The 250,766-nt window shown below is 50.2% G+C and overlaps 5 protein-coding genes across 14 annotated transcripts; 4 read left to right on the top strand and 1 right to left on the bottom strand.

The window, feature by feature from the left end:
* The first annotated feature begins 60,743 nt into the window (after nucleotides 1-60,743).
* On the top strand, nucleotides 60,744-70,030 carry ATP5MC2 (ATP synthase membrane subunit c locus 2). Of its 2 annotated transcripts, none has more exons than XM_044995760.1 (5): nucleotides 60,744-60,818; nucleotides 63,622-63,687; nucleotides 66,244-66,321; nucleotides 67,650-67,840; nucleotides 69,756-70,030. In XM_044995760.1, exons 1-5 carry the CDS (start codon nucleotides 60,759-60,761, stop codon nucleotides 69,868-69,870), a joined length of 510 nt encoding a protein of 169 aa, XP_044851695.1. In that variant the 5' UTR covers nucleotides 60,744-60,758; the 3' UTR covers nucleotides 69,871-70,030. The 2 variants fall into 2 exon arrangements, with proteins under 2 accessions (XP_044851695.1, XP_044851696.1); XM_044995761.1 differs by lacking the exon at nucleotides 60,744-60,818 and adding an exon at nucleotides 61,505-61,596.
* Nucleotides 70,031-93,029: 22,999 nt separating this feature from the next.
* LOC123353618 (cyclic AMP-dependent transcription factor ATF-7) lies at nucleotides 93,030-208,459 on the top strand. Of its 4 annotated transcripts, none has more exons than XM_044994870.1 (13): nucleotides 93,030-93,154; nucleotides 112,365-112,512; nucleotides 127,011-127,079; nucleotides 168,472-168,568; nucleotides 172,235-172,353; nucleotides 175,630-175,764; nucleotides 176,912-177,069; nucleotides 180,153-180,252; nucleotides 181,536-181,649; nucleotides 183,706-183,858; nucleotides 185,811-186,008; nucleotides 188,992-189,100; nucleotides 194,925-208,459. In XM_044994870.1, the coding sequence occupies exons 3-13, from the start codon at nucleotides 127,032-127,034 to the stop codon at nucleotides 195,140-195,142; spliced, it is 1,449 nt and encodes a 482-aa protein (XP_044850805.1). In that variant the 5' UTR covers nucleotides 93,030-93,154; nucleotides 112,365-112,512; nucleotides 127,011-127,031; the 3' UTR covers nucleotides 195,143-208,459. The 4 variants fall into 4 exon arrangements, with proteins under 4 accessions (XP_044850805.1, XP_044850807.1, XP_044850804.1 ...); XM_044994872.1 differs by lacking the exon at nucleotides 112,365-112,512 and adding an exon at nucleotides 194,280-194,361 and having other exon boundaries at nucleotides 93,039-93,154; nucleotides 194,925-195,045; XM_044994869.1 differs by lacking the exon at nucleotides 112,365-112,512 and having other exon boundaries at nucleotides 93,039-93,154.
* Nucleotides 208,460-218,332: 9,873 nt separating this feature from the next.
* On the top strand, nucleotides 218,333-222,216 carry NPFF (neuropeptide FF-amide peptide precursor). The gene is made up of 3 exons (XM_044995175.1): nucleotides 218,333-218,473; nucleotides 220,630-220,757; nucleotides 222,016-222,216. Exons 1-3 carry the CDS (start codon nucleotides 218,333-218,335, stop codon nucleotides 222,137-222,139), a joined length of 393 nt encoding a protein of 130 aa, XP_044851110.1. The 3' UTR covers nucleotides 222,140-222,216.
* Nucleotides 222,217-222,773: 557 nt separating this feature from the next.
* Nucleotides 222,774-232,032, bottom strand: TARBP2 (TARBP2 subunit of RISC loading complex). 2 transcript variants are annotated; one of them, XM_044995102.1, is made up of 9 exons: nucleotides 231,807-232,032; nucleotides 231,173-231,342; nucleotides 230,323-230,428; nucleotides 229,667-229,750; nucleotides 228,295-228,367; nucleotides 225,963-226,080; nucleotides 225,289-225,416; nucleotides 224,407-224,599; nucleotides 222,774-223,956 (listed from the first exon to the last, which is right to left on the bottom strand). In XM_044995102.1, the coding sequence occupies exons 1-9, from the start codon at nucleotides 231,857-231,859 to the stop codon at nucleotides 223,799-223,801; spliced, it is 1,083 nt and encodes a 360-aa protein (XP_044851037.1). In that variant the 5' UTR covers nucleotides 231,860-232,032; the 3' UTR covers nucleotides 222,774-223,798. The 2 variants fall into 2 exon arrangements, with proteins under 2 accessions (XP_044851037.1, XP_044851038.1); XM_044995103.1 differs by lacking the exon at nucleotides 231,807-232,032 and having other exon boundaries at nucleotides 231,046-231,181.
* Nucleotides 232,033-232,309: 277 nt separating this feature from the next.
* Nucleotides 232,310-242,595, top strand: LOC123353730 (pleckstrin homology domain-containing family A member 3-like). Of its 5 annotated transcripts, none has more exons than XM_044995107.1 (8): nucleotides 232,359-232,419; nucleotides 236,311-236,427; nucleotides 237,367-237,522; nucleotides 238,485-238,621; nucleotides 239,256-239,426; nucleotides 239,812-239,855; nucleotides 240,188-240,345; nucleotides 241,025-242,595. In XM_044995107.1, exons 1-8 carry the CDS (start codon nucleotides 232,374-232,376, stop codon nucleotides 241,084-241,086), a joined length of 891 nt encoding a protein of 296 aa, XP_044851042.1. In that variant the 5' UTR covers nucleotides 232,359-232,373; the 3' UTR covers nucleotides 241,087-242,595. The 5 variants fall into 5 exon arrangements, with proteins under 5 accessions (XP_044851040.1, XP_044851042.1, XP_044851039.1 ...); XM_044995109.1 differs by lacking the exon at nucleotides 232,359-232,419 and adding an exon at nucleotides 232,560-232,653; XM_044995105.1 differs by lacking the exon at nucleotides 241,025-242,595 and having other exon boundaries at nucleotides 232,310-232,419; nucleotides 239,259-239,426; nucleotides 240,188-241,017.
* The last annotated feature ends 8,171 nt before the right edge of the window (nucleotides 242,596-250,766 follow it).

Raw genomic sequence — 250,766 nt, 5'->3', positions numbered from 1 at the left:
ATTAGGGTTGCCCCCATCCTGCCATCCCAGGATCCCGCTAAGGGTCAGGTTTGATTCCCTTTCATGCACCTATTCCTTAGGCCTGCCTATCTCAGAGACCCTCTTTGATAACGTCCTGGCCTCTTGTCCATCTCTGTCATTCCTGCTGCCCGTTCCGGGGAATCCAGCTGTTGGCTGCATTCGCAACAGATTGCATGTTACCGTGCACTGTGGGTAGAGAAGTCCCAAAATCAGGCTAAATTAAGCCTAAGCTAGTTGCTAACAGTCTATTGCAAGATACGTATTGCCACATCTTCCTACCCAAGGTTACTAATTTATATTGAGCCTAATGTTGCTTTATGCTAATGACTATTACGGCTAAACCTCAGGCTAAATACTTAGTCTCAGACTCCCTGCAAAGCCCATTTTAAAGTAATCTTGAAGTTTCTTCGCTTATTCCTGCTTGCATTGTAGCTTTAGTTTCATTTCCACCCATTTAACAAACGTTGTGACTCTATCTAAGATATAAATGATTCTTTACCCTGTCCCCTGCACTCAGGTCATGTGGCTGTGTCGTCCTGATCACACGATGGGCTCCCACCAATAAAGTCCAGTCCCCTGGTGCTCCAGACCCTGGTTACCTGGGGCCTGCAGGATCCCACTGGGCACTTGTGTTTTGTTGCATGAAACCAGTTTAGCCAGATCCCAGGCCCCTCCCCTTGCCTGGTAAAAGGGAGGGAGTATGATCGAGTGGCCACAGAATAGGCCTGGGAGCCAGGACTCCTGGGTTCGACTCTTGGCTCTGCTACTTACTGCTTGAACGATTCACCTCCCCTCTCTGTGCCTCAATTTCACCATCAGTAAAACGGGAGTAATGATATCGGCCCACCAAGCTGGGCATGAGGCTCCATGAATAGTTGTGAAGCACTGTGAGCTCAGTTGTGATCTCGGGCACACACCCGTGAAGGGACGAAAGGAGGCCTCTGTGTGGGGTGCTTGCATCTAGAGCCTCTGCAGCTGTGGGGATCAGCTACCATGGGGCTGCTATAGCCCCCTGCCCAGCCCCCCATGCACACAGGCGGTCAGGCAGGGTGGGCTGGTGCAGAGGGGGACTCAACCTGGGCTGATATAAAGGGCTGGTGGAGGTGCCTTCCCCCATGGAGGAAGGGGGAAGCAGGGATGGTCAGTGTCTCCTGCCCTGCTCCTGAGGCCGTACAGCCCGGCTCAATCCAGCCCTTTAGAGCAGGGGTGGCCAACCTGGGGCTCCGGAGCCACATGCGGCTTTTCACAAGTTAACATGCGGCTCCTTGGATAGGCACCGACTCCAGGGCTGGAGCTACAGGCGCCAACTTTCCAATGTGCCGGGGTGGGGGGCTCACTGCTCAACCCCTGGCTCTGCCACAGGCCCTGCCCCCACTGCACCCCTTCCTGCCCCCTCCCCTGAGCCTGCAGTGCCCTCGCTCCTCCCCACCCAGAGCCTCCTGCAGACCCCGAAACAGCTGATTAGGAGGTGTGGGGAGGAGGGGGAGGTGCTGATCAGTGGGGCTGCCGGAGAGCGGGAGGCGCTGGGAGCGGGTGGGGGAGCTGATGGGGGGCTGCTGATGTATTACAGTGGCTCTTCGGCAATGTACATTGGTAAATTCTGGCTCCTTCTCAGGCTCAGGTTGGCCACCCCTGCTTTAGAGTCTGAACCCAAAGGTGCTAGGAATCGGGAGGGAGACCGACCTAAACGGCCCGATGCACAACTTCCAAACCCCGGGGCCACCCACTCCTGGCACTTACAGAGAGGCCAGTGGGGGTGCATGGGGCCCATCCTGGCCTGTTGATCCTGGAGGGATGTGAGGAGGGGGGGGGGAGGGGGCAGTGCTGCGGCTTTACCCCAAGAGCCAGCAAAATGGCAAGCAAGAGCCCAACGAAAGAACGACACAAACGAGCCCCCCGTTAACGAGGGGAACTTTATTTGCTCCTGAGATGGAGCATCCAAGAGTTACCGACCTGACGTTTACGAGGAGCCGAGCGATAATAAGGCCAGGTTGTTCTCCCCCCCCGCCCCCGCCACCGGTGGTTCTCTATGCCTGCAGAGTGTATTTATTTATTTCCTTCTTAAGGAAAGGTTTTATTTCTCAGCAGGGCTGGATCGAAGCAGAGCTACCTCTTCCCCTGCACAGATTCCTTCCCCCCCCCTGCTTTCTTCTCTGCCCCCATATAGCCTGGTCCGGCACACACCCCACCACCCCCAGCGTTATCACCTTCCTGCAAAGTGGAGCGCGTGCCCCCTCTCCATAGCGCCGGGTGAACTTTTTGTGCCTTGCCAGCGGCTGCAATCTGAGCACATTTGTCTTGTGTCTTATAGGCTGCCGCTGCCTCCTTTTTATTGCAAGCTTGGTAGAGTCCTCCTTGTTAGATTGAATTACATGATTCACTGTTTGATGGTGCTTTTCTATTGCCTTATAAATTTTGTTTATTCCTTCTCTGACCCTTTATTTACAGCCTGGGATTTCTCACCAGATACAAAATAAATTTATAAACAAATCAATTAAATATTTCTTCACACTTTGTCAGCCCCCTCCACAAAAGACACACAATATTTCCAAGAGTTATGGCTGCGGGAAGCGCGGCGTGCGCTGCAGCCGGCGCCAGCCAGCCCCACGGCGAAGCCCAGTGCCTCCCAGGCGGCGCTGTCCGCTGACTCAGCTCGGGCGGAGGTGGGCTCGGAGTCGCGTCGGTTGGCAGTGGGATGGGGGGCAGGCGGAGGGAGGTTTCTTCATTTCAGAGTAAGGGCCGAGGGTTGGGAATTTTGGAAGATTTAAGGACGTGGGTGAATGTGACGGAGGGGGTGGGGGCAGTCGGTTGTGGGGTCAGGAATGAAATTTGGAAGACTTTGCCCAGGGCAGGCGCCGCCAAAGGGCCTTCCTGTCGGATGGTTGCTTGGTAGTCGGCATGCGGTGAGCTTGGGGAAGGTCTCTGTCAGTTGGGCCTGGGCCGCAACTCTTGAGCCCAACTGGATCCAATCTGCATCCCCTCTCTGCACGAAAGATAGATAGGCAGAGGGCTCAGGATGGGGCTGGATAGATGGATTGAGGGGTCTGTATGGGGACGGGTGGATGGATGGACTGAGAGGTTTGTATGAGGATGTCTGGATGGATTGAGGGGTCTGTATGGGGACGGGTGGATGGATGGATGGATGGATGGATTGAGGGGGTCTGTATGGGGATGGGTGGATGGATGGATTGAGGGGGTCTGTATGGGGACAGATGGATGGATGGATGGATGGATGGATGGATTGAGGGGTCTGTATGGGGATGGGTGGATGGATGGATTGAGGGGGTCTGTATGGGGACAGATGGATGGATGGATGGATGGATGGATGGATGGATGGATGGATTGAGGGGTCTGTATGGGGACGGGTGGGTGGATGGATGGATGGATTGAGGGGGTCTGTATGGGGACAGATGGATGGATGGATGGATGGATGGATGGATGGATGGATGGATGGATGGATGGATTGAGGGGTCTGTATGGGGACGGGTGGGTGGATGGATGGATGGATTGAGGGGGTCTGTATGGGGATGGGTGGATGGATGGATTGAGGGGGTCTGTATGGGGACAGATGGATGGCTGGCTGGCTGGATGGATGGATGGATGGATGGATTGAGGGGGTCTGTATGGGGATGGGTGGATGGATGGATTGAGGGGGTCTGTATGGGGACAGATGGATGGATGGATGGATGGATGGATGGATGGATTGAGGGGTCTGTATGGGGACGGGTGGGTGGATGGATGGATGGATTGAGGGGGTCTGTATGGGGATTGGTGGATGGATGGATAGATGGATTGAGGGGGTCTGTATGGGGACAGGTGGATGGATGGATTGAGGGGGTCTGTATGGGGACAGGTGGAAGGATGTGGATGGATGAATTGAAGGGGTCTGTATGGAGATGGATGGAGGGATGGATTGAGGGAGTCTTTAAGGTGATGGATGGAGGGAGGGAGAGATTGGGGGGTCTATATGGGGAGGGATGGACTGAGAGGTTTGTATGAGGATGTCTGGATGGAGTGAGAGGTCTGTATGGGGACGGATGGATGGATGTCTGGATGGATGGATGGATTGAGAGGTCTGTATGGGGATTGGTGGATGGATGGATGGATGGATTGAGGGGGTCTGTATGGGGACAGGTGGATGGATGGATTGAGGGGGTCTGTATGGGGACAGGTGGATGGATGTGGATGGATGAATTGAAGGGGTCTGTATGGAGATGGATGGAGGGATGGATTGAGGGAGTCTTTAAGGTGATGGATGGAGGGAGGGAGAGATTGGAGGGTCTATATGGGGAGGGATGGACTGAGAAGTCTGTATGGGGTGAGAAAGATGGATGGATGGAATGGATTGAGGGGTCTGTATGGGGACGGGTGGATGGATGGATGGACTGAGAGGTTTGTATGAGGATGTCTGGATGGAGTGAGAGGTCTGTATGGGGACGGGTGGGTGGATGGATGGATGGATTGAGGGGGTCTGTATGGGGACGGGTGGATGGATGGATTGAGGGGGTCTGTATGGGGACAGGTGGATGGATGTGGATGGATGAATTGAAGGGGTCTGTATGGAGATGGATGGAGGGATGGATTGAGGGGGTCTTTAGGATGATGGAGGGAGGGAGGGAGAGATTGGGGGGTCTATATGGGGAGGGATGGACTGAGAGGTCTGTATGGGGTGAGAAAGATGGATGGATGGAATGGATTGAGGGGTCTGTATGGTGATGGATGGATGGGTGGATAGATGGATGTGTGGATGGATTGAGAGGTCTCTGTGAGGACAGATGGATGGATTGAAGGTGTGAATGAGGATAGATAGATAGATAGATAGATAGATAAGCCTTGGAGGCTCAAAATCTGGATCTCAGTTTCTCCTTCTCAGAGTTTCTGAATTGGGTCTATCAAAGGCTGGGTTTCTAGCTGCAACCACAGATGCAGAGTGTTGCTTTGGGGTAGCCCTCCAACCGGTGGGGGAACACATTTTATCCACTCATTGATTCCAAGGTCAGAGGGGACCAGAGTGATGAGCTAGTCTGACCTCCTGTATCGCACAGGCCAGAGACCTTCCCCAAAAGAATTCCTAGGGCAGAAGTTTTAGAAAAAGATCTTGTCTTGATTTAAAAATTGTGAATGATGGAGAATCCCCCAGGCCCCTTGATAAGTTAATTACTCTCACTGTTAAAAATGTGCCCCTTATTTCCAGGCTGAATTTGTCTAGCTTCAGATTCCAGCAACTGGCTCTTGTTAGACCTGTGCCTGCTAAACTGAAAAGCCAATTATCCAACAGTTGTTTGTATAGGTCAGGGGTCGGCAACCTTTCAGAGGTGATGTGCCGAGTCTTCATTTATTCACTCTGATTTAAGGTTTCACGTGCCAGTCATACATTTTAACGTTTTCAGAAGGTCTCTTTCTATAAGTCTATAATATGTAACTAAACTATTGTTGTATGTAGTGTAAATAAGGTTTTTAAAATGTTTAAGAAGCTTCATTTAAAATTAAATTAAAATGCAAAGCCCCCCCAGACCGGTGGCCAGGACCCGGGCAGTGTGAGTGCCGCTGAAAATCAGCTCACGTGCCGCCTTTGGCACGGGTTGCCTACCCCCGGTATAGGTATTTACAGCCTGTGGTCAAGGCGCCCTTTCACCCTTGACCTCCTTGAGTCTATCGCTGTAAGGCAGGTGTACTAATCCTTTCCTTCTTCTCCTGCCTCTTCTCTGAACCCTCTGCAGTCTATCAATATCTGCCTTGAACTGGGAGCCCCAGAACTGGACACAGGATTCCAGCAGCCGTCGCACCGTGCCAACTACAGTTGTAAAATAACCTCTCTGCTCCTATTCGAGATTCCCCGGTTTATGCATCCCAGGATCCCATTAGCCTTTTGGCCACAGCTGAGCTCATATTCAGCTGATTATCCACTACGACCCCTAATTATTTTTTTAGCATTACTGCATCCCAGGGTATAGTCCCCCATCACTATATTCTGTGTTCCTAGATGTACACATTTACATTTAGCCGTATTAAAATGCATGTTGTTTGCAGGCAACCAGTTTACCAAGCGATCCTGGGAGAAGAGGCAGGGCAGGGGAGGTTCCAACACTCCTCCTGGAGTGTCCGGTTTTTAAATACACCTCGACCTCAATATAACGCTGTCCTCGAGAGCCAAAAAATCTTACCGTGTTATAGGTGAAACCGCATTATATCGAACTTGCTTTGATCCACCAGAGTGTGCAGCCCCCCCCCCCCCCGGAGCACTGCTTTACTGCGTTATATCTGCATTCGTGTTATATCAGGTCGCGTTATATCGAGGTAGAGGTGTTTTACCAAGTTGGCAACCCTATCTGTGGGGCTCACACAGCAACATTGCTTCAGCTGCTCCTGCACCCAGCACCCCTTCCGCCAATGCACTCTGATGCGCCTACCCCAGAGTGCTTAGCGCTGCTTGAAGCAGGGGCTTATGGGTAACTTCCTCATATGCTGCCTTTGGGGCTGAAATTAGCTGGGAGGGGATTAGGCAGGCAGCCCTCCATGGCAGCAGCCCACAACCAATTTTCAGCTTTTTAGTTTGCAAAGTTTTTGAGATTTCAACTTTTTGTCCCAATTTCAACATGTTTACAGGCTAGGGAAATGGTCTCCTGCCCGGCTCTTGTCCTGAGCCTTCAGGGATCAGGTTTGCAAGCTTTTCTCCACAACTATGAAGGTTAGAAACGCCTTTTGTTTTCTGAAGGAAAGCTGAGCTTCTCCCCTGATCTCAGGACGGCAATGGCTGGGGCCACAAGGAAAACACGGAGTGTCATGAGATCCATGGTACAATAGTGACAATTGGTCACTAGACAGGTTGGAAATTTTTCAGTGGAAAAATGTTCCACCAGAAATTGCTGAGTCAATGAAATTGGAACGTTTTGCTGGAATATTTCAATTTTGTCCAAATTGTTGATGGGAAATTATCTAAATGTTTCATTATTATATTATATTATATTATAAAGTCTGAATGAATTATTTCCACCTTGGTGAAAGGAAAACGAAATATTTCATTTCACAAAATATTCCACGTTCTCAACTTTTCATCCTGATTCGGGATGAAACCAAACTGAGAACTCACAGACCTGCCCATGGAACCGAAATTCCATTTTCTCACCCTCTCTATTGGCAACACCAGAGGTTGAAATGCACAAGGCACAGACAGCAAAGGCCGTCACCGTTCAGGGCAGCTGGACCCCTCTAGGATCCAGCTATTAGCTCAGAACAAGCACCTCTACATGAATCAGAGAATCGCTCCTTTGTACAGGTTGGGCCTCTGATCGCTTCCTCGGGTAACATGTGATCAGCAATCAAAGGGCCCCTCCTCAGGGCACAGAAGCTTTGAAAGGCTGAGTTCTCGCATACCCTGAGGGGGTACATTTTTCATCCCCTCCCCTTAGAGATTTCCTGGGGAAACCCCCTTACCTTTGAAAGTTCATTCCTACTTGATTCACAGAGTCCTTTGAAGCTCATGTCCCTTCCCTGGGTTTAGTCATGTGTTCCCCAGCCCCCAGAGATGTTACCTACAATGCCACAATAATATGTGAACATTTGCATTTGTCAAACAATGGACTCCTATTATCCATAAACTTAATTCAGTGAGGCTATTACAGGAAATTGCCAGATCTGTCATAAAGGCAATGCAGGGACCAAATCAAAGCTCCCGCTCTGAAAATCTCTAGACTTCTTTGGAGCTAGACTTTCAGATTGGGCCCATTCGTCATTATTTGTATTCCAGTAGAGCCCAGAGATGCCTGACTGAGATCTGGGCTGCAGTGTGCTAGGTGCTGTACCAACGCACCCTGCTCCCCAAAGAGCTCAAAACTAAAGAGACAAAGGATGGGAGGGGAAACTGAGGCACGGAAAGGGACCATGACTTTCCCAAGGTCATGCAGCAGAGCTAGGAATAGAGCATAAGCGCCCCTCCAGCGCCTTCACACCTCGGCCACACTCCCTCCACAGCCTGAGTGTGGCTGATTGAAGCAGGACATGGTGACTTCTGCGTGACTTTGTCAAAAATCGCCTTCTGTTTGGTTTATATTTAGCTGGGTTATTTTTTCCTGTGGATCCCCCAGCACAGCCAGTTTGCCCTGGGGCACACACAAATCATTCTTGCATTGGGTTCTTTCTGAACACGCCATCCCCACCTGCCAGAGAAAGCCAGCGGCTTTCCAGATTTGCTGTTATTCCCACGGCAAGACAAATGAGGCCGCGGAAAGACCAGTTTACACTGTGTATTATTTCCAATGATTTATATGCTGGGCCGAGTTCTGTGCTCAGAACTGCACGGCAGAGCCTGTCTCCCGTTTTCTGACCTCTCTCTGGTGTCACACAATGCAAGGGACTGGCAGTCAGGACTCAGGTCTGCAACTATGTGCTGCCTAGCGGTTACAGCAGAGGATGGGGAGTCAGGATGCCTGGGCTGAAAGGCAATGCCTTCTTTTACCCGTTATTTGTATTATCGTAGCAATTGGAGGCGCCAGCCCAGATCAGGCCCCCACCATGCAAGGCCCTGTACAGATACAGAGAGAGAGAGAGACTGTCCCTGTCCCCATAGAGCTCACAGCCTGAATGGACAAAAGGGGGAGGGGAAACTGAGGCACCAAGAGGGGCTGTGAGTGACTTGCCCCAGGCTTAACAACAGATCAGTGGTAGAGTTCAGAAAAGAACCCAGGAGTCCTGAGTCCCCGGCTGGTCTTCTGGCCACTAGGCCGCACTCCCCCATGTGCTAACTCATCTTTAGCCACTAGCCTAGTGGCCAAGGTACTGGGCTAGGAGTCAGGAGATTTGGGCTCTATTCCAAGGTCCCATCTCTGGATTTTGCTTTCCACATCTCTGCATGCAGGGCCGATGCCAACTGACTGGTGTCACATGCACACCACAGCTCCTGGGGCCAGGCCAAGCCCCCAGGCGAAGGAAGCTGCTGGCTCACTGGGGTTGAAACCCTCACCATGCACCAGCTGAGTCCCACGCCCACCAATCTCCCCACGAGCAGCGGGTTATTGTGTGAACGTGAACGGTGAACGGGGGCAGCTCTCCAGCGGCACAGAAAGCTAGCACTTGGTACGTGGGCCCAGAGTGATTTAGGTGCTGGGAGTCAGGCTAAAGCACCTCAATCCCTTGAAAAATTGGGCCCTGACTCCCATGAAAAGCCAGTAGGAGGCGAGGGCATAACGCCGCTTGTGCCTCAGAGGCAGGGAGGCTGGGGGGGATCACCCATGCCCGGGGGCGGGGGGACCTTTCTTACTGAAGATGTGTGTAATAGTAATAACGATCCCTAGCGCTTTTCATGCGCAGATAGCAAAGTGCTTCACCAAGGACCATTTTTACAAACGGGGAAACCGAGGCACAGAGTATTGCCATGACTTGCCCAAGGTCACCCAGCAGCAGAGCCAGGAACAGAACCCACGCTGCAAGAAGGATGTGGAAAAATTGGAAAGACTCCAGCGGAGGGCAACAAAAATGATTAGGGAGCTGGAGCACATGACTTATGAGGAGAGGCTGAGGGAACTGGGATTGTTTAGTCTGCAGAAGAGAAGAATGAGGGGGGATTTGATAGCTGCTTTCAACTACCTGAAAGGGGGTTCCAAAGAAGATGGATCTAGACTGTTCTCAGTGGTAGAAGATGACAGAACAAGGAGTAATGGTCTCAAGTTGCAGAGGGGGAGGTTTAGGTTGGACATTAGGAAAAACTTTTTCACTAGTAGGGTGGTGAAGCACTGGAATGGGTTACCTAGGGAGGTGGTGGAATCTCCTTCCTTAGAGGTTTTTAAGGTCAGGCTTGACAAAGCCCTGGCTGGGATGATTTAGCTGGGAATTGGTCCTGCTTTGAGCAGGGGGTTGGACTAGATACCTCCTGAGGTCCCTTCCAACCCTGATATTCTATAGGACACTGGTGTTCTATTCCCGGCTCCGTGACTGAGCGACCTTAGGTCAATCACTCCCTGCTCCATGCCTCAGTTTCCCCAGGTGTCCACCCAGGGCAAGGCTACTTGCTCCCTTTGGAAAGATCTAGGCCTTGTTACGGGGTGGGAGATGCAACAGTATTGGCCTGGCGGTAGCCAGTGAGGTTAGCAGGGGAAAGGACAACGCTGGAAGCCTCTGGCTAGGTGAGGCAGTTGAGAGCAGCACAGACGCGCTCCGCAGCCGGGGGAAGGAGCCCCTGACACTTTGATGGGGCTCTGGTGAAATACTGTATTTTTTAAAATTTACCTGAGTGCAACCTGGGGCCCTTGGAGTGATTTGCAGCGGCTGTAAAACCGCCTTCCGCCCGCCCCTGCTGCCACGAGAGATCCCCGCTGGCATGCGCTCTGCCAGGGGGTGCATGACACATGTAGCACCTGAGACCGCTTACAATGCCTGAGTCAGGCCGTACCCTCACTGCCTACTGGGTATCTTAAATCTTCGCCACCTGCTGCTCCATTGTCGGGTTTCCTAGCATGCCGAGGCAAGGCAAGGTGCCGAGCGGGGCACTCGGAAACGCTCCATCATTAACAGATTATCAGAACAGCATAAAAACGGACAGCTGGGAAACGTCCCAAAGCACTTGACCCTGCTTCACCCGCCCTGGAATGCAGCCACCTCTGGGGTGAAGCACGGTGGCTGGATAACAACATGAAGCGAGGCCACACGACGGTCTGAGACAGAAAGGGAAGGTGATTCCCAGCTCTAAGCACCTACCACAGTGGGGGCCTGACCCCCTGGCCTGTGCCCCCTTAGCACTGCCACCATATCCACGAATATGATTCACAACTACAGGTTCAAATGGATAATAACAAACAATAGGAATAATTAGCAAAACTATTTGTGAAATAATCGTATTGATTCTCATCATTAATGAGACGGGTATTATTGATACACTCGAATAACAGCAGTAACCTGCAGTTCTCTAGCTGCGGAGTCTCAAAGAGAGAGAGACAGCGGGTGAGGTAATATGCTAAATCATAACAGTCAGCAATAAGGCCGGAGTTTTCAAAGGGGCAAAGGTTGGCAGAGGCCCACTGGAATTCAGCGGGAGCTGGAGCTCTATCGCTTTTCGGCTGCTCCGCAGAATCCCAGTCGCCATGACTACCGCCCTCCGGGTTGCTATGGTACCGCTCATCCCTGGGTCGGGAAGCAGTTTGCAAACAGCAGAGGCTGGACTCAGGGCCAGCCCTGCAGCCTAGCTCGACTCCCCAGTGAGGCACTTAAACAGCCGAATTTACAAACGGAGCCTCTGGACAGCTGGGGCTGACAAGTTTGGAAAATCCAGTCCTTATTCGGGTGCCTGACGGCAGCGCTCCCCAGGCATCAGAATCAGGAGCCAGGCTCCTCAAAAAACAAGAGAGGAGCTTAAGAATCACCAGATTTGCTTTAATATCATGGGTTGGGTATTTTTTACGAAAATAAATAATCAGTGATGCGGGGGGAGTTATTCGCCTTTTGCTCTGGAGCCATTGAAGTCACATTTCCAAGCTTTTCTCTGTAACCACGAGGGTTGGGAACTTAGGCCCAGATCCTCCAAGGTACCCATGGGAATTAGGCATCTACTCCCTTTGCAGATCTGGCCCTTATTTCCTTTCTTTCAATGGGCGCTAAGGTTCTCATGGAATCACGTGACTCCAGGAGCTGGGACTTGGTGACAACTAAATATTGCAATCCAATGGAGAGCAATGGGGCTGCTCTTTGGAAAACCCAGCCTCGATTGTCCATTGAGGGCAAGTAACATGTTCCCTTGGACCTTTGCACAGGGTGTAAGTGACTGCACAATGGTCAGGGTCATGGACAATCAGGCCATGGATCAGCCAGTCCCCGCGCCAAAGATCTTACCATCTAAGAGGAGGCAGGACCAGAGCAGGGCGGTTCGGAGGGAGGTGGGGAATGGTGCGGCAGCAGGAGGGGGCATCATGGGGACCGGAGAGCTCAATGCAGAGGGGAGAGGATGGGGGCATGAGAGAGCTTCCCCTGCAGGGACTCCTTCCCCAGTCTGGCCCTGTCACCTTAATTAGAGCAGCTGGGCTGGGTAATTACAGCCTCTTCATGGGCCTGGTTCCCATGCACTGCGGGGGAGGGAGGGAGGCAGTTTGAGCCACCTTTGCTCTGTCCATCTTCTGGGTTCTGCTTGGCCCATGGCATAAGTTAGAGCAGCCCCGAGGCTGCTGCAACTTACACTCTGCTCCCTTGGAACACAGAGAATCACCATAGCACAAGCCACTCCGGTCATACCCCCCGCCCCCGCCACGCTTAGTGGAGGAGCTGGATGGTGACAGGACCCCTACAGAGCATTACAGGACCCTGCACAGGGATGGGGAGGGATCTTTTCAGGGGGAGAGATTCTCCTTGACTCTAGGAACCACAAATCTACACCTCAGGAGTCTCGGCGTCCCCAGGGTGCTACCCCCAAAGCTACAGACTATGAGCCCATCAATCGTGCCACAGCAACCTTTGCCCATGGGATGAGGGAAGCCTGGAGTGGGACAATGGCCGGCTGGTGCCCCAGACGGGCGGGCTCTTGCAGCTCTGGCATTCTGTCCGGCCTGTGTGCATAGGGCAGAGAAGGGGGCTGTGAAACTGATGTGACAAATACGTGGGTGCCCTGACAGCAGGGTGAGAGGGGACATGGGGCACTGTGGCAACATAGGCCAGTGACTAGGGCTGAGGACTGGGAGTCAGGAATCCTGGGTTCTCTCACCCTTGCTGGGTGACCCTGGGCAAGTCTTTCTGTGCCTCAGTTTCCCCTCCTACCTTTTGTCTATTTAGACTGTGAGCTCTTTGGGGCAGGGGCTGTCTGTGCAGCACCCGACCCAAGGGGGCCTTGGAGCTACCGTAATACACTGTGTTCCCAGGTCCGCTCCTCTCTGACCTGAGAGGGGACTCAAGCTCCCCTCGGCCACCGTCCGGAGAATGCATGAGACGGTGTAGGAGTCTGGCCTGTGGGCCACTGGTGTCAGCATCATAGACTGAGCCCCACATATGCACAACAACCAACCCTGCCTGGGAACCTGGCAGAGCTAGACGCCTGCTAAAGGGTTAACTCCCCCAGCTGGCAGCTGTTGCAGACTCTTGACCCCCAGCCTTTCCTGGCATGGGATGAAGCTATACACGCACTGACATGGGAACACGCATGTTCCTATGCCAGGACGCATGCATGATTACGCATACCCATGCACGATTGCACCCCCATTCACAACCCTACCTTCAATGCCCACGGGCTGGTATACAAACACTGACACCCAGGCGTAAAGGTGCACTCTGACACACACCAACATCCACCACACACAGCCACCCCCCTCCACAGGGAGACGCCAGCCTGCGTCACCAAATACTCCAGCAAAGCTATACAACACATGCCCACGTGATGCAGACCCACATTCACACCTCTCGTACACCCAGGTGAGCACACACAAATACACACACACACATGGCCCAATACACAGCCACCCTTTAATGCACACACACACACAAATACACACACACACACACACCCTTTAATGCACACACACACACACACACACACACCCTTTAATGCACACACATACACACACACACGGCCCAATACACAGCCACCCTTTAATGCACACACACACACACAAATACACACACACGGCCACCCTTTAATGCACACACACACCCCCTTTAATGCACACACACACACACACACACACACACACACGGCGTGGGGCCTTTAAATCAGGTTGGTCTGACGCGCTGGCGCTCTCGGAACCCTTTCGGGTGCAGTTCCTTTCCCTCCCGGCTCCTCAGCTGTAATATATAGAGAATCCTGACTGCATTCCAGTAAAATCCAAGGTAATGGATGGCCACTATTTCAATCGTGGCTCCTCTTTATTGATTTTCCTTTAATGAAAGTTAATTATAACAATGATTTAATTAATAGAATCTCTCTCTTCCTTTATTGCTTCCCGCATTAGGACTATTAATAAATATGACCCAGACTGACAGCAGAATTAATCATAAACTTGGAATCCCATCCGACGGGCGCGTCTCATCCCAGACTCAATACCAGCACAGCGCCAAGCCCATAAAATTTACAAGGGTGGGAGGGTTAATAATACAGGAATTATTATCAAACTTTTACATTCTTAAGTAGGTTTATGAAATCGTCTGTTGAGTTATGGCTAATGGCATCAGGGCCAGGGAAACGGCAAGGCCAGAGTTGGTGTGTGTGTGGGTGTGTGTGTGTGTGGTGTGTGTGTGTGTGTGTGTGTGTGTGTAGAAGCACTACCTGCCTGAAAAGAACATACACACATAAAGAGATTGGCACTGAGAAAGATGGGAGATTCCAGTGCTAGATAGCTAGAGGGTGTGGGGGTGGGGGTGTGGGTGGGGGTGGGTGGGTGGGTGTGTGTGTGTGTGCGTAGAAGCTTGAATACACACACAGAGACTGACACTGAGAAAATATCAGAGATTCCAATGCTAGATAGCCAGAGGGTGGGGGTGCATGTGTGTATAAAAAGGCATTACCTGCCTGCAAAGCCCACACACAGAGATGTGTGTGTGTGTGTGTGTGTGTGTGTGTGTGTGTGTGTGTGTGTGTGTGTGTGTGTGTGTGTGTGTAAGCTTGAATACACACACAGAGATTGATACTGAGAAAATATGGGAGACTCCAATGCTAGATAGCCAGAGGCTGGGGGTGCGTGCGTGTGCATGTGTGTGTAAAGAGGCTCTACCTGCCTGCAAAGCCCACACACAGAGATAGAGTGTGTGTGTGTGTGTTTTCTGCCTGCAAAGCGCACACACACAGATTGGCATAGAGCTTTTTGCATCCCACAGAGAAACATAAGAGAGATGCCATCCCTAGCTACGTTTCTCCCATCACAGTGGCTGGGCTTCCCCCAACCCCACATACATCTCTCCAGGAGGCACACGATGGGAAGCCTGGCTTTTTGCGGTGTTTTTTAAGCAGGGGCGGCTCCAGACCCCAGCACGCCAAGCGTGTGCTTGGGGTGGCATGCCGCGGGGGGCGCACTGCCGGTCGCCGCAAGGGCGGCAGGCAGACAGCCTTCGGCAGAATGCCTGCGGAGGGTCCACTGGTCCCGCGGCTCCGGTGGACCGGCGACCGGCAGAGCGCCCCCCGCAGCATGCCTCCATGCTTGGGACTGCGAAATGTCTAGAGCCGGCCCTGTTTTTAAGAGCCAAAGTGTCCGCACTGGTACCAGCCCACTGCTGAGCTGGTGTGAGCCTTTGGGGATTGGAATTCCAGGCCCAGACTTTTCGCTGTGGCCTCTGATTTTGGGTGCCAGTGTTTTTCGGTGCCAAGCCTAGCCCCTAGACTCCTGTGGGGACAGGGTCCCCCGCAGATCAGCATCTGGGGAGCCAGAGTCTCTGAAGAGCTCAGAACCCAGTTTAACCCCCAAAATAAGTGGCCAGCTTTTCCCAAGAGCTCAGCACCTTGAGGCATGAGTTCTTGGGCAAATCTGGTCCCCGATGGGAGGTGCTGGGAGCTGAGGACTACCTGAACGCCTGGCCAGTCGGGTGGCCAATATTCCACACACCCGTTGGAAACCATATCTCGGCTGAAGCATGGTTTGGGATCTTCCCATCGCTGGCAAATAGGATCATCCATTAGTGGGAACCCCCACACTCCGGTGAATTTCAGTCAGAGCTGAGGGCAAATGCAGGAGCGGCGCCAGGGTTTCTGGCGCCCTAGGCAGAATTCCGGAGGCGGCATTTTGTGTGCTCCCCATGGGGCGCGCGGGAGCTTCCGGTTCCACTCCCATCGCACCGCCGAAGAAGGACCCTCCGCCGAAATACCGCAGGCGACAGCGGCAGTCATTGAGCTGCTCAATTGCCTGCTGCTGTTTTCCGCGGCACGTCGGCAGAAGGTCCTTCTTCGGCGGCGCGACGGGAGCAGAACCGGAAGCTCCCATGCGCCCCGTGGGGAGCGCACAAAATGCCTCCCCCCGAATCCTGGCGCCCTAGGCGACCGCCTAGTGTCTCCTAATGAAAGCGCCGGCCCTGGGCAAACGCCCTTGGAAATCCCAGCCTGTGTTATCACATGGCACAGTGCAGTGCCTGCTGGGTGCTCTTCAGAGCGTGTTCTGGGTTTGTACTGCAGCGGGTACAATGGAGTCTGGGTCCATGTTTGGGGGTCTTAGGTGATACCGTAAAATACCTAATAAATAACGTATAGAACCTAGCACAAAGGGTTCCTTCCTGGTTCATGCCTGGGATTCCTAGGCACTACCGTAATACACCGAATAAAAGCAAAGCTCCCTGTCCTAAGGCGTGAGTTTGTGATCTGCATTCTTTGTCAGACAGTAGCACCTAGAGACCCCACGGCCCTGTTGGGTGAGGTGCTGCACAGACACAGCATGAGAGACAGTCCCTGAGCCAAAGAGCTTCCAGTCTGAATGGCTGTGGGAGAAGAAACTGAGGCACAGAGAGAGATGCAATGACTTGCCCAAGGTCACCCAAAGTGGCAAAGTTAGGAAGGGAACCCTGGTCTTCCAAATCCCAGTGCTGGGCTCTAACCACTAGGCAACACCCCCTTGCCCCTTTCATGCTTTGGGGGATGAACCCCCCCCACCCTGCCAGTTGCCTCCTCTCTGGGCAGGGTGGGCGGTTGCTATGGCAGAGTTTCCCTTTGAAGCCCTTGTCTGCCCATTCCCTGCTGCACTGGCCCTCACCATCCTCTGCCTGCTTTCCAACAGGCCAGACTCTGTTCTCTGGCCCTGCTGCCCTCTGCTGGAGAGCAGTGGGGAAGGGGAGATGGGAGTGGGCTGCATCTGAGACCGTAACAGATCTGCACTGCTCCAGTCCCTAAGAGCCAGAATTTTAGCATTAAGACAGGGAGGCAGCACGGTGACTCCCTGTGTGGGGCTTTGGATCACTCCCATCCCCCTCTGTGCCTCAGTTTCCCCTCTGTCAAACTGGAGCAATCATGCCGCCACACCTCCCCCTGGGGAGAGAGTTGAGAGGCGTGTAGGGTTCGTATTTGACAAGCAAAGGAATCAATTACTCTGAGCACAGTGCACCTTCCAGCTGAAGTGTTTGCAACTTTCATGATGTCCTCGTGGCATTTGTTGATTTTTGAAAATCCCCAGCTCCCGGAGTCATAGGATCAGCTTGAGTCCCAGCCAAAAAGAAATGACATTTCTACCCCTTATGTTGGTGGAGAAAATGTGACCCTCTCAAGGCTCAAAAAGCAGAAGGCAAATGATGACAGCCCCACCTGGCTTATTTAAAAAAAAATCATGATTTTTAAGCTAATCTCATTATTTGTGGCAAGGCCCCTGGCTCACGGTTGATGAACTCTTGGGTTTGGCCATGCAACCTCTGCAAATACTCAGTACTTGGAACCAACCTGGCAGAAAATCACTATGGCCAAGCTGCACCTCAATGCGGTGTGTTTCTGCAGTGTCCTGCACCATGTTCCAAATCAATGCAACTTGCAAAGTAATGCAGTGTGTTCCTGCAGGGTTCTGCACTGAGCTGTAATGGCAATGCAACCTATACTGCAATGCAGTGTATTCCTGCAGAGTTCTGCATTGTGCTGCAATGGCAATGCAACCTGTACTGCAATGCAGTGTATTCCTGCAGAGTTCTGCATTGTGCTGCAATGGCAGTGCAACCTACACTGCAATGCAGTGTGTTCCTGCAGGGTTCTGCACTGTGCGGCAAAGGCAATGCAACCCACACCACAATTCCTGCAGGATTCTCCACCATGCACACCCCATTGTAATATAATCTGTCTCTCTACATCCTGCTCTTAGTGCTGCTACTGCAGCCCACCCTGCTGTGTGGAAAACGCAGCTGTTGCGGGACAACCGTTTGCTGGCTGTTCAGGGAAGAGCTGAAAGATGAGCCATTCCGTGCAATTACCCTAGCATCCCGGTTGGTTCTGCCGGGAAATTTGTATCCCTTCACACTCCACCAACGATCAATGGCATGATGAAGTGAGCCAGTGACTAGAGGTAACATGGACCACCCAAGCTGCCTACATTTCAGCTCCAGAGCAGAGACAGGAGCCGAGTCGACCGCGCTGGCCCCAAGTCTTCAGGCAGAACCAACTGCACCATCTAAGGGCCAAGGTTCCCAAACTACCTAGGAATTTTGGGGGTCCCAGTTTGAGCCCCCTGATTTTCAGCATGTTCCAAAAAGCCAGACCCCCGCCTGGACAGTGTGTTATGTGCACAGGGCGGCACCCACAAGTCGTGACCCAAGTCTTTAGACAGTTTGGAGATCTCCAGTTTGGAGATAAGGCTGTGCCCAGATGCTGCGGTGACAGGCACATTAGAAATGCTTAAAGTAGCTAGATTTATATATTGGAACTGGCCAGGCTCCCTCTGTCTACACTGAGCATGGCTAGCCGCCCTGGGGTAAAACACCAGTCCCCCCCCCCCAGCCCAGGCTAGCCCAAGCAGCTGTCTGTACGGTCACAGACACGCTGCTAATTTTAGGCACTGGCGCCAACAGAGCTAGAGTGGGTAAGTCTATGCAAGCTGGGAATCACACCTCCGAGCTCAAATGGCGATGTCTCCTAGGACAGAGGTGTGTTGGTGTTCAAGCTACAACGCTCGTGTTAAAGCTTGTGTACGCTAGGGAGACACCATGTGTTAACACCGCCCCTTTGCTCCCAAGGCTTGGGATCTAACAGCTCCCCGTGCATATGGTGCTATTCGCACAGCAAGCCCTGGGCATGCCTGCACTTGGACTTGGAGCTGGGGGGGAGCACGAGGAGATATTCTCCTACCTAGTTTGCTTATGTTCACGCCTCCCGCTGCCACGGCTACACTCCACGTTTAGAGCACTAGCTGCACCAAGCTGGTGTAAGAACGTCTCCTCGCACTGGGAATCACCCCCTTTCCCCCAGCTCGAAGCGTAGATGCTGGAGCCGAAGTAACCTGCACCGGGGGACAATAGGGCTCATCTGCATGGGCTGCTCATTCTCTAGACATGTCCCAGATTGGGAGCACCCAGGCCTGGTGCAGGGCACTTGCATTGCCATGTGAGCACCTGCCGTGAAGGCCTGTACGAGAGATAAGTGGCTCATGACTCTTTCCTCCAGCTTTTTTGCCATGTTCCAGCAGCACCCGGAGGCTCCCGTCATGCCAGGCGCAGTCCCTGCCCAAAGAGCCCACAGTCTGAATAGATACCGGGTGGGAGGGGAAACTGAGGCACAGAGCATGGGAGGAAGTGCTTTGCCCACTCCCTTGCCAACACGGAGATCTGTCCCATAGAGCTGTGGGAGGGAGGGGAGCAATCCCCCGCCCAGAGCCCCCATCAGACAGCGGCTGCACCAGCTCGGCTGAGCGCTTCCCAGGAAGAGGGGATGCCTCTCAGGGGAGAGGCAGGGGCAGCTAGTTTTGCCATGAAGCCCTGGGAGCTGTCCGCCCACCCCCTGCCAGGCTCAGGCCTGCATCTGTTCATTTAGCCCCGCTCGAGAACTGAGCCTCTATCTCCATAGGAACCTGGGGGTGCCCACCCAGGACTATTCCCTCTGTGCCCTGCAGCCACGGTCTCCAAGCTCCCTGATTTGTCAGGGGCTGTGCCCCCAGGGCTGCATGAGAGACCCCTAATGAGACCGACCCCCTCCCCCCCCACACACACACACACTGCAATGCACCCACGGGACAGACTCAGGGCCCAGAGCCCAGAGCGGGTCCAGCAACACCGAGACCGTGAGTGCCGGGGTCCCGGCTGGGCTGGGTCAGAGAGCCAACGGAGTGTTCCCCCCAGTGCCCCCTTGGCAGGCTCGGGGGCTTCTGGGCTGGATGCCCCAGGGTCCCTGCTCTGTGGGGCCTGGGAATGTTGGAGCAGCTGAGAAATCTGGCAGGGGCAGATTTCAGAAGGAAACCGGTCCCATCGCCCCACTGAGAACAACTGAGTATTACCTCCCCACCCCCGAGAACAACAGAGAACCCCCCCACACTGAGAACAATAGATTATCTCCTCCCCACCGCTGAGAACAATGGAGCATCCCCTCCCCCTGAGAACAACAGAGACCCCCCCTACATTGAGAACAATAGATGATCTCCTCCCACCAGCTGAGAACAATGGAGTATCCCCTCCCCCCCGATAACAATAGAGAACCCCCCCAAGAACAATAGATGATCTCCTCCCACCAGCTGAGAACAATGGAGTATCCCCTCCCACCGGAGAACAACAGAGAAAACCCCTCCCCCCGAGAACAACAGATGATCTCCTCCCCACCAGCCGAAAACAATGGAATATTCCCTCCCCCCAAGAACAACAGAGAACCTGCCACTGAGAACAATAGATGATCTCCTCCCCCACAGCAGAGAACAATGGCGTATCCCCTCCCCCTGATAACAATAGAGAACCCCGAGAACAATGGATTATCCCCTTCTCCCCCAGAATAATAGCAAAACCCCGCACTGAGAACAGTAGATAATCTCTTCCCCCCACAGTGAGAACAATGGCAACTGCCCTTCCCCTTGGAGAACAACGGGAGCAGGTAGGAGAGGAGCTTTTCTCCGAGCCTGGCGTTTTTATCTCCAAGTGCTTCACAAGCGAGACCCAGACAAAGCTCCCTGTGCCCATCACTGAACTGCTGCCACCTCAGGTGGGGGGGGAGGATATTTAGCCAAGGACAATGGGGCACAGGGGTCTTCTCTGAAGGCAAGCGTCCCTGCGGGCTCTGTAATGGAGCAGACTGGACCTGAAGGGTTACGGTCTCAGAGCGGGGGTGAGCATGGAGTTTGCTGTATCCCTGGAGGGAGGGTGCATGGGCGTGGCAGGGATTTGAACCCATAGCTAGGAGGAGAACAGAAGCCTGATTCCCCAATAGGGTGACCAGACAGCAAATGTGGAAAACCAGGACAGGGAGTGGGGGGTAATAGGATCCTATATAAGAAAAAGACCCCAAAATCGGGACTGTCCCTATAAAATCAGGACAGCCGGTCACCCTAGTCCCCAAGGCCTGGCTCTTTGTGTGGCCACTTCCACCAGCGGAGTCCCGTGTTTCACACTCGCTTTGCACTAGTGTTAACAGCCGTGCTAGGCCATGGAGAACAGGCCCGCCGCGATCTTCCGGAGCTGCCACAGGGACGCAGGCGCTGATGGCCCCACGGCCCTGCCGGCACTGCCTGCCCTCCCCGGTGGGACCCCCGTGTGTGGGGGGGCTCATGGCACCTGTGCATGGGGGAGGCCGTGGAACCCAGTGACTCCATGACGGAGTCCAGGGGGAAAGGGGTAGGGGGCTGCGCTAACTCGGGGGCTTTGGGGGGCTGTTGGACATAGAAGGGGGGACGCTGTGCTTCTTGCTCAGATGCTAAGTCTGGCAAGGTGGAGTGGAGAGGGGGAACCATTCCCCACATGCCTGGAGCGGGGAAATAAGGGGAATTTTGCTGCGGTCTTGCTTGGCCACTCTCCTCGGCAATTCCTGATGTGCTAGAGACCCCTGCTGGCTGCTCATCAGACACCCGGAGCAGGCTGCTTCCTCCGGTGCCCCTCACCCCCACCCCCACCCCCCGGCCTGCCAGCTTCCCCAAGCCCCTCTCTGCCCATCTCCCCGCAGAGGGAACTGGGCACGCGGGGGCTTTGCACAGGGCTGGGTTTGGCTTCCTCTAGGGGGCGGGGGCCACAGGGCGGTAAATAGATCACAGCAGATGGGGAAGGGGTGTGGGGGGATGTCCAAGGACAGGAGGCTGCGGGGTAACTGGCAGCCAGCAATGAGGATAGGGGGGGCTCAGGGAGCCCCAAGCTCCAGGAGGGGCATCAGGAGCCTCTGGCCTGGATGGCATCCAGAATGCACCTAGCACCTTCCATCCCAGCTCCCCTGAAAACCCAGCTGGTCGGCTGCCTTGCTGGTGGGAGCCCAAGCCAGCTAAAACCCTCTGTGGGGTCCGACCAATGTCCCAGTTCAGGGGCTTTCAGATCGAGTCCGTAACAGCTGGGACCTCCACAGAAGCTGTGGGGATAGAACCCAGCTCCCCTTCCTCCTGAGGCTAACGGAGGTTCTCCCTTGGCTAGTAGCAGTATAGGGACTATGGCTCTTGGGTGAATGGTTCCAGTGCCACCCCATGGAGAGCAGTGGTGCTCTCTCCTGCTCGCTCTGTCTAGTTGACTGCATTATTATTGTGTTTTTAGCCAGCCTCTTTCTCAGCCCCCACCAGGACACCGGGGTTCGCTGTATAACATCCTCCAAAGTCTAACGACAAAGCAATAAACCTTCCTAATAAAAACCCTCGGAAAATGTGAAATGAATCAAACAAACGGCAGGGAGCGATTCCAGGAGAAGGGAGCTCATGCCTGGGCCAGCGTAACACTCCGCCTCTCCCCGGGGGTGTGAAGATCGAGCCCTGGGGGAGAAATCTCCCAGCAAGACCAGGCAGCTCTCAGGGACCAGGGTCCCGGAAGCCCCATCCTGCTGTCATCGAAATTGCTGGGAGATTTGCCATCGAGCTTCATGGGAGCAGGAGCAGGTCCTCGGGGAGCTCGACCCCTGGGAAGGGTGGGCCAGGCCTTGCCAGGGCACTGGGGCCGCACCAGCTGGGAAATGGTTTTTAGGGAGGAGGGGGGGTGTCTGTCCGTCTGTCTGTCCTGGTGTACCTGCCTGGGGTGAGTGTCTCTATGTGTGGGTGGTGTATGCGTTGTGTTTTTGTGCTTGTACGTGTGTGAGAAACGGGTGTGTGTCTCTGGGGTGTGTGAGGAGTGTATCTGCATATGGGGGGGTGGACTGTGGTTTGTGTGTATGTGGTATGTGTGTCTGCATGGTGTGTCTCTCTGGGTGCTTGTGGGGGCGGGTGTGTGGGCATTGCGCTCCTCTGCACAATGTGTGGTGTGTGCGTGCACCTGTAGTCTGTGAGTGCCTGGTGTGTGTGTCTGTGTGGTGTATGTCTGTGGGGGGAGGAGTTTGGTGTGTCTGCCTGGTGTGGGGGTGGGGGTGTCTTTGTGGTGTGGAGGAAGAGGGAGGAGGGTTTTTGTGTGTGTCTGTGTGGTGTGTGTCTCAGCAGGCACTGGAGGGCAGTTGTGTTCTCCCCAGCACAGCACCTACAATGCAGGTGCGTTCCCAGCCCCCACCCCATGCACTGGCTCCCCGGTTCCCCTGTAGGAGGCGATCACGCTGCCCTTTGCATCCAGTGCACCTGCTCCAGATTCCCACAGTGACAGGAGCCGAGGGCACATCTGCATGAGCTGAGCTTCCTCCCCCCCACCCCGGGCCTGCCCCCACCAGCTGTCTCTGCCGGGCCCTGGGAAACGTGCCCCATGCCGGCTGCAGCTGTCTGGGCCTGCTCATCCCAACCCCGCCCCATCCCGATCCCCGGAGAGCTGTCTACCCCGGGGCAAGGATGCTGGAAAGACACCCCCCCCCTTGTGTGGCACGGCCTTCGGGGCGGTGGGAACCAGAGACTGCATCAACCCAGGGATCCCGCAAGGCCTTGTTCCCACAACGCTGATACGAGAGACCCCCGCTGGTGGCAGAACCAGCCCCCGGGTGATGTCCTGCTTTGGGCAGCTCGGCCCATGGAGGCTCGGCTCTCCTTGCCAGATGCAGGTTAGCACCGGGGTGGGAGCCAGAGCGCAGGTGATGGGGTCAGACACAGTAACCACGGCGGGTAGAGCCCTGCTGTTAGCTGGCGGTGGGGTCCGGCTAAGCAAGCATTGTCCCCTCTGACTGCTTGTCTGGGACCCCAACACACACACACACACACACACACACACACACACACACACACACACACACACACACACACACACACACACACACAAGTCATTGCCCTGGCATCCTCCCCCCAGGCCAGCTCTGCTTCTCCCTACACCCAGTCCTGTCTTTGGGGGGGCTGGAGGGCGGGGCATCTTTTCAGCCCCCCAGCTGGGGTGAGTCCGGGTTTCACTTCCCCGTGCGAGGCAGCAGGGAACACGTCTGCCGCAGCCCCTGGGGACAGCCGCCCACTGGGCTTCCTCCCCCCAGCAGACAGAGAAGCAAATTGCTTGGGGGCGGCTGCGGGGAGCAGCTGGGTGAGCCGCAGAGGAGGCGAATGTGCCACTTCCCAGCTATTGTAAGGGGTGGGGGCTTCACTGAATGTCCCTGTGAGTTAAAATTAACACAGAAATTCCCCCACACCAACCCACCCCGACTCATACACCACACACTAACACACACTCGCAACACAAATCCAGGCAGCCTCAACAAACACCCACACACTAACACACACTCGCAACACAAAGTCACACAGCCACAAAACACACACAGTCATCCACCACACACTAACACATATTCACAACACAAATCCACAGCCACAACACACACAGTCATACACCACACACGAATACAATGCCCACATGCTCACACAAAGTCAAAACATACACCACACACTAACACACACCAAGTCAGAACACACACACACACCCCACCCACTAACCCGCCACTCACACAGTCAGAACCCAAACACAACCTCTGACCCAACACACTAACACACAATGCACACACACATCCAGTCGAACACACACACTTTTACCCCACACACTAATACACAATACACACACCCTCACCCAATCAGAACACACACACACCCACTTACCCCACACACTAACACACAACAAACACACCCTCACCCAGTCAGAACACACACACGCTCCCCCAGGCAGAACACACACACACTCCCCACAGGCTAACACACACTTACAGTCCACTCCTTTACACCTCGCCTCCGATGGCTGGCTCCAGAGACCACCCACCTGCCACACACACACACACACCCTGGACCCACCCGCCACACACACTGCATCTCACCAGACACACACAGAGAAAGCCTCCCACCCAGCCCCTTCCTGGGGCATGAGAGCCCCAACCCCTCATGGGGGGAAATGGAAGGGGGGTGGAGGGACCATCAGCCTGGAGGGTCCAGCCCCCTCCCCAAGCCCAGCGAACTCCTGAAGCCTTTTCCTTTCTCAGAGGCGTTTGCAGCCTGGGCTGCATTAGGCAGGCTTGGGAGCACCTCCCAGCACTATTAACTGTCCCCTCGGCAGCCATTAAACACAGGCCCAGGCTCCTTCCACTATCACCAGGCCCATAAATTATAAAGGACCCTCAGACCCCTCGCCTAATTGTTTAAAGACTTGGAATGAATGTAAAGAATGTCCCGCAGGCCGGGAGCGTGAAAACTAATCCGGGCCTGGAAAATGCGGGAAGGTGTGGGGGAGGGCTGGGAACCCCACCCCCAGACAACGGGGCTGCAGTGTGCTGGAGTGGAGGGAAGGTTTTTTGGGGAGGTGGGGGGATCCAGGTGGGGTGCACTGGGGAGGAATTGCTCTGCTCCTGGTGAAAGTGGGGGGAGGGACTGGGCACTTGAGGGGGTGGGGAGGTCCTGAGACGACCCCCCCCCACACACACACACACACACATCCCCTTGGATATGGGTACAAGCCAAATAAAAGCCTGTAGAGCAGTGGCAGAAGTGCAAGGAGGAGAACAGCAGAACAGCCTTCCCAGGCTCCATCTGCAGGAGAGGGTTTCTGGGCAAGGATGCTCCCTGCAAGGCAGTGCCTCTTGGAAAGGGCAGATGCCAAGGAGAGGGGCGGCCTGGGGTCCTGGAGCTCAAATGGCCCACATCTGACCCAGGGGGCACCGAGCCCAAAGGCCGGGGCGCTCACAACGTTCTTTTCCCTCGTCCGTGGGTTGTTTTCAGCTCGGAGGAGGAAGCCAGCCACCTTGGTGTGCCTCAGAACTCTGCCTCCTGGCTCTGCTTCCCGCAGCCTCTCGCCAGCAGCTGCCCCTCGCTCTCTGCCCTGGAGCCGGCTCAGCCCAACCCCGCCGGCTAAGGTCTGCTTCCCGCACCTTGCTGAGCGAAGCACGGCGCTGCCGATGCCGGCTGGACCTCGCAACACCCACCACTCCAGCCTCCCAGCGCAGCCAATATCAGGTGGAGGTCAGGGCTAGGAGCAAGTTTCTCCAGCCCCCGACGCGGGCAGAACCCCCTCAATACAACACACCAGCCTCAGACCCCGTCACCTTGACAACCTTGGAGGCTCCAAATGAGATGAAGCCCCCACTGTGCCGGGCGCTGCACACACACGCCTGGAGAAATGGCCCCTGCCCCAAAGAGCTCAGGGGCCGAATGGACAAAGGGTGTCGGGGGAAAGAGAGGTCCAGGGAGGAGACGTGACTTGCCCCAGGTCACCCAGCAGGTCAGTGGCAGAGCTGAGATCAGAACCCAGGTGTCCTGAGTCCCACGCCAGTGGCTGATCCACTAGGCCATATTACACCTCCCTCAAGCCAGCACGTGGAAATTATCTTGCTCCGCTCATCCCCATCTCACACAGCAGGAACAAGAGCCTTCCTCTCTGCAGCACCTGGCACCCAGAGCAGCTTCCCCAGATCTCTTCCTGAGTCCTTCCTCCTTCTCCTCTGAAGGGCTGCCTACCCCTCCTAGCTCGGGCAGGGTGATGTCTGGCAGCGACTGTTCCCCTCCAGGGCTGTTCTTTCAAACACTTTGGACTCTGTAACAACATACGCTGCATTGCCGCTTGCACAGCACCTGCTCCTGAGCTCCAATTCTGCTGAGACAAGGTGCTCCCATACTGCCCCCCCCCGATCCCCAGCCAGGGGATGGGAGCCCCTCCCACTGGATTTAACCCCAGGCCGCGCTATTATCCCCAGTGTACAGCAGGGGAAACTGAGTCTCAGCGCGACTAGGTGACTTGCCCAAGGTCACACAGAAAGCTCAGTGCTAGGTAGGAATTGAACCCAGTCTAGTCCCCTGCAATAAATCCCTGGGAGAGCCTTTAGCACCCACCCATAACCTGGTTCACCAACAGCTGGAAAACCCAGCTGACCTCCGAGCCACCCCACCCAGCTCCATAGGCCCAGGCTCAGCTCCAGTTCTGATCCAAACCCCCAGAAGGGCTCGGTTCCTACCCAGCTACCTTTCCTTTAAGAGCCTGCTGATGGCACAGCCACCATTCTAGCCAGCAGCAGGGATCGAACCAGCCACCTCCAGAGCTAACAGCGCTGAGGAGCCAGCCCTCCAGAGCAGGGACTGTAACAGACTCCTCTCGCGTGCAGGTGGGGGGACACCTAAGACACGGGGTCACACCTACTCCCCCAGCCCTGCTTGCTTGCTGTGGGAGATCTGAGCAAGGAATAGGACAGGTCTCCTTTAAACACTTTGTGGGCCCTCACCGTGTTTTTAGAAGCCTCCAGAGCAACATAAGCCTGTCCTGTACAGTAAGTCAACCTGGTTATTTGGACTCCATCATCCCAGAGCACTTCCTTCATCTTACATTTGTTGTGCCACGGGCAAACGACACAACGCTTGGCAGTGGGCTGGCGAGCATCCCACTTGCTGGTCCCCTCCCGCCACCAGATGATCAGTAGAGGGGCCAGATATCTGTTGGTGAGGGTGGGAATGGTGTAAACACTGCGGAGGGAGGGGACCTGCAAGGGGGAATAACTTGGGGCAGTGGGGCCGAATTGAGAAGTGGGGAAGCCTGGGTGGGATACTGAGCAGCATTTCCTAAGGGCTGGTCTGCACTAGCAAGGGATCATGCATTATTACCCGTTAACTTGCCCCCCGGCCGCATGCTCAGATCGCGCGGGCTGGGGTCACAGATCAGCGGGCGCGACTGGGGGCATAGGGCAGAACTCAAGGGATCGTCCCTCATCAGCTGTTATTACCATGTAGCCTAGTGGGTAGTGCACGGGCGTGGGCGTCTGGAGACCTGCCATCTGCCACGGGCCCGCCGGGTAACCTTGGGCAAGTCACTCCCCCACCCTGTGCCTCAGTTTCCCCATTTGTAAGACAGGGATCATGATACCGACCTGCTTTGTAAAGCGCTTTGAGGGCTACTGATGAAAGAGCTGGGAATGGTTATTGTTACTAACGCAACCGCACTGTAGTGTGGAGACGAGCTAGCGCCGCGACACAACAGCTGAGGGCAGCTACTCCTGATGCCTTCCCACAATTCCCTTAGGGCTCCCCCACCCCATGGTTTTGCCTTGCCATCTACCTATTGCCTGCTGGGAGGTCACCTACCACTATAGAGACCTGCTCAGCATTGGTGCTCCACATTCGCATGCTGCCATCAGCAACTGGAGTCATCCATCCCCAGTAGAGGGCTTGGGGGGCTTGTTAGGAATGGAATCCCAGGAGACCTGGGTTCAAATCCTGCTGCTGGCCTGCTGGGTGACCTTGGGCAAGTCACTTCCCTGCTCTGTGCCTCAGTTTCCCCATATGCAAAAGGGAGATAGTGAGTCTGACCTCCATCGTGAAGTGCTTTGCGCTTGCCTGGGCTGTGAGAATGGTGGGAGTGAGACCAAAGTCCTGGAAAGCAGAAGACAATCCCACCCTAGGCCTGGACTAGAATATCTGAGACCCCCCTGGGTGGGGTCATCCCAGGGTCATGGCGCTTTTGGGGCCAAGTGTGTCCCACTAGCTAAGGAGGGGATCTTACAAAGACGAATTCCCATCATTACTCCTGCGCCAGCCAATTACCTGCCTGAAGAAGCTCTCTCCCCCGCAACATAAAACCCCTGGCAGCTGCATAATTTTTCTCCCCGTTTTTATGCCTACGTACAGTATGTATATTTTCTTGGTTTGAGCTGATGGCCTTTTTTATGAGGGAGACCATAAAAAAAGCTGGAGACCCTACTGCCAGCCTCCTGCGCCCTCCATACATCCACCGGAGCGGGAGGAGGAAAGGGGCTGTGGATTGAACGGGATTACCTGGGGTCCCCTCTTGAATCAGGATGATTTGTGGAGTCCCCGCTCTGGGGACCATACAGTCTCTGACATACACCCCCCAAACTGGAAGGTGCTGCCAGGGTCCCAGCGGAGAGGAAGTGCAGTGCAAAGGCTGGGACTCAGCGTAGGGAGCCAGGACTCTGGGGTTCTATTCTCAGTTTCACCCGGCTTCCTTGGGTGACCCATTCCACTGCCACCGCCCTTCACCAAGGCCACACAAATGGGTGGCATGATGGCTAAAGGACTCAGGACACCTGGGTTCTATTCCTAGCTCTGCCACTGACTGTGGGCAAGTCCCTTCCCTGCTCCATGCCTCAGTTTCCCCTCCCACCCTTTGTCTATTCAGCCCGTGAGCTCCATGGGGCAGAGGCAATTTCTCACTGTGTCTGTGAAGCACCTGGCAGGACAGGTTCTCCTGATCTCAGCTGACACCTCTAGGCTCTGCTGCCATTCAAACAGCCATAAGGATCTGTAAATAGCTTTAACCAAAAAAAACCAACCCCAAGGCCAGTGACTCCCTGGACATGTTTCGAGACCAAAGGGAAACAGGGATGGCTGGGGCCCAATCGCAGGGCCGGAGCCTTCCTTGCAATGTTCCTGGAGGTCAGAACGGAGAAGCTGGGATGAACTCCCCACCAGAACCATAAAGCTCTTGATCCCGTAAAGGGACTGGACTCCCGCTCTGGAGCCAGCGTCACGCCACTGCTGGGGAAACCAATCAGGGCAGCCTGGCAGCGTTTTCACCCCATGGGAGAGAAGATTCCAGCTCATGGGTATTCTGGGCACATCGAGAGACCCATATTCTATCTACATACACCTCTGTCAGTCTGTCCCCATGCGCACCCATCTATCCATCTATCCCCTTACATACCCATCTATCCAGCTATCCCCATGCACACCCATCTATCCCCTTACATACCCATCCATTTATCCCCATGAACACCCATCTATCGGTCCCCATGCACACCCATCTATCCATCGATCCCCATGCACACCCATCGATCCCCTTACATACCCATCCATCTATCGGTCCCCATGCACACCCATCTATCCATCTATCCTTATGCACACCCATCGATCCCCATGCACACCCATCTATCCATCGATCCCCATGCACACCCATCTATCCCCTTACATACCCATCTATCCATCGGTCCCCATGCACACCCATCTATCCCCTTACATACCCATCTATCCATCGGTCCCCATGAACACCCATCTATCCATCTATCCCCATGCACACCCATCTATCCCCATGCACACCCATCTATCCCCATGCACACCCATCTGTATCTATCTAGCCCTCCCTCTCAGCAGGCTCATGGAGCAGGCTGCTATCTTCTTATTTGTGTCCATTTTAACGACGGGAGACGGGTATGTCAGGAGGGCTGGCACTTGTGCCAGGAACCCCCACCCCAGGCAGGAGGCATCTCTCTGCTCAGCAAACTCCGGTGGCTCTGCAGGGGCAAGGGTGAGGAGGCTGAGGCATGCTCCCACTAATTGCCCTGCGGGTTAGTCCGGCTCAGAGGGCAGCGTGGGGCCTGGAGATCAGATGGCAGCTGGCAGCACCGCTACGCAGTGACGGCAGCTGGACCTGGCAAGTGCCAGGTTTACGAGGGGCACCCAGGCACATGCCTGCCTGATAAGGGTCCCATAACAGGGCAGAGGTTGTGCGGGGCGGGAAGGTGGGGACTAGGATGCAGCAGCACTTTACCCATCAGGGACAAGTGCCAGGAGTCTGCTGGGCATCACAGCCTCCTGCAGGCGTTTCACGCAGCGGCCTGGCCCCGGGGGATCCCACCTCTGTGATCCTGAGACGTGTCCCCAGATTTGCTCCGGGCCCCGGTGGCTCCCCTCCATTTCTCAATGCCCTAATGTCCCTTTACACTCGGCGCATAGGCTCCCCCTCTGCTGGGGCTCTGCCCTTGTACCTTGCCAGGTGAGTGTGTCCATGGGGGGTGAGGGGGTGTACAGTGGACGGCCTCTCCAGCTGCGAGGGTTACAGTGTCTTTACCCAGCCGTCGGGAGCGTCCCGCGTCACTGGCTGCCAGGCCTCATCCGTCCCCGGCCCCCGCTGGTTTCAGTGCCAGCAGAGATCTAATTACACAGAAATTAGTGGCTAGAAGAATCATTTCTTGTTATTGCGCCAGGGCCGGGCTCACTGTAAATCCGGGCGAGATTCAGGAAATGTGCAGCTCCCTGCCGGAAAGGAGCCTAGTGCAGCCCCCGTCTCCGGCCCCACCCCCACCTCCCAGTCTGGGCGGGGGCAGCAAGAGTCCCTGGCACGTCGCGCCCAGACAGTCTCCTGGCAGAGGGGAGGGAGCGCCAAACAGCCCCACCTGCCACCAGATCCACCCGCCTGGGTTTTCCCCAGCGCTGGATTCTCCCGGAGAACAAGCTGCAGCCGGTAGCGCCCCAGCCAGCTGGCCTGGCACCCCACACCGCACCCACTGCAGGAAGGGAGCAGCACCCTGAGTGCTGGGCACAGGCTGCTCCTCCCTCCCTGGTTCCTGCCAGCTGGCATAGGTCAGGGTGCACAATGCACTTAGGCCAGGGGTTACAGCTGCACCCACGTCAACACAGCCAATACCCCCCCCGTCCTCCTCCCATCCCCCACCCATCCCCACCCACCCAGCACCCCAACCTAGCCTCACCCAGCCCCCGCACCCGATCCCGCTAGCTCTAGGAGAGGGCTTGATACAGATGTGCAGGGGACATGGCATAGCAGGCAGCTACATAGCAAGGGGTGCCCCCCAGAAGGTGCCCCACCCATGTCACCCCCCTCACCCACCCACAGAGAGGCTGCTTTTAACCCCTTCGCTGCCACGCTCCAATGCGCGCCCACACACTATCCCAAGAGAGGCTGACTCTCGGGGCGATCCGCCCGGGCGTGTGCTGCTGGCTGGCCGTGCATCTGGACGCGTGGCCAGGGGGTTATACACCCCATCACGGGGGCAGCGGAATGGGTGCCGGGGCAGGATTCAGATCCACCCCAAAGTCATCCCAAGCCTGTGTGACCCCAGAGGGGTCCACAAACCACCACCCCCAGCCCAGAGGGTGCTATCGGGCTCCCCTCTGATCAATACCTCCCCCCACCCCAGGCAGCATCACTCTCTTCTCCTGCTCCAGGACAGCCAGAGGCCTGTCACTCCAGCCCAGCCAGGCCCCATGACTCCCACGAGCCTCCACATTCCTCCCAGAAGCCCCCCCCTTGCTCCCAGTCCAGCCCCCAGGCTGCCCCACGCCAGGCCCAGGCCCACCCCGGTGGTGTTTACACTCAGTGCTTCCCATGATATAGTGCAGGGCTCAGCACCCAGCCGCGCCCCAACTCAGATGCAATAAACAAAGCGCTAATTACAGGGGCCTGGAAGGGCTGGGAGGAAATTCCCTTCCCAGGGAGACGGAGCCCCTCGTTCTGGGGGGGGGCCCGGCCCGGTGGCTCCGCTAAGCCCTGCAGTAAGGAAAGGCATGACCAGGGGATTAAGGAACAGCGCACGGGGAGGGTGGGGTGGGGAAATCCGGGGCAGTGGGTGGATTCCCAGGGAGCAGAGGTGATAGCTGGGCAGCCGGGGCAGGGGCTGTAATTCTAAGGGGGCAGCTGTGGTTCCAGGGGCACGGGGCGGATTTCAGGGCAGGAGGAGCTGTGATCCATGGAGGAGAGGGGGCTGTGGTGTGGGGGGGGCTGTGGATCCAGGAAGACTGGGGGGGGCTGTGGTTCCGGGGGGGGGCTATGGTTAGGGAGGGGGCTGTGGATCCAGGGGGGCTATGATTAGGGAGGGGTGGCTGGGGGGGGCTGTGGTGCCAGGGGAGGCTATGGTTAGGGATGGGGGGGCTGTGGATCCAGGGGGGTTATGATTAGGGAGGGGTGGCTGGGGGGGGCTGTGGATCCAGGGAGGCTGGGGGGGGAGGGGCTGTGGTCCCGAGGGCGCAGTGAATCCAGTGACAATCTTACACAGTCTATGCAACCCTTCCCCCCCCCCCCCAAGCACACAGCGCCTCTCCCCAAATCTCGCTCAGGCCTCAGGGGCTGGACCTGATGCCAGGCTAACTACAGCCTGCGGGGTGGGGAATATGAGTGGGGGGAGGGGCTCAACTTTTCCCCATTGCAGATGCAGGACTCCTGGGTCCCTCAAGCATCTCCCTCCCACTCTGTTTCCATGGGCCTTCCCGCCCCCGCCCCCCCCAACATACCCTGACCAGCATCTGGGAGCAAGGGGCTGCACCCGCCCCGCTCTGGGCCTTAGGGGAAATATCAGCTCCGCAATGCCCCCCTTCCTCTGTATAGCGCCTCCCTGTGGCGGCTGGGGGTGGAATTGTACCTGATGTGGGATCTGTCCGGGAAGGTGGGGTGGCCACTGGGCGGCTGGGGGATGCCTGAGGCTCCCCTGCCCTCTGGAGCTGGGCGTGTGGAGCCTGGCACGTCTCTGCCAGCCTGGCAGTGGCACAGGGCGCCGCACGGACACCTGACCCCCCCTACTTGGACCCTGCCGCCCAACCCACACCCCCTCCATGGAAGCCTGGCCCCCACCCGCTTGGATTCATGTCCCCTCCTTGGGGCCCGTCCCCGAGCCCTCCTTGCCCTTCATTCAGTCTTGTGGCACGTAATGGGTTCCCAGGCAGGCGCGGGGCTCTCCCCCGTCTCCGGCTCGCCCTTCACGGCGTCCTTGAGGCCAATCACCCGGCCCCCTCGGGTGCATTTTCCTCAGCTCACTAGGCTATAAAGAATCCTTTCAGGTTGTCTCGCCTCCCGCTGCGCTTGGAGCTGGAGGAGCCGCAGCCCCCGATGCTGGTAAAGGGGGAGGGTGCAACGCTGGCCTTGGCACAGCTGTGTTATGGGGGGGGCAGGACCGAGCCCACACCCCAGAGTTGGACGCATCGTTCTCTGCAGGAATCCCGGCCTTGCCCCTCCCCAGAGCTGGGGGCATCATCCCCTCCCGGAATCCCTGCCCTGCCCCTCCCCAGAGCTGGGCGCATCGTACACTACAGGAATCCCCACCCCAGAGCTGGGCGCATTGTTCCCCCTGGGAATCCAGGCCCTACCCCTCCCCAGAGCTGGGCACACTGTTTGCTCCAGGAATCCCTCCCTTTTCCCTTCCCCACTCCCCACAGGGCAACCCGGATTTATTTCTGATTTGCTTATGCTTTCGCTCTCCAGTTACCCACCCCCAGTCGAGAAAGTTTCAGGTGGTTTTGGATTGGCCCTGTGGGTCACATGATGTCATTTCTACCCCCTGACTGGACAGTTTCCAAGGGAGAAATACTCGCGATTAGCCATCCCTCTCCTCCACTGTGGGGGCACGGATGGAGTAGTTCTGCTTTAGCCTCCCCCCCACCCTTTATTCTGGGCCTTGCAGGGCCTGGCCCCATGAGCGTAAATTAGAGCAGCCTAAGGGCCTCTCTACCTTACACGCTGCTCCGCATGGGAGGCAGATAATACCCATAGTGCAGTGCACTCCAGCCCTCTCCTCCTCACTCCACCTACATCAGTTCAACATCAGCCAGGAAGCCTCCTGCGTGGAGGGGGAGTTGCTCATCTATGCCCCTTTATGGCACCGTTGCCCTGCTGGGGTGACACAAACGTGCCTGAGTCTCACTCGCAGAAATAGCAGGTGTGATCCTTGAAGCTCCTGCCAGTGGATTGACTGGCTAGAGCACGAGATGTGTCAGGTCCGGGGGGACGGGGGGTCCGGAAGCACTAAATGGGGGAGGGGTCTGCATAAGGAGGAGGGTTGTGGTAGGGGAAGGGTCAATATCCTCTGCACTCGTGATAGTGACACCCAGTGTTTCTCATCCGTAGCTCTCAAAGCTCATTACAAAGGAGGTCGATATCAGCTGGGGAAACTGAGGCACCAGACAGGCCGGTCTGTGTCACAGTCCGACGCTCCACCCGCTAGGCTCCACGCAAATAGAGGCCCGAACGCGGCCGCGGCAAATTCCTTTTAAGATCCCAGCACCTGCTCCCAGGGGCGGCTCTAGGTATTTTGCCGCCCTAAGCACGGCAGGCAGGCTGCCTTTGGCGGCTTGCCTGTGGGAGGTCCCCAGTCCCGCGGATTCGGCAGCACGCCTGCGGGAGGTCCGCCGAAGCCGTGGGACCCGCAGACCCTCCACAGGCATGCCGCCGAAGGCAACCTGCCTGCCGCCCTCGTGGTGACCGGCAGAGCGCCCCTGTGGCTTGCCACCCCAGGCACGTGCTTGGCGTGCTGGTGCCTGAAGCCGCCCCTGCCTGCTCCGGTGTATTTATGTGGTTTGCAGCACTCACCCAGCGCTGCCCATAAAGCACAGGGGGCCATACCCCAGCCAGAGAGCCGGGGCTCTGGGATAGATCCTGAGACTGTCCCAGCAGGGGAAAATGTATTGGGAACTCTGCAGAACATCATCCTGTTGACGGATATTCCGGTAGCACTTAGGGCTGGTCCACACTGGAAACTTCCATCTCTCAGGGGTGTGAGAAATCCGCCTGCTAGCCAGTGTCGACGGGGTAGGCTGATCGAAGAATTATTCCATCGCTTCTCAGGGAGGTGGGGTCCTTACATCGATGGGAGACTCCCTCCTGTCCCTCTCGTGAGTCTAGTGGGTAGAGCAGGTAATAGAGAGCCAGGACTCCTGGGTTCTATTTCCAGCTATGGGGGGGGGAGTGGTACCAAGTGGTTAGAGCAAGGGACAGGGAGTCAGGACTCCTGGGTTCTATTTCCAGCTCTGGGCGGGGAGTGGGGTCTGGTGGTTAGAGCAGGACATTGTAAGCCAGGGCTCCTGGGTTCGAGTCCTGGCTCTCACAAGGCGTGCGGTGCAAGGTGGGAAGCAGGACTGGAAGTCAAAACTCCTGGGTTTCTGTTTGCAGCTCTGCAGCTAGCGCTTCTGTTCCTGGCTCTGCCACTGACCTTCGGTGACTCCAGTCACTCTCCTCATCCGTCCAAAGGGGGGGCCCCGTCTTGCCTCCCCAGGGCCTGGGAGGAGCAGTCTGTGTCTGAGGAGGATGGAGGCGCCAGCTCGGCCAACCCCCACTGCACAAGTGACCCGGGGGGGCCAATGCATTGGCTGGGGCAGGGCCTCGTGCAGCCGAAGCCCAGAGCTCCCTCGCCTAAGGCCCAAGGCAGTGAACAGAGACTCCCCGGGGTTTCAATGGGCTTTGGCTCAGGCCACGGGGAGCTGCCAGTGGGGTGTTTGCCTCCCCCCCAGGCAGGGGCACCTTCTCTGGCAGGGGTCTGAGCTCAGCGCGTGAGGTCCCAGCCGTCTGGTTTCTAAAATAACCTCTGCCCGCCCGGCTACAGCCCGGGCCTGATCCTGAGTGGAGCTGCTCCCACCACGGTCACGGGGAGCCGCAGGCACTCGCTGCTGCCCGAGATCAGCCGATACCTGAGCACTGGGAGGGGTGCAGAGTCGCTGGGGTGGGGGGCGGTTGGTTCAGCTCAGCAGCATTACTGGATCCAAGTTACCCCTCTCCCAAGCCAGTCCCTTGACCCACCCCCTCCCCAGATTACCGGTGGGCCGATTAATTAGCCTTCTGCCTTTTTTTCTATTCCTTTGTGTTCTTCCCACACAGAGTGGAACCATTCTGTCCCCCCCAGACACTCCCATCTCCAGCCCCCAGCCCGGGCCCTGGCCCTGGCCCTCCCAACCAGCTCTCCATCCCCACCCCCGAGCCCCATTCCTGCTCCTGGCCCGCCCGTCCAGGCCCCGATCCCATCCCCTGGCCGACCGGCCTGGCCCCTCATCCCAGCCGGTGCCCCCCGATCCCCCGCCCTGTCGCACAGAGGGAGCCCCTGGCTCGAGTCTCCCAGCCGCCGGAGCTCCTGGGGGAGCAGAAGGGAAAGTCATTAGTCAGATTCCTGCGGTAACGCGCCAGGTGGCCCGTGGCAACCGTGCTGGGAACGTCGGCAGCTCAGAGGCGGGCGGGCTGGAATGGCCCCCTGGCGTGGCAGGCGCCCGGCTGCACTGGGGTTTCCCAGCCACGGCGGGGGAGTGGGAGGGGGCTGTTACAGAAAGCTGTCTGGCTTTCTAGGAGCCTGCCGCAAAATCTGTTCATGCCCTGCCCACCTGGAGCCAGGGGACTCAGCCAGGACTACCCCCATCCTAACAAATTCCTACCCCCATCCTCCCCTGACTCCCACAACGCCCCTACCGCTCTTCCCCCAATACACCCCTACCCCAACTTACCCTGCCCCCAAACACACTCCCTGCCCCCCCATCCCCTGGCTGCCCCCATTTGCGCCGGAAACCACCACCACCCCAACAACGGAGCAGGTCTGGTGCCCAATGGAAAGGCTCTCTGCACAGCTCCGCATGGACTGGGGCCTTTCCTGAAGCTCCACCCACAGTTCCCAGGCTCTACCCACCGTCCAAGGGTGGCTGGATATTTTTGCCAAAATTATAGCCTGTGAGATAGTCAACAACGGTGACGTTTAAACTGCCATCATTAGGCTCCAGAGTCAACACCCCTCAGCGATGAAAGGGACAGTCCAGGCCTGTCCATCTTTAGACTCAGCAGGGCTTAGCTGCCAGTTCATGCTCCGAAGGTTTGGATAGGGGGATGAGGCAGGGTGATCAGCCATAAAGGCTAGAAAAATGTCAGGCTTAAGTTGTCCAAAGCGGCCCCTGTTTCTGGGTGCCTCCCCACCGCCAGGGGCCTGAATGTTTCCATCGCAGGTACCCATGGGACCACCAGGATGAATTCCCCCCGGTATGGGACCCTATGCCTTGCGCTAGTGTCTTTGATAACAGAAGCTTGGAGGACTCCAGAAATGGGGTGCAGATGAACGCTTCCCCCCATAGCGATCACGGAGTGGTGTCGGGGGACCCCTGGCCGGTGTCTAATCCAGCCGTCTTCATCCTATCGCCAATCCCAGATGCCCAAACCCCTGAGACAGGCCCCCGGAATCGTGAGATCTTTAAAAACCAGGCGCTTTTTAGCAATAATAAACGTTGGGGTCTTTGTATTCCCCTTCTGGCTCCCTGAGCCTTGAGGGTCACGCTCGGGGTCAACCTGATCAGGAGATTGGGGTCGGGAAGGAATTGTCCCCCAGGCCAGATTGGCTGGGCCCTTGGGGGCTTTTCACCTTCCCCTGCAGTATGGGGCACAGAGCAGCATCTGGGATCACCCAGGCAGATCATTTCCCTGCCATTCCAGTGGCCGCCCTCAGGCACCAGTGGCACCTCGGTCTCTCCTGCTCTTTATCTGTATCTGTGGCACACAACAGTTTAGTCTCCCGGAGACTGAAATGCTTTGGTCGAACGTTCCTGGGCTCAATAGAGGGGTAATTGGGTGAAATGGATTGGCCTATGCCATACAGGAGGTCAGAGCCCCTGTTCTGATGCCCCTTCTGAGCTTAGACTCTATCAAGTGAAACACTCGAATGGAATTTTCAAGCTTTTCCCCACAACAGTAAAGGCTACGGGATGTTTGGGGTGGGGGTGGGGCGTTAAGGAAAGCGGAGCTTCTCACGTGACTCCAGGAGCTGGGGATTTGAGCAAAGCCACAAATATCACAAAACTCATGATGAAAATCACAAGAGGTGGCACCACTCATTATTTGTGCCAAGGACATGTGTGTGTGTGTGTGTGTGTGTGTGTGTGTGTGTGTGTGTGATCTCCATGACACTGGTAGGAGGAAAATTATAAAAAGCGTGTTAAGTTATACACATCCATCCCTCCCTCCCAAGGCGTCCATTCCCTGCCCCCATGCGGCAAATCCATCCCTGATAACAACCAACATCCATGAGTTCAGCAATAGGAGGAGAACCAGTCAGCACAGCTCCAGCAAGACCAGATTCCTGGGTTCCATCGCCAGCCCAGCTCATTGCTTGGCCATCGTTCCCTCTCCCTGCGCCTCAGTTTCCCTCTCTCTTAGGCACACAGCTAGCTCCCACTACCATCGTATCTGAACATCTCAAATGTATTTGCCCTCACAGCCGCCCCAGGAGGGAGGACAGTGCTGTTATCCCCAATGGGGAACCGAGGCACAGAGATGGGGCCAGGGGCAAGGTGACCAGGACTTCCCCCTGCCTAACGCACCGTGACCCCCAACAGCCGGGGGGAATTAGGTGCCTCCATAGCTTTGAAGTTATGGGCCTCAGCGACTTGCCCAAGGTCACACGCTGGTAATATCACCCCTAGCTCTGGTCACCGACGGATCTCAAAGCACTTCACAAAGGAGGTCAGTGCCACTACCCCCATTTTACAGATGGGGAAACTGAGGCCTAAAGTCACACAGCAGCACTGGAACTAGAATCCAGGTGGGCTGAGTCCCAGGCCAAGGCTCAAGCCACTGCCTGCTGCACAGCCGGGGCCTCAAACCCAGGTCTCCAGCTGGTCCCCTCACCAGCCACCCTATTCCAGCGGCGCCTGCAGTGCCAGCCTAGCAGGGGGCTTGCTTAACAACCTGCCCCATTTCTGGCTGAGGCCCGTGTGCAGGCACTGGCGGGGGCTCGCCCCCCTCTCCTCCCCTACCGGTTCGGCCCCTTAAGCCCAGCAACCTGTCCTTTGTGTCCCAGCCACCTGCTTTTCTCTTCCAGCCCCGGCTGCGCATTCCTTCGTGTTTGCGCGTTGCTTCGCCCTTCTGCAGAGGTCCCCCATCCCCCCGGCCCAGCTGCAGCGGGTTTATCTAATGCGGCGGCTAATTTATGTGTAAAACAAATGCCTTCCAACTGCAACTTATCTATTTTAGCACCTAGCATTAAACCTCTCCCAGGGGAGCAATCGTAACCTCCCTCCCCTCTGCCCCCAGGCCCATCTCGGCTTTCCCCTCCACCTGGGGCCCGCCAGCCTGCCATTGCTCCGTCCCGGCTGACAGAAGGCAGACCCCGAGCGCTGGCGGCCGGCGGCGTTATCAGCTGTGTCCGGCTAAAGGACGGCTGGAGGGAAAGCAGCGCAGGGAGACGGGGCGCCATAAATCCGGGGATCGTTCAAATAGGCAGGAGACAGGGAGAGCGAAAGACAGGGGGGAAGGCGCGGACATGCATCCACACACGCAGGCGTGGGCAAAGCACAGATGCACACCAGGGCATGGTACACAACACACACAGGTATGGGCATAGCGTGCACACACACACACACACACAGAGGTACGGGCACAGAACACACACACACACTTATAGGCGCAGATATGATCACAACACACAAACACACACAGACCTGGGCAAAGCCCGCACAAACACACACGGCCATGGTGCACATACATACACAAGGGCATGGCCCACACATGGGCATGTTACATATACACATTACTACACACACGGCATAGGCATAGCACACACATACACCAGTATGGGCACAGCTTAGACACACACCAGGACATGGTAAGCACCACACACACACACAAAGGCATGGCACAAACACACACACACACACACACCCTGGTATGGGCATAGCACACACACACACAGGAGTATGGTAAGCATCACACACACACACACACACACACACACAGAGGCCTGGCACCCAAACACACACACACACACACACACAGGGGCATGGTCAAATGCCAAAGAGCCAGACAACATGCTGCCAGTACCGCCCGTCCTGCCCCGAAGTGGCCGTGGCTGCAGGCGAAGGTGCCAGGCGGCAGAGCCGGCTCCGGGGAGCTGTTTAACATTCAGCATGCGAGCGCCAGCCAGAAAAGTCCGGGCGCTTTCGACTTGCTCTTCGCGTCCCTGAGCCGCTCGCTGGTTTTAAGGCCCTGGAAAGGCTGGAACGAGGCAGGGATGGAACGCACACACTGCACACAACACACAACCCACCACACAACACACAGACACATTGCACACAACACACACACCAACACACTGCACACGGCATCCATACATTGCTCACAACACACACACTCTTCACACAGCAAAGACACTGCACACAACACACCCACTGCACAACACACATTGCACACAACACACACACTGCATTCAGCACACATACGTTGCACACAACCCACACTGCACACAACACACCCACTCACCGCACCGCACAGCACTGAATACACTCACACACACTGCATACAACACACAACACACCCACCCACCGCACAACACACACACACTGAATACAACAAACACACACACTGCACACAGCACGCACACTGCACACAATATACACTCACCGCACACAACACACCACACAACATGCGCACACACACATACCTATAGATACATACTGGTATACACACTACACTCCCACTGCTACACACACACGTATAGCAGTATACATGCCACACACACATACTGGTACACAACCCCCTTCCTTACTGGTATAGACACCACGCAGCTACCAATATACATATGTCACATAAACCACACACACGTATATCACACACACCCCACAACTCCACTCACACACACAGACAAAAACACACACACTCTCCCCACCCCCCATACACCCCCCCAACACACAGGCACACCCCACAGGTGCACACACACTCCACAGACACACACACCTCACCCAGTCACAGGACATTACACACACCTAGACACACACACACACACACAGCGTTTCATGGGATGGCGTCAAGGGGGTCGCCTTTAAATCACTGCCAGGACCCGTTTGCTCGCTCGGGTAATGAGTCCTCACGCCTGAGACTCTCAAACACCTTGTGAGGTCGACACCATTAAGAGCATCCTGCAGGAGGTGAAACTGAGGCGCAGCGCGTATCTGGCCCAAGGTCACACAGTGAATCAGGGGTCGAACCAGGAGCAGAACCCAGGCGTCCTGCCTCTCTGGCCCCCCAGTCCTCACCAGCGGGCGACACTCCCTCTGTGACAAACCCACCCGAAACTATTAACCCTGGAGTGCCCCACAACCTCTCACCAGGGGGATGGGAAGGGTTGGACTTTCCCTCCACCCGCCACAGGGACTTCGAGCCGGAGCTGCCTGCAATGCTGCTTTCCCTGCTGTGTATTTTCCCCCTGGCTCGGCGGAAGGGCAGAAAAGAAGGTCATTGCATTAAAAAAAAAAAACCCACAAAAAAACTTTTCTCTGTGCAGTGGCAGTAATAATCCAGAGACCCTGAAAAGCCGCAGCGAAGGGCGGGCGATTGGATGGCGGGGGGGTGAACCGGCGAGCTAAGTTTCATTTAGCCGGGTGGGTGAGCAGAGAGGAGGGCAGGGAATGGGGAGAGGGGGCCGGGAAAGAAATGAAAAATCGGACGGGAGAAAGAATGACTCCTCGCATATGTGCTCCTTCAGCGTCCTGAAAAATGTCTCCGGGAGAGGAGGAGAACCCTGCGTGAAGGGCAGTGACTCTCTGGAATCTCCTTCCCGTTGTAGTTTTGCTTAACTCCATACTCATTGTATCAAAGAGCCAGCAATGGGGACAGGCCGTAAAGATGAGTTATTGGCCCGAGACAGGCAGAAATATAACATCATGGAAATGCTAATGACGCCGCGCTCCCTTTCTTTATGGCGGGTGGAATACAGACTTCAATCATAAAAACAATCTTCCAACATTTTAATGGGCTCCATCATGCTCTCGCTTGTCCGTATATTTGAAAGATAAATCAAGGCCCCCAGTTGGAATGAATTTCCCGTCAAACTCTGCTACTCGTTGGAAATTGATTGGCTTTAAGTCTGGATAGTTTGCGCAGTCGAGCTGGGGCTGCGGAATAAGGCCGGCGGGGGTGGGGAGGAGGAGTGCGGGGCCGGTGGGCAAGGCGGGAGGATGGCAACCCCCGGCGTCGGGAGCTGTTGGATGAGGACGGCGGGGTGGCTGGCGATGGAGGGTTCTGTTTGCCGTCCGCTGGGCCGGCTCGGTCACTGGTGCGCCAGATGCTTTGTGGGCGTTAATGAATTTGGCTTGCCTGTGATGCAGCCTATGAGCAGGGAAACTGAGGCACAGCGTGACACACACACAAACACACCCACCCACCGCCTCTTCGCCGCAGTCTCTTATTTTGGGGCACAAAACACAAAGCCCCTAAGCAGCCCGCCCAAGGTCGTACAGCAAATTGGTGGAAGAGCAGGGGAGAGAACCCAGGAGTCCTGACCCTTTCCTCAGCCCCTACAACTGCAACCCGCAGGATGGAAATGTAGGAGGCCGGTTGCTCTGGCAACGCGCTCTCTGACTGCCTGATCTCGCCAGGGGCTGCAGGGCGGGGGTAGCAATTCACATGGCTTGGGCTTGCGGTTTAAAGCAGCCGTGCAGCAGGCACAGCCTGCAGGAACTAGGGACCTGCAGGGTAGGGCTGTACGCCGGAGTCCTGCTGTAGCGTCGAGCTGGGTAACACCTGCTTAAATGGGGCAGTTCTGACAGGTAGAAGGCACCTCGGCCAGGCCAGGTCCTGAGACGCACCCATTGCAGCAGAAAGTAAAGCATCCACAGGGGAGTCCACAGGACCCCATAAGCATCCACTTGCCATATTCAGCCCCAGTCATCACCACGGACCTTCTTTTCCAGATGCACCAGCCCTATGATTCGCCATCAGTAGGGTTTTTTATGCCCTGCAGGCTGCCACCACTAGAGGGTGACATGACCACACCCACCCACGTCGACCTGGCGCTTCCTCCAGCAGAGGGCAGCACACGCTCCCCTAGGCCCAGCCTCCCAGCCCAGGAGGCACACACCTTGCCGAATCACAGCGGGGCTTAGCCAGTAACTTACAGAGGTGCCAGGGGCCGGGGTAGGGGCAACGACAAAGGGTCCTGGAGAATCCTTCTCCCAGAGGGCACATGCAGGCTGCCGGGGAGAAGCGTGGCTGAGGCCCCTGCTGCTCTCAGGGGAAGGGCGGGTTCTGCTGGAGCAGGCTGTGAAGCCGGCAATGCCAAGTCTGCCCTATGCAGCCGGCTGCCCCCCCTGCACAACCAGCCCCGGTCCACGACTCCTAAATGTGCCTGGGTCCCCCGCGCAGCGCGGGGCTGGGGGACTCTAAAGGGGATGCTTTATCGAGGCTGCCAGTCCCAGAGCTCCTCCGGTACGGTCCCAGTTGTACAGCCGGGGGGGCTGGGCTGCAGACTGACTAAGCAATTCACCCCGGCAGCCTGTGGCAGAGAAGGAAATCGAACCCAGCTCGCCCAAGTCCCAGGCTAGCGCAGTAACCACTGGGCTACCCTTCCCCCACCCCTCAGTGGTTTGAGTATTGGCCTGCTAAAGCCAGGGTTGTGAGTTCAATCCTTGAGGGGACCATTTGGGGAACTGGGGTAAAAATCTGGGGATTGTTCCTGCTTTGAGCAGGGGGTTGGACTAGATGACCTCCTGAGGTCCCTTCCAACCCTGATATTCTTAGTAGTCTGTTAGTCTATAAGGTGCCACAGGATTCTTTGCTGCTTCTACAGAACCAGACTAACACGGCTACCCCTCTGATTCTTAGCAGAGACATTCCTGCTATACCAAGATCTGTCTATTACAGGGGCTAGTCAAAAATGTTCCGTCAAAACACTTTTTCTAAGGAAAATTGGGGCTTTTCGATTAAACAAAAATGTTCACAGAGCTTTCTCCGCAGATATTTTTGGTGGTTTGTTGTTGTGGTGGTTTTTTTGGTCAGGAAACAATTTTCCAATGAGAAGCTGGAAATTGTCCATTAAAAAAAAAAAAAAAGCCTCTTCTTTTCCCCAAAGCCTGACCAACAGGCAGTGTGGTCCAGTGGCTAGAACCCTGGGCTAGGACTCAGAAACCTGGATTCTGTTCCCAGCTCAGACACTTGGGCAAGTCGTTTCCCCAGCTAGAAAATGGGGATAATGATCTTGAGCGCCTTTCTAAAGTGTTTTGACATCTACAGCTATAAAGCACTAACAAGAGCCGGGTATTATTATGACCTAGGTACTTAAACAGGGTTGCCAACTCACATGAATTTATTGAAAGTCTCCCAGTATTTGGTGTTTCTCTTAAATTCCTAGCTCCTGGAGTCATGTGAGAATCTCAGCTTTCATTTTTAAAGAAGAGGCACATTTCTAGCCTGGGTGGTTGCAGAGAAAAGCTTGGAGATGTGACCCCAAAGGGTAAAAAAGGAGAAGGCAAATAAAACAGACCCCTTCCAACAATCTCATGATTTTCTACCTGGATCTTGTGATTTTCTTAACACTCGGGGGTGACAAACCCAGAGGTGTGGCGTGCTGGATTTTTGCCTCCAAACATCAATAGCAGGTAGGAAAGAATCAGTCCCATTTTACAGATGGGGAAACTGAGGCAAAGAGCAGATTAAGTGACTTCCCCCAAAGTCAGTGACTAAGCAGGGACTTGAATCTGCATCTCGTGGGTATTAGTACAGCACCCGATCTACTGGACCGTGCCTTCTGACAGGCCCTGTGTAAACACATAGTAAGAAGACAGCTCCCAGCTAATCCCAGCTCCCTCTCCCTAGCTGCCCAATTTTCCAGCTTCCCCCAGCAATGATGAGGCAGCTGAGTCACCGACACACGAGTCTGCGATGGGTCAGGGACACCGAGGTCTCGGTGCCACCAGCTCTGGGGTCAGCGTCTAACAAACCAAGATGCAAGAGGGTTCTTCACTTCCAGACAGGATTCAGTGAGAACCTTGGAAGACCAGTGAATCTGTCCCAGGAAATCATCCAGGGGGAACCTGCCAGCCCAGGGGTACGTGGGCTTGATTCGCTCTAAGTGTGTCCCGGCTCTCTCTAGCAGCCACATATGAGGGTAATAGCCTGCTGCTGCTACCAGCTCACAGAACCCCTGCTCCCTCCCCAGTGAGAGACACTGATGCAGAAGCTCCTGGGTTTCTAGCCCCACTGATCCCACCTTCGGAATGGATACCTGGGAGTGATTCAGCTTTGTCGAGTGTAGGATGTCCGGCCTGCAGCCCAGGAAGCAATCCTAGCGCAGAGGTTCTCCTCCTCTTCTTTCAGGGTCCTCTCTCCAGTTTCTGACACCGCCGCCCACACACCCACCTTGCTCCTGGCACCGCCTCAGTGGAAACTAGAGTCTTCGGTCCCCTAAGGACGAACTTGCATAGTTTAGATTCTTATCGGTAAATGTCGGTCAATATCGATTTTGCCAGACACACACAAACCGACAAAACCCATTTCCATCAGTAATAATCAAACCGTACAGCTAGGCAAAGTAAGACGAATGCTGCCTGAGAACACAGCCGAGTTTGATTTAAGGGTATTTACTCGGGATATTTTGACGTGTGATGTTAACAATTTGCGTTTTAATGGTTATAAAGCTTTAGCCTTTTGAATCTCAGCGTCTCCTGTCATTCAATAATTATTGTCTGCCTCCCTCCACATTGTCTAACCCCCCCGCCCATAATTTCCTGCAACTGTGAAAATTTAAATGGATAAAAAATGAAAAATGCTTAAAAATAAACATTGATCGTATACGGCGAAACTAGAACAAATTGAAGTCTGCCCAGCCCATCTACGCAGCACCGTTAAGGCGGCGATAACTTGCTGTCACGCCAAGCGCACCACTGATGTTTACACACTGCAAAGTCAGCCTGTGGAACTCACAGCCACAAGATCTCACTGGGGCCAAGAGCCTGCCAGGGTCAGAGGAGGATCAGAGATGTCTATGGGAAATAAGAGCATCCAGGGTCACATCTGTGAGCTTTGAAGGGATTGAAACTCTCCAGCAGGAGGGCAGGAGCCAATCTCTAACGGATGGGGGTTGGGATGAACTTCCCCCGAGGAAGCTTGTTCCATCATTGTCCACTGGGATGAGCCTTCCATCACCCTGTGATGCTGCTGGTGCTCACCAGAGACAGAGGATGGGTGGCCCCATAGGCAAGACTCTAGCCTAGGTCTCAGGACACCTCAGTTCAATTTGCTGCTATGCCACAGGCTCCGTGTGTGACCGTGGGCAAGTCACATGGTCTCGCTGGGCCTCAGTTGCCCAATCTGTGCAATGGGGATAACAGCACTGCCCAGCCTTTCAGGGGGGTTGTGAGGGTAAATACAGTGAGGATACTACAGTAATGAGGCCCAGATACATGCCTGTGCTAGATAGAGGGACTCCTGGTCTGACCCAGTCTGGCACCCCTATGCTGGGGTACGGCCCTCCCCCTGCATCTGGGCTGCTTCTCCCAGGGGCTTGTAGGAATATATGTCAACTGGGGTCAAATTCCCTTCTTTGTGCCCCCTTCCCCCCAGATCCTGGGCAGCTGCATCCCATTGACTGCGGGCTCCTCTCACCACAGCTCTGCCAACGCCTCTCATTCCCTAGCCACAGCACCTCCTGCTATCCCAGCCCTGGGTGCCTTGAGTAATCAAGTCGGATATTGTGGTGGGTTTTTTCATGTGCACGTACATGGTGCCAGCCCATGAATCTTATTCGAATGGTTATTCACTTCCTTTCCCAAAGGGCTGGGTGACGCTGATCCACCCCAGAGACAGCTGCATTTCCCACACAGGGGAGCTCAATGAGCGCACAGAGAGCCTTGGGAGAAAGGTGCAACTGGACATTATATATCAGCACGACCCAGGATACAGGAAGAAAAGACCTGCCGCAGTGCCAAGTCTCAGAGCCCGGCCCAGTTGACTCAGGCTGTAAGACGTTCAGGCTCAAAAACACAGAAAGAGAGGAGGGTCTCAAAGACCGGGCACCACCCTGAGCCCCGGTCAGTTGACCCAGGTTTTCTTTGCAGAGCTGCCATGCCCCAGAGACCCCAACTGCCATCGGGGCCCTGTTGCAGGCAGGTACGGGACGGACACAGGGCAAGAGGCAAACCCTGCCCCAAAGGGCTCATCTTCTAAATAGCCAGTGACTGGGAGAGGCACAGAGAAGGGGAAGATGATGGGCAGAGCCAGGAATGGAACCCACGTCTCCTGAGTCCCAGTCCCACACCCTACCCCCTGAAGCACTCTGCCCACACAGTTACTGCACAGAGCAGCCGAACTCCAGCATGGCAACCATCTCCCCTCCTCCTATCCCCACTAACACCGTGGCAGCCTCCAAGCCGGAGGGCCAACCAACCTCCTGAGAGCACCTCGAGGCCTGCAGAACGGCCCTCCGCCCGCCACCCACACCACAGCTGGCTGACAGACCCCGCCAGGCTCCGCACAGCCTGCGAAGGCTGAGTTATGGGCTCGGCGAGAGCGGGAGCGTATGTCGGTTGCGGGCGCCGTTCACGTGCCGCGCTGGAGCGTTTCAAAACAATATGCAGGCATTTAAATTTTAATGCAAGCGAGCTGCTTATTGTTATGTTAATTTCCCGATGATTTAAAGGAAACATTTCCCAAGGAGGCACCAATCAGTCACCCCTCGGCTCCGGCTTTAATATTTGTAACGGAAGATGATGAGGGGCTAGTTTCTGTTTCCACTGATAAAGGAGGGGGAGGGGGGAGGAATTAAATTATGAGCATTGGAGAAAAACATTATTAATCACAGATTTGAACCGTCGCTGTATTAGGGAAACAGTAAATCTCTCTGGCAAAAGGCATGTTTCGGCGCTGGCTCTCGACGGGCTACTAAGGAATAAATCTGGGTGGCTCCTTTGCATCCCGCATTCTCTTTGCGAGTCAATTAATCTAGTAATTGGATTTGAAAAGATGTCAAGAGATTATGGGAGACAGATAGAGAGAGAGGGGGCGGGGGGCAGTCCCTTCCCTGGCTGCAGGATCCGAGCCGGGATTTAGGGAGGCCTCAAGTGGCGGCTGTGTGAATCAGTCTGGGGGCTAGATAAGGGGAGCGCAGGGTTTGGCCATGTCGAGCAGCCTCCAACAGCTGAATTTTGATCACACCTGCGTCCTGTCTTTCCTGGGCTGCGGGTAGGAAAATGGGCCCAGCTCCTGGAGCAGTTTGGACCCAGGTCAGAACCTGCCCAACCCAGACCCAGATCCCTTTGGTTTGATTTAGGTTTTTTTTTTCCTGGATCTGGACTTTGCAATTTGGTCCCATCTCCGCCAGCTGGCGAGACTGGCGGATGGGAGCAGGAGGCGATGAATCCACACAGGCATGCAAAGCAGTTCTGCCCCTCTCCGGGTCAATGCCCCACGCGCACAGTGCACCAGGTGCCTGACAAAGCCATTGGCTTGTAGGTTTAACAGGCAGAAAAGCAGCTGCCAAGCCATCTACTTCTTCCATGGGGTGGGGGCACCGTGGGTGGGGCTGGCACACTGGCATACCAGGCTGGGGAAGCAAGGCACCTGGAGGAGTCTAGTGCCTGGGTATTACTGCCCTGAGATTGACGGGTCCCATGCAGCCATGCTGGTTCCAACAGACCCACTTTGCCATCATCATGCTCAGTCGGCAGGGCATTCTGGGACTCCTGTCCCAAAGTGCCCCACAAGCAGGGGCTTTTGGGTAGTTTCCAAATGCAAAGCAGTGCATTGTGGGACAAAGTCAGGAGTCGGGCGAACCATGGACGTGTCAAAACCCCCTGCTAGCAGCAGCGATTCAGCCAGATCCCTGGGGCAGGCGCTCCAGCCAATGCTCACCAAGGGCCCCGGAGTGCAGTGTGTTCACAGCAAGGGCTGCACGCTCTGGCGTTCATCCGTTGCATCACAGTCCCTTTGCCTCTAGTATAGATGGGGCCGTGTCTCGATGGAATCTTTAAACAGCTGCTGCTTCTCAGCCCAGCGGCGGGCAAAACCCAGCGCTATCCTTGGGCACAGAGGGCCATTGTAGCAAGTACAGACACCAGGCACTTAGCCGGACCCCCTACCAGCTTCATTCAATTACACTTTTCATGCATACTTGGATTCAATTCATAAAACAGAGCCCTGGGTTTCGCACAGTGCAGGGAAGTGCTGTAATTAAACCAAAGGAGGAAATATACTGTATTCCCGGGCTCCAGCAGATGCAGATTGAGCTGCTCCTTTGCCCCAGATCCAGAAATCAGAAGTTACTGCTGCTGACAGACGATAAGTCATTCCCTATATTGTCAGCAGCCTGGGAAGTGGCACCTGAAAGCTGAGAACGTGCTTGGTTAAAGCCTGGCAAAGTTATAAGCAACAGAAGGTCACCTGACGCTTTCCACTCTAAGCCCCTGTCTTCCACTGCTTATTAGAACCTTGTCAGAATGTTATCCAGCCCGGCCGAAATGTCCCACGCGTGCTCTCAGCCTCGGGCTGAACGTCTGGGGAAAGTTTCGGCCAAAACGGTTCAGCTGTTGTTGCGAACGAGAATATGGAAAAATAGGCAGTTTGGCCAATGTTGGAGCAGAGAGTGGAAATCTGGCCAGGGACTAGCTCTGGGGTCAAGTGCCTTTTGTTGTCCCTGTGAAAATCCATCCAGGTTTGCCCAGGCTATGAGCCTTTGAACGTCACCATTTGTACATGCTCATTAAAAGCCTGCTGCTAAATTCTCTGAACAGGCCAGCTGCACTGAGCATGTTCTGGGGCTCCCCACAAGACCGGGTCATGACAAACAGCACTTATGATTGCACCAAACCTCCCCCCTCACCTCCCAGGAGGCAGGCAAGTATAATTCCCTACATCACAGAGATGGGGTAAAGGAGAGGATGCCCGGCGTCAGAGCTTGGAACAGAAGCCAGGTCGCAGATCTAGCAGCCCTAGCCTTCATCTACGTACCCACAGTGATTTTCAGAGCGGCTGTGGCAAAGCTATGTGCCTGGCCGCACCGTCCATACAGCCTGCTCTATTTCAGAGCCACCCTTCCTGATTCCCGGCATGCCTCTGCCACCTGGCAGCAAGGTGCATGGAGGATAACAACCTACTACCGCTATCAGTTACACTCCTTCAGCTCAAGCGGACCGGATGGTTTGTGGCTCCATCCGGGGGGTCAGGACGGCTCCACGCAGGCCAATGTTTTTAGTTTTCTCTTTCACAAATGTCTAGGAAATTACAGTTACACAGACTGATGCTTAAAAGAACACGAAGGTGGCGAAGACAAGCTGGGGAGGCCAGAATGGAGGCCAGCTGAACCCAGCCCCCCCTTGGGCCCATAGATCACAGCAGAGTCCAGGATCACCTGCGGGATCATTCAGGGCTGAGGGATGGGCAGCTGATCCCGGGATAGGGTAAAAGGAAGTGGCAGGAAAGCACAAAAGGAGGTCTCCTGGGCGGGGCCTGTTGTATCCAGCCAACCACCCGCTGGCTTTGCTGGGGGAGGAGTCTTTCCCGTTTGCTTATGAAGCGGGGGAGGGAACATGTGGCTGGACCCAGTCTTTCCCTGCCCTCGTTGTGTGAGGGTGCGTTGCCACACGAGGCCTGTCTGGACGTGGCGCTTGCACGATCCGGCTCCCACCAGACAACCCTCAGCTCCGCCGGGGGGCCCCTCTCCGCTCCTCAGCCTGTCCTGCTCCAAGCCCTTCACTCTGGTTTCAAGCTGGAAATATTGCTGGATACAGCTGGAGCATTTCCTCGTGCCCGGCCTGCGTTCCCTGGCACCCAGGGTGGGGTTGGACCCTGGCTGAGCACTGGTGGTTCCATTCAACTGAAGTCAGCGGTGGAAGGAATCAGCCAGGTGCTTCTTCAGCCAAGAGACCCTCTCTCACCCCTTTTCTGATCAGAGTGATCGGAGGGCTGGTGGGGGCTGCGCTCTGGCTATTCTGAGCCCCTGCATGGCTCTGCAGGGGTCACTGCAGCAAGGTACAATTTGGAGCAGTCCTGAGAGCTGCTGTAGCTCGCCCTGTGTGCACAAACCCTGCCACTGCACACACATCCATTGCACGCATGTGCATGGCCCACCCTGTGCACGCCTGCAATATATACACGTGTGCACACACATGCACCTACATTACACGCTCGCAAACGTGCATTGCACACACTGGGTACGCTCATGCTTCCACACGTGCATACACACCCTGAGCGTGCCCGCACAGTGCACACACACATGCATTGTACACAAGCCTGGCCGACACACTAGGGTCAGACACTTGTGCATGCACACACACTGCGTGGCTAACCCTCTAAGCCCACACCCACACGTGCATGCCGCCCCCACGCATCCCTTTTAGCCCAGAGCCTGGCAAAGCCCGGCAGCCAGGGAGGCCCTAACTTCAGAGCTTAGCACTGAGGAGACACTAATCCAGCTTGTTCGGGAGCCGGCCCTGCCAGGGGAGCCGTGCGTCACCCGCGCTCCGGGCCTGACAGCTCCATTAGGCAGCGCCGGTCCAGGGGCAGAGAAGAAAGGCCGGGAGCCTGGGCAGCTCGTATTTCTGCCGGGTGAAGGTGCTGAGCGCACAGCTCAGGCTGCATCATCCCCCCTCCAGCAGCCAGGAAATTCATCAGACACCCCCCCCCCAGCCCCGCTGCCGCCCCCTTCCTATCTTTTAACAAGCCCTGGCGGTTCCGCCCCACTTTCCTCCGCGCCGGACGCGCCAGCCAGCGGTTGTCATGCCAACCTGACCTCCGACCCCCTTAATGGCTATTTCAGGTGGTTATTTATGGCAGCGATTAGGCCCTGGCTGGATTTATGGCTCTGTCCCCCCACCACCTCCCCGCCCCAGTCCCCAATTCCCAGCCTCCCCGGCGCAGCCAATGGCCGTTGGAGGAGGCCCAGGAATACGGGCCCAGGGAAATGCCAAGGCCTCAGGGAACGGGTCCTTGGTGGCACGGCACCGGCTGGGAATGGCGATCACCGGGCACGGGCCAGTCAGGAATCCCAGCGTGCCCCCCACATCCAGCCTGACAGCTGGGGCCCCCCAGACTTAGGGGTCTAAGCCATAGCCAGGGCTGGGCTGGGGGTGGTGATAGACTAATGCAGCATGGGGACAGGGGTCCCCGCATCCCACACGGACCAGGTCGCCGTGGTGACAGGCTTCTGTACACCTAGGGCCCACCCTGCACCGCTCCCCACACCCACCCATAAACACCCCCCAAGCTCCACCCCGTTTCCACCTCTGCTGCCCTGCTGCCAGGCCCATCAAGAGAAATCTGCCCCCCTCCCCCGTACATCACGTTCACTGGCTCATGCCCCCATTTCACTTTATTTACACAGCTGTTACAGATGTTCCCCCCCATCACAGGGCCCTGGGACAATTGTCCCCCGGCCCGCTCAGGGTCAGGATTGTGGGGTATCAGCAGAGCTCTGGCGGGGGAGCCCAGGGCTGGGATTGTGGGGGGGTGGGGCTGTGGGTCAGGATTGTGGGGTATCAGCAGAGCTGTGGCGGGGGAGCCCAGGGCTGGGATTGTGGGGGGGGGGGGCTGTGGGTCAGGATTGTGGGGTATCAGCAGAGCTCTGGCGGGGGAGCCCAGGGCTGGGATTGTGGGGGGGAGGGGCTGTGGGTCAGGATTGTGGGGTATCAGCAGAGCTGGGGGGGGTGTGCCTAGGGCTGGGATTGTGCGAGGGCCACGATCAGGATTGTGGGGTATCAGCAGAGCTGCGCAGGGGGAGCCCAGGGCTGGGATTGTGGGCGGGGGCTGTGGGTCAGGATTGTGGGGTATCAGCAGAGCTGTCCAGGGGGAGCCCAGGGCTGGGATTGTGGTGGGGGCTGTGGGTCAGGATTGTGGGGTATCAGCAGAGCTGTGGCGGGGGGAGCCCAGGGCTGAGATGGGGGGGGCTGTGGGTCAGGATTGTGGGGTATCAGCAGAGCTGTGGGGAAGCTCCAGGCAACTCCATCATCTCCCCTCTGCTCGCCCCACCACTTTGGGCAGCAGCAGGAGCTTGATTCGGCCAGGCACCGAGTGCCCTCAACTCCCACTGAAGCCATTGGGAGCGGCAGGTGCTCAACACCTCACAGGACAGGGCCCTAACCAAGTGTCTGTTGCCTCCACAAGCCCCAGCCTGGCCTGACCAATCTCCCCCCACCCCATCTCCCAATATCCTTCTTTCTTCCCCCCACCCCCAAGCCCCAAATCTCTCTTTGATTCAGGCTAATGGGAAATGAAAACAAAAACATCTGTTACTGTAGGTCCTACACACATGAAGCTGGACACATGCCCCCTGTGCATGGACCTGGAACGTTTGGGCCGGCTGTTCAGAACCGTTGAGCTCATAGCAACTCCCTCCCCTTGAGGGCAATGGAGACCCCCTCACACATTAGGAACAATGGAGAATTACCCACCCGCCCACCCCCGCGCCCCCAGCTGGGACCCGCTCTCATTACTGTCTGGCTGAAGCACCGGTCACCAGGTACCAGCTCCGCTCCAGCCCAGGATGGCAGCAACACAAAGGAACAGCTGCTGCAGGGAGCAGCCCGCCTGCCCAAGCCGCAGCAGGGCAAACGCCCTGGATTTGTATCATGGGTAGGTCATAGCCAGCAGGGATCAAGGTGGGAACCTCTGGAGCTCCAAGCATGAGCATCTCCTGCATGAGCTAAACACCCACATGCCCTTAGGCCTGTCTGTAGCAGGCTCAGCAACCTGTCACCGCTAAAGGGGGACATGAGCACCATGCCCCAGGGTCCAGCCCCACCACACAGCCTCTGTGCCACTCATTAGCCCAAGTATTGAGGAGGCCACAGGTCAAGCTGCTCCCCAAGCCCACAAGGGGTCCCCAGTGGTCCGGGGCAGGGTGGAAGGAGCTTGCACAGCGTGTCCACGCTCTGTGGATAAGCAGGATCCCAGCTCTGGCCAGCACCAATTCACCAAAGCCCCCAGAAATGCATTAAATCCCCTCCTAGCTGTCGTGGCAAATCCCCCAAGGTGACAGCACCTCTGGGTTACTCCCAGCCCACACCGGCCCTGCCAGCATCTTCCCTGACAACTGGGGGGAGCTATGTCCCACCCCAATATCTGAGGGTCATTCTGGTCCCCTGGCGCAGGACACCTGGGCCCAGCTGACCCAGATGCTCTCCCTCTGCCCGTATGCTTGTTCCTTTCCCATGTGAGCAGTGCGCTGTGTGGCTCCCAGAGCTGGCTCCTCCCATGCCAACACCCTCGTCCGACTGGCAGGTGGCTGCTGGGCCGTGTACACTATTCAGCGATGGGATATTTGCCTTATGCTCCTTAACTAACTGCACCCAGCCCCACATGTGCACTTTGCCCAGGAGCAACAATCCTCACTGGGCAGAGGGGGGAAACTGAGGCACGGGGGGGACGCGACTTCATCCAAAGTTGCACACAGAGCTAGGAACAGGACTTGGAGACCTGACCCTCCCAATGACCCCTGCTCTAACCACTAGTTCCTATTCCCCTCTGGGAGCCAGGGATAGAACCCAGGAGTCCTGATTCCCAGCCTTCCTCCCCTGCTCTAGCCACCCCACAGCACTCCCTCCCCCTCCTCTCAGGCTACAGGTAGCACCTCTCAGTTGGTTGTGGTGACCTTCCATCCCGCTCCTCGACCTCTGCTGTTCCCTTCTCCTCCTTTGCCAGAGATCCCACCCAGGGCCAGAAGCAGCGATTGTTTATCTACTGAGGCTAATTAGGAGCGATCGTTAGGGTGAACCCCATCACTCACAAGCAACGAACACACTGTAACTAGCAGCAGAGTTTCCCCTTGACGCGTCGCCAGGGACGGCTGCACCAGCCTGGGATCCCAGCTGCCCCCTACACTCAGTACCTGGACTGGAGCTAATTGCAATGCCTAGCTCATGGGAGACTCCAGTCCTCTCATCTGTGCTCATGGGAGGCTGCAAGATGGTGGGGGGGAAGGGTCTGCAGTCGAGAGATAGAGATGTGTATATTGATAAGTTGATCAGTCAATAGATTAAATGATTATTTTTCTTGGCTTGATCCCTGGGGGCTCCATTCCCACCTCTAAGCACCAGTGCCCCCAGCCCCTGCTAAAACCCAGCCCCGTCCCTTCCCTTCACCTTCTAGGAACCAATTATCCTGTGGAGTTCTACCCCGCCAGGGCTGACACGTTTTAGCTGCATCTTGGGCCTCCTCCCTCCACATTAATCATAGAATCATAGAATCTCAGGGTTGGAAGGGACCTCAGGATGTATCTAGTCCAACCCCCTGCTCAAAGCAGGACCAAACCCAACTAAATCATCCCAGCCAGGGCTTTGTCAAGCCTGACCTTAAAAACCTCTAAGGAAGGAGATTCCACCACCTCCCTAGGTAACCCATTCCAGTGCTTCACCTCCCTCCTAGTGAAAAAGTTTTTCCTAATGTCCAACCTAAACCTCCCCCTCTGCAACTTGAGACCATTACTCCTTGTTCTGTCATCTTCTACCACTGAGAACAGTCTAGATCCATCCTCTTTGGAACCCCCTTTCAGGTAGTTGAAAGCAGCTATCAAATCCCCCCTCATTCTTCTCTTCTGCAGACTAAACAATCCCAGTTCCCTCAGCCTCTCCTCATAAGTCATGTGCTCCAGCCCCCTAATCATTCTTGTTGCCCTCCGCTGGACTCTCTCCAATTTCTCCACATCCTTCTTGTAGTGTGGGGCCCAAAACTGGACACAGTACTCCAAATGAGGCCTCACCAGTGCTGAATAGAGGGGAATGATCACATCCCTCGATCTGCTGGAAATGCCCCTACTTATACAACCCAAAATGCCATTAGCCTTCTTGGCAACAAGGGCACACTGTTGACTCATATTCAGCTTTTCGTCCACTGTAACCCCTAGGTCCCTTTCTGCAGAACTGCTGCCCAGCCATTCGGTCCCCATTAAAGATGAGTTAACAGCTTCCTCCTGGCCCAAGGAGCAGGTGTGTCAGTGACATCGCTCAGAAACCTCGGGCTAAGCAAAGACAACTTGATATTGAACCTGGCTTCCAGCCTCAGCCGCTGGAGAGCCACGGGACTGGCAGGGTATGTGTGTGTGTGAGTGTGGAAATGTTGTGTGGGTTAGTCCCACGCTGGCAGGCCTCGAAACCACCACCGCCCGCAGTGCCCAGAACCCAGGGAGACTCAGCGATTGGCACAGGGTCACCCGGGGCGTCTGTGGCAGGACGAGGCGGAGAATCCCATTTGCCACATGCCTCTCCTGCTCTTTCATGGGAAAAGGACTCTGGCCCCCCAAAGCAGCCTCCAGCCCTCAAAGGCCTGATCCCTGGGCGATACTGTAACAACAGGGAGAAGTTGGGGGGAGGGCAGTTGGCAGCGAGCCACAGTATGGTGGTGTATGGGCTCGGACTGGAGAGCCCCCGGCACAAGAAGGGTTAACAGCTTGCGGGGTGGGGGGGAAAGGCTCATGGGAAAACCCACTGGCGCCCCCTACTGGTCCCATCAGACTTCAAGTACCTGCATGACCCCACCCCCACCTGCATGCCCCTGCCCATGTAACCTCGCCCCTGCCTGCTTGACCCCAGCCCCGCCTGCGGGACCCCACACAGAGGTCACCATTCGGAAGAGTGCACTGCCCCACTCCTGCTGGCATGGGCTGGCACATGGTGCGTGGTGCATGGGAAGTCACACCGGCTTCTGTGGAGGCAGTTAGGGTCCCGATCCCAACGTTGAGCCCGATTCATCCCTGCACTGGGGCAGGAGCCAAGGGGAGGCAGCTGGGGGCAATTCAGCCCCCCATGCAGGGTACAGCAGACGGGGGTATCCCCAGCTTTTACCCTTGTTGCAATGACTCCTCTGGGCCACAGAATAGCCAGAGCATAGCTCTGCCCTGGCCATGCCCCCTCCTGTCCCACCCCACCCTGCCCCGCCCGAGACCCACCCTGGGACGACCCCTGCACCACGAGGCATCTCCAAGCGGGGCAGGAGCAGACATCCCCCCCACACACACTCCTTCCCTGCAGCGGAGCCGCCTTGCTCCCCCTGGTCTCCTTCCTCCCGATTCGCCACGGTGCAGGAGGGAGGCAGCGACATAAAAATGCAGATTCGGGATTGGTATGAAATAACATTCGATATAAATCCCTCTCCTGCGGGTCGCAAGATGAATCGGCCGCATTGAAATTCCACCGCAGTGATAATTAAACTCAGGATCGGCTCTGTGCTAAATTACATTCCTGCAATGCCGCTGCTTCGGGTCCCGGGAAATTGCTCCCAGGGCCTGGAGGAGAGGTTTTATCGCCCACCTGGGTGTGCCTACTGGAGAGGTTTGTTTCCTCCGAGACCGTAAAGCTGCCCCCTTGATTTATCGGCCCCTTCTCCCAAATCCGATTAAATATAGGATTTCTGCAGGATCCCCAGCCCCGCTCCCCGGACCGGCTCCCGCAGAGCACCGGGGCCGAAGCAGGCAGGACAAACAACCCCAGAGAGGGCTGCCAGTCCCCCTGATTTACAGCCCAGCCCTGCTTTATGGGGGCTTCGCATTTTTGCTCTTGCTTTTTTCTATTCCTGCCTCTTGTTGTCCCGCGGGCCATGTCCCCCCTCCTGCTCCCACCTCCCCCGCCTGTAGGAGTCTAGGTACAGGCAGGGCCAGCCGCTGCTGGCGGTGGCCCGTAATTCACCGGCCAAGGCCTGCCAACCTGTTATGGGTTTGTCCTATGTTGGGACGGGATAGGGAGAGTCTGATCTCCCCACCCATGTACCCTATGCTCACGAGCATCAGGGTGGGGGCAGGGAGAGCCCTCTGGAGCGTCTGCTTGAGGAGAGGGGGCTGGGGCAAGTGTTTGGGGGGGCGTGGGCTGGTGTTCTGGGGCACCGTGGACAGTGAGGGGGAGAGGGGTTTCACCCGCTTCTGATTAGGCCTCCTGCCACCTACTCTGCCCAATAAGGTGCCCATCGGGCCACCCCTGCTGGGTTAATGGCTAGAGCAGGAGCCCTGGCAGCTGATGGGGAGAGATGCAGGGGCGGGGAATCAGCTTTGTGGGCATATGGGTGCGGCTTGGATTGCTGGCTGCCCCACCTCCACCCTGGCTGGGAGGTGGGGGATGGAAATCGCAAATATAAAGAGCGCGAGGGAGGGCTTGTAGTAAAGAGACTGGACTGGGGCACAGGATACCTGGGTTCCATCACCATCTCTGCCCCCAGCTCCCCGTGTGTTAGGGTGACCAGATGTCCCGATTTTATAGGGATGGTCCTGATATTTGGGGTTTTTCTTAATTAGGCACCTTTTACCCCCCACCCCGTCCCGATTTTTCACACTTGTCTGGTCACCCTACCATGTGTCCTCTGGGCTGTCACCGAGGGACAGAGCTTCCCAAGTGCTCAGCGTCCAGCACCTCCCATGGTCCCCAATGGGGTTCTGGGAGGGGATTCTCCATTGTTCTCAAGGGGATGCAGATACACACATTCCCCCTCCCCACTCAACTGGGGGTAGGGTGACCAGACAGCAAGTGTGAAAAATCGGGACAGGGGTGCGGGGGTAATAGGAGCCTATATAAGAAAAAGCTCCAAAAATCAGGACTGTCCCTATAAAATCGGGACATCTGGTCACCCTAACTGGGGGTCTCTGTGCAGCACCCAAGACTGGGAAGATGAAAGGGTGCCCCCTGGAGGAGCTGGTGGGAACTGCTCTCAGCCAGTCTGAGGCAGGAGTTGGCTCCCCCTGGTGGAGCTGGTGGGAGCTCCACTTGCAATGGGCTCCATTACTATAGAATAGGAGTGACCTCCGCTGACCCGCCAAGGGACTCAGCTGGGAGCCCTGGAGGTCAGTGCTGGAAGGTGCCAAAGCTGGCTGGGGCTGAGGAACCAGCAGCCATAGTCCAGCCAGGCAGTCCCCAAGCAGAGCCTGCCATAGCCACCGCATGAGATGCCCCAGGCATGGCTGCCCTTGAGGCCTGCAGACAGCTGGGGGTGGGGGGTGGCAGGGAGCCCACCTGGTGGTGGAGAAGGGGGCCAGCTTGGTGGGCCTGGAGACTGGAGTCCTGTATCCCAAGCAGGGGCAGCTTCCCCCCAACACAGTGTGGCTGGGCCGGGGCAGGCAGATCATTCAGCTGCTGGGGCTCTCGGCTCTTAGTGCCCCAGGCACATGTGTCCATGTGTGCCAGGGAGTGAGTGTGGGAGGATTGTTCGTGTGTGTGTATGAGAGATTGAGAGAGAGAGAATGTGCCTCCCTCTGGTGGCCAGAGACCCAGAAGGCATCTAAACCCCTTAACCCTGGAGCTGGGCAAAATGTCCGTAACAACATTTCTTGTTTTTGGTTTGTCTGTTTCATGGTTGCTGAAACGGAAGCTACTTCCCCAAAACCGCAGTATCCCTGGGGAAATCCCTGCTGATTTAGGGGCTCCCTGGTGATTAGTGAGCCCCAGCTTTAGTTGAAGGGGTGAGAGGGGGTGTGTGTGAAATTTTAGCAAAGACCCTCTTTCCCCAGAATGCTCTTTAGGCATCAGAGTTAAACAGGCTGCCAATAAAGCTAAAGGCTGTTCCACACTCTCGGCAGCGTCTTCCCTTCCCCAGGGCCCTAATTCCAGCCTCTCACAACATCATAAACTCACAGGCTGTCCTGTTGCCCCAGGGTCTTCCAGAGAGGTTGAGAGCTGAATTGCTGGTTGAAGTCAAGCAGCTGCCTCCACACTCACTTTGGGCAAAACCAGCCCAGGCCTCTTCCTCCACCAGAAAAACAGGCCATCTGTAAAAGCACTGATTTCCACAGGGATTTTCAACTAGCCAGAGTCAGGAACCACTTTGGTTTCACAAATGTGCCTCTATGCAATATTTAAATGCTAGGGACAAACACAAGGTGCTGGGGAACTTTTATTAGCAGCAATTATGATCTGTATTGTGGTAGAGCTTGGAGGTCCCAGCTGAGACTGGGCTCTATTGGGCTAAGTGCTGCACAGATACAGTCCCTCTACCAAAGACCTTACGAAGCAGACAAAGGGTGGGAGAGGAAACTGAGGCACAGAATAGGGCAGTGACTCAGGGGCAGAGTCAGGAACAAAATCCTGGTGTCTCAACTCCCACCACAGTGCCCTAGCCTCCCAGACCACACTGCCACTAGCAGCTAGAGCCTAGAACAGCAGATAGCCACTGTTCTTGCTAATCATAACAGGAGAAAGAAGGTTGGATTTCAAGAGGGATCTAGCCACCATGAGACTCAGGAATGCAAACAGGGCCAGGGTCCTTTCCAGGCCTCTCAGGTGCAACACCAGCCTCTATCTGCAGTGACACTGACTTTGGGCCCTGAATTTTCACTAATACTTGCAAATGAGTGGCTTGATTTACAGGAATCAGTGAAAGCTGTGGCCACTCTGCACTTGCCAGGACATTTAGGAGCCTAAATAGGAATTTAGGGGTCTAACTTTAACAGTACACCCCAGGTTTTGACATCAGTGACTGGAGTTTGCAGTATGCAGTTCAGAGCACTAGGGGGAGAACTGGAGCACATGCAGGAATGGTGGGTTACAGATAATGGAGGCTTCTGCCATAAAGACTCCATTTATGCAGGGTGTGTAGCACGAAAGCTAGTATTACTTCACCCACCTTGTCTCTATAAAGATGCCATCTCAACCCAAGCAGCAGGCCTGGAAGGGGGGCACAAGGAGGGGTATCTCTGTTGCCCTGATGTGCTCAGCCCTTTCTGCATGGACATGCACAACCTTGCCCTGCTAGGAGCACTTTATCTTGGACTCAAGTTCTGGAGGGTGATTTTACTTTTTTTTACTCTGGTGTTTCTTTTCCCTTTGGATGCACCAGGTTTCGTCACGAGGCCGGTATTGCATGGAATGCTAGATAATCCCCAGAGGAAAATACCCCCTACCTGGGCACTGCTTCCTAAGCTTTAGCTCTGCTGCTGGGCAAATGGCATTATGCAAATGATGCCCGATCCAGCAGATGGCATTGTACTTCCCCACACAGTACCGTCCCTGGATCAGAGCACCGTGCTGCAGCATTAGCCTTGGCAGGACTGCCCTGGCCCGGCAGTTGTCACCATGCCCTCTGCCCTCCTGCAGTATCAACCCAGGTGAGTAAGTGGTGCTGCAACCACCTGCAGTATTGCCTCTGGACCAGTAGGAGGCACTGCATCCACCTGCAGTACTGCCCTGGGTCTGTAGAAGATGCTGCACTCGCCTGCAGTATCCCTCCAGGTCAGTAGGGGGCGCTGCACCCCGTGCTCCTGAGCCTCGGCCAACAGGTGACGCTGCGCTCACCCCTCTGTAGTACCGCTCCATGGCCTGCAGCCGGCGCGTCGCGCTCCTAGAGTACCGCCTCCCGGTCAGCAGGTGGCGCTGTGGCACACAGCACGAGCTGTTCCTGGGACCTGCCTGCCGGGCGGACGCTCTGGGCGCTACCCGCTCCCTCTAATACCCTTCGTTGGCCGCCGAGTTCCGGCCTGCCGCGGACGTCGCTCTCTGGGCCGCGTTGTGGTCCCGCGCATGCGCAGAGACCCTTCTCTCTTTGCCCTTCCTCCTCGAGCACCGGGTAAGGAGGCCCCCGGCGTCCTCGACCCGAGCCGGGCGGCCTGGCCTGGCCTGGCGCGGGGGAGGCCCCTGGTGCTGGGAGCCAGGAGGGGCTGGGGGTGAGGGCGTGGGGGGAGGGGCTGGGGATGTGGGGGAAGGGGGAGAACGTGGGGGGAGGGGCTGGGGTATAGGGGTGAAGGGGGAACGCTGGGGGCGAGGGGGGAGGGGCCGGGGTTGAAAGTGGCAGAGGAGGGCAAAGGTAGGGGTGTGGGGGAAGGGACTGGGGGTGGGTGCCTGGCCTGGCCTGGAGGAGGGGTACTAGGTGGCTGTGTGTTGGGCTAGGCCTGGGATCCTCAGCCCTCTTCATCCCCAGGGCTCCTGTTCTCCCCTGCCTCCTGGTGGCTTGTTGCCTAATGGGTGGCCTTACATTTAACTGTTGGTTGCTGTCAGTGCCTCGGCCTCCTTACAGACCCAGCTGGAGCCTGCGGTGTCTTTAGCCACGTGGTGCCTGAAAACAAGCGTGCCCCCCCCCAATGATAACTAAATCTCAGTCTGCAATTACTCCCCTTCCCCAGCACAGAGCTCCTAGTGGGCTAGGGCAATTGGGACCTGCATGTACCACAGAGGGGAAGCCATGGTTGAGAAGTCAGTGACAAACCCCTGCCAGTTTGTTTTAATTATTCAGCCTCCTATCTGCCAGGGGGGTCTGGTCTCTATCTGTACACTGGAGGTGATACTGACCTACATTGCCATTTTTATTACAGTAGAGTTTCCAGCCAAGACCAGGGCCCAGTTGTCCTGGGTGCCAAAGACACAGCCCCTGCTCTGAAAAGCTTATAGTCTAAACACACAGGATGAGAGGGGCAGTGACTTGCCCAAATTGCTTATGCGATCAGTAGCAGGGCTGGGAGTAGAACTGGAGTCTCTGGGCTCCCAGTCTAGTGCACTACCCACTAGACCACTCTGCTTCTCCCTAATGTCTATCACAAGCTTGAGGATCCTTGGGTGAAAAGTGCTTGGGGCACGCAGAGTATTAATGCACATTGAAAATGACCGTGGGGATCTGAGTGTCACTGACCATTTGTGCAGGAGGTAATGGGCCGTTCCCATCTCTAACTTATTTGACCCTGAGTGTTAGAAGTCTGAGGGAAACTTAATGCAAGTGCTCCTGGAGAATGGTTTGGCTCAACCACATAAGTCCTGGATGAAGGGGGCTCTGCTACTGGGGGCTTGGAAGGAGTCCCAGAACCTGAGGATGGTTCTGGATCAGGGGATGGGGCATGAAGATACTTTGTTGTCTCCTGAGAAACTCCAAAGCTCTTTACAAAAGCAAATGACTTGAGTTTTGCACTCTACACAGAGTAAGTAAATTATATCCCCATACGGGAAAACTGAGACAGAGTGATTTCCCTATGATTGAGTGAGCAGCAGTGGGAAGTAGAACCCAGATGTCCTGAGTCCCAGTCATCTACCAGATCACACAGGACCCTGACGGGTTTTTTCCCATCGTATCTGTGACACTCTCCATTCCAGTATGGTGCCTGTGTTTTAAAGCTCAGTCAAGCTGTGGGTATTGGTCTCTGGTAGCTGAGCTGCCTACCTTATTTGTCAGTCATGGACCAGGACACCATTGTGCTAGGCACTGTACAAACAGAAGAAAGAGCTGATCCCTGTCCAAAGAATCTTACAGTCTAAATACTTGAGGATTTTGTGCTCTGCTTCCATTCCAGGGTCTTCGTCAGTGGCCTGCACTGTTCAACCCCTTGTGGGTTCTCATGGGATTAGCTTTGCACTTTTCTGGTGCGTCTGATATTGTGCAATAAATGATCATACCCCCTTCTCCCAGCTGTTGTCACTTCTTTGTGATGATCCCAGTTATCTGTCGTTATCAATATTATCACTTTGGTAATATTGTTTTGAACTTTTGGCACATTCATTGGGAATCCCACCCACCCACCCCCCTTTGCAGCATGTTTCCATTGCAGTGAATGGTAGAAATTGTGGGGCGATGTGGATTCCTAATGTGGTGTTTTGGTTTCTCTTCCAGTTTTGTGACCCCCTGCTGTCCCCGAACATGTATGCCTGTGCAAAATTCGTCTCTGCTCCTGCCCTAGTGAGTAGCGGAAAATCCCATTTTTTTAATCCATTCTAATAGTAGGCATTTCTGCAATACTTTTTCAACATACTAGCTAATCTTCACAATCCCCTGCCACATAGGTAAGTGCTATCTCCATTGTCTAGACAGGGAAGTGAGACACAGGTGCCTGCAGTCTCCCATGAAGTGAGCGGCAAAGCTAGGAATAGAACTCAGGAGCCCTGACTCCCAGTCTTGTTCTCCTAGGACATTCTGCCTCTAGGGGAGTGTGTTTGAAAACAAGTAGATTTCACATCAGTCTGTATCTGCTTAAAGTAAGGGTGGCTAAAGCATGGCCCATATGCTGCATGGCCAGCCTCATTTTCAGTATGGAGGTGAGGACTGTGGGTATTACTGATGCTGTGCATGCTGGGAATTGTAGTCACCACAGACCACACTTCAGTATCAAAGATGAGGGTAGCTGCTGTCTACATCTTATCCAAAATGGATGGGGCTCTTAGCCAGTTACCAATGAATGCCTCGGCACTCTAGTAACCTTTTCCTATTTGCTACTAATTAGCTGGGTGGCGTTTCCTGTCTCTGGAGGTGTAATAAAACTTCCTTCTAAGCTAAGCTGCCATGTTGGGGATGCCAGCCCATTAGACTTGTAACTGGCTGCTGGCTTTCAGTAACCCTGCCCTGGTGCCAGTCTGCCTGCCCTCAGGGCCCGCACGTCAGGACTTGGTTATTCCCACAACATGCTTCAGAGATTCTGTAGTGTCAAGGGATCCCTAATCATGCCTCAAGCTCTGCTCCACCCAAGGCTGTGGCACATCTCAGACGCTTTTGTCTACATTGACCCACAGAGCTATGTTGTGGAGACCTCCTCCCCTGCCACAGTGCCCTACTGTAGGTGGGCCCTGCTTAGCTATATGCTTCACCCTGGCTTCAGTCGCCTGACACTAAGTGAATCCCTGCTCTGATCTGCTGAGTTCAGTCCAGATGTCTACAACAAATATGGCCGCCCCAGCCTCCTGTTCCCTCAGTTCGTAGGTGGGGAGGGAAACAGTGATTAACTGGAGGTGCTTCCTGCTAACTCTGTGCTAGCCTGGCCCGGAGTGGCAAGTGCCAGCAATAAGGTGATCCCATGGTAAATGGGAGGCACTCTCCATTTACCATCTAAGTGTGTAGAGTCTCAGGGCTTGTCTACACTTAGCAGGGGATCCACCTGTGGTGATCGATGCATCGGTGGTCAATTTAGTGGATCTAGTGAAGACCCGCTAAATTGACCACAGATCGCTCTCCCATCAACTCCTGTACTCCACGGGATTGAGAAGAGTAAGGGGAGTCAATGGAGGACGTTGTGTAGTGTGGACCCCACGGTAAGTAGATCTAAGCTGCGTCGACTTGAGTTACGCTATTCATGTAACTCAAATTGCATAGCTTAGATTGACTTTTCCCTGTACTTTAGACAAGACCTCAGTAAAAGAGGGTTGGCTCTTGGATGGTGCGTGTCTGCCCTGGGGTAAGTTACTGTCCCCTGTGTTTCCCAGTTCAGTTCCTCTCTCCTCCCTTCTGTGTTAGTCTTGTGTTGGGGTTCCAGTAGGGCATAAATTCACATTGACTGTGGCTGGTTTCAAGGTAATGGTTACTCGCTGTCCTAGTTATTCCGCCAGCTCCAGGGGCAAGAGTGATCAGGATTACCGTCCATGATGGACTGTCCTGGGCCATACTGGTCCATGAAGAGGCAGCATTTGGTAACCTTCATCCTTTGTGTTGCCTTCGCATGGACTGTGCTGTGGGAACGCGCAGAGGCTTGAGAACAGTGCTTAGTTTGTGCCAGTTCATAGCCCCGGCACCTCTGGGCTTAGCAGTTCATAGCCCCGGCACCTCTGGGCTTGCCACATCAGTTATGAAAGTAAAAAAAAATTGCTTGAGCCCTGGCAACTCTTTCATTACAAATTAAGCCCCGCTTGGGAATAAGTTTGGTTTGGAACGTATTAAAACAGGAAGTGGCAACACAGTGCTGCTACCAAGTGTGTGGATTCCTGCTGCCCTTGGGGAAAGTGCTACCTTTCCTCTGCCCCCATGGCAGAGACATGGAGTGCCACATTCAGCCATGGACTCAATGGCCGTTGCTTCCACTTATGCCAGAGCTGGATTTAACTCAGAGAACTGCGGCAGGGCATTCATGGCCTGACTTCTGAAGGTACGCAGCCCCTTCCAGGATCAGGCTGTCCACCCCGCCACCGGAGGGACCTTCATGCGGATGAACTGCAGAAGACATCCCGTCTTGACTCTTGGAGCAACAGCTGCTCTGGTGTCCCTGACAATAATTCAGTCACTCCGCATTGGGCCAGCCCCAGCTAACAACTGGGGGAGAGCCTGGCACACTTTAGGCGCTATGTAAATGCTGCCGCCCCATGCAGAGCTGCAAGGTGGGGGAAATACTGCTCCAGTTCTTTTCCACTCTCAGCATAACTGATCTGACAGATTATTGCAGGAAGCTGGCACTGGGTATCTGGTATGGATTGTATTGCACTGCCTCTCTGGGCAGAGCGGCTCCGTCTGAATGACTACTTTGTCTGTCTGCAGGTGAGGAACAGCTCGAGGCTGCTGTGCAGACCAGTCTCTGCCTCCCTGCTGAGCAGGCCTGAGGCCAGGACAGATGAGGTAAAATGCTGAGCTTGGACCATGAAAGTGGAGAGGATCTTCAGAGCTTGAATTGACTTAAACATTGGGCCCAGCAGGGGGCGTACAGAGCAAACATTCCACTCCATAGCAGTCTTTGACTAGAGCGAAGCTGGGGGGTGGGAATCCCTGCTGGGTGAGGAGGCTCAGCTGGGCTGGCTTGCTCTCTCAGGCTTCTGGGCTTAATCACTCAGGGGAGAATCATAAAGCAAGAGGAAAATCTGGGCAACAGAAGAAAGCATGTTAACAGTGCTGCAAGCTCTCCCTGTGGAAAGGGATCGGGGATTCAGTAGGAGGTGCTCTTCCTTACAAGTCAACTCTGAACCGATCCCCCAGCATGGGACTGGAGGGCGCAGTGCTGCTGCAAGCTGTATTTCAGATTAGGTGTAACAGTGAGCTCGGGATCCTCTGGCACATGCAAGGAGGTTAGCCCTGGAGTCCCAGCCAGCTCTCAACGTGTAATTAGTCTGCTCCCACAAATTCCTCATGTGGGCCCAACTGAGAAGTCACTTCCTGACCAGAAGTATTCTACACGGCTAAACGGCTGCCAAATTCCACCCCAGCCATGGCTGCAGTTCAGCGGTGGGTAAAGAACTTCACAGAAGGATCATGTATTAGAATTAAAATGTGTAAAGCACTTTGGGATCCTTCATGTGAAAGGCGCTATAGAAATGAGGGGGAGGGGGCGGTGCAGCAGGAGCATTAGACTGCTGTAAGCTCAATATCTCAGGAATGCTAGGCCAGTGCTTTATAATGCTGGAAATCCAGCTCGACGGTCGTTTTAAGGCATTCATTGCCAGGCCTAGCAAGTCACAGGGCCTTCACTTACTAAAACCCCAGGGAGATCAGAATTGCCCATCCATATGGGGAAACTGAGGCACCAAAGTGAAGCAATTTGTCTGAGGTTACAAGGGGTCTGTGAGAGCTGAATTTAAGTGGCTCCCAGTTCTGTGGCTCACTGCATTGATTATGCCCCTCTCTTTAGCCTAACTCACAACCTCGCCCGACGAAGTGGGTATTCACCCACGAAAGCTCATGCTTCAAAACGTCTGTTAGTCTATAAGGTGCCACAGGACTCTTTGCTGCTTTTACAGATCCAGACTAACACGGCTACCCCTCTGATACTTCACCCCTCTAGAGGCCCATGAAGTCAGTTCTCCAGGCCATGCGGGAAACTTGGGTTCTTGTGGTCCTTAGTCCGCTCAGGGCAGATGTTTCCATGGCCATGCCCTGGTAGAGAGCTGGCAAAAAACACTTGTAGCGCTCCATCTCCAGCTGAACCTCACTCTCATCCCTTCAACTCATCCTAGCTCGGCTCCACCCCAGCACCCCAGAATGCCCTCTTCCAAGCTGTGCGCCGGGAGGTCCACACCAGCTCCATCTCCCGGGACATTGACACCGCGGCGAAGTTCATCGGTGCTGGTGCTGCCACCGTTGGGGTAGCCGGCTCTGGTGCTGGCATTGGAACCGTATTCGGCAGCCTCATTATTGGCTATGCCAGGTAAGGAATGAGCCAATATCGGTTAGCGCTTCCCCTGCTTTAACCCTGTCCCCTGGCTTGGTTACAGCTGGTGCAGGCAGGGCCTGGGATAGGGGTCTCAAGCAGGGGCTTTGGAGCTGTGCTCTGGCTCCGCTCCAGCTCCAGGCAAAAACCTGCTGCTCCGCGCTCCAGCTCCGGGCTCCGCTCAAAAGCCCTGGTATCAAGCAGACCATGGGCCAAATCTGGACCGCCAGATGCTTTTGAACGGACTCCAAAATCTTCTTATCATTATTGATTTTTTTATTACTTTCTCTGGAGTCTGGACTTAGTTATACCTTGACCAAGCAATTTGGACCGTGACAAAAAATAATTGACTACGTGTGGCTAGGACTTCCCAGCACGAGCCTCAGAGCCGGGGTGCAAGTGAAAGCAAGACCCATCAGAGCAGTTGTAAGGGAAAGGCTGTTAAGAGTGAACTCAATCTCCTGCTCTTCCTGTGCATCCATGTGGGACTTGGATTCTTTAAGCTGTCCTGTGCAGCGTCCGCCTGTTAAGATGGCAGCTCCTTATGCGATAGGCCTCTTTAAAAGGAGTAGCGATGGATTCCTTTGAACCTGGACACAGTGCCTAGTCTGTTACAGTCCTGTGGCCAGTGCTCTTGGCTCTCAGTGGAAGGGACCGTAAACTGTCCATGAGGAGCATTTCTAAATCGGTCTGACTAATCCTTTGTATAAGCAGGAGATTTGGGGTAGGAACAGGACAGCTGAGGACTCTTCCTGAGCATCAAGCCCTTCCTGTCTAGGGCACGGATTCAGATCCAGCCTGAAATCTGCCACCGTCTGTGGGTCAAATGAATCTGGTGGGTTTCAAGCTCATCCTTTATGGGTGAGAATGCCCCCTTTCCAACCAGTTCTAGTGGATGCTTTTGAGTGGGCCGTGGAAGCCAAACTTCCGCTAGAGGGGTCGTGGGCAGGATGGGGCATGCTGTAGGGCAGTGCTTCTCAAGCTATCTGATGTGGGGGACCGGCAGTTTTTTTTCCCCAATGTGCTAGGGACCGGTGCCATATTATTATCCTATTCAATGCTTTTATGAGGAAACTCGCTGCGGACCAGCACCAGTCCGCGGACCACCACTTTGAGAAGCACTGCTGTAGGGGACAGTGGGAAAGCTTGCCCTGGCACTGTCCCCTGCTGTGCCTCTACTGCGGAGTCTCCAGAGCTGGCAGCCTGGTGCTGAGTTCTCCTCTCCTCAGCAACATGGGCTGGCCCAAGGAGCCTGTTGGTGGCTCTGAAACAAAGTGGGATTTTCCCACTTCCTCCTGCTGTGGGGCGCTCTCTAGTGATCAGGGTGGGTTTTGGTTTCTTACCCTAAACCCATAACACTGGGGATTTTTGTCAGCTCTACGTGCTAATCCCAATGCTGTTGCCCAGCCCTGAGAAAGCAGGGGACAGGTGTAGGCATCAAGTCAGGCTTCTTTCAGACCATCACACACCTGTCAGATACATGAATTTGGGACTCTTGAATGTAAAGACCCCTCTGGAGTGAATCTAGGGCTCACCCATCTGGGAACTCCACTGTAGCCAGCAATCACTATAGTGCCCCCTGGTGGGAGAGGCTAGGACTGCACTAGTCTGAACACTCCCAGGCAGTTTTATGGTATGGGAGATCTGGGACTTTCCTGACCTTCCCACGACTCTGCGTTGTAGTGGTTTCTCCCTCTGGCCAAGAGGACTGTGCCTGGCTCCCTTTGAGACTGTCCTGGGGATCAGCCAGAGGGGTTGATCAAGAGCAAAGAATCTCATGGACCATTAGGAGCTGGCAATGCACATTGGTGTATCTGACTCTTGGGCTGCCGTGCCCAGCCCGGCAGCCTGGGGGATGCTCACTATGCTCCTACGTGCTTCACTGACTGGTGCTTTCTTCCTCCCCTCATAGAAACCCTTCCCTGAAACAGCAGCTGTTCTCCTACGCCATCCTGGGCTTTGCACTCTCCGAGGCCATGGGGCTCTTCTGCCTGATGGTGGCTTTCCTCATCCTCTTCGCCATGTGATGGAGCCAGCTTCCTGCTGAGTGTGCCTCCTGTGTCTAGTCTATCGTGAGCGGTTGTGAATGTCCTAATGCAGGTGGGGGTATCCCTGCCTCCTAACCAAATCTGTCTGGCCTGGCCCTGACTGAGGGAAGGTGAATAAATACTGTATTGATATACAGAATGCAGGTGCTTGGTGTGTTCTTGGCATACAGGGAGCCAGTTTGGCCTTTTCCTCTATGTGTGTGCACTAGGGTGACCAGACGGCAAGTGTGAAAAATTGGGATGGGGGTGAGGGGTAATAGGAGCCTATATAAGAAAAACCCAAAAATCAGGACTGTCCCTATAAAATCGGGACATCTGGTCACCCTAGTGTGCACCCACCGGCTAGCTGATGATACTTGTACCTGCAGCCATGCTGCCTAGGGCTGTGCTCTGGGTAGACCTTGGTAAGATAAGGAGGGCAAGGCCTTGCCCCTGGGGGAGCTTTTGGGTGCTGCAGGACTTGGGATGGGTGACTCAATAGGGGGCGTGCTCTCCTCCCAGAGTGGTGGTGGGTGCTGGTGAGCTTCAGGAAGTAACATCTGAGGTTCTGACCATCTGTGGCCAAGTTCCCAGGCTGCTTTCCCACTAGTCTGTGTATCTAATCCTTGTGTTCTGGCCAAATTCCAGCTCTAGTCTTCTTCAGGCTGACACAGCAATCCCTTCAGTCCCAGGCACCTCCCCCCACCTCCGCAGTCCAGAACAATCACCATAAACAAAGATTAAAGTTGTTCTTTGTTCTTATTAGGATGTGCCCATTAGGGAAGAGAGGGCATTCCCAGACTCTGGCCTCTCGCAACACTTGGGCTCTGAAAGCCAAGCTGGGTTTTCTCTGCCTCTGACATCACAGTGGATAAGAAAGGGTCCACAGTACGAATGGCGGGGCCAGGGTGACGCTGCTCTGCATCTATCCATCCTTCTGATGCCAGTAGGTGCCAGTCTGTGGAAACCTAGTGAAATACCTCGGTCTAGGGAAAGGTCTCCATAACTGGTGCAGAGAGGCCTTTGCCTAATACATCCCTGGAAAGAATCGAATACAAAGCAGTGATGCTAGGAATTGCAGTTGCTCTAGCTCAGTTGCTAGAGGCCTGTGCTCTAGTTCCACTCCCTGGGCTAAGTTCTGTGACCTGTTATGAGGCTCCCCCTGTCTCTGGGGTCTTCACAGCACCTAAATGTTGGGGGAAGGCAACTCAGCCTCTTAACCTGCTTCAAGGAAGCAGCCACTCTGAAATGAAATCCATCTGCATGGCCACAGGGACTGTCTGACAGCAGAAGCCCAGTGCTATAGCCTAGCCCCTAGAGGATACTCAAAGCTTAAATCAAGTTAGCATAGAGAGAGTGTATTCAAAATGCCTAGCCAGAGGGCGCTGGCATGCCTCATTGGCTATGCTGTGATAGTCCACTCTGGGGCACTGGAGTGCTTAAGGCTATGTCTACACTGGCAATTGAATGGAAAAACTTTTGTCTTTCAGAGGTGTTAACACTCCCTGAACCCTTCCCCCCCTCTCAAAAGACAAAGTTTTGCCACAACAAGTGCCAGTGTGAACAGTGCGTTGTCAAATGCTGCTCGTTGAGAGTAGAAGTCTTTTGTCAGCGGAAGAGCTGACAAACAGTGGCTGCACTGCGTGACTTTTAGCAGCACAGCCATGGCGCTAAAAGCTGTGTAGTGTAGACATAGCCAAAGACTGGGCATCAGGCAGAGCTCAGCCAGCAGGGATGATCCTGGCCCCAAACTTGGTGCTTTCCAAACATACACACAAGCAAGTTTTCTGTCTCTGAAGAGCTTGTCTTGATATGACACACAGCAGCCAACAGGAAGAGCTCAGTCCAAAATCCACAGCGAAGGAGAATCTATAGGAGGCTGTTCCCACTGTGGGGGCTGCAATGAAGCAGGTAGAAGAGGATCTGGGGTGATGTCAGGCAGTGACACTAGCCTTTCCTGGGCCCAGGGATTTCCCTAGACCCCCCCGAATTTCCCCAACACCCCCCCACTTTCATGCAATGTTGCCAATTTAGTTGTTGGTTGCAAATTTGAATTTAAATTCAAACATTAATACACACTTTAAAAGCATACACAGTATGCGAGAAAATACTTGGACCTGAGAAAGCAGAATGGGTTTGAAAAGTATGAACAAAGACTGGCTTCCTCATGCAGCTGTTACTTATGACCATGTCGGCACATTCGTTTCGGCAATGTTGGCCTACCTTATCATTTAAAATTATGATTTGTAAGCAAGGTCTAAAAGAGCTCTCCCCTGACAGCTAGTGATTAGCCAGTGGAGGGCGGAAAGGCTTCAGGACCAGATTGTGTTTACATGAACTCACCTACTCTGCCTAGGTATCCGGCAGACAGAGCTGTGCTGCCCAACTGATCAACTTTGGCTGGTGTTGGGTTACAAATCACTGAAGTATTAAATGTGGGGGTCATGAAATGTTGTTCTCCTTATTGTGTGAGTAAAGGGCAGCCGAACTGTGCTTAGCCTGACTGAATGAGGGGGCCTCCCTCTGTGCTTAATTTGTGCTAGGCTGAGCCCCGGCACCTCTGGGCTTGGCAGTTCAGAGCCCCGGCACCTCTGGGCTTACCATATCAGTTATGAAAGGAACAAACTTACTTGAGCCCCAGCACCTTTTTCATTACAAATTAAGCACTGGTCACGCTCAACTGAACTGCACTTCCTAAGCAGGATGTTTGGATGCCATATCCTAGTGAGGAGAGGGTGGGTGGGGCACAGGTGTTTTGCTTGGTGGTGTGGACTCCGTCTAAGTCTCAGGCACTATTTGACCTGTCCCTTCCTCTCCTGTTTAGAGAGAGAGAGATGATTAGGCTTCATAGGGAGTCTTTTGGCTTGTTAAGTGACCACTAGAGCTGAAGGGCTTGGCTACACTTACAAATTTGCAGCGCTACAAAGCGCCAGTGTAGTCAAAGCCCCAGCGCTGGGAGCCGCGCTCCCAGCGCTGTCCGTTATTCCCCACAGGGAAGTGGAGTACGGACAGCGCTGGGAGAGTTTTCTCCCAGCGCTGGTGCTTTGATTACACTTAGCGCTTCAAAGCGCTGCCGCGGCAGCGCTGCCGCAGCAGCGCTTTGAAATGCAAGTGTAGCCAAAGCCAGGAAATCACTGATCATCAGATCTAAGTGCTTAGACAGCATGCTGCTGCAGGACAGCATTTCTGTGGAAGAGATGGCCCAGCCGGCACTCGCTGTGAGGTTCCCCCACTGAGAGCTGAAATCACTGAGAGCTGGGTGGAACCTCGAGAGACCGACTCTCAGAGGTCACAGTTCCAGGTGGCAGCAGAAGGTAACAGTGCAGGGCCGTTGGGGCGGAGTAATAGAGTGAACGGTGGCACGACAAACAGCGGCCAGAGCATTGGACTATGTTTTAGTGACTTCGCTCCAGAATGCTAGATTTGTGACTGGGAAACGCATATAAATCTACGTTTCGTAGTAGGCCAAGATTTTTAAAATGCATTATTTGCCAAGGTCATTATCTCACATAGTCGCTATCTCAAGAGGTCATTATGTTGGGGAGTTTCTGCACTAAACTTTTTTATTATTATAATTATTTTTTATGTAAGAATGGCATATTGGGTCAGACCAATGGTCCATCTATCCCAGTATCCTGTCTTCCGACAGTGACTATTCCAGGTGCTTCAGAGGGAATGAACAGAACAGGGAATCATCAAGTGATCCGTCCCCTGTCATCCACTCCCAGCTTCTGGCGAACAGAGGCTAGGGGCACTCAGAGCATTGTGTTGCATCCCTGCCAATCCTGGCTAATAGGCATTGATGGACCTAACCTCCATGAACTTATCTAGTTCTTTTTTGAACCCTGTTATAATTTAAGAAATACTTCCTTTTGTTTGTTTTAAACTTGCTGCCTATTAATTTCATTGGGTGACCCCTGATTCTTGCGTTAGGTGAAGGGGTAAATAACACTTCCTTATTCATTTTCTCACACCAGTAAGATTTTATAAGCCTCTATCATATCCCCTCTTAGTCGTCTCTTTTCAAAGCTGAAAAGTCCCAATCTTTTTAATCTCTCTTCATATGGAATCTGTTCTGTACCCCTAATCATTTTTGTTGCTCTTCTCTGAATGTTTTCCAATTCCAATATATCTTTTTTGAGATGGGGTGACCAGAACTGCACACAGTATTCAAGATGTGGGCATGTCATGGATTTATATAGTAAAAGTGGAAGAGTTTGGTTTGCCAGACTGATCAGTTGAGCCAATACTGACAACCTGTATGAAAAGGCTGCAAAACACCATGCCTCTGGACTGCATCAACATGCAGAAAGCCTTATAAACCAGTCACTGTCAAAGCCAATTTTAGAAGAACTTAATGAGGCTGTTAAGAATGCTGGAGACACAACTCAGTTTATGTGAACCAACTTGGCTGTTGCAGCATACTTTCTATTTAAGCAAGAGATACCGCGCACTACAAACTGAAGGCCAATGTTAAGTGCATTGTCACTTGTTAATCCTAAAGTTGGACACTGGTTTCCAACAAGACTGGCAAATGCTCACTGTCTTTCTGAAAAAACTCAGCTGACTCTCTAGAAGCAAGCCATGCACTCAGCAGTTGAAAAAGTGAAGAACTCTCTCACCATATTCAAAATATGTGCATACATGGCTGATGAATGCACCAATGCAAATAGGCATCAAGTATTAAGTCATTGCGTATGTTATCTTGATGTCCGTGGTAGGCCAGTAGATGCATTCTAGATGTTCAGGTTATAGAAGACACATAAGCTGCATCTGTGACATCTTAGAAGAGTTAAATGCTTGTAAATTGAACCCCAAACAGATGGCTGCTTGTGCATTTGATGGAGCTACAAACTTCTCTGGAAGACATAGTGGAATCAAAGCTTTGCTCAGAGAAAAGTGTAACCCTAATCTCTCCTATACACACACTGCAGAGGCCATCTACTCCAGCTAGCGCTAGTACAAGCTGCAGAATCTTCAAAAGACATTAAAAAGCCATAAATGTAATGGCTTTTTTATACTTTTTTTCAGCAAGAGTCCAAAAGGACTGAACGTCTTGGAAACAAACAGAAGATACGCTGGGATTGAAGTTCAAATTAGTCCAACCTGGGAAAACCTGCTGGCTTTCTCATGAGTGATTCTTGGCTGTTGTCTTAAAATTACTGCAGCTGTTATTACTGGCTTTGGAAAGTATCCACCAAGATAGGGCAGATCTACGTAATGAGGCTGGTGGACTACTTTTTGTTACTAAGTTGAGAGAAGTCTACTGCCATTCTCTCACTTGTAAGTCTACTGTTGAAACCACTTGGGTCATTAAACAATGTCATCCAGGCATCTGCTATGACAGTAGTAGATCTTTTTCCAGCAATAGAAGCTACCCTTGGATCTATCAGAGATATCCATTGAAAATGTACTGGAAGAAGCAAAGACTTCAGTCCAAAAGTTGACTAATGAAGGTACTTATATTGACTCCTTAAGTGAAGAGGACAAGAAGTGTTTGTTAAGCCAGCTGAAAAAGTACACAGACTTGATTCTTACAAATCTACAATTGCAATTTCTGGATTCTACTCAACCTCCATGTAGCTTTTACAGATATCTGTCTTATAAAACACCTATAGTTGAGTGGAGTGAGGCACTACCAGCAATAGGGCTGCTATGTGATCAGAACAGAATAGAGAATTTTGAACACAAGAGTGGAATAGCATATGATGAACGAATGAAGATTTAACTTCAATTTCTTTATCATCACTAGTGGTTCGACCAATCTTTGTGCTATGTTTCCTAGAAGTAGGAATTCATCTCTTGCTACTCCCAGTCACAACAGCTACAGCTGAGCATTCTTTTTCCTCATGGAATAGCATTTTGTGTTCTGAAAGAAGTCGCCTTCTGCCTGATCATGAGCATATCATGAAGGACTGGAAGTGCCGGACACACAAGGAGACACCAAAGAATGCAAAATTACAAGAAGAAACCAAGAAGGATGTAGTTATGGTGCCTCATAGTAGCCAACTTTAATTTGTGTGATGATTTTAAAACATGAGTTAAATCTAATAAAATGGTCATGAAGCATTTTTTCAGTTTTTACTCTGGTGCCATACACTCACCCTCACACTCTCAACCCTAGTCGGCCCTTCCCCTGCCCCAAATGTTCCAACACCCCCCCCATTTCAGTTCCTGGGGGAAACACTGCCTGGCCCCTGTGTGGGGAGCTATGCCTAGCTACTGCCTGCCATCATACAACTGGAACTATTGCTCTGCTCAGGGAGAATGAGTCAGGGGAGCTGGCGGTGGAGCTGGGAGAGTCTTGCCTCCCGTTTAGCCCCTGTCCAGGCTTGCTTAGGTTATAAATGGGAAGGGCAGCTTCCCGAGGAGTGTTTGCTGGGCAAATCCAGGCTCTGGGTTCAGCAGTCCAAATAGTTTCAGGGAGGTTGGCAGCTGCTGAGACCATTCCAGCTGGAACCGGCCTAGCTGCACATTCCTTCGTGGCTGCCTTGTGCAGTCTGCGCCGGTCAGTCTTCAACCAGCAGCGTGGGAGGGAGACAAGTTGGAAGCAAGAGGATTTGCCAGCCCTCAAAGGTAGGGGCCTACCTCCCTAGAACCAGAACTGAGTCAGTAGTTGGTGAATTAGTTATGTAGGGCCAATCCTGCGCTAGCTGCTAATGACACCTTGTGCTGAGAACCCTGCCTGGGAAGCATCTCAGCCTCCCCTGTGGCAGAGACTGTGCTACACTTGCACTGTGGTGGGGAAAGTGAGGCAAAGAGATGAAGAGATGTGCCCTAACGTCTCCAAGGGAGTGTGGTACAGCAGGGAGTAGAAGCCAGCTCTCCTGCCTCGTGGGCCTGTGTCTCAGCCTTCCCCCTGGCAGCAGGCCGGTGCCCTCTGTATAATGAGTCTGTGCAGGATGTGGTTTCAGTGAGTACATGCAGCGCCTAATCACCGGCTCCCTTGCTGATGGGATCAGTGTGACTTGAATGGACCACAGAGCCTGTTTGCCCCTCACATAGCCCCCACCCCAGTGCACCCCCAACACAGGCTTGAGGCACATTGACTGGGCTCTGAGAAGCCTGCTACTGCCTCAGACGCACCTAGTGGGGATGGGGAACTCAGGCCCTCGCTGTGCTAAGCAGGCATCTTTCATCATCTCTCTGTCTTGTCTTTGCCAGTGGCTGATGCTTTGAAGGCTGCTCTAGGCATGCCATTTAGGTGTTAGTATTGTGTTCATTTGCACCTGGTCAGTGCTGAGATTGGAGGGGAAGGACATCTGCATTTTGACCTCACTCTGCTCGGAGCACCAGCAGGTAAAAGGGAAGTGGCCATTGCAACAAAGCTGTGGCCACCTTGGCTTGGCATGGCTCCTCATGGCACATGCAACAGCCACTGGAAACTTCACAGCCAGTGTGGCAAGGGGCTGTCTGTCTTTTAATTCTGGTTGTACACTGCTTAGCACAGAGGGGTCCTGGTCCAGGATTGGGGATGCTTAGGCACTACAGTAATACAAGTTACTCAGAGGTGGCCTTGACCAGGAACCACTTGTGAATCACTTTTAGTAGTGCAGGGCCTGAGACACAGGCAAGTACATATGATTCCTCTCGAAGGCTGTGGGGCATATACAAATTGGGATTTTAGAACTGGTTATGCCTGCAGCAATCTAAACCCATTTCTCTTCCCTGCTACTGACTCGTGTTACATCATAGCCCTCACTGCTGTGGTATCTGATCAGTGAGTTTATCCTCACCACCTACACTGTGAGGTAGCAAAGAATTAGCTCCATTGTACAGATGGGGAACTGAGGCACAGTGTAGATTGTGACTTACCCAAGATCACACCGGGCATAGGGAACAGAAGCCAGGTGTTCTTGGTCCCAGTCCAATACCCTTTCTATTAGACCATCCTCCCTACTCATCCATGCCTCAACATAGAATCAGATATGACGGTTGGAAGAGACCTCAGGAGGTCATCTAGTCCAACCCCCTGCTCAAAGCAGGACCAACCCCAACTAAGTCATCCCAGCCAGGGCTTTGTCAAGCCAGACCTTAAAAACCTCTAAGGATGGCGATTCCACCACCTCCCTAGGTAATTCATTCCAGTCTTCACCACCCTCCTAGTGAAATAGTGTTTCCTAATATCCAACCTAGACCCGCCCCCCTGCAACCTGAGATCATTGCTGCTTGTTCTGTCATCTGCTACCACTGAGAACAGCCGAGCTCCATCCTCTTTGGAACCCCCCTTCAGGTAGTTGAAGGCTGCTGTCAAATCCCCCCCTCACTCTTCTCTTCTGCAGACTAAATAATCCCAGTTCCCTCAGCCTCTCCCCCTAAGTCATGTGCCCCAGGTCCTAATCATTTTAATTGCCTGCCGCTGGACTCTCTCCAATTTGTCCACATCCCTTCTGTAGTGGGGGGACCAAAACTGAACACAATACTCCAGGTGTGGCCTCACCAGTGCCGAATAGAGGGGAATAATCACTTCCCTCGATCTGCTGGCAATGATCCTAATACAGCCCAATATGCCATTGGCCTTCTTGGCAACAAGGGCACACTGCTGAGTCATATCCAGCTTCTCATCCACTGTAATCCCCAGGTCCTTTTCTGCAGAACTGCTGCTTAGCCAGTTGGTCCCCAGCCTGTAGTGGTGCATGAGATTCTTCCTTCCTAAGTGCAGGACTCTGCACTTGTCCTTGTTGAGCCTCATCAGATTTCTTTTGGCCCAATCCTCCAATTTGTCTAGGTCACTCTGGACCCTATCCCTACCCTCCAGCTTTCTACAGCAGGCGTAAACAGAGCTAAGCTACCTCTGACACCCTGGCTGCAATCAGAGCCTCAGGGACCACCTCCTGCTGTTATAAATCCCACAGCTGGTCCTGAAAACCTGGTGTTGATGTTGCTAGGGAACCAGGCTGCCTGGGTGTTTATGACAGCTTGGTCTGTGTTTTGGAAACCCACCCTCGATACTGAAGCAAGCCAGCCCAGCGGTTGATAAAACCCCAGGCAAGGGGTGTTAAATGACTTAGCAAATGCTAAGTAGCTTGTATCTCTGTGCTGCACCCACGTAAAGGCTGAGCAAGTACTTCTTTCATCAACAGGGCCCAGAAGGGCCAAGGCCTGGAAAAAAGACAATTAGTGCTGGTAAGTCCCCGGAGGGCTGCCATCAGCTTGGTATAAATATACTCCATGGATTAGAGAGAGGTGTATCACACAGACAAAATACAAGCTGAGGGCCTGACAGACCCTGCCACTAGCCGTGAGAGTCTCTTACAGCAGGTGGGGGCAGCACACACAAATTGAGATTAACTTCCATTATCACGCCCTCCCCTGCCCCAGTTACTTTATAACTTTCTGAACCAGATTCCTTTGGGGATACATTGTTCCAGGCTTGGGCTTAGCCCAGCTGTGATTGTTGGGTTTTTTTTAAGTTTGAGCAAGATTGGTTCAGCCCTTTGGAGTTCTTTCTGCATGTGAAAAAGAGAACAAGACAGGAAAATCCTCTTCCTCATGTGTTCTGATCAGAAATGTCCTTGCAAAAGTTCAAAAGGCCTGACTAAATTTTGTTCCACCATGGCTTACTTTGTAGATCTTGGTGAGACCTAAGGAATAAGCCAAGTTTGAAAATAATCACTGGTATTAAGAAAGTATATATATTTTTAACAACAACAAAAATCACATGTGTAGAATTCATTGTGACAGGGCCGCCCAGAGGGGGCGGGGGCAAGTGGGGCAATTTGCCCTGGGTCCCACAAGGGCCCCCACAAGATTTTTTCAGGGCCCCAGGAGCAGGGTCCTTCACTTGCTCCAGGGGCCCCAGAAAGCTCTCACGGGGCCCAGGCCCCCGGAGCTTCTTCCGCTCCAGGTCTTTGGCAGCAATTTGGCGTCGGGGAGTCCTTCCGCCCCGGGACCCATCACCGAAGTGCCGAGTCTTTTTAAGTGTTGTCTATCTAATGGGGCAACATTGCCATAGTATCCAATCACCTCACCTTCAGTACCCTACCTCCCTCCATACATACCCTGTGAAGTAGGGTAGTGCTATTATCCCCATTTTACAGATGAGGGAGCTGAGGCCCAGAGAGACCAAATGATTTGTCCAAGGGCCTAAACTCTCTAATCTGTAGAGTAGATTTATCATAAGGCTTCAGCAGAGCAGAGAACTGAACCCAGGTCTATAACGGTGGTTTTCATCCAGGGATTTGGGGCCCCCTGGGGGTCTGCAAGCAGGTTTCAGGGGGTCCTCCAAGCAGGACCAGCGTTAGACTTCTTGAGGCCCAGGGCAGAAAGCCGAAGCCCCAAGGCATGGGGCTGAAGCCCAGGGCCCTGAGTCCTGTCTCCTGGGGCTGAACCCAAAGCCTGAGCAACTTAGCTTCACAGGAGCCCCTGTGGCCGACCCTGGCTTTTATATGCAGAAAACCAGTTGTTGTGGCACAAGTGGACCATGGAGTTTTTATATCATGTTGTGGGGGCCTCAAAAAGAAAAAAGTTGAGACCCCCCTGGTCTACACTACAGAGTTAGATCAATGTAAGGCAGGTTATGTCGACCTAATTATGTCAGTGTACTGCTCCACGAGAGAAGTAGGGCTTATGCAGGTGTAGTTAGGACGATGCAGTATCCCCGTAGACTCTGCCTTACTTGCATAGGCTCTTGGCTGTAATTTGTGTCAATTTCATGGCTCCACGCTGAAGCCATTTTCCCCCCTTCCTGACTGTTGTATTGCTAAGTGGGATTTAAATTTCTCTCAGTGCAGGTCTGAGAAGTGAAATTTGGGCTCTGTCACTTTGCAGACCTCCCATTTGCTTGAGGGATCATTCTGCCTTCACAGGCCTTGTACAAATAGACTTGTATGGGGTTCCATGTTTATTCCCTCTCAGCCTGTCAGCTCTGTTACCAGTCTCTCCATGACATCCCCTAGGGAATGGAGCTGCAGGGAATCCCTCAGGGAATTCCAACATCTCAGAATTTGTTTTCCTTCCAAATCAGAATTAAAAGTCAAAAACATTTCCATTCGGAATCTAAACATTCCGTTTCAATAATGTAAAAAGATTAGAACACAAAAGATTAAATAGACCATATATTGTAGATAATAAATATAGATATGTTCAAATTAATATTTTAATATACAAGTAGAAACAAAATTAATCAAAATTATAAAGTTGAAAGAAAATATTTTAACATATTGAATATACTTTAACATGATTGAAACTAAATGAGAAATTTAAAATTGTTTTGACTTTTTTCCCCCAGTGAAAAATTTCACTGAAATTGACACATTCCTGTTAAACTTGTCAAATTTGATGAAACTGCCTATCCATCTGTTGTCTCTTGACTTAAACTCAAATTTGGAAGCTCTTTGGGGCAGGAACCATCTTTTGTTCTGTGTTTGTACTGCACCTAACCCAATGGGTTCAGGCCAGAGACTCCTAAGCACTAGCACTATACAAATAATTTTCCAACTGAAAACTGTTCAATCTACACAATTTTCAACTAGTTCTACTACAGATTTTGCTATCGCTAAGGATTTTATGTGGAAGGTGCCCAGATATTGTAGCGATGGGCAGCAGGACAGAATTTCCAGATTTGATAGATCCACAAGGCTCTAGCTTGCTGCCCCATAGCTGAGCTGGCTCTGCAGGGCTAAACACTTGGTTTCATCAGTAAAATGAGTGCTGTGGTATTAAAGGCTGTATAAACAAATGGACTGTAATTTAAGCACAGGGAGCAGCGCTACTGAGTAACAAGGGGCCTTCTTTACACAACAAACTTCTCTGGCTCTACCCTGAGCCTCCAGGCCATCTCCAACTGCAATTAGAGAGGAGCTGGGCGAAACTATTTTGTAGGGAATTCTAGTATTTTGAAATGTGGTTTTGTTTCAAATCAGGATAAAATGACAAAATATTTACCTTTTTGCAGAACGGAAAGTTCTGAACATTTTTTATTTGGAAATGTCAAAATAGCGTTTTTTTGTGGGGGGAAGGAGGGGAAAAGGCGGTCAGTCTGATATTAACCAGTGTCTGCCTCAACTGCCGCAGTGCCTCCTGGGAGCTGTAGTTCAGGTCCCTCTCTATGGCCCGGGCTCTCTTGCTGGACTACATCTCTCATGATGCACCATGGTTTCCCCTCTGGTTGACCTGCCACTCTACATTATGGGAGTCACATGATCACAGTGCTTCATGGGAGATGTAGTCCACCCATAAGAATAGTGACGTGAAGCATCCGAACTACAGCACCCGGGAGGTACCAACATCAACTCAGGCATACACAGATTATGGTTGAACAGACTCAAAATACAACATTTTGATTTGGTTTGACAAACTGAAATATTTTGATTTGTCTTGACCCAAAATGAAATATTTTGTTTAGATTTTCCAGACAGAATATCAAAACATTTGAGGGAAAAAAACACAATTTTCCCACAGAAAATGTTGATATTTGTTGAAAAAGCATATGGAAAATTCCTGACCTCTCATAAATTAGAACAAATCCTCCTTAAGCATTTGCTCAGAGGAATGACATGTCCTAAACAGAGTTCCACTCAGATCTCAGTTATCCATTCATTTGTATAACCCTTAGGAAGAGCTGCCTGGAACAAAGGAAGGGTCTTGAGTAACTCCATGAATCGGAGTTTGTCTTCTCACAAGCTTAAATTAATCTGAGAGGCAAAGATGTTGAGGTTTTTGGCCTGGAGCATGGAGCGCTTGCTGGGATTATCTGGGTATATCTCACCAAATCAATTCCCTACCTTTGCAGGGGTCTAGGGCATTGGTACACCTTGCTCCTTCTTATTCTCTGCCTGTCACACGCCAGTTCAGTCTGCAGAGGGCTGTAATACAGTCTAATCCAGGTTATTTGGGCTCTACACACGGGTAACTGGGTGCGGTTTAGATGCCTGTGGTGTGCAGCAGTCTAGACGAGGTGATCTGGTGTGGTCGCTTCTGACCTTCAGCTCTGCGATTCTATGACAATAGAAAGAATCTTGCGCATGGTTTTAGGGCTTTGACCTGGAAGATGTGGAGCTCTCTAGCATGATCCAACAAAGGAAATGAAGTACCATTGCAGGTCATCGTGTCACTAACTACCAGATCACCACTCTGCAGTGGCCAGTAACGGTCATGCTCAGACAGATATGTACTGGCCTGTATGGAGCAAGTTTATGATTTTCAGCCTAGTGAACAAGTGGTCACAATACACAAACACCACAACAGCTGACTAATACTTGCACCTTAGCTTTTTCTAAGCACCTTGCCAATGAGTTAATCCCCACAATGAGACAGGTCATGATTACTGCCCCTACTTTGCAGATGGAGAAACTCAGGCACAGAGAGATTGAAATGACTGGCCCACACCTTGTGGCAGATTGTCAGAATCCAGATTAGAACCTGATTCCCTTTCGCTGGACTCATCCACATGTATAGCTTCATATTTAATCAGGGGAGTTCTTGCTCTGATTATTAAAGCAGGTTAGACTGAGGGAAGGCAGTATGATCTAGCACATGGCGCATGTGATTGGGAGTTAGTACACTGGGTTCTAATCTCAGCTCTGCTGTGTGACTCTGGACAAGTCATGTCCCTTCTCTGTGCCTCAGTTTCCCTTCCCACCCTTTATTTCTTTAGACTGGGAGCTCAGCACATCAGGGCCCCAATCATAAATAATGGACTCAGATCATTAATTATAATTTATTTGTTTTGCAGTAGAACCTAGGAGCCCCACTCATGGACCTGGACCCCATAGTGCTAGGTGCTGTACAGACACAGAACAAAAAGACAGACCCTGCCCCAAAGACCTTACAGTCTAAATGTACCCCCGGCCATAGGAATGGCACCACTTTCTAATAAGATGGGGGATGTCAGCCAAGAACATGCCCATAGTTAACCTTAGGGTGCTCAGATAGCAGGTGTGAAAAATCAGGACACTTTTTTTTTTCAGGGGAGGGGTATAGTTGCGTATCTGATATCAGAACAGCCCCACTAATATCACCCTAGTTAACCTTAGGCAATTTCCCAATCCATCTGCTCCCTCCCTTGTTACTAGAGCCTGGGGAAGGCTGTATTGAGCCCAATGGGCATGCTGCTGCTTTCCCTCTGGAGCACGCAGAAAGCAGGCACATAATTTGAATAGTGGCATGGCTCATTAATTTAATTAATGGAAAGGAGAGCAAGTAGCATTTAGCCCACTTACCTATCATTTGCTTAATCTTCCTCAATGTGGAGCCTATTATTCCTGATGACACTTTCGATTGTTAACAAGGCAATTACTGCTTTATAGTCAGTGCAGCTCATACCCAGGGCTCCTGCTCAGGTTAGGCATCCCTTTGCCCCTCCCCTCTTGTAATTACTTGACACCAAATCCCAGTGCCCTCGGGCAGCTCTGGGCTGTGATCAATTGCAGCTTGAAACACGGGACTGGGAGAGAAAAGAGGAGCAAATCTTTCACATTTCCAAGTGGGCGAACAGGCCTCTTTGGCAAAGGATCTGATGTTTGGGAAGCAAAGAAAGGGCCTTTGTTTTTTCTGGGCTGGAGCACAGAGCATGTAGGGTTGTTTGGTTTGGCAAGTCCTCCCCACTTTAAAGGACTCCCCTCTTCTCCTGTATCTCTCTGAGGCGCTTTTGCTTTGCTTTTTTTGTTTCGCTTCCCCCTTCTCTCCTTCATTTTAGCATCTGCTTGACCACATCAGGATATGAACTACCCAGTGTTATTTCAAAACCGCCCTCCCAGAGGCTTGCGATCATTAAAGATCCCATGGCACTTACGCAAACATCAGGGCATCCTGGATAAATTCCAGGCCAGGTTATTCCATTCTGGCTCCCCCAAGGTATCAGCTGAGTAAATCAGACTGTACCTTCCTGCCCTAAACTGTTGTGCTGAATGGCTGGCGCTAAATCATATGGTAACATTTCCCCTCAGGGCCTTTCTGCGTTAGAAAGTTGTAGTGGTAAAAGTTTGGCTGGCATAGTGGTATTAAGCCATGCCTCTGAGGGGGTTTTGGACAGTGGAGATTGAACTTGGGCCCTCGGACAACTAACTGAAGTTTCCAGATCACAGGGCCTGGTTCAATCACCCTGACATCTGCGGGGAAAGCAATACAGCAGTGCACAGACAATCCAGGAAGTTTTTGGAGAGTGTTGGGGACAACTTCCTGGTACAAGTGCTGGAGGAACCAACTAGGGGGCATGCTTCTCTTGACCTGCTGCTTACAAACAGGGAAGAATTGGTAGGGGAAGTAGAAGTGGGTGGCAACCTAGGCAGTAGCAGTGACCATGAGATGGTCGAGTTCAGGATCCTCACAGAAGGAAGAAAGGAGAGTAGCAAAATATGGACCCTGGACTTCAGAAAAGCAGACTTTGACTCCCTTAGGAAACTGATCGGCAGGATTCCCTGGGAGGCTAATATGAGGGAGAAAGGAGTCCAGAAGAGCTGGCTTTGTTTTAAAGAAGCCTTATTGAGGTCACAGGAACAAACCATCCCGATGTGCAGAAAGAATAGCAAATATGGCAGGAGACCAGCTTGGCTTAACAGTGAAATCTTCAGTGGGCTTAAACTCAAAAAGGAAGCTTACAAGAAGTAGAAATTTGGACAGATGAGGAGGAGGAGTATAAAAATATTGCTCGAGCATGCAGGGGTGTAATCAGGAAGGCCAAGACACAACTAGAGTTGCAGCTGGCAAGGGATGTGGAGGGTAACATGAAGGGTTTCTACAGGTATGTTAGCAACAAGAAGGTGATCAGGGAAAGTGTGGGACCCTTACTGAATGGGGGAGGCAACCTAGTGACACATGATGTGGAAAAAGCTGAAGTACGCAATGCTTTTTTTTGCCTTAGTCTTCACAGACAAGGTCAGCTCCCAGACTGCTGCACTGGGCAACACAGCATGGGGAGGAGGTGAGCAGCCCTCAGTGGTGAAAGAACAGGTTAAGGACTATTTAGAAAAGCTGGACATGCACAAGTCCATGGGTCCAGATCTAATGCAACCAGGGGTGCTGAGGGAGTTGGCTGATGTGATTGCAGAGCCATTGGCCATTATTTTTGAAAATTTGTGGACGATTGGAAAAAGGCAAATATAGTGCCCATATTTTAAAAAGGGAAGAAAGAGAACCTGGGGAACTACAGACCGGTCAGCCTCACTTCAGGTCCCCAGCAAAATCATGGAGCAGGTCCTCAAGGAATCTATTTTGAAGCACTCGGAGGAGAGGGAGATGATCAGGAACAGTCAGCATGGATTCATCACGGGCAAGTCATGCCTGACTAACCTGATTGCCTTCTATAATGAGATAACTGGCTCTGCGGATATGGGAAAAGCAGTGGATGTGCTCTATCTTGACTTTAGCAAAGCTTTTGATACGGTCTCCCACAGTATTCTTGCCAGCAAGTTAAAGAAGTATAGATTGGATGAATGGACTATAAGGTGAATAGAAAGCTGGCTAGATTGTTGTGCTCAACAGGCAGTGATCAACAGCTCGATGTCTAGTTGGCAGCCGGTATCAAGCGGAGTGCCCCAGGGATCGGTCCTGGGTCCAGTTTTGTTCAACATCTTTATTAATGATCTGGATGATGGGATGGATGGCACCTTCAGGAATTTCGCAGATGACACTAAGCTGGGGGGAGAAGTAGATACGTTGGAGGGTAGGGATAGGGTCCAGAGTCTGGGCCACCTTTAAACTGATTCACCTGATTCCCCGGAATCGGGCCCCATGCCTAAGGGGGACCCACTCTGGGGGTCTTTGGTGGCGGGGTTCTGCTCTGCGGGTCTTCGGTGGCATTTCAGTGACAGGGGGTCCTTCGGTGCCACGGAAAACCTGGAGTGGACCCCTTCCTGCCGAAGTGCTGCCGAAGCCCCGGACCGCCGCCGAGTATTCCAGTAGGGCCCCGAGAGTCATAAAGCAGGCCCTGTTCAGAGTGACCTAGACAAATTGGAGGATTGGGCCAAAAGAAATCTGATGCGGTTCAACAAGGACAAGTGCAAAGTCTTGTACTTAGGAAGGAAGAATCCCATGCACCACCACAGGCTTGGGACCGACTGGCTAAGCAGCAATTCTGCAGAAAAGGACCTGGGGATTACAGTGGATGAGAAGCTGGATATGACTCAGCAGTGTGCCCTTGTTGCCAAGAAGGCCAATGACATATTGGGCTGTATTAGTAGGAGCATTGCCAGCAGATCGAGAGAAGTGATCATTCCCCTCTATTCGGCACTGGTGAGGCCACACCTGGAGTATTGCGTCCAGTTTGGTCCCGCCACTACTGAAGGGATGTGGACGAATTGGAGAGAGTCCAGCAGAGGGCAAAGAAAATGATTAGAGGGCTGGGGCACATGATTTAGGAGGAGAGGCTGAGGGAACTGGGATTATTTAGTCTGCAAAAGAGAAGAGTGAGGGGGGATTTGATAGCAGCCTTCAACTGGATGGATAGAGCTCGGCTGTTCTCAGTGGTGGCAGACAGAACAAGAAGCAATGGTCTCAGGTTGCAGTGGGGGAGGTCTAGGTTGGATATTAGGAAACACTATTTCACTAGGAGGGTGGTGAAGCACTGGAATGGGTTCCCTAGGGAGGTGGTGGAATCTCCTTCCTTAGAGGTTTTTAAGGTCAGGCTTGACAAAGCCCTTGCTGGGATGATTTAGTTGGGGTTGGTCCTGCTTTGAGCAGGGCGTTGGACTAGATGACCTCCTGAGGTCTCTTCTAACCCCAGTATTCTATGATTCTCTGCATGTGGCTCAAGCACCATTAAAGGGGGGACAGAGTGGTGCACTGAGTTGCTGTTGATTACAGTGACCCCACAAAACTATTTAAGTAAAGACCATTTGTATTTGGCTGCTTGTGACAGCATATTCTGTCCATAGGGCGCCAAGTTGTAATGGTGAAAGGTGCGGTGCGCTGTGGGTAGGCATCTCACTGTCCTCTGGGAGGCCTTCAGACGTGCCCCTTATGGAAACTTTCCTCTGCATTGGAGGATACCCAGGCACGTCTCAGAGAATTGTGGGGCTCTGGTACCAAATGCCCGCAATTCTCTCTGTTCCATCCCATAATCAGCCACTCTTGTGCACCGTTTTCCAACTTGCAGCTGCAAACATAGATGTGGCAAAGGCACCACTGTGCTCTTCTGCACTCTAAGGTCAGGGCATACAATTTATCTTGTGTTTACAAGCACACAGCGCTCATTGGCCTGCTAAACCCAGGGTTGTGAGTTCAGTCCTTGAGGGGGCCTCTTAAGGATCTGGGGCAAAATCAGTACTTGGTCCTGCTAGTGAAGGCAGGGGGCTGGACGTGATGAACGTTTGGGGTCCCTTCCAGTTATATGAGACAGGAATGGTCAGGGATTGCAGAGGAATTTGTTTAACTTGTAAGGGGTTTTATAGTCAGCATGGATTGTTCCTTCCTGCTGGATTCTCTCCTGCCTTTCATCTGAACAAAATATTCCCTCAGTCGTTAGTTTACTCTGGTGACTGCTGGGTTAAGTCAAATCAGTGTGAACATAGGACTAGTCTGGAGGGGACCTCCTCCTGGATCACAGAGTCCAGTCCCTTGCTATTGCAAGCAACCCCGTCATACCATCCTATTCAGACATTCATCAAGCTCAATCTTAAAACTAGTCAACTGGTTTGCTCTCCCTGCTTCTCCTGGGAAACTATTCCAGAACATCACTCCTCTGATCATTACAAACCTTCTATTTTCCAGCCCTGTGAGAGTAACTCTGCACAATTCTACACTGGCAATTTGCACTGAGGTAGTTATAATGATGCATATTTCTCTAATGCACACAGGATAGGTTCTGGTAAACAAAACATTGGATCTGGGTTAAATTCCCAATTTAGTCACAGGTGTCCTTCATGGCCGTAGGCAAGTCATTTAACCACTCACTGTAAGCTTCAGTTTTCCCATCTGTAGCATGGGAATAATACTTCCTTTCCCTGACAGGGTTCCTGTGAGGATCAAATCCATTAATGGCTGCCCAGACGTTCCAGTGAGAGGGCCACACAATTACCTTGATTATCTCTTATTGCTCTGTATTTTGTACACTCGTTTACAACAGTGGAAAACATCACTCTGATCTGGTAGCATTTTACCCCCATTTTGTATTAAGTCAGAACAACAGTGAATCAGACCCTAAAACAATATTAACCATACTTGGGAGCTAACCACTGATCTCTTTTCTCCTGGTGTGGGTGTGTTCTAGGTGGGACAAATCTGTTAGCTCCATCTCTGATGCTTCCTTATATAAACAGAGCTTTAAAGTAGACTTGCCTGAGGTTACTTAGGATTCCCAGATTTATTCTGCCCCAAAGACAGGCCTAATTTTCTGGTCCTGCTTAGAACAAGATTTTCTCTTGTCTGAGATAAGCAATTTCCAGTATCTCCTGACATGCAGTAAGATATCCCATCTACATTCAAGGGTGCCCAAGCTACAGCCTGTGGGACATATATGGCCCACCAAAGCATTTCATAAGGCCCGTGGCCTGCTTCAACACAATATACAATTCATTAGTGTTTTGTTGTCAGGTTTACATCATTTTAGTTTACACAAGTGTGTAAATAGACAATACTGTACATAGAAACAACCGATCTAAATACATACAAAACAAGCTGAACTTAAAATATAAATCAAAACAGGCGACTTTAAATCTTATTAAAATATAGAATCTGTTTGGCCCACACAAGGTTGTGCTTAGGTTTTTGTGGCCCAACTATGTAATATAGTTTGGTACCATTGAATTAAATGACTGTTTCACAGTATGCAGTGTTGTAGCCGTGTCAGTGCCACAATATTAGAGAAGAAGAGCTCTGGGTAAGCTTGAAAGCTGGTCTCTCTCACCAACAGAATTTGGTCCAATAAAAGATATGACCTCACCCACCTTGTCTCTCTGAGTTTCACTGGTGTGTTTGAGAAATGTATGGTTTAGGGCAGGGGTTCTCAAACTGGGGGTCAGGACCCCTCAGAGGGTCATGAGATTATTACATTGAGGGTCATGAGCTGTCAGCCTCCACCCCAACCCGCTTTGCCTCCAGCATTTATAATGGTGTTAAATATATTAAAAAGTGTTTTTAATTTATAAGGGGGGGTCGCATTCAGAGGCTTGCTATGTGAAAGAGGTCACCAATAAAAAGGTTTGAGAACCACCGCTTGTACTGGCAACTGATATTGGGGCCATGTCTACACTATGAGGATTACAGCAGCACAGCTACAGCAGTGTAGCTATGTGGCGCTAGTGTAAATACTTCCTACGTTGATGGAAGGGGTTTTTCCATCATTGTAGGTAATATTCTACCTGAGTGGCAGTAGCTAGGTTGACCAAACAATTCTTTCATTGATCTAGCTGTGCCTATACTGGTGCTTAGGTTGGTTTAACTATCAGGCGCTCAGGGGAGTTCATAATCTAATTAGACAAAACAAAGGGTGGGAGAGGAAACAGAGACATGGAGGGGAAGTTATTTGACCAAAGTCACCCAGCAGGTCAGAGACAGAACCAAGAATAGAACCCATGTCTCTTGATTCCCAGTCTAGTACCTGATCCACTGGATCATGCTGCTTCTCAAGAGGGCCTAGTGCCCAGATTTCACAATGTATGTTCCTAAAATGCTGAGATTATTATTTATTTGTATAGCAGCAGTGCCTAGGAGCCCCAGTCAGGGACCAGGACCCCATTGTGCTCAGCACTGTACAAACACAGACCAATAAAACTGTCCCTGGCCCAAAATGCATATCTGCTATAACCCTTTTTTTTTTTTACCATGTTTTATGCTGGAAGGTGTTAATGGCTGCCATCAAGAAGGTCCTTCATATACAGACAATCACAGACCTGGTCAAAGCCAGTGGGTATGCAAAGCACTCTTCATTCAGTCTAAATGGAAGGAACAACTAAGTCCTTTTTATGTAGTGATATCTAGAACCAATACCAGGCTGCTGCCTAAGGCACTGGTCACATGGTGAAGCCTGAGCAGAACTGAGCTACTAATTGGGGGAGGGGGGAGTTCCCTGGTTACAAATACAGGAGCAAGTGGCAAGCTGTGTGTGTGAGAGGCAATAAGCCTTGAGGCACAGGACTGTCTGAAGAGTCAAGCTTGGAAATTGCCTGCTGTTATTTATTGCTACTCTGTTCAGCAAAGCAGGACTTAGTTCAAACCTGTTTATTTAGAAAGAATATACACAAAGAATAGACCTGACTCAAGTTATTCATTTGTCCTCCTAATGGGAACAACTTGGCAACAGCCCAAATGGCAGTAACTACTCAGGAGCAAACACACATTTATGCATCTTGGGTGGCTTAGTTTTCAAACATCTCTTTTGCAAGGAGGGGTTGCTTTGAATAACCAGCAAGTTACATGGTGCTGTGTTGTTATCATTGGTATACAAAAGGAATTACAGTAATTGGCAAGCATTGTAACAAACCTAGGACTTCATGGCTGTCAAGTTTGGTGCTTACCATGGACACTGCAGCAAGGGGAACAGAATCCAGATCTTCATGCTCCAAAAACACAAGCCTCTACCCCTTCTGCCAAGAGGGAATTGACAGTAGCAGTATAGGGCTGATGACACACAGGTAAATGGGTCAATTTCCAGCCAGTAGAGAGTGGAGGTAGATAGAAAATACATGTACGCTAGCTAGTTCTTTATAGTTGGACAAAGGAAACTTAGTAATTGTCTCTAAAACTATCTACAAAGTGGGGTGTGTGAAGAATGCTGGTGTGAAGACAAACACCATGCATATGCTGGGAGCTTGTCTGCTGTCCTCTCTTTGAAATCTGGGGGACAGAGAGTAGTGGGGTCACTATCCCCTCAGTGGTGGGAGGTGAGGGGATCTCTGTCAATGTCCCCTCAGTGGTGGGAGGTGAGGGGGTCTCTGTCCATGTCTCCTCTTGAGGGTAGGGGTGAGGGGGTCTCTCTCATTGTCCCCTCAGTGGTAGGGGTGAGGGGGGCTCTGTCCATGTCTCCTCTGGAGGGTAGGGGTGAGGGGGTCTCTGTCAATGTCCCCTCAGTGGTGGGGATGAGAGGGGCTCTCTCACTGTCCCCTCAGTGGTGGGGGTGAGGGGGTCTCTATCCATGTCCTCTCAGTGGTGGGGGTGAGGGGGGTCTCTATCCATGTCCCCTCAGTGGTTGGGGGGTGAGGGGGTCTCTGTCCATGTCTCCTTTGGAGGGTGGGGGTGAGGGGGTCTCTCTCACTGTCCCCTCAGTGGTGGGAGGTGAGGGGGTCTCTATCCATGTCCCCTCAGTGGTGGGGGGTGAGGGGGGCTCTGTCTATGTCTCCTCTAGAGGGTGGGGGTGGGAAGGTCTCTTTCACTGTCCATGAGGGTGGGGGTGAGGGGGGCTCTGTCCATGTCCCCTCAGTGGTGGGGATGAGGGGGGCTCTCTCACTGTCCCCTCAGTGGTGGGGGTGAGGGGGGTCCCTGTCCATGTCCCCTCAGTGATGGGGGTGAGGGGGGGCTCTCTCACTGTCCCCTCAGTGGTGGGGGTGAGGGGGTCTCTCTCACTGTCCCCTCAGTGGTGGGGGGTGAGGGGGGCTCTGTCTATGTCTCCTCTAGAGGGTGGGGGGGGGAAGGTCTCTGTCCCAGTCCATGAGGGTGGGGGTGAGGGGGGCTCTCTCACTGTCCCCTCGGTGGTGGGGGTGAGGGGGTCCCTGTCCATGTGGGGTGAGGGGGGCTCTGTCTATGTCTCCTCTGGAGGGTGGGGGTGGGAAGGTCTCTGTCACTGTCCATGAGGGTGGGGGTGAGGGGGGGCTCTGTCCATGTCCCCTCAGTGGTGGGGGTGAGGGGGGCTCTGTCCATGTCTCCTCTGGAGGGTGGGGGTGAGGGGGGCTCTGTCACTGTCCCTCAGTGGTGGGGGTGAGGGGGGCTCTGTCCATGTCTCCTCTGGAGGGTGGGGGTGAGGGGGGCTCTGTCACTGTCTCCTCTGGAGGGCGGGGGTGAGGGGGGCTCTGTCACTGTCCCTCAGTGGTGGGGGTGAGGGGGGGCTCTGTCCATGTCTCCTCTGGAGGGCGGGGGTGAGGGGGGCTCTGTCACTGTCTTTTCTGCCATAGCCCGTCCAGTAACGCCCCCCTCCGAGGAAGGCAGAGCGGGCGGGCACGTTCCACCCACTGCCTCTTGCGGGCAACGCCACCGCTCCGCTTTGGCACACATCCCGGCTGATGATTGGTTCTCTCTTTTCCATGCCCCGCCCCGTGGGAAGTCTCGCGAGACTATCGCGCACAGGGAGGGAGGGGGCACCCAGCGCGAGACCCAGGGACAGCTCGGGAGGGACGGAGCCAGCGCGAGATTCCGTAGCCAGCGCCAGGCAGAGGTGCGGACCTGAGGCAACCCAAGCGTGCCCCCCGGTCTCGAGGTGAGCGAGGCCCCCCGCTATCCCCCTGGAGTAGACGATGCCCCCCCCCCATGTCCCCGAGTTTTCGTGAGAGTACCGGCCCCTTCCGTGAGTGACAAGCGTCTTCGGCCAATCGGTCGGCCGGGCGGCTCGGAGTGATGGGCGCCGCAACCAACAGCGTCCGCGAATGATGTGGAGCACGCCCCCTCCTCAGGGATGGGCGGGGCTCAGGGTTGCTGGAGCCTCCGAGGGGCCCGGGCGGTGGCTGGTTGGGGGGAGGGGGCCCGGCCACGGACAGTGTGTGTGTGTGTGTGAAAATGTCCGCTCGTGAGGGGGCCTGGGCTCCTTGGTGGGGGGCCCCTGAGTGCTTTGGTCTAGGGGGTTGTGAGAGGCCCCCGTGGTGAGGAGGGGTTCTGGGCTGTGTGGATGGGGATTATGGGGGGCCCCTATGCAGCAGGGCCGTGCTGGGTCAGCAGGTGGCTATGGAGAGGGTCCTCCTGCAGTAGGGAGATCCTGGCCTGGGTAAGGGCTTGGGACTCTCTAGTTACAATTGGTGAGTTGAGATTGTAGGCTCGGGGGGGGGGAGAGGGGGCTCATGGGATTGGTAGATTGGGGGTGTCACAAAAACAACTTGATGGGGGTCTAGGAGTAGGGTGGGTAACGCTGACACTAGATGTAGTGGGAGTAACCCTTTAACATACCCTCCTGGGAAGTGTATTGGAAGGGGTTGACCCCCCCCCCCATCCCCAGGCAAGTTTAAATCAGTTACTCTAAACATCAGTAGGGTAAAAACTTAATGTTTAAATCGCACAATCTTTGTGTGTGCGTGTGTATAACAACAATTATTAAAGAAAAAATATATATTGTGCAATTTAAACATTAAGTTTTTACCCTGATTTAACTTTCCTGGAGATGGGAGGAGTCATCCCCTTCCAATACACTTCCCAGGAGGGGGCTCTCTCTCTATATATAGCTTCTTAAATAATTATTTCTCACTGTTAGACTTTGGGAGCCCAAACTTTGAGAACTTTGTTGAAGCAGTGAGTGTTTAATCCATTACTGCACAATTACTTCTCTTTCACTTACATACTATGGTAGAATAGGTGACAGTTTCTAGTAAACTAGAACTATTAAACAAACCGCCTCATTTGTCAAAAGGGTTTAATCTTTTATTGCTAAAATTAATTGGGCCCCATTTTCTCTCCTTACCCTAAAAGAAAAAGACCAACAGGTTTGACTTTTCTTACATGAAATGCTACATGAAAATTAAAAATACTTGGTGATGCATATAAAATCAATATTGATTAATCAAATAAACTTAAATTTTTAAGACCAGACTCTGTTGTAATTTACACCTTTCATGAAATCCAGTTGAGTACCACTGCCACCTTCATAACCTCTTTCGATTCTTTAATCTGTACTTTTTTCCATCCGGCTTTCTATGCATGGAATGCCATCTCTATCCTGGTTCACCAAGTAGCTACTGTCTCCATATATTCAGGTCCCTTCTAAAGACTAAATTTTGCTATTAATATATTACAGTGATAAAATGATATGCATACTTTGGGCACCTCAGCATGTCTTGTTTCATCATTGTGTTCTATGGGGTAGGGACTTTCTTCAGTGTGTCTGGTACAGCATCAATTACATTGCTAACCATAACCAATAGCACTATCCAAAAGGATCGCATGGTGCTTTACAAACTGTATAAATATAGTTATTGCCTGTGCACTAAAATATAGACACTTGTGTGTAGAATGCAGCAGCTATTCTGAACCACCAATTCTATAAAACAGTGATTTGGCACAAATTAAGAATAACTTCATCACTTGAACAAAAGGGATTTTATGAGTGTAGAATATAATTTCCCGAGTTGGAATCTGGTTACTAGTAGGGTTAACATCCTTTCTTTCTTTTTTTAAGGCATGTTTGACTGCTATCATATGAATACATATTAAGCATTTATCATTCTGGCCAACCATAATCAGTTTCATGGCTGTAGTTTAACCATCATTGAAGTGCTTGTTTGCTGTTAGTGCCTAAAAAGAAGGTTGAACTGATGGAAGTTACAGGCCAGAAATGTAGATGCAAAGTTTGTTGTAGTATGGTTAACTGTACTTGTGTCTGCAAAAGCCTCTTAATTTGGACCAATTATTTCTAATCCCAGAATCTGATTGGGAGTAGAGCGGTGGAAAACCAGTCTTTCTGTTTCAAAACAGTGAGCAAATAGGCATCGGATGAAGTTATCCGGTTCACAGAATCCTAGTTTACAAAACCTGGAGGGCCACTGAATTATAAAAAATTGTTCAATTTTCACAGTTGTACTCAAGCAGACATTTGGGGAATGTCAAATGTTCTCTATATTTCAGGTGATACATTTTTTCTCTCTCTAAATTTATTTATGCTGTTTAATCATAGCTGTTAGATCAGGAGAATATCTTTCAGGATATCTGGTCCGTCACACTGGCCAGTGCAGGATTATTCCATTCTAGATTTTCTTGAGACAATCCAGTTGTAAATATCTCAAGCAATGGGGTTTCTTTGAGGAGACTATTACTGCATCTAACGGATTTCACTTTTGACAACTTTATTTGTACTTAGCCAAGTTTTGCCTTAAATTTGTGCCATTATTCTTATATGTTATAAGTTATACCTACTTGTACAATGCTCCTTCACCCTCATTGGCATTCACTCTTAAAATAATTGTAGGCAGTTAACATGTATTTTCCACTGCATGCGTCCTATGAAATGGGCTGTAACCCATAAAAGCTTATGCTCAAATAAATTTTAGTCTCTAAGGTGCCACAAGTACTCCTGTTCTTTTTGTGTCCATCTTAGTTGTCATTAGCCAAATTACACATGTAGCTACTTTAATGTTTCTTCATAAATCAATCCTTTCTGTGACTTTATCACTTTTCCCTCCCCGAATGTCCTCCAGTTTGTCAGTAGTGAGTGCTGATGTTGGATTGCTTAGAGCTGCATACAGTTCACATTAGAGTTTTAGAGATGAGGACATAACCTTTTTGCTCTGGGTGTAGCCCTGAATCACATTCTCTTCCCCCCCACCCCCGCCTTCCTTATTGCATTACAAGCTCCTGTCTAATTTACTGTCCACTATCACCTCAAGTATCATCTTCCCTCCACCTGTGATCTAGTTTACATTCCCCAGAGTATTAAATGCATTTATTTCAAGTTGAATTTATTTTTTTTACTCATGTCTTATGCTGTTATTTCTAATGTTTCTAGATTTTATTGTTTCTCAGTTCTCCCTGGTGTTTGCAACACATCCCAGTTCCTTTAATCCTGATTTCTTTCTCCTCCTGCCCCACCACCCACATTCTACATAATGTACAAAGATGTCAAATGAAAATGAACTTCATCTTGACTCAGCAGTGCTCGTCCCGGTGCTGCATCCAGCTTGGTACATTGCAATTATCATTAACCTTTTAAAAAATCTGGTTGAAGGACTGCAGTTAGTCTGTGTGACAATGTTCTTATGAAGCTAATTTGGAAGTGCTGTAAAATCCATGTGGCATGGCTCCTACTGTGATTGTGATTACAAAGATATGCAGTGCACAAAGTATTGAATAGTAACATATTGAACTGATTTGTATTGTCAATTTAAATAATTATAGTGGTTTACAGTGAACTTAGTTCTTGTGACACATGGTTATAAATTAAAAAATGTAAGCATGATGTGGGAGGCAGTGTTTAGCAGTTAGAATAGGGACTAGGAGTTGGGATTCCTGGGCTCTCTTTCCTGGCTTTGTCACTCTAGCCATGTGATACTGGGCAATTCACTTAACCTCCATGTGCCTCAGTTTTCCATAGGTAAATTAGCTCTAATACTCACCTTTTGTAAAAGTGCTTTGCGAGCCTTTTGTTGGGTGAAAGGTGCAGTAAGTGCAGATTGACATTTGGAAATGCTGCTTTAAAAAGTTTAAATGGGAAAAATAAAACTGTCTCATTTAAAAATAAAACTTTTTTGATTGGGTTTCTTTATTTTCAGATCTCTTGTTAATAGGGCTCGTGGCAGTGGTTGGGAAGGCTGAGGAGGATAACTGCAGAATGGGCAGAGTTGACTAGAGTGTGAGGTTCCCAGACTGGTGTATAGGGAAGTTATTAATTCTCCCCCTACTTGTTGCTCTGAAAGGTGAGGAAACTTAAGAGATGAAGTGCTAATAGATATCAGGAGACAGTTGTGTCAATGAAACTAGATCTCTGTTCCCAACCTCCTTTGGCATGTAGAACGTAGGTTATGCATCTTACCTATTGTGGGTGATGGGGGGAGGTGGAGGATATGAGCAATCAATAATAGAAGTCTTATGGAAATATGTAGCAGTGATTGGAGTTTGCTACCATTTGGGACACTTCCTGATTCACATTCTGTAGTTGCCCCTTCATGGTAAAAAGTTTTAAAATTTCTCAGTAAAACTTTTTAGAGAGTATCATTCTACAGGTCTCCTGGTGTGGCAGGTGTGTTCAGCATGTTCATCTGGGGATTGCAGGCTTTGGATTCCAGATGATGTTTTGCTTTACATGCTACTCGTTTTTTCTTAAGCACTTGAACTTTTTTAGGGCAAGACACTTAATGCCATATTTTCAGAACAGCTCCTATCCCATTTAGGCACTTAAATGAAATGGACATATGTTTAATGGTGACTCCCAGTGGGAGCTGCTGGCTGGTGAGTTCTTTTGACAGTCTGGCCTCATGGACCTGATTTTTCATAGATGTTGCGTCTCTTCTGCTCTCACTGACTTCTTTTGAAACTTAGAGCAATTCCTTCTCTCTCTCTCTTTTTTTTTTTTTTGAAGAAGCTCCCAATATGATGAGTAGACTAATTTTTCAACAGTTTAAACTTAAATTAATAGTCTTCTTTCCTTTTGAATTAATTGCTAACCTCAATTTCCAGCATTATATATTTGTTGCTAAAACCTTAGATCATAACATCTGTGTTGAACTTTTGTCTTGCTGACGTATTTCCCATGATGTGTCAGTTAAACAACTGCTAGTGACTCAGTGGCCCCTTTGTTCTCCTCTTCCCCATTTCCCTTGATAGTGCAAACTAGGTCTGAAATAATTAAGGCTAGTCTATGCACAGAATTGCTCTGGTTTAATAAAGGTGTTCTGTTTTTAAAAAAAGATTTAGTTAAACCAGTACAAAAGGCTGTGTGGATACAATGTTAGCTTAAATTGCTTAAGAACAGGTTGAACTAAACAGAAATAAGGTTAAGTCTATGCTGTGGCAGCACAACTGCTGCAGTGTTGTTGCAGTATTGTCATATAGGTGCTTCTTACATTCATGGAAGAGTGTTTCTCTCCCCCCCCCCCGATATAGTTAACCCACCTCTCCAAGAGGCATTAGCAAAGTTGACGCAAGAATTCTTCCATTGACCTAGCTGTGCCTACAGCGGGGATTAGGTCGACCACACACGACCCAGTTTTTCACACCCCTGAGCAATGTAGCTAGGTCGACTAAAGTTTTAGGTATAGACCAAGCCTAAATGTCTATGTAGAGGTTTGTGCCAGTTTCATAAAAGAGGTGCAAACTTGTGTGTGGACAGCCCCTTAGCAGCAGCATTTTTGCAGAGGGGAAATAATTTGCTCTAGAAGACGCTGTGTTTTACTGGTGCTAGCTTCACAACTATTAGAGCTACTGGCATCGAACTCTCATCTCTAAAGTAGTGGATTCAAGTTCATGCCCTAGGATGACTCCTCATTTTTAAATGCACGGAGATGGGATGGTTCTTAAATGTTAATAGGTAACAATTTGCTTTTGCTGTAGTTAGTCTTTTTAGTTCTTTTGAGAGAGAAATTTAGCTTAATTCTTCCTACAAGTTCATATTTCTCTCTATTCTGTAACTATTTATCAAGGAGTTTCTTGCATTGTTCTCTGAAGCATGTATTCTAGCCATTGTTGGACAGAACACTGGTCTGCACTGCAGCCCAAAATGGTCTGTCTTAAGCTAGAGAACCTAAGAGGAGCAACCCAGAATTGAACCTCCAGTGTGTGTAGTGAAGTTCCCTAAAGAAGGCAACACAGTATGATTACAGATTGCAGATAGCAAGTAGTGCTTCAGCTCATGTTTCATAGAGGGAGATGTAGCTCTGTTAGGAAAGCGCTGCAATAGTCTGGAATGTAACTCTCTTCTGTCCCACCCTTACGTGAAAGAATAAACTGGTGGCAAAGTACTGCTGCCAGCCATTACAAGCTGATTCATGAGAGTGAACAAAGCCTCTCTACCACATTAGACACTGGTATTATCTTCTTATTCATGATAAACTTACAGTGCCTATCTTCCAGATATTTTTTCTGTGTACTTTTTGTGAGGCAAGAGAGGTATTGTAGTATTGAACTGTGCTGAAGAAAAGTTTTCAGGTTCCTTTTATCTGAAACGCCAGTTATAAATGGAGTGTTGTGGTGAGGCTCACCCTTTCAGTGCATTTTGAGGGTGTGCTCCCACAGACCCAGGATTTGCTATGCCATTGAAAATTAGTTCCTTGGATTTTGCTAGCCTGCCACGCTCACAAAGAATACTTTTCAGCTCTGTGTTGGCAAGGGTAAGGAGAGGAAATGATTCTGTTCTGAATACCACTGTTACTTTAAAAAAAAAAAAATTAAAAAAATAGCTGCCTAAGGCCCAGTCTGCATTTAAAACTTATAACAGCATGGCTATGTTGATCAGGGATGTGAATAAAAACACAGCCCCTAATGAAAGAGCTAAACCAACAAACCCCCCAGTGTAGGCACAGCTATGCTGACAGTAGAGGACATCTGTTGGCATAGCTAATGTCGTTTAGGGAGATGGTGTTCGTACACTGGCAGAAAAATTCCTTCTGTTGGTAAGTATGCTGGCATAGACACTGTAGTGTAGACATAGCTTAAGGTCTAATGGCAAAAGCTTTCACTTATGGTTGCAAAAATAAAAACCTACTACAGTACAACCTTAATTATCTTACTGTACTGGGGGTATTGAATGATTTCAGATAATCAAGGTATTGAGTATTTGGGGGAATTTGCACTATAGCAGATGAGGCATAATTCTGTTTTGGGTATTTGAGGGTCAGATAATCAGGGTTACACCGTAGAAGTAAGTACTTAATGGTACTATTTTGGGGATTCTCTTCAGGGGTAATGTTTCACTGTCACTTTTCCTCCTCTCAAGTTGAAATACGACACATTTGGGCAGGAAAAACTTGAATAACTAATCTGCTTCTAATAAATCTAAAAGTTTGTCCTTGCCGCATTACTTATTGCACTGGAATCTGAAGTTCAAGTCTACTCAACATCTCCTATTTGGGATGTATAGTCTAGATCAGATATAGAAAGATGGTGGTTTTAAAATTTTCAACGTTGTGATAAATTGAATTAGAAGGAGAAGAGAGGCGGGTGAAGTCCAAATATAGTACTAAGTATGTCACTGGTGGTATCTTGGTAGATGTAAATTTCACTAATGTAAACTGCTTAATTCTTGACTTGTGAAATCTGACTCCTTTATAGGGAGTGCACAGATAATTTAGGTCCAGGATTTAGTATTTAAATCCAGGAATGGTGAATGTCACTTACAAACCAAATAAGAATAAAAGTATTTTACATTTGCATAAACTTCAGTAAAGTTTTTTCCCATGCACAACAGAACTAGACTCACCAGTCTAGTTTTAAACTAAACAATGTTCAAAAAGTAAACAGTGAAGCATAAGCTAAAACTTTAATTCCATCAGTTTTAATAATCTGAGGTAGTTTTAATAACCCAATATGGTATCTAGTACAGGTATGGATATTTTCATCATAATAGCTTGACAATTGATAACTTTATTCACTCATCTTCAACCAGAAGTTTCCTGCACAATGTACTTTGGTGAAGAAATGCATATAATCTTTGTTTTATTTCTTTGTTTTGAATCTCTGCATTTAACACAATTGTGGAATATATGAATTTTGATAATCTATAGGATGCTGTTTTCTCACTTACATAGTGCCTTTCATCTGTAAGGATTCCAAATCCCCTATATGGGTAATCACTTTGCTCTCTGCTAAAAGGTAGCCCTTTCTTAGGTGAGCTGCAGCAGTTGTTTAACATGTGCAGCAACAAACCTGGTCTCTAGATGTTGCCTTGTTTATAAATGGAGCACTTCTTGCACCCATCTGTGAGCACTATAGCATCACTTTAGCCCCCCATGCATCAAATAACCCACACTGTAGAATTTGAATGCTGAATACATATAAATGCCCACGTATGTTATAAATAAAAACGGGCAATATTTTGCTTTGGGTGAGGGAAATATTTTCACTTAATGTTCACACACATACAACTGCCTCATGGCTTCACTTAACTCCAACTCTCACCCTGAGAAGCTCTCCTGCCGACATAGCGCTGTACATACTACCATTTGTGCCGGGGTAACTTATGTCGTGCAGGGATGTGGTTTGTTTTGTTTTTCACACCCCTGAGCAACGACATCTTTGGCAACAAAAGTGTTAGTGTAGACATGGCCTCAGTCCTGTTTACTTCCATTGAGACTTGGGTTCCTAAGTGCCTGTGGCCATGTCTACACTAGCACTTATGGCAGCAAAACTTTTGTCGCTCAGGAGTGTGACACACCCCTTTCCCCCGAGCGACACAAGTTTTGCCAGCATAAGCTCTTGTGTGCATAGCGCAATGTCTGCAGGAGACGCAATGTCTGCAGGAGACGCTTGTTGAGTTGGTATTATGTCTACATGAGCACTCTTCCAGTGGCACAGCTGTAAGCGTAGACATGGCCTAAATGACTTTTGTAAGTGGGATGCAGACTCCTAAGTCATTCAGGCGCTTCTCATAGTTATCTCTGTAATAATCAATAGGGAGCACTGGGTCTCTTACATTTTTCTCCATTGTTCTTGCAATCGTAGTATAACTGCATGTGAATTATTTCTGCCCCAAGTATACTAGGTGTCTTTCAATAGATGAACTTAGTGTACATAAGGACACGCCACAGCTAGTGAACAAATACAGGGGAAGGCTGGATTATGTCAAGATCAAGGTATTGCTTAGGTGATTATGAGTTCATTTTGGAATACCTTTTTTTAAAATGTAGTTGTCTTGTCTGCTGGAAGCCGTGCCAAAGTTTCTAATTCTGTGACCTCTATATGGAGCACCTTCTGCAAAGGGTTACAAGGAGTCAGTGTGTCAGCATGCTCAACAGTTGCAGTCTAGTTTTAATACGTCAAAATCAGTAATATGAGAAGCAGGTAAGCCACGAACTTCAGATTTTTTTTTTTAATGAAGCCTTGTGCAGTGTCATTTTGGTTTGATGTTGGATGCCGAGATGCCTTGGATCTCCTTGACTTTTGTCAGCCTGGATTCAGACCTGAGTTCAGCACAGTCTGGTTATAATATAGATCTGGGGTCCATGCTGATCGTGTTGGATCTAATCAGCTTCTTTGATACCCTTGATTATGCTGTGGTTCTGACTTGGCTGTGACTTCAATCAGAGTTCGTTTGGGCAACTACTTTTCAGACCTGTGTCCTTCACCTGTTACTTGAGTTCATTGTAATATAGAGATTGTACTACTGCAATGCAAGCTGCATAGTGCTACACCTTGGATCAATGTGGAAATGAGCTAGTGGTTTGCTTCTTGAGTAGAGGTTTCTCCTATGAGTGCTTGACACCAGTGTACTGTGAATTGTACTTTCTGTAGGTTTCTGGGTAGAGTTTAAAGTGTTGTGTTTGACCTATAAAGTTCTAAAAAGCTTGGAGCCTACCTATGTGCAAGATTTTCTCTTGACTTCTGCCATCCTGGCTTAGCTGCAAACAGCTGGAGTCCACCTCAGTTAGTGAAGAGAGAGCTGCTGGCAGGACATTCTCTGTGCACTGTTTGGCGACTTGGAGTTTCCCCTTTCCCCCAGGCTTCTTGCCTCTTGCTCTGAACTACCATGAATCAGTTGATCTCCAGGCATGCTGCAAAGTCCTTCTCTTTTTTCCAGGCTTTTGGGGAGGGAGGCAGGAACTTGAGAGTTTGAGTATTGTGCACTCATCAGTGGGGGACAAGAGGTGGTCTTTCTAATTCTTCTGGTTTGGGAAATTGATGACTTGCTGTTGTGTTTTAAGTTAGATTTTTTTTTTGTTTATCAGAAATGTAAATAAATGACACTAGGCAATTAATAATCCTTACCTAACCCATGTTAAGGTTGGTAGGTATTTGGAGAGTAGTAACCGTTTATCTTACTGGATTTTTGCAGTTGGGATCCATGCTTTCGACATGAAACCAGGTTGGAATGCCTCTGGCTTTCAAACACTGAACCTGTGAGGTACATGTAGGACACCTTGTAAACTGTTTAGCCATGTACCTGCATTGCAGGTCAGTTCCTTATTGACTGTGATTAGTACATATGTCCCCTGGAGATTGTGGTGGTTCCAGATCATCCTAACTTGCAGATATGCTCAATGGCTTTACAGACACTTGTTCCTTTTGTACCTTTTTTTGTGAATTTTTTTCATTACTAAATCTTCTTTTTTTAAAAGAGAAACTTAGATCCTATGTCTTTCAGTGTCCTCACTCTGTGCTGATTTATATACCTGATTCATCATCCTTTCTCTTATGTGGATGCCCAGGTGCACCCACAATGCCTTGCTCTGTCTCTAGCATTGAAGTTTCGACTCAGGCTAAGTCCACATTATAATTTTTGTGTGTGATTAGTGGTGTAATTTCTTCTTATGACATTTTTATCTTTGGTAAGTCCTAGGATAGAGGCAGCTTTAGTGGCAAAGAAGTGCTTTTGCCAGTATAACTTATTCAGGGAACTGGTAGACGCTCTACTGGCAGAAGCACTCTTGGCAGTTTAAATTGTGTCTACGCTAGGAAGATTTGCTGGTAGAGCTACTGGCAAAGCTTTTCTAGTGTAAACTAGGCCTCGTGTGACTGGTGCATCGGGTCTTGAGGCCATATTATTCCTTTCACTGGAGTTTGTTTTGTTCTTGGCTGAAATATGCTATCGATGCCTCTCTCTTCATCCTGGCATAAATATGTTGAATTTCTTTGCAGCTCATAGTTACCAAAGGTGCATATGGGGATTGATAAACTTTAATATTTCCCTTCCCTTCAGCCCTCATTAAATAGGACCCAGTTTGTGCTCTGGATATTTAATTTGTTACGTTTAAGTGGCTTAAAGGAAGCTTATAACTGAATTCTTTTCCTGACATGGAAGGTCATTCTCCCGATGGCAGTGATTTCAATATAGCGTGAGTGAACTCCAGCCCCTCTTATTCTAAATATTAGAGGGTCAAGGTTTTCAAGGTCCTCAGGCCGGTATTAGTGCCGTACTCCAGAGCTTCTGGGCACCAATTTCTGTGCATGCACACAGAAAGGCATAATTTAATGGGAAGTAGTTGGACTTTGCTTTCACCCTGCATTATAGGGTAACTTGGAATAATTTGTTAAATACCATGTGGCTGTTGGAGATTTACCTCAAGTAAGTTTCTTGCCAATATTCCAGTTTATACAGTTGGGTTTGCTTTATCAAGTTTATAAAGTGTCAGAGTGTTGTGCCTCTAAAGCAGATTTTATAGCATTAGCTTTTTGGTTTTCTTTCCCAGATGACAATTTTAAGCTTTCTTGCAGCTTTTTTGTTACAAAGCAAACATTCCCACTCCTTCCCCCTCACCCCAAAATAACTCTAAATTCAAAGCATACTGCTAGCAATAGTCTGTGCATATTTACCTTAGGTTCTGAAGTGGACTCTTTCCCAGAAAAACTTAAGAACTTTGAGGATGTCTCTTGGTGTGTAACATTTAGTGATGAATGGTCAGACTTACAAAGATACTTCATGAGATTTTCAAAAGCGCCTAAGCAGGTTAGGCACTGTCTTAGATCCAGAGGGTCTGGTCCATGTCCTTTGGGTGGGACCCCGTTAGTATGTTGGACCATTGTGTTCCATTCGTTGTGTTCTGTTCCAGGCCCGAAGCCTAGTGGCTCTAGTCTCAAATACTTAGCCTGATTTCCCATGTATAGAGAGAGAAGACCGACCCCTTTCCCCTCCCCCTCTCCCCCATGTATAGCTGCGCCAAAGTGACAGGTATAGAGTCATAAAAATACTTCATGAAATTCCTGTGTTTGTCACAGGCACCTAATTCCACAAAGTACCTAATCTGCATGTTTAGGTGCCTGAAATACCTCTTGTAAATGTGGCCCGAAGAGATCATGGGTGAAATCTTCATAACTTAAGTCTCATTTTAAAAAGTGACTTCAGTCACTGGGATGTTAGATGGGGTGAGATCTGAGTTACTAGAGAGAATTCTTTCCTGGGTGCTGGCTGGTGAGTCTTGCCCACATGCTCAGGGTTTATCTGATTGCCATATTTGGGGTCAGGAAGGAATTTTCTTCCAGGGAAGATTGGCAGAGGCCCTGGAGGTTTTTCACTTTCCTCTGCAGCGTGGGGCACGGGTCACTTTCTGGAGGATTCTGTGGACCTTGAGGTCTTTAAACCACAATTTGAGGACTTCAATAACTCAAACATAGGTTAGGGGTTTGTTAAGAGCGGGTGGGTGAGATTCTGTGGCCTGCATTGTGCAGGAGGTCAGACTAGATGATCATAATAGTCCCTTCTAATCTTAAAGTCTATGAGTACTTAGGAGCTGAAGTCCTATTGACTTTCAGTGAGAGTTAGACTCCTAAGTGCCAAAATCACTTTTGAAAATGTGGGACTTAAGTACTTTTGAAAATTTTACTCTATATCATGATGAGTTAGTGTTTTTGAATATTATTGTAGTATAGTACAATAACCCGCGGCAATGTGGTGATGGAGACAGGGCTGAGAACTGAACTATGCATAAATCCTGAGGAAGACTTGGCAGTTGCCTATCCTATATTTTGTTTGTGGATCCTTTCCTGTTTCCATTCTTATCTCCCAAACTGCCACCAACATATTTAGTGCATTATGCGCTGAATGTTCATTTTGGTCAGAAAGCTTCAGGCAGAGATCTGCTAATCAGTATATTTAAAAAAAACAAAAACAAAAAGCACTTCTGGAACTCTCTCAAAGCAACAGGTTTCCTTCCTTGCGTTGTAGTGGGAAACCTTTTACTATTTTAGACACTTCCCCAAGCTTTCAATTTTATACTTCCTCCTTTTTTGGATAGCGAAGTAGAAATGTGTTTTGTTTTGTTTTTTGTCTCACTTTTATTACAGAGTAATTCCTCCTTAATTATAGTAAGTACTACATTTTCCACATTCCAGCTCCTGTTGGTGGTGATGGGCTCTGTGTTTGCTACCAGTCTGCCTACATTTTTGTATCTTCCATTGTAAGATATATCCCGAAGTAAAGATTCTGTGTAGCCATCTCTAACAATTCAGTTTGTTGTGGTTTTATCTTCCCAGTAGCAGTGTATTGTCTTTTCTTAAGGGTTGGCCTAAGAAAAACATCATTAGCATTTCTATAGGCTTGTTTTTATCGTGGGTTTGGTAGTTAATGTTATTGGCATGACTCCCAGGTCTCAGTAAAATAACCGGGATGGCCTTGCTACACAGTGTGAGAATTAATCCCATATAACTTTTTATGAGATTTAGCTAACTCCTATCTCCATTTTTAGGCTTGTGGCATGCAGTAATATAGTAGTGAGCCATAAGCCCAAAGCACTATGTTCTGAGAGCATGATTTATCCGGAAAGCTAAAACAGACTTTTAGACCTGTTATAGTATCCATGTTACATCTTGTAAAAATCACATGAAGGTACCTTGGGTGGGCTGTGTTTTATGTAAGTATGCAGTGTTGTAGCCATGTCAGTCCCAGGATTTTAGAGAGACAAGGTGGAGGAAGTTGGTCCAATTAAAAAAACAACACATTACCTCACTCACCTTGTCTCTTTTTTATGTAGGTAGTATTGTAAGAACACTATTTCCAGCTCAGCTTTCCTGACAGTCAAGTTCTGTTATGCCTTTGCTTTTGCAATAGTTCAAGTCAGGCTCCTGTATTTTATAAAAGCAATTTTTAAGAAAACCCTTAAACCCTTTATCTGAAAGAGTTGCCTATTTAAAGTGCCTGGGACAGCTGCAAACAGGTTCTCTGCTGAACTGCATATCAATGTAAGGATTTTTTTTTACCTGTAACTTTCTCAATTGCTTGCTATGAAGCTCTTTGTTTGATCTAAGCCTACTCCTTTTCTCTGAACCTGTTCCTGCTTGTCTAAGTCTGATGTCCACAATGGATTTCGGCCTTGACTGCAACTGCTCTGTTACATAGAGTACTTTTTATTTAACATAATCCTTTGTTCATACTAGTACATGTCCTGCAGTAATACAGGAAAGAGTAATCACATTGTACAGTTTGGGCTTCCTCAGGCTAAACTTTCCTCTGTATTTGTTTGCTGCTAGCGCTAATCCTCTGGTTGTTCTCCCAGTATGTATCCGTCTCTCTCTCTTTCTGCCTCCACCTCCCCAGCCATTTCCCTAATTCCTGTTTCTTAAAATTTAATTAAATGTTTAATATCTTTTATGCACGTGGTACCTTTCATTATGAAGGTTCCCCAGATGCTGTTTATATACAATGCTAGTGATACATATATACAGCCTCTGTGGGAGGGAGGCCAGTAGCCAGTTGGTTCATAGCACTCTGGATAAGAGTATGAGGAGGGGAAATTTTGACCAAGGACACTTGGGCACTCTCTACTTCTAGAAAAAGTGCCTTAGGATCTCTGATGCCCCTGCTGAGCACACACAACTGGAGTTTCTAGTCTCCTCCTCTAATACAGTTCTTTGGAAGGGTGAAGGGCTAAGCCAGCCCTCCTGAGATTATAAAATTGTAGTTTTAAGCCTGGTCTACATCTAAAAATTAGATCAACCGAGCTATGTCACTCAGGGCTGTAAAAAAAAATTTCACGCTGTGGTTAGGTCAACCTAACCCCTGGTGTGGATGCAGGTAGGTTGATGGAAGAAGTCTTTCATTGACCTAGCTACTGCCTCTTGGAGAGGCGGATTAACTACACTGATGGAAAAACCACTTCTGTCAATGTAGGCAGTGTCTACAGTACAGTGTTACCGCAACATTGCTGCAGCACTTCAGCTGTTCCACTGTAGAGCTTGTAATGTAGACATGGCCTGAATGTCCCTTGTTAGGTGTCTCAAAGCCAGTGCTTAAACCTTCTAAACTGTCCCTTCCATCAATACACGTGTTCTTGTCTCCCCTCAGTTCTCCCGCTTCCTAGAACTGAATGCTGCAATTAGAATAATAAATTCACATTAAAATGCCTGTCTTGCATCATTGATTCTCAAAAATAAAACATCAACTTTTTACTGAGAAAAAGAATTTGCTAAAACTGCCTCATATAAATGATATACAGGGAAAGAAGTTTATAATTGTACCCGTATTCGTTCAAAACAAACTCTCAACCCATTCATAGCTGCAGTGTGCCCTAGTTTGAAGGGTTTTGTTTAATTTATGGCCAGATTTCACTCTTAGCACATTCTTCCTCCCCACATCCGCATAAGCAAAAGGAAAGATGTTAGAAAGATGTTCTAGTTAGCCAACTAGAAAAGGCTACTAGCCTTATTCTTGAAACTCAGCTATCTTAAGTACAGACTGGAGTTGGTGAGTTACATGTCATTTCAGCCCTTAGTTCTATGACCCAGAAGTTACTGACAGAGATGGTATTGAATACCACTGAGGCTGGGAAGGTATTGCAGTGGGATCTAGACCAGACTTGGCCCACTGCCCTTACAGACACGTCAGGAGTACCATCTGATCTGTGGTCATGAAGACATACTTGGACACTTTCTGGATGGAAGTGTGGACATTCACAGTGCTCCTTCCAAGCATATGGACCAGTTAGGGTGGGTGTGGGCTCCCACATACCGAATCCTGCTGGGTCCATGGGGAGGATGCCTGTGGGACTGTAATTGTTTACCGAGACATCTGGGGAAATTAGACCACCTGGTATCTCCAACTGATTTCTAGACAGTACCCCTAGAATGACACCTGACATTTTGGATAAGAATAGAGAGTCAATGGACATTTTGGCCGTTAGAACCACCACAGCTCAGTGTATCTATAAACTGAAGCTAGGGGAAGTTGTCACTGTTTATGACAATATTTGTTGAGAAGGTGGAGGTCAAGGAACTACCCTGACGGGACACCCATTTTTTCAAGCTAATGATAGCTGTGTGTGCGTTAATGCCACCACTTTACAAGATATACATATTGATCTTACCACTGCTGCAGGCAATTATATCATTTACTGGCCTGCAGATAGAATGCAGATAGAATATTGCAAGTAGCTCTTAGATTTTAGGTATATTTTGATTGGACTAGAATAGTGCCTGATCGGTTTCAAAATTTGCTTTCATTGTTACCAAAGGTTCAAAGAATCTTTGAATTGCAAGGGCAAATTCCCATGCTTTAGAATATATATTACGCTGGAAGGAATGCCTTTCATACAGCTTATAGGGTGTTTACTTTATGTACTAGGTATGATGTTTTGTGCTTTGTGTTCACGATTGTACAACAGCCCCATTATATTATTCCTATAGGATTGTTATTATTTGTAGTGTTGTTAGTTAATTTAGGATTATATTATTATTGTTGTTGTTGTAAATAATGTAAGAATAGCAATGCCTTTCATGTTCATGCTAATCATGCATTGTCATTACGTCCCATGACGGTTGATGTGTTTGTTGTAGAATCTGAAGTCCATGGTTTCATGCGAATTGAGATTTGAAATTGTTTGTTGTACTAGAAGTACAAAAGGGGGGAGTGTGGAAGCCAGTAAATAATTAACAAGGTTTGAAGAGATCTTAATGAATGTTAGTTAGCAAGAGTCAGGCCATACTGTGACCCTTATGACGTGAGATTTGTAGAAGCAGGATAATGTAAGACAGAGTGAACTGTGTGAAAGTATTACGACCTTGCAATGTGCAGTCTTGCTTTTTCTAGTAAGATAGCAGAAAAGCTTATGTATAAACAAAATGTAGTTGTTGCTTTTTACTGTCTGTATTATTGCTAGAAATTGTCTGAAACAACGGTATAAAGGCTTGATGTAATTGTTTACCAGTTGAGAGACCTGTCCAGGACCCTGTGTCCTATGGCACTCTCTCCCTCCATGGTAATTACTGGAGAAATAATAAAGTATTTGGTTTTGCTGCACCCAGACAAAAAGCGAGAACTTAGTTTTTCTTCGACAAAGCATATCTTTCAGTTCTTCTGTTTCTTTCAGCTTTTTCCAGCTGGTTAAATCCCAGTGGGTCTTAAACCCTAAGCATGTGAGCAAGTGATTCCCATACGTGGGATTGGGTTTCCCACAGGTGAGACTGGCATGACCCTGTGGAATTTTTCACCTTCCTCTGAAGCATGGGGCGCAGATTACGCAAAAGATCCTACCATGTATATCTCACCTAATCAGTTCCCTGCCATTGTGGGGGCCTCTGGCATTGGTACAACTTGGGCTTTCCCGTTCTTTGCCTGTGGCACACTATAGTTCAATCTCCTGAGAGCTGTACTACTTTGGTCTAATTCTGATTGTTGGGCTTGGTGTGGGGGTGGCTGGGTGGTGGCTAGCGGCCTGTGACATACAGGCAGTCAGACTAGATAATCTGGTGATCCCTTCTGGCATTAAACTGTGACTCTTAGCTGATGATAAAGCTTCCCGCAAGCAGGTCTCTAAGGCCTAGTCTGCAGTTTTTATATTGATATAACAATTTCAGTTAGGGGTGTGTGATGTTTGCTTTACTGAGATAGTTAAATTGGTTCAGCATGGACATGTTTGTACTGGTGTAAAGGTGCCTTATTTATCCTCTAAATGTACAGGAATAAGTTATACCAGTGTCTAGAACTGTATCCACACTTGGGAAGGATTGTACTGCTTTTACTAAACTGATCTAGTTAAAACCATATCATTTTTGTGCGTGGAAAAGCACTTATTGAGATCTAGGCTGTTAAGACTGGTGGGCCCCAGGCATTCTTGTAGTAACAGTAGTCACGTGCTGTGTACAGTGCAACAATATAGCGATATTTTTAGAACATTTTTCATGCAAACAGTATCACCCAACATTCTACAGCGCTAAATCATGACCAGAGAATTTCCATCCTGATACTGAGGCATGAGAGGGAGAAGGATGTTCTTAGTGAAGTTTTGATGAGATGAAGAGATACAAGGAAGCTTTTCTAAGTGGCAGGAGCTGTAGAGAAGTTTTTTACTACCAGAGTGGCCAGACTGTACAAGAAGACAGAGGCCAGTGTTAGGCAGAATGTGAGAGGAGGACAAGGTCTATTTTCTTCTGTGTAGGTTCTTATATTGTGCTCATCACCATAGTATCTGAGGGCCTTCCAGTAGTACATCAAGCAATGTGACTAAAATGTTCTCCCACCTGTGGAAAGGAGAAGAGAAGTATGTGCAGTTGAATGTTCTGTTCTGGAATGTTTTAAACACCCACCCACCCTCCTTAGAGAAGGCAAGGTCAAAGATGTGCCTGGTATTGAGTGGAAGATGGTGAGGTTTATGATGGTCTTTAGTTCCTGTGAGAATTCATTCCAGAGTCTAGAGCTGGCTTCCAAGAAAGCTCTGTCTCCTGCAAATTCAAGCTTTTTCTTTAATGTTGAAAGTTTCATTGTGTCAGAGAACAAAGTTGTTGACTAGTCTTCATTGCAGATATAACCAGTTAGTTCATTTTATCATCCACTTATCATTGTGTCAACAGATTTAGGTTGTACTGTAGACATAGCCTATGTCAGCATAATTTATATCGCTTGGGTGTGAATAAACCACCCCTGAGTGACATAAGTTACACTGACATAAGCATTCTCTCCCATCAGCATACAGTGTCTTCACCAGGTGCGACGCAGCTGTATCTGTACAGCTATGGCAATTTACGTTATAGACATGGCCTTAGTCATTGCATGCATTTTTAAGATTTATGTATGCATAGGTAATTGCAACTTTACTTATTGCTTTAATAAAACTTGTAGTACAGATAAGACATTGTACATGGATAGTGACTACACACATACCTGGACTTTGTGTGTTCCTAGTGTCTCCAAATGTGAGAAGAGCACCAGTGGTAATGTTCTCTCTGAGCTTGAAACTGTAGCAAGAAGAACTGAACCCATGGTAGCGAATAAAAAAAATTACTAAATTCAACTGAAAATAAAAGAGCTTCAATGGAGCTGTTGGCTATCATTTCGCTACCCTGACCTTCACAACCTGAGTACCCTGAAAATAAGGACACAGCATAGACTTTACCTTATTTTGTTGATTTTTTTTTTTTAGGTGATACTCTATGGGAACTTGATTTGATTCTCGATGGGAAGCCAGTGGAGGACAGGGTTGATGTGTTTGCAGTAGCCAGTATTGCTGAGAATGTGCTTCAGCATTCTGTATCATTGGAGTTCTTAAGCACTGAAGACTTCATGCCCAGGTATATTGTATAGCTGTAGCCCAGCCAAGAGGTGACAAAGGTGTGAATAAATGAAGCTAGATCAGCATTGGCTAGAAGACTCCATCCCATCTTGGCAAACGAGAGAGAGAGTAGAAAGGAGACAGTATTGTGGCTGCAAACTCTTCAAAATGTTTTAATCTCCCCACCAGCATCACCTCTGTCTTCCTCAGATTCAGTTTCAACCAGCTGTTCTTCATCCATTAGCTGATCTTGTCCAAACTCTGGGCTATCTGGTCTCGGTAATGGAGTGGTCATCTGCCTAGTCTTGGTGTGACAGGTAGTCCATGTCATCTGACCAGTTCATCTAGTGGCTGCATGTAGATGTTGAATAAGACCAGAGAGAGAATTAATTCTTATGGAACTTCACAAGTGAGGGTTCTAGTAGTGGAACTGCTGTTTCCCATCATCACTTGTTGGGTGCTTCCCCCAGGAAGAACTCAAACCATTTTAGTGCATTATCCTGGACCCCTGCCACACCTCGCAGTGCTGTCTTGCCTATCTCATGGTTGACAGTGTTGAGAGCTGCAGAGAGGTCCAGGAGGATGAGAATGAATGTCTGCCCTCAGTCCGTTAACAGGAGACCCCCCATTTGTTAGGCCACTGAGGTGGCTTCAATTCTAGGTCCCAACCTGAATCCAGATTTTTTAGTCTAGGATATTGACTTCATTTAAATGAGCTTGAAGTTGGCCTTTGGGTGGCTTCTCTGAGCTTGCTCAGGAATGGAATGTTTGGAATGGGTTTGGAACAGGTCCCATATGAGGAGAGATTAAAGAGGCTAGGACTTTTTAGCTTGGAAAAGAGGAGACTATGGGGGGATATGATAGAGGTCTATAAAATCATGAGTGATGTGGAGAAAGTGAATAAGGAAAAGTTATTTACTTGTTCCCATAATATAAGAGCTAGGGGCCACCAAATGAAATTAATGGACAGCAGGTTTAAAACAAATAAAAGGAAGTTCTTCTTCACACAGTGCACATTCAACTTGTGGAACTCCTTGCCAGAGGAGGTTGTGAAGGCTAGGACTATAACAGGGTTTAAAAGAGAATTGGATAAATTCATGGAGGTTAAGTCCATTAATGGCTATTAGCCAGGATGGCTAATGGTGTCCCTAGTCTCTGTTTGTCAGAAGATGGTGATGGATGGCAGGAGAGAGATCACTTATACTGGGTGGTCGTTGGCCAGAATAAATGCATCCAGGATGGGTTTCTTCATTGTTGATCATACTATTGGGTGCTTAAAGGAGAGAGAAGATTCCTTCCTTGAATGGGGCATTGGGTATCTTGATCCAGAGTGGCTCTGGTTGATCATGATTCTCCTTTACAAGCCAGGAAGGGCATGGGTCAGATGCACAAGCCTTGAGTTGAGAATCCTACAGGTTAGTGTGTGTCCAGAAGAGAAGTTCTGAGGTCTTGTGAGTTCAGCGTAGAACAAGTCAGTAGAGAGTTTACAAACAAGAAAGTTAGACTATAGCTTAGTTCTGAAAGGTTTGGGGAATCAGGAGTGCTTCAGGGTTTTTGGGGGGTGGGATTGTACATGTGAAAAGAAAGCTGTCTTCTGTGCAACTATCCACCAAGATTTAGATCATAGTCCCCCTCACAGCAACTGACTATGATGTTGCCAACAAAAACCATTGACTCACTCTGTGACCTTGGGCAAATTGCTTAAACTCCCTGCCTTGGTTTTCCCATCTGTAAAACTTGTTTGTTTTATATATATATATATATATATATAAAGCACTTTATAGATCCCATATTCAGAGAGGCTCAAAGTTATTTCACACTTGCAATAAAAATAAGAAAAAATACAGATCTCATGATAGATGAGAAACTGTTCCCACATAGAACGGCTTCTTAAATGGTTTCCATGAGATGCCAGCATGTTTTTAGAGGATGAAGTCTCCTTGTGGCAGACCGGCCTTTCATTCCTGTTGTCAATAAGTTCTATACATCTAATTTCCTAGGAAGCCCTGTTTAAATTTTACCCCTAAGGGTCTGTCTAGAGCAAGATAAAATGTTTTGTTTTTGTTTTTTAATGAGTTAGCGAGCACATTTTGGGACTACTTCAGTCTCTGGACTGAAATAAAGTGGGAAACTTACACTTGGTTGTGCCAGTGTCCAAATTCATGGGCTGATTAGCACTTTGACATAGAATCATACAATTGTAGGACTGGAAGGGAACTCAAAAGGTCATCTAGTCCAGTCCCCTGCACTCATGGCAGGACTAAGTATTATCTAGACCATCCCTGACAGGTGTTCGTCTAACCTACTCTTAAAAATCTCCAATGATGGAGATTCGACAACCTCCCTAGGCAATTTATTTCAGTGCTTAATCACCCTGCCAGGAAGTTTTTCTTAATTCAACCTAAATCGTCCTTACTGCAATTTAAACCCATTGCTTCTTGTCCTATCCTCGGAGGTTAAGGAGAACAAGTTTTTTCCCTCCTCCTTGTAACAACCTTTTAATGTACTTGAAACCTGTTATGTCCCCTCTTTTTCCAGACTAAACAAACCCAGTTTTTTCAATCTTCCCTCATAGGCCATGTTTTCTAGACCTTTAATAATTTTTGTTGCCCTTCTCTGGACTTCCTCCAATTTGTCCATCTTTCCTGAAATGTGGCAGTTAAAACTGGATACACTACTCCAGTTGAGGCCTAATCATTGCGGCATTAAACTTTATTTAAAAATAATTGTTCGAACTTTTGATTATCGAAATAATCAAAAATGACTCCTCACATCCATCTCCCAAATATGATTCTCATCACAAGTAAGTAGCGTGATAGTTACACAGCAAACTGAAGTGCTTAAGGCCATGTCTACACTAAAAAGCTTACAGCATCGCAGCTATACCAATACAGCTTCACTGCTGTAAGATCGGTCCTGTAGCTGCTCTATGCTGACAGGAAAGTGTTCTCCTGTCAACATAATGAAACCACTTAAATGAATGGCGATAGCTATGTCTGCCAGATACGCTCTCCTGCCGACATAGTGTTGTGCATAGGAGCGCTTATGCCAACAAAATGTATGTCACTTTGGTGTCTTTCCCCTCCCCTCCCCTCCCCTTCCCCCCTGAGCAACATAAGTTTCACCGACATAATTGGAAGGTAGACATGGCCTAAACATGTGTAGTAAGGGGAGATGTCATTTTATATCACACCTCTCCCTCTCTCTCACCTTTTCCCTTTCATTTGTTATGAGAGACATATAAGGCCGTGTCTACTTGGGCAAAAATACTTAATTTTTCCCTTAAATTAGCTGAAATTAACAGCCCTCCCCCCACGCCAAACAGTTGTGTAGACAAGTTGCTCTCAACCTTTCCAGACTACTGTACCTCTTTTTCAGAAGCCTGATTTTTGTCTTGTGTACCTCACTTCAACTGCTTGCTTACAAAATCAAAGTGTCACAGCGCACTATTACTGAAGAACTGCTTGCTATCTCATTTTTACCATAAAATTATAAAATAAATCAATTAGAAATAAATATTGTACTTACATTTCAGTGTATAGTGTACATAGAGCAGTATAAACAAGTAATTGTATGAAATTTAAGTTTGTATTGACTTCGCTGGTGCTTTTTATGTCGCCTGTTGTAAAACTAGGCAAATATCTAGATGACTTGATGTACTCACTGGAAGATCTCTGGATACACGTTAAACAATGTTTGACACGATCGTTTGGGTTAATTGTGCTTAAGGAGAGTCTAGCAACAACTTTTTAAAGGTGTTAAATTCCATCTGCATAGGTATTGGAGGAGAGTTTAATCCATTAAAGCTAACTTAATTGAAAAACACACATTTTTGGCCAATGTAGACAAGGACAAAAGTACTTTAACTTCACATATGACAGTTTGTGTATAGTTAGCTTCACAGTTCCATACATTTTTTGTGTGTGAGTGTTTCACAGCAACATAAGGAATTATTATTATTTTATTATTATTATTTTTAAGATGAAAACATGGTTGTAAAACCACTGAAACAGTTACCAAGGAAACTCAGAACCTGGAGTTCTGCCTGAAACAGCTTCTAACTACTTGCAAGTGAGAGGGATGTGCAGGGTGGCAGGGGAATTCATTGATAGAGTTGGGGGAGGCCAGGGATATACATGGGATTGGGGGAGGGGAAGAGGGTTATGTGCAGGGGGTCCTGTGTGGGGAGACAGGCTGTGGCCTTGAATAGGGAGCACCCAAACCTTTATTCCTCTGGCTCCTTTGCATCCTGACTCAACCCCATTCCTTCTTCACAGAACCTACCATTTCCCCACTTTCCCATTTCTGTCTGCCTTCATTGTGAGGCATACAGACATTATCTTTGGGTATGGCTACACTGGCGAGTTGCAGTGCTGGAAAGCCTCCACCGGCGCTGCAATTAGTAAGTGGCCACACCTGCAGGGCACTTCCAGCGCTGCAACTCCCTGGCTGCAGCGCTGGCCGTACACCTCACTCAGCATGGGGAATAAGGTTTCCAGCGCTGGTGCTGCAGCGCTGGTCATCAAGTGTGGCCACACACCAGCGCTGTGATTGGCCTCCAGGGTATAAGGATGTATCCTAGAATGCTTTTATAAATTACTCTTTGTTTTGTTATGCAGCCTCTCTTTGTTTTGTTGTGAACTCCGAGCTCCGTTGATCCCGGAGCTGTTTATCTACAAACACAGCTCCTGTTCGCTGTGATCAATCTGTGAACAATCAAATGAGATAATGAGGCAGGCAGGCAGGGAGTGAGTGTTTGCTTGACAGTAACAGCCGGGGCAGAGGGGAGAAAGGGAGTCGTGTTGGCTGCAGGCTGTTTGCAGTTAAGAGTTAAGGGTAAGGGATCGGGAACATGTTCTGATTTTTCAAGTCAGGAAGCTAACACACAGTGTTGGCTCCAAAAATCCACTCTCCCCCTGCTCCCTGTCACACTACGCCCCACCCCACCCCCCTCTTTTGAAAAGCACCGTTGCTGCCACTTGAATGCTGGGATAGCTGCCCATAATGCATCACTCCCAACAGCGCTGCAAATACTGCAAATGTGGCCACACACCAGTGCTGGTAGCTGTGAGTGTGGCCACACACCAGCGCTGGCCCTGCACAGCTGGATGACCAGTGCTGCAACTACCAGCGCTGCAGATTTGTAAGTGTAGCCATACCCTTTGAAAACTCATTGCGATCGGGGTAGGTCCTGGATGACTGGAAAAAGGCTAATGTAGTGCCCATCTTTCAAAAAGGGAAGGAGGAGGATCCGGGGAACTACAGGCCAGTCAGCCTCACCTCAGTCCCTAGAAAAATCATGGAGCAGGTCCTCAAGGAATCAATTCTGATGCACTTAGAGCAAAGGAAAGCGATCAGGAACAGTCAGCATGGATTCACCAAGGGCAAGTCATGCCTGACTAACCTAATTGCCTTCTATGATGAGATAACTGGGATGGATGAAGGAACGCAGTGGACGTGTTATTCCTTGACTTTAGCAAAGCTTTTGATACAGTTTCCTACAGTATTCTTGCCAGCAAGTTAAAGAAGTATGGCCTGGATGAATGGACTATAAGGTGATTAGAAAGCTGGCTAGATCGTCAGACTCAATGGGTAGTGATCAATGCTCGATCTCTAGTTGGCAGCAAACATGAGATTGCTTGTGGCCCTGAAATATAGAAGAGATGAACAATGAGAAGAGTTGTCTAGAGCCAACTACGGCTAGCTGCAGCTGTGTTTAAAAAGACCTACCTCTTCCCTTGTTCATGAGAACTGGGAGATAGAGTACAGTATACTGTAATGTACACTATAAATAGAGGGGACCTGAGCACAGGACCGGGAGTCAGGATCCTTAGAATTCTAATTCCTTGGACAAAACTCTTAACCTCACCACCTTTTCCCCCTCCCCCAATAAGGGCTTGTCTACCCTAGGATTTGTAGCAACCAGGTAACGTGTTACCATACAGCTTGCCCTGTCTACACTAGTTTTCAAACACGTTAGTTAAAATGTTTTAGCTAGCATTTTTTTTTACATATACCTTTGTATCCTAGTTTAGACATATTCCTTCAAATGGGAGAACACATTCCTCACATGGGTGTTGCTACTTTTAAAGTGCTTTGAAGATATAAACTACTACAAAAGTGCTAAGCATGAGAGATCGTTTAGCTCCTGTCACCCTATATCAAAGCCTTTAGAACTGTTAATGTCACTTATGGGAGTGACTTTCCTCCCCTCCAAGGCCCTCTCATAGGTTCTTGGGTTGTCTGTTCCACTATACATTGTCAGGTGTGGGATCTCAAATGCTTCAAAAGTGATCCAGTTCCAAAGCAAGTCTGTGTCGTGTTATAGGTATGTCCTGTTGTGATTCACGATCTGATACTTTGATTTGGTTGAATTTTTCTAGTTCCCAATGCTTTTGGTAAGATGGGTTCTGCAAGCACATTTTGGTTGGGCCTTCTGACTGAATTATAGCGTATTAAGTAATAAAGCATGGTAGGTGGTGTGCAGATGGACAGAATAGATGTTCCTGCACCAAAACATTTACACTCCTGACTCTCACTTTTTGGAAAATCTAAATATAGTCGAGTCTTGCTAATTCTCACTCTACTAATCCACAAGCCTAATAATTCTTCCAAAAACCCCAATGTTCTATCTTGAAATGCCTGAAAATGTAATATGAATGTTTGGGAGGTCTTCATTTGATAAGCTTTCATTATTCACAAAATATATTACTTTATTGCTTGCCATATTAAATTTTCATATTACACCTATCAGATACATGAGCGGAGTGCACTTTGTGATGCAGTATCCTTGGTGTTTATCTTTGCTCTAATGTGTTAACGTGCAAGGAGTCTGAGTCATTAATTTGAATTAGTGAAGGTTTTGCTTTGTTAAACTTCCTTGTGGAGCCAAATCTAACTTTATTATATAATGTGAAAAAGTAGTTAATGCAGTGTTAATACTACTTATGCACAATTCTCAAAGTGCTTACAAAGGTGGGTAAGCATCATTTCCACTTTATAGCTGGAGAAACTGAGACACCTGGTGGGGAAGTGACTTGCCCAAGGTCACAGAGGAAGTCAGTGGCAGAGCTTGGAATAGGTCTCAAGTGTAAGTTCCTGGGAGTAGGGGTTGTGCCTTATTTCTGATTGGAAAGTGCCTGGCTCATGGTCAACGTTATCAGAAACACACATCCTTTGTGTAAGCCTGATATTTAATGGATCACATGGCCTTCTGGCATGTTCAAAAGCCATTTAAAATGATTTTTCCTCACTCATCTCGGTATCAGAAATAACAAACAGTCCCTAAGAATGGAGAGCCATATATTTCACAGAAAAAATGTCCAGCATTCAGCATTGATTTTTGCAAACTTTGAATTTCTTGCATGAACCATGCTAGAGAAGGGTGAGGTGTTATACTATTGTCTACACTCCTCTTGGGAAGACTCGTGAATCTTTTTGTGACACTGTAATGGGCTTGCTCTGGAAATGATGATGGTATTAAGTTGTTGACTTAAGTTGGGGGAATAAGCACCTTTAAGGAACAGAAAAACTCAGAAACAAAGCTCTTGCTTTCATATTCTACTTAAGGGTCAGAGGGGTGGGAATAAGAAAATATACAGGCTCTGGAAGCAGAAGCTTTTTCTCAGGGCATGGCTACACTCGCAAATGTAGAGCGCTTTGAGTTAAACCAGTCTTCGTAGAGCGCAGCAGGGAAAGCACTGCAGTCTGTCCACACTGACAGCTGCAAGCGCACTGGCGTGGCCACATTTGCGGCATTGGGAGCGGTGCATTGTGGGCAGCTATCCCACAGAGCACCTCTTCCCATTCTGGTGCTGTGGCTTGTGGGAAGGATGCGGGGGGTGCAGGGTATTCTGGGTCCTGTCCCACTCCCTGTGATGCATCAGTTCGCATCCCAGCAATCCCTCTGCTTCTGTCCACAATTGGCGCCATCTTTCAACGTTTTTTTTGTACTGTGTGCTCTGTCTTCCCTTTTCGTCTGTGGGAATGGAGCCTGAACTGCTGAGGAATATGCTGACGAGTCTCGCCAGCACATCACGTTTGGCAGTCGAGTTATTCCTTAAGATCCAAAGTGACAGTGAGGACTCAGACGATGACATCAACTTGAGTAATGCATACAACATGAGATTGCTTGTGGCATTCACAGACATGCTCACCACAGTAGAACACCGCTTTTGGGCTCGGGGAAACAAGCACCGAGTGGTGGGATCACATTATCATGCAAGTCTGGGATGACGAGCAGTGGCTGCAGAACTTTCGGATGAGAAAAGCCACTTTCATGGGACTGTGTGATGAGCTCGCCCCCACCCTGCGGCGCAAGGACATGAGATTGAGAGCTGCCCTGCCAGTGGAGAAGCGGGTGGCTATTGCATCTGGAAGCTGGCAAATCCAGACAGCTATCGATCAGTCGCTAACCAGTTTGGAGTGGGGAAGTTGACCATTGGAATTGTGTTGATGCAAGTTTGCAGGGCCATTAATCGCATCCTGCTCAGAAGAACCGTAACTCTGGACTCTGGGTAACCTGCATGACATTGTGGCTGGCTTTGCACAAATGGGTTTCCCTCACTGTGGAGGGGCGATAGATGGGACGCCTATTCCAATTCCGGCACCAGCCCACCTACCCTCCGAGTACGTTAATTGGAAGGGCCATTTCTCTATGGTTCTCCAGGGGCTTGTGGATCACCGTGGGCGTTTCATTGACATTAATGCAGGCTGGCTCGGAAAGGTGCATGCATCTTTCGGAACACTGGCCTATTCGGGAAGCTGCAAGCCGGGACTTTTCCCCAGACCAGAAGACCACCGTAGGGAAAGTCGAAATGCCCATTGTGATCCTTAGAGACCCTGCTTACCCTTTAATGCCGTGGCTCATGAAACCCTACACAGGGAGCCTTGACAGCAGCAAGGAGCGGTTCAACAACAGGCTGAGCCGGTGCAGAATGACTGTGGAGTGTGCTTTTGGCCATTTAAAGGGCCGCTGGTGCTCTCTGTATGGGAAGCTGGACCTGGCCGATAACAGCATCCCCGCGGTAATATCTGTGTGCTGTACCCTCCATAACATTTGTGAAGGGAAGGGTGAAAGATTCACTCAGGCATGGAACTCAGAGGTTCAACACCTGGAGGCTGAATTTGAACAGCCAGAGAGCACCAGCACCTATTAGAGGGGCCCAGCACAAGGCTGCAAGGGTTAGGGATGCCTTGAGGGAGCAATTTGAGGATGAAAGCCACTAGTAATGTCTGGTGCCCAGCAAGGGAGAGAAGTGCAGTGGTTCCAATGTTAGTTGGAATCTGTGTTTGCTACGTATGATACACTGACTTGCAGTGCCTGTTGCTTTCCTGGGCTATGGTATCTTTTATTTTATGCAATAATAAATAATGTTTTCAAAGAAAAAAAAATCCATTTATTGAACAGAAACACAACTGTTTGGGAAACAGAAAGGGCAAGGGGGTGGGGTGGGGAATGGTACAGTCTCAGATTTGCGTATGTCCTGTTATCATAATCAACCTTCCTGTTTGGAGAACTGTGCAATGAGTGCTGCACTTCAGGATGGCTGTACTGCATGGTGATGGGGGTTGAGTGCAGTGGTAAGGGTCGTAGTTTTCAGGGCTGGGTGGTGAAACTACAGATGTTGAAGGCAGCTGGTGGCAATAAGAACCTGGATGTTTGGGAAAGTGGGTTGGAGGTGACATGGGGGCACAAGGGAAAGAGTTTTGGGACAAGGGCTGCAGTGTGTGTGGGGAGGAGGGGGGAGGGCGGTGGCGAGGTAATCAGAACTTCCCATGAGGTGGCACGTGCTCTTCAGAAGTGCACTGACAGGATTTTAAAGAATAATCTAATTATTTGCTTTATGTTGATTTTCAACCATGCTAAAAATAATCAAAACAGCAAAATATGGTCCTGCGGCTGTGGGAAAAGGAATGAAAATGCTGTTCTCCCAGTATCCAATCATCTGCTTATTCTGCCTTTTCTTAAGAATAGAGTTTATTGAAGCAATTTATCCTGACTAAATGTGGTATAAATCTCTGTACATGTATTTACATGCAGGTTATTGTTCTTAGTGAGTGAGCAGTTAATAGTTTTTGAGGGACAAAATGAATATCCTCCTAATATCTTGCCAGATCAGTTAACTGCAATTCTCATAGTGCACAAGTCTTCAAATTTTTAAACAGAGCCTCTTGTTACACTGTCAGAAGTGTCGGGGTGGGGGAAGGGGGGACTGAAATACGATAGTTCCCCCCCCAGTTTTGATTAGTTTTATCAAAGCCACGAGTGTCTGCTGATCCTTTTCTTTTTTCATGTCTTAAACAGCTTTTATGTGAACTGGAAGTATAAATACCAAATGAAGAGAGACTCAAAATCTTAAATATTGGTGGAGGAAACAAGCTGTTTAAGTGATAGATGTCTGACATTACATGAATTAAGGAAAAGTAAGAATTTTTGCCTTGTAAATTAGAGTAGCCCTTTTTATTATCCTGCAAATTTAATAGACTTTATTAGAAAAAATAAAATCACTTCTCCTCCTAGCTAAGTACACCATGCAGCGCCATTTAAAACCCCAAACTGTTAGTTTTAACTTCATAACTGTCTTCACCATTCAGTAGCTTCACCTTTTTTTTTTTAAGGTGGATTTTTGCAAAACTTTCAAAGATCACTAATGCCACCTTTCATCCATTCTTTGCCATTCTCCTGTTATCACAACATGATTGCTCTTTCTTCAGGTTTTGGAGCTATTAAACCATTGCTCTTTAAAATTGCTGATGAAATTCACCACTGGACTGAGAGAGGACTTCACTCCCCATGGCTGTCTTGACAATGCAATCTCCCCACGTACACAGCTTCACCAGTGTACCTAACCCCTGGCTCTCTGAGAGGGGGGCATAGTCTCCATGGTACTGAGATTAACAGCTTGAAGACTTGGCAATCATAGCAGTTGACATCTTCAAAGTGATGTTTAAACATTAATTGTTACACTCTGAAGCAAGGGGTGGTTATCTCCTTTTACAAATGGAGAAACTGAGGCATGAAGATGGGAATCAACTTATCAAAGACCGCACAAGTTATTGTCTAACCAGGGGTTAGAAATCTGCAATACCTGATGCGCAGTTTTGGGTTGAGTCCATAGACCACACTAAAATGGTTGCTGACCTAATGTCTGGAGGTACTGTGAGGAGTCTTTGGACTGCATGTTGGACCTCTGACTTTCCTGTTTGGTGAAAACCAGCTGGATATACTGGGACTATGCTTGGTGAATACCATCACATCCTTTTGGGAGAACAGAGCACCAGCTTCCTTTGAATAGGCAATTGTTAGGTCTTGTCTTAGTACACCATCTCTTGATACTGATAGTCCTGCCAAATTACCATCCTGTTTCAAACTTTACCTCCTTCTGGGAAAGGTGGTGACCAAAGCAATTCTAGCAGGATTTGGAGGGAGTCTGAACTTTTCCTTCACTCCAGTTAGATTTCTGATCTGGTTATGGTGCAGAAACAGCATCAGTTGCATTATCCATATAAAGGAAGAAATCAAAGATAAATTCACCATGTTGGCTCTTTTAGATCCATCTGCTTCCTTTGATACAGCCGACCACAAGGTTCTGGGGAGATGGTTCTGGCCCTTAGCTGGGGCTAATGGAGTTTGTGTGGTCGCTTTGCTCCTTTCTTTCTAGATTTCAGAAAGTTGTTTTGAGTGAATGAGCATGGTGCAGACATTCACGTTACTGTGGCATTTGACCTTGTCATTCCTCCTGTTTGAAGGCTTTGTTTACATGTTAGTTATTGAAGAAGCATGGACTTATCCTGCTTTCAATATGCTGTTGATAACACCACATCTCTATCTCCATTTTGTGTTGTCATCTGATGCATATGAGTGATTTTCCCCAATGCCTGAATGAGATTAGGTCTAGAATGAGGGCTAGCTGGCTGAAGATTGTTGGTCTGGAGAAGATTGTGGTGATGTTTGTAGACTCTGGTTAGAAACTCAAAGAAGTGGTGGAGATCAGCCCCCTTGATTAGAGGGCGTGCACTCACCTTTTGGTTTCTCAAGTTAACAATTTGAGGTCTGAGTTGGAATCTTAAAGATGTGGCCGAGACTGGTATGTTTCCCTTGTCCCCCCACACCCGCTCTCATCTGTGCTTGTTGAGGCTTTTGACGTATTTTAGATACTCCTCTTGCTGTTATGTGCCATGCCTTTGCCATTTTGAGATTAGATCACTGTCAGGAGCTCTCTAGGCCATAATCTTCAGATCCATGAGAAAACTCCTGCTTCGTGCTATGATGGTGCTCCAGGATCTGTATTGATTTACAGGTACAATTTAAGATGATGATGTTGATGTATAAAGTCTTAAACAGTTTGCATCCCAGCTGAGTCTCCCATGGGGTTTTTCTGATCAGCAGAAGCCTCTGAGCTGACAATCCTGTGGTTTCTGAGGGAGGGACTGCTAGCAGGGCATTTTCTGTGAGGGGCCATTGCCATTGGAACTGTTCTCCTTCCCCAACCACAAACAAAATCCCAAGCCAATCTGCTTCCTCTAGGATCTTTTGAGCTTGTTAACTAACCTTCAGTGCACTCTGCAAGGCCCATTTAACTTCCTGAGTTTTCTGGCAGGGGTGTATGTGGGTGGGTGGGGGATTAATATTTGTGGTTATCCTCGTTTATGTGCAAATTATGAAGCATCCTTGTTGCCAGTCCATTATATTTTTGTTTGGAAGCTATTTACCGATTGTTTTCTCATGTTTATATAGGGCCTAGAGTTCATTTGCTTAATAAATCTAAACATAGTCCAAATGGTGATAGCAGACTTTGTAGATACCCTTTAGAAAGAACAGAATTGCAATCCATTCACTTCAGACAGGCTGCTAAACAGGGAACAACAGTTTCTAGCCAGGACCAATTTGGGCCAGATTTGATCAAGCACTCTAGGGAGGGGAAAAGCTCCACATCTCATCAGTCCTTTCAGATATGCTATTACTTTACACCCCTAAGCCATCTTTAGCTCCCCTTAAAATGAAAACTTCTCCCACGTACCCTCCACGTCTTGTTTTGTTGCACCACTAGAGTACTTTCCATATAGTTCCTAAAAATAACTCTCTCCACCCTCTCAGTGCTACTGAGGTGTTTTTACATGGTTAGAAATTTTAAAATCTAAACAAAAAGGGTGTATTTTTTTTATGAACTAATTTTGGCTGCATTCTGGTTCCATTTCTGTTCTTGGCTCCAGTGATGCATGTCTACTTTCTACAGCCAAGAGCGTAACTCGGAGAGAGAGGCTGGAAGCAACATGAACAGTCAGCACACGTTCACACAGTAAACCCCCTGAAGAGATAACATTTTCTTTATTATAGCTTTTTAAAATCCAGCTATAAAAATATCAGTGGGTGGATGGAACCATTATTTCTAGAATTTGAGGTGGTGGGGGTTACTTTATTTACTCTTATTTTTTATTAATAAGAATAGCTTCACTTGTAGCATAATAGGACAGAGTGCTTTGTTATCCTTGGCTATAAGCTGTGATAAACTACCCTTGCCATCAGCCATGTAGTTTACCCACTAGGGAGCCAGATTATTGCCTTGTAAAATGGAGCACCACTCCTATAATCCCTTAATTAATTAAATGACAAATTTTAGTTCTCTCCTATTGAAAATATAACTTGTATGTAGAGCAGGCTCGATTTATCTAACTGCTTCTGGATAGCACGTTTTTCTGTAGAATGTTACACTGTGTGTGTGTGTGTACGTGTACATGCTTTATTTTCTTCACTGATTTTTAATATAGTATACAAACGGTTGGATTAATACTTTGCTTTTCTCTAGTACCTTCCATCTGAGGATACAGGAGTGTTTTTGCAGATGTTTTATTTCTTACAGTCCTACTGTGAGACATGTCGGTACAGTCGCCATTTCCAGATGGGGGTTTGGGGTGGATACTGAGGATATGTTTACACTGCATTTGGGAGAGTTCTTCCCAGTGCAGGTAGACAGACAGACATACACTAGCACGGGGAGGCAGCTTGAGATACCCAGGGGGTCCAGGCAGGTTTGTACTCAGGTGGCTAGCCCGAGTGACAGCCTGTGCTACCCCTGGCTACACTGCTATTTTCAGTGCACTTATTTGAGCAGAGCTACCATGTCTGTCTACCTATGCCCCACCTGCAGTGTAGACATACCCTAAGATGGAGAGAGCAGAAAGGCCAGGCCATGAAAGAACCAGGAATGGAACCCTGGAGTGCTGACTACATATCCCTTATCCTGACCATTAGACTCGGCTGTCATGGCTCCTCTTTTAACTATTAGACAAAATTTCCTCTTTGCAAATGCAAAAATTACTGGGTCATGTTAATTAAGCATTTAACTCAGACTGAATGAATTCCTTCTTCTGTACATGTAATCTAGGGGCACAGAAACCCCCTTCTTCCTCCTATCAGCAGTCTTATGCTCTTTAAAGGAATATAATTGTCTGCTCCTGATATTTGAATTTTTTAAGTTATTTAACAATTTCCATCCCTCTTTCCTTTCTTCTCAGCTTTGTCCAGCTATATGAAATATGGGAGACGACAGGCCGTTTGTGTGCAATGCCCCTGGCTGTGGACAGGTACTTTTACAGTATACTTTATTGTGAATGTGGTGTTGTGAATCAAAGTGTCTGCTTTTATCACTGAGGCAAAGAGTTTAAAGCCAGCATTTTACATGATCACTGGAGGTAATCAGATCGGAGGCTTTGCAGTGTGTAAATCCAAGTTATGAGCAAGTGCAGGCACTACAAAGTAATGAAATCTGCCTTGCTTTGTGCCATATTGTTGTTCTGCTGGTGTCTTTCATAAGACCCACACAGCCCAGAAAAAACATGCTGATCTCCAGTTAATGTTTTCTGATAGCGTTACACACGTTCATTCAAGGCTATTTAACCAAAGGACAAATATTCCTTCTCTGTCAGGATGAGTTAGCTGTGATAGCATATTCCGTAAGGCAGCTGAGAATGTGACAATTGATGGTTTGCTGCTATGTGAACCCCAAACTGCTAGATTCTATTTTGGGCTTTCCCAAAAATTCCTCCATAGGTTGCCTGCTAGTGTTAGTTGCAGCCTTGCAAAACACTTTTTTGCTCACTCGCCTGGGTTGAGTGTGTGTGTGTGTTTTTTATGGGTGAGTAAAGTACGTCTTTTCATGTGATAAAGAACAGGTGAGTAGACTTTTGTGCCTGGGCTGGTAAATGTCCATGACAATCCCACCCCCTTGGTGCTTCCCTGAAGTCTAACTTAATGCAAAACAAACCTCTAAGAACAGACAGTGTCGCTTTCCCTTCATTAAAACATTAATGCCTCGTGATCCTTTGTAGCGCCGGTGGCCATACCATCTAGGCAACTTTTTTTTTCCCTTTAAAAAACAAAACATTTGAACTATTGAGCCATTCCAGAGGGGACTTGGTAAAATCCTACATAAATTCCTTACCGTAGTTACTGTTGGCTAATGAATTAAAAGCCTATGTGTTATGGTGCAAAAATTTCAGAAGGGGTGAACAGGCATGCCCCTAAATGGTTTGTGGCTTTTAACCAGATCTTCAGTGATTCATATCCACTTTGTTATCTAATGGTCACCGTCAGGGAAATGGGTTGCCAAACTATTATGATTGACACACTTAAGAGCCATAACAAATTCCCTGGATGAATCCCCACAGCATAATTTACGTTTTAAAAAAAAAAATTAATGCCTGTTCGGGTCTTTCATGATGAACATTAAAAGGGATAATTCTGTACCCTTGAGGCATGTGCTTTAAGACAACATGATGATGATTTGATACAGCTACTTTGTATAGTGGAAAAATCTAATCCACTAACCAAGTACTTTGGCTTTTTAAAAAAATATGCAATTGCTGTGTTTTAGTCTCTCTTGCTTAAGAACATGTATAGTATCAGTCTAATCGGATGCATTTTTAATCCTGCCCTTATGTGGACTCGATTTTGTAGCTTGTTTTATCTCTCCTTTGTTCCTGAAATTGTGCAAGTCATCATAAATTGTACTTGCTGTATCTGAGCACTGACATGAAGACTTCAGTTATATAACTCTAACATCAGATTCATAAGCAACTGAGGCAACCCAAAACTTATTTAAATATTTTTTTTAAAAACTCACCCAAATCAGCTATAGGAGGGGTGGCTGCTTTTTTTTTTCCTCTTTCATTGTTCAAGGAGAATCCTCCTCCTCCTTGTGTGTAATTCTGTCAGTTCTTGATTTTTAATGTTGAAATGTTAACTTTACACCAATATTATTATTTTATTACAGCAGTGCCTAAGGGCCAATCAAGAATGCAGCCCCATTGTGCTGGCTGCTGTACAGACACAGGAGTAGACAGCCCCTGCTCGACAGAAAGATGCATACACTATAAGCCTAGAAGGGACCACTGTGATCATGTGTTATACACATGGTCAGACAACAAGCCATAGGACTTCCTTGAATTTAATTCTGTTTGAACTAGAGCACATCTTTTAGAAAAATATCCAATCTTGATTGAAACATTTCCAGTAATAAAAAATCCACCATAGCCTTTTGTAAGTTGTTCCAATGGTTAATTACCCTCGTTATTAAAAATGTGCACCTTATGTCTAGTTTAAACTTGTCCATTTCAACTTCTAGCCATTGGCTCTTGTTTATATATTTCTCAGCTAGATTAAAGAGCCCTTTATTATTCTTGCTGTTCCCAATGTAGATACATCTAGACTCTGACCAAGTCATCTTTGTGTTAAGCTAAATAGATCGAGTTCATGACTCTTTCACTGTATGGCATGTTTTCCAATCCTTTAATCATTTTCAGTTGTGCACTTTACCCTGAAGGTTTTAAAGCCTTTTACAAACTCTAAGCATGGCATTCACCACTAAAATGCAGCCACCTCTGCAGTGGAATGCAGCTATTGAATAACACAGAGAAACCATAGACAACAGTCTGGGACCGGATGTGGAGGTCAATATCCAACTTTGAATGCATTTAGGGAGGCAGAATGTCAACTGAAGTTAATTTCGCCATTGACAACCTTTTTCCAATGCAAACAAGGAAATACAGGGTCAGCAGGCTTCTACTTCCCCAGGTGTATGTAAGCTTGGTTAGTAGCTTTTAAGAACTTGATTTTTATAGTAGAAACTGGGGGACCGTCCCTTTAGGGAAACTTTTCACTGGTCAAATTCTGAAGGCATGTGCTGCCATTTCTGGCACCAGACCCTGACCTTTGACAAGGGTTTCTTCAGGTAAACGTGGTCAAATATAGAGGGTCAATTCAACTGTGGCTTCCATTATAATTGCACCCCTTATTCCATGGGTGAATTTGTCCCCAAGTTGCCTAAGAATTGGGACCACTGTTCCCAAATGTAGTTGGCTAACGATAGACACCTAAATCTTTGTGTAGGCAGCTAGGTAAATGGCCCAACCTTTCAAAGATCCTGAGCACCTACAACTCCTGATGTAATCAGTGGGAGCTGTGGGGGGAAGAACCCTTTTGAAAAACAGGCTACTTTTTATTTTGATGCCCAACTTTAAGTTTGAAAACATGGGTCCAAGATTCTATTAATATGATATTGCTTACAGTGTTGCACTAACTAGACCTTTTATTGGGGGGGAGGGATAGCTCAGTGGTTTGAGCATTGGCCTGCTAAACGAGGGTTGAGTTCAATCCCTGAGGGGGCCATTTAGGGATTTGGGGATTGGTCCTGCCTTGAGCAGGGGGTTGGACTAGATCTCCTGAGGTCCCTTCCAACCCTAATAATCTATGCTTCTATGAAATAGAGACAATTCCTGCCCCCAAAGAACTTGCAACTCAAAATATTGAAGCTAATAACTACATTCAATATCCTGTATGAAATAAGTCTCGGTCCAGCTCCCAATAGAAAGGTTATAGAAGTTACCATCACAGTATGACAGTGATTGTCCCTTTATTGCCAGTTTCAGCAGAGGCCAAGGATTGGATGGCTGAATGTAGGGGAGGGATCTTCTCTGCACTCTGGAGGACTGTCCCTTCAGGTCACGGGTGAGGAACATTGGAAGATGAGGCTTTTCTTGCTGCAGTGCATACTTTCTAAACATCGGTCTGCAGGGCTGTCGATCAGGCACCTGTCAGACCCTGGTGCACTTACCTGCAGTGTGCCAGGTTACAGCCTCTTTTTCTGGCTCCTCCAGAGCCCCCAGCTGCACTTTACCCCCACATCTTTTCCTGTGTACACACCCCATCTGTGATCTCCAAAAGCCATGAATTTGCCTCATCAGCTCCACCTGAACATTGTCCAAAACACTCTCTCTGTCAGACCAGAGGGGGGAAGCTTGAGGGAGCCTGAGTGACTGTGGGGGCCCCTATATGTGACTATCTTGCATAGCTGATTGGAGTTCCTTTGGGTAATGAACTCTTTTGCAGGGCGGTAGGTGCTGCCTGGAGTTCTCTGTTCACGTGTCCCATTCTTTTCCCTTGTTTTAAATCTTAGAATCATGCTCCCATTCCTGGGTTGGGTTTTTTTTGTTTTTTTGTCCCATGGAATCAGTTGATCTTTTGTTCTGTGACCCATTCCTCAACTGAGGCTGTGAGGGTGACGAGATAGCAAGCATAAAAAATTGGAACATTTGGGGGTGGTATAGTTGCATATATAAGACAAAGCCCGTAATATTGGGATGTCTGGTCAACCTAGGCTGGGCCCTTAGCTGCAGGTGGGCTCTGCCCACCATTCAGGAATAGCAAATAGGCTGACACCATTCACCACCACCTACCTCTCTCTCTCTATTTTCAAGACCAAACAGCTTAAAACTTTCATTATCCATGCATGTGTGCAAATATGACCCTGGGCAGACAGCCACAAGCTGTGTCTCCTGGCTTTATTTGCAATTCAGAACTCGTTTATGCTCTTCAGCGCGCCACCGTTTGGAAACACTGCATTAAAGAGCATGTGAGCCCAGGAGAGGAGGGAAAAGGAGAAAGCAGAACAATTCAGATAGCTCTGAAAAGCAGACCTGGAACAACTGTTATGAAGCCAGTCACACACACATTTTTGCTAAAGGGAGAAGTCCATGACTTCCTTATATGAGTTGTCAGTTGGCTCCTCTTTTCCTATGTGGTTGTGACCAGCGTCTCGCTTTACTTCCTTTCTTGCTCGTTTTCCCTTCCCCTCCACTGCTTCTGTATAGAAATTAGAAAAATGCTGTGATAAGGGAAGGTGAGGGGGCGTGGATACCTAAAATAGATTAGAAGGTCTTACTGTACTCACCATATAATCAAAACTAGTGAGCTTGCAGTGGGTATGTAAACATGTTTTGGTTGCTAGGTCTTTAATGGCTGCTATTTTTGGATTCTGTACATGATTACTTCCCAACAGTGAGTCTGATGTGACCCAGCTGAGTTCTAAATGTGCTGCATATACGTTTTAAAAAAGATTCTGCTGAAGGTCGTTTATCTGGTGTGGTGTTTGTTTTTTGTTTTTTAAAAAAGAGGACAGATGACACTCTTTTCCCCCCCCCCCACTTACCCCCTCCCTCATTGTTCAACAGCTCCTCTTTTTGGCAAACAAGAATGTGTCCCTTGGCTGCAACACTCTCTCTGAAGGAAATGAAGAAAATAAGCATGTTAGTCTCCGTATTGATTATAGTAGATGCAAAACTGTGCCTTGAGTAAGGCTTTTGTTGTATGTAATGTGAAACGGATCCAAAAGGTCCTGTTGGGGAAGGTGTCATTCACTAGCTAATGATTATTAAAATAGTCTTCTAACCTCGTTTAAAATACACTCTCTGTGATTAACTACACCCTTTGGAACTAAATGTTAGCAATAAACTTTAATGTTGTCGTTACACTGGAAAGGTATTGACTAAAAATGTATAATGATACAGCACTGACTCATTAATAAAAGGTAGGATTTTACCAGGTTTAAGCATCTTAGGCATCTAGGGCAAAGGTCTGAGAGGAAGGCATGGATTCTGTTCAGAATTCTGCCACTGGTTTACTGTGACCTGAGGCAAATCACTTAATTTCTGTGCCTGTATTCCCCTTATGTAAAAATACTTAGCTACCTCTTAAAAGCACTTCCAAGATTCAGAATTGAAAGTGGAATTGAATCATTGACTGACGGTGCAATATAGAGTGTGTGTGTTTGATAATGGAATATACCTCCCTCTACTTCCATCTGCTTTATAATGCTATCTGTGAGGGTTGCACATTTTTTTGGATTTTTATGAAGTCTTATAATGGAAAGAAGGTCATTATTAATATGCTTCATCCATAACAGTTGCCTAAACTAGAGAGCTGTTTTAATGGAGATGCAATCATGTTGAATATAATCTACAAGGAGGAGGACTTTGGCCAGTTACCACCTCCAAAAAACCAGAACATTTCATTTTTAAGTGACACATCACTTACAGAATCTCATCACATCACTTTTATACAAGCCATTTCCTCAAACAATCATTTGGGTCTTAAACCCACCCTTAATTTAAGAATTTATTCCTTTCTAAGCCCATATCATTGAGGTGATGTCCCTGGAAAGTCCAAGAAACTAGAAGCCCAGAACTTTCACGAGGGCAGGAAAATGATTTTTCTTCTTTGTGGCTTATTGTATCCTCTTATCTTGTCATATAATAGAAATAATGTTTATGGCATTGAAGCTGCAGCATCGCTTGGCATTTAACCATCCTCAAAAGCAGTTTATTGCTTTGTATAGTCTGCCGCTATGACCATTATCCCTTAAATCTCTATTGCTTTGTAATATACGAGGCAACAAATGGCGTCTGTGATTGGCTAAATGTGGAACTGAAGCTAAGGTGTGTTTTATCGCCTGTATAATACAAATGAATATAGATTATTCCTGTTGTACAAGCTCTGATATTAAAGAGAAAAAAGGTTCTCTCTCTCTCTCTCTCTCTCTCTCTCTCGCTTTCCAGTGGGCGGCTGTCCTCCTCCATGCTTCAGAATTTCCACTGGCATAGAATATGTAGAGTGCTAAAGCCTTGCCTGCCCTGGAGATGCGCCGTTTCCAGCCACCATGACAGCCACTGGTGTAAGCCATCACTGTAGACAGCGTCAACTACTGTCTGCACCGGCACAGCTTATCCCAGTTCTGAGTAGGGGGCAAACTGCCCCAATGCAAAGAACGGCTTTGCCTGCCTACAGTAGGGTTTGTACTGTTGCAGGTACATCTGTGGCTGGAAATTCCCAGTGTAGGGAAATCTTAAGATGAACTATACGGGGAAAAACTCCATTGTGAAGCAGTTAGGGCTGCTATCCACAACAACATGGAGGAAGAGAGGGTAAATACTAGTAGATGGCTTAATTTTCCAGTTCTGGTTGGGTGTGGGTGTGTGTGAGTGAGTGGCAAGCCTGAACAATGAAGTATTTTGTATATTAATTTCCTCTGTTGTTGGTTTGTTTTTTTTTAAAGTGTTTAACTGGGGGGCTGGGGGCAGACCTGTGGTGGTAGAGTGCAGTCAGAGAATATCTTATCCATCAGCAACTGTGGATAGAATAAAATCTAAGAGAAATGCTCCTCATGGTGAAGGTTGTATGTCCCTGGGCTCATCAATAAGGCCTCTGTGCAACTGGCCCCAATCAGCTAATCAGGCATGTGTGCACAGCACATAGCAGCATTCGATTACAGCAGCAAAGAGTCCTGTGGCACCGTGTAGACTAACAGATGCACATGCATCCGATGATGTATTCACCCATGAAAGCTCATGCTCCAAAACGTCTGTTAGTCTATAAGGTGCCACAGGACTCTTTGCTGCTTTTACAGATCCAGACTAACACCGCTACCCCTCTGATACTATTCAATTACAGGTTGGATCTCGTCTGGCACCCTCGGAACCTGACCGGTGCCAAACCAGAGAATTTGTTGAACCATGGGAGGTCAACACAGTATTGTAGTGAGCGCAGGGCCGGCTCCAGGCACCAGTGAAGGAAGCTTCCGGGTCCGGGTCTTCAGCGGCGGGTCTTTTAGTCCCTCTCCTTTTTGAGCTGCTGCCGATTGGCTTTATCTCCCCCCCAGCCCCCCGCTTCACCGCTTGGGGTGGCAAAAAAGCTGGAGCCGGCCCTGAGCAGGTCTCTCTTTATTTTTATCTTGCCGAGGTGAATAAACAGAACAACGTACCACTGTGCCCTTTTCCAGTATCTGCAACAATTCCACCTTTTGCTGCATCGAGATTGACACATACTTACACTTAGCAGCATTACCAACACTTCCACAGCTTGCTGGTCTCTTAGACATATTTAGGGGTAAAGTAGAGCTAAATAACAGCACAGAACACTGAGAGCCAGGACTGGCGACTGTAAACAAACTTTGCCGGACTGTGGGGAAACTTGGCCCCACCCACAATAAGCGGACCTCCAGGTAACTAAAATCATGATGGACCACAGATGTTGCCGGACCAGAGATCTCTGGACTAGAGAGGTTCAACCTGTATAACATTAATAACTTAAAAATATTCCTGAATTTTTTTTTTTTAAGGTTCCCGTTATACCAGTTCTCCTCAGGGTCCACCTCTCTACAAGGTTTTGTGTAGGCTGGTAATTTTAAGAGGTCTCTATCAACAATAAACATTTATGAAGATAAAGCAAACAAATTACAAAGAAAATTCTAAGGACATAAAACTAACTAACTCTGTGTGACTCTTCACACCAGTTGTCCACCTACTTTTATTGAAAACAGGAATTTACACCCATTTATAACCCAGCCCTAACTGTGGAATCATTACCATGCATCTGTATAACAGAGCAGAACTGGAGTTAAAATAAAGAGACACTGATCAAGGGGATTGCTTTATGTGGAGAGGAGACTGAGGCTTTGTCTGCACTATGAGGTTTTGTTGACGTAAATTAAGCTGACAGTCAAAAACTGAGATAATTACATGTGCATGTTCACACAACGCTCCTCCTGTCAGCAGAGCATGTCCAGAATTGGTGCTCTAGCATCGACAGAGAGCAGTGCACTGTGGGTAGCTATCCCACTCTGCTACTCGCCACCTTCTGCAGCTAGGAGTGGTGGGAAGGCAGAGTGGATCGCAGTGCATCATGGGTACAGGCTCAGTGTTCCATGGAGTTCTTTCTGTCCCAGCATTCCATGGGTTTCTGACTGCGTTTTGTGGCATTTTTCAATGGTCACTGTTTTTACTGTGTGACTAACATTTCTGTCTGAAAGGATAGATCCCACACTGCTCTCTACTGTTATCATGGATGGTCAGGCAGTATATCATGAGCACCCAATCTGAACAGGAATCAGAATTGCTTGACCTGCTGTGTGCCATGGAAAGAAACAACACCAGATTACTTTTATCATTCATGGAGCAGCTGAACACAGTGGACCATCACTTCTGGGCTCGGGAAACAAGCACTGAGTGTAGGATCACATTGTTACGCAGGTCTGGGATGATAAGCAGTGGCTGCAGGACTTTCGGATGTGAAAAGCCACGCTCCTGGAACAGTGTGCGGAGCTCGTCCCAGCACTGTGGAGCAAGGACACCAAAATGAGAGCTGCCCTATCAGTGGAGAAGCGCGAGGCAATCACTGTTTGGAAGCTGGCGACTCCAGACTGCTACTGGTCGGTCGTGAATCAGTTTAGAGTCAGGAAGTTGATCACTGGGGCTGTGGTAATGCAAATGTGCAGAGCCATTAATTGCATCCTGCTACAAAGGACAATGACTCTTTTTGCAATTTGTGTGAAATATTGGATGGCTTTGTGGAAATGGGATTCCCTAACTGTGGCAGGGCGATAGATGGTATGCATATTCCATTTTTGGTCCTGGACCATCTTGCAACAGAGTACATCAAGAGAGAGGGGTACTTCTCTATGGTATTGTAGGTGCTTGTGGATCACCCTGCGCATTTAATTGACATCAATTCAGGGTGGTCCAGGAAGGTGTGTGCCTCTTCAGAAACAATGGCCTATACAGAAAGCTCCTAGTAGGGACTTTCTTACCTGACCAGAAGATTCCGGGGGGGGGGGGGGCGGGGATGTTGAAATCCCTATAGTGATCCTGGGAGACCCAGTGTACCACTTGCTTCAGTGGCTCATGGAAGCCTTACACAAGAAATCTGGACAGCAGCAAGGAGCACTTCAATAATAGGCTGAGCAGGAGCAGAATGGCCGTAGAATGTGCCTTTGGCAGATTAAAAGCGCGCTGGCGTTGCTTTTATGGAAGGTTAGCCCTAAAAGAGGAAAATATTCCTGTGGTCATAGCAGCGTGCTGCACACTCCATAATACTTGTGAGGCTAAGGGCTGGTCTACACTTGTGGGAGGGAGGGGGCTGTCAATGTAAGAGACGCAACTTCAGCTACGGGAATAGCATAGCTGAAGTCGATGTATCTTATTTCGACTTACCTCCTGTCCTCACGGCACGGGATTGATGGCCGCAGCTCCCCCGTTGACTCCACCAGAGCGAGAGGTGGAAGTGGAGTTCTGGAGTCAACGGGAGTGCGTTTGGGGATGGATTTATCGCATCTAGACGAGATGCAATAAATCAATCCCTCGATAGATTGATCGCTACCCACTGGATCAGCGGGTAGTTTGGACGTATCCTAAGGGTGAAAAGTTTCCCCCAGGGTGGAGCTTGGTGGCGGATTGCCTGGCTGCTGAATTTGACCAGCCAGATACCAGGGCTATTAAAGGGGCACAATGGGAGGCTATTCGAATCAGGGAGGCTTTGAGGCACCATTTTGACAATGAGCCCCAGTAATGTGTTTTTTCTGTACAGCACTCTGCCATGCTTTGTTAACTTGCTGCCTTGCATAAAAATTGTGGTGATTCCTGACAGGGATTTGCAGTCAGCAAATGATCAAATTGACAATGTGTATTACTACCAGCAGCAGCAACAACCACATGTACGAGACCAGCAAAGATTGCTTATCTTTCAAAGAGTTTGTTTTATTAAATACCAATTAACAACACACCCTGCGCAAGTGATTGCTGATTGGCATGGGAAAGTTTCCTAGAATGGGGAATGGAACAAAGCAACACTGCCAAGGAATCTTCAGCCGAGGATTGGCAAGTACCTCCAGGAAAGTTTTTTTCCTAGAGATCTCTCTGGAGGAGTCCCATGAAATCTCAGTTTGCATTAACACTGTTCTGCCGCACTGTTGAGCTGCACAGAGGAATGTGAAGCACATGTACAAGACTAGCCGTGTTTGCATTTCTATCCCTTCACCCTCTTCTAGAATATACAAAGCAAAGGACAGCTCTGTCTCATAACATGAGAATGGGTCAGACCAAAGGTCCATCTAGCCCAGTATCCTGTCTTCTGACAGTGGTCAGTGCCAGGTGCCCCAGAGGGAATGAACAGAACAGGGAATCATCAGGTGATCCATCCCCTGTCGCTCATTCCCAGCTTCTGGCAAACAGAGGCTAGGAACACCATTCCTGCCCATCCTGGCTAATAGCTATTGATGGACCTATCCTCCATGAATTTATCTAGTTCTTCTTCTTTTGAACCCTGTTATGGTCTTGGCCATCACAACATCCTCTGGCAACGAGTTCTACAGGTTGACTGTGCGTTGTGTGAAGAAATACTTCCTTTTGTTTGTTTTAAATCTGCTGCCTATTAATTTCAGTTGGTGACCCATAGTTCTTGTGTGTGTTCATATAACTGAACAGCATCAACTCAAAAAAGATCACTCATCAGAGCTCTCCTCTTCCATATCATGCATGCTAGAGACTGACTGCTGGGACTGGCTAGACCAGGGGTGGGCAATAATTTTCACAGGGGAGCCACTCCATGAATTTTGGTAAGTCGTCATGGGCCACACATTTCTACTATATTGATGGAGGGAGTTTGGGTGCAGGAGGGGGCGCAGGGTCTGGGAGGGAGTTTGGGTGCAGGAGGAGGTTCTGACCTGGGGCAGGGGGTTGGGGGGTGTGAGGTGCAGGTTCTGTCTGGGAGGTGCTTACCACAGGTGGCTCCTGGCTGGCGGCTCAGGTAGGCTGCCTGCATGCTGTGGCCCCACACCGCTCTTGGAGGTGGCTGTGGCCAGTTGCGACTGGCACATCTCTGCGTGCCCCTTGGGAGGAGGGGGGCAGCGAGTCTCTGTGTGATGCCCACACCCACAAGCATTGCCCCCGCAGCTCCCATTGGCTGGTTTCTGGCCAATGGGGAACTGTGAGGATGGTGCTGGGGGCGGAGGTAGTGTGCAGAGTCATGCCGGGAGTGGCGTGGGGCCACAGCAGACAAGCAGCCTGCCTGAGCACCCTGCTGCGCTGTGGGACTTTTAGCGGCCCGGAGATTGCGAGGGGGCAGCCGAAGATCCTGGCGGGCCAGACAGAAATGTTAGATGGGCCGGATTCGGCCCATTGGCTAGACCCTTATGGAGTGGGGAAGAAGTCTTGACTTGCCGTGCCACCGGACAACCCTGCCGTGTCCACCACATCATCCTCCAACTCGACCTGTTCATCCACGACTTGGTCCTCAGGGTTGAGTCCATTGTCTCCAGCCCTGCTGAAGTATCAATGCGGCTCTTGGCAGTGGAGGTGAGGTCACTGCCAAGGATGGCCTCCAGGTCCTTATAGAAGTGGCAGGTCTTCGGCACAGCACCAGAGCGATGGTTTGTCTCCCTTGCGTTCTGGCATGTCTGCCTCAGCTCCTTTATCTTGGCATGGCTCTGATGTGTGTCCCATTCGTAGCCCTTATCCAGCAAGTCACGGGAAATCTGACCATAGGTATTAAAGTTCCTATGGCTGGAGTGGAACTGGGACTGCACAGCCTCCTCTTCCCACAGTGCCAGCAGAGCCAACAACTCAGGTGTGCGCCAAGTGGGAGAGCGTTTGCTGTGTGGAGCTGCCATAGTCAGCTGGGGAGATGAAATGTGAGCTGTCCATGCCAAGAAAACAGGAAGTGGGATTTTAAAAAAATCACAGATGCCTGTGTACCTGGGTGCAGGGCAGCAGAGTTCAAACTGCTGACCAGAGTGGTCAAGATGAGCATTGTGGGACTCCTCCTGGAGGCCAGTTATAGAGACATAAGCAAGCGCGGTGTCTACACTGACACTTTGTCGATATAACTTTGCCGCAAAAAGCTCTAAGCCTCTCATGGAGGTGGTTTTATTTTGTCGGCAGAAGGAGCATTGCAGTGTGCAGACCTCCCCTGTTTTTTGGTCAACGAAAGCTAACTTTTGTTGACAAAACTGTGTGATGTAGACAAGGCCTAAGTGTCAATAAGCCTGTTGGAGTGATGTTCGCTAACTAAAATCTTTATTTGGCTGACAGTCCCCTTGTCAGATAAATATTGAATAAAATTCTGGATATAAATGGTCAAAGTTGAACAACACCTACGACAATTTAGAGGCAAAACTTCATTCCATTTTCAAGCTTTCATTCTTTGCTTGGGTTTTGTTGCCCAGTGCATGTATATGGTATGCTTAATCATGAGCTCTTCTTGTATTGCTGCTGCACCTAAATGACTTAAAGAGCTGAACCATAAATTGTAATTTCATTGCTATTAAATTCTTCAAGGAAGCATCTAAGGATACCTTGAAAGATTCCTAGCAGGATAAACTTGGTCTTCCTCCCACCTCATTTATCCTTGTTTGAAACTGCCATAGCTGAATAAAACTAAAGAAATAAAATTCTACAGAGAAACATCTTGGTTAAAATCCTTCTAGTATGTTACTGGAATGCAGGTTTACAGAAGTATTTTCTTTCAGATTAAGGCCTCTTCCAATACCTACATACCAAGCACAAAGTGGTAGATGGTACGTGTTAACGCTTGGAGACTTGAGAAATGTGAGTTCATAGTAAGAGCAGTTGTTGCTTATAGTAGCTTTTTTAGTTTTTCAGTATTGCATTGATTTTATTTTTTTTAAGAATTGGAACTCTTGTATTGTCAGTGCAGTGAAATAACATGTCCTGCCTCTCACTGAAAATCTATTTTTGGAAGTGGGCAGGTGGAAGCTAATTTTGAATAAGCTGAAAAAGGCATCTGAAACCAGTAAACTTTTATTTTTTACACACCTATAACTTAACAGCCAAACCAATTTAAACCAAATTGGATAATAAAAAAAAAAAAATTGCTTCTAGGCTGAGTCCCTGTATGCCAAGTTCCAACCTAGAATGAATTTTTATGACCACATTATAAACCCCCTAGAAATGAAGGTTTTAAAATGGAAATGTTGACAGACCTTTAACTACAAAAGCACTATAATAGAACTACTTTTTCTAAAATGCCTGTTTTAAAGTATAATTCAAGACTTAAATAATATTTAATAGCAACATTTCCTGTATTTTGTGAAACTTAATCATTCCTATGGCTAGTATTCATTGCAAATTTTAAGAATATCATTCCTACTTTACATTTGAAGCACGCCTGCTGTGCTGTACTGGCAGAGACGCTTGTCTGTCAAATGGAAGTGGGTCTGAAAAGCTTTCTGAATTCCCCTTTTTCTAAATAAGAATATAGATACCAGTGCATTTAATGGGACTCTGCTGTGGGCATGTCAAAGTTCAATGTCAATCACCTCCAAAAAAGTAAGCTTTTAATAACAAAAACAAACTATAAAAAAAAAAAACCAGGAATAGGATGTTCTGCCAGGAGAACAAGTCTCTTTCCCGTCTCCCTATTGAGGTTTTAATTAGGGATTGCACTTTAATATGGTGGCTGCCATCTTCTCATCAGGACACGCTACTAGGATTTTTGGGCAGTAACTGCACTTTAGGATAATTTGTTTAGATAGCAAGTCTACCAGTATTTAAAAAAAAAAAAATCAAAAAATCATGGGTCTGAGCCTGCCGCTCATAACGTGCAGAACTCTCCCTGATGTTAGTGGGGAGTTAGGTGCTCCAGAGTGTTTGCAGGGTGGTGGTGGTGGGGTTGTATATTGCAAAAACCCAAAAAGGTCTGTGTTACTTCGACATCCCTAGTATTTGCTAACTCTTCCCCTTTTTGCATTCCCGCCTAAAGTTGGCAACAGCCAGCTGTGATTGACTGTGTAAAATTACTCCCTCTCCCCCTACCCCATATACAAGGGATATTGGCCTCCCCAGCTTTGCAGTGTTTTCTGTAAGGATTTTTGCACCATTGCGATAAGGGTGCATTAAAGTAGGTGGACCCCTGAGATTTCTGTAATGTAGTACTGACCTTACTGCATGGTTACAGATGGAAAAGTGAATCTCTTAATGTCACCTTCTTACACACCATACTGGATCTACTTTTGAGTCCTTGAGCCCATGTCTACTAGGTTGACCAGACAGCAAGTGTGAAAAATGGGGACGGGGGTAATAGGAGCCTATATAAGAAAAAGCTCCAAATATCGGGACTGTCCCAATAAAATTGGGACATCTGGTCACCTTATACTGTGCTGTTGACAAAAACAAGTGAAGATTGAGCTGGATTTCGTTCTGCCTTTGGCATGGTCCACTGCTGCCAAATATGTACTGTGGGAGAAGCTTTTTGTTACTGATGACCATGGAGGTAGAGAGAACACCGTTTGACCTTTGCCCTACATTTCAGAGTGCATTTGCAGCTCTAGCCGTAAGAGAACTTGTCTATGAGTTAATTTGCTATGGAAACTTAAATATAACAATATAGTAAAATATACAGAACTCAATGACACTGAAAAGGGCCCCCCTTTCCTACAGAGACCCAGGGCAGGAATCACTTCCTCCTCAACCCACTTATGAAGGGCTGGATGGAGAGGCCTGACTCTGCCCTATAGAGGCAGCTGCAGCACCAGTGACTAGAGGCCACTTTTGAAAGCACAGGAATAGGCCAATGGGTGTGCCAAGCACACCACAGTCCAGCAAAACTGGCTTGTTTAACACAGTCAAAATCCATCCTTTCAAAGAGGTTTTATAGTGAAGAAACATTCTAGTCTGTCAACCAAGGCATGATGTACACAAATCCCAGGTGTTCTACTCTTCAGTCATTTGTTACCCATTTTGATGGCTTGTCACATTGGCAGGTTTGAAGGTTGAGAGCTGTGATTTTTATAAGAATGGAGTCTTCTTTTCTGAGCATATCTGCACTGTGTGCGCCTGGAAAGCATGTTGATATCCCCTGAAAGGTGCTTCAGTAATGTAATATATTTCTGTCTTTAGCTACTGTGTTAATGAAGACGTCATGTCTGCCCATTCTGTGTGGTCACACGTGGCACCATAAATCTTGGTGTTCCAAACAAAGGGGCTCATGGAGACTGCTGTAGACGTATCACTGATGTGGCTATAGAGAGAGTGTTAACTTTATAACATTTGAAAACAGCTACATTTTGAACTAGAAGTCAATTCTGTAGCCTCCTCCTTCTGGTGACATGAAGTAAATATGTATATACACACACAAGGAATTAAGTAGTTTAAAAGAAATCACACTGCATTCCTTTCTAGCTGTTAATTCAGGGAATATTCTCAGAAATAGATAAGTGGGATGTATGTTTGCAGTGCTGTTGTATTGGGATGTGATCTTACTACCAAATTTCACTGCAGAGATGAGTGAGGAGGTAACTAAAAGCCTTTATGATGATGATTCTCTTTATAACATGGCTATCCATTCTGGTGAACTGCTGTTCCAAAGTCATCCCTTTATCAGGTTTTTTCAGCCATGCTGGTTGCTGTAAGATGCCGTAGCAATTAAAATCAGTAAAATATTGACTTTGGCGTCAAACCCATTGCTTGGATTTTCTTCACACACACAAGCAATATTGGAAAGGTTATGCTGAGGCGGTAGACCACCTCTTGAGGCTTTAAAATCTAGAGATCATCTTTAAATCAAGTCCTGCCAACAGAACTGATGTAGAAAGATGATGTGTATGTTGGGACATTTTCTACTGCCACATCACGCATTGTCCTGCAATCGAACACCCGGATACTTGGCGTCGAGTACAAGGCCACACGGAAGAAATAAACACATGGCTGTGGAATAGCTAAGGATCTGAATGGATATAGTTACATTTCTCTTGCTCCTCTTGTACTGTGACTATCTGTGAAGCTCCTCTGAAGTGCAGCTACTTTTGGAGCAAAGGAGCCAGTTGATATGCAGAGTTTTCTGTGACAGCATAGTTGAGAGGGTGTATTTTTGGCTATGTACACCAAGGCAACACCCCACCATTGCTCTTTTCATTGACATCTTTGTTTTTACAGAGCGCAGAAAGATCTTCAAAAGAAGATCATCTTCAAACTTATCCCTTTGTCTCTCCAAAAGGAGTATACAGAATCTAATGCTGTTGGAGTTTGAACCTCTGCTTCCAGGGAAGCATTCATGTGCACTGTTAAGCCATTCGCTTCTCATTGGGCAGCTCTGAAGGAGAAAGTTGTAGGTTTTGTATATACAGTAATGCTTTGGCATTCATTTTATCTGTTAACTGCTATAGAGTAGGTTCTGGCTAAGAATTGTTCTTTCTCTGAGGGTTCTGATGCCATATCTAACTCAAAGGAGACTGGGGAATGAAAACCTGCTTCAGTAATGTAATTAGTTTGGATACCGGTCAAGTAGATTGTTCCCCTGCTTGGAAACTGGGCTTTCCACAATGCATTGGGATGCAGATTTAGCAGGAGTATTCGTTGATATATGTGCTTTACTAAGGACTTAATATTTAAAAGAGGGTATTAACATTCTTCCCTCTTATGGGTTACTGAATGTGAGCGGTCCCACTGCACGCATTTCACACCTGCAATGCCAGTTGGTTGTGCTGCAAGCAGAGTTTTGCCAGCCAGCGTAGCTAATAGAACCAGATCTGGAATATCTCATGTGGTGCCAGATTTCGAATTATTTTTAATTTTTTTGGTTTTGTTTTTGCTGAGTGTACCAAGATAGTCATGAGAGCCTGCCTTGTTCTGATTACTGTTTCTGGTTATCCCTGATCCACAACAGTTGAGCATCCCCTCTCTTTGGAACCAGAATCAGTGCTGCAGGGAAAACATGGCGGTTTCACTTTCTAAGCCTTTGTAATGTTTGTCAGTTCTGATTTTGAGTGGGTTGCTGTGAACAAACGCAATGAAAACCCTACAGAGTTTTCTCTGATTCTATATCAGACCTGTAAACTTTATATGCTGTCGTTGTGAAGCCACAAATTGAGCTGGGGTCTCGCTTAACAGTTTGAGTGAATTGCTCTAAAAAACATGCTCCTGGGTCTTGTTTGTGACAAAACCAGACAATTTTCACATGATTTCTGGTTTCTTTGTACACATTCTCACAGCTCTACTCAAAATACTGCATTTGGCTAACACAGGGGTTGGCAACCTCTGACACGCGGCTCACCAGGGTAAGCATCCTGGTGGTCCGGGCCCGTTTGTTTACGTGCTGCCTTGGCAGGTTCGACTGATCGCGGCTCCCACTGGCCACGGTTCGCTGTCCCAGGCCAATGGGGGCTGTGGGAAGCAGTGCGGGCAAGGGATGTGCTGGTCGCGGCTTCCCGCCACCCCCATTGGCCTGGAATGGCAAACCGTGGCCAGTGGGAACCGTGATTGGCCGAACCTGCCGACGCGGCAGGTAAACAAACTGGCCCGGCCCGCCAGGGTGCTTACCCTGGCAAGCCGCGTGCCAGAGGTTGCCGACCCCTGGGCTAACACATCAGTATTGATCACTGCTTGCAAGTTCATTAACCTCATGTGATCCCATCTGTGATTGATCTTTCCTATATGGATCTACCTTTGCTATTTTGATCTACTACAACAGGGGTTGGCAACCTTCAGCATGCAGCCCATCAGGGTAATCTGCGGGAGGGCAGCGAGACATTTTGTTTATGTTGGCCATCCGCAGGCACAGCCCCCCGCAACTCCCAGTGGCCGGGAACAGCGAACCGCGGCCACTGAGAGTTGCAGGGGCTGTGCCTGCAGGCGGTCAACGTAAACAAAACACGCCTCATGGCCCGCCAGTAGATTACCCTGATGGGCCATGTGCCGAAGGTTGCCGACCCTGTACTAGGACCTACAGAAGACATCTCAAATGGCTGGAATGGTTCCAGCAACGCTGCCTCAGGAGGATTCTCAGGATCAGCTGGGAAGACTGACACAGTAACATCAGCATTCGCTCTGCAGCCAACATCGGCATTCGCTCTGCAGCCAACATCAGCATTATGGAAGTGCAGATCATGAAACACCAGCTCCACTGGGCTGGCCGCTGTGTACGTATGCCTGTCACTGTCACTCACCTCCCGAAGCAAGTACCCTTCTCTCAGTTAAGTCAGGGAAGAAGGGCTGGCGGAGGGAAGTGAAAGCGCTTCACATACTTACTGAATATACACCTTAAAAGGGGAGGCATCCACCCAACAAACTGGGAGGACTCGGCACAGAACAGAACACAGCTGTGCCACACCATACACCAAGCCACAGCTCACTTTGAGGAGAACAGACGTGCTCATGAGACAGAGAAGCGACAAAGGAGGAAAGAAAGGGCACATACAGTCCAGCCAACAACTATGTCTCCTCCAAGATTACACCTGTCACTTCTGTGGGAAAATCTTCAGGGCAGGAATTGGGCTCCTTAGCCACTTAAAAATCCACCAATGAACCCCCTTGGCAGACGACATCCTCGCATTGAGGGATAGTCGAAGACTATGAGCCAGTCCTAAAATATGTCACCAGTTCCTGAGGTTTAGAAGAGAGAGAGTTTTTGTAGTGGGATCTAATCTGTTTCTAGTCAGCCTTTAATGACTGCTAATATATGGCTTGCATCCGAAGAAGTGGGTATTCACCCACGAAAGCTCATGCTGCAAAACGTCTGTTAGTCTATAAGGTGCCACAGGATTCTTTGCTACTTCTACAGAACCAGACTAACACGGCTACCCCTCTGATACTTGCTAATATACTGTTGAGGAAGCTTGGGCCTTATCTTCACATTAGTTAATGTGAGGAAGATTCCTAGTGAAGATAGGGCTGTTTGTAGTTTCCACAGATTAGTAGGTGAGGAAGTCTCAAGCTGCTAACATTTTCGCTACAATTTTACTGTTAGCTGATACCTTCTTTTTTCCTAAAAAAAAAACCAAAAAAAAAAACCAGGAGTACTTGTGGCACCTTAAAGACTAACAAATTTATTTTAGCATGAGCTTTCGTGAGCTAAAGCTCACTTCTTCGGATGCATAGAATGGAACACACAGACAGGAGATATTTATACATACAGAGAACATGAAAAGGTGGAAGTATGCATACCAACAGGCAGAGTCTAATCAATTGAGATGAGCTATCGTTAGCAGGAGGCAAAAAAACTTTTTGAAGTGATAATTAAGATGGCCCATAGAAGGTGTGAGGAGAACTTAACATAGGGAAATAGATTCAATTGGTGTAATGACCCAACCATTCCCAGTCTTTATTTAGACCACAGTTAATGGTATCTAGTTTGCATATTAATTCAAGTTCAGCAGTCTCTCTTTGGAGTCTGTTTTTGAAGTTTTTTTGTTGCAAAATTGCCACCTTCAAGTCTGTCAGTGAGTGGTTAGAAAGGTCCCATGTCCTGGGATCTCACCCCCACTTTGACCTTGTGGGTTCAAAGATGGGGACCCGCATGTATTCTGCCACCATGTCCTATGGGATCTCACCCCCACTTTGAGCTTGTGGGTTCAAAGATGGGGACCTGACTTGGTTTTCCTCTAAACTAAAATCCTAGTTTAGATCTAGTAAGCTGCCACCACTCAATCAAGAAATGTGGATTGAGACACAGTCCTTCCCCAAAATCCTAGGGGATTCCAAGAGCCCCAGATCCATGGAGTTCTTACACCCAGGAGAAACAAACCATTCCCCCTGCTTCCTCCCCCCTCCCTTTTCCTAGGAGAGATACCGGGATCTAACTACAGAGGGATACCTCTCCCTTCTCTTTCCCTGAGAATCCACCCAAGGAAAGACCAAACAAGTCCTTAATAGAAAAGAATTTATTAAGAGAACAAAAAGAAAGTACAGAATCTCTATGAGCCCAAGCTGGACACTCATAGGGGATAACCGTATCAATCTCTGGAGAGAATCCGCCCCTCCCCCTTTCTTTCTCAGTGAAAGCAAAGTAACAGCAAACTGGAATAAAGCATTTCCTTTAGCAAACACACAATTGCAAATATAGAAATCAAATCATAAGACTAATTCGCCTTTCTAATTAATACTCACTATTAATTAGTAGAAACTACTCCAGGAGAACTTGGAGACATGACTGTCCTGTTAGATCCAAAAACAGTTCTCGAGACAAACAAAGAAAACACAGACAAAAGCTTCCCTCCACAGAGATTTGAAATTATCTCGTCTCTGATTGGTCCTCTGGTCAGGTGGTCACCAGGTACAACATGTTAACCCTTTACAGGTAAAAAGGGACCTTAACCCTGATCTGTTTATTTATGACACGCCCCCCAAATCGCAGACAGTGGGGGAACCACACTGGCGGTGATTTCCTTCTAGAACTTTAAAATAAACAGATTAACAAAACATATGCACTATTACCTATACTACCTTTTTTCCTAGTGTGGATACACCCTCAGTTTGGTCAGTACCTTCTCAGCCCTCCATGTAGCTGATTGAGATGGCCCTAGGCTTCTCCCAACACAGCTTTTTTTCCCCCTCTACTGTAGACAGTACCAAAGAGTCCAGCATTACTGCCCAGAAAACTTCCATTCTTCTCTGATTCAGAGTCTTGATCATGTTTTCTCTTGGTCTCTCCAGTGACTGCAGGCTAATTGTCATTGTCTACCAGAAGACTGTTAATAGCTTTTTAACAGTGATGTTCCTAGAACTGTTCCTAGCAAACAGAAATGCAGTTTGAATCCATCTCTGTTCCCAAAGTGACTCTCCCAAAGGGAGGTGGGTAATGTGATGAAGTGGGAATATTTTGTAGTATTTTTGAATCCTATTTATGCCTCACTTTCCCCTATATGCTGCATTGTTACCCAGTGATTGGAAGGAGTCTGTTTGCTCTCAAGGCAGGGAAAAAGAGATAAGTGTGGGTGTTGCCTAACTATCTGGGCCTTGGTCTCCATTTGAGAAGAAAATGGTGAATCCAGTCGCCAGGATATTGGCACCTAGCAACCAACAACACAGAGGGATATTAAAGACTAACAAATTTATTTAAGCATGAGCTTTCGTGAGCTTCAGCTCACTTCTTCGGATGCATCATGAAAGCTCATGCTTAAATAAATTTGTTAGTCTTTAAGGTGCCACAAGTACTCCTGTTTTTTTTGCGGATACAGACTTACACGGCTGCTACTCTGAAACAGAGGGATATGTACTTCTCAGCCTCTCATTAGGGAAGCTGAACAACAATCCACCTGCTCGAGATCAAAGGACTGCAGAGAGATGAAGTGCGGGAGATAAGAGTTGGCTGGTGGAAGGAATCAGGGCTCTCACCTGAAGTATGACAAAGGATGTCCGATAGAGACAGAGCTAGAACCAAGGGGTTCACTCTACAGCTTGGCTAGAATCTGAGCAAACCAGAATGGACTATGCTTTAACCTAAGGACTTCCTATGCTGTGTTCCAGTTAACGAATAAACCCCACTGTTTGAGTGTCACTGCAAATGTTTGGTGAGGTGCATTAATCTCTGGAGAAAGTACAAATCTCCATCAGGAGTCCGTCTCCATTGGACTTGGTGAACGGAGCTCAGTGTTGAAGCAGGAGTACTGAAGGCCCTGAGGTTCAGTCCAAGGAGGTGGTGAAGCTGTGAGATTTACCCCGAAGGAAGAGTGAGACCTGTAGGGGGTCTGGCCCATTGAAGGGGTTCCTTCTAGACACGGTTCCAAAGCTGGGGCCATAGCATTGATCCTGTAGATCCCTGGCAAGTACTGGGGAAGTATTTAAATTGAACTGTCTGGACTTATGATTTGTAGTATGCAAAGTTGGAGACTCAAGTTTTGACTCCATGTCTGACTTTCTTCTCAGCCCAGCAGCTGCTAGGTATTTCTAAGGTAGCATGTTTAACGATTGATTGATCCATGTTGGCAGATGGTTTAGTGCTGTCAAATGTGACCTTTGAGTGAGGTGGAAAAAACAGGTCTTGTGTCCTTTTATGCTTAATCAAAAAAAGGCCTGAAGGACTTTCAATGTGTTTTTTTTTTTTTAAATAGTATTTCAGGTTCTGGCAAGGCTGGAAGTGTCTATGATGGTGGGAGAGCTCATGTACCTGATAAGATCACAAAATGTGAATATGAAAGAGCAATTCAGACGGGATTTAAAGCAGTTCCTATAAACTTTGGGGTGCTTTTGTTAGCACCTATCTAACCAATGACTTAAAAAAACCTTTGTAAAAGATTCAGCAGCTTCATCCCTTCAACTGAAGTGTTAAGAGCTCACAGTAAACATCCCTTACTTCCCAGGTGTCTTCTTAAAAACAGTCCTGAGATTTCTAAGGGATTGTCTACGCTTAAAATGCTGCGCTGGTGTAGGTGTGCTGCTGTAGCACTTAGGGCTGGTCTACACTGTGGGGGGGATCGATCTAAGATGCACAACTTCAGTTACGCTATTCTCATAGCTGAAGTCAAAGTATCTTAGTTCAACTTAGCTGGCTATCCTCATGGTGGCGAGTCAACTGCCGTGGCTCCCCCGTCGACGCTGCTTACTCCTCCTGCCGAGGTGGAGTACAGACATCGATTTGCGGATTGATTTATCGCGTCTAGACGAGACATGATAAATCGATCCCCTATAGATCAATTACTACCCGCTGATCCAGCGGGTAGTATAGATGTACCCTTAGTGAAAATGCTACTTACTCCCACAGGAGAGTTTCTCCTGTAGGCATAGGTACTCCACCTTCCCAAGAGGCGGTACTATGTCAAAGGGAGAAGCCCTCTGGTTGGCATAGCGCTGTCTACACTGGGGGTTACGTTGGTATAACTTTGTCGCTCAGGGATGTGGAAAATCCACAGCCCTGAGTGATGTAGTTATAACAACATACGTTGGTAGTGTAGCCCAAGCTTGTGTACCTCAGGGTGTGTCACACCTGGGCTACCCCTGTGTTACACCCGTGCAGTACATCTGCGTTGGGGAGGTTGCATTGGTATCTAGCTACAAGGATGCAGAAAGTACTATTGTAGACACACCCAGGAGTTTAAAAAAACCAAAACATTCAGGCCCTCTTCATCATAAAGAAACAGAAGAGGGCACAAGGCCAGTTTTTAGTATTCTTCAGAAGTCACCTTTGAAAACAAAATTCTGCTAGAAGTTGGTGACACATAGGGTGGGATATAAAAATATAGGATAAATGAGGTATTGGAGTTTCAACAGGGATACAAAGGCCCTATGCAGTTGTTTCATTTATGCTGTTCGGAAAAGATTCCCTGAGAACCTCTAGTGAGGGTGAATCTCGTGAGGATCATGGCATCGTCTTTATCTAACACCTGCTTAATGATGCAAGCTGAGAAACTGCACCACCACTTTGCAAGCACTTGTACCAGCTGTTTCTTTTTTAGTGTTTGTTTATATGCTGGATTAAAACATTAAAGTCCTAAAATTCCCCCTGAGTAAACATCTAGACAATAAAGAATTGTGTGTGTATATTAGGGATGGCAGTGGGAGAATCCTGCAGCAGATCAAAACAAACTGTAAGTTAATCTCAGCAGTAAAGCTTGCTAAATTAGACCAGTTCATAAAGTGAAGCTAGTGCAAGATGTAATAGTCTGTCTTTCAAATGGTTAAAGTTTTTGCCTTTTGAACTTCTTCAAGTTATTTATAAACGGTAAATCTGTCTTGTGTAGTTGTTACTTACTCATTTTGGTCAGATAAGCAAGGTTTATTTTTGGGAGTAGACAGGTGAAGGTTTTATGGTTGCTAGTGTAATTGACTAGGATTCAAACATCACCTGTTGCCTTTTATCCACTTACATGCTGAGAGGATTTAGTTCAGACTTTCTGGGCAGTCAAAGAGCATGCTTTTGAGGCAGTATAACAGAGGCAGGACACTGTATGGCACAAACAGGTTCATAGTTATAAAGTAACAGCAAGGGACAGAGATTTAGCAGTCCAGACTTGACTGTAATCTAAAAACATGGTGGAGGCTAGAGTCTTGGTCTTGTTTTTGTTCATTATGTATGGAGTTTTCTGGACTATTTACTTTCTTTTCACAGAAATATACTATCTTGGGTCAGATCTCATTTGCTAACCCACATTCTGATACAGCTGGACATGTCATCTTATTTCTAAAGGAATTTCAATGAACTGTCTAAATAGGACTCTATTAACATTGCAAGTGCAAGGTTTATTTAGACTCACGCCTTTCCCTTTGCCTCTGGTGTCCTAGAAATCTGCTAAGTGACAGTTCAGTCTGGATATGTCCACACTGCAGGGTAGGCCAGGGTTAGCAGAACTCAGGTTTGTAGACCCTGGCTTTAACCCAAAGCATGAGCATCTACACTCATTTGCAACCCCATGTTAGGAATTGTTGAACCCTGGAGCTTTAGCATCTACACTGCATTATGCAGGCCCAAGTCCAACCACCCATATCCAGACTTCCCAGTGTCCTCCCAAAACGTGGCCATGATAGCCCTTTGTTTATGGTGCAGTGTGGGGAAACGCAACTATCCACAAAACTTAAATGTCCAGAGGACAAAGAAAATCAGCCCAGGGATTGTGGGATACTTTCAGTGGACTCCCAGAGCATGAATTCAGTGGGCTGTGTCTATACTACAGAGCAATAGGGCTTGAACCCTGGATCCTGGCTTGACTCAGGCTTGGTCCCTCCACCCCTGCAAGGTCCTGGGAACCTGGGTCTGAGCCTTGGGTTAGTGTGATTTGTGTGTAGACAAAAAGGGGTGGGTGGGTGTTAGGTTTGAGTCTGCATTTGAATCCTTTGCTTACATTGCAGTGTAGACGTACTGTGACTGGATACTCTGAGTCCCAAAGATACAGGTGCAGTCTCTTCATTATGAAATCTCTTCTGTTGACATCTTACTTCTTTGCTTCAGCATTTTTGTTAGCAATTTTTACATTAGGAGATTAATATGATCTTTCAGTTTGGCAGTTAGGAGAACCTTTTTTACTGTATGTTTCAGTATTAGTTAAAAATAGAGTGCTGTGTTATATTGGCTCCATCTTTTAAGAGAGTATCTTTGTACAAATGTTTAAGATTTATAATAATCTAAAATAAAATTGAGGCACTCCCCTTTTAAACAAGGGCGTTTTTATCATAATTTGCATCTGATAAAGCAGAAAAGCAGCTGTTCAAGGTACTCTTAGAACACCAGCAAAATAACGTTTGGTGACCTGTAGTTTTCTACATCACAAAATCAGCACACAGTTGGCGCCTCAGCTGGGTAATCTCTGCTCAAGAGGGGTTCAGAATGGTAAGTGTGGAAGGGAAGGAAAGCTATAGATCAGAACCAAAGTGCAATTGGCAAAGCCATGTGGAGAAAAGCTTCTGCACAGCCTTCTTGCATTGCGCTTGGCTCTATCAATTCTAATTTCTCTAGCACTTACAGTTTATCCACTTAATTTTTATTCAGGGGTTGCAGCTGGAAAGTAAAATGTTAAAAGGCTTTACCATTAGCCAGGGGTAGCTAAGAAGGCAATTAGAACTGCACATTAGTAAAGCACCAGACCCAGATGAATTGCATCTGGGGATTCTGGAACAACAGACAGAGGCTTTTTGTGGGATTTCACCGGCCCTCTAAGTACACAGATAATACGTAGGCTTGGGAGCTCGCTAATATACTTCCTAAACTTAATCCTTTTGTGCAGACAGTTGAAATCTCCCAGTTGTCAACTTATGAAAGCTGAAAACATTCTAAGGAGTTAAGAAAAGAACATTAGAAGAGCAAAGAAACACTAGTTTACACATGTAAACCTGACTTGACTTGTAGTGAAGAAATTGGCAGCTTTTGAAAGACCAGATTGCATAACAATTACAGATGACTAATGCAAGACTAGATCAGGATATGGAAAATTGACTCGCACATTCTAATTTTCTGGGTATTTCACTGAATCCATTTATAAGGTGGAGTGGATGAGGCTTTGAGGGGGACCAGAGTACTATGCAGAATGTTTTGCGCAGTCATAAAGCTGAAGATGCAGTATGGAAACTGTTGAGAGATCAGGGATTCTCAGACCTCTTCAGGGTCTGAGAATTTGTCTTTAGTGAACCTTTTAGTGAAAAGATTGTCCAATGTCCAGTCATTCATGATCTCCAGAACAACCTCCCCTTCCAAGTGTGATCAGATAATGCCCCTGTAGCAACTATAGTAGTTTCTTACATGGAAAAATATTAGGAAAGTATCTAACATTTGTAGCTGGCCCACAGTATAATTTAGTAGCTGGAAATCGAGTAGCACCATTTTACCAAGTCAGTTCTTTATACACTATCAGTGGTCCATAGGTCACTGTTGATCTAGATTAAGAATTCATTTGGAGTCAGTGAATGGAAGTATCTCAAGATGTACTTGATATTCTATTGGATGATTAAAAAACAGGGGAATCTCAAGTAGGAGTAAAGAGGTTATTTTGCCTCTGTATTTGGCACTGGTGCGAATACTGTGTCCCAGTTCTGGTGTCCACAATTTAAGAGGAATGTTGATAAATTGGAGAGTTAAGAGAAGAATGATAAAAGGATTAAAAAGCAGGCCTTATAGTGATCTATTTAGTTAAACAATGAGAAAGTTTAAGGGGTGACTTGATTAGTCTGTAAGTACCTACATGGGGAAGAAATATGTAATAGTTTCTTCAGTCTAGCAGAGAAAGGTATAACACAATCCAATGGCTGAAAGTTGAAGCTAGACAAATTCAGTGTGTAAATAAGGCATACCTTTTTAAGAGTAATTAACCATTGGAATAACTTATCAAGGGTTGTGGTGGATTCTCCATCACTGATCATTTTTAAATCAAGAGTGGATGGTTTTTTCGGATCGGTCTGTTCTAGGAATTCTTTTGGGGAAGTTCTATGGCCTGTGTGATATAGGTCAGACTAGGTCAGTGTTGCCTTCTGGCCTTGGAATCTGTAAAGATGGGAAATGATTAGTGAATGGGAAGATGACACACAAGGGACAGCATTAGGGCCTCTCATTTACCTTGTATATGTTGCTACTTAAAGAGTAGCACAACCTGCTGGTAACGGAGAAAGAGGAGACAGAAAATAGATATCCTGAAGAATCCCCACTCTAACACACCTTTAGTAGGAGAGATGGTCACAGCTACCAAGGTGCACCAACCAAGCCAACAACTTCCAACAGCCAGATGCAAGTTCGTTCATTTAAGAGCATACGATATAGGCCAGCAGTGTCCAAACTTACTGATCTTTCAAGCCACATACGACCGTCTCCACAGGTTCAAGAGCTGGAGTATACCTGTCAGGGCTCCAGGCTTCAGTCGCGTGGGAGGCACTTGCTGGGGCTCGGGGCTTCAGCCCTGCTCCTGTTGAAGCCCTGCGCACCGGCAGATGCCACCTGCTGGGTAGAAGCCCTGAGACATCCCCCACCCCCAACCCTTGCTGGGCAGAAGCCTCTACCCCACCACCCTGCTGCAAGGCAGAGTCCTGAGCTCCCTCCCTCCCCCAGTCCGGTAGGTGGGGAATGGGAGAGACATGGAGGGCTCCCCAAGGCACACTTTAACCGTAAAAGAGCCGCATGTGGCTTGCGAGCCACAGTTTGGTCATCCCTGATGTAGGCTATACTTACAACCCAATCTGCGGTCTGTATCCTGGAAAGCAGTGACTCTGATAAGGGCTTGAGGACTATTGTGGATAATACAATGGGAGCTGAGGGTCAGTTTATCTCAGGATATGTAAACAGGAATATTGAGTAAGAGTAGGGAGGTCATAATACTTGTGTATGTGGCATTGGTGAGACCACTGCTGGAATGCTGTGTCTAGTTCTGCTGCCCGTCTGAAAAACATGCTTACCATGAGACTTGGGAGCTCACTATTTAGTTTATCAGAAAGAATGTAAGCAGGTGATTTGACCATGGTCTAAAAGTACCTGCATAGGGAGAAAATAGCTGACGTTTTGAGTGGTGCCTTCAATTTGATAGACATAACAGGATCCAATGGCTGAAAGTTGAAATTAGAAAAGTTTTAAATTGGAATGCAGTTGTAACTCCTTAACCGGGTAAGTAATTAACCATTGGAACAGCTTGCCATGGGATGTGGTAAATTCATCATCACTTGCACTCTTTAAATGATGTTGGATGCCTTTCTAATGGATATGCTCTATTTCAGCCATAATTTATTTGGCTTGTGTCTATAGTAGAAAAGAATTCCTTCCACTGCTTGGATTACAGAGTGAGATTCTTTACCCGTTACTATGTAAGAGGTCAGGCTTGCCGATCATATTGGTTTCTTTTGGTCATAGTCTATTAAATCAGTGAAAACGGAGAACTAGTTTCATCCCTTGGATGGATGGAAAGGGTGGCCGGCTGGGGAATCCAAAGACGGAAGTTGTCCTATGGTATGAATGGATTAATTATATGGGCTGTTAAATCACTTTTGGTCTCTAATTTCACTAGGACAACTGTGGAAATTCAAGAGAGCTTAATAGCTTTTTCCTAAGCCAAAGATCTCTTCCATTTCTTAATTTCTATGAAAAGCGACGAGTCCTGTGGCACCTTATAACAGACCTATTGGAGGATAAGCTTTCGTGGGTGAATACCCACTTCATCAGATACATCTGTATTCACCCACGAAAGCTTATGCTCCAATACGTCTGTTAGTCTGTAAGGTGCCACAGGACTCTTGTCGCTTTTTACAGATCCAAACTAACACTGCTACCCCTCTGATACTTAATTATTAAGCCATCGAGCCCTTCATGCTCCCTCCTTGAGCCAGTGCAGGACTTCTCTACAATACATTAGGTACTGTTTTGTACATTGTAGTTTTAAATGTCCCAAACAATGGAGCTTCTAGCCCGTCACTTGGTAGACTGGATTCAGGAGTGCTACTAACCTAAATTTTCCCTTTATCTCACCCTATAGCTCCAAGTTGTACCCGTGTGTACCGTACTGCCTTTAATAATTACTCTCCCTCCTTGACATTTATACCCTTCAATAATTATGGGCTCTCATATTCTGTCCACATATCCCTGGCCCACTACCAGTTACTTCCATAGTTCTGTATTTCTATGCAACTAATTCCCTTCTGCCCTCTAATTGGAGACATATAACAACAAACTCTCTCCACTTTGATACCTTATTGGTAACACTTTATGCAATAGCATCTTAACAGACCATTAGAAAGGGCAGATCTACACTAGAAACTTATATTTCTCCCGTCAGCATACCTACTGCCTCTCATAGAGGTGGATTAGCATCTTCACTGAAGCGCTACAGAGGCTCAGCAAGTGTAGATCTGCCCAAAGTGCCGGGGGGACCAGTGCATTAAAAGCATCTATACAATATTTGGCTGTAAGGAGAGACTGACAGATACGTAGACTATAGGTACAAGATGTCGTGAATGTGTCCAAGGAAGTTAACCTTTCAATGCATAACAACTTTGGAAGATTGCATCCACTTCTAATCAAGGGTGTGGAAAGGATACTGTTGAGCAATGTGTGAAGCTCTCAAGCTGTGACACAAGAAACAAACTGGAAAAATACTCATTTTCCATTGCCCCATTAGAGTTTTTTGTCAAGGAAAACTAACTTCTAGGATTAACTTCAGGGCAATTTTTTGAAACAGTAGCCCATCCAACTAAACCTTGGTAAGGTGGTGCAGGGTATATTTGGATAGGGAGAGAACTAAAGCCTTTCTGGGTGAAGAGAGCCATGTCATAATTAGCCTGTACAGCAGTAATCTGGGAGATATATAAAACTGTTTCAGGTGGTAATTAATGTGACAGAATTCTGGGTATAGTAGCCCTTGACTATTAGCAATGAGAGAAGATGAAGACTTTATGCTGCCGTTAATTTTCATCCACTCCTCAAGGATCCCATGATTGTCTTTTGCCCAGGCATGCTGAGTGTGTGCAGTTGATATCTCTAGGCACTAAGGAAAAGATCTTAAAGCCCAAGTTCTTGCTCAGCTCCCTGAATCAAAACAGTATTTTTGCTTTTTAATCACATCTATTTTTTACTCCACCCTCCCATCAGAACTCAATTCATTGCCTTCCCGGCATTGATGAAGGACTTCTGGCTAGGTACTGCAGAGTAGACTTTCTGCTAAGCGTTGCAGCATCTCCACCAGGTGTGGAAGCATGCTTGGTACAAACCCTCCATTGTTACCAGCGATTTAAGGTTTGCATATTGAACGAGCGTGAGCACTTAACTTAAATGTACTGTTTGGCAGGGAATCTGAAAGTCATTCTGACTTGCACCAGTGAGCAGTCGTAACTGCATGTGCTAGCACCTGCTGCCAAAATCCTTTCTTGCCTGTACATTATTGATGGACTGGGCCATATGCCAGAGACTTTTTAAGATCCCAGTACAGCCTCCCAAAGCACAAATCCTCAACCCTGTAGACAAATTAATCAGCTCCAGTTCTGATTTAATTACTTTTACACACACACATTCTTGTTTCTTTGGGTATTTTGGGAAGGAGTTTCCTGTTCTTTTCTTTTCACTCTATAAATTCTCTCTCACATGCGCACAGAGTGCAGGGCTTGCTGCTGATGCTGTTTGTTTGCTGAGAGAGATTCTTCAGTTCCAGCTTATTCATTCAGGAGCTGTCGAGTTCAAAGCAGGAAGTGTGACTCACTTAGTAAACAGCAGCGTCTTGCAGTGGAAGGCAGAAACCCAATATTGGATTTCTGTGGTAGAGCTGAAGTCTGTTTTTGGTTGCTCACCACCACCACCACCCATAGGCGCCGACTTATATGGGGCTCTGGGGCTTTAGCCCCATGAATAAATCCCAAGCAGGGGCTCTGCCCCACCAATATTTTTTCTCCCCTGCTTGGAGCGCCACCCGCCGCTGCCACCGCCACCGCCGGGGCTGCCCAGAGCCCTTTAAATCCCAGCCGCGGCCGGGAATCAGAGGGCTCTGGGCTGCCTGCTGCAGCGGGAAGCCCAGAGCCCTCTGATTCCCGGCTGCGGCTGGGATTAAAAAGGCTCTGGGCTCCCCGCGGTTGCAGGCAGCCCAGAGCCCTTTAAATCCCAGCAGCGGCTGAGATTTAAAAGGCTCTGCGCTCCCCGCGGTTGCAGGCAGCCCAGAGCCCTTTAAATCCCAGCCGCGGCCGGGAATCAGAGGGCTCTGGGCTGCCTGCTGCAGCGGGAAGCCCAGAGCCCTCTGATTCCCGGCTGCGGCTGGGATTTAAAAGGCTCTGGGCTCCCCGCGGTTGCAGGCAGCCCAGAGCCCTTTAAATCCCAGCAGCGGCTGAGATTTAAAAGGCTCTGGGCTCCCCGCGGTTGCAGGCAGCCCAGAGCCCTCTGATTCCCGGCCGCGGCTGGGATTTAAATGGCTCTGGGCTCCCCGCCGCAGCGGGAAGCCCAGAGCCCTCTGATTCCCGGCTGCAGCTGGGATTTAAAAGGCTCTGGGCTCCCCGCGGTTGCAGGCAGCCCAGAGCCCTTTAAATCCCAGCCGCGGCCGGGAATCAGAGGGCTCTGGGCTGCCTGCTGCAGCGGGAAGCCCAGAGCCCTCTGATTCCCGGCTGCGGCTGGGATTTAAAAGGCTCTGGGCTCCCCGCGGTTGCAGGCAATACTGTATATTGAAGTAGGCAAGTGCTGCTTCTGACTTTCCACTTTTAATTGACCCTTGTAATCTTGTGGCACTGACGCGTTGTAGCTTCATTTTATATCGGCTTACAGGGCGGGAGCGGGGGGGCACCACCATTTTGGGCCCCACCAAAAATTATACAAACCTGCCGCCTATGCCACCACCACCACCACCACCACCGGGTCTGATGATTTTTTTTTCCTTATTGGATGTGGGCAAGGCCCCATAAATAATATGATTGTATGGCTGTGAGATGGCTGCGTTATTTACCTCTTTTTCCTCCTAGATGCCCCAACTTCCTAAACTGCACTAGAGAAAAATGCTGCTGTAGGGCAGCTTAGGAACTCCACTCTAACAGTGTCTCCCTGTTCCCCACCCAAGACATTGATTCTGCCCCATTTATTTACTCCCTACTCCCCAGCTTCCAAGCTATGCAGGAACTGCTAAGCTCTTAAACTAACTCTGCAAATGGCCCCTTAATGGGCCAAATGGATATTTCCATTTCATTTTTAATTTGTATTGTTTTTCTGTAGTGTTCCTGACGGGTATCTTAGCACTCTCTCATGCCATTGGATTTATCCTCACAACACCCTAGTGAAGCTGGGAAGCTGGGAACATTATCTTCATTTTATGGTGCGTACTAGGGATGAAAAGAGTCAGTAATTTACCCAAGGTTACACAGGAAGACCTTGGTACTGCTGGGATTAGAATGCAGAATGTAATAATCCTTATTTATTTACTTCCTCATTGTAGTGCATTTTTAGATTTATTTCAATAAAATTGATGGTTATTGAATAAATTTTTAATTAGCTACCACTGTCACATAATGTAATGCTGTTCTGTTCCCCCAAGCAGCAGCAGCATGGTGCTATGGATGGGGCACCACACTACGAGTCAGGAAACCTGATTCTGTTTTCAGCTGTTCCAATGAATGCTCTTTGACCTGGCCAAGTTACCATAACTTCAGTCTTCCCAGCTGCGAAAGGGGGTTAATAATCAGACTCGCCTTTTGCAGAGGGCTTTGTATTCTACAGATCAAAAGTATGAAGTATTATTGGCCAAGGTTTATTTTAAATGCTTGCCTGAAGTTAGATACCCAAATGCATAATCAGGCCTCTGAACAAAAGTCGCCTGACTTAAGTGCTCATCACCCACAAATTGTATTGGAATCCATGAGAGAAACCGATCTGTATTGTTGAAAATCTGGCTGCTTTTATGTAGGAGCCCAACTTCAGTCAACCGTGGTTGAAAACGTTTGCCCATTTTTTGGTTTGAATTGGGCAGCCTTGGTGCCCAAGGTCTGTCAGAATACCCATGCCATTCTAGGGGGGTTTATGCAAGTTGCTGGATGCTTTCCTTCCTTACCATCCATGCAGCATCACAAATTTCATCTGTCTCTCCCCCCTCGCCTAGGGTAGCAGATGGATCCTCAGCACTCCAGGAAATTCCTTTTTAGCAGGAGGGTTGGCTTAGTGACCTAAGCATCATGTATTAATCTGGTTCAAATTGTGACAGTGTGGCACTCCTTCCAGTTCCGGGCACTTTAAGATACTAGGGCTTGTCTACACAGGAAGTTAGTGCAGAATAAGTTCAGGTGTGAATTGAAAGCACAATAGCTGTTCTGCACTGTCTCTCTCCCACCCCCCCCCACCCGTGGGATGTTCTTATTCCGCACTAAAAGCACCATTGTGCAGTTTAACATAGTCTACTTTAAAGCCACTTTTAGGGCAATATATGCTTGTTCCTAGGTGGAGTTAGCACAGAATAAGCTAATGTGTGAATTTAAATTGCAACAACTGTTTTGTGCTAACTTCATGTATACAAGCCTGTAAAAACTGCAGTCCTTTCCGCTGTGATGGACATTCAAGGGGCCTTTCGGACAAAGTAGATACCTTTTTACTATGTAGCATTTTAAATAAGATTTGAGGTTTGTATCATATGGCCTTGGACAACAATGTTCTTTCCTCACTACTGTTATGTAGTGTACTGCAGTGGGTCTAACTTATTTGATTGTTCCCCTCCCCTTATTTGTGTTTGTAGTAGTTTACGGCCTGCGCTCGCGCTCTCTCTCTCCCCTGCCACACAAGTACATATATGGCAGCCCAGGTTTGAAGGCAGAGTGGAGAGCGGTGACTGCTCTCTGGTCACCCAGCTCTGAAGGCAGAGCAGGTTCTTATGCCTCCCCAGAATACATTCTGTGCCCCTCAGTTTGAGAACCTCTGGTGAACTGTGCACCACATGGTTGCCACCCGCATTTCAGTGGAGTTGCACATGTACCTGAAGCCCTATGGGATAAGAAGCTATAGAAATGTAAATTATTTACCCACTCACATTCAAAGGTACTACCCTTCTGGCTAAGGAGGTGCTAGATGCAACTTTCTCCAGTACTTGTTAACTCCGTTGCTTAACAGGCAAGAAAGTCAGCCCTTGAGTAATCTAAGCTACTCTGTCCCCCTGTGGACTAAGGGTACGTCTTCACTACCCGCCGGATCGGCGGGTAGCAATCGATTTCTCGGAGTTCGATATATCGCGTCTCATCTAGACGCGATATATCGAACCCCGAACACGCTCCCGTCGACTCCGGAACTCCACCGGAGCGAGTGGCGGTAGCGGAGTCGACGGGGGAGTCGCGGACGTCGATCCCGCACCGTGAGGACGGGTAAGTAATTCGAGCTAAGGTACTTCGACTTCAGCTACGCTATTCACGTAGCTGAAGTTGCGTACCTTAGATCGACCCCCCCCCCCAGTGTAGACCAGGCCTAAGTGTGCCATCTCTGCAGTGCTTCCAACCTCTGCCAGCTGCCTGAAGAAGAAACTGCTTCTGGGAACAAACCTGGGTCTAGTAAGTGGTAGTAGCCACTAGACTGATTATCTCTCTTTTCATGTCTAAGTTTTACTGCATAGAATCGTTTGAGTGCAGATTGTAGCTGCCATGTTGTCTGATGTAAATCTGTGACAGTTTATGGGCATAGTGAGATGCACAGCTGCTTAAGAAAATGGCAGATTTTGTAGGTTGGTCATATCAGGAGTGGCAAACTTCCCAATTTTTTGCATGTTAACCCTAACTAAAGAGATTGAACATCAAAAGAGCCAGTTAGCAGTCTTGGTTTCCTAATAACAGAAATAAATGTGCCTGTGAACAGAGCCTGAAGTTTCTGATTATTTTTTTTTAAACAAGGAAAGAAATGTGAATTAATCATAGTCCAGGATGTAAGCACATTTTTAAAGTAAAAGACATATCCACATGGGTCTCTGGAGCTGCCTGAGCCAAAAATAACATTTCAAGACTTAATCTGGATGCGGTTTGAGTGAGCGAGCGTGTGAGTGTGTGTTGCCCAGAAATGCATCAAACATGCTGTTTTCAGGTCGGACTATACTAGCCATGGATTTTCTGATTTTCATGAGACACTAATAAACAGGGAGGAAAATACCTTGTTCTGTGGTGCTGATTTTAAATTGAGAAAGGCGCTAGATACTTTACTGTCTGCATCACAAAATGTTTAGGCGTAAAGACAGAAGTGTCCATGCTCAAAGACTAACAAAGAAAATGACTTAAAACATATACTCTGACTAGATCAGTTTAGACTGTCAATGTATAATTCTGCTAGAAAAGTGTCATAGCATGATCACCATCTAAGTGATACATCATGAGAAAATGTCCTTTCAGTTATGGCTTCTTACCCTCATTCTCATTATTTACTGATTTAATCCTTTGTCTGTCAAGTATATCGAAGGGCTTTACAGGAATTAATTATGGCTCTCAGTACTCCTGCGTAAGTCATAATTGTCCCCCTTACGTAGAAGGGGAAACTAAGTCACTCAGTGAAATGAACTTTGGTCCGGATGACACAGCAGGTCAGTAGAAATGCTGAGAATAGAACCCAAGTGCCCAAATTCCCCTTCCCTGCTCTAACACATACACGGCACCCTGGTTTTGCTTTTTAGTTAGGATTAGGTCCCCCTCAGCTCTCTTCAGAACAATCCATTTATCCCCACGGTAGGAACATTAAGGTGTATGTGCTGTGTACTTCAGAGAGGAAAATCTGTCCTTAGGAACGCTTCAGTAACTTGTGAGCATCCATTCCTTCCTTTTTTCACCCTGTTTTCTCTGACTTAATTCACACACGTGGTGTCACCTACTCCATCGGAAGGACACAAGTAGAACCATCGTGGCCAGTTGCTCAAAAGAGCTCAGCTCCTGTTTAGCCACCAAACCAACTTGCCGTGTGTTCAAAATTAGCGCAGTACATTGGGTGCTTTTGAAAATGTGGCCATACGTGTCACAATGAGAGCTGATGGCCGCTTCTGAAGATCACTCTTCGTGTGATGGTCTGCCTGCGTGTGAGCCTTTATGTTGTAGTAACACAGTGGGAACAAGCTAGCGGGCAGGGGCACAGGCAGACTCTGAGAAAATTCTCCTTGAACTCACAACTTTGTGCACCTCACAAATAAATGTAAAAATATACAAATCAGCTCCACTATTGATAGAATAGAATGCAACAAGTCATTCCAACACCAGCTATGGTATTGCCCCAACACCTGCTCTACAGTGAAAACAGATCTGTCTGGGTGCTAATAGAGTCCCCAGTAGATAATTATAATGATCCAGTCTGGCCTTAAAATCTATGAATCACTCTAGTGTGTGAACATCTTACAAACATTAGTGAATTTATTCTCATAACCCCTCAGCCAGACAGAGAATCGTCATCATTTTACAGAAAGGAAACCGAGATGAAGTACTTGCCCAAGGTCACATGTGGGTTCCCGGATCTGCCATAGACTCCCTATCTCCAGAACCTTAATCACAAGCTCATTCTTCCTTATTATTAGTAACTTAAAGGCCATTCCATTCTGAGAATTAAAGCGAGGGTGGGAGGAGGGGCAGGTGACCTTCCTGAATAGAGCTTGGCTTCAGGGCCGGCTCCAGGCACCAGCTAAAGAAGCAGGTGCTTGGGGTGGCCAATACCAAGGGGTGGCACTCCGGCCGCTATTGGGGCAGCAAATCCAAGTCTTCGGCAGCGGGTCCCTCAGTCACTCTCGGAGCGAAGGTCTTGCTGCCGAGTTGCCACCGAAGAGTGGAGTGGCGCCATCGCACTGCTGGGTTGTTTTTTTTGGTTTTTGTTTTGTTTTTTTGGCCGCCTGGGGCGGCAGAAAACCTGGAGCCGGCCCTGCTTGGCTTTCTTTGAAAGTTAACTACTTGTGACTCATTGTATCCACCCTGTGCTGCCTGATGCATCTAGTGTAAGCATGTGCCTGTAAATTTACTACTGCAATAAAGGGCATGTTTTAATTCACTGCAAACTGTGTCCATCAAGATATTTATACCATGCTAATGGCATAGCAGGGTATCTGAGTGCTGCAAAATCATTTGTGACACTGTAGTCAGTTAGGTTGGGTCAACATTTCATTTTCCCACTATTAACAAGGGTTTATTAATTTAGCTGTAAAAACTCATTGTGGGCCGCAGCTTGGTGCAAAAGATCTTGGCTCCTAGTCTTTCTTCATTCCAATGAAAATGTGCCGTCTGCTCCCACTTTCACTTAAAATTTCCTTTTACAAGTGTATTCTGTGGCACAGTTTGCAGCCTTGTAATTTAGACCCATTATGCTTTGCTTTTTTTTTTTTCCAAGGAGCTAATGTATTTCATAGTTGGAGTTACTTTCTTCTTAAATTACTTGAAAAATATGTCTTTATGGTCTAGAGATTTCTGAGTGTGTATGTTAAGCTGTTGGGCTTGACACAACAGATTTAAAGGCACTTTGAGCACTACCTTCATGCCAAATGCAGTCCGCTACCATTTTCCTCTTTATTTCAGAGCTTGCCCCACAAAAACGATTGGTCCCAGCATGCTCCTCCTTGATGTTTGTGCCCTGGCTGTATTGTACCCTGAGATCTGCAAGTTGTCCTAACAAGCAGCCAGTGTAGCTCTCCCATCGCCTGTATCAGTTTTTGTGGGCGTTGTAAGTGCAGGCTAAGGGCAAAATCCTTGCTTTTCTTTTCCTCATTGAGTTGAGGGGAGTTTTGCCTGTGTAAAAACCTAAGGTTTGTCCCAGTGTACTTATTCTCTAGCTCCTTATCACATTACTGAAATGTATCAGCCCATCTGGAGTTATTGTAGCTTTTTAAATAAACATTTTAAAATTAGTGCATTTAAAATTACCAAGATGTTTATTCCGTGGGGCTGTCACAGCCTGTTGGATAAAGAATGCAAACTTTCCAACCTAATAAGCCCCAAATCTGTCTTGTCTGGAAAACTTTTACTGTCTCCTGGGTAAATAAATGCAGATACTTGTTTACCCACACGCTAAATAACCATGCACACACTAAATACATTGTACCAGAGGAACTGTGGGTCTCTTGTAGGAGCATGCAGGGCCAAATGCAGCCTGGGGACTCCTAAAAACAAGCCTGGAACTGCATGAGGAGGATGAAGCTCCTCCACTGAGGTTGTGTAATCTAGTGAATTCAGCCACCATCTTTCAAGGAAGAGAAAAATGCAAATACTTATGTCTGTGTGCATTTATTTTTAAAATGTAAATTTATACACCAGTCAGGTAGCGGTGCTGCAGCTGGGCCCGTAAGGGCCACATTTGAAATAGTGGGGTACCCCTAGTCTCTTGGGTTTTCTGTCGGAAGCTGTTTTTTCCCTCCTCTCCTTGATGCATATTTAATGTTTATTTTGCACTCACAACCCAGAAACTCCTAACGAGGCCTTGATCTTGATGTCGTAGCCTCTGTACAAACACATGATACTTGCCCCAAGAGCTGACAATCTACATCATCTTCATTTGGGGACAGGAGGGAACCAGCCAACTTCAGGCTGAAATAACACGGAGGATGTGACAGATGCTGATGGAAAGAAATTAAATATTAAAGCTGATGCTGTGGCTGTAACTCACTCTGTTTGTTTTTTTGTTATACTCCACTCACTTTCCCCTCTGTGTTAAATGACATGATTTAGGACTGAAGTGCCAGCTTTCAGCCTCTAGGTTTTGGTGTTTGGAAATATACGTAGAGAGATATACTGTGTCTCAGAGCATTTATGTGTAGAGGAAGAGAGCACTCCAAAGCCTGTAAGACCACATAAAGATGTTACATAGAGCTGTAATGTGGAACAGAAACATGAAAAGTGCCCTAAAAATTCCCAAGATGGAACAAGACACAATAACTGGCAATTAAAATAAATTCTAGAGTACCAAAGCTGCAGAACCCAAATCACAGTTGACTAAAAGACCTGGCTCTTCCAGAGCGAGGCTTAGTTTTTTAGGTGGCTACTGAGATCTCATTATTGAAGCACACTGAGCTATAATGTGACGTTACCACGCTTTCTTTAAAACTCGTTGCCACATAACCATCCTTTATGGAAAATAAATAACCTTGATTCCCATGCCCAATGGCTTCTAGTCGTCTTGCTGCTGCTTGCAGTCTTGTCAAACAACAACAAAAAAAAAAATCTTTCCACTTTTCTTTTTTACCTAGCACCAGATTGTAGGGTCAAAGAAACAGGACTTGGACCTGTGGGGTTTCATGTTTGGTGTAACTGCATATTTACCATTTAACGCTACTGTTGATGCTTCTAGATACGTATTTGAAACTCCCTTTCCCCTGCCCACATGTATTATTTCTTTCTCTCCTTGCCTTAACCTACTTATTTTCCTCATACAACTGCTTGTCATTGTCTCTCAGGGAAAGAGCAGGACTGGCAGCTGAGGATGTTAAAAGCAGACCAGTAAATGCACCCCTGCTTTATGGCATGATGTAAAAAAATGCTGGAAAAAAATACACACACACACACACACACACACACACACACACAATCCTGAACAGTAACAACTTTTCAGCCTTTTAATATTTCTCCCCCGTCCAGTATTTTCTCAGCATAAATTAATTGGGCAGATGTAGCTTCAACTGAACATTGAAACAAACAGGATCTGCTTAGACATCAGCATTACGTTTCAAGTGGCTTCTCAGACTTTGAAGAGAGGGTACCCCAGCAAGAGGACAAATATTATTGCGAAATATTACAGGGGGAATACGGAGAGTAAATAAAGTGGCATTCATACTTCAATCCAGTATTTCACAAACTTCTAGAGGTAGAACCCCTTTTGCTAGAACTACTAAAAATGCTTTCAGGACCAACAAGTTTTTTTAAAGCTCTGGCCGAGGTCCACCGTTCACAGACACTTTTGAGACGCCATTTCTTTGAGGGATGAGGCATATTCTACAAAATATCTTCTATGATAATAAAGGGAAAATAAACTTTTTTTTTGTTTTGTGTAAACATTAATACCTATTATTTCTCTTCCCCCACTATTACAAACCTCCTCTCAGTAATGCTCATTCAGGAAAGCTACAAAGTCAACATGTAGCTTCCAGGGACACACATCTACTTGGAAAAGAATCTAGACCCAAGTGAGCGTATAGAGATCAAACTGCCGGTTTGCACTTTAGCTTGTTCACAGGTACAGGTGTTCCTTTTTTTCCTTTTCCCTTTTCTTATAAAATTCTCTGCGATGCAGCAGCTATTTCTAGAAGCAAGAGGATGTCAGAACAATACTGCACAACTACTGGATGAATAAAAAATCCTGCAGTATGGCCTCATGAAATGCTCTGAAGCTAACGGTTTGTCGCAGTCTATTAGGAGAGGCGCAATCCATCCTCTGGTCTTTTATTATTATTTAGCTTAACTCTTTCCCTCCTTTTGTACCTTTTTATTTCAAAAATGCAGAAATTGAGACAATAATTTAAAAAACGAGTCAGCACGTAACACTCCTCCAGGAACAAGAAGGGGGTGAATCCTTTTGTTTGGGTTTTAAATGTGACTGCCGTATCCCCAGTACTCCCTTATCCTCTTGAACTATTGAAGCGAAGCCAAGTTCAGCAGCAGCACCCAAAAGCCCTTGCATGCACTTTTATTCTGTAATTATGCTGCAGGTGGAATTTAGATGGCATCTTTATTGTGCTTGAAATGTGTCCTCCTGGTTCTGTGGGAGCAGCATTTGTGCAACTGTGCTCTTCCATGCCGTTACAAATAGCCATTGGGCATCGATCTCAGGCAGTCTCGCTCTGTCCTGCTCCATAAAACCTGGGCCCGAATTGCCTTGCGGATGCCAGTTCCATTACACACGATCCAAGAAGTTAACTGATCCCCCTAATAGTGAATAATTTATCTCTCCATTAGGCAGTAATAAAGTGGTACACTTCACAGAGCACTGCGGTGAGGATAATTTGCATTTCCTCTTTTGGTTATGAGCGACTGCGTGGCCCCGCCACTTTTTTTTTATATTTAAAATTTGATTATTAAAAGTATTTTTCCCTGTTCACCAGAAGCCAACATAATGGCCTTTTCATTTAGAGCGATGTGCTCACACCCCGCTTCTCAAACAATCTGTCCTGTTCTGTTTTTGCTTAGCGCAATGTAGCGATTATGTTACAGCCTCTCTCAGGTGGCTTTCTCCCCTCCCTTTCCCGACCCCACCTCCGCTGCAGGAAGTACCATAAAATGCATTTATTCACTCTTTTAAATTGTTTCATTTCAGAGGTTTACAAACGAGGACCACCTGGCGGTTCATAAACACAAGCATGAGATGACATTGAAATTTGGTCCTTCTAGAACCGATTCAGTCATCATAGCAGGTATGTGCTGCTCAATCCTGGTCAGCTCTGAAAATGGTGCACATTAATATAGCCTGACTGTAAGATTAATGCTAGGGACCAGATGTACTGAAAAACGTCTCTGCCTCCCATAAAAAGCTCTTGTGATCTGCATTTAATCAGGGGGAAAGGAAAGCCAGAGGCTGCTTCCAAGTTTCTACTTTTTTCATTTTTTTATGGTAGTATCAGGTTTTGTAGGATTTTTTTTTATACTCACCCTTTTTATCAAGACTCTGGAAGATTTACAGACAAAAGGTCTTTCACATTTCTTCATGCACTTTGAGGATGATGAACAAAAGCTGACAAACTCCGTTTCCTCTCCTCAGCCCAGGTGTCAATTTTCTTGAGCTTTTAGGCTGGCAGTTAATAAATTAAAACTCCATCTAGTGCATTGGCTACTGCCGAGAGTGCATTTGTGAAGCCCAAATGAGTTGCTCTGGAATTACTCTACACAGTCAATGCAGCCTTTATAAGATTTGAGAAGAATGTACATGGTTGTCTGGCAGCAGATCATTGCCAGTTATGGATATTCTCCCACCCTGTCAATCCTCCTGCATTTTGGTTTCTTAAAAGGGGGCAGGGATTGTGTCACCCATTGAATGAAACTGCCGTTATATAGAAAACGTGAAGGGAAGAGGAAATCTTTTAATTTTATTTCAAAAACTTCATACGAGAGCCCAGTTTGATCTCTCCTGGGGGCAGAGGGGAGCTCACTAAATGCACAAACACCGTGTCACCAGATTTGGTGCTGATGACAGCAGTTGCAACTCAGTCCACTTCTTACAGCCTCGAGATTAATCACTACATAGGGTGGATCTTTACTGAGTTTATCTAGTTTGGGAAAATTTGGGGTAAAGGCAGAAAATACTTCCTAGTGGGGACATATTGGTTATGGAATAGTATCCATAGAGAAGTGTTGGAATAGTTGTAAATCAGATTGTACAAAACCCTGGCCAGGAAATGCTGGGATGAATATTGAAAACCTTGGATAGTATTCCTTTCATTCTGTGAAGCTGGAGTTGGAGGCTAAGGGAGACTGCATGGTGCGCAAAGAATGTTCTTTCTCTATTGCTCTACCTCCCAAAAAGAGAGATGGAGGACGGGTTGCAGTTTTCATTTGATAACTCTGAAGTATAAACTGGCCAACCAGTGATTTGGGGCTCGCAGATTAATAATGGTCAGTTAATTATATTTTAGATTTTCTCAGCTCTGATTAAGGTCCTATCTACACTATAGAAAGAAACGTGTAAGTACAGGATTCTGTTGCTGTTAGCGGTGTTCATGATATAACCTATATCTTGTTTCCTGGGTGAGCAGAAAGTCTGTGTTACAATCATCCATGTTGTACCATAAGTCTTGACTCATTTTTCTAATGCAATGACAATAGGGTTTTCTGTCCATTTAAGAATGCAAGAAAAATAGCATTACACAGCTACATCACACCTGACTTTGACTGAGATTCATAGTGGCACACGGTTCTTTTTGTCTTGCAATCTGAAAAGATTAGAGCTGTAGAACTGCCTGTTTACACAAGTAAGTCTTCTCTTCACTGCCAAACAAGGTGTATCCATTGGGTTTTTGGTATCCCAACATAAAACCACAGTAAAGACAGGGCACTTCCGTTTTTACTTTGAGGTAAAATAGGTGAGAAAAGCAGTATACCCAGCCCTGGGGTTGACCTTTTTACTTTGCCATAAAAATGAAGTGCTGGTCTTCACTGTGTTTACTGCAGCCCCGTGCTTATTAGTTACCCCAAGGTAAAAAAAACAAAACAAAAACAAAAAAACCCACCTTTTTTTTAGCAGTGAAAACTGGGCCTAAAACATGCAGAAAAGACTGAGTCATGTCTTAACACTGTGAATAGTACTACATTGCAACCAGGTCTAAAAGCCATTTCTGTTTGATATTTATGTGGTCAGTAAAGGACTATTGGTAGGGCCCTAGCAAATTCTTGGCCCTGAAAAACACGTCACAGACCGTGAAATCTAGTCTTTTGTATACTTTTACCCTATACAAAACAGATTTCACGGGAGAGACAAGCGTTTCTCGAACTGGGGGTCCCGACCCAAAAGGGGGCTGTGCAGGGGGGTGTCACAGGGTTATTGTAGGGGGATTGCGGTATTGCCACCCTTACCTCTGCATTCCCTTCAGTACTGGGTGGCCAAAGAGCGGCGACTGCTAGCCGAGGGCCCAGCTCTGAAGGCAGAAGCACAAAAGTAAGGGTGGCAATACTGTGACCCCCCCCTAACAATAACCTTGCAACCCCCTCACAGCCCCCTTTTGGGTCAGGACCCCAACAGTTACAGCACCATGTTTTGAAATTTTAGATTTAAATATCTGAAATCATGATGTTTACAATTTTAAAAATCCTATGACTGTGAAATTGACCAAAATGGACCATGAATTTGGTAGGGCCCTAACTATTGGCGGTCTTTATGAATGCTGAAGGGCACATTAGTTCTAAGCAGCTGGATCTAGGACAAAGCGTAATTTCCTGTGTTCATAAATCCTTTGTAGGACAAACACCATTGTCAACATTTCTGTAATTTCCTTTTCTTATTGATAGCCCCTGTTTTTGTGCTTGGTTGTTGTTTCAAGGTGGCCTCCATTGAAAGACAGGAGGTTCAAGTTATTCCTCTTGTAGCAACTTTGAAGTAAAGGACAAAAGGGCTGTTTTCCTTAAGCTTCCATCATCAACAAGCAAACAACTTTCTGCTTGATCGATTCAAACAGAATAATATGCTAGTGATGGGCTCCTGTTAACTGGACTACTGACTAACATCACAAGCAAAAATGAAACTGGCTGGGTGAGCTGATCTGGATAATCAGGAGACTTTCTGCTGTGTAGACTGAGCTTCAATCACAAGCTGAATTGTGGTTCCATGGCCCGTGGTCAGCTATATTAATATTGTACCAAACTGGCCATTTCAGTCTTGCAGAGAGATTATTATAGTGAAGTAAGGTGCTGGTGATGGTAATTTGCACTTCTATATGGCCTTCCATTCCAAGGATTTCAGAGTAACTTTTGTGCATGCTAATTAATCCTCAGCAATTCCTGTGAGCTGGGTATCATCCCTATTTTACAGATGGAGAAACTAACACACAGAGAGGGTTTGTGACTTGTTCACACAGCAAGTCAGTGCCAGGGCAGTTACTTTAAAAATCACAATACCACAAGGAATTTCTGCTTCTTCAGACTATTATTTTTTTAAAGTCTACTATCTTGAAGGACATGCACAAAACATTCTGCTTCCCTGCAGCACCAATTCAGCAGCACATACCATTCTCAGAGTTGCACTGATGCCAGAGTAGGCCCTGATTTTAAATAAGGAAGGTGCTACAATACATTGTTTTCAGTTGTAGTGATCTTAGTGCAATTTGAAATGTTATTTTTGTTAATGCCACAGTGTTTGCCAAAAGGACAAAATTAACAGGAAAGTATTGTTGCTTGCTTTGTGAACACAAAGAAAAATCCTAGAGGAAAAACATCCAAGCTTCCTAAAATAACACAACTGAATCTAAATGTTAGGTGTGTATTGGGAGGAAATATTCCTGGTTTGTCTTGTCCTGTGAGATGAATAGAGTAGTTAAAATTAATCCTGTGACCTCACTTTGATTCTTTTGTTTTTTGTGTTGCAATCTGAACAGATCAGACTCCGACTCCAACCCGTTTTTTGAAGAACTGTGAGGAGGTGGGGCTCTTCAATGAATTGGCCAGTTCCTTTGAGCACGAGTTTAAGAAAGCCACAGAGGATGATGAGAAAAAGGCAAGAGGCAGAAACTACCATTCCAATAAAACTGAAACATTCACAGATTGTAGGGGCTGAAGGGGGAATTATGCTGTTCTGATGAAAGGCATATGTTGTAGGGTAACTAAGTGTTGTCTCATAGATTTAAAATGCTCAATCACATACTTTATTTAGTAACTTGTGTGACTTTGGCTTGCTACAGTCAGAGTCCCAGTTAGATCTGATTATTAAAATCTTTTGTTACTACAGGTTTTTGTCGTCCCGTTCCCTCCTGCCCCCCCTCTTTTTTTTTTTTTAAAATGTCAGTGCCCACAATATCTGATCGCACATGTCCTGGCAAAGGAATGGTCTGAGAAGTACCAATACCTTGTTAACCACGTAGGCTCTGATCCAAAGCTCGCTGGGCATCTCTTCATTGATTTCAAGATCATTAAAGAGCAATTCCCAGAGCCATGTCTTAAAAGCATGGTTGTGGAAATAACCTTTTTGACCATGTTCTGCCTTTCTTGTCACCAAAGGATAGGAAAGAAGCCAAGCTTTTCTTGTGTACTTCTTGAATTCTGAACAGTTGCATGCTGCATACAAATAGAGAGGAGGTTCCATGGCAGAGTAAGAGTTTATAGGTCTAGAAGACAGCAAGATCTCAAGCATCTTAAGAGAGTCTTTCCAACCCTTCCACCACTGAATAGCAGCAGATGCATATTGTACAACTGCACTGGTATTTTTTAGACTGGCTTTTAAATGTATGAAATTGGTATATGTATGTACATTTGTACATGCATGCGCAATTGGCAGCTCTGTTCAGAAACATGGCTGCATAAATCTGTTCAAATATAACGAATTCAGAGTTAAAGTAGAAAATTTTGTCATTCACTCACTCATTGAGTACCAGGTGTCTTTCAAACAGTCGTTGATCTTACATCCTGGATGTGCTGCAGGTCCTAGGCACATTGAGGTGGCATGTCATGCTTAACTCTGAATTCCCTGCCTTTCATTAGCTACAGCCCAGAACTTTAATATTCTTTGAGGGTAGCTAGAATTTGTGGTTTTCTGTATAAATGGTTGAGCAACCCACAGTCTAGCCAGTCATTTTATATGTACGACCACCCATATCCTGTGCTGCCTAATAGCTATAGTTAGGATTCTTAGACTTATGGGTGTTTTTTAATACGACTGCAGTCAAGATATTTCCAGCATCAGCCAGGAGAATGCAGCAACTCAAAGCATGGGCTGGCTTCAGACGCAGGGAAAGAATTATCCCTCCTAGAAGGGCCCTGCACACACTAGAGCTCAGACCCAGATGGTTTGTCACTCAGTGAGCCTGGCTAGAGATGCATTTGTGAGATGCTTTGAACACTTGGCTAAGTTGAGCCCAGTTACTGCTGTTTTGTTTTGTCCTGCTGTTCCAAGGGTGGCCTGGACACCAGCGTGTGCGTGTTAATTAAAAACATTGGCATAGTGAAGGCTCCCCTGGAGGCGTTTTAAGTGGTTTGAAACTTTCCTGAATTTTAATCCTTTCTCTTCTGTGATTTAACAGTGAAATGTCCCTGCTTAATCGGGCAAGTAAATGGTTACTTCATGTACTGAAGGCAAGGCTGCTGCATAACTCGGCTAGAACAGGGGCACTCTAGGGCAGTGCCATTCAACTAGTGAGATTGCTCAGCAGGGAGAAGAACCATAGATGCCTATTTTGACTCTGTTTCAACTCGCCATCCCACAATGGTACAGTGTCCCACAATGTTAGTGTCCCCCAGGTGACGTGGCTTTTTGCCACTCAGACACATCATCTCTCTCTTCTTCTCTTCCTTGGCTGCTCAGCTGTCCCCTGCAACCTCACATAAGAGCTCCTTCTGATGTCCCTGGCTTTTATGGGATCCATGAACTCCATAAGAGCTGGGGTACTGACGGAGCCACATCCAACTCTGGAGCCGAAGGCTGAGTGTCTCTTGCCTTTAGAACAGGGGTGGGCAAACTTTTTTGGCCCAAGGGCCACATCTGTGTATGGAAATTGTATGGCAGGCCATGAATGCTCATGAAATTGGGGGAAGGGGTGAGGGCTCTGGTTGGGGGTGTGGGCTCTGGGTTGGGGCTGGGGATGAGGGGTTTGGGGTGCAGGAGGGTGCTCTGGGCTGGGACCGAGGGGTTCGGAGGGCAGAAAAGGGATCAGGGATGGGGCAGAGGTTTGGGGCCTGGGAGGGGTCAGGGGTGCAGGCTCCGGGCAGCACTTACCTCAAGCAGCTCTCGGAAGCAGTGGCATGTTCCCTCTCCAGCTCCTATACGGAGGTGCGGCCAGGCGGTTCTGCGCACTGCCCCATCCACTGGTGCTGCCACTCCAGCTCCCATTGGCCGTGGTTCCTGGCCAATGGGAGCTGTGGGGGTGGGGGCAGCATGTGGAGCCCCCTGGCTTCCCCTATGTGTAGGAGCTGGAGCGGGGATATGCCACTGCTTCTGGGAGCCATGCAGAGCCAGGGCACGCGCAGAGCGGGGCAAGCCCCAGACCCTGCCCCCCAGCGGGAGCTCGAGGGCCGGATTAAAACGTCTGAAGGGCTGGATGCGGTCCCCAGGCTGTAGTTTGCCCACCCCTGCTTTAGAAATCTGCACTGTACACAAAAAGGCCCCTGTCCCTTGACAGGTCTGTTTCTGTTGTTTGCCTGTATGTGCCACCAGCCAGGCAGTTCCCGCATGCTGTCATGAGTGCGTTTGCCTCATCCTTCTCCTGGGCAGAGTCTGGGGGAGCTAAGAAGTCATTGCTAACTAGTTAAAATGGGGCATATAGTGCCCTTGAAAACTGTGTGGTGGCGGGTTGCCAGATTCAGGCATATGGTTAGGTTTTATTTTAATGGGGTGCTCATAGGTATTTAATAACTTGCATGACTCTGTGTTTGCTTTTGATGATCGGGTAATAAAATAATTGAGGCTGATTTATACAATGCTTTATAGCTCTTCTGTGAATGAAAGTGCCTTCTGTAACTTGCAGGCGTTTGCTTTGTTACCTGTTCTACTTAGCGGAGCCTTTTTACCAATAGAAAGAATTCCACGTGTCTGTGTTACTGAGGCACCACAAAGCACTGGCCTTCTGGCCCAGGGAATGTCTGTTTTTTGTACATCACCTACCACCATGAGGCCCTGGTCCAGGACTATGGTTTCTACGTGCCACTGTAATGCAAATAATAAAAAAAAGCCTTTGGTAAATGCTCCTCGGTGCAACTAAGCAGTGGCCCTGGAAACTAGTTGTGTGTTTCGCTAATGGTATGAAATTACTTTCATTTTAATGCATTAATATTTTCCCATTAGAATGCTGGACCTCTGGACATGTCTCTGCCCTCAACCCCAGACATCAAAATAAAAGAAGAGGAGCCAGTTGAGGTGGATTCTTCCCCTCCAGACAGTCCTGTATCCAGTCCGCAATCCCCACAGATCCAAGAGAAGGTAGGTGTCCTGGGCCACTCCCACTTGCTGTCATTTACCTTTTTCACCAGGAGAACTGATTCTAACTACAATAGAATAAGTTCGTTCTTCACTTAACTGCCAAGGCTTGAGTTGAGGCTGGCATCATACTGACCGGGGTAAATCTGAGGAGTTTTTACAGTCACAGGGGTGTGGGCGATCAAGCCTTGTGGTTGGAGCAGGAGTTATGCCTACTGGTTGGAGCTGAGGGTCAAAACCAAAGACCGCATCAGCTACCAAGCCGAAGGTCAGAGCTGGAGACAGTCAGGTGCCAGGCCAGGGATCTGAGCCAGAGACAGCGTTGGGGATAAGGCAGAAGAGCAGGGGCCTGGAATAGGACAGAACTGCAGGAACTGGGAGCAGACAGGGGTCTGGGATGGGAAGACAGGAACCAGGAGGAAGCAGGGAACAGGAACTGGGAGCAGGCAGAAATGCAGGGCTCAGAAGTCAGGTAAGCTGGAGAGGTCCACAGTGGCACCAGCCAAGGATTCCTCTAGTTGCTCGGACAACTTCCTGGTTCATATAGTACTCCTTAGCCAATAGGGGAGCTTTGGGGGCGGGCTCTCCCTTCTCTGGATCCTTCACTAGTTACTCAAGTGAGCTGGTGGGCGGCAATTGTGGCCTGAATGCTGCCTGGGGACCTGTGGGCCTAGGTTCAAGGACTGGGATCCCTCACAGGTTTCTTCAGATGAGAAACATCTCTGAATAAATAAAGCGTTTTTTATAGGGACGGGGCCACTGTGCCCTGAGGATTGTTGTAGTGACCCAGAACATGCACCTATAGAATAATATAGGTGGCAAAACTGTTGGTTGCATAATTATGCTTTGTACCTATTCCAACTTGGGCTGGAGCCACTGGTTTTTAGAGGAGGAGTGTCTAACCGTTTCTGCAGGACTCCGGGGGTTGGGACTTAGGGGTTCTATTCCCGGCTCTGCCACTGAATCACTGTGACCTTGGGTAAGTCCCTTCCCCACTCTGTGTCCGTTTCCTTATTGGGGTGTTGTGAAAGTTGGTTTAATGTTTCTAACTCACTCAGATTCTCAGAAGAAAGATGTGAGAGAAGGGTATATTATTACGATGAGGCTGATAAAGTATCTGTCCTTATTTTTGTTTGTTGATTCTCTTTAGGAGATCACTTCAAAGCCGGTTATAATTTCTACTCCTACTCCAACCATCATGCGTCCAGGGTCACTGCCACTACATTTGGGATATGACCCGCTACATCCCACTCTCCCCTCCCCAACCTCTGTCATCACCCAGGCTCCACCTTCCAACAGACAGCTTGGGTAAGAAAGATGCTAAGACTTGGACCAAGATTTTAAAAATTTGGTGTCTAAAGTCAGGCTTTTTAAGTCTGTATTTAAGTGCATAAATGTTACCTGATTGTCAAAAGCACTGAGCTATGTGCAGCTTCCACTATAGTTCCATGTATTTTGGGGTCTAACTGTAAATGCTGTCATGAGAACTAGTTTTAACATAAATTAAACTAGGACAACCCCAGGGAAAGAGAAATAGTCCAGTCCTGATATCCTTCCACTGGCAATGCCTTCACTGCATATACACCTCTACCCCAATATAATGCTGTCCTCGGGAGCCAAACAATCTTACCGCGTTATAGGTGAAACCACGTTATAATGAACTTGCTTTGATCCGCCAGAGCGCACAGCCCCGCCCTGGGGCGCTGCTTTACCGCGTTATATCTGAATTCATGTTATATCGGGTCGCGTTATAGCGGGGTAGAGGTGTAATATAGGAGGTTTGCCCAGCTAAGGACTTCAGAACTGTACTTTCACAGATTCGTTTTGCCAGAGGATCATGAGATGCCTTTGCTACCCGATTAAACGGACAAGACTTAGATAAAACTGCAAAGTGGTTGAATCTTTAATGTTTTGGGGATTTTCCAAGACAGCTGTTGCTTCTGAAGTGAAACCTCTACAACCTGTTGGCCTCCTTCAAAGTCAGGTTTTGCTTCTGTAGCTATTTGTTTTCAGATAACCTAATGACCTGCTCTTCTGGCCCCCGGAATAATCTAGACTCGAGGCTCAAGAGCATTCAGTGAAGTGGTTACGAGCGCATTGCATTGTGGGGTAGTTTCAACCCTATATATAAAAGGAAGGCGCCTAAATGATCCAGGAAATACATTACAATGGGCCTTCAGGAGAGGTATATTTAGCCCTGTCTCTGTTCTTTGGTGTCAGGATGCTTCTGTTGTGCCATGGTTGTTACTTCTTTCTAATTACCCTCTTTGGATCTGGGTCTTTGCATTAACAAGGCCATTTTTCTGGCTGACAATTCATATTTTTGTGTGTGTTTGTTTTGACCCCATGGCACCATCAGTCCAGACTTCCTGACGGAAAGGTCTAAATCCTGTCTCAGGGCTCCTTAAGGGTTAAGTGATTGTCTTTGTGTTTGGAGAGTGTATTGTGTGCGTTTTCCATAAACGAGACTCAAGCTCAGGTGTAATGCCTTCTTCTGGAATTGAGGCACCCGAGCATTGCCCTGCTTGGAGAAACAGAGAAATGAAATCAGTTAGGCCTGTAGTGGAACTTGCAGGGATGTCAGTGGGACTGAGAATGAGGGCAGGGTATGAACTTCCTGTAGCTAAACTTTTGGACTGGGATTTTCAAAGTAGCCTGAAGGATCTGGATACCCAGTTTCTATGAGAATTGAATGTCCAGATTCCCTACGTGGCTTTGAAAATCCCACCCCTAGTCGGTAAAGGTATGAACTTGAATCTGGCCCAATTTTACCCCCCGTGACTTTCACTCCTACCCCATCTCACCATTACCTCAGCACAGACCTCACAGTGTAATGGTCTTAGCTTAGCCAGCAGCGACTCATCATCCCTCTCATCAGGGCTAGGAAGAAGGGATGGTAGCAGCGGATTTTCTCCCCACTGCCCAGATGCCTGCTCAGCACCAGCCCTGCTCTTCCTCTCCTACCTGTTCTCTCTGCCTCCATCTTATGCTGTCATGAGCAGGGGAGAAATAGGAGAATCTCCCCTAATAAAAAATAGGAGAGAATGCAAGGAGACCACTGTCCTGACCATGTAAGTTCAGACGCAGCTCTTTCTTCCCTCTCCCACACTCTTTGGACAGCAACTTTTCATACGATGGGCCCCGACATGGTGGAGTCAGGGGGAGAGAGTATATCACTGCAAGTCATCACTCTTAAATAGTAGTGCACTCTACGATCGAGGCAGGCTGCCCCCATCCCTTATTTGTCACTGCATTCAAAAGCTGGATAAGCACTTTAGCTGGGTGTTTCTGCAAAATGATCAGCAGAGGGAAAGGTTGTTGGCATTTTTAACTGTCGTAATTAGGCTTCAGTGTAAACACCCCTTGGCAATGAAGGAAGCTCTTCGTGTTTCTCAGACCTGTTGTTTCAGGCGTTCTGCAGACACAGCCGTCTGTTTAGAATGTTGTCTCTGAGGGTTAGCAGTGCTTTTAAATGGAAGTCAAATTAATGCACAATCTCATTCTGCCATGAGGGCTGTATTAATGCATCTCTCTAGCCAGAAATTGACCAGTATGTAGGAACAGTTGATCTAGTACTCCATCCTGCCTCGTGCACCTGCTCATAGGCCAGTAGAGGGCACCAAAGCAGCAGCAGGACTCCACTGAATAGCCCAGCAGCTACAGCAGAGCATCAAGGGCACATTTACGTGTCCTGGTGAGTGTTATATTGCTCCCCTGAAAACTATGGCTGAAACCCAGCATTGGTTCTATTTACTTTGCTGTGTGTTTTGGAGCAGAGCTTCTGTTTGCACTGGCACAGGGAGAACTCAGGTGGACTACTTCCTCCTTCTCCTGAAACAGAGAGCTCAATGTGTAATATTTGGTTATCCTCACCCTCTCTTCAGATGAGTCCAGCTTATTAAAGTCCAACATCCCTTCTTAGGGGCATCTGGTCTTTGTGCTTTAGCAGCCTTATGCTTTTTGGCAAGCAGGCCAGCAAGCTTACATAGAGGAGTTAAATAAGGAGAGCCGTAATGCTTCCATCAGCATGTCCTGCCAGCACCAACCAACAAATGGTTGTCAGACAACTTTGCCTGGATACCCAAAATGTGATGTTATCACATGTCAGTTAATACATGTTAAGAATCTCATGTAGACAAGGCAATGTGTACTTTAACACATGGTAAACTGGGCTTTAATTTGACCGATTTAGCACATGCTAAAGGTGTGGTGCTTGGTTTATGCTCGACTTTTAAAACATGTAAGTTAGCCTGTGTTAGCTAACATAATGCTTTAAATCCTAGTCTAGACAAGGCTAGAAATCGTGGTGGGGTTGGGTGGGGGCTGCTTAGTCTTGTCTGTACAGTATAAACTTGAATTGACACATGTGAGCTTGAATTGTGTTTCTCCAGGTCTCCCACGGGCTCCCTCCCACTTGTTATGCACCTTGCGAACGGACAGACCATGCCTGTCCTCCCTGGCCCTCCTGTACAGATGCCTTCTGTTATATCGGTAAGAGAAACTTCCAGCACATTCTGTGGTAAAGAAGAGGACAGCTTTTTCTCCTGCCCAACATATGCAGACGCTTTCATTTGCAAAATTAAAATACATCTACCCCTCTGTGTGAGATAAGCCTGAAGTGGAAGTGGGCAAGGGCTGATGCTAGGAAGGTAGTAATAACACGCCAGTCACACTAGAGGCCCATAAGGCTGAAAAATAAAGCCTGGTCTGGGCAGATGGCTCACACCATTGATCCAGGACTGGGAACTGCAGGATCCCTGATTAGTTGGTTGCGTTTGGAATGGAATGCCTCAATTGAAACCATTCGAGCTTACAGAGAACGTGTTAGTCTTTGCAGGCCAGGAAAGCCGCCCCAGCCTGGGCATTGGGCGAAATGGTAATTTATATTTAACGCTGCAGGTTTTACTTCAGCCTAAGGAGAATTTTTCAGGATACAAAATTCACAAATAAATATGCCTTCTGGTGGGCTTGTGTGTGTTGAGTGAGTCAGCCTGTGCAAATCCTGTGTCTCCTGCTGGGTGAGTATTTTGTGTTCTGAGTGGGTGATTCCAGTAAACTAGTGCCTCAGGTAGAAGGACTGTTGAAGTTGCAATCCACCAGTGGGGATGGGGGGATGCACGTCTGAATAGCCAGTATGCTAAGAGTTTGGCATTTAGGACATCTCTGTATTTTCTTGAAGTATAACTCGTGCTGCTAGCACCTTTCATCAGAGTATTTCAGTGTGTCTTATAATAAAACAGAACTAAAGCTCCATTTCCCCCTTTTAGGTAAGCCAGGCAAATATGCCTGTTTTACAGACGGGGAAGCTAAAACTTAACCAGGATGTTGCTGGAAGTCCATGGTAGAACTGGGCTTAGAACCCAGATGTCCCAGTTTTCACGTTCCTCTAACGGCCACTTGGCAGCACTGCACCCTGTGGTGTACAGGTTTTCTGGGTGTGAGGGAAATGAAGGAGACCTTTCACGCTATTTTGCCACCAAGCACAGTATATTTCGCTTTCTGTCCTCAGCTGTTGGTTGCCGTTGCTATGTTCTCTTAAATAGCAGCTGTGGCCACCTCAGAGGGGACTGCCCACCTTTGAGTGATTGACGAAACAATCCCTGTGGCCATAGTTATAAAGCTTGTCAAACGCTCTAGGCTCTCTAGCATTAAAGCATTAAAGCATTAAAGGTGCTTTGTCAAACGGTTATTATGATGTCATTTCATGCGGGACGCTTCCAGTAGCAATGACGTAACTTCTCAAGATGTGTGTGTGCTCTTTTCTCTACATGTAGCTGGCTAGGCCAGTGTCCATGGTGCCCAACATTCCTGGTATTCCTGGTCCACCCATCAACAGCAGTGGTTCCATTTCACCATCAGGCCTTCCAATGCACTCTGAGGCTAAAATGGTGAGTTCCAGAACATAGAGAGAAGCTTATTGACCTGTGCCAGGGATGATGGCTTTGGGGGATATATTCATAGAATTGTCGTAAAAGCCTTCACTTATCTCGCTTAGACCCGCCAGAAAAGAGTGTGTTTAGAATCTCTATCCTCATGGCCCTCTCATCCTTCTAAAGAGACACCAAAAGCTCTTGAATAGATAAGCTCAAATTAGTGAGTTTAGACCGCTCCTCCCTGAAATCCTTTGCAGCAGTAAGAGTATCTTAAAGCACTGTAGGAACACTGAGAGCAGGTGTTATAAATATATAAAAAAGTGTGAGGCTGTTCTTCATTAAATCACCCAGCACTGCCAGTCTGCCATATGGACCTTACATATCATTGTCAAGGCAAAGATTCCTGATCCGATCTTAAATATGGGCCATGTTGTAAAACGGTGGATTCCTGTTCCAGTATGACAGATGGGGGGAGGGAGGAGAGAGCCAAGAGGGGAGCGGCTGTGCTGTAGTGATCTGGCAAAGGACTCTAATAAGGGTTTTCAGTAGGATGCTCTTCCAGCGGTAGATTTATGAAGGAATTTCTTTCTCCGCTTCCCCGGCTCTTACAGCACAAGTGCTAGGTGCACACAGGAGGAAGAAGGAAAGTAGGGATGAGGCGGAGGGAAAAGTAAGTTTGGATACAAAGATGGTGAAAGCACGTTTGTCTTGCTGAAATAATATCAGCGTGGATTTGTTTGCAGTCAGGGCTTCCGCATTATTATGCGCTCCATTGCTGCAGTGACCTTGGTGCTTACAGGAACCGCTACTACAATTGCACACTAGCTAGGCATTTGCAAAGATTCATTCTGCATTCGTGCACTGAGCTGAAACTAGAGCAGGGGTGGGCAAACTTTTTGGGCCGAGGGCCACATCTGGGTGGGGAAATTGTATGCAGGGCCGGGGCAGGGGGTTGGGGTGTGGGAGGGGGTGCGGTGTGCAGGAAGGGGCTCAGGGCAAGGGATTGGGGCAGAGGAGGGGTGTGGGGTGTGTGAGGGGGCTCAAGGCAGGGAGTTGGGGTGCAGGAGGGGTGCAAGGTGCAGGCAGGGGGCTTAGGGCAGGGAGTTGGGGCGCAGGGTGCAGGGGTTCGGGCTCCGGCCTGGCACTGCTTACCTAAAGCAGCTCCAGGGTGGCAGCGGTGCACACCAGGGCCAGGGCAGGCTCCCTGCATGCCTGCCCTGTCCCTGGCCCCGAGCCGCTCCAGGAAGCGCTGTGGCCCCTGGGGGAGGTGGGGGCGGAGGGCTCCGCATGCGCTGCCCTCGCCGCGCCTCCAGGTACCTCCCCTAAAGCTCGCGTTGGCCGCGGCTCCCCATTCCTGGCTAATGAGGGCTGCGGGGGGGGGGGGGGGGCGGTGCCTGGAGGCAAGGGCAATGCACAGAGCCCTCTGTCTCTTCTCCCCCTCCCCCCCCCGGCCCAGGGGCCACAGGGACATGGTGCCGGCTGCCTCTGAGAGCGGCGCAGGGCCCACGGTGCCACAGGAGGCCATCCCTGAGGGGCTGGATCCGGCCCGCGGGCCGTAGTTTGCCCACCCCTGAACTTAGAGCCATTGTGGGGGATCGGAGGGTAAGAATTCTTAAACTCTGTTATACGTGTGTGACAATATGCCCATGCTTCGGTCTCCTTTCACCTGGGTTAGTGATGATGTTAGTGAAGACCTCTCTTAACAAAGCTGCGCAAACTTGTTCCCTGCTGTGTTCCTCCCCATGTGTCAGATCCACCTCTTAGCATCTGAAGGCGGTTCAGTCTCCACAGTCCATTTGGTCCATTGTCCTTCTGCAGAGACTGCCCACTGGGGAGCTGATGAGTGCCAGTTGCTGTAGTGATTTTGTGATGTGGACACCTGTCTGTTCTGAACTGGATTGAGAACCATCATCTGTCTTCACATGGGCCACCCAACACCTGCCAGATGATAACAGCTTTTGGCTGGATTTGAATCATCCTTTGAAAAGAGCGAAGAATAAGTTCTGTTAGGGCCTGTGTCTCCGAGGCGAATGGAGAACCCCGTTGACAGTTCTATTCTCTCATTTTACAGAGACTGAAGGCCAGCCTGACGCACCAGGTTTCTTCCTCCCTGAATGGCAGCAGCCTGGTTGTAGGGTCAGCAAGCACGATGGTGACCTCACGTCCAGAGCAGGGTCAGATACTTCTCCAGCACCCAGATGCACCTTCTCCAGCTCAGCCACAGGTCTGCTCCTTCTTAATCTTCGAAGATATGATGGCTTAAAGCAGTGGTTCTCAAACTTTTGTACTGGTGACCCCTTTCACCTAGCAAGCCTCTGAGTGCGACACCCCCCCCCTATAAATTAAACACATTTTTGTATATTTAACACCATTATAAATGCTGGAGGCAAAGCAGGATTTGGGGTGGAGACTAACAGCTCATGACCCCTCCATGTAATAACCTCATGACCCCCGGAGGGGTCCCAGCCCCCCGTTTGAGAGCCCCTGGCTTAAAGTGATGATGGCAGAAACACAGATACTGGGAGTTCTAGTCTGTTAGGAAAGGGGTGGGGAATAACCTCATGAATCTGTCACTCTCTGCTCAGACCTATATGCTTTCCAGTGTGCAGAGCTGTGGGGTTTTGAGGTGGGTTTTTGGGGGGTTGGGGTTTAATGTGTGTGTGAAACACTCCTTTTTGTAGTTTCTGTTACCATCACTGTCAAACAGTCCAAGTTAGTCTTAGGCAACAGGCACAGTTACTTGATGTGTTCTGGAGTTTAGAAAGAGTGTTTTGCTGTCCTCTTTCCTTTTTAATTACTAGGGTTAAACACTCCCCACTTGCTCCTGCCAGCTAACCAAATGCCAGCCTTCCATCAGAATTGCCACCTGCTCCATCAGTTAGACAGGCTTCCAAAAGTTTAATATCCATATGCTGTCTGACAGTGAGTAGTGAAGTGTAACTGCTCTCTCACATTGTAGCTGTGTAATTATAGAGCCGATGCAATAGTGCTGGGAGGACTGAGTCTGGGGTGATTTGTCCTTGTTGGTTTTTCCTTTGTTCCCTCAGAATACAGCAGGAGAGTGCAGTGTTACAGAAGCCACTCTTAAATGCCTGTAAGACTTTGTACAATGATGTTCGAGCACAGCTGAAGATTGGCTGTGTTACACAAAAGCCCGTATTCCCTTGCAGTAGTGTCGTGTATATCTGTAAAGATGGCTCTGTTGAGTTGTTTCCCTCTCACGTTGTAACCTGTGGTAAATTCCAACAATATGAAGCTGAATAGTCCTTTTAAAAAAAACAAAAAAAAAACTGTTTTTTTACTGAGGCAGATGCTAGGGGCTGAATTCTAGTGCTGGTGGAAATAAGGATTAAACCAGACATGCTCTGCAGGCTTCTCCCTCACAGCTCCTCCCTGACCCCAAAACCAGCATTGCCTCCTGCTCATCCATGATACTAACTCCTCTCTTCACCCTCCCTGCTGTTCTACTCTTGAGGCAAATTGCGGTAATGACTTTGTGATGTGGACAAATATCTACTGAAAATCAGACGGAGGCCAATCAACTTCTTTCCACTTAATCACGTGAGGTGGGATTTAAACTGTAGTCTTCCTAGAAAAGTGAGCATATTTAATCCACTGCAAGAAATACCGTCTGGTTCCTCTCCAAAACCCATAATATTCTAATATCCACCACTTGACTGGAGAGCTCCACTGTATGTTAAAAATATTCAAATTATCCTGACATTGACATAGTAGCTCAGAACTGAAACTTCATTGTGCATCTAGTACATATTGTCCATCCATCAACACATGTCACACGATTCGGTGCTTGGGAGGAAGGATAAGGTGCAGGACTGAGAATCAGGGAAGCTGGGTCTCCATCACAGACTCCCAGTGTGACCCTAAGCAAGTCATTTAATCTCTCTCCCTCACTTTCCCTGTCTGTAGAATAAGTCTCAAGAAATCTGTTTGGACCTAATTCATTAATGTCCGTAAAGTACCTTGAGAACACTGGAAGCTGCTCTGGAAAAACAGTGTTTTTTAGTTTCAGAATCAGCAGCTGACAGATCCTACATCCTGACTCTCCAAGCCAATTGGAATTTGCTCTGGACTCAGTACAATCAGTGTGGATAACTGTCTGGTTTAATCAAGTGTGTGTTTGTTTCAGTAGTTCTCTTCTTTCTGCCCTAACTCCAGGTTTCCCCTGCTCAGCCCACACCTAGCACTGGTGGCCGGCGAAGACGCACAATGGATGAAGACCCGGATGAGCGCAGGCAGCGTTTCCTGGAGCGGAACCGTGCTGCAGCCTCTCGTTGCCGTCAGAAACGCAAACTGTGGGTGTCTTCCCTGGAAAAGAAAGCAGAGGAGCTCACGACACAGAACATCCAGCTGAGTGTGAGTATGTAACCACGGAGGCCGAGCCCATCTGCTTGGCTGCATTGCGGCCTCCACTCCAAGGAGGACGTTTTTACCGTGGTACAGAGGCACTGTGTGCTCTAGTGGTAGTCTTTAGTCTGTGAGAAACCAGAATCAAGTGGCTAGGAATGTTGCAGGGTTTTTTTGTAACATGTTTATTTTTTCTGTGCTTGATTCGCAAAGACTTGTGTATGTGCTTCTGGCAATGGAAACCAGTATTTGTAAAGGACCATCAAATCCTGGATAAGCCAAAGGTGTAAGAAAAGGAGCAGGTGGAATTTCATATCACCATTTCCAACCCCCTCTGCTGCATACAATACATAAGAGCTGCACACCCGGTCTTGCCCTGAAAAGGTTGAAGGGGGTAAGGGAGAATCCAGCATTGTGCCTAGCCACTCATCCTCTCAAGACTGCACCCTGGGACATTCAGCTGCTCCAGCCACAGAAGATAGGTGCCGGAACAGTGCAAAGGCACCAGGAAGCTGCTGTATCCTAGCTGAACCCCCACCCCACCCCCCCAGCTTGAGAAGAGCTGTCAACTGGCACAAAATCAGTGTAACTGGCTTCTGCTCTGTTCTCTGCCGCTTGGGACTGGAACCCTAGGCAAGCAAAGAGGGAGCTGCAGCTGAGGCCCAGGGCAGTTCCGATTCTCCTTGAAAATCGGGGAGCTCTAACTAGCTCCCTAACAGCCTCTCTCCTGCTGTGCCAAGCAGAACTATGCATAATTCCCTTCCCGTCGCAATTAGTCCCCTTGTTAATGCTCTCAGCAGACAGACCAAGGACGGAAAGGAGTCTGAAGACTGAACTCACGTCCGGTGTGGGCTGTTTCCCCCGCTGGCTTTCAGTGACTCATGCAGTGTGCTTCAATAGCACTAATTACGATATCTTCATTCTCTTTGTCACGCTGTCTGGAGTGGCTCAAAACTGTGAGTGCCTGCCACAAAGCAGACTGTCGGAAATAGGGCAGATACCACCAGCTTGGGGTATGTTCTATAATTAGATTTCACCAAACCAGTAACTAATGTGAACTCCTTGATCACTCTACCAGTCTTATCATGGAGCCACAGACCAACTTAGAGTGTCCGGACTATTTTGCCACCCAGACAAATGGAACATTGTGATAATGGTCACCAAAAATCACACCACATCAGGTTGCTCCAGTCCCAAGAGACCAGCCACTTACCCCAGATCTTACGCCAAAGACAACCCTGGCACTGGCAACCAGTAGTAAATTAACTAAAGGTTTATTAGCTAAGCAAAAAAGAAAGAGTTATTGAGAGATTAAAGCAGGTAAAATATCTGTCCAGAGGAATCACAGTTTGTAACTCCGAAGGGTGGCAGCGATACAGTGAACTGCCAGGTTCCCAAAGTCTTTCCAGGGTACCTCGATTGTCTCTGGGGATTTCTGCTTTATATCTGGTACGCTTCCCTGCCAGAGTCCAAAGTTGCAGGAACTTACTTGGAATCCCTTCTTATAGCTTCTCGCAGAAAACAAGCTGTCAGTCTCTCTTCCCACGTGGGCTTTTCCTTTGACAGCGAGTGAGGAATGCACTTTTGAGTCTCAGACCTCCGGTCATCGCACACAATGGCCATGTGCTTTGTAATTAGCACTTTTTCTGATAAAGTCCTTCATTAGCATTCCGCAAGGCTTCTTTGATGTCTGATGAGTTATTTAGTTACAGCAGTATTGACAATGTAAATGTTTGATGTTGCATCATAAGAGGATACAGATGAGAGAAAACAATGCACTTAACATCCCATTAGTTTTATGAAGTTTAAACACCCCAAACACGTATACATTTAACAATCGCTTTGATCTATACTAATACATAAGTGAATTGGCCTGAATACACTCTGACATGACCTGGTTTGCCAGCGTCATGCTTGTCACAAGGTAATTGTAGAAACTGTTTTCCTAGCCAAGTTCAAAGTCCAGTTGACTGGGTTTTTCAGATACAGGGGGACAAATGTTAAGCACATCTCAAATTTCAATTACAAACATGCTCTCTGAAGTTTTCAGGGGGAAAATTTTCAACTAATGGCTGAGAGTTAACCTGAAGTTTTTGAAAGCATGAACGTTTTTTGTTTTGCTGTTGAAAGGGATGAGAAAGGGATGGAATTGGCTTCAGAATGGATCACTGCTTGCACCTTAATCGTGGGGAGGTGACAGAAAGGAAGGATGGCCTATTGGTTACTGTGCAAACCTGGGACCTGGATTCAGTTTCCTCCTCTGCTACAGACTTTTTGTTGTGACCTTGGGCACATCACTTAGTCTCTCGGTGTCTCAGTTCACCACCAATTAAATGGGAGCCATAGTAAGAACTTTAGATGGATAGATGTAGGTCTGAGCAACCTTCACCCAAGTATATAACAGGCTGACACCTACAGACTCCTCCATATTAAAGGTAAGAGTAGCTGTCGTGTTCTGAACAACTTGAGGTGGGCCTTGGGGTCCTGTTTTGTTGCCGGTGTTGCCCTTGAGATACCAAAGAAGAGACGTCCCTGGTATGGTTTTACTCTGTATAGCTGTTCACGGTCAGTTCCCATTAATGGTCATCTTAGAAAGATTTTTTGGCCTTCAGAGAGAGATGCCACTTCAATTTTTAGCTTTCCATCAGGGTCAACAAAATATTGCACTGACTCTTATTGTTAGCATTTCTTCCATTGGTGGTGGTGGCAGGCACATACAGACTAATTTACATCTGGAACTTGGGATTTCTCGGTAAAGTACAGGTCTGTAAGAGGACAACCTTGCAAAGCGTGTTTTGTATGCACACTCACTCAAACACACACAACTTTTTATTAAGGTGTTAATTTGTGATGACCAGAGTCTGTAGACCTCAAATGACGCAAGAGTTTGGTGGTAAACTTTGACGCATCTACATGTTCGTATTCTGCCATTGCTAAGAGATATTATTCCAAACACTTATGATCCCTATAAATGTTGTTTTCTTTACCTCAGAATGAAGTTACACTACTGAGGAATGAAGTTGCTCAACTTAAACAGCTACTGTTGGCTCACAAGGACTGCCCAGTCACTGCACTACAGAAAAAAACACAGGGGTATCTTGGTGAGTTGTGACTTTTCCAGTTGGCACTGTACCTTAGGGTACATCTGAGTAGAATTACGTGAACTTAGCGTTCCTGAAGGATGCTAGATTGACAGCCCTGTGGGCTGGTGTCCTCTCTGCAGAACCAGGTAAAGCACAAGCAGTGGCAGTGCAGGCTTCTCCCATGCTGTACCTGGCCAATGTGCCTTATCCCTGCACTGAAGCAAGCCACGTATAGGTGGTGACAGGGGAGTTCCACCCTGGGTTTCTCTGATGTTCCCAACAAGATCTCCAATTAGTGTCAATTGTTGTGGTGGTTCTTATGATGTGGGCCCCTGTCCATTAGAAGCTGGACTTAGAACAGACAACTCACTTTGTGTAGGAACAATAATACTGGTAACATTCTGTCACTACCAATTTTGCTCCAAGACATTGTATAGCAGGCGATTAGTATCATGCTGATGACGGCAGTGTAAACGCTTTGATAATATAACGTATTTTTCCTTTTGTCAGTATGTGTCCCTGTAGCATGAAATATTCTACATGCATCCATCACTCAAACTCCCGTTTCTCCCATGAATCTGGTCCAATGTTGCCCCGAACACTAGGTGTCCTCCTTTATACTGCTCAGTGTTGGAAACTAACGCTGCTGTTTTAAGTGCAGGTGCAGTCGAAAAGTCCAGACTATATAAATGATATCACGGGGTTCCATATTCATGTTCTCTGCAATTTACATCAAACGGGTTCAGTTTACAAGTGAGAAGACGTCTTTGTTTTAAACTGCCTGCCAGTCGAGAGACATGGTGGGTGAGGTAGCATCTTGTAATGGACCAGCTTCTGTTAATGAGAGAGACAAGCTTTCAAGCATACACAGAGCTCTTCTTCACGTCTGGAAAACATACTCAGTGTTACAGCTAAATACAAGGTGGAACAGATTGTTTAGCATAAGGAGTTAGCACATATTTCAAGGGGACCGTTCAAGGGGAAGTGGCCCGTTACCAGCCCTCCAGTCATAGGGAGTCTTAGTTCTCGCGATGACTGGAAGGGTGTTAGCAGGCCTCTTCTCCTTGAATGGATCATCTGTTCCATCTTGAGGGCATGTCTACACTACAAAATTAAATTGACCAAAATTACGTTGACGTACAGCCACTGCAGTAATTAAATCGCTTTTGCATGTCCACACTATGCTCCTTGTGTCGGGGTGTGTGTGTCCTCACTAGCGGCGCTTGCATCAATGCTGAGAGCAGTGCATCATGGGTCGCTATCCCACTATGCAACTCGCCACCATGTGGAACAGGGTGTTTTGGGGCAATCGAGTTGCGCTGGGATGACTGGCAACATGGTTTCAACATCCCATGATAAGAGTTTCCTCCATCCCATGATATCTGCATCCCACAATGTTTCACGCCTCTTTTCAAAAGCCCCACAAACCTGCACATCCGCTATCTCTGTGAGAAGCATGGATCCTGCACTGCTTTTCAGCATTGTGCTGACCATTATGAACACAATGCGCCTGATCCTTCAGTATTTTCAGAGCCGCCAGAGGAGCTGCGAGGGATATGACGATGCCTTGCAGGCTGCCTTGCTGATGGACAAAGAAAGAAACAATTCAAGGTTGTTGGCATTCACCAAGCCGTTGCCAGATGGTGGAGCGCTGGTTCTGGGCCCAAGAAACAAGCACCGGTTTGGGATGATGAGCAGTGACTGCAAAGCTTTCAGATGCTCAAGGCCACATTCATGGAATTGTGTCCCCAGCCCTCCAGCGCAGCTACATTAAATGAGAGCCACGTTCACAGTGGAGAAGAAAGTGGCGATCGTTGTATGGAAGCTGGTCACACCCGATTGCTACCCATCAGTCGGGAATCAATTTGGAGTTGGAAAATTTTAGCTATCTCACTCTTGAGCGTAATGGAGGCTGTCAGGGAAGAGGTCCTGCAAGTGTCCGGCTGCAGACCGGGTCCGTAGGCTACTAGCCTGTGTGCTGCAATGGTGCCTGCTGAAGTATTTGCTTACTGGTGTGGGAAAGCGTCCTGCCGGGATAGAAGAAATAAGGCAGCCTTCCCCAGAAGCCTTCGGCTGAGGATTGCAGACTCCCTCCAGGAAAGTTTCCTCGAGTTCTCTGTGCAGGATTCACAGGACATCCCAGTGCATGTAAACAAACTGTTCCCCAGGGCCCCCTCTGCCTAGCTGTCCAGGGGAATGAGAAGCAGAGAGGAACTCTGCCTCTATTGGTTGTTTCACTACCTCTTCTAGCCTGATTAAAAAATAGTAAATGAACAGATGGGTCTCTGCAATATCAAAGCAAACGGCTTACTTACCAGAGGTTCCTTCCCTGCTTCAGGCTCACCAGTGCTGGAGAGTAGAGACCGGCTCGACTGCTCCGGTGTCAGAAAGAGGTCCTGGCTTTCCACGCCACCGAATCCCCAGTCGTCTGTCCCCTATATTCCTCCTCCTCGTCCAACACCTCACTGTGCACTGCGGGGGCCTTTGATTCCAGCTTCCCCAAAGTATCCACGGGGATCTGGGGGATGGTGGGGTCTTCCCCAAGGATAGCAGGCAGCTCCTTGTAGAAGCGGTGTGTCTGCGGCTCCACTCCAGAGTGACTCTTTGCCTTCCGGTAGGCCTGCTGCAGCTCCTTGATTTTCACGCAGCATTGCTGCATGTCCCAGTTGTAGCCCTTCTCCCCCATGCCCTGAGTGATCTGCTCATAGATATCGATGTTTCTATGGCTGGATTGGCGCTGTGTTTCCACAGACTCAGGAGATCCATCACTTCCTGTGTACTCCAGGCAGGAGCGCGTTTGCTGTGCGGAGCCGGCATGGTCCGTTGGGCAGTTGCTAGGTGAGCACTCCATGCCAAGCAAACAGAAAATGGAATTTAAAATTTGTGGAGCTTTAAAAGAGGAGGAGCATGTACCTGCGTGCCTGGCCGCTGCACAGCGGAGTTCAAAATAGTGACAGAAGCTGTCACAATGGGGCATTGTGGGACACCTCTTGGAGGCCACTAACGTTGATGTAAGTAATGCATCTGTTTTCACTGCTTCGACCTAAGCACTCCGCCTCTCGGTGGAGGTGCGGTTATTAGGTCAACGTAGCAGGCGAGTTACATTGTCTGGAGCAACGGTTTAGTGTTGACACTCGCAGAGTTAGGCACGCCCAGCCTAGACTCATGTGCTCCATGCTTCTGTGGCCCCAACCCCTCAGGACCCAGCAGATTGGCTGCCCTGGCCCATGGAGGTGGGGCTGGAAGATTCCTCCCAGAGCCAACACCTGGGGCAGCCTTCCCACCTTCACAGTGTGCCTCCCTTTCTTCCTCCCCCCACCCCATGTCAGCTAGTCCCAGTTGTCTCTGAGAATAGACCAAGCCTGAGTAGGTTTTCCAGACCAGAAGAAGAGCTCTGCGGAAGCTCAAAAGCTTGTGACTCTTACCAACAGAAATGGGTCCAATAAAAAAACATTACTTCACCTGTCTTGTCTCTCTAATGTCCTGGGACCGACATGGCTACAACCATAGGGCTTGCTCCACAGTAATCAGCCTGGGATCTAAAAAGCTAACTGGGTTTTCTGCCTCTTACATTTTCCCCACTAACAAAGATTTTGTACTCCTGGAATTTGTCTGACGGCTTATTGATGATGCTGAAGGCAGAGGGGCTCTGGCTGGCTATCCCCTAGCTACATCGGCTTGTGTCAGCCTTGTGAGAGTTGGAAACTTGTTTGGGTCGGTAAAATAAGATGGAGGGTGCACAGATCAAATAGGAGAAGTAAGAAGGTGCCATGCCTCCATAGTCACACTTCTGACTCCCATCCCATTCTGAATCTCCAAAGCATTCCTCTCTGACGAAATGGAACACGCATATCTCCCTTGCAGGTCCCTGGCATAGCCAGTTTATTTTCAGTCATTACAGTGACTCACAGCTTGAGTAATGTGGTCATGAAATTCATCCCTATCCCCCAGCCTTTGCAGACAGGTGTTCTTTGTGTATAATGCAACGTGATTTTTCCTGTTAACTTCCAGAGTTTACAGTTCCTATTTTTATTCCTCAGTCTGTCTACTCCAGTAATAGGAATTCATCACACATCTGAATAATAAAAATGAAATTCACATCTCCCTACCCTATCGCCCTCCTCCCTGGCTGCCTCTTTTATTATAAAGATTTATGACTAAGCATGTCCTTAAACAAAAATGCCAGATTCCCTTGATGGAATTACAGCTGCGTTATGTACAGTTGGGTTGTTTTATTTGTAATACCTTGTAAATCTCCTTTTTGGGATGCCAAACTCTTCTGTTGCTCTGCTTGACCCTCCCTCCTCACCCCCAAATCACTTTTGAAATCTGCGGTGCTAGCTGTATCTTTTGATATGGTAGCTGTGTCCTAGCCAGCACCTCACTTATGAGGGTGAGATGAAATGAGTTTGGGGAAGGGATACAGAGCAACGTGAAAGGACCTAGTGGCAATCTGGATCTTAAAACACTCCCAGCTGTGCACAATGAGGCTGTAATTTCTTCTCTGGTTTCTGGTGACATGGGCTTTACGCGCTTGGTGTGTTACAGGAATCCCGTGTATCCAGCCATAGGTCAATACTTGCTGCTTCAGAGGATGAGAACCACATCCTCTCCATAATTCATCTAACCAGCTGTGCAGGCGGGAATTTCCTCTGGACTTAGGCAGATAATGAATGAGCTTATACCCTCTCAAAGCATGAAGTTTGATCACCCTTACTGTAGCATGAAAGCAGTCACAAATCATCCTTTTTGTCTAGCACCCCTGCCCAGGTTTTTAAGGTCAGGCTTGACAAAGCCCTGGCTGGGATGATTTAGTTGGGTTTGGTCCTGCTTTGAGCAGGGGGTTGGACTAGATACCTCCTGAGGTCCCTTCCAGCCCTGAGATTCTATGATTCTATGACACAGTGGGAGAGAATACAACGTTTGGACAAACTAATCTCTGTTGACCATTATACGACTGCAGAAGAAGCTTGCTGGCTTTGTCTTGTCCTCGCTTCATTGTTCACAGCTTCAAGTTACAGAAAAGTTTAGTGAGCAAGTGGCTTGCAATGAGGACTAACTGATTTTAATGTTCTAGAGATCCATAAAGAGTAAACCAGAGAATTTATATAAAATTCCGAAAAACTGCTGTAATGGGTATGCTGTCAGCTTGTGGAAGGGTTTCTGTTACATACCTCTCTGTGTGTTCACCCAACAGATGGTAAGGACTCCGAAGGAACTGTTCAGTCTCTGGGCTAAATGGCCTCGAACCAAGTCCTATACCAGGAAACAACATGTAGGAAAGTACATTTATTATAATGAGGACATAGCTGTATTATAGGAAAGTTAAGCTAGATCTATTGTCTGTGCTTTGATCTTAGCACCTTTTTGCTAAAGTTCTCTTTCTGACTCGAGGTTCTTTAAAATTCCCCCTACTGCTTTTTGTATTTAAATGGGGTGGCCTAGCCAGATCCTAGTTTCGATCATTGTTTTCTGAAGCCTTAGATTGTCCCTGCTTTTTTCAAGCGGCTTTTATTCTTTTTTACGTCCTGTCCTAGGTAGTTGTGTTAGAATTGGTGCATGCTGTTAACAGCTGCTGCACCCCTTCTTAGAGGTGGATGCATATCAATGCTGGGTTAAATGGTTCCTGCGTATGGATCGGAGTATCCATTCCCAAAGTGCTTTGGGATCAGGCCGGTTGAAAGGCCTCCATGTAAAAGTAAAGCATAGTGTCTGATTAACTCTCTCATCATCCAGGGATGCTTGGTAGAGTTGGTCTCACTTTCCACAGCCCAGTCTTGATGTCAGTCGCATCATGATGGGTTCCATTTCAATTACTATTTCTTTTTCTTTTTGAAAACAGAAAGCCCAAAGGAGAGCTCTGAGCCTACCGGTTCCCCTGCTCCTGTCATCCAGCACAGCTCCGTGACAGCATCCCCCAACGAGCTCAACGTCCGCTCTGCAGCTGAAGCTGTTGCCACTTCGGTCCTCACTCAGATGGCAAGCCAAAGGACAGAACTGAGCATGCCCGTACAGTGGCACGTCATTATGGCTCCACAGTCTCAGTCTGCTGGCAGATGATGTCACAAACCACGTGACAAAGAACTAACCCATAAGAACTTGCAGACCGAGAGACTGATCATAGCTAAGTCCCTGCTTAATGGGGGCAGATATGGATTTTTTTTTTTTAAGTGAGTTAAGGGCAGCTATGGAAGCTTCTTTATACTGCATATCTTATACAGATCCTGGCCCAAAACCATTGTCATGTGATCACCTGTCCGTACAGGATGGCTTCAGATTGAGGGATTTCTTGATCCCTTAGTGATGATCAATCAACTTGCAAAATCATCAGAACACAAAGAGCCTCATTTGAATGCATCTTGAAAGGTTCATTTTCAGGTATCAGTTACATTAACACTAAAGCTCCCCTGGCTTGTGATTTCTCTTGGCATTATTGCTATTTTAAGTTTCACCTGTTAGCAGAGGAAAGTAGCTGTTGGGAGGCTGTGACATTTACTGGTGCTGTCACTTTATTTTTAACAGCTTGCTGCTTCCAATCATCTGTTTCCCCATCACTGCTCTAGCTGACCTGAAATGTTGCACCTTGGCACAAGAATACTGGCCGAGTTTTCCACTCGGGCTAGTGAGATTCAAAAGGCTGAGGATAATGGGCTTCCTAATCCATGGGTTTAACTTCCCTGACACCAAAGCTTTCTGGTTCTGAAGCAAGCCTGGCACCTCTAATTCACATGCAATTAACCATCATTGACTGCTGTAACTTGTGGGGTTTTTTCAGTATGTGTTCGCAGTCACTGGTGCAGCAGTAGGAACTGTGAACATTTCATGTGCTTCTCTCTTAATTGACACCATAGCTGCTAATGATGCAGGTACCTTCTTCAGAAAAGGGCCTGCTTATAAATCTTCCATACAACAGTAAAGCAGCACCAAGCTGCGGTCTGCCAGGAAAAGCTGCTCTGTGTGATGCATGAAAGGATGAGCTGGGGCAGATGGATATAATGCGAGTCCTGGAATTAACCGGCTACAAAATCCACTACCCATCTCAACAAGTCACGAATTTAACAAACAAACCCCGCACGTGTCAAAGGATTGTCTCCCGTACATTTAACCTGATGACATTATAAAGTGGTGGCCTTAAACGAAGGGAGGTGGACGCATATCCCGCTTGCCCGGCCTTTTACCTCTTTTAATGGTTTTCTTCTGCTCCTGGTAGTGGTATATCTATTGCTTTTCCTCAAGAGCAAATGTAGTACTTTTAGAGCTTCCAGGTTCATGGGGTAGATTTAAAACCAGCCGTGACATTTTAAAGGCACTTGGAATTGTCTGCTCATTGCCAAAGTGTGCATGTGTGTGTGTGTACTTTCTTTAGGTTGTCATTGACCTTTTGCTTGCTGGGTAGTAGTTGTAGATTTGAATTTGTATTTTGGGAGCCAGAAAGGGGTGCTGTGTGAATTTGTGCTACAGCAAACCCATCAGTCGGTGAAACTCTCAGCACTTCATCTTTCTTGCCTTCTTTAAAAACACTTTTCCTTCAGTTGAGCTCTTCGACCTCTTCACCCTGAGCTTCCAGACCACCTCAAATCGCACTTGCCACTTTTGAGCCGAGTTAGTTTGGCTGAGTCAGTAGTTTGGCTTATCTAGACTTGGAATATTTGCCAGGGACAGCAATACCCAAAGCAAAATCTGAGCATGTAGAATTTGACCCACCCACCCCTAGATACAGGGAAATTCCATTTATTTCTTTTTTAATTAGGGGGTCTCGTCTCCTCCTTTTCTCCCTCAGGTTTCTCCAGGCCTCTCTGCCATATTCTCTAATGTATTTCATGGTCCTAGTTGTCTCTTAATACACTGCCACCATGTGTTTGTCTCACTCTATCACACACAATCATTCCTGAGATTTTGTGTTTCTTTGCCCTCTCAAGACTCTGGAGCTAGCAGCTCTTGCATCTCTGTTTAGAACCTGTGTGTAGTTACTGCAAGAGGCATTCCAGATCAGGCACTTCATTTTTTTCCGTTAAAGTTGTTTATATAGAGAATTTTCGTATAGGAAAGTGCTTTGAGTATAACTGTCCCAACAGGGTGTCTGTTTCCTTGATGACAAAGAGCTATACCATCAGCCGGGTTTTCAGGATCTTGTGAGGATAATGCAACCAAGGAAATGGTTTATAAAGTCGAACGGCCTGATTGGACAAGACACGGGGCCTTTATTTGGCTAAGAATCCAAGACAGAAAGGGCTCATGGCCATGTTGTCAGAGGTCTAATACGACAGCAGGGAATCTGTTTGTCACCATGACTAATTTAGTCTCTTGCAGACACTTCACTGTCTTGTAAGGAATAGGGTGCATAGCTCTGACAGATTCATTAGAATAGCTGGATTCATATGTGTGGTTCAAGAGGCCCAAACAGCATTGACATGATGATTGATCGTACTCCACTTCCAGCCTGCAGGCTAACATTAGTGTCTCAAAGCTAGTGGATGTTTAACAAGAGGTAAGAGAAGCCAATTTTAACACCAGCACCAGTGCATGTTGAGACAGCACCACTGGGTAAATACTGCCTATCGATAGCCTTAACACATGCATAAAGCAGCCTTCAAATACCTTCAGTTGTTAAGAGGCTGGCAGCTCAAGGATACAGCTGCACAATAGACTGTACAAGGGGATGGGGTGGTAAGTACAGCTTGAGTTGGACAAGTGTGAAAGGCTTTAACTGAAAGTGAATTTGCCTTGGTGCTCACAAACCGTATTAATTTCCATGGAGACTTGTACAAGGGACCATTTTTTTGGTCTGTGGAAAGCAACACGCATGTGCACGTATGTGTGTTTTCACAGCTATCTTGGAATCGTTTCTTTCCTTCTTCCTGCTCCTCGAACTTAGTCGGGACTGAAACAATACCATGTGACTTAGGTGACCAGTCACGTTTCAAACAGGGGGTAATCAAAGGCATAGTAGAATGGAATAGCTTCCCAGCACTGCATAAGCTGGAGTGGATTTGTGTAACGAGTTTGAAAGCTTCAGATTGCAAACAGACTTGTAAAAATCAGTCCATTGAGCAAAAACGGACAATGTTTTTTTGTTTTTTTTTTAACGGATTCTGTTCTAAATAGATCACTCTGCTACAGTCACGACTAAGGGTCTGTCTGCCCAGTAGAAACTGCACATGGGCTAGCTGAATCCAGCTACTCAAGACAGCAAGCCGATTATGTACCCGGGGTCCATGCTGGGCTTGTGCTCCCCTGAGCTGCAGCTCGTACCATGTTGTGTTCATTGCTACTGTTACTCATGCGAGCTGGATTAAAGCTAGCTCAGGTAGACTAGCCCATGCACGGCTTTTGCTGTGTAGACAGACCCTAAATTGCTGATTCTTTTCTTCCCAGCACCCGTCTTTATAATGGGAGGGGCTTAAGAGGTTCAGAAAACAGGGAGATGCTTGAAGTGGAAAAACGCAAGTGTCAGTGTAATGGACTCTGGTCCCTGCTCGCTACTGGCCCCTTGTGGTCAGTTGTGGTGGTGTCAGATCCTCCATCTTAATTCGTCCTTCCTAGGACTTCTTCCCGTAAGTTCAAAACAGCCCTTTTTTCAACAGAAAATCCCCCAAATAAGGGAAAAACCTCAGGCCTCTGGTCCCATTCTTGTTCCTTCTTAAAAGGACCAGTCATCCAGACACACAGCAACCCAGTCAAGGGTATTTCCCACATGCCTCGGTTTCTGACAGTCTGAACTGTGGGGTTGCTTCTCCCTGGGGTCTGGAGGCAGACTAAGGGATTTGGCCGCATTCAGGTAGCTATGGGTAATGGGTGATTTTGCTGTAGATTCTGACTCGGGTTTGAGTGAGCAGGAAAAAGCAGAAGAATTATAGGTACTATAGTCTTTAGTCACTACAGCTGTAAGTACAGCAACCATCGTATTCGTTACCAAAATGGTGTTTAACTGATTGAGAGGTGTGTGAACTTGCTCCCTGGGACAGTACAGCATTAGTGTAAAATCTGGCTGCTTTTTGCTCTCCTTACTTAACCACTGGGGATCAAAAATTACACAAGTCTGCGATCTGTTTGTTGCTACCAGGTCCTGCCAGAAAACTACAGCTGGCCAGACAGAGCAGTGACTATCAGGGGGTGAGACTTCATGCCCTACTGGGTGCTAGAAACATACAGTGTACCCAGGGAATATTTCCTGCCCTGACAAATCACCAGATACCAGACCTTAAAATCTTGTCCTTCGGATTACCATCTTGTGCCCCACCCGCTTCAGTTCTGACATGGTTTGTGTGTATGCTCTGCTGAACGTACAGAGCTATAAACTAATGCTTTCTACCATCTGGAAGCAGCCGGGAATTCCATCTTTCAGATAGTGTGTAAAGCATTAATCTTTATGAGGGTTCATGGGCAGCTACTAAACATCCAGCCAGAACTGGAAGTTTAGAGGCGAGGAAAGCAAGATGATGATTTGTGTGACATGATTTTAAATGTACACTGTCAAGTTAAATCACATTTCAGTCTGACAATTTTTACCTCCTCTTTATAGGCGTTGCCTAAGATTGCTAGCAGTTGGAGATAAAAAATAATAATTTGTAAATTTCCCCCCCTTGTTTATTTACTCTGCATATTTAGCAATATCTTAGTCGGGTTTCAGTATTTCTCCTCTGTCACTTAGTCAGTTCCCCTGTATGTTTGAGTCATTAGTGTGTTAAAGGGAGAAACATCTTGGAAAAATAGGAAAATGTGCCTGTAAAACTGCAAAAGTTGGCAGGAGTGCTCAGGAGACATGTAGACCAGAAACTGCTTTTAATGGTAATTGACTGGATTTCAAGCTGACTGTTTCCCCTTGAAGTGTATTTCACTGAACGTGCAAAAACAATGTTCAGTGTTTAAAATACCTGAATGTATTTAAATAGAAAACTCAGTAGTTTCACAGAAGAGGTGGAAGTGAGTTTAATCTCCGGCTGTTTTTCTGTCTCCCAGCAGAGTCTGAGCGTGTCTGAGTCCCAGGTTGCTGAAGACAAACAGTTTATCTTTCTGTGTTCAAAATAGGCACATGGGCATGAAACGTTCTCCAACTTCCTTCATGGGGCCTAGGGAGCTCCTTGGTAATGACCTTAGCACTCAGATGTCCTCTCTGACCTCCCTGGACGAAGGAAATACAGCGAGGAGACAAAGTTCTAATTTTGACACCTTTGAGATGTTCTGTAGAACAAACTCAAGATAGCAAACGTATTGAAAATAACTTCAGTACTTTAGGTAACACCTGTATTTCTAGGTCCAATATCTTAGAACTTGCTACTTCTGGAAATACTGGCAGGAGCAGTACAAATGCTGTCAGGACCAGTAACTCCATCCTCCATCTCCCTCAGCACGGTTCCTGGATCAGTGATCAGAATAAAACATATTCTGTTCCTACTCAGTGTCCATTTCAACTAAGGCTTGCCACTGAATGAATGTGTTGCTAGAGCAGCTCCAGATTTGGTGGTTCCCCACAACTACGTAGCTAGCTTAATAGTATACAAGATAGCTTAGCTTTCACTGACAAGCTGATCTTTGCCTGGCCTTATTAAAAGGGACAGATTTAGAAGAAGTAAACAGGAGTTTCAGATGTGTAAATGTCGGAGATCCCCTTCATTATCGGGCACACACCTGCCTGGTATTACCTTGTGAAAAGCAATCATGGCTGTGCAAAATGTTTAAAATAGGTTAAAGGTTTTTCTGAAAGTATTTCATTTTAATCTCCCCAATCCTGATTTTAATATCAGCCCTTCCCTTCCCTCCCAAGTCCCTTGCTGTGAGCTAGCCTGAAATGTAAATAGGCTGGGAGCTGCTTCTCATTTTGAAGCAGACACATCTATGTAGAATGTTCTCATCTCTCCCACTTCACGTAGAGGGCCTGATCCTCGGAGATGCCAAGAGCACTCCTCTCCCATTGAAACCAGGAAGAGCTATGGCTGCTAAATATCTTGCAGGAAGCATCACTGGATTGAGGCCCATAAGGGAGAGATGCTACCAAAGAGCCCTACTAGCTCCAGTAACTTGTGGCAAAATCCTTTGCTGTTTTCTTACCAAAATGAAGCGGTGCAGTGCATTGCATGCAGACAGCACTTCCTGAGCGGCTCAGGATGTCCATCTGCGAGTCGTCTGTCAAGCAAACGAGTAATTGTGCTTTTAACTAGATTAGTCACCTGTATGGGAGTTATCAGGGCGGTAACCTAGGGAGAGGATGGGCTCTGGAGCATTGCAACAGATGCAAAAAAAACCAGAAGATAACGTTATCGGATTTCAGATTTGTTGGTTTCAATGGACAACCACTTCGGTGCTAAGTTTTGAATTTTAGGGGCCCTGTTTTTCCACTGGGGCCTCATTTAATCGCCACTGCATGGGTTTGCTCGTGCAAATAGACTGGCCGTGCTCGAGTAAATAAATACTGCAGACCTAGAGGAGGCCTGCTGAAAAGATGAGGCCCGTGTGAAGTTCTGTCCTGTAGCCAAGCAGCGATTCCAGCCCCTGAGGAGCATTTATATCATGAGGAATATAATTCACTGACTGAGTGTGTGTTTAGAACAATTATGAAACCAGTTGCTAGGTTGTTCCTTTAAATCACCAGCTTTTCCGTAATTGCAGCTTTTCCTAGAGATGATTTCCTGTTAATCTGTGTGTAAAATTACTGATCGCTGTCCAGGCAGTCCTGCCTTCTTGGTCATTGGTTGTGGCTTTGTGATCATCCTTGAGGGTTGTACATGTTGGGAATTGCCTTCCAGATCTATACATGGGGGGTGTTCTTTTTTTTTAATCTCATTTTCCTGTGCTGGTGCAGCTACCCACATAAAGGCTGCAAATCCTCATGGACTTGTTCGGTGACAGCTGCTTTTTCAACCTAGAGTGAAGAACTTTTTTTAGAAAGCAAAACCTTAGGTTCCTGAATAGGTGGCAGTACCCACAGATGGCTCGAACTCCACGTAGTCCGCAGACTTGCTGCGCCTAGGAGTCCTTTTTGTCCTCCTAGTCCCTGGGCTTTTCAGGCAGCCTTCCCAATATCATCGTAGGGCTCGGAGTTCGCTAAAGTGAGTTTCCCTGGCCATCCCTGTTGCTTTAGAAGATCTTCAGCGATTAGTTGTCTTAGGCCGAAGGGGGCCGTGACTAATGGCATTTTCAATTAATTGACTGCCCACACCTACTTTTCAAGAAAATGTCTCCTCCTGGGAACAACACAGAATGGGGGGGAGGGTAGCTCAGTGGTTTGAGCATTGGCCTGCTAAACCCAGGGTTGTGAGTTCAATCCTTGAATCCCCACTTAGGGATCTGGGGCAAAAATCAGTACTTGGTCCTGCTAGTGAAGGCAGGGGGCTGGACTCAATGACCTTTCAAGGTCCCTTCCAGTTCTAGGAGATTGGTATATCTCCTATTATTATTATCTTAATGTTTTGTGATGTGTGGCCTACTTCACAGTGGGGAAAATGATCCCCTTCTGGCTTATTTCACGAGGCCAGGAAAAATATTAGTATGTTCAAAAGTACATTTAAGTTCTTACTGAGCAAGGACTAAGCACTAGTGGTAGGATCATACTCATTCAGAGCGGTGTTTTTTAATCAGTTAGTGTTTACCACGGTTATAATAGAAAAAAGTAATTTATTATTTAATTAGAGGCAATTATGATAGACGTGCATTTCTTTCCCTACAACATCAGAATGTCGAACCCCATGACATTCTCAGCAAGAATCTAGCCTGGGCCCTCAGGGGCTCATAGCAGAGAGAAACTAATTTTCTCCTTTTGTTTTCCCATCCAATTAAGACTAAAAATATCGTCTCCCTCTGTATATCTCTTGAATTCCACTGTTGCTTTTTGATAAAATTAGGTGTGGAGGAGGACGTCAACCAAAGCATTAGTGTTGCCTCTTCCTTGTCGCTGTGGCTTGACAACACCCTGATTGGTACAAAATAAAAATTTAAAAAAATCTAAAGTCAACAAAACAAAACGGGGCTCCTGACAGACAGCTCTTGGATGTGAGAGCAGCTGGCACTAATTCCTTCCCTTCATTGTAACTTTTCTCTCACCTTTGTCATGGCCTGCTATATTTTTACAGTACACACACCTGGGGTAGTTAGCGTGACCAGATGCCCTGATTTTATAGGGACAGTCCAGATTTTTGGATCTCTTTCTTATCTAGGCTCCTGTTAACCCCCCACCCCCTGTCCCGATTTTTCACATTTTCTGTCTGGTCACCCAAGGGGTAGTAATCTTGTACTCAAAAGCTCTTGTTACTATTAGGGTTGAGCATTAATGGTCGTGAAACGACTAGTACCTTTAAGAGCTCATCTGACAGAATTGTGGTGCCTTTGCTTTAAGATTTCTTCTGGTTGCCCGCCAAAAGAGATGCGAGTTCGCTGGGAAGAGGGGTGGGTTGGAGGACCAGGCAGGGCTGGGTTATGAAATTTAGTAAGTCCTGTGCTCTGTGGGTCTGCAGCCAAGTACAAAGAAAAATCCCCACTTTTCAGCTCAGCTCAGGTCCTTTGGCTCCTGTATTAGCAAGTTCAGGGCAATAACTGGGAGGTCTTGACTCATCAACACTATGCTGGTGAAGGAGCTAATTTCCTAGTACTTTTGACTTAAATATATCTTCCAGATTGTGCTGCAGTTCCCTGGGAGCAGGAACACTCTGCTGGTCTCATTCCAAGAGGCAATTTAGTGTAGGTTCTCGGTGGACTAGGGAACTGCATGGTGAGAAAGCTGTGGGTTTTGTGGGTTAACCTCTGTGATTGTGGAACTCTGGCCGCGTGGAGTAGCCTATTTTGTAACTGATTTTTTTTTCTCAAAGATCCGCCGTCTCCTGGGGAGAGGAGGGGAGAATGGAGTTCGCTTTTGTGTTATAAAACCAGGGTGGGCCTCTTACCCACTTTTACAGTCGGTGGATAAAGTACACAGGACTCCTGTGACTTGATTAGAGGACACAGTGAGCCCAGGATGCTCCTGAATCCTCTAGTCCCATGCTGTAACCACTAGTCAGTGTGATTTTCCACTTTGCTGGGGGTGCTGTTAACCGCCCCATTAAGCAGGTGCTTGATTCCTGCCCTGAGCTGACTGCTGTCATCCACCTCCAATCCAGAGTTCTTAAATTCCTGCCACCCCCACTCCATGACCTGAACCATGCTTTTCTCCAGCAGGAGATCTAGGATAATGTTTCTGCATTAAACATACATTTTCTATTTACGAGAAGCGGTACCAGGAGAACTCAGGATAGGAGAGTCCTGAGGCAGGATGGGTAATTATGTGAAGGGTTTCCTTTTTCCACCCATAACCCATTGTTTACCCAAATGAGATGTAAGGAACTCTCTAAGCCAACCCACCCGCTCATGTGCGTTTCTTAGGCATTAGACACAAGCCTTAGACTCCTGTTGACAGTCTGGCCTAGCTTCAGACAAGAAACATTTGAAAACATACGTGACCTTAGCGAGGAACTTGAACATCAAACGTTCTGAGCTCTGTTCTGAATCTCGAAGCTGCGGCTTTAGAGCAGGTTTTGCATTTGTCAGAACAAGTTCTCCTTTGCGCCGCTTGAATCCTTGTCCGTTCATACAGCCCGTGTATCCATATCCCCTCAATTCCAGGCATCTGGATGAAAGGATAGCCTGAGAGATGTAGGGTGGGGGTGTTCCTTTTACAGCCCATATTGACAAAGAGGAGTGAGGTCATATTTTTTTATTGGACCAATATCTGTCGGTGAGGAAGACAAGCTTTCAAGCTACACCGAGCTCTTCTTCATGTCTGCGGTATCGCTCACCGACAGAAGTTGGTCCAGTAAAAGATATTCCCTCACCCACCTTACCTCTCATGACCTGGGACCGACCCAGCTACAACGACAAAGGTTCGATTAAGCAGGCCTGGAATTGGACTCACCTGTGAGATTTGCTTATTGGCAGGCTTACAGGCTAGACATCAGTCCCCTCGAAACGTAATCATATAGCGTTACCTAGTGCACCTTGGTTGCAGCCCCAGTTATGCACGACACAAACGAAGGGGTCCTTTATTTTGCATTGTGTCTGATTGGTTAATTTCCAGCCCCGGCAGTAGAGGGATAAGGTGCTTCTGGGTCAGAGACAGACTGAATGTGCAGCGAGGTGTCAGCAGTGTTAGAGGTTTCCTTGAGGTTTGGAGCTCTGGTGGCTCTAAATCCACATTTCCAGTTGGGACCTTGGTGCCTTGGCTGTTTCTGGCTGCTGCTTTGGTGCCCTCTACTGGAATGTGTTGCACTGTACAGGCTGAGGCCTTGGATTGTCAACCCTGCATCGTTTGTTTCTGCGTGTGGAAGGGCTACTTTGTTCAATGTAACAGCTGGCACCGATGCATAGAATTTCACTTTGATTCTAGTCTCTTTAGTCAGGGCTGTGCCCTGGGCACTTCCGGTTTGGCACCTTCGTTCAGGTGTCTTGATTTCCAGTTTTGGTGCTATTTCTGAAACACAGGAGGGCTTCGCCTACCAGAAACCTTGATTTCTCTCCTCCCACCCCCTTGCCTCAAGCACCCAGGTGGGATGTTATAGAGCAACAAGGAGAGAAGGGTTGTTGCCCTTTTTGAACAAAATCCCCTCTTCCTCCTAAAGCCAGTCTCCATCTGGGCATTTTATACCATGCTCCTCACCTGTTTTTCAATCTGATCTTTGAGACACTTCTCTGCTGACTTTAAAGGTGCTAATGACTTGGAAGGGTCTAGAGACGCTGCCGTCTGTACCCTGTGGAATCTAGCACAAACACACCCACGGCGCTGTAACGAGAAGCTGCCTTTGTTCAGCTGGCTTTGTCCCCCGTGAGCCCTTTTCTCCTATTAAGCATTGTGTGCTGTATACTGCAGGACTGAATCATTATCGTTGTGTTAAAAGTCCCGTCCCGGGAGTGCTGTAGAGTTCTGGCTCGCCATACGTTATGCATTTGTTGTGCTGTATTGCTTTTATTTTGGGAGGGGGTGGGGGACACAGGAGAAGGCGCTGCGGATGCTTTTGGGGTGGGGCAGATTCCCAGCGCACCCTGGATCCGTTAGCGGCCGCGGCTGCACAAAGCCAGCACCTTCTGTCTCGAAGGAGACTGTTATAATTGCAGAAAGGAGTTCAAGGAAGGGTATGTTGTAGGTAGCCATAGGTTGCCTTAGCTGTTTTCCACCTAAGGCCCGGGGAGGGGAGGATGGCGTGCTAGAAATGGGAACTTATCTCCCACCCGGCATGGTCTGTTACAGATGGTACCTGACCAAGATAGGGGCTAGATGCTTGTTAGCTTTTTCTCTGGAACTCCAGGCTGATGCCAATAGTGGAGCTGGTTTCCGTGGCTCTGAGGTTTCTTATGCAGTCAGGCAGGGAGCCGCACTCTGACCCCAAACTCGGCCCTGGTCTACGCTACAGACTTGGGTTGACGCAAGGCAGCTTACATTGACCTAACCCTGTAAGCATCTACCCTGAAATGCAGGTCCCGCCGATGTAACTCGCCCACTACGCCGACTTAATATCTCCACTTTCGTGAGTGGCGTAGCACTTAGACCGATGCAGTGTCCATGGAGACATTGTGTTGCTTCCATCGGCGGTTGCCGCCTTGCAGAAACCACCCCACAACGCCCCACGCTGACAGTTAAATCGGTGCGAGCGCTCCTGGTGAGGATGCACACTGCTGACACAAGCAGTGTAGTGTGGATGTGCAAAAGCAGTGTAATTACTGCGGTGGCTGTAAGGCGAAGTACCTTAGGACAACTTAATTTTGTAGTGTAGACTTGCCCTTGGCATCTTTCAATCCTAATGGATTGGGAAAGGAATCACTTAATGAGTAATGGGAAGTAACAGTCCACCTGCCCCTCAGGCTCCAGGACCTGTTAATCACTCCCTTCCTGTGGGCCGTTAGGAGACCACCACTTGCTGCTTTTGCCATTTGCCACACAGTACTGAGCTGCCGAAGCAACTCCATGATACTTGACAGTCACAAGAAGCCTTCGTTGTTTGTTTGATTGTTTTTTAAAGGGCTGAGCCAGTTGACAGAGGTTGGCTGCAGTGGGGAAAATCCACTTGTGGGTTAAAATGGGGATGTTAATTTTTAACTTGTTGAGAGATGGAGGCCGCAAGTTTTTATGGATCTGGAAACCTGGGGGATATGGATTTGGCCCACTGGAGATCAGGGTAACCCAGATCCCTCCAAGTTCTACACTGCCCAGAGCCAGAATTTTCATTTGAGCCCAACTCACTGAGGGACCTTCAGCCTCTGAAATAACATGGTAGCGATTTCACCTTTAAATCTGCTCCACTAGCTCTGCTCTATAATTCAGTCAATCTTAAAACGTTTCACATAAATGAGGCAGGCCCCACCCTGGCCTCTGCTCCCCTCTCTCTTCTGCTGCAGATGGAAGGAGTGTTTTTAGCCCAGGCCAAAGCTGCTCCGTTGCCTTGGAAGAGAGAGCAGGTTATTTCTGATTCCTCCAGAAGCCTTGATTCTCATTAGCAACCCCCCGGGCCTTCAAGAGGACGGGTGTCGTGTGCAAGGCCTGCAAGAGAGGTGACCTCTCCCTTCCGTCTCTGGGTAGAGGCATCACGAAAGGAACAACCTTTGTCCACGGGCTCCTGCCAGTTGTCCTGGGTGCTCTGTGGGAGCAGGACGGCAGCTCTTTGACACATGGCCTTCCAGGTCGAACAAAGTCTTGCTCTCTTCCCCCACACCTCACAGCAGCCGCCCAAGGAACCAGGTCCTGGGATTTGCCTTCCCCCAGCACAAAGAACCAGTCTTCATTTGCATGGGACTGCAGTGGTGGAAGAACCCACCTGACACCTGCCCTTCAACCAATAGCTGGCTGTTTTATATGGAGAGCTTTTACGATCAATAATGGAAGAAAATATAAAAAAAAAACCCACAAAAATAAATCCCTGAAAAGCTTAACCACAAGGGTGTAGTATCTCTATAAAAGAAAATACCTATCTATGAATATATATAGAAATATATCGACATATATCAACTTTCCTGAATGGACGCGCAATTCCTTATGCAATGAAATTATTTTTAGATGTATCCAAACCTGGACTCCCCGACCCTCCCTCCCTGCTACAGGTTTGTTGTACAATTCTTGACTTGCTCTGCCTTTCGCAACAAAACTCGCAGAGGTGCAGGCAGGTCGCACTAGCAAATAAAAAAATGTTCTTCACCGAAGTGCTCCTGTGAGCAGGTCCTCACAATTTAGCATTAGCCTGTGCCATGGATTCCCATTGACCTGTGTGTCCGCAGGGGCGGAGGAGAGTCGTGGCACGGCCCTGTGTTGTATTTTGCTGTTTAAAAACAAAATCCTGGCACTTATCAATTTGTTCCTTCAGCCACTGTTCTTACCAAACATATAATGTGCCTTTTATTTATGCTGCAAATATAACATTAAAATATTAACAAGGATAAGCTCTCTGCCGTGTGAGTCCGTTACAAGAAAATCCCAACAGGCATACACGGTGGGGGGATCTTCGCTGTGTAGACATTTCGCTCTCTCTCTCTCCCCTGGTATTCTATCTGTTGCGTTTTTCCCATGTGTTTCATCACAGGCCTGGTGTTTGTGAGCAGGCAGAAGGTTGAGCAGATAACCCCTTTCCACACCAGAGGCAGCTGCTCCCAGAATAGCAGGCCACCTGGAGTAGGGTCACAGCATCTATTCCACCCTGCCTTGTCCAGAAGTGTCTGACCCGGACGGAGAGACCTGTGATCCTTGCACATTCCACTAGCTCAATAGTATCAGCCTGGGACAGTACTCGGATGGGAGGCCGTCTGAAAGCACCCAGGTGCTGTCCAAAATGGTGTTGCTGCCCCTACAAGGGGGCATTCCTTCCTGTGAATTGACACCCAGTACTCTGTGGCATGCTCAGCAGCTGGAAGCGGCTAACGGGGAAGTCAGAGGAACCGGACTGAACTCCGTTTTGGTGCTCCACGGGCTAATGTCCTAAGGGAAGACGCTTGCTTGGTTGATTTTTTGCGGAGAGGTCAGTTTTAGCCCTGACCTCTTAACGGCAGAAGGGCCGGGCTGACCAACTTCACAGCTGTGTTGTAAGACAAGGTGAAATACTGCGTGATTGTTACACGCTCCGGGCGGCCTGTACCGCTCCGGGCAAGCCCTAGGTAAGATTGCTGCTGCGGGCGGCTCCATTTCCTCTGCGGTTGTGGCATTCGGTAGATGGCCTTCCTGAAGACCATCGTAAGGGTATGTCTACACTGCCCTTAGACACCCAGGCCTGGTCCGTGCCAGCCGGCTCGGGCTAAGTGGCTGTTCAGTTGCAGTGCAAATGTTGAAACCCTCCCACCTTGCAGGGGCCTATAGCCTGGACTCCAGCCCAAGCCCCAGCATCTACACTGCAATTAAACAGCCCCTTTGCCTGAGCCCAAGTCAGCCGGCACGGGCCAGCCGCCGGTGCGTCTGATGGCAGTGGAGCCATGCTCCGAGTGTGGTGTTCAGCAAGGCCTGCTGGTTCCTGTAGAAAGCAGAGCGCTATGGGACTAACAGGCCACTTCAAGCAGGAACTTGCCCCGGTACCCAATCGTCCCAAATCTCTGCAACATTAGCAGCACCGTTCTGTCCTCCAGTGGGTTACTACTAGAAGTAAGGCACACATTTGTAACAGGGTGATTGCACCTCTTCCATGGGTAGTTTGTTCCAGTAGTCATTCTCCATCTCTTGATGGCTTCAGACCCAGACCAGACGAGATGCTTTAATCACACACAAGTTCTTAGGCTCAGTATAGGAATAACTGGGTGAAATTCTCTGGCTGGTGTCATACAGGAGGTCAGACCAGATGGTCTGATGGTCCCTTGTGGTGGGAAAATGTAGACTTCAAAAAAGTTCCCTCATAAAGAAGTTCAGTGGTAAGGCAAAGTGGTGCAGAAACTGGCTAAGAGACAGGAAACGAAGAATAGGAATAAATGTTCAGTTTTCATTCCCAGCCAAAAATTCGGTCAGTGCTTCGAGGTTCTGTGCTTGGACAGGGGAGCTGTGAGGTTCTGGGGAAAGCAGGGGAGAAGGAAGGTCCAGAGAAGATGGTGAGGAACTTCAGAGAAACCTGACCAAGGTAAGTGAGTGGGGAACATGGGCGCAGATTGAATTTAATGAGTAAAGTAATGCATGTCGGGAGCGGGGTGGGGATGGAACTCCTGAATCTTACTGGGTTTTGAATCAGGAAAGGGGCAGGGTCGAAACAGTAAATAGCTCCATGAAGTCCTCTGCTCAGTGTCCTGTTGCAGTTGAGACTAGCTAACCGGGTTAGAACACGGAAGGACTGGATGGTGAGTAATCCTGAGACGATAACGCCATTAGAGGAATCAGTGGTGCAGACTCATCTGGCTACAGTGCGCAGCACTGGCAAGCCCATGAAAAGAAAGGCAAGTGCAGACCAAGGGTGGTTCCGAGAAGGGTGGTGAGAATGCTCAGGGGCCTGGAAAAACTCTTGTAGGGAGAGTGGGATTGTTTACCATCGAGAGGAGGTGAACGGGAGCAGACGGATCGATGTGCACAATGCAGGGAATGGGATGGAGAAGGTGAGTTGGGAGCTTCTTTTCTCCTTGTCTCATGAGACAAGAGCAAGGGGACATTCCGGGAAAGATGGCAAACACTGACCAAGGAAATATTTTCCCATAGAATGGGATGTAGACTCTGGAACTCCCTGCCACATGACACTGCTGAGCCCAAGAGCTATGCAGCACCCAGAAAGGCCCTGGCCGTTTCTCTGGCTAACTGGAGTGTGCTGATATTGGAAGGATTATGAAACCTCAGCCAATCTCTGCCAGGGGGTTTGAAGATACAGCCCTGGGGGTAGATTATCCCCCCGCAGCAGCCTGTTGCGACTCTAGCACCTTCCTGGTGGCCACTGTTAGAGACAGGACACTGGACTCGGGGGACTTCAGCCTGGCAATTCCTCCGTTCCCAAGGAGCTGTGCCCCAGTGGGCCTCGCGGGTGAGTCAAGATACGCATCTCTCACATGCTTCCTCAGCAGCTGGCTTCAGGCCACGGCTCTCACTGCGCTTGGACCCAGAGCTCTCAACCTGTCTTCCATTTTGACTCAGTCGTACCCCAGGTCTCCTGGCTTCTAGTCCCCTGATATCACCCCTCAACCAGCTCAGGGCTTTGGCCTTGGCGCCCAAAAGGCAGCGACAGGACACTGGCAAGGGCCAGAATAAGCCCCCCCCGCCGCCTTCCTCGAGGGGGGCTGTGGGTTCCGATCATGCACTGGTGGGCCTGAGGGGGAGAGACCCAGTTGAAGTCTAAGGGGAGATGGGTTGGTGCAAAGGCAGCAGCCTCTGATGTACTGCTGCAGAGCAGTGACAACTCCCCCGCCATCTCCTCGGTGGGATCCCCGAGGGTCCCGGGCTTGGCCCCTGTCCAATCATTTGAGGGTTTGGAGATGGTTCAAGGTTTCAGTTCCCACCCACCCTCCCATTGGAGCTACACCCCGAGGAAACCTCCCTGTGTCCTTTATCCCCCTCCTCTACCCTGTGCCTGTCTTGGCAATTGCTCGGGGGCAAGGAATGGGTGCTAACATAATGGGGCCCTGATCTGGGGTGGGCTGTAGCCCGCCACTGTAATAAACACCATTAACATAAGAACAGCCCTACTGGGTCAGACCAATGGTCCATCCAGCCCAGTATCCCGTCTTCTGACAGTGGTCAGTGCCAGGTGCCCCAGAGGGAATGAACAGAACAGGGAATCATCAAGTGATCCATTCCCTGGTGCCAGTTCCTAGCCTAATAACAACAAACAGGTGGTAAAATTCTTTCCCCTCCACCCACACCTTAGGGCCGTCTTCCCCAAACTGCCAAAACCCAAGTCCCCGCTTCAGGAAAATGAGACCAAGGTAACCGGCCCATGCGTGTGTTACAGGTTCCCCCGCGGTACCAATCTGCACAGCATAGCAGGTGTTACAGCCCCCAGCTCTGCTCTTCAGCTCTAGCTGAAGCATCTCATGCTTTTTAGTTCTGGAGGGGTCTGGTTTAACCTCCGGGGCGCTGGCCAAGAGGCCACCTCTCAGGTATTCACCTTTCTGCAATCTGGCCATATACTGATCTTAGCTGAGCCATCTTCCACCCACTTCCCCAGCCTCAGCCTTCATACACCACATACTTTGGAAGGCACCAGTGGAAGTCTCCGACACGATCTTTCCTCTCCTTTGTGCCATGCTCTGAGGAGCGGCGAAATACTTCACAACGTTGCATTTAAAAAAAACTAACTCGGATGTGAATGACGACACCCACTGAAATGTGACCTACACAGAGCTGTCCTCTGAGACTCTCTGCAAACTCTGGCAGGTGGTGGTGTGTTAGTTACGCTGCTCAGGACAATTCCCCCATCTCAGAGCCATTGGCTCAGGCTCTCTGCAAACTCAGACCAACATCGTGGCCTCAGCCACACTGGGATCACATCCTCAAAGATTTCTTTGCAACTCTAACACCTAGAGAATGATTTAAAGAAAAAAAAATAAAAGCTGGGATGCTAGAGGGATGATTGGGAAGTTGATCTGCTCTCAAGGGTTAGTCCTTGGCACACACTCACCCCGTCAGCCCCCATCCCACCTCTGAGAAACACTGCCCTATGGGAATGCATGGGGAAACAGGCTTCGTAGGTTGTAATAAAAAGTCCCAGGATCCTGGGGTTGAGGAATTAAGTTCTGAAGTCTGTGCCCTAAGCTGTTAAGCATTTGGAAATCAATTGCACCCAGCATCCACATTTGGGCTTGGACACAACAGCTCCCACCGTGGAAACCCAGTTTGCTCTGAATTTCAAGGCAGACCATGATCATTTTAAGACTGGGGGTTGCGATTGAGCATAGTGTCCACTAGATGGCAGCTGTGCTCCACCACCCCAACCCAGAGTGGCTGCATTTTATTTAACCTGTTTTTTAATTTTTCAAGGGGGCGGGAGGTAGGAGGAGAAGAAACACAACCCACAATGCACCTGGGCAATTCATTTAAGCCCCAACGCCCTGATCCCTGCAAATCATTGCATGCACACGCGTAACTTAACCCAGACGCCACTGAAACCACTCACGGGCTGCGTTAATTGTCCTGCTCTACCGGGCGCTGGAGCCCGGTGTCCAGTTCTGGCGCTTTAGGAAAGACGTGGACAAACTGGAGAGAGTTCAGAGGAGAGTGACAAAAATGACCAGAGATTTAGGAAACCTGATCTAGGAGGAAAGGTTAAAAAACTGGGCTTGTTTAGTCTTGAGAAAAGATTGGGGGAGGGGAGGAGGCTGATAAAAACTTTTATAGACTTTAAACCCAGTAGGAACCATCATGATCACCTAGTCTGACCTCCTGCACATCGCAGGCCACAGAACCTCGCCCAGCTACCACAGAAGAAACTTCTAAAAGCTGTGATAGAGCTAAGATTTTTAGGATAGCAAACGGAATTTGGTACCAGTGGCTTATCAGAGGTTTCCTCATACCCAGATTAGAGCCACTTCAGCAGTAAATTCTGTCGGCGGGTATCCCTGCACTGTATGTTACAGGCTGTTATAGAGAGGGCCGTGTTCCATTGTGTTCCGTGGCCACTGGAGGTAGGACAAGCCGTGATGGGCTTAATCTGCAGCAAGGGAGATGGAGGTTAGATATTGGGAAAAGCTCTATCTCCATGGGGAGTTCAGCTCGGGAGCAGGCTTCCGAGGGAGGTTGTGGAATCCCCATCAGGGGAGGGTTTTAAGAACAGGGTGGACCAACCCCTGTCGGGGACAGTCTCGGTTTGCTTGGCCCTGCCGCGGTGCAGGGGTTGGACGGGGTGATGCCTCGAGCTCCCGTCCAGCCCTGCATTGCTAGGATTCGCTTCTCACACACAAGAGCGGAAGAGTTTGCAGGATCCAGGGCCTTGCTGAACTTTGAACAGTAAGAGTCTGCAGGATGGGAGCCTTAGAATCATAGAATATCAGGGCTGGAAGGGACCTCAGGAGATCATCTAGTCCAACCCCCTGCTCAAAGCAGGACCAATTCCCAACTAAATCATCCCAGCCAGGGCTTTGTGAAGCCGGGCCTTAAAACCCCCTAAGGAAGGAGATTCCACCACCTCCCTAGGTAACCCATTCCAGTGCTTCACCACCCTCCTAGTGAAATAGTGTTTCCTAATATCCAACCTAGACCTCCCCAACTGCATTGAGACCATTGCTCCTTGTTCTGTCATCTGCCACCACTGAGAACAGTCTAGATCCATCCTCTTTGGAACCCCCCTTCAGGTAGTTGAAAGCTGCTATCAAATCCCCCCTCATTCTTCTCTTCTGCAGATTAAATAAGCCCAGTTCCCTCAGCCTCTCCTCGTAACTTATGTGCCACTTAATCATTTTCGTTGCTCTCCGCTGGATTTTCTCCAATTTGTCCACGTCCCTTCTATTCTATCCCTTCTATCCATCTATTCTAGCACCTCTTCATTACTCATCCTATCAGTCCAGTTTACATTGAATATTCCATGCAGGCGTCTGCCCTGAAAGATGTTCAGTTGGCATTGGATGGACTTATTGTTGGTTTTCCAGGACTCTGCTCCACTTACGGCTTGTTGTCTACATGTGGAACGCTACAGCAGCACAGCGCCGCACTGTGGTGCCTGAGGGGTTCTCCCATCGACGCAGGCAATCCACCTCCCTGAGAGGCGGCGGCTAGGCCGGCGAAAGAACCCAGCGCTGCCTACGTGGCGATTTAGGTCGGCTTGGGCTTTCCACACCCTTGGGCGGCGGAGCTGGGTCGACCTAGTGTAGCCCAGCCCTTACACCATCGCTTCTAGAGATCTGAGGTGTGGAGTTTTTACTGATCCAGTGGGACGGCCGTACGGGACTGAACTTTGGAATAAAGCCCTTGGTTCCCTGTTCCGGGTTTGACGGCCAACGTACCACCGCCAGGATCACGGATGATGCTACCAGATAAGTACGTTGATGAATGTTTTCTAGATAAAATCAGCAGGAGCTAAGCTAAGTTTCATGACTTCCGCCTTTGATTCATTGGTCATAGGACCTACTTGCGTGGCAGAAGTTGCAAGATCACCTACCTTCCGCTGCGCCTCTTCAGGGGATTTATTCATAGGACAGACGTCCTGTGCAGCGTCCCAAAGGGTAGAAGGAGCAGCAGATTTTAAAATGAGGTCATTTTGGGGGGGAGGGGCTCTCTCTCTGGAACCCCTTGACCCCAGATTTGCCTTGCTAGCCCTCCTCCAGGCCCTCGCCTGGCCCGTCTGTTTTCAGGCCAGTCAAGACAGGGGCGCAGATTGGAGTGAACTTTGAAAAATCCACCCTTGTCTGGCAGCTCAGCTCAAGCTTCACGAGGGGGCTGTGGGGCCAGCTGCCTCTTCGGCGTTAGGTGGATGATGATGCAGGCTGGGCAGTTCTGGGCCGCTCGGGGCCACTTGTGGCTCGGGTAGGCCACCGGCTTAGGGAACGGACTCTCTGTCCCATGGGTTCCGTTTCTGCCTCTGGCTGGGGAGCGGTGGCTAGGGGCTAGCGCAGGGGACACGGAGTCAGGACTCCTGGGTTCTATCTCAGGTCTGGGAAGGGAGTGGGGCCTAGTGGTGAGAGCAGGAGATGGGGACTCCTAGGTTCTGGTCCCATCTTGGATGCATCTGCTAACTGCAGCTGGCTTAAGAGGAAGCTGCAAAGAGCTTTTCTTGGGCTATTTTGTCAGCTCCATTTCCAGCTCGGACTCTGGGCAATGAACTGCCCAAAGGCTAACACCAAACAAAGGGTTCACAGAGCTGCTCGATGCCCCTTCCAGCCCTCTTGGATCCCAAGGGCCCAAAACTCTTCTGGGCCATCCTGGCCAGGAGCTGGCCTGAAGCCGAGGTGGTTTAGCTGCCCAGGCTACGGTGCGGTGCCTCAGTTTCCCAGTTAGTGTAATGGGGATAGGGATACTCAATGTGGGGGATGATTCTTGTAATGTGCTTTGACATCCTTAGCTGGGCAGTGCTGCTATTCCCCTCACCCCAGTGACTCCCTCCAGCCCCCATTTTACAGAGGGAGGAAACTGAGGCACAGGGAAGGCCCAAACCCTTTGCTTTCAATGGGAGTTAGACACCTCTGAGCAGAAGTGACTTGCCCAAGGTCCCCCAGCATCCCCAGGGCACCGCTGGGACTAGAACCAGGGGGTCCTGTGCACCTGTCCTGCACTCGTGCCACTAGGCCACGCTGCCTCCCTGCAGGTGCTGCCCCTCGCGCTCCACTGAAACCGCCTTCGACAAACTCTCTGAGCTCAGCACCGGTGGCTCCAGCCTCGGCCTGCTGGCTGCCTTCCCTGGCTGGCCACGCTCCTCTCTGGGGTGAGCCTGTCCACGTCCCCTCAGCCCAGAAGCCCGGGGCCACCCCGACACAGGGGCTGCATGGGGATCCCGAGGCCCACAGTTAGGGGCCCGTCGAGTCACGGAGCTCCAGGCTAATTCACTGGCAGGCCGTCGGGGGGTGGGCAGGGCGTTGCTCTGGGGCTGATGGATGGATGGCCCCTGCCTCCCGCTGGTTGCTGGCGAAAGCAGCCTGGCGCCGCGGCCGGCCGAGCACAGGCCGGTTATTGGGAGCATCCATCAGGTGCTGAACGTGACTGTCCCAGTGGGGCCCTGCCGCCCCCTCAGCCTCTGGCGAGCGCAGCTGAGTGGCAGCGAGATCCATCACGGGGCTGCGCGGCCTCCGCTGCTGGCGTCGGGCGCTCAAGGGGTGGGGGCAGGGGCCGAGCTGCAGGAGGAGGGTAGGGGCTGGAGCTTGGCTCCTCTGGGACATGGGGAGGGCCCCCAGCGGACAGCGCTTGGAGGGGTGAGCCCGGCTGGTCCCACCCCAAGGCAGGGTGAGGCCAGGGCCCAGGAGTGAGGATTTGTCCGGGGCTCCCATTGCCTGAATCCACCCCGGCAGAGGTTGTTGGCGTCATCCCCTGTGACCGGGCAGAGGCTTTTGCCGGCAAGTGAGGTTGGCCTGGGCACGGCCCATGTGTGAGTGCTAGTGAGGTGCCCGTCGGCAGGCGTGCAAGGCTTCTGGCTTCCAGCGCCCGTCGGTGTCGGCGTGTGCAAGCGAACGTGCCCGCGTGTTTGCCTGTGGGCGTGGAGCTGGGTGTCCGTGTCACCGCTTTGGGCCGGCCCCGGTGGGCAGCGCGCCCAGGCGGCCCTGAGATCTTTGCACTGGGGGCCTGTCCCAGATGCTTCCACGCTGCAGCCGGCTCGCCCATCACAGCCATGCCTGGCCCTAGCTGCTGGGTCTAGGCAGGATCAGACCCAGCGGCCCATGTCCCTGGTGCCCCCCTCCCTTCCCCTGGCTCTGACAGGCTCCACCCAGCACGTTGCTCCTCTGGCGAGGGGTGTGAGCTGCAGCTGGGGCAGGGCCCAGGAGCGATGGGGCCCAGTGGGATCCTGGCTCCCTGTCGGGGGGCAAGGGGGTGTCAGAGCTGTCCTGGGCCTAAGGGTATCTGGACACCCCTCCGGCCAAGCCCTGTGCCCTCAGCACCACCTTTCACTAGCCCCCGGGGGGAGCCGGTCTGTCCAGAGGGCTGAGCAAGCCCGATGCCCTTGGGCACTTTGAAAATCTCCTCCCCCTGCCCAGCGGGGCCTTGATCCTGCCCTGGGGGGGGGGGGGCGGCCCTGACTGCGGTGGCGCTGCCCTCACCCCCGGCCCTGGCAGGGGGAGCGGGAGGTTCTCCAGCGCTCGTGTTCCTGTCTCAGCCCGTCACTGTCACCAAGCCCCAACCGCTTGGTAAATGGGTTTCATTAAGCGGGGAAGTGGCGCCGAGGGAGACAGGCGGAAGCGACAAGGTGGGGACCGTTAACCAGACAGATGACGCCGTGACAAATGGGTGGACTGGAGCCGGGGGGGATGGGGAAACCGAGTCAGTCTGACAAGGCGGCCGCGGGGCAGGGCAGAGGCCGCAGGTGGGGGATCAGTGGCTGAGGGGCCCTGGTGTAAGCCCCCAGTGGGCCGGCACTGGCAAGCCGCTGTGATAAACCAGCATCAATTAGCTGTCGCTTTTAGAGGGGCTTAACGGGCCATTTGAGTGGATTTATCCCTGTAATAACGTACAAACAGCCCGGCCCGCGGGCTCAGGCCGGTGCTGGCGCTGGCTCTCCTGGGGCCGCCGGCTCCTCTCTGGGCCCAGCGTGGCAATCAGTTCTGCAGCTCCGGTCCCCAAGCCCCCGCCTTACAAATGACTGGTGAGGCTCCCCCATCAATCCCGCTCGCGGAGCCCAGCCCGTGCGGTGAGCTGGGCTCTGGGTTCGGGGGCATATAAGAGCCGCAGCCGGGGAAGGCGTTTGCACAGCGCAAGGCGGGAGAGGGAGCAGGGGCGCAGCTATGGACGGGCGCCTGGCGCTGCTGCTGGCTCTGCTCTCGGGCACCGTGACGACGGGCCAGTGCCTGGAAGGAGGGAGCGTGTCCAAGGAGACCCTGGCGGACGAGCCCGACAGCTACCTACAGCGACTCTCCGACTTGCTGGTGAGCGGGCGCCGCCCGTGGGGGTGGCGGCGGGCTGGGTAGGCGGGGGCCACAGCTTTTGGGTGTGCGCAGCTGATGGTCGCTCCCCCACTGGGTCCAGGCCAGTGGCCAGAACAGGGACCCAGGACTCCTGGGTTCCCTTTCCAAGGCCGGGAGGGAGCGTTGGTCAGTGGTTAGAGCAACGAGCTGGGTTGTCTGGGGTCTATTATTGGCTTGCTGTAACCTGGAGATGAACCACACCCCTGGCCACCTCCGTGCCTCAGTTTCCCCATCTTTCACAAGCCCCACCTACCTCATGAGGCTGAATTAATGAAAGGGCTCTGAGTTGCTGGTGGGGAAGATGCAGCAGATGGGCAGTGGCTCCCTGCTCCCCATCGTGAGTCATGGAGCACCGCCCCCCCCATCGGGCATTGCAAACCAGGGGAGTGGCTGAGTGCTGGGCTCTCATTTCAGGCCGGCCCTGGTGCTGTCTTGCTTGGTCTCAGCTCTGATCCACTAGTGTCAAGAGGCCACGCGCGTGCGACAGGCGGCTCGCACCAGCCCAGCCCCTCCTGGCCAGCGGCGTTGGTGGCAGATTCCTGAGTCCAGCACGTTAACACCAGGGCTTTGCACGGGGACAGTTACGATGCTGTCACACGTACGCCCCCGCCGCCCTGCCCCGGTGTCAATCACCCTCTGCCCTCACCTGCACAGAAAAGAGCCTGACCCATCCACAGTGACCCCCATCCCCAGCTGCTGGGCTCTGGGGGACCCACCCCTGAGATCATCTCCCCCAGTGGGGCTGGAGCTGCACCCGGTGCTGAACACAATGAAATCCTGTCTGTCCCAAGGCAGATCTGAGACACTGGGTGGGGGGTGCAATCCCCTGGCAGAGCCACGGGGATCCATTAGGCTCTGAACCCCTCCTGGGGTGCCCCATGCTGATGGGGTGGGGCCGACCCTTTCCCCTGGGAAGCAGGAAGGTTGCAGCAGACGGGGAGGAGAGACACAAGCATCTCTCCATCTGCTGGCTCCTTGCGGTTCAGGTGGGGTGCCTAAGGATTTGGGCACTTGGACCCTTCTAGAATGCTATGGGAATTGGGGGATGGGATCCCCTGGGATTTGGCGGCAAAGCCCAGCCTCCAGCCTTGAGGCCATTGATGTCAAAAGAGGCCACCGACCTGGGGGTGGGACGTGAAAGAATCTCAGGCTGTTCCTTCCCCCTGAACGGAGCTAGAGGCGCCCACAAGGGGGCACTGCTGAGAATCTGGGGCCCCAAGGAATTAGCCTTCCACCCCGCCCTGGTCAGTAGCATCATCCCCTTTGTACAGAAGGGGAAACTGAGGCACATCAAGGGGCAGTAACTTCTAGGGTCACCCAGCAGGCCCTTGGCCGTGCTGGGAATTGAACCCTGGTTTCCTGGCTCCATGTGCTAACCACAACTGAGCTTAGAGAGCGGCTGAGTAGCTGGAGCGTCCCCTGGGAGTCCAGGCTGGACCCCGGTTAGCGCTGGGGGGACGGGGCAGGAGGCAGCATCCCCGTGATGCTCATTAAAGCACATCTGTTGTGCCGCAGGGGCGTGGCAGCGGGGTTTGAGGTGCCCATTAAAAGGTACCTGGTGTTGCATCCAGGGGAGCCAGGGCGTGAGCCCTGATGTCCAGGCCCACGTCCACCCAGGCAAGTCCCCTCTGCCTCCCCTGTCTGCCTGGAGCGTGGTGGTTAAACACGGCTGCTGCGCCCTGCGCTCCACCCCAGAGGCAGCTGCCTCCCGGCGCGGGGTGGCACCAGCCCGAGCTGTACACAGGAAGGAACAGTTTGGGTTCCTGCTGGTTAAAAGGCTGAGGTGGAATGAACAAAATTCCAACCCCGCCTCGTCCCTGGGGGGTGTGTGTGACTATTGCCCTTCTGGCATGGCCACAGGGTGGGAGGACTGGATATATGGGGGGGTGGCCAAGAGCAACCCCCAGACCCACCTAGCTCCTGCCCGCCCCCGGTCTGTGCTGGCACAATCACTGCTCACCTGCAGCCGTTGAATGGGGTGGCACTGCCCGTGGGGGGGTCTAAGCACCATCCCTGGGCCAAATACCTGCCCCGCCCCTCCCCACTCCCTTCCTGCGCGGGGACCCCTCTGCAGGCAGGGGGCCGTGTAACCACGTCCTGTCCCCCGCCCCTTGCAGCAGGAGCGTGAGGATCGCGCCCTTTGGCCCCTCTCCGACGCGCGCCCGCCGGGCACCCTGCTTCGCGCGCTGCTCGACGCCCTGCAGCGACCCGGCCGCAGCCCCTCCTTCCTGTTCCAGCCCCAAAGGTAAGGGGGGGAGGGCACTGGGGCCCACCCAGCCCCCACTCTCAGCCTCTGCAGCAGCCTGGCGTTAGGAGCCCTTGGCTCTCCAACACGAAGCAGCGTCAGCCTTGCTCGCTGCCTGGCTAGGAGTCCCCCCGTCCCCGTTTTCAAGGGGGCAGTATACCTGCCCCTGCCCCCCCATAGCCCCTCACACACGGGCCTGGATCCCGGTTCGCTCAAGCCCCTTCCCCAGGGCCACACATTCTGGAGAAAGCCCTTTGCTACTGGAAGAAGCGTCCACACCAGGGGTTAGACTAGGGGTGGGCAAACTACAGCCCGTGGGCCATATCCGGCCCGCGGGACTGTCCTGCCGGCCCCTGAGCTCCGGGCCTGGGAGGTTCGCCCCCTCCCCGGCAGCCTCAGCTCGCTCGCTCGGCCGCTGGCGCGATGCTCCGGGCAGCAGGGCTGCGAGCTCCTGGGGTGCTCTGAGCTGGGCGGTGGCCTGGCTCCAGCCTGGCGGGGTGACTGCAGCGCCGCCAGCCACCGGTGCTCCAGGCAGCGCAGTAAGGGGGCACGGAGCAGGGGGGTTCAGGGTGGTGGTCAGGGGTGTGGACAGGGGTTGGGGCAGGAAGAGAGGGTTTAGACCAAAGCAGCCAGGCTCAAGGTGCCGACGCTGTTGTGAGCCCAGGCAGAGAGCAGGAGCTGAGGTGCCAGAGGCCCCGGCCATGGCAGGGGACTGAGTAGCTGAGATGAGCCCACATGATCCCAGCAGGCGACCTGTGCCCCACGCTGCAGGGGAGGCAGACACCCCCCCCCGAAAAGGACCCTGCTAATTTGACCTGGGGGAAAATGCCTCCCAGCCCCCAATCTGGCCCCGGTTCACCCCAGAGCAGGTAAGACCCATCAGCCAGGCCCCAAGAGAGGAGCCTCTGAACTGCCTCAGATCACGGGTTCCACCCCAACGGCTGCTGGCCTAGCTCCAGCCACGCCTGCCTCAGGTGACAAAGCCCAGAATCCAGCTGGCAGGACCAGCTCGGGCGGCGGTGGCACCTGGCAGCCCAGTCTAACCATGGCTGTAGCTCCAGCAGCCTGGGGAAGGAGCTACGTGGGTGGAGACGTGGCTGTCAGGCTGGTCCTGGCACAGGTGGGTGCAGCCTGCTGGCCCTTTGATGGCTCCGGGGGTGAATGAACAGGGGGGACGAAGGGGGCACCAGCCAAGCTTGGGCAATGGGTTGGGTCAAAGGAGCTTCCGCAGCTGAGGGCTTTGTCTGTCTCCCTGCAGGTTTGGCCGAGACACCCGGGGGAGCTGGGGCGGCGAGGGCCAGCTCAGCCAGCGGGGCTGGGACTCCATGGCCTCCCAGTTCTGGAGCATGGCCGTGCCCCAGCGCTTCGGGAAGAAGAAGTGACTCCGAGGGGCTGCTCGGCTCCAGCACCCCCGGCCCGGATCGCAGCTCCCCCCCACCCGTGAGCAGATTGAGCGGTGACGACCGGCGCAGCCCAGCAGCCGGGTCACATGGCTCCAGCAACGATAATAAAATGTGAGCGTCACAGCTGGGGGTGATGTGGTCAATGCTCCCGTGGCACACGACTGCTCTGGGGGGGGTGTGTAGCACCCTCGCCATGACACCATCTGAAGCAGGGGGAGGGAGCAGTTCTGAGCTCTCCTCTGGCTCCAGCCAAATGGGCTAAGCTGGAAAGGGAGAGGCCAGAGGCCACTGGTCTCTGCCTCATGGGCGCTAGATCCCACTGCCTCCACCACAGCCACAGTCGGGGGGCGAGGGAGGGATCCTGCCAGCCAGGGAGCAAAGGGCCCAGGTTGGCTCATCCCAGTGCCAGGATAGGCCAAGCTGCCTCTGCCAAACCAGTGCCCCCGCCTGACAATGGGCAGCCGGGTGCCTTGGCTCCACTCGGCTGCCCACGCTCCACTACTGGCCCTCAGATTGGCCCCCATCGCCCAGTTGCACCCACCCAGCCCAAGACTCAGCTGGCCCCTTCCCGTCACCCCAAAAGGAAACACGCCAACATCGGAGAACCCCTCCATCCAGTTTATTTCCCATCTCCCCCAGCGCGGGTTTCGGGACAGCCCCCCCACGATCCACCCATGGGCTCCAGCGCTGGGGCCCTGCGACTCCCCTGGCACGGCCCAGACGCTGATCAGGACAGGGAGGGATCCTGCCAGCCAGGGACGCAAAGGCAGCTGCCCCTCCCAGAGGGGATCTGATCCTGCAGCAAGGTCCTTGTGCCCGCGGCAGGGGCTGGCTGCACCTGAATTTGGTCTTAAAAAACGTCGTGTCTCGCCTTTAAATAACAATAAAAATCTGCCCCGCCCTCGCCATGCCCCCGCTCCAGTCCCATGGGGGTGGCTCCAGCACAGACCCCTGGGGCGGGCAGCTCCATGCTCCAAATCTGCTCGGGACTCAGTTCCTAGCATGGTGCTTTGGCTGCTGACAGCGAGGGTGTAGGGGAGCAACTCCCGGGGGGGCCAGCCCCGCCTGGGTCAGGGGGCAGTCAGAGGCTGCTGACCAGTCTGGGGATGTGGGGACAGGGATAGGAGAGAGGGGAGCCCTGACCCTCCCTATGGCCAATAAGAACTTTTGCTCTGTGTGGCTGGAGCTGGATGGCAGCTGGGGGGCAGCATTACCCCCACCCCCAACAGTGCAGTGGAGGAGAGCGCTGGACTCAGCTGGGGGAGGGGGACTCAGTGGATGAGCCCACGGCTCCCTGGAGCGATCTCCTGCTAGGGTGGGCTACTGCACTGCCCCCACGTGTGGAGGGGGTGTCGGAGCGAATGGGCACCGCACCTCAGAGCCCAGTACGTCCCAGAGCCCACTCAGGCCCGGCAGAGGCTGCAGGGGCAGGGCTGGCATCTCTCCTGGGGGCTCCAGATCCAGCCCCTCGTGAGTCGGGGGCAGCAGGACACCCCGCCCTGGCCATGGGGCTGCGTATGGGTCCAACCTGCGTCTGCCCCAGCCCCGGCCTGGGGAGGCGTGTGCCGGCGTGGCTCCGGGCACCCACCTGGCTGAGTGTCCACGGCCCCAGGGGCTCTGCTGGGCCCAGGCGCCTCCTCATTTGCCTCCCGCCATGATCTTGAGGTACTGCAGGGCGTTGCGGGCAGCGGCGGAGCGGGCGGCGGCGCGGGAGGCGGCGGAGCCGTGGCACACCGTGGTCGGCTGCGTGGACAGCTCCACCAGGCACTGGTACAGGCCGCTCAGGCTCATCTCGTCTGCGGGGAGAGATGGGGTGTCAGGGCCGGGGGCGCTGCAGGCTGAGCTCCGGGGGGACGTGGATCTGAGCACTGCAAGGTGTGCCTGGGGGGCTGCTGAGCCCCGAGGGGTGGAGGGGCAGGGTGCTCAGGCCTGGGGGAGGGGAAGGGGCACAGGGTGACGGGCGGAGCCCCTGTTGGGGGGGGCAGGGCGCTTTTCCCACCAAGGCTGGCGTCAGCAGTAATACTCTGGAGGTCGCTGCCCCGCTCCCCACGACCAGCCCGAGGAGCCCCCAAGCATGCAGCAAAGCTCTAAGGGGCTGGGGGACCCACACCCCACAGAGGGGGGCAGTGCTGGCCCATGGGTGGAGTGGAGCCCTCGCCCCACAGCGGGACAGTGCCAGCCCTCAACGGCCCGGCAGAGCATTCCTGGGGGCCCGGCGGGGGCTGCATGGGATCCCGGCCCCTTACCGATGTCCAGGTAGCTGATGTCGAAGCTCTGCTCCTCGGAGAGCTCCTGCAGGAGGCTGCAGAAGCCGGCGTTGAGCGCCCCCAGCGGGTGGCTCTTGAGATGCAGGATCTTCTCGCCGGCCGAGTTGCGCAGCGAGTCCCAGGTGCAGCCCGAGAGCCGGCCCTTCAGACTGTCCAGCTTGTTCCCCGCCGTCTGGGGTGGGGGAGAGAGCAGTGGCCAAGGGGCAAGGTGTGGGGGGGAGCACGTCTAGGCCTGGCCTACGCTTACAATGCAGATCCGCTGCGCTGCCCGGGGGTGGGAAAAGGGACGTGCCCTGACGCGGGCACGGCCCTGCCCACCGTGCCCATGCAGGAACCCCCACTTCTACACTCCAGGGCCCGCCGGCACAGCTATGCCGTAGGGTGGACAAGCCACTACTTTGAGCCCAGCTGCTCAGCACGAAGGGGCATATTGCAGGCCGGGCCTGGTAGCCCCCACAGGTTGCCACCCCACCTCACCAGGCCCCTTTGTCTCTAAGCAGCATGGTGCACTGCATGCTGGGAGGTGTAGTCTCCATAGGCTGTCCCCTCCATTAGAGAGGGCAAGGCCCCATTGCCTCCAGCTCCCAGCATGCAATCTGTTGCGCAGCTTATAGTCTCCATGGGCCACCCACTCCCCTGCTGGAAGCCCAGACCCCCCCCCCGCGCCTCCAAGCAACATGGAGCACTGCATGCTGGGAGTTGTAGTTTCTACAGCCACACCTCCCCAATCAAAGGGTGAGACCCCACTGTCTCTTAGTAGCACAGAGCACTGCATGCTGGGAGGTGTAGTCTCTACGGACACACCTCCTCTATCAGAAGGTGAGGCCTTCCTCTCCAAGCAGCCTGCCCTCCCGCACTCACAATGGAGAACTGGTCCTCCTCCACCTCGGCCTCGCTGCCCTCCCGCTGGTCCATGGGCACGTTGTGGATCCGCACCAGCATCTTGGCCGCCGCATTGCGCTTGGCCAGCTTCTTGGAGGTGCCGCTCCCTGCAGGGGGAGGCGGAGGGAGCGCTGTCATTGCTGATGCCCACAGCCTGCCCTGGGCACCGCCTGCCCTCTGGGGAACAGGGGGTTAACTCCTGCACAGCAGAGGGAAGGGCTAGAAGAGGATCCCTTTGGCTGCACCAAGGAGTCCCCTGGGGCCTTGTCTGGGAAAAAATCACCAATGGGCCTTCAAGAGAGGCCTGGGCTAGCAGGGGGCTGCGGGTCGGGATTGAGGGGCACCGGCAGAGCTAGGGGGAGCCCAGGGCTGGAGTAGCAGGGGCTGTGGGTCAGGATTGAGGGGCACTGGCCGAGCTGGGGGGCTGGGAGCCCAGGGCTGGGACAGCAGGGGACTGTGGGTCAGGACCCTGCCCGGCCCCTCCCTGGCTCCACCTTTGAACACCAGATTCACTCACCCGCTTTAGGGGCGCCATGTGTCTCTGGAATGAATCTGAACACCCCCCACCACCCCACCCCAGGACCCTCTTCTCCCCATGGGAGGTAGAGACGCTCCCATCACCCATGTCGCCTCAGTACACGGCCGGCAGTTACCTATTTCGATGAACCTCTCGACCCGGCAGGTCATGGTGAATTCCTTGCGGTGGGCAGGCCCTGACTCCTGGGTGACGGTGTATTCCGGCAGCCTCCAGCCCTTCTGAACCACCAGCTCCTTGGGGAGGGAGACAACGAGGTATCATCAGAGCCTTGGCAGGATCCTCCTCAGGTAGGGGAGTGGAGGGACCGCCTGACCCCACTGATCCCAGAGGCAGGCTGGCCCCAGGCACAGCTGGGACACATGGTGTGAGCACCAGCAAGGCCAGTGCCAGGGACCTGGGTGTAGAGGCCCTAAGACTGGCACCGAACACCCAGGACAGGGCAGTCCCCGATACCCCTTGCAGGCAGATTCCTATCCAGACAGCCTGGGCAAGCAACTACCATTAAACACCAGGGACTGGAGGAGGGGGGTAACTGGCTGGGGCAAGTCTGAATCCAGCCATGGTCAGTGCAGACCAACCCCCCTCTGCCCCCCCGCAGCCTGACACTTAGTGGCCCATGTGAAGTTTGGGTCCCATTTAGGGCTGTCAAACGATTAAAAATATTAATCACGATTAATTGCAAGATTAAAAAAACAGTGATTAATCATGAGAAAAAATTGAGATTAATTGCAGTTTTAATCGCACTGTTAAACAATAACAGAATACCCATTTAACTTTATTATAAATATTTTTGGGTGTTATTTTTTCCTCTATTTTCAAACACATTGATTTCAATTACAACACAAAATACAAAGTACACAGTGTTCACTTTATATTATTTTTTTATTACAAATACTTGCACTGTAAAAAAAAAAATTGTGCAGATCTACAAGTCGAAGCATGAAGGGGCATATGAATGTTTAGCGCATCTGGCGCACAAATACCTTGCATTGCCAGCTACAACAATGCCATGCAAATGCCGGTTCTCGCTTTCAGGTGACATTGTGAACAAGCAGCGGGCAGCATTATCTCCTGCAAATGTAACCAAACTTGTTTGTCTGAGCAATTGGCTGAACAAGAAGTAGGACTGAATGGACTTATAGATGCTAAAGTTTTACATTGTTTTGGTTTTGTGTGCAATGATGTAAAAAAACCAAATAATTCTACATTTGTAAGTTGCACTTTCATGATAAAGAGATTGCATTAAAGTACTTGTATGAGGTGAAATGAAAAATATGATTTCTTTTGCCTATCTCTTCAGCAATGCAAATATTTGTAATAAAAAATAGTAATAGAAAGTCAGCACTGGACACACTGTATTCTGTCTTGTAACTGAAATCAAGATTTTTTAAAATGTAGAAAAATATCTCCAAATAGCTATAATAAATTTAACGGGGGTGATTAATCACAATTAATTGTTTTAATCGAGTTAATTTGTTTTGAGCTAACTGCAGTTAATTGACAGCCCTAGTTTCACTGTTTTTATCATGGTCGTGCCTAGAGATCTCAGTTGAGATCAGAGTCTCATTGTGCTGCACAGACACCAGGTGAGACAGCCCCTGCCCCGAACAGAGAAAGGAGGGGAAACTGAGGCATGGAGTGGGGAATCGATTTGGCTGAGATCGGTAGCAGAGCCAGGAAGAGAATCCAGGTCTCCAGAGTCCCAGTCCAGTGCTCTAGCCATCAACATATGCATCCCTAAGTCACCATGGCAACCTACCTGCTTTGCAGACTGGCTCAGCAGAAGCCATGGAAACCGAGAGCCCAACCAGGGTAAACTCAAGGGGAGGGTGGGGAGTTTGCCCAACAGCACCTGGGCTGCCCAGTGTCTGTGGTTGGGGACAGCCCATCTGGGCAGAGGTCCCAAGGGGATTAGGAACCCAAATGCTATTGGAAGGGGTCCTCACATGGCACAGTGAGTCTCACCCCTCAACACCCCCACACTTGAGGGGCTGAGGGAACCTGACTGCCACAGGTGAGACACATGGGACTGGGCACATCCGCTGTGGTTTGGTTCTTCCAGTAACAATCCTGGGATCTGAGAACTGCTGAAAGGGGCCAGCTAGATAGCACTGGAGTTCTGTAGCCACAGGGTGGGGGGCAGCCCCAGTCCTGCCCCGAACCACCTGCTAGAGGGACCCCTGTCTGCTGAAGCTGTTAACAGAGATGGCAAAGCCTCAGATCCACCCATGAGCCATCAAACCGCTGTCAGGATTTGGACCTAATCAACCCGTTCCAGCCACTCTGCTCCATCTGGCCACCCGGGGTCTCTGGTACTCGAGGGTGATGAAGCCTTTTGCTTCACTAGCTTCATCCCCAACCCAACCAGCCTTATCTGGGGCACTCCCGCTCCCCAAAGTGAGCAGAGGCCCCCGCCCCACAATGCGAAGTGCCACGACCGCACCTACCTGCAGCGCCCCCACGGGGTTACACTCCGACTGCTGGGGCGAGACGGGCGACTTCACCTCCATCTGTGAGCTTCTGAGTGAGACACAATGGCACTCAGTGACGGGGGCTGAGCTGACCGCCTGGGTTGCTCCCTACAGCCCTTGGCCAAGGAGTCGGCTGGAGTGCCAGGGGTTTGCGGGAGGGGGTGGGGAGCCACTGGCAGGAGACGCCCAGTGGAACTGGGATGGGTGATTTAGTGGAAGGCACAGGCTGCAATGCTCCAGCAGGATGCTAGGGGGCGCTGTGCTGCAGGGAGTACAATGGGGGGTCAGTAGGGTGCCCTCTCCCCTCTGAGTCAGCGCAGACTCCAGGCCCCGAGCCTGGCACTAGCAGGCGGTGCCAGAGGTGGTGCTGTTTAGCTGAGCCGTGACAGCGAGGGCCTAAGCACTGAGGGTCACACGAGTCCCCCTGGCTCTTTTCACAAGAGTTGGGGAACGAATCCCAAATACCCCCTGCACTTTCAATTACCAACAGGCTCCTTCTTCACTCCCTGCCCTAAACTGCAGTGGTATCGCTGTAAGACACCTGCCATGCTCTGCCCCAGGGACAGCTGCATCACAGAGATGGGTGACACAACCCAACACTCAAAGACATTTTGGGATGAAAGGTGCGGGCGAGATGTATGTGCCTCTGAGCCCACCAGGCCAGAGAGTTTCCCAAGCATGGCCCCCAGCGTGGATTTGAGTGATTTTTGGGTGCATAACTTGGGACCCTGAATATACTCTGGCCACCCTGGAGGGCTCAGAAAACAGGAAACTGGCTTAAGAATCAGGTGATTTTTAAACAATAATCACTGTTGAGTTCTTACAGTTGCCTAGTGGTTACTAAACCTTTTGCAGCTTTTCTAGGCAACCTCTAGAGCGAGACACTTATCCAGTTTTTTAATGGAAGCTGAGATTCCCTGTGAAATAACATGACTCCAGGAGCTGGGACTTTAAGAACAAATACCAAATAGCACGCAGATTGGCAGTGCTGCTGATAGGGCCCTGATACCCGAGTTCCCATTAGGCACCAGCCTATGGGCCAGGCAGGCAGGGGGACTACATTGCCCACAACCCCTTGCGAAGCACTCTACTGCCCCAATGAATCCTGTGATACAGAGTCCTCACCAGGCTTCTACCTACAGGCCGGATCAGCCGGAGGACTACATTACCCACAACCCCATCCTGCCCCAATGCATGCTGGGATATGGCATCCCCACCAGCTCTTATAACCAAACCTCTATGAGGTGTCTTTAAGTTGAGCCTCCCCACCCCAATAAAAAAGGAGGCGTCCCAAGATCATGCTGGGTGACCCTGGCCCAGAGCCCCTCCCTGTGGCTTTCCCTTTTACCTGGGAGAGGCGGCAGGCAAGATGGGCGCTGCGGGGGCCGCCGCGGTGCTGAGCTGAGAAAGGGGCTCTAGGGAGAAAGGAGAGCTTTGAAAATAAAAGGTGACAAACATTAAAGCAGGCTTCGCGCCTCCGAGCACAACAAGAACCAGCTCTTCCTACCGCTAAACGTTTAGGTGTGGCGCCACTTGGGGGCAGAAGAGGGATCGCGGGGACTAGGGATGTTTTAGCAATGAATACCACCACCACCCAGCTCTAATGTAGTGCTTTCCACCCACTGATCTCAAGGCACTTTAATGAGATCAGTACCATTATCCTCATTTTACAGCTGGGGAAACTGAGGCACAGAAAAGGGAAGTGACTTGCCTATGGTCACCCAGCAGGCCAGTGGCAATGCCAGGAGTAGAACGCAAATCTCCTGAATCCCAGTCCAGTGCTCTAGCCCATAAGCTGCACCAGCTGGGGGGACTGTTTCCTCAGCTGAGCTTCTCCATCCTCAACTCTTCCCCCTCCCCCTGCCAAATCCTCTCTACTCTGACGGGATTGGAGTGGGGAGTAGAGGAGAGGTTTGGGTCTGGATGCGAGTTTGCAGGTAAGGGATCGAAGAAGTTGAGATGCAAATTAAGCAAAGCCCCAGGTCCCTGCTCTGCCCCCCTCACCTGGATTCCTCCGATGCTGCTGGCTCCAGCATATTTCCCCCTTTCAGGAGCTTTAGGGCCACCTCTGCTGCCTTGTGCTTGGCTGCCTTCTTGCTTGGGCCTTGACCTGGAAAGCAGGGTGTCTAGCAGTTAGAGCAGTGGGGGGCTGGGAGTCAGGAGTCCTGGGTTCTATTCCCAGCTGTGTCACTCAGTTGCTCTCTGTGCTAGTGATAGGTCAGCAGCTCCCAAAAGCCGACAGCCTCTAGCCCCCAGGCAGGGACAGCAGCAGGGCAAGGAACTCATTCTGCCCTGAAGAGTGGCCCACGGGGGGCTGGCGAGTGCCAAGAATCAGGGAGGTTGTTTCTATGATGGAGGCACGTGTGCCACTAGGAGCTGGGCTGAGACCCAGCCAACTCCCTCCGCTCGGAGGCTACCAAACAAGACCTTAAGTGCTAACAGCTGAATCTAAGACCTTGAGGCCCTGGGATCCTCCAGCCAAGGATGCCCCAGGCATGGTCCAGATCAGGAGGCAAGAAGCTCCGAGTTCCACCTGCAGCCTGAATGGGCCCCATGCACCGGGATGACGACTCCCATCCCCCTCAGAAAATCTTAGTCACCACCCCCTCAGCTCACTAGAGCACCAGCACCTTACATAGCACGTCCACCCACAGGGCTAAAAGCACTTTATAAAAAGAGCCCAGACTAGAGGCCAAGAGTCCTGATCCACAGCCCCCCTAGTGGTACCTTTAATGCAGAGACACGACCTGTCAGCAGGAGGCAGCTCAGGATCAGGCCCCTCAAGTGGGTGGCAGTGTCAAGGTTGCCCCTGTTTGGGAGCAGTATTTCCCCGCCTCCCCCATGGGTAACTGACCAGTGCAGCTGATGTCTCCGACAGTCACTCGGAAGGTGAAGTTGGGCTGATGCGCTTGTCCCTCGGCTTTGAGTAGATCATACACGGGCGTCTTGCCTATTCTTGTGCCATACTCCTGGAGAAGGCTGATTGGGGTCTTTCCGGGATTGGAGGCAAGCATTTGCTCTATACTGGGGCGGGGGACACGACACAGGGACACGGGCTCAGAAACGACCACGGATCAGGGCTGGCCCTGGGACATGAAACACCCAGAGCCCCCCCCCGTGATGCCCCCAGTGAATATCCCCTGGGGTGGTGGGTCTCAGTGTGAGAAGCCGTCCTGCCCCGGTCTGAGGATACCCCAGTACCCAGTGGGAGCAGCTGTCTCCACCCCATGATCTCCCACCCCCATACCCAGTGGGGTGGGGGGGCCAAGGGGAGCACGTGCCCCCCACAGCTCCCATTGGGGTGGTGGGAGGAGCTGCCCCCCCAAGACCCGCCCCCAGTGGTGCAGTGGGCGGGGCTGACCCCCTAGAAGACTCCCAGTGGTGGGGGGCAGTGGGAGGGGCTGCCCCCCAAGATCCCCCTCCCCCTCCCAGTGGGAGGGGCTGACCCCCCTCGGGTACCCCCGTGGGGGGAGGGGCCGTCCCGTTACCTGGGGAACCCGCCACTCTTCTTGGTCCCACAGGCCTCCTCCTCCTCACTCATTCCCTCCTCCTGCCCCACCGGAGCCACCTCGCCTGCAGCCCTGGGTGGGAGCCCCTCTCCGGCCAGCGCGCGCCGCCACCGACAATGGCTGGGGAGGCCGCCCGCGCCGCCCAGGGATCCCTGGAAAATGGAGTCCTTCCCGGGGACCCCCGTCCCTGGCCTCGCGGGCAGGGGGACTACATTACCCACAACCCCCGCGCGCAGCACGGCGCTGCCTCGATGCATCCTGGGACATGGAGTCCGCACCCCGCCCCCTCCACGGGGCCATGCGGGCAGGGAAGACTACATTACCCACAAACCCGTGAGACGCACCCGGGTAGCCCCGCTGCATCCTGGGACATTGAGCTCCAGTCTCTGAGCCAGGAGGCCTGTATTACCCACAATCCACCGCCGCGCGCTCCGCTGCCCTAAGGCCCGCTGGGATTTGTATTTTCTGCTTGCCTTGCCGCCGAGGAAAAGAATGGGCTGGAGAACTACATTACCCACAGGCCCTTGCGCGCAATAAGTAGGGGAAATGGCGGCCCTCGTTAGCCACAGGACGGGGTCTGCTGATGTCATTGGTGAGACGCCGGCAATTTCCGCCCACCCGTGGACTATCTGCCATGGTGATTGGCTGGCGTTTTTCATATCCCGCCCCAATGTCCATCCCGCCCTTTTTATTGGGCAAAAGCGCTATTGCCCCGCCTTCCTCGGCCTGTGATTGGCTGGTCGCTTCGGTGTTGTCAATGGGTGGCTCACATTTACTACCCTGGCGATGGAGGGAGCGTTATTGAAATGGACCAACTACCTCTCGGGTAACGGCCGGGGGGGCGGGTCTGGGATTCCCCTGGCCTGGGGGGGCCGGACCGTCCGCGGTCCGTGCGACCCTCCCCCCCCCGAACCGGGCCAGGTCCGTGCGACCCTCCCCCCGCTCCTCCGACCCGGGCCAGGTCCGTGCGACCCTCCCCCCGCTCCTCCGACCCGGGCCAGGTCCGTGCGACCCTCCCCCCAGCTCCTCGACCCGGGCCAGGTCCGTGCGACCCTCCCCCCCCAGCTCCTCGACCCGGGCCAGGTCCGTGCGACCCTCCCCCCCCCGCTCCTCCGACCCGGGCCAGGTCCGTGCGACCCTCCCCCCGCTCCCCCGACCCGGGCCAGGTCCGTGCGACCCTCCCCCCCCGCTCCTCCGACCCGGGCCAGGTCCGTGCGACCCTCCCCCCCCGCGCTCCCCGACCCGGGCCAGGTCCGTGCGACCCTCCCCCCCGCTCCTCCGACCCGGGCCAGGTCCGTGCGTCCCTTCCCCCCCCCCGCTCGCGCCGACCCGGGCCATGTCCGTGCGACCCTCCCCCCCTCGAACCGGGCCTGTTCCGTGCGACCCTCCCCCCGCTCCTCCGACCCGGGCCAGGTCCGTGTGACCCTCCCCCCCCAGCTCCTCGACCCGGGCCAGGTCCGTGCGACCCTCCCCCCCCAGCTCCTCGACCCGGGCCAGGTCCGTGCGACCCTCCCCCCCCAGCTCCTCGGCCCGGGCCAGGCCCCTGCGACCCTCCCCCCCCCAGCACCTCGTCCCGGGCCTGGTCCGTGCGACCATCCCCCCCCCAGCTCCTCGGCCCGGGCCAGGTCCGTGCGACCCTCCCCCCCCAGCTCCTCGGCCCGGGCCAGGTCCGTGCGACCCTCCCCCCCCCAGCTCCTCGGCCCGGGCCAGGTCCGTGCGACCCTCCCCCCCCCAGCTCCTCGGCCCGGGCCAGGTCCGTGCGACCCTCCCCCCCCCCTCCGACCCGGGCCAGGTCCGTGCGACCCTCCCCCCCCCCAGCTCCTCGACCCGGGCCAGGTCCGTGCGACCCTCCCCCCCCCAGCTCCTCGACCGGGCCAGGTCCGTGTGACCCTCCCCCCCCCCAGCTCCTCGTCCCGGGCCAGGTCCGTGCGACCCTCCCCCCCCCCAGCTCCTCGACCGGGGCCAGGTCCGTGCGACCCGCCCCCCCCCCCAGCTCCTCGACCCGGGCCAGGTCCGTGCGACCCGCCCCCCCCCAGCTCCTCGGCCCGGGCCAGGTCCGTGCGACCCTCCCCCCCCCCACCTCCTCGACCCGGGCCAGGTCCGTGCGACCCTCCCCCCCCCAGCTCCTCGACCCGGGCCAGGTCCGTGCGACCCTCCCCCCCCCCAGCTCCTCGACCCGGGCCAGGTCCGTGCGACCCTCCCCCCCCCCCCCCCCCCCCTCCGACCTCCCCCCCCCCAGCTCCTCGACCCGGGCCAGGTCCGTGCGACCCTCCCCCCCCCCGTTCCTTGACCCGGGCCCGGTCCGTGCGACCCTCCCCCCCCAGCTCCCCGACCCGGGCCAGCTCCGTGCGACCCTCCCCCCATGCTCCCCGACCCGGGCCAGGTCCGTGCGACCCTCCCCCCCCCCCTCCGACCCGGGCCAGGGCCGTCCGACCCTCCCCCCCGCCAGCTCCTCGACCCGGGCCAGGTCCGTGCGACCCCGCCCCCCCCCCAGCTCCCCGAACCGGGCCAGGGCCGTGCGACCCTCCCCCCCCCAGCTCCCCGAACCGGGCCAGGGCCGTGCGACCCTCCCCCCCCCCCCCAGCTCCCCAAACCGGGCCAGGGCCGTGCGACCCTCCCCCCCCCAGCTCCCCGAACCGGGCCAGGGCCGTGCGACCCTCCCCCACCCAGCTCCCCGAACCGGGCCAGGGCTGTGCGACCCTCCCCCCACCCAGCTCCCCGAACCGGGCCAGGTCCGTGCGACCCGCCCCCAACTGTACCGGGTGCAGGTCTGTGTGACACCCCCCCCCCCCGAAACTGGGCCAGGTCCGTGTGACACCCCCCTCCCCAAACTGGGCCAGGTCTATGTGACACACACACCCCCCAGAACTGGGCCAGGTCTATATAACCTGCCCCCAACTGAACCAGACCAGGTCTGTGTGACCCTCCTCCCTTGAATTGGGCCTGGTCTGTGTGACCCTCCCCCCACAGAACTGGACTAGGTCTCTGTGACTCTCCCCCCACCCCCCTCCACGAACTGGACCAGGTCTGTGTGACCCTCCCCCCCCCCACGCCCCCAAACCAGGCCTGGTCTCTGTGTCCCTCCCCTCCCCCCCGCCAACCGGGCTGAATCTCTGTGCCCTCCTCCCCTGACCTGGGCCTGCTCCCCCCGAACCGGGCAGGCCCATGTCCTTCTCCCCAAACCAGAACAGGTCTGTGACCCCTCCGTCCTGAAGTGGGTTCACTGCCCCTGAACCAGGTTCACAGGACTGTGACCTGGACCCCCCCACCCCCCATGCCAGGCTTATGACTTCCTTCAAAGAGGGGCAGGCTGCCTCCCTCCCTTTGAACGGGGCCAGCTCTATGACCCACTCCGGATGGGATGGGAGGACCCCACCATCCCTTCCCCCAGCAGGCTCCAGGGTGGCACCCGGCTCTCCCAGTCCCGAGCTTGGCACAAAGGCTAGCGGGCCCATGGGCCGCTCCCTGTTCCGTTCTGAGAGCCAGGTGCCAACTGGGGGCAGGGGCCACCCTGTGCCTGGGGGGTCGTGAGGATGCAGAGTTGGCTTGTAACTCTCCCCCTTACAGGGCAAGTGACACGGGCGGACCCCAAAGGTAGCAAATAACCTGCTGTCCTCTCCAGCACCCCTGGGCTGTGTCCCCTAGAACCCAGCCATGGGGAGACGTCCTGGGATCCCACTGCCAGACTCTCCAGCACTGGGCCTCTGTCGTGGGGCCAGCAATGGGAGAGGCCCGGGTGCTGTGTGTTGGCAAAGCGCTGGACTAGGTGGCTGATCTGCTCTGGCCAGGCCTGTGTCCCCGTGGCCATCGCTGGGCAGTGGTGGTGGCAGGATAGGACCCGCTGGCTGCTGAGAAACGTCCTCGGTCCTGTCCTGCTGGCCCTCGGATGCTTTGCCTAACCCACACGCCTCCTGGGTGCGGGGTTCTGTCCCATCTAGTGGCACGGAGAGGGAGAGCGAGAGCAAGATCGCCTCTACTGCATGAGCTAAAAGCCAAGTGGCTGTTAGCCAAGGCTGTAGAGCAAGATCGATAGGGATATCTCAGAGGTCCCAGGTTCGATCCTGCGCCCCGATGATCCTGTCAGCGTTACATTTGCACATCTCTAGCCCCTTGCACTGGAGCACGTCACCCCTGTAATACCCCACATACAGACACCGCTGGGGAAGCGCCGTGTCGGGGGCACAGACAGGGATGGGACCCAGGAGTCCTGACTCTGAACCGTCTCCTCTCCCACAGCCGGGAATAGAATCCAGGAGTCCTGCTTCCCGGCCCATTGCTCGAAGCACGAGACCCCACGCCCTCCCAGGGCTGGAAATAGAACCCAGGAGTCCTGGCTCCATGCTGTAGTCACCAGACTGCCCTGTGCCTTGTGTGGGCAGAGCTCTTGTGCGCCAGGCAGCAGCTGAGGGAGCCGGGCTCCCTGGAGGAGAGAAGCGCCCTGGCAGGCGTCAGGGGGGTGACTGGCCTTTCCTTTCCCCTGTAGGTTGGCAGCCACGGTACTTTGTCCTGGACAGCGGCATCCTGTCCTACTACGACTCTCAGGACGACGTGGGCAAAGGCAGCAAGGGCAGCATCAAGATGGCCGTCTGTGAGATCAAAGGTTGGTGCCCTGCTGGGTGAGACGCTTGTGCGGGTAGTGGGAGGCGATTGGACCAGGAGGGGCTGGCACGCTGCGCTGCTGACAGGGATCCTGGCAGGGCAACGGTCCAGAGTTTAACGAACGCTTGGGGGGCCGGATTCTGCAATGGGCCCTTCCGATCCCTTGCTGCTCTCTCCTGCCCCTCCCTGACAGACAGACACCCGCCCACAAATGTAAATCTGGGCTATTTCTGTCCTCCCCAGTCTCTGCCCCCTTAAGATTTGCCCGTCGCTCCTACCTCTGAGCGCAGTTGTGGTGCCACTGAAGATGCACCTCACACCCCAAGGGAGCCGATCAGTCGGGTGGGAGGTTTCCCTTGGATTCAGTGGGTCCTGAAACCCCTCAGAGCCCTGGCTTGGTCTGCAGCCAGCTGAGGGTTTTACTGGGGGGGACAGGACAGCTCCCCAGTTTAAGAATCACCACCCTGGAGACTCTTCCAGGGCTTTGTCCAATCTAGTACTCAAATTCCACAAAAGAGTGTGCGGCTGTTGGAATCAGGCAGAGAACCCAGGTGTCCTAGTGCGCAGTCTCCTGCTCTAACCGCTAGACCTCCTTCCAGAGTTGGGAATAGAACCCAGGTGTCCTAGTAGTCAGTCCCCTGCTCTAACTGCTAGACCTCACTCTCCTCCCAGAGCTGGGCATAGAACCCAGGTGTCCTAGTGGTCAGTCCCCTGCTCTAACCACTAGATCTCACTCTCCTCCCAGAGCTGGGCATAGAACCCAGGAGTCCTAGTGGTCAGTCCCCTGCTCTAACCACTGGACCCCACTCCCACTCTCCTCCTGGAGAAACCCTGGGTCCCTAGATTTTGGCTGCAGAGCTGGATCGTGTCATGCAAGGTGAGAACAGACTCTGCTACCCGAGCACCGGGAACGCGCCCAGCGACTGTCTTGTCCCTGCAGTGCACCCCACCGACCCCACGCGCATGGAGCTGGTGATTCCAGGGGAGCAGTATTTCTACCTGAAGGCAGGGGGGGCTGCAGAGAGGCAGAAGTGGCTGGTGGCCCTGGGCAGCTCTAAAGCCTGTTTGGGCGACAGCCGGAGCCAGAAGGACAAAGGTGGGTCCTCCCTGAAGGGAGGGGGTGGGCACCGTGCCAGGGAAACGGTGATCTCCGTTGGGGTGTGGCAGATCTGGGCCTGGAATAGCGGGCGGGGGGGGGGAATGTACGTCAGGAGTCAGGGACAGATCGGGGGGTTGGGGGAGCCCAGGGCTTGGGACTGAGGGACATCGGCAGAGCTATGCCTGCGGGCCCAAGACTGCAGCCGCAGAGGGGTGTGGAAGGCCTGGCTGCACCCTTCAGTTTTGCGGGGGGAGCGGGCGGCAGAGAAGGGCTCAGGTGCGGGCGTTCCCTCCTCCTTAGTAAACAGTCACTCGTCTGTGCCTGCAGAGAACCGGAATTTCATCCTTCTGACTTGCCGGTGATGATGGGGTGGGGCCCAGTAGTGGACGGCCTGACCCCTAGAGGGGGCTGTGCTGCAGGGAGTGATGTGGTGGGGGCTCAGTGAGGGGGCGCACTCTCCCCTTGCAATGAGCAAACAGACCCCAGAGTGCAGTGCTGGTAGGCACTAGGCTGCAGAGAGTGAGGCTCAGTAGGAGGCGCTCTCCCCTACGGGGTGTTGTGCTGGAGGGTGGGTGACTCCAGCAGGGGGCGCTGTTCCTCTCTGGGTCAGTGCTGAGCCCAGTGCCACCACACAGGACAGGTCCACTTATTAACAAGCCCAGTGCACGCTGTAGGAACTGGGGCATCAACCCCTGTGTCCTGGCTAAATCCCAACGCGGGTCATTCCATTCTGGCTCCCCGGACAGTTTCTGCTGGATCCTCTGTTTTTTCTTCACTTCCTGTCTTAGACTAGTGCAGCGTTACTTCAGGTTGTTAAACAGATGCTATGTTCCACCCCAGAGGTGGCTGCACTTCAGTGGCAGGGGCAAAGCAGTCCCTGCATATACCATACAGGGCCTGGGGCTTCCAGAGGAGCAGGATAGGAATGAGGCAATGTTGATCTTCCCGTCTCCCTCCAGCCATGCACCTGAGCAGCGAGTCCCTGGGCCGGAAGCTGTCGGAGCTGCGGCTGTACTGCGACGTGCTGACTCAGCAGGTCTTGGACGTCCAGGAGTCCACGCGGCCCCAGGACAATGGCTCCCCCCTCGATATCGAGGTTCAAAGGGAGTGGGGGAGGGTGGGTTAAAGGGGAGCTGTTGGGTTTTTAGGAGGCTCTGGAGGACACGGGTCCTGGCTACTCTCTCCCTCCTGCCGGGGCACAAAGGCTGCCTGATTCCAGCAGCTCGGAGAGGGCTGCAGTGTGGAGTCAACCAGCGGAACTCCCCGCTGCAGGGCGGTGCTGTGATACCACCACCTCAAGGGGCCGGGCTCCTCATGGGGTATGAGGCTTCGCAGCATAAGCGGATGGGGCGGGGTCCAGGAGGGAACGTGTGCATGGATGTGAGCCCCCGAGCTAACCACTAGACCCCACTCTGCGCCCAGAGGCTGGGAAAGAACCCGAGAATCCTGATTCCCACTCCCCTGCTCTGTCCGCTAGGCATGGCTCTCTCCCCAAAGCTGCTTCTCTTCTGAGCAGTGCCTTGGCACGCATGTCTGCGATGCCACGGAGCCGGCTAAAAAGGGGCGGGGAGGCCACCGACTCACTGGGTGGCCAGGCCAAGTCACTGCCCCTCTCTTTGCCTCGGTTTCCCCACCTGAACAGCAGGCTTGGAGAGGCTGGTGCTACAGAAGCGCAAAGGATTGTGGGTGGCCGTTCCTCTCGGTTAACCCTCTGTCCTCCCTGTTCCCAGAAGATGAACGAAGCCTCCTCCCTGCTCAGAGCCACCTGCAGCCAGTTCATCTCCACGCTGGAGGAGTGCATGAAATTCGCCAACGCCCGCCTGGCACCCGAGCTCTACCAGCCCTCGCCGTCCCCCCTGCCCCAGGACTTCGTGGGCACCAAACTCCCGCACTCCCAGAGAGTAAGAGCCTCCCTGGGGCAGGGGGGGCAGCATTTGGACGAGCAATGGCATCTGCCTAGGACAGATCAGAAATCCAGCATGCCCCAAGTGCGGGGACGGGGCTGTGTGGGTCGGCTGGCAGCTAGCTGGGCTCTGGGCATGGCCCCAGAGAGGGCAGAGCCCGGGCAAGCTTCTGAGCAGAGTGTCTGGGGTCAGTTTATCCTCGGCCTCTTTGCTAAGGACGTTGCTATGATCCCAGCATGGCTCATGGCTGGGCCCCCCCGGCAGTCATCAGATGTGTGCCCGCGCTGCCAGTCTGAGCTGGATCTGAACTAGCTCCAGAGCCGCCCGGCGCCCCCAGCTCGCTCGGTTCCATCTGACCCTCTCCCGCTTTCTGGCCTCGCAGGTGAGACGCTCCCTCAGCCACACGGGCATCGTGTCCCCCGACAGGTGAGCAGGCTGGCCGTGGGGGAAGGGAGGGAGGCTCCCGGGTGGCGTAGCTCTGTGCTGGGTGAGGTCCCTGTGCTTGGCTGGGGGCTGAGACCGAACGGGATGCGGGCGCAGGCAGGCAGCTGGCTTCTGGGTCCTGGCTCCCTCCAAGCCAGGCCCTCGCCCTGCATGGTGCCGCCCCGGCTCCCCTAGCTGGAGATGGGGAAGGTTCCCAGCCCCCTGGGTGGGTAGACTGGTTAGGAGGGGGGAGCGATCAGCCCGGGCTCTCCCTCGGGTGCCACGCTAGGTGCCCATCCCCAAGCCAAGGCTCTCACCCCGCCCCCCTCTCGCAGAGGGGCGGAGCCGCCCCGGCCCCCGGTGCCGCCACAGAAGGGCGCCGTGACGGTGGTGCGCAACCTGGAGGAGATGGTGATGTTCCGCTCGCAGCACTGGAGCCAGCAGGGACCCGCGCCCGACAGCCCTGTCGGCACCATCGTGGAGGAGAGGGAAGGTAGGAGCCATGGGGCAGCCTCCCTGCCACCGGGGGGGCCAGCACAGTGCAGCATGGTCACATGGCCGGCTCTGGCGGCTGGCTGCTTGTCCCATTGCAGATGATTACAGGGATTGAAGGACAGCATCAGCCCCTGACCCGCCCCAGCTCCACCCTGGAGGGCACTGCCCTCCCCTCCCCCTCCCCGGGCAGGCTCTGCCTTTCCTGCTGGCCCTGCCCCACACTAGCCAGGCCCCAGTGGGCCCTTTGGGGCTGAGGTTCATGGCTCCCATGGGTCACACTCCCAAGCTGTGTCTCCTGTGGGCCAGTGTCAGTCTCCATGCTGACGGGCAGCCAGGGCCCCATTGGGGAGAGGGGAGCAGGGGAAGCAGATTCGAGTGGACCGAGCACAGGCCTGTGAGCCAGGACTCCTGGGTTCCATTCCCAGCTCTGCAAGACAAGGGGCGAGTCCCTCCCTGTGCCCCAGGCTGGCAACGCTGCCAGAGGCTCTGGAGGTGGCAGTGGTGGGTTAGGTGAGGCTGTCCTGTGCAGGAAGTAACAGGAGCCGAGTGACTCTCTCTGAGGGTCCCTTGCCCATGCCCCCTGCCTGATCCAGGCAGGGGACTGGAGCTCTGAGCTAGAGCCCCCCAGAGGCCAGAAGCTGCCGCTCTCCCTAATTCCTCCTCCACTCCCTCGCCAGAGGCACCGCTACCCACGCAAGAGTCCCCGGCGGAATCGGCTGGCAGCGACAAGCGGAAGTGAGCGGCACCAGGATCCGGGCGCTGCATCCGCCTCATGTTGGGAGCTCGGGAACATTTCCGGCCCAGCCCTGCGGGAGCACGGCACTTCTCTGTGCTTGGGAGCTGCCAAGGGCCAGCAGAGAACAATGGGGCCGTGTTCTACCCACAACTCCTCAGGCTGGCCCCCACCTGCTCCCCGCCTCGCCCTGTGCTGGTCCCAGCTCCGCAGGGGCGGAGCGGTGCCCTTCTGGGAAGGGAGTAATGTCTAGCAGGTAGAGCAGGGGACTGGGCATCAGGATGCTTGAGTCCTGTGACCCGGGGCGCGTCACCTCCATGCTCTGCGTCCATTTCCCCGTCTGCAGGGGGGAGGGTCTGGAAATGGCTTGGATGTGCAGGCGGAAGAGGCCAGAGGGGCACTGCGGGGTGGTATTGATCAGCGGGTGCCATGGGCGGTGGGAACACAGGCTCTCCGGGACGAGGGGACAGAGCTCCCATCCTGGGGTGGGGCAAGGGGGGCTTCGTCCCAGGAGCAGAAGAGCTACATTCTCCTCGGTGCTGATCTCCCCTGGCGCCTGTGCTGGCCTTATGCCCTGTCCCTGGGTCTGGGGGAGAGGGAGAGAATCTGCTGAGCATGGAACCGGAAAACTGCCCCCTCTCTGCTCCCCAGCCCACGGAGCCCAAACGCCTCCTGCCCCCTCCCCCTCGCTCTGATGCTGTGCGTGATGCCATCAGTGCAGGAGAGGGGGGATCCGGGGTGTCTGCCATCACCAGCCAACACAGTATTAGAGCCTCAGAGAGCCAGCCAGCATGCGGGGGCTAAGGGCCAAACACGATCCAGCAGGATCCCCTGTAATCCGTGGGAGCAGAGCTGGTGTCCCCGCTATGTGGTGTGTCAGGGGAGAGCTCTCCAAAATGGGGCTCTGAGGGGATCTTGCTCTTCTACCCTCGTCCCATCCAGTTGGTGCCCAGTTCGGTGCCATGGTGCATCAAAGCACCTCTTACAGCCAGGCTTCACCCAGCAGGGGGCGCCCTCTTCACTTTCTCGCCACAGCCTCTGGATCCAGCAGGCGGGTGAGAGGCGGCTGGTTCCTTCGATCTGGCAGGGCGCCTCCCTCTGGCCAGTTCCCGTCTGCGCCCCGCTGACGGTTCAAGCCAAGGCCGGAAGCGAGAGCCCCGCTGGCTCTCCTGCCGCAGGGGCTGCTGGGAGCAAAGCCTACGTCTTGGGGACAGTAGAAGCAGAGATGAGAAGAAAGATGGTGCCAAGGGAGGGTTGGCTCCTCCCACCCGGACTTCACCCGAGTCAGGTGACTGTACCCAACGCTAAACTCTTTGAACACTACAGCAAGGGCCTGGCCGATTCTAACGGAGCTGCAGAACGGTCCCTGCTCTCGTCCTCTGGCTCTTTGTGCTTTGACACAGGATTTTGTGTCACCAGGTTGGGGCTGTTTTTTTGCCGAGGGAAAGCAGCCGTTTCTGCGGAGAGCTCTGCCAAAGATCAGGCCTTGCAATAAAGACTCTAATTTTGAAACAAGTGGCTCGTCTCCATGTGTCTCTCTCCCCCTTGGGCGCTTTTCCCCAGGGCCTGTGGAAGGAGCAGCTGCACAGTGTGGGAAGGCGGCTCTGGAGTCGCTAAAGCCTGAAATTGCCGCAGAATGAAACTGCCTCATCGGAATCGGCAAGCGAAAGGAAGTGCCCGAATCTTCGTGGCTCTGACCCGAACCGCTGGGTCGTTCGTGGCGGCTACTGTTTGTTCTTCCCGTCTTGATCCAGGCATCGTTCCGAGCTCTCCCAGACCCTGGGAGCGGCAGGAGGTTCCTGCAGCTCCCCGGGTGTTTAAGCAAAATACAGAACTTGCCTCAAAGCCGCTGTGAAATTCTCCTGCTGCAGCTCGGTTCTTGGTGTCTTGATCCAACACGGCCTATTTCTCGTTCTTTAGCTCCCGGGTGATCTTGTTTTTGCGGAGACGGTATTTTAAAGAAAGAGCACAATGAGTTTGCTGTGTATTTTACCCAAATGCGCAGAGAGGGTTTATTTCCTGGTGGTTTAGAGAAAGACCAGGACAGAGTGGTAAAGTCATCCCAACTATTCATAATACAGCAGAAAAAATCAAGAGCCGTTTGCGACCAAAGTTCTTCCAATCAATTGATCAGGCCTGAAATGCCCTTAGACCAGTGAATTTCTTGCAAATTATTGGTAACAGACACTAGCTTCTTGCTGATGCTAATGCCCCCTTTGCACTGGCAGGCCAGTGCCGAGGGCTTGTTCCCCTGCTCAGGAGCAGTGCTGCCTTGTGGCCTTTCACGGCAGATTCTCAGTGGGAGGGGAAATTGGGGAAAGGGAGTATGTCCCAGGGCCGCCCAGAGGCGGGGGCAAGTGGGGCAATTTGCCCCGGACCCCACAGGGGTCGCCATGAGAGTTTTTCAGGGGCCCTGGAGCGGGGTCCTTCACTTGCTTCAGGGGCCCCGGAAAACTCTCGCGGGGCCTGGGCCCCCGGAGCTTCTTCCGCTCTGGGTCTTCGGTGGCAATTTGGCGGCGGGGTGTCCTTCCGCTCCGGGACCCGCTGCCGAAGACCCCAGGCCCCCTGAATCCTCTGGGCGGCCCTGGTATGTCCACCTGGCCTGGGGCAGAGGCCAGGTGCTTTGCTGGTACAGGAATACCTGTGTACTATAGTTTGTCATGTCGAGCTGGCCAAAGAGAGCGCCTGCAATCCCCTGGCGGAAATCTCAGCCCAAACCCCAGTGCCTGGCTCTGGGAATCAGCTGGGCCCCAGCCCCAGTTCGAGGGATTCGGGCTCAGACCGATCTCTCCTGCGCCTTGTACCAGCGAGACATGACCTCACACAAGGAACAACAACGCAGCATTGCTTCCAAGGCCAAACGCTGCCCACACGCTCCCAAAAAGTCCTCGCGTGGCTGTGCAGCGACACTGCCTGCTGGTGTCGGTAACAGTGGCATGCAGGGCTGTGGGTGCAAAGCGGAATCGTGCCCAACTTGGTTTCCTTCCGTTCCCAATCTCGATTGAGGTGTTAACTAAAATCACTGGTTAAAATTTCATTTGAACTCTTAACAGCAATCGGAGGAAACTGTCTCCTGTTTCCTCCCCAAACCAACGTTGAGTATCAGTATTTCCCCTTGCAAAGCATCATTCAGTTGCTCCTAATCTGGTCTTTCCCGCTCCCTATCTAGACAGGCGATTCATAGATCCTAAGGTCAGGAGGGGCTACTGTGGGCACCTTTCTAACAGCCCCTGGGACTTGCCTGGGTTACTTCTTGTTCACACTAGAGCAGATTTTTTAGGAAAACATCCAATCTTGATTGAAAAGTCTCCATTGATGGAGAATGCACGAGGGCCCCTGGTAAATTGTCCCAGTGGTTAATTCCTCCCGACGGTAAACATTTGCGCCTCTTTTCCAGCCTGAATTTGAGATTTGTTCTTCGTTAAAAAATCCAGGGGGTCGGTTGATGTCCAGAAACAAACTTCTGTTGCTCAGCACTTTTGTAAACCTTTAATTTTCACAACATCCAGCCTGTGATTGACGGGCGTCTCCGCCACAGTAAGCAGTCACGGACTGTTCATAGCTCAAAGGGTGGAGGAGTTCCTGTGATGATAGACTGCGCAGCTGAGCCGGGAAGGCAGATTGAGGGTGCAGGGGACCCCCCCCCACACACACACTGTGATATTTCAGGATGGGGGGGGGTAAATTCTGAGAGCCCTGTTGCTAAGTCAGTTAGAGGCAGCTGCAGCCCAGACCCCAGATGCCCCCTCAAATGACAAGTCCCCTTTCACTTCAGGACTAGTCTGACTGCCGGCCCTCCCAAGGGCACCTGGCTGCACCATGCCAGCCCCTCCGGCCCCCTTCAATATCAAGCCTGCACTCCTCTAGCCAAGGTGGTCTAGGGTGTTCATTGCCAATGGGCACATTTCTGCCCCAGGCAGAGTTCTAGTCCAGGGACCCAGCTCTCTGCGATGGCCGTAACAATCTACCCATTTCCTTCATGTACAGCGGGAGACGGGATGTTTGATACTCACAGAGCAATACTTGTATTGTGGTAGCACTTAGCCTCAGCTACGATGGGGCCCTGGGGTTCTGGGTGCTGCATGTCGACATTCACTCGTTAAGGACATGCCACATTGGGGTTAGTTTTGTGATGCAGTTTCTTTGGCAGAGGAGCTGGTGCAGGCAACGGGAGCATTTGTTCCCTGGCTTGCACTCTCTAATCGGAGTCAGTTCTTAGGGAAGAACTGGGCACTGGTGGTTGGGCTGCAGTTTCTGAAAGGGGATTGGCTGCCTGTGGTTTGTGACCACCTCTGTTCCAGGACAGGTGTGTGTAGTGTGACCAAATGAGCTACGTGTCAGGCTCTGTGTCACTGATTTCTCCTCCTGGGCAGGGAAACCGACCCAGAAGGCCCTGACGTCTGCTCCCACTTGGCAGAAGGGTGAGAGTCATTGGCCAAATGAGGCATTACCTACACCTCAGGGGCACATCTCCCTCTGGCTATCTCTGGAATGTGATACCCTTTGAATGCCATGGCCGATCGGTTCCAGACTTTCCGGGTGTGTTCCAGGCAGCAGTGGGCAGAATGCTGGAGATTTTGGGGAAAAACCAAAAGGGGAAAATGGGGCCACATCTGAGGCATCTGAGGGGGGGAGGGACAGCTCAGTGGTTTGAGCATTGGCCTGCTAAACCCAGCGTTGTGAGTTCAGTCCTTGGTTCAAATAACCAACCAGGTTATTTGAGCTTCTTAACTCCGTACAGGTAAAGGAGAGATTTTATGCTACCCTTAGCTGTATGTTTATGACACCACCAACCCCCGTGCCAGGTCCAATCCTGATCTCTAGAGATCGGTTTAAGCCCTGAATCAGGAGGTTTAATATCCCTGCTCACATCAGCATTCACTCATCTAAGTCTGTCTATTCCTGCTATCTATAAATCTATCCAACCTCTCTGGGAAACTCATGAGCCTCTTGGCCTCAATGATTTCCGACGGCAGGGAGTTTCTCCAGCCTTTGACCTTGATCACCTAGGCTGAGCAAGAGCATAACACAGGCCACCTAACCTCAAACAGAGGGTCCTGCCTCTACCCCATATCTGGTGGGTGAGCTAGAGTGCAGTTTTTAGATCAAGCTGTGCAGTCGTGGTGTAAAGACTCCAAGTGATGGCGAATCACCGTGTCCTGAGGCAAGCTGGTCCACTGGTTAATTGCCCTCCTGTGGGGGGGGGGAGGGCAGCACAAGGAAAGAGTTTACTATTACTACCAACAGATTAGATAGAAAATGATTGATTGCTCATGTGTGTGAAGATGGATGGATGATAGACAGATGTTTGGGGGAATGGATGTGTGTGGGGATGCATGGATGGATGGATGGATGTTTGGGGGAATGGATGTGCGTGGGGATGGATGGATGGATGGATGGATGTTTGGGGGAATGGATGTGCGTGGGGATGGATGGATGGATGTTTGGGGGAATGGATGTGTGTGGGGATGCATGGATGGATGGATGGATGTTTGGGGGAATGGATGTGTGTGGGGATGGATGGATGGATGGATGTTTGGGGGAATGGATGTGCGTGGGGATGGATGGATGGATGTTTGGGGGAATGGATGTGTGTGGGGATGGATGGATGGATGTTTGGGGGAATGGATGTGTGTGGGGATGGATGGATGGATATTTGGGGGAATGGATGCGTGTGGGGATGGATGGATGGATGTTTGGGGGAATGGATGCGTGTGGGGATGGATGGATGGATGTTTGGGGGAATGGATGTGTGTGGGGATGGATGGATGGATATTTGGGGGAATGGATGCGTGTGGGGATGGATGGATGGATGTTTGGGGGAGTGGATGTGTGTGGGGATGGATGGATGGATGTTTGGGGGAATGGAGGTGTGTGGGGATGGATGGATGTTTGGGGAATGGATGCGTGTGGGGATGGATGGATGTTTGGGGGAATGGATGTGTGTGGGGATGGATGGATGTTTGGGGGAGTGGATGTGCGTGGGGATGGATGGATGGATATTTGGGGGAGTGGATGTGTGTGGGGATGGATGGATGGATGTTTGGGGGAATGGATGTGTGTGGGGATGGATGGATGGATGTTTGGGGGAATGGATGTGCGTGGGGATGGATGGATGGATGTTTGGGGGAATGGATGCGTGTGGGGATGGATGGATGGATGTTTGGGGGAATGGATGTGTGTGGGGATGCATGGATGGATGTTTGGGGGAATGGATGTGCGTGGGGATGGATGGATGGATGTTTGGGGGAATGGATGTGAGTGGGGATGGATGGATGGATGTTTGGGGGAGTGGATGTGCGTGGGGATGGATGGATGGATGTTTGGGGGAGTGGATGTGTGTGGGGATGGATGGATGTTTGGGGGAATGGATGTGTGTGGGGATGCATGGATGGATATTTGGGGGAATGGATGTGCGTGGGGATGGATGGATGGATGTTTGGGGGAATGGATGTGTGTGGGGATGGATGGATGGATGTTTGGGGGAATGGATGTGTGTGGGGATGGATGGATGGATGTTTGGGGGAATGGATGGGTGTGGGGATGCATGGATGGATGTTTGGGGGAATGGATGCGCGTGGGGATGGATGGATGGATGTTTGGGGAATGGATGTGCGTGGGGATGGATGGATGGATGTTTGGGGGAATGGATGCGTGTGGGGATGGATGGATGGATGTTTGGGGGAATGGATGCGTGTGGGGATGGATGGACGGATGTTTGGGGGAATGGATGCGTGTGGGGATGGATGGATGGATGTTTGGGGGAATGGATGTGCGTGGGGATGGATGGATGGATGTGTGGGGGATTGGATGAGTGTGGGGATGGATGGATGTTTGTGGGAATGGATGCATGAGGGGATGGATGGATGGATGTTTGGGGGAATGGATGTGTGTGGGGATGGATGGATGTTTGGGGGAATGGATGTGCGTGGGGATGGATGGATGGATATTTGGGGGAATGGATGCGTGTGGGGATGGATGGATGGATGTTTGGGGGAATGGATGCGTGTGGGGATGGATGGATGGATGTTTGGGGGAATGGATGCGTGTGGGGATGGATGGATGGATGTTTGGGGGAATGGATGCGTGTGGGGATGGATGGATGGATGTTTGGGGGAATGGATGTGCGTGGGGATGGATGGATGGATGTTTGGGGGAGTGGATGTGGGTGGGGATGGATGGATGTTTGGGGGAATGGATGCGTGTGGGGATGGATGGATGGATGTTTGGGGGAATGGATGTGTGTGGGGATGGATGGATGGATGTTTGGGGGAGTGGATGTGTGTGGGGATGCATGGATGGATATTTGGGGGAATGGATGCGTGTGGGGATGGATGGATGTTTGGGGGAATGGATGCGTGTGGGGATGGATGGATGGATGTTTGGGGGAATGGATGCGTGTGGGGATGGATGGATGGATGTTTGGGGGAATGGATGTGCGTGGGGATGGATGGATGGATGTTTGGGGGAATGGATGCGTGTGGGGATGGATGGATGGATGTTTGGGGGAATGGATGGATGGATGGATGTTTGGGGGAATGGATGTGTGTGGAGATGGATGGATGGATGTTTGGGGGAATGGATGTGTGTGGGGATGGATGGATGGATGTTTGGGGGAAATGGATGTGTGTGGGGATGGATGGATACGGGGATGGATAACTAGCTAGCCGTGTATACGGATGGCTAGCTGTGTCTGCAGATGGATGGAAGGATGGCTAGCCAGCTAGCCGTGTAGGGGGATGACTAGCCGGTGATGGCTAGCCGTGTTGATAAATGGAAAGTAATGCACCCTGGGAAACATCCTCCTGACTACACATTTAAAATGATGGGGTTGAAGCCAGCTGTTCCCACTCAAGAGATCTTGGAGTCCTTGTGGATCGTTCTCTGAAAACATCTGTTCAAGGAGCATCAGCAGTCAAAAAAGCCAACAATGTTAAGAACCAGTAGGAAAGGGATAGATAGAAAATATCATCATGCCTCTATTTAGCCCGTAGTACGCTCACACCTTGAAGTCCGTGTGAAGTCCTGGTCACCCCACCTCACAAAATACACATTAGAATTGGGGAACGCACACAAAAGGGCAACCACCAGGATTAGGGGTATTGTACAGCTTCCAAATGAGGCAAGATGAAAAAGACGGAGAATGTTCAGTTTAGAAAAGAGATGGAGGGGGGGACATGGCGGAGGTCTATACAATCATGACTGGTGTGGAAAAAGTGACAAGGGAAGTGTTATTCACCCCTTCACGTGACACAAGAACCAAGGGTCGCCCGGTTAAATGAATAGGCAGCAGGTTTCAAACAAACAAAAAGTCCTACTCCACACAAGAGACAGCCTGTGGAACTCATTGCCAAGGGATGTTGGGAAGGCTAAAAGTATAACTGGGTTCAAAAAGAATTAGATAAGTTGGTGGAGGACAGGTCCACCGATGGCTATTAACCAAGATGGCCAGGGATGCAGCCCCATGCTCTGGGTGACCCTGAACCTCTGACAGCCAGAAGCAGGGGGTGGACAACAGGGGATGGATCATTTGATAATGGCCCTGTTCTGTTCACTCCCTCTGAAGCACCTGGAATCGGTCACTGTTTGAAGGCCAGATACTGGGCTAGATGGACCATTGGTTTGACCCAGTCTGGCCGTTCTTATGTCTGGGGATGGATGTAAAGATGGATAAACGAATGCACATGGGGCTGGCTAACTGTTCATGGAGATGGCTAGCTAGTTGTATACAGGGACGGTCGGACGGACGGATAGCTATCTGGCTGTGTATGGGGATGGATGGAGAGACAGATGTACATGGGGATAGCTAGCTAGCTTTGTATGGGAATGGCTAGCTGGCTGGGTGCAGGATGGATGGATGGAAGGCTGGCTGGCTAGCTAGCTGTGTAGGTGGATGGCTAGATAGATGTACATGGGGCTGGCTGGCTGGCTTTTCAGGGGTGGTTGGCTAGCTGGTGGGGTGGCTGGCTAGGTGGCAGGGTGGCTAGCTGGCAGGGCAGGGTGGCTAGCTGTCGTGGGGGGGTGACTGGCTGTCTGGCAGGGCAGGACAGGCTGGCTAGCTGGTGGGGTGGCTGGCTGTCTCTGGAATGTGATACCCTTTGAATGCCATGGCTGATCGGTTCCAGACTTTCCGGGTGTGTTCCAGGCAGCAGTGGGAGGGAGGGGGTGGCTGGCTAGTCAGCAGGGTGGGATGGCTAGCTGGCTGGCTGGGGTAGTGGTGACTGTCTAGCTTTGCATGGGGGGTGGCTAGCACAGTACCCATGGTACAACAGGTGGGTGGAGGGTGGCTAGCTGGTGGGGGTGGTTAGCGGGCTGGCTGGGAGGGTGCTAGCTGGGGGTGGTGGTTGGCTAGTTGGCTGCAGGGTGCCTGGGAGTGGCTAGCTCTGCATGGGGGTGGCTAGTTGGGGAGGTGATTGGCTGGCTGGAGGGGTGGTTGGCTGGCTAGCTGGGGGGGTGGCTGGCTGGCCGGAGTGGCTAGCTGGCTAGTTGTCTGCGGGGTGCCCGGGAGTGACTAGCTCTGCATGGGGGTGACTAGTTGAGGGGGTGGCTGGCTGGCCAGGGGGCGCGGTGGCTAGCCAGGGCGCGGTGGCTATCTGGGGGGGGTGGCTATCTGGCCGTGGGGTGCGGTGGCTAGCTGGGGGGGCAGCTGGCTGGAGGGCGGGGTGACTAGCTGGGGAGGTGGCTAG

This window comes from Mauremys mutica, chromosome 20 (assembly GCF_020497125.1).
Source record: "Mauremys mutica isolate MM-2020 ecotype Southern chromosome 20, ASM2049712v1, whole genome shotgun sequence".
In the NCBI taxonomy this organism is placed as follows: Eukaryota; Metazoa; Chordata; order Testudines; family Geoemydidae; genus Mauremys; species Mauremys mutica.
Note: the sequence above shows the minus strand (reverse complement) of the source record. Positions and strands in the feature narration are given on the sequence as shown.

What these genes read in the sequence shown, in the direction of transcription:
- TARBP2 (XM_044995102.1), bottom strand. Translation starts at nt 231,859, where the DNA reads ATGAGTGAGGAGGAGGAGGCCTGTGGGACCAAGAAGAGTGGCGGGTTC. An exon ending in TTGCCTGCCGCCTCTCCCAG is followed by an intron (nt 228,368 to 229,666) that starts GTAAAAGGGAAA and finishes TGTCTCACTCAG; the next exon opens with AAGCTCACAGATGGAGGTGA. An exon ending in ACCCCGTGGGGGCGCTGCAG is followed by an intron (nt 226,081 to 228,294) that starts GTAGGTGCGGTC and finishes TCCCTCCCCAAG; the next exon opens with GAGCTGGTGGTTCAGAAGGG.
- LOC123353730 (XM_044995104.1), top strand. Translation starts at nt 232,374, where the DNA reads ATGGCGGCCCTCGTTAGCCACAGGACGGGGTCTGCTGATGTCATTG. An exon ending in GGGGTCTGCTGATGTCATTG is followed by an intron (nt 232,420 to 236,310) that starts GTGAGACGCCGG and finishes TTTCCCCTGTAG; the next exon opens with GTTGGCAGCCACGGTACTTT. An exon ending in CCGGAGCCAGAAGGACAAAG is followed by an intron (nt 237,523 to 238,484) that starts GTGGGTCCTCCC and finishes GTCTCCCTCCAG; the next exon opens with CCATGCACCTGAGCAGCGAG.
- ATP5MC2 (XM_044995760.1), top strand. Translation starts at nt 60,759, where the DNA reads ATGGACATGCACAACCTTGCCCTGCTAGGAGCACTTTATCTTGGACTC. An exon ending in TTGGACTCAAGTTCTGGAGG is followed by an intron (nt 60,819 to 63,621) that starts GTGATTTTACTT and finishes TTTCTCTTCCAG; the next exon opens with TTTTGTGACCCCCTGCTGTC. An exon ending in CTGAGGCCAGGACAGATGAG is followed by an intron (nt 66,322 to 67,649) that starts GTAAAATGCTGA and finishes AACTCATCCTAG; the next exon opens with CTCGGCTCCACCCCAGCACC.
- NPFF (XM_044995175.1), top strand. Translation starts at nt 218,333, where the DNA reads ATGGACGGGCGCCTGGCGCTGCTGCTGGCTCTGCTCTCGGGCACCGTG. An exon ending in AGCGACTCTCCGACTTGCTG is followed by an intron (nt 218,474 to 220,629) that starts GTGAGCGGGCGC and finishes CGCCCCTTGCAG; the next exon opens with CAGGAGCGTGAGGATCGCGC. An exon ending in TTCCTGTTCCAGCCCCAAAG is followed by an intron (nt 220,758 to 222,015) that starts GTAAGGGGGGGA and finishes GTCTCCCTGCAG; the next exon opens with GTTTGGCCGAGACACCCGGG.
- LOC123353618 (XM_044994870.1), top strand. Translation starts at nt 127,032, where the DNA reads ATGGGAGACGACAGGCCGTTTGTGTGCAATGCCCCTGGCTGTGGACAG. An exon ending in CAGAGGATGATGAGAAAAAG is followed by an intron (nt 172,354 to 175,629) that starts GCAAGAGGCAGA and finishes TTTTCCCATTAG; the next exon opens with AATGCTGGACCTCTGGACAT. An exon ending in AAAAACACAGGGGTATCTTG is followed by an intron (nt 189,101 to 194,924) that starts GTGAGTTGTGAC and finishes TTTTGAAAACAG; the next exon opens with AAAGCCCAAAGGAGAGCTCT.